The 276,825-nt window shown below is 44.4% G+C and overlaps 2 protein-coding genes and 1 pseudogene across 2 annotated transcripts; 1 reads left to right on the forward strand and 2 right to left on the reverse strand.

Moving 5' to 3' along the window:
• Positions 1–16,393: 16,393 nt before the first annotated feature.
• On the reverse strand, positions 16,394–134,847 carry MOB1B (MOB kinase activator 1B). The gene is made up of 6 exons (XM_077476462.1): positions 134,733–134,847; positions 58,729–58,895; positions 55,085–55,178; positions 33,257–33,390; positions 32,482–32,645; positions 16,394–27,254 (listed from the first exon to the last, which is right to left on the reverse strand). Exons 1-6 carry the CDS (start codon positions 134,744–134,746, stop codon positions 27,177–27,179), a joined length of 651 nt encoding a protein of 216 aa, XP_077332588.1. The 5' UTR covers positions 134,747–134,847; the 3' UTR covers positions 16,394–27,176.
• Positions 134,848–153,534: 18,687 nt separating this feature from the next.
• On the reverse strand, positions 153,535–153,639 carry LOC143979950 (U2 spliceosomal RNA; annotated as a pseudogene).
• Positions 153,640–154,697: 1,058 nt separating this feature from the next.
• GRSF1 (G-rich RNA sequence binding factor 1) lies at positions 154,698–242,400 on the forward strand. The gene is made up of 10 exons (XM_077476463.1): positions 154,698–154,986; positions 178,067–178,217; positions 197,576–197,731; positions 198,338–198,526; positions 211,798–211,936; positions 212,102–212,277; positions 219,445–219,566; positions 225,874–226,012; positions 227,915–228,000; positions 241,865–242,400. The coding sequence occupies exons 1-9, from the start codon at positions 154,801–154,803 to the stop codon at positions 227,962–227,964; spliced, it is 1,308 nt and encodes a 435-aa protein (XP_077332589.1). The 5' UTR covers positions 154,698–154,800; the 3' UTR covers positions 227,965–228,000; positions 241,865–242,400.
• Positions 242,401–276,825: the final 34,425 nt, after the last annotated feature.

The following is a 276,825-nucleotide window of genomic DNA, read 5'->3' on the forward strand; positions in this document are numbered from 1 at the left end:
GAATTTGTATGTATATGTTCAATGGCAAATGTAAAGTACATTCGATGTTGAATGTCAAGTATGTTCGATGCTGAATGGAGGCCACAGGTACAGGACAAGCAGTAGACTACATATTCGGTGGAGCATGTGTAGAATTCTTTTATTTTGTACACTTTCCCTTTAAATATGAATTATTTTTGTCCATTTTGGACAAAACTGGTTCTGTTGGTATGCTATCTTTCAGGTAGGGATCTTGCAGTAGTATAGGCCAGTGCTTGTTTACTATGCGTCTGTGTTTGTTGTAGAACTGGGTGGTGAAGCAGATTACTTTTGATGCATTTTCATTTCTGTCAGCTGGAGTGTCTGGGTTTATATATGTGGTATAAGCATTTTCAATGAGTGGGGGTGGGTACCCTTTTTCTAGGAATTTTTGTTTGAGGATTTCGCTCTGAATCTGGTAGTCGGATTGTTTTGTGCAGTTGTGTCTGAGATGGCAAAATTGGCTCTTATGCCGCGTACACACGATCAAACAATCCGGTGGAAAAGTCCGGCAAACTCAAGTCCGCCAAACAATCTCCCCGTGTGTATCCTCCGGCATACTTTTTTGACCCGAAAGTACGGCGGACTTAGAATGCCGTGTTGCACACCAATCTGCCCGCCGTACTCGCATTTCGACGGACAATCCGGCCGTGTGTGTGCCAGTCGGCCGTACTTTTGAAATGAGCGGACTTTTCCCGCCCGGAGAAAAGTCCGCTCATTTCGAGCGGGTCTCCAGGTAGGCGGGGCCCGCGAAGGAGACGTCGCTGGCCCCGCCGCCTAGTATGGACTTAAAGGGGAACCCCAATGCCGAAAAAAATCGGCGTGGGGGTCCCCCCCAAATCCACAACAGACCCTTGTCCGAGCACGCTACCCGGCCGGCCAGGAAAGGGGGGCGAGCGAGCGCCCCCCCCTTCTGAGCCGTACCAGGCCACGTGCCCTCAACATGGGGGGGTGCCTTGAGGAAGGGGGCCGCGCGGCCCCCCCACCCCAAAGCACCTTGTCCCCATGTTGATGAGGACAAGGGCCTCTTCCCGACAACCCTGGCCGTTGGTTGTCGGGGTCTGCGGGCGGGGGGCTTATCGGAATCCGGGAGCCCCCTTTAATAAGGGGGCCCCGGATACCGGCCCCCCACCCTATGTGAATGAGTATGGGGTACAATGTACCCCTACCCATTCACCTGTAAAATAAAGTACAAAAAAAACACAACACACGAGATAAAATACTTTATTGCACAGCTCCGGGGGTCTTCCGTCTTCGGGGGTCTTCTCGCCGGACTCCTCCGCTATCTTCTTGTAGCTCTTTTGCTAGCGGAGGAGTCCGGCATTCTTCCTCGCTGCCGGCCTCTTCTCCCGACTTCGGGGGTCTTGTCCCCCTCTTCGGTTCTTCTGCCGGGCCACCGCGCCTTCTTATAGCTCTTTTACAGGCGGTGGCCCGGTCTTCTGTCGCCGCCGCCTTCCGCTCTTCTTCTTCTTCTTCTTCTCCTTCTTCTCCTGGAGATGTTGACTCGACGCTCTCTCCGGCCACAATGCCAGGGACGCGCTGCGCGGCCACTTATATAGGGACAAGGGGCGGTGTCACATGGCTTTATGTCACATGGGTTGGTGTCACAAGGTGACCCTGCCCCATTACGATGTCACAGTCCCCATGTGACACCAACCCATGTGACATAAAGCCATGTGACTCCGCCCTTTGTGCCTATATAAGTGGCAGCGCAGGGCGTCCCTGGCATTCTGGCCGGAGAGATCGTTGAGTCAACATCTCCTGGAGAAGAAGAACGGAAGGCGGCGGCGGCGACAGAAGACCGGGCCACCGCCTGTAAAAGAGCTATAAGAAGGCGCGGTGGCCCGGCAGAAGAACCGAAGAGGGGGACAAGACCCCCGAAGTCGGGAGAAGAGGCCGGCGGCGAGGAATTTTCCTGGCCGGCCGGGTAGCGTGCTCGGACAAGGGTCTGTTGTGGACTTGGGGGGGACCCCCACGCTGATTTTTTTCGGCGTTGGGGGTTCCCCTTTAAGTCCATACCAGGCGGCGGGGCCAGCGAGGTCTCCTTCGCGGGCCCTGCCTACCTGGAGACCCGCTCAAAATGAGCGGACTTTCCTCCGCGTGTGTGGGGCGAGTCCGTTCATTTCGAAAGTACGGCGGATAGTACGGTGGACTTAGTACGCCGTATTAGTCCGCTGAAAAAGTGCCGTGTGTGGGCAAGTAGCCCGTTCGGAAATTCCGACGGACAGTCTGGCGGACGTCCGCCAGACTAAGTACGTCGGACAGACGGCTACGTGTGTACGCGGCTTTATGAATATTATTGAGCCAGCGAGGATGGTGGCAGCTGTTATAGTGTAAGAAGGAATTTCCTGCACTTGGTTTGCTGTAATTCTTGGCACAGATGTGGCCATTTTCATGGTATAGTTCTAGGTCCAGGAATGCTAGGTGAGTGTTATCTTGTACTGAGGTGAAGGCTAAGCTCATATTGTTGTTATTCCAGTGGGAGATGAACTTCCCTATGTTGTTGGTGTCCCCATCCCAGATGATGATTACATCGTCAATGTAATGACCATAGAAAATGATATTGGACATGAAGGCATTATTGGCCCATATCTACTGCGTCTCCCAATGACCCATGGTTAGGTTCATGTAGGAGGGAGCAACGTTTGTTCCTATGCCGTACCATGGGTTTGGAGATAGTAGTAGTAGTAGTAGTCTTTGACCTGAAATTAGTTGTGCGTTAGACAGAACAGCGTGGTGTCCAGGGTGAACTGTGTTTGGTTTGGGTCAATGGATGTGTCCTCTATCAGAAAATTTAGCATAACCTGCATACCGACATCATGGGGGATAGAGGTGTGCAATGATTGGATGTCTAGGGAGAGCCAGGAGTAAGTAGGTTCCTATCGATATGGGCCTAGTAACTCGTGCAGGTGTATTCCGTCTTTGATGTAGGATTGTAAGTTAGATACAAGTTGTTGCAGGAAGTAGTCCACATATTGGGAGCACCCATTTGTGATACTGTTCATGGATGCTACTATGGGTCTACCCGGGGGGTTGGTAGTATGTTTATGAGCCTCGGGTAAATGATAAAAATAAGATGTGTGGCTTCCACAGAGAAATCAAGTAATGGGTCATTTGTCAGTTTTATATATGTCTGGGAGTCTCCCAACAGTCTCATGGCCTCCTGGATGTACTCGCTTTTATCTTGGAGCACAATGCTACCACCTTTATCAGCTGGTTTGATGATTATGTTTTCATGTGTTTGGAGAAAGTTTAGAGCTAGTCTTTCGGGGTGGATGGGGTTCTGTCTGGCACGGTGATGTGGATCTTTTTGGAACATCAATAGTAAGTCTGAGTGGACCGTGCGATAGAAAGTTTCCAGGCATGGTCCTTTGGATTGTGTAGGATGGAAGTAGGACAAGGGCCAAAATGTAGAGAGCTGTACTGGGGGAGGAATTGACGAGATGTTGGGTGAACAGGAGGGCATCTAGTTCTGGGTAATGTGGGTTCAGGGAGGGTCGGTTTCCTTCCTGGTACAGCTTGTGTAATATTTTCAGGGTGATCTCTTCATCAATGAGGGGGGCGAGGATTCCTTTTTAGTGACTTTTATGTTATAAAAGCTTTTTACTGTTAGGTTGCGGATGAATTTATTCAAGTCTTTAAATAGCTAAAAAGTGTTGGGTTGTATGATGGAAGCAAAAATTCTGCCTTGCGTAAGTAGGGTAGAATTGATTTTTAAATTGTTTTGAGAAAAGTTAGGGAAGCTACAAAGCAATACGTACAGTATAGTCTAGCTTCACAAAACAAGAGAAGCGTTATAATAGCAAAGCACCACTAGATGGCCATCAAGTACTCTCTATTGCTAATGGGGAAGTTGAAAAACTGAGAAAAATCAATGAAGATGTACAGTTTCGTCAGATTAGGTGACCCCTTAGATTTTGGAACAGAAGTGACGTTCTGACGCCGCCATCTTGCTACACCCCGCACTCGTCCACAGTAAGGATACAGTGTGAAGTCGGCAAGCGGACATCTTGTTTCACCCACCGGAGTCTTGCATTTCACACTTATTTTTAACAGTAAACTGAACTTATATAGTGAAATACCGAATTTAGAAGTCCGTGACACTGTCAGATCAGCAAACCTGTGAGATCAGCACGCTTGCCCCTGCTTTCATAATTCAACATAAAAACAGTCAGACGGATTTTGAAATACTATATTTCACTATATAAGCTCCGTTTACTGGTAAAAATAAGTGTGAAATGCATGACTCTGGTGAGTGTAACAAGATGTCCGATTGTTGCCTTCTTACTGTATCCTTACTGTGGATGAGTGCTGGGTGTAGCAGAACGTCACTTCAGTTACAACATCTGACAGGTTGCCAAATCTGACTAAACACTATGACCAAAAGTTTTGAGAATGACGCAAATATTAATTTTCACAAAGTCTGCTGCTTCAGTGTTTGTAGATCTTTTTGTCAGATATATACTGAAGCATTCCATAATTGGCAAGGGCTTTTATTGACAATGACATGAAGTTTATACAAAGAGTCAACATTTGCATCTTTTTCAAGACCTCTGCAATTCACCCTGGCATGCTCCCAATCAGCCCATTCTTGCATAATCAATTCTTGGAGTTTGTCAGAATTTGTGGGGTTTTTTTTTGTCACCCACCTCTTGAGGATTGACCAGTTCTCAATGGAATTAAGGTCTGGGGAATTTCCTCGCCATGGACTCAAAATTTAAATGGTCTGTTCCCCAAGCCTCTTAGTTACGACTTTTGCCTTATGGCAAGGTGCTCCATCATTTTGGAAAAGGCATTGTTCGTCACCAAACTGTTATTGGATGGCAAAGAGGGACTTTGCAATTAATTGCAATTCATCTGATCACTCTTTATAACATTCTGGAGTATATGTAATTTGCCATCATAAAACCGGAAGCAGCAGACTTTGTGAAAATTAATATTTGTGTAATTCTCAAATCTTTTGGCCACAGATGTATATTAATGTTTGACTATAGAATTCAACTTGCTAGCGCCATGAGAACTTCCCCCGTCTATTTTTACCAACCATTACATTTAATACTGTTAATAAAGGAGGGAAGTCTACACCGTTTTTAGATGCGTCAATGAAAACTGTACTATGGTAACATTTTGTTAATGTCTCTAGCCACTAATTAACTTTTAGCTGTCATTAAGGCTGGTCATAGATAAATATAATTTCGAATGAAAATTCTTACTAAGGCTGGGTTCACACTGCTGCGGGGGGAGATCCGGATGTGATTCGCACTGCAAATCACATCCGATCTCCGTAGCGATGCGAGTACAGCCATACAGATAGTATGGCTGAATTCGCATCGCTCCCGCAGCAAACTCACACGGGACCCTTTTTTTGGTCCGCAACAGAATCGGATCGCATGGGGGTTCACACCATGCGATCCGATTCCTGTGCGAGTCGGCAGATCGCACTGCGATATGCGGACGGATCTGGGGGTGTCATTAACATATCATTGACACTCCCAGCCGTCCGCATAGGGCAGTGTGAACTGCCGGCGGGAGTAATGCGATGCGGGAAAACGCCGCGGCGTTCCCGCATCGCAGCGGTGTGAACCCGGCCTAAGAGTCTTAGGAAAATTTGTATTAAAATTCTCAGAACATTTGTTTTTTATTCTAAAGATGTTGTTTGCTTTTAACATTTGATGTTGGAACGAATGGACTTTACTGAACGAAAACCACATACACTGTTAGATATTTGTTTGTTCAAAACAAATTTTCCATCCGCTCCTTCAATTTTTCTCGTCACTGCAGTTGAAAACGAGTGTCAATTTGACCCCACTAATGATTAGAAAAGCAAACTTTCTTAGAACCTTCTTTTCCCAAGAATTTTCATTAAAAATTCCACCCATCTATGGCCAGCTTTATACGGTTCAGGTTTGAAAACTGGTCATATAGGCCGATTAGTAGTTTTTCGAATAACAAGAGTTTTTATTTTTCCAAAAAGATTTTATACATCCATCTTAAAGTGAGGCTTGATGGCTCATGGCTTTGGTTTGTGAAGGGGTTTGCCTAAAAAAAAAAAACATTCAGAACTGTCACATGTTTATGGAATATCCATTATCTGCCAGAACCCTAGAAATCTATTTTTTAGATTGTGGTGCCTAGAAATGGTGAAGAACAGCTGGTCATATTAGTTGCCCAGCAAATGGTATTAAAGAGAAGGTCATATTGTATTAGAATGTGTTACATCATCAGAGGTGCAGCCACATTATCAGGAATTATTATATCTGGAAAAATCTGTATCCCCATTGGTCTGAGATTGTGCAGGAGATTGGGCTTGGTTGTTGCACGCAGCCCACATTGGGGTGTAGCCAAAATATCTTAGCCAAAAGTTTTTAAATATGTAGCTTGATAATAACAGTCCTGCAGACGGTTAAGTCATAGTAATATGATCCTGAAACAAACAGCACTGACTTGATTTCATGCACAAATAGATGCACTAAACTGGGGTAATGCATGGGCAAATTGTAAGAAAAGTCCAGTATGTGCTAGAACAAGAAAAATATTGTATACCTGCCTAATTACTGAGCAAAGGCTCATTGCAGTGTATTAGCATGCGCATACAAACACATCCGCGTGCATGCTAAGCAGTTATTCATAGGTGTATCCTGCGTCTGCCTTACATTCCTATACTTCGCTCTCCAAGGTTGTTGACAACCTTTGGCTTGTGTCCTGGCTTTGCTCCTGTCTTCTAATCGAGTTTCACCTTGTCCCAGCCTCTGGCCCTTGTCTGGTGGTCCACATTCATTTGTGTCCTGCAACCAACAGGTGGCGCTGTCTGCTACATCAGCCCTCATGCCACTCTGTGTCTTTATATCTCCTGTCACCACTAGCAGGGGTGTTGGACAAGAGGTGCAAGAGAGCCCCTTCTCAGTTTGATCTCTACCAGGTATGTGACACAAATATTGTAATAGGTGGGTGGGTCACACATTGGAAATCATAGCTCACACAATAAAACAATATAGTGAAGCGCCTTTTCAAATAAAGTTACTGATTCCAATACTACTACAAAATTAGCACATCATTCCAAAATATGTTCCAAGTGAATTTCATATTAAAAAAACTCATGCAAACATTTTTACATAAAGCCCCATCGCCAAAGAAAAAATTCCCAGTGTAAAACTTCATAAAAATACTCCAGATCTTCACCACTGTGCACTTTCCTGTGATCACTTAGACTTGCCTACAGTGTCCTCTACACTCTCCATGCATCAAGTGTTCATTAGGTGTGCCCTCACGACCTTAGGTGGACTTCTAAGGCCGCGTACACACGCGGGGACTGTTCGCCCAACTTTGTCCGCTGAACAGTGTTTCGGCGGACAGTCCGCCCGTGTGTGGGCTTTCAGCGGACAGTTTCAGCGAACAGTCTGCTGAACAAAGTTTTTCGGAAATTCCGAAAAACTGTCCGCTGAAACTTGGTTTCAGCGAACAGTCCCCTCGTGTGTAGGCTTGTTCCTCAAACTAAGTTCCACGCATGCTCAGAAAGGATTTACACGCCGAAAGTTGTAATGCAGTGTATAGGACGTTGTATTTTCCGTCCCGTCGTACGTGCCATTCACGTCATCGCGCACGGTTTCAGCAAACTGTTCATTCGTCGTGTGTGGGCAAGTCCGTCCATGCTAATTTTGAGCGGACTGTTCGCTGAAACTGTTTGACGGACAAAGTTGAGCGAACAGTCCCCGCGTGTGTACGCGGCCTTAGTGTGCATGAAGTCTATGAACGCTTTGCAGATCTCTACAGTTTTGGGATTCCTCTTTTCAGACGCTTGATCTTCTCTTCTTCCCTGCAGTAATATTTGAAGTATTATAGTTTCAGTAGGTTGGAAAAAGATCCATCCCCAATACACAGTATATCAGTTTTTTTGTGTTATGGATAACTAGTTCTGTCAGGTTGGGAAGTCTGGCAAAGGCATAACTGTAAAAAAACAAACACAAGAGGTTGCCTCCATCTAGGCGTAGCGATTTCTTAAAAAGGAATAAAAGGCAATAAAATGCACTCACTAGTTAAAAGTGGATCAAGGATTGTTGTATACCCATATAGACCTCCATAGGATCACCATGAGGCTGCAGAGCTCTGTAGGCATGTGGCTGGCTGAAGCAGAGTTTTTGGTTGAAGGATCTTAGGATCTAAGGTATTAGGATCTCAAGACCTAATGTGAGATGAGCTGCATCCACGGCATCTAGTGTTCCCTACCACTCTCCTGGCCCTCCTATGTACCCCGGTATATGATGGTTGGGTTCTAATCAGTGAAGTAGCTTATTCATTTTCAAAGGTATAATTGTGAATTTATTTCTGTGAATCACTTTGTTCGATCGATATGCTTAAGATTTCTTGACGGAATTCTGAAACACTGCTGCAATTACTTTAAGGCCGGGTTCACACCACAGCGATGCGGGAACGCCGCGAATCCGCGGCGTTTTCCCGCATCGCACACCTCCCGCCGGCAGTTCACACTGCCCTATGCGGACGGCTGGGAGTGTCAATGATATGTTAATGACACCCCCAGATCCGTCCGCATATCGCAGTGCGATCTGCAGACTCGCACAGGAATCGGATCGCATGGTGTGAACCCCCATGCGATCCGATTCTGTTGCGGACCAAAAAAAGGGTCCCGTGCGAGTTTGCTGCGGGACCGATGCGAATTCAGCCATACTATCTGTATGGCTGAACTCGCATCGCTACGGAGATCGGATGTGATTTGCGGTGCGAATCACATCCGGATCTCCCCCCGCAGCAGTGTGAACCCAGCCTAAAGGAGAGAGAAGACAATGACCTGCACCATGCAGTAGAAATGGAGGTAGCATCATAGCACACTAGCAGTCCATGTAATATGTGGGTAATGCACTGACAATTGTGACAGGTGTGCAACAAATGTGGGTAACACTAGCAAACATTACAATATGCGGGTGGAAAATATGACAAAATGTAAGCAACAAACAGGCAATCCTGACAATAAATTGGCAAGAGACAGTCAATTATGACAAATCACAGGCAACAAATGGGTAGTTGTGGTAAGACATCGGCAATAAATATGCAATCCTAATAATATGAGGTAAGCAAACAAGCAGCCGTGATAATGCAGTATGTGTGTGCAACAGACAACAATGGTAACAACATGTAGAAAATTAAACAGCGGAAAAAAAATTGGAGCCTAGTGTGCCTGTTCCCTTATTTCCTCTCCAGGCCTCCGAGCTGCATGTAGTAATCCCCCTTTCCTTTTGGCCAAACACTTCTTCTCTGTGGCTATGGGAAGAAACAAATGTAAAAAAAGAGCAACCCCCCCCCTCCCCCCCCCATGCATCTACCCAGCTCTTTCCTCCTTTATCGTGTCAGCTCACTGCTCCAGTCACTGTGTAAGTTGAGTAGTCATGCTGATGTCATGAGTTCCTTCAATCAGTTGGCATCTGGACTAAAGGGAAATCTCAAAGGCCCCTTTACGGTTACCAAAGACCACCACATTATCGCACAGTCTAAAAGCCAAATATTTTTTCAGAAATGACTACACCAGTTCTGTCATTGTGTAATTTCCCAAAAATATGATTGTATCACGTTATGTTCTGCTGGTCTGAAGTTTATTATGAATGTGCATTTTCAGTTGCCAGCTAAGGGTGTTCTTTCATACTTGTTTTCACCACCATCTGACATTTTATACCAGGTTTCCTTTTAAGAACTGCATGCCTTTACTGTAGCTATTAGGGATGAGCTTCGTGTTCGAGTCGAACATACGTTCGACTCGAACATCGGCTGTTCGCCCGTTCGGCGAATTCCGAACGTTATGGGCCGTTCGCGCCAAATTCGTGTGGCGCTCACGGCCCACAATGCACTGCGTCATCGCAGTGCATTGCTGGCTCATGATTGGCCAAGCATGCACTGTGACCCCGCATGCTTGGCCAATCACAGCGCCAGCAGCGAGGAGAGCCATGATTGGCCAGCGCGGCGGCCTTGTGTGTTGTGTGTTAGGTAGTGTGTTGGGGTCTGAAGCAGTTAGTGGGTGTTCTGTGTACCTTCAACACAGTATACACCGATCGTTATCGGCCGATTTTCGATCTTGCTCTTCTGTAGTGGTTGTTGTCTGCGTGCCCTGACCACAGTATACACCGCTATATTCACCTCACCTATATAGCTAGTGATCTATCTTTTATAATAGAGCTTGCAGTCAGTATTGTTAGGAGCTTGTGCGTGCTGTCTGCGTGCTCTGTACCCAGTACACACCGCTATATCCACCTACATAGCTCTTCTCTATTTGAGCCCACTTACCATCTGCAGGAGTTATTTGAAGTTGTGTGTGCCTCCAGCACAGCACAGTATACATCTGTATATACCCCTTTATCTCTGGTGTTCTATAATAAAGGCATCTGCAGGAGTTAGTGGGTGTTTTGTGCCTCCAGCACAATATACACCTGTATCTACCCTTTATTGCTGTTCTCTAATAGAGCCATCTGCAGGGCTTAGTGGGTGTTGTGTGACTCCATTACAGTATACCCCTTTATCTCTGGTGTTCTATAATAAAGGCATCTGCAGGAGTTAGTGAGTGTTGTGTGCCCCCAGCACAATATACACCTGTATCTACCCTTTATTGCTGTTCTCTAATAGAGCCATCTGCAGGGCTTAGTGGGTGTTGTGTGACTCCATTACAGTATACCCCTTTATCTCTGGTGTTCTATAATAAAGGCATCTGCAGGAGTTAGTGGGTGTTGTGTGCCTCCAGCACAATATACACTACCCAACTGCTGTTTTACCCAACTCCCTTCAGGCCATTGCCATGTCTGGAAGGCCAGCAAGGAGAGTCAGACAGGCGCGAGCCGATAAAAGAGGGCAAGCAGGCTCTGTGTCTAGAGACAGCAGTGCTGGTCGTGGACGCGGTGCATTGTCATCAGCACGTGGCCATGGGACACGCTTGTCCTTCTTTTCGGCAGCTGGACATGTTGAACCGCAACATGCCAATGACTTGGTAGAGTGGATGACCAAGCCCTCTTCATCCTCCTCATCCTCTCTCACCCAGTCTCAGGGTACTAGCAAAGCAGCTGCCAACGCATCGTCTTCCCTCGTCTCAATGTCATCATCAGTGACTCCTTCCCTAGACCCACCACGTCCTCCTGAGGAGTCTCCTGAACTCTTTGAGCACATTGTTGGGTAAATGCTCCAGGAGGATGCCCAGTGTTTTGTAGGCTCTGATGATGACACTTAGCTAGAGGAAGGCAGTAGCGTGAATGCAGAGAGAGGGGATGCTCAAGAAGGACAGCAATCTGGCAGTCATGTTCCACAAGCTGCAGCATATTGCCAGGTTTGCTACAGCGATGAAGAGGGAGGGGATGATGAGGGCACTGACTCCACGTGGGTGCCTGGTAGGAGAGAGGAGGAGGAGGCACATGTCCAACGAGGCAGGATGCCCTCCGGGTGCCAGCTTAGGGGCAGCACACCGACTGAATCACACCGCAGAGCTCTGCCTCTGCGCGTTATTCTAAAAGTTCTTTGGTGTGGGCCTTTTTTGAGACGAGTGCATCAGATCGCACCGCTGCTATTTGCAACATATGTCTCAAGCGTATCTCGCGTGGCCAAAACACTTGACCAGACATATGTTGACCTGCCATGCAGCTCGTTGGCAAGCGTACCTCAAAGACCCACACCAAAGAACAAAGCGGACCTCTCCTTGCTCCTCATCAGCTGGCATCTCCAACCCCACTAGACCTTCAGTCCTCTCTGAAACCTGCTCTGAGAGGAATGAAGGTGTAGAATTAGGTGTGTCACAGCCAAGTGCTTCCGGGCACTACACCCACGTCCGATTATAGCAGGCAAATGTCCCTGCCCCAGCTGCTGGACCGGCGAAAGAAGTTCACTCCCAGCCATCCACATGCCCAGCGGTTGAATGCTAGCTTGGCTAAATTGCTAGCACTTCAACTGCTGCCTTTTCAGTTGGTGGACTCGGCCCCCTTCTGTGAGTTTGTACAATGTGCGATTCCTCAGTGGCAGGTCCCCAAACGCCACTTTTTCTCACGGAAGGCGATTCCCATGCTCTACCGGCATGTGGAAGGCAATGTCCTTGCCTCGCTGGACAGGGCGGTCAGCGGTAAGGTGCATATTACTGCTGACTCATGGTCCAGCAGGCATGGACAGGGACGTTACCTGTCTTTCACGGCCCATTGGGTCACTCTTCTGGCAGCTGGGAAGGATGCAGGACAAGGTGCAGTAGTGTTGGAGGTTGTTCCGCCACCACGCCTCCAAAATGCTACTATTGGTTGTGACACACCTCTCTCCTCCACCCCCTTCTCTTCTTCTTCCTCCATGGCCTCTTCCAGTGCTCTGTCCTCAGAACCAGCGGTGCTCCGTAGGCGTTCCAGGGGCTACGCAAGTACGCAGGCAAAACGATGCCATGCCGTGCTTGCGCTGGTTTGTTTGGGGGACAGGAGCCACACTGGGGCGGATGTTTTGTCAGCTCTGCAGGGGCAGGCCGAGAGGTGGTTGACGCCACGCCACCTTAAGCCAGGAATGGTGGTTTGCGACAATGGCACCAACCTCCTCTCCGCCCTCCGACAGGGACAACTGACCCATGTGCCCTGTGTAGCTCACGTCCTTAACCTGGTGGTGCAGCGGTTCTTGGGCAGGTACCCCGGCTTACAGGATGTCCTGAAGCAGGCCAGGAAAGTCTGTGTGCATTTCCGCCGATCATTTAATGCCTGTGCTCGGCTGGCTGAGCTCCAAAAGGAGTTGAACCTGCCCAAGAACCGCCTTATATGTGACATGCCCACCAGGTGGAACTCAACGTTGGCCATGCTGCAGCGGCTGCACATGCAGCAGAGGGCCATCAATGAGTACCTGTGCCACTACGGCACCAGGACAGGGTCAGGGGAGCTCAGTTTTTTCTCACCACGCCAGTGGGGCATGATCAGGGATGCATGCACTGTCCTGTCACTGTTTGAGGAGGCCACAAGGATGATGAGCAGTGACAGTGCATGCATCAGTGACACTGTACCTCTTGTCCACCTCTTGGAGCATACGCTGCGTGGAATAATGGACAGGGCACTTGAGGCAGAACAGAGGCAGGAAGAGGAGGACTTCCTTGCCTCTCAAGGCCCCCTTTATCCAGACAGTGTTCCTGCTGTGCCACCCATCACACAGGAAGAGGATGAGGAGGAGGAAGAGGAGGAGGAGGATGATTGTGTCAGCATGGAGGTGGAGGCTGGCACTCAGCATCAGCAGCAGCAGTCTTGTAGGGATGATTTACAGTCCCAAGAAACACGTAGACTTGTACGTGGCTGGGAGGAGGTAGCTGCGGATCATGTTGTCCTTAGTGACCCAGAGGACTCCGGACCGAACGCCTCAGCTAACCTACGCTGCATGGCCTCCCTGATCCTGCAAAGCCTGCGGAAGGATCCTCGTATTCTTCGGATCAAGGAGAGGGACCATTACTGGCTGGCCACTCTCCTTCATCCACGGTACAAGGGTAAGGTTGCCGACCTTATCTTGCCATCGCAGAGGGAGCAGAGGATGAGACATCTCCGGGAGGCCTTGCAGAAAGGTCTGTGCAACGCGTTCCCAGAGACTGGGAGGTTACAAACTCCTGGTCCTGGACAACGTGTTGCTGAGGCATCGGTCAGAAGGAGCGGTGGAGAAGGTGGCCGTCTGACTGATGCTTTCAGACAATTTTTTAGCCCGCAGCCCCAAGGTATGATCGGTTCCAGCAACCATCGCCAGCGTCTGATTTACATGGTGCAGGAATACCTAGGGGCAAGGTCAGACTTGGACACCTTTCCCACCGAAAATCCTCTGGCTTACTGGGTCTTGAGGATGGATCACTGGCCAGAGCTTGCACAGTATGCAATTGCGCTACTGGCCTGTCCTGCATCCAGCGTTCTTCCGGAACACACCTTCAGTGCTGCTGGTGGCTTTGTTACCGATCACAGGGTGCGCCTGTCCACCGAATCAGTTGATCGATTGACCTTCATCAAGATGAATCAGTCTTGGATCACCCACAGCTACCATGCACCTGAAGCTGATGTAACCGAATAATTTTTTTTGAAATATCACATCCCTTCAAGACTGCCTATGCTGATGCTGAGTGACTGTCCTGTTATGTTGATTGTCTATCCTCTTCCTCCTCCGCTGATATGTTGGAAGAACATTTGTGGTTCTGGGTGATGCCATCAGCCCAATTTTTCTGCCCCTGTTTAACAGGGGCGTTTAATTACAATTTTTGATGCAATGCTTTGCAGCAGGGCTAATTCCTGCAATAAAACTAGAGTATATGGGAGAGGTTGCAGTGTCGTGGCACCAGCACCAGTGCCTAAGGCCCAATTTTTCTGCCCCTGTTTAACAGGGACATGTAATTACAATTCTTGATATAATATTTCACAGGAGGGCCCCTTCCTGTGCCCACCCAGAGTAACTGTGAGGACTTATAGTGTTGTGGCACCAGCACCACAACCATCAAAGGTCAATTTTTCTACCACTGTTCAACAATGGCATGTAATTACAATTCTTGATATAATCGTTCAAAGCAGGGCGCTCCAGTGCCCACCAAGAGTCACTTTGAGGGCTTACAATGTTGTGGCAAAACCAACACCTTGTTCCGCCATTTCTGCAGAGCATATAGGGCAGGCCCCTACTTTCAAACATCCAACTTACAAACATCTACTTGCAAACGGAAGGAGACAACAGCAAGTGAGATGAAAAAAGATGGACGACAAAACAAATTATACAGGGGTGATAACCCTTCCCTATGTTTTCCAAAAAGCTTAAAAATAGTTTTTTTGACTGGAGCTACACTTTAACAATGTACCAGTTGAAAATTACAAACAGATTCAACTTAACACAACAAACCTACACAGTCCCTGTCTTGTTTGCACCGCCTGTATACTGCTGTTCTGAGTATATAGGGCCTGGGGGCCACACGCATTTCCTTTTTTCAATATGGGTACTGGGTTCCCCTTAATATGCGTACAAGACCCAAAGGGGCTGGAAATGGGCAGGGAGGGCTACCCATGCCATTGTTCTCAATGATTTTCAACCATATTGCAGGAACCAGATATAACATTAAAACCGCAAGCAGTTTTAAATGATGTTATTTCCGTTTAATGTCATTTTGTGCAGGGACTGTTCTAAACACGGGAAACACGTGGCACTTCACAGGCATACTACAGACACCCCCCAGGCACCATATTTAAAGGAATATTTCACTTTTTTTTTCACTTTAATCGTCATTAAAATCAGTGCTCCCACCAAAACGGACATTTTTAAAAACATTTTAGGCATTGACCCATGTCCCCTGGGGCAGGAGCCAGGTCCCCAAACCCTTTTTAGGACAGTATCTTGCATATTAGCCGTTAAAATTAGCACTTTTAATTTCGAACGTTCGAGTCCCATAGACTTCAATAGGGTTCTAAAGTTCGTATGAATTTGGGGTCCGTTCGAAAAGGTCTGGTTGCGAACCAAACCGGGGTTTGTTCGGCTCATCCCTAGGAGCTATACACAAAAGGTGTATTGTGTGCTTATAAGCCATTAATCCTACCAGAATGACATTGGTTTGTAAAAAATAACTGGGCTATCCAGAAGAGGGACAGACTGATCACTAAATTTGGGGACAGAATTTTACTGAAGCTGAGCAGTGCAAAACTATACGCACTATGGTGGATGCACTAATGGTTCTGAGGCTGAATTGAGCATTTGAGCTAGAACCCCCCTAACCTCCCCCCCTTATCTACCCCCTGGCCTTAGGTGACATCTGTCATAAGATTGCTCCTGCTTGAGAGTGGTGTTATGATATATTGGGAGGACAATATTAAAGCGGAGGTCCACCCTAAAGTGGACCTCCGCTCATCGGAACCCTCCCCCCCTCCGGCGCCACAATTGGCACCTTTCAGGGGGGAGGGGGGGTGCAGATACCTGTACAGTACAGGTATTCTGCACCCACTTCCGGGATAGCTCTCTGCGGAAAGGGGCGTAGATTACGCCCCTTTTCCGCAAGTGCCCGCCCCTTTCCGCAAGTGCCCCGCTGCCTGCTGGGAAACACACAGATCCCAGAGGCAGTGGGGACCGTCCTTATTGCGCAGCGCGATTCGCGCATGCGCAGTAGGGAACCGGGAAATTAAGCCGAAAGGCTCCATTTCCTGATTCCCATACCCAAGATGGCGGCGGCAGGACCTTACAGACGATCTAGAGATCGGCTTCGGGTGCCGACATCGCGGGCGCGCTGGACATGTAAGTGTCAGTATTTTAAAAATCAGCAGCTGCAGTATTTGTAGCTGCTGGCTTTTAAAAAAAATAAATAAACGCGGAGTCCCGGTGGACTCCCGGTTTAAGTATTCATTCATTTCTAAAAGGAAATTTAATAACCAGGTCAACACAAGAGTTGGTCAAACAAGATATTTATTTAATTTTCATAAAAACAGCAGTTTTCACTAAAGAAAAGAGGTTTAAATACTTTAAGCCATCAAGTACAATCTGTACACATTATGTACATCACTCTACATTTTGTAGAGTTTAAACATTCTGTTTCAGTCTTTAAAATGTTGCATTAGACTTACATTTTAGGTCAAGTTAAAGACAAATACCAACTATAGTTTTCAGTGGAATTAAGTGTGGTAAATTTTAAATATTAGTGTTTCTTGCCCAGTATCTTTGGATTTGGCCGCTTGGATCAGTGTTGTCAAAGACCCTCCTCTATGATGTTCATAAGAATAAAAGGTTCACAGAGAAAGGACATGCCAAGTTCAAAGAGGATCTACAAAAGATCTAGTGTCTATTGTGAGTGTGTATACATCATGTCAGCATGGAAAACTGGAGGGCACGTTGGTCTTATAACTTAATTATACCTCTTTTAATTCCTACCAAAGTTTAGTTCAAAGGAACTAGCCTTTAAGAACCTGGAACACTATTGGCACACACAAAGCTTATTTGATACATCACTATTTGAGTTCTACCAGCTTTCAGCAAAACAAGGAAATATGTATCATTGTTATTGGACATATAAAAAGAATAAAATCTGTATAGGTCAACCTATTTGCAGGACAAAAAAATATTCGTAAGTTGATATAGTTAAATTCATTTCATTGCAATGCCATCAAATACATTTGAACACAAGCATATCTATGCAACATAATGAGCTAAGTACAGAACTGTAGAAATTTGGAAAATAAATTTTAGGATAATTTGTGCCTATAAATTGTCATAACACATTTCATAGTAAACATGGTATTCTAGGTGTGTTGCTTGTCACTTTTCTGTGTGTATCTTTTTTAAATAAACTTTTATCTCCTAGTTGTAGTGGAGCTGGATTGGTATAATCCAAAATCAATAACCAAGAAATAAACAACAAAGGATAAAAAATAGTATTTGTATTCAATAAAATCATTTTCTCCAGTAGTTTTTTGGAGGACATAGCATTCTAGTCCTCAGCATGCGAGTAATTACAGGAGGTTGGACACTATGCAAAACTGCAGGACCTTTAAGTTCAAAATGTAACCTTGCAGTGTGGCCTCTCCCTGCACTGCAAGGGTTAAAAGCTTGTGTCCAGGGGTGCACAGAAAGGGAGTCAATACTTACCGTACTCTAGCAGATACCCCAAAGTGCTGCAAGCAGTCTCCTGCCACCTGCTGTGAGCTGGTTCTGGCCGCACTCCAACCTCCTCAATATACAATGCAGAGTAATTGCTCTGTATTGTACATAAGGACGCTAAGGCTCAGCTTGGAGTTTCAGGAAGAGGAGGAGAGCACTGGAGCCAGCTGGAGCATGGTATAAGGTGTAAGATAGAGCCTGCACTGTGCACCTCTAGACATTGGGAGCCCCACTGCAAGATTACATTTTTTGAAATATCCAAAGCTAGCATCTGCCAATGCATCCACATACACCTGCTAGAAGTTTGTAAATTTGTGCATGAAGGACCAGGTAGCAAGAGAGACACATTTAGACCTTGGGTGGCCTGGGGCACTTCAGGTTGGGGGGGGGGCCTTATACATTTTTAAAATGCATGACGCAACATTATTCTGAGGTCACATATACACATAGTTCTCTGTGTGTGGTTTGCTTGAGCCTCCAAGATTCATTTTTGAAAAATGTTACAATATACCAGTCTGGAGTTTTACAATGATAGCCAGCAATTACTTCCCAAGATACATTTAATAAAACATAGTACCTTTTTTATTATACATTTTATATTATTTAATTTGTGTTATATTTATTATATATACCGTGTATGTGTGTATGTATATATATATATATATATATATATATATATATATATATATATATACTTTTTATTTTATTTTATATAGAGATGGCCCCTTCTGTCCGGGAGCCCAGAGCAATTTCCCCTTTTGCCCCCTTATAAACCAGGCCCTGTGTTGCGGCTTTGTAAACCTAGAAAACAAAGTCCTGGTGTTGGACAAAAAGTTTAACCAATCTTTTGAGCAGATGTAATGGTATAGCCACAAGAGCAGGGGTCTCAATTTGGCGGCCCTCCGGCTGTTGCAAAACTACAAGTCCAATGAGGCATTAGAAGGCTGACAGTTACAAGCATGACTCTCACAGGCTAGGGCATGATGGGACTTGTAGTTTTTGCAACAGCTGAAGGGCCGCCAGTTTGAGACCCCTGCACTAGATGGAGCTAATCTATGATTTGTTTTGTATAGTGTCCAAACCACCTGTACGTGTCAGTATACAAACATATTAACGAGGAGAGGGCTGTATCCTCCAATAATACTAGAGTACGAGAGTTTATAACCTTTCCACTGTAGTGCATTTATGATTAGGATACAGAACATATCTATTCATGCAACAAGTCTGCTCTAACGTTATTAAGGTGTAACAGTGACCCATATCACTGTGTAGGAAGTGTTGCTTCTTTGTTATGTAGGAATACTTCACCTGTCAAGGCACTAAAATAAGACTTCAACAACAGAAACTTTGCCAAGTGGAGACATTCTGTATAGTATTTGCATGTGAAAGTTACATACATTCTACTAAGAATATGGCTTATAAACCATTAAAGTGTGCCATGACCTGTAAGGGTCCTCGCTGCGTAGCTGCCTTAGCCTTAGAGAAAAAGGAATGATGCCATTAGATAAAATAAAATAAGTTACAGCTTTATGATTCACACTTTTTATAACAGTACAATAATAATGTGTAGAAAAGTGTGCAAACGGTGCCTAATTGGAAACAGAATAAAACACCTAAAGCTTGGAAGATTAAGGTTTATTGACAGACACAGCATAAAAAAACTGGGGTTAAGGCGGCCCGAGAATTCATAGGTCTTCAGCTTTGGGCATAAACTTTTATATTTGGGTCTTCCATGTTTATACCTAAGGACCAAAAAGAAGGTAACACCCCTGGCGTGATCATTTCTTGTATGAGGCCAAGGTTTACCCACCTGAGCAGATCTTGTCCTAAATCATGATGCTAAATGCTGATGCTTTGGGTACATAGAGGCCACATATGCACATGGCATATCTTCTATCTTTAAAGAACTGTTGATTTATAAAAGGGGAATATGCATTTGCATTGCCTTGTTGGAAATATGTTCAAACATACTATATAAAAAGATTTTTTAAATCTGTCTACAGTACATATGGAAGTTTCCCAGTCAAACCCAACAAACCAAATTTGTCAGTTCATGGCTAATGACTTGTCTCACAGTCATGCATGGCAAACAAGGGAGCAGAACTAAGTAAACTATGGCATCCCAGGACCTCTTCAATGTGTCCATCTCTTGTTTGCGCTGATTAGTTGATGCACAACCACATGCTATGCTCAATGAAGGTGCACACACAGCAGATTCACACTGGAGAGGAGGTAGAGGATGCTGTGCTTCATATCATTTTTGGATAACAAAAACTTGACCAGCTATGCCATGCAGCACACGAGGAACCACACAAAAATGCTTATCATTTTAACTCTGCTCTATATGAAGAGGAACTTTGGGGACCCCAAAATCAGTAAATGTTTTCTCTCTGCTATGTTCCCCTAAATTTGTAGTGCAGTTATGCTATACTGTGTCAGTTCAGTTTTAAATTGTACTACCTTCTTTTAATTTTCACCAGCTTAAAGTGGTTGTAAACCCTTACAACCAACTTTGACCTACAGGTAAGCCTAGATTAAGGCTTACCTGTAGGTCCAAGAAATATCTATACGGTTTAGGAGATATTTACCCGAAGACAGCGGCGCGCAGGCGCACTGGGGCAGGCCGCAGATTGTGGCGATATGCCGCGAGTGTCGGCTCCCGTGCGCATGCGCGGGAGTGACTTCATTGCGGCTTCGGCGAATCACAGTGATTCGCCGGAGGCGGGAGACCCGGAGGTCGCTACGGGATCCATGGCAGTGGCGAAGAGGAAGACGGAGGACCGCTTCAGGGGCTTCGTTCTCAGGTAAGTTATTCATAATGAGCTAGTATGCTATGCATACTAGCTCATTATGCCTTTGCCTTACAGGGTGTGCTTTTTAAAAAAGAAAAAATTTTGCCTTTACTTCCTCTTTAAGGGTCCTTTCACACGAGTGTTCTGTGCAAAAACAGATCAGTTTTTGGGCACTTTTACAGGGGCTGGCAAAATAAGGTCCACCTGTCAGTTTTTTAGGTGGACCTGATCAAATCCTCCAGTCTCTCTTATGAAGTGGTAGATTTCATCCGATCCTTCCCACAAAAAACAGATGGATGGTGGTCTTATTTTCCATCAGATGGATCAGATGGAAACAGACAGGTGGTCTGTGTCCATCCAATTTCCCCATAGAGGAGAGCGGGACTGTGTCCAGACAACACAACGGAGCAGACATGGACCTATCATCCACCTGCAGGCATCAGCAGAGCGATCCCCGGCTGGGCAAGCAGAATCCGCTACATGGAGGCGCCCTACATCAGTATTTCATCAGTTTCAGGTTCTTATCGGTTTTACATCAGTTTATTACATCCACTACCAGTGCAAAAACAGATCCAAAACAGACCTTTTTTTTTTTTTACGGAAGAATATGGCTTTTATCCATTCCAAAAAACAGAAGTTGATGGAAGCGAATGTAAATAGATGATCATCTGTTTTTCTACAGAGATGCATTGATGTTTGTTTTTCGTCCGTCAACGGATGGATAAGAAATGGACAAAACGGAACGCCTGTGTGAAAGGGCCCTAAAACGGAACTAAACACATCGATTTAACGGTTTCCAAAACTGTTACATTCCCAGCATGCCAGGAATGCTGTCACTTTTGCTTGTGTCTTCAACCAAACTGTCAAACCATCAAATGGCTGGTGTCATAACTGATCATATGTGCAGCGACATGGCAGTTGTAGATCAAAGTTAAGATGGCAACTTCCTTGGCTGAAAAGCATTTGGAGGGTTTAGTTCCGTATTAAGCTCTTCAACTTTTTCCAGAGGTTGAGGTAAACACATAGCATTAGCACTATGATGGATGTTGTAAGACACAGGGATATTTGAGTTTAGTCTGTGCCCCCTGAAGTGTATGACAGCACTTTGGAGGTGAAGAGAAGTTCTTCTGCATCCATATATGTTTGACACCTGTATATACAAATCATTACAATAGAATAGAATAGTGGTAGCCTTATCTGCCTAGCTTCCAGCCTCACAAGGTGACTCCCTGTGGAGTACAGTAAATTATTGGACTGATCATGCCTTCCTTATGTATTTTATTTTAATTTAAAGCCCAACTCCAGGCAAAAATGTCCTATTTCTCTTTCCCACCCACCTTGAATTTATTGCGTAAGGCTATTTTTTTTTGTAGTACCTGGTGAACAAAGATATACTCACCTACGTTTATTGTCTGGGTCCCTTGGCAGCACCACTTCCTGCTACAGGGATGACTGATCCAGATGTAAAGGTTATCCCTCACTTTCCCGATTCTAGTTCTCTAGCAATGACATCACTCCTCTTCTGAATCATGAGAGACCTGCTGCTGGATAGCCAATAGGAAAGTGTCCACATCTTGCAGACATTGATGTCGACACCCCAAAGAAGAACCAGGCCGAAAGAATATAGAAGAGCAGTAAAGGACCAGCACCCAAAAGTCATGTGGCCGTGGGTTTAGGTAAATATAATAGGCATTTTATTTTTCATTCCAGCACTAAGCTATAGGGTAGTGGGAAAGAGAGATGGGGGAGTTGTTTTTATTTGCCTGGGGTTGGGCTTAAACGTAAACCTTGATAACTACTTAGTAAGCTTGGTGTCCACAGTGAGACTCGGAAGTGGGATACAAAGCAAGATATTAAAAAGATATTTTAAAAAATCTAATAAATAAAGATTTAGGAATATCCCATTTTGTAATAATAGTTGGGCATAGAGGACTGTTGGTTTCTTTATTTTTTCTGTTATGCTTTTATTTAAAAGCTGGTTGAGAAATAGGGTAAAAGTGAAGGTTTATGGGGCTTTACAGGTTACACAGGGAGATTGGGGTTTTCCCTGTGTAACCAGCAACACTTTGCTCGGCTGTCATTGTGGAATCTGTCCACTATGTGTCAGGAGCTTAGTAAACAAAGCACAGCACCAGATGCCACAAAGATCTGACAATCACACAGGGGGAGCCATGTTTTCCTTGTGTAATCTCCAGGACTGACTTTTGACTGACTGCTTGGGCCCTGATATGCATTTATTTATTCAAGCTACTGTTTTACTTAGACCTTGTGCTCACCTAAACTCTATTCTTAATCAGCTTTATAAAATAGGTCTCCACATAGTACCAATAAAAAAAATGTCAACTCATTTCAGAAGCTATCAAGCAATGTATTAAAATATACCTAAAAGTATTTTTTTTTCTAGTTTTGGACAGAGTGAAGAGGGTTTAGAACACCTGTCAATTTTTATTGCTGTCTGTTTCCCCGTTAAGGAGATTCACCCTCTCTATTTGTTCTGTTTTCCATTATCACTGAAAGTAAAAGAAAATCCCCAAATTTAGGTTGTCCCCAGAAAGCAATAGAAGAGAAATCTTCCAATGGGGACACTAGTTCTGGTGACCTGGGGGTCCTCAAGGAATTCCCTTAATTTGCAAGAATTTCCTCTCACTTCCTGTTTGGCTATGGCACAGGAAGTGAAGGGAAATCTCCACAATCGGACACAGATGTGAAAAAGAATCTGACAGGGGTTATAACCCTCCCCCCTATTGTATCCAAAATTAAAAAAAAAAAGTTTTGCCCATAGTTCTACTTTAATAATTGGAGCATGAAGCAGAGTAAAAAAAAATATTACCTATTTGTACTATTTTCTTTCTTTTGCTTATTTTGGCAATACAGGTTTTTGTTGTATTTTTTATTTTATTTCCCTTTGTAAAGCTTTACAGACCTCATTTACATATTTTATGATCACCTTGCATGTATTTAGGTTTGTAAACAGCAAAACTCAAATCTGAATGGATATAACCTTCAATACTTATAAAATGATTTTAGAAAACATTAGTATGCCGTTTAACACATTTTTGCTTTATCAACTTAGAGGAAATTACGTAATTCAGATTCCTAAATTTTTTTTTAACACTTTACATCTGGGACTGATTTAAATGGCAGCATACTCATGGAAATACATCTTTGTAACATTTTTAATATTTCCAATACATTTTAGTAGCAGCATCTTCACAGTTAAATAGTTTTCGTTCAGTGGTCACAGGACTTCCCGTACTATATTCTTCATCTCATTATATATGCTGTAACCATGGAATTGCGCCTCCCCTGATCTGTGGCTGTGTATCTTGCTTTTCTACAATTCTCTTTACTGTTTGGTATCTGTTATATCCTTGTCTTTATTAAAAAAAAAAAAAAAAAAAAGAACATTAAATTAAGTATTTTTTAAAAGTGTTCAGTGTCTATTCTTCTCCTGCCAAATATAAACCCCTTTTTTAACTGCTTGCCGGCCAGCGCGCGGCGATGTAGGTCGGCACAATGGCACGGCTGCGCAAATGGGCGTACCTGTACGTCCCCTTTAAGATGTGGCTTTGTGGGTGTGCGCGTCCGCCAAGTACTCTGTGAGCTTGTCAACGGGTCCTGCAGGCTCAATGTCTTTTCTCAAGGCATTTCCCTGTTCTGCCTATCAACATGACAGGGATCTGCTGCTCCCTGTCATTGGGAGCAGTGATCTCTGTCATGTTGTAGTGAGCCCACTAGAACACACTTAACCCCTGTATCCCGCCCCTAGTGTTTAACCCCTTCCTTGCCAGTGTCATTTACACAGTAATCAATGCATCTTTATAGCACTGATCACTGTATAAATGACAATAGTCCCAAAATAGTGTCAAAAGTGTCCGATGTGTCCACCATAAGGTGGCAATCATGATAAAAATTGAAGATCGCCACCATTACTAATAAAAAATAACAATAATAATAAAAATGCCATAAATCTATCCTCTATTTTGTAGACACTATAACTTTTGTGCAAACCAATCAATATACGCTTATTGCGATTTTTATATTTTTTTTACCAAAAATATGTAGAAGAATACATATCGGCCTAAACGGAGGAAGAAATTTGTTTTTTTAGATATTTTTCAGGGATATTTATTATAGCAAAAAGTAAACAATATTGCTTTTTTTTCAAATTTATCGCTCTTTGTTTATAGCGCAAAAAATAAAAACTGCAGAGGTGATCAAATGCCACCAAAATAAATCTCTATTTGTGGGAAAAAAAGGATGTCAATTTAGTTTGGGTGCAACTTCGCAATTGTCAGTTAAAACATTGCAGTGCTGTATCGCAAACAGTGCTCTGGTTAGGAAGGGGGTAAATTCTTCCGAGGCTGAAGTGGTTAAACTAGATAAGCACTGTATAGTTATACGTTTACTGCATGTTTTTTTGAATCTGATACCATACCCATACCTATTATTCTACAATATTAAGAGTTTAGGGTCATGATTTCTCAAGCTGCCTTAGTATTTCAAGTGTGCTTAAGTGACCTCTCCATTGATAAGCCACTTTAGCAGGCTTTAAGTGGCAGCTTGATGGGCGTTGGAGTAAAATGCAGACTATCATGTTAATGCACATTTCTAAAACAAAACAAGAATTGTAACAATATCCTAAAATAGTTGGCTGTAGTGGTTAATAAGCAGAAAACAACATATTGCCTGTGTATTGAATTCAGCTGCCCAAGGATCCCAAAGATCGACTGGTCCAAATAAGGCTGTCATTAAAAGGTACATGTAGAAGAAGTGGGGAGCACTATAGTTAGATAAGACCTTTTCTATGGCATTTAAGTTCAAGTGGTTCAGGAGAGGGTCTGTTGGCACTAAAAGTGGCATGGCGGGAAGTGTGGGGACATTATTGGCACATGTGGAGAGGTGGGTGGCAGAGGAAGCAGAAGTAAGGTTATGAAATACACCAGGCAGTACCTCAATTAAAGGGAATACTCTGGTGAAGTGTTTCCACAAGCCACATGGAGTGTTGAGGAAGGGTCACATAGCTGTTAACCCTTGTACACACGGTCGGAGATTCCAACAACCAAATCCGTCTGAGAAATTCCGACGGATTAATTCTGGAAGAGGTCCGGAAGTGATGTTGCATACACACGGTCATACTAAGTTGTCGGAAAATCCGATTGTACATAACGTGATGACGTTATTTCGTTACGACGGGACTACGTTCAGGCTAGTAGCCAATAACTTTGGTCTAGGAATTTGATCTGAGCATGCGTGGCACTTTGTCCGTCGGAGTAGGCTACACATGATCTGAGTATGTCCGATCGGAGCATTTTGGCGGAAAATATTACCGGCAAGTTGGAAAAGTTGGTCCGTCGGATATTCCGAAGGAAACAGTCCGATGGAGACCACACACAGTCGGAATATCCGACAAAACGGTCCGATAGGACACATTCCGCCGGAATCTCCGACCGTGTGTACAAGGGCTTAGCAAAAGGCCCCTAAGCAGTCCATGTCTGCTGCTAATCTCATTACTTTCGATGGGCATATAGATTGTTCAGACTATTTCCATTTCTTTGAGAATATTACATGATAGTTGTTAGGTTTCATGAACCTTTTATACAAGTTGTATACACAATAGGCTAAGGGTATATGCACAGTTATTCACTAAAAACAAGGGTTTTTTTTTGTTTGTTTTTCAAAAAGATCTTTGATCTCTGTAATAATTATAGACATGAATCAATATTAATATGTTAGAGACAGCAATGCACAAAGCAAGCATAGGGTGTAAAAGTGCATGCCATGCTCTGCTCCATTCCGTGCACAAGAGAAAATGGTTTCAGTCCTTGACTTTTAAAGTGTCATATTGGTTCCTGACAGATAACCAAGTAGTGGACAGACTCTTTCTTTATGCTATATTCCTAAATTCCAAATACACAGGGCAGATATCTAAACTAAGCAATCGCTTTTTTTTTTTCCTATACAAAATCATCCAAAATATTGCTTTTTCTGCGGTATATGTGCAATCTTTAGATTTTATTACGTTCCTTTCATAGGATATCTCCTAACAGCTACAAAGTCAATTCACAAATGATTTCAGCAGCTCATATTTAAGCTGCTCTCTAATCTGTATGAGCTAAAATACCATAAGGCAAACTAATATTAACAGCTGCTCAAGCTCTAATGTTCTTACAGAACACTGACATTCCAAGCTCTTGCCTTAGTTCTGACATAAGGGTAAATGATTTCCTTTGAGCATAATTCAGAAAAATACTGAAAGCGACACAATTTTGGATCTTAAAAATATGACCTAGGTAGAGACAATTAAAATGATTTTGGCTTTGGAACTTATGACCAAGTTTGCTTAATATGAAACCTACGTGGCCACTCTCTACCCATCAGAGGTCTGTTCTCAAAGCTCATTCTCTGTTCCCTTGTTCTCTGCACCACCACATAGATAGTAAAATTATCAAGCATTAAAATGTACAATATGTTTAGTGGTTAAGTAAAAATTGAGGCATATTTAAATTAGGCACATTATACCTCCATACAACCTCTTCAGTGCAGTAAAGGGTGTGCAAATTATTACAGGGGATTCACACTTCTCTTCCTTTTGCAAACAGGTTATGTAAAAATACAATCAACTGCAATCACTAGAAGGTAAGAAAATAGATACATCACGTTCCCTCTGTAAGCACACACACAAAAAGAAAATCATACAGGTTTTGGCTGTTATATGAATGGGCCAGAAACGATAAAACAAAGCTTGCTTGAATGAAAGGCAACTGTGCTCATATCATTGGGATCTTATCTGTCCTTTGAGGTCAGCTTTTCAATTAGTTCCTGCAGAGGAGCTTGTTCTCTTCTGTCAATTAAGTTAAATTCCTAAAAAAAAGAGAGGATAAAAGAAAAAAGAGAGAGTAAAACGCAAAAAATAAATAAATAAATAAAACATTCTTACATATTGCATATTGTTTTGTTATCTCACTTACTGGTACATACAGTATACCTCAATTATCACCTATGTCTCACACATTTTTATGTACGGTATTTATTTAGTACATTTTTTTAATAAATACCCTGCACAGGTGAATTTCTATAACCTGTCAAATAGAAAAAGCTTTTACTATTATTTTGATATAGGTTTGTACAGACATACCCCACTTTTAAGTACATAATGGGGTTTATTTACTAAAACTGGAAAGTGCAAAATCAGGCTCACTTCTGCATAGAAACCAATGAGCTTCCAGGTTTTATTATCAAAGCTTAATTGAACAAGCTGGGGTTAGAATCTCATTGGTTTCTATGCAGAAGGGAGCCTGATGTTGCACTTTCCAGCTATTTATTAGTAAATAAACCCCATTGCGTACTTAAAAGTGGGGTATGCCTGTATACTAACAAAGCTCATGTGATCAATGTCATGGCTAACATGTTGATTGGATTGCAGGCATACCCCACTTTTAAGTACACAATGGGGTTTATTTACTAAAGCTAGAAAGTGCAAAATCAGAGTCACGTCTGCATAGAGACCAATGAGCTTCTAACCTCAGCTTGTTCAATTATTGGTTTCTATGCAATAGTGAGCCTTATTTTGCACTTTCTAGCTTTAATAAATAAACCCCATTGCATACTTAAAAGTGGGGTATGCTTGTATAAGGAACTCTGCCATTGGTCCTTGATTGTTTTTAGATACCAAGTGCTACCATGGACAGTGTTTTTTTCAGAGCTGGGGGGGGGGGGGGGGGGAAACACAACTGCAAACAGCAGTTTGAGTTGTAAATATTAAAACTTGACAGGTAGGAGAGAAAACAGGCAACTAGAATTGCAAGTACAGTTTAAAACAGGAGCCCTGAGAATTCATGATGGTAAAAAGGCTTCTATGAGCAGCATCAATAAGGGTTCTAAACATTGTCTCTGCACAGGCCCCTCTGCAGTCTATGTCTGCCACCTTCCAAGTGGTGTGTTATCTTATTTCTTGAGACCTTTCTATTCCTGGTTTTTGTTTTCCCACAGGAACTTTGATCCAACATAACCACCCATAGGAATTGTTCCCAATTAGAATGCAGCAACAGGTTCGTTTCTATTCAGTATTGTCTCATTTCTTCCTATGTACAATAACATGAACTCTAATTTTCCAATCATCTCTATAAAGGTTAATGCATTTCGAGGTTCTTAACACAATCTATTACTGACGTATATACACACTTATGAACACAATGCATATATACCCATACTATCCCTTAGGATATTGTTTATATTTTAACTCTATATACATTGATTGTTTTCTTTTTTTGTGGTTGCCAGCTCTATTTATATATTTGTTATACATTTTTAGATTTTTTTTTATAATTCTAATTGTTTATTCTTATACTATATATATATATATATATATATATATATATATAGTATATATCAGTGGCACCCATCCATTAGGGGTGCCCCCCCATCCATGCGTCCATCCCCCTAATCTACATGCAGGGCGCTAGATGCATGGACTCCAATGGGTTTATTTTTTATTTTTTATTTAAGCCCACATTAGAGCCTGAGGCTTCAATAGGCGGGTGGGCTCCTGAGACCCAATTCCTGATTGGCCAAAAGGAGAATCCCATTGGCCTAAGAGGAGGAGAGATCCAGCTCTCTTGGGCTCGAAAAGGGGAGGGAGGAGGAGAGATCAGAGTGTCATCCTGAGCAGGACATCTAACTCCTATGTTAAAGAGGCCTTCTGCCCTCCCATTCATCCACCCCCTGCGGGGTGGGAGGGGCTGGGGGGTGTTGCTGTTGTTCCTGGTGTTCTCCGCCTTCATGACCACCTCCCCCCGCATCTCTTGCTGAGGGGAGTATGGCGTTAGTTTGCCACCCTCCCCCCCAAATTATTGAGCATCAGCTGCCACACACACACATACATACATACATACATACCGTATATACTCGAGTATAGGCCGACCCGAATATAAGCCGAGGCCCCCAATTTACCCCCAAAAAAACTGGCAAACTTATTGACTCGTGTATAAGCCGAGGGTAAGACATGCCTGTCCATCCCTGTGTGTGTGTCCGTCCATCCCTGTGTGTCCGTCCATCCCTGTGTGTCCGTCCATCCCTGTGTGTCCGTCCATCCATCCCTGTGTGTGTGTGTGTCCATCCATCCATCCATCCCTGTGTGTGTGTGTCTCCATCCATCCATCCATCCATCCCTGTGTGTGTGTGTCTCCATCCATCCATCCATCCCTGTGTGTGTGTGTATCCATCCGTGTGTGTGTGTGTGTGTGTGTGTGTGTGTGTGTGTGTGTGTGTGTGTGTGTGTGTCCAGCCTACCTGTGTCCCGAGCCTTTGTCCCGAGCCTCCGTCCCGTGCCTTGCCTCCTTGCCTCCGTGCCTCGCCGCCGTGCCTTGCCTCCGTCCCGTCCCGTCCCATCCCGTGCCGTGCCTTGCCTTGCCTCCGTCCCGTGCCCTCTTCGTCGGCGCCTCGGCGGCCATTGTAAAATTCAAAAGCTGCGCCGCCGCCTTCGCCTGTGATAGGCGGAACACTGAATTTCCCAGCAGCCTGTGTTCCGCCTATCACGTACATCGTATCATCCTCGTCCGTAGTACGAGGATGATACGATGTCCGTGATAGGCGGAACACAGGCTGCTGGGAAATTCAGTGTTCCGCCTATCACAGGCGAAGGCGGAGCCGGAGGCGCGGCTTTTGAATTATAGAATGGCCGCTGTCTGTCTGCTCGACACGCTGATCGAGCGGGCAGACAGCGATGACTTGAGTATAAGCCGAGGGGGGCACTTTCAGCCTCAAAAAAGAGGCTGAAAATCTCGGCTTATACTCGAGTATATACGGTACATACATACATACATACATATATATATATATATATATAGATAGATATAGATAGATATAGTTATAGTATTTCACAAAGGTAGACCCCTCACATTTTTGTATATATTATTATTATTATTATATTATCTTTTCATGTGACAACACTGAAGAAATGACACTTTGCTACAATGTAAAGTAGCGAGTGTACAGCTTGTATAACAGTGTAAAAAAGTGAGTACACCCCTAAATGAAAATGTCCAAATTGGACCCAATTAGCCATTTTCTCTCCCCGATGTCATGCGACTCATTAGTGTTACAAGGTTTCAGGTGAGAATGGGGAGCAGGTGTGTTAAATTTGGTGTTATCACTCTCACTCTCATACCGGTCACTGGAAGTTCAACATGGCACCTCATTGCAAAGATCTCTCTTAAGATCTGAAAAAAAGAATTGTTGCTCTACATGAAGATGGCCTAGGCTATATGAAGATTGCTAAGATCCTGAAACTGAGCTGCAGCATGGTAGTCAGGACCATACAGCGGTTTAACAGAACAGGTTCCACTCAGAACAGGCCTCGCCATGGTTGACCAAAGAAGTGCACGTGCACGAGGTTGTCTTTAGGAAATTAAACGTATGAGTGCTGCCAGCATTGCTGCAGAGGTTGAAGGGGTGAGGGGGTCAGCCTGTCAGTGCTCCGACCATACATACTGAAGCAGAGCATGATCCCCTCCCTTTGGAGACTGGGACACAGGGCAGTATTCCAACATAAATAACGACCCCAAACACACCTCCAAGATGACCACCGCCTTGCTAAAGAAGCTGAGGGTAAAGGTGATGGACTGGCCAAGCATGTCTCCAGACCTAAACCCTATTGAGCATCTGTGGGGCATCCTCAAACAGAAGGTGGAGAAGCGCAAGGTCTCCAACATCCACCAGCTCCGTGATGTCTTCATGGTGGAGTGGAAGAGGACTCCAGTGGCAAACTGTGAAGCTCTCGTGAACTCCATGCCCAAGAGGCAGTGCTGGAAAAGCATGAGTCATAAGAGGGTCAATGAGAGCTGCAGAGCTGGAGGTGTGTCTGTGTAAATCCAGGAAGTGAAAAGGTGGCAGTTTCAGCTGCCCACAGTTAAAATGGAAGCAGCCAGACTCAGTGGAGGGAGATTTCTGCATATTTGAAAAGTACAGAATCACAGTATATATAAAATAATATGCATAATATCCAAAGTTATTGGAGGGAAGCTTCAGAATGGCAAAGATGTTTTTATTAGAAATTATGTAAACAGACTACAGTTCCTCTTTAAGGTTGCATAGAAAAGGCAGCAGCCCAATCCCCAAGAGGGCCCATCATGACGCTCCATCACTGGGCACTATCCACCGGAAGGCATACCTTCCTTTCTACCCACATGAATACCCACTCAGGATTAGTGACCAATTGAGTCAGTCCAGCACAGTCTCCAACACAAGCGAAAGCAGAACTCCGGAAAACTAAGTGGGTCCGTGCTCACACTTCAAGTATTAACTGCTTGTTTGGTCTAGGGCAGTGGTCTTTAAACTATGGCCCGCAGGCTGGATGTGGCCCTTTGCTTGCCTTTTATCTGACCCTTGGGTCATTATTCCTCTAACTGATATGAGGCAATATTGATTCTATCATTGACAAGGTTGAGACACCATTCCTTCCACTGAAACCAACAAAGGGGCACTTATCCTCCCACTGAAACCAACAATGGGGCACCATTTCTTCCATTGACAACAATTATTGGGCACTATTCTTCCCACCAATACCAATGATGAGGCATTATCCCTCCTCCTACTAAGCACATACGCTCTGTAAACTTTTTTACTCCTACTGACCACCAAGCCTGAGAAATTGTTTACTCCCACTGACGTTGGGGCATTTGTACTTTCACTGGCCACAGTGCAGCCCCTCTTAAAGACAATAAAATGGCCCATTGCTTAGAAAGTTTGGAGACCCCTAGTCTAGGGGGTGGTAAGCAGTTGACTGTCCCTCAGAGTCCTCACATCCAGTGCATTGGTCTTAATGATGTCAAAGAACCTTAGACTCCCTGAATTCAGGGGAGAAGAGGCTGGGGGGGTTGGTCTAGCAGTACTACAGTCTGCGAGAGTGGAGAGTAGAGTGGAGGATCAGGTCTCCTAGGCATAAACGCCACACACGCCCCACTGCAAGGGAGGACTTTTTAGTTTCCTGGAGTTCAGCTTTAATGCCATAGCATATTATTTTGGCAGTTCCAACAAACTATAGGATAATTAGGCCTTTTCAGGTGTCAGCATAAACAGAACATACAGTTACCTGGACAAAAAATATAAAGTGCTTGAAAGATGTGTTGAGATGTGCCTCTTCCTGCAGCTGGATCACTGAGTCAAAGTGCTGGTGATAGATGTGGGCATAGACCCGGAAAAGTCGCTTTAATATGATTTTAGCTACAGACATAAAGTTCTTTGGAAACGGAACCCCTAGAAAATATAACCAAATTAAAAAATGTCATTACACCTCTAAAATCTACCTTTTTTTAAAATAAACATACAAACGGGTTTACAATGATGGCTCAGCATTTTTTCTACACCTTAAGGAAAGGGAACATTCTTTTGAGGATAGTGAAGTGCATATTTAGGACAGAGAAGACACACAGATTAAAAGAGGCCATTTACTTCAGATTGGTAAACCCATCATTGAACAGGGGTTGGAGTCTTGAATACCATCTGTCTTCCACATTTTATCTTCTCTACCACAGTATTTGGACAACAAATCACACTTTCAACCATGAAAATCGAAGCATTTGCATTTAAAAAGCCATCCTGACAGCAAGGATGGGATTATGTAGACAGTGTGATTCCACAATTTTCTCACCTTTCATCCTGCCCTTATCCAGTTTGGATATAAATGCTTACGTATTTTACTTCTTCATTAGAATGAAGAAGTGGTTTGGACAAGCCACACAACATCTTCAACGTTACAGGACAAGTCCAGTTGAATATGGTAAGTGAGCTAGGAAATGTTTGTTTTTGATGAATGTAACCAACGACTACTTGATTACAAGATACCTTTTCCATGAGTAAGTGCTTACCAATTTTTGAAGGGAAGAGAGTTTCATCGTCAAGCTGGTCTTGCACCCAAGTCATCAGATAATCAATATATTTGGGGGCAGAACACTTAATTGGCTTCTTTATGTTGGTCCCATCAGCCCAGTGATATTCATATCTAAAAAACAAAACAAAAACAAAAAAACACAATGATCTTTGGACATATCAGTGTTCTTAAAAATAAAATATAAAACCCGTGCTGGGATCTAAATTGGCAGCAGCACCTGTAAAAGCCTGAATACCCTGCTTAGACCATGCAATTAACAATGGCGTACTCACCCACTAAATCAACCATATAAATAAATAAAAATAAAAATCAAGAAATGGCATTAACAAGATATAAACATCACTCAAAAAACTGCAACAAAATATCCAACTAAAAAAAAGAGCAGAAAGTATGTAACAATCACAAAATGAAAATCAATAAAACAATGAATAAACTTAAATGTAACATAGTCCCACAAATAAAGTGCAAAAAATCTGAATTATTGTTCAGTGAAATCCAGTGATTCAAAGTGTTCACAGAGCCAAAAAATATTCCAGTGCTTGAGTGAAACCAGACATGCAAAGCTGCTTACAAAATATAATACAATACATCTCAGCACTGGAGAGCTAAATGTGCTTATGAAAAAGGAACACTCAGTGTTCTTGCCCACTTATCTCCTCGCTGTACATCTAATCTAACACGACCTTGTGCCATCATTATACCCCTTCTCCACAGCTATGGTTCTTAAAGCCAAATATGGTGTGTATTGCATATTTATATGGTCCAGCTGGTATTTGCCATTACAGAGATCGCTACTGTTATCAAGGTCCTTAGCTGAGCGGCTTCCTCGCTGAATAGTAACCACTGGGGGGGGGGGGGGGCACGGGCACCAGTCACAGAACATCTTGCATTTGTCTTAACGAATGAATGAATGTTCTCCAACTGGACAAGATGGAAAGGTGGAGAGGTGGGGGATTACAATCTCCAACTGGTCCAATCAAAAGCCATTCATTGAGAAAAAATGGCATGGTACTCAGAAGACAGCGGCAACTTGTTCTCTGATTGGACAAGCTGGGGAGGTGAGGGGGGGGGGGGGGGGGTTGACATCGCATACTTCACCTAGTCCAATCAGAGATCACCCTGCATTCTTGACAAAAATGTAATGTTCTGTGAATGGTGCCTGTCTTAGCCCTTGTACACACGGTCGGACATTCCGACGGAAAATGTCTGATCGGACCGTGTTGTCGGATAATCCGACCGTGTGTGGGCTCCATCGGACTGTTTCCGTTGGAATATCTGACGGACCAAGTTTTCCAGCTTGGCTATAAAATTTTCCGACAACATGATCCGATCATGTGTAAAGAATTCCGATCGGACCAAGTGCCACGCATGCTCAGATCAAATTCTTACACCAAAGCTATTGGCTAATAGCGTGAACGTAGTCCCGTCATAACGAAATAACGTCATCACGTTCTGAACGATCGGATTTTCCGACAACTTTGTCAGACCGTGTGTATGCAACAGTTTCGGACAAAATCCGTCGGAAAAAATCTGATGGATTTGGTTGTCGGAATGTCCGACCGTGTGTACAAGGGCTTAGACAAGCAAACCCCTGTATTCACTATGCAGCAGGGCAGCTGCTCAGCACAGTACCCAGAGGACAGCGGCAACCACTGTAGCAGCACATACTACTAAAGTGATTTACAGTTTCCACAGGGATTCTATAGGTATGGCACATGCATACATACATTGCCAAGGTAAACCAATGTAAATATGCAAAAGAATCCATAGTTGGAGTTCACTAACAGTGAATTAACAGAGAAGCTTGTAGCAGCATGAAAAAATCACATAAACTCACAGTATTGCTATGGTTACATAATAATGTAGAAGCAAATTAATTCTAAAGAATGACGTAGGAGAAAACAACAAGAACACTAGACAATGCTCAGGCAGTGCTGGGAGGCAGAGGGAGCTTGTTGCTTCCCCTGGTTGCATCATTTTTCAACAACTTTTCTGTACTGCTTGACTTATTTATGTACACAAATACATCAACATTTATGCAAGAAAATGCATCTTATAAAACACACTCACACAACACACACACACACACACACACACACAACACACACACACACAAGTGAAGCATCAGATTCCAGCATGGCTTGTGATTTTCAGGTCATATAGAGGTTGACTAGGGAAAGGCTTTTACAGATTGGGGTTGATTTACTAAAACTGAAGAGTGCAAAATCTGGGGCAAATTGCATATAAACCAATCAGCAGATCCCTTCCACAGCTCCTGGTACAGACAATTTGGACAGCCTCTGACTTCTCGTCCCCCCTTTTTCCAGACTTATTATGATGTATTTATAGGGATGAGTAATTCTCTCAATTTTTTTGTACATATTCTCCCCGTTGAGTGGTACAACATTGGATCATACTGGTCTACTCATGTTACGTTTTGTTTTATAGATTTGTGTGCACCCGCCCCTGAAGAGTGGTATTATCCACAAAAGGCGTCTGACTAATTTGGATGCACCTCATTCTCATGCAGATCAATATATTATCTTGAGTTCACCATCTATCATGAATTTCTAAGTACATCCAGGATTCCTTCCGTACCACACAGAGGTTGGCTGGTTGCTACCAATATTTGTTTCTATATATGGTCTGTAATATGTGTAATATTGGGGGTTGTTTAACTCAAGTGTAGCACCCGCTAGCGAGACCAATCCACACCAGAAACTCAATTTCAGGGCTTTTTGACCCACTTTTATTAAAAAAAAGAAAAGAAAAATGTCCATCAATAATTCCCACGCAGGGGTTTCAATTTCACAGCAGTAGTAAACGAAAAATACCAAGCCACCTGGCTTTATGGTCAGCAGTACTGCCGTTTGGGCTTTACCCTTCAGCCCTCTTGGCCATATAACAGAGATCAAGGACTGTACCTCTTTTACTCTTCCTCACTGCTCATCCCACAGCTTTGGGCCCTCTGACTACACCATGTAGACATGCATGCTTCTCCCTTGCTTGCCTGGACTCCTCTGGAGGGTGGAGCCCAGAACCATGGTCAGGTGTCTAGAAATAGACCAACACACACCTGACCAGTCAGTGTGCTGGTGAATCCCAAAATCTGGACCCAGGACTGGGGATTTCATCCCACCCGGATCACTACGAAATCCCCGGGCTCCAGATCCCAAAACAGAATTTAGTAAATAATGAGGAAACTGAAAAGTCAGTTTCCTCCCAATGTTGCAAGCTTCCTGGAGCCCCTCAACCCATCTGGTTGAAAATGCTGGGTCCATACACTGGTGGGGTACCACACTACAACAAATGTGATTGACAATTTTTATTTATTGCTGCATGTATCATGTAATTTTGTCATGTTCCTTGTTTTACCAACAAAAACAAGTTTTTGATATCAACTCATATTCTAGACATGTGTACTCAGCTCATTTAAAGTCACCAAAACCCCACTTTCTTTTCACAGATTCAGGGATGGAGACATGTGACCCATATGTCTCATTTAAAGTCCCAAACTCCCCCTTTTTAGTAGTAATAATAGTGTAGTGCCTGGAGCAGGTCTCTCACCACCCATTTTTCTCTCTCTTGGACGAGAGTAGTGGAGAAAAGGAAGCATTTCTTTAGGCTCAGGTTTCACATTGGTGATAATTTTTACCACATTCTGAAAAGCTTTTCAGAGGGCAGTATAGAAGTGGATAATGGACATTCAGAAGGCGTTACTTCTGCCTTATGGTGCCCGGGTTTTCTTTTTTTCTACTTTCTTTTTTATTGACAAACAGCAATTTTATATTGCAGGAATGCGCTGCAACTACATGCCAGTTGATTGGTTGGCAGTTGTGGTGCGTCCCCATTGAGCTCAATGGCCAAGTTTGATAGATGGTGCCACCTGTCAGACTCCACAGTCCAAGTTAAACATCAAATTGTTACCAAACCTGGGACCCTACATTTCACCATATCCGGTCTCCCAGAGTACACAGAACATGCAAATGCAATTAATTGAATATAAACTGCTAAATACCTTTTCTCATCAGCAGTATATAGCAGTCTTGTGACTTCTATCAGTTCCTGGTTAAAAATTGTAGGAGTTTTATACTGCTCTGGCTGTCCTATTAAGATGCAGGACTCCTGACCCTCTGTCTGGACAGTGCTGATTGGCCCTGTGCCCATATGCAAAAATAAAAAAAAATCTCTAGCAATACACACCAAACTGAGCATGTGCAGCCTGACTCCAGTAACTCTGTCTTATCCAGACCGGTTTTGGAGTCAGTGCAAGGAGAGGATCTGTACATACGGGATCAAACAGCCTTTTTACACAATGCAAAGGATTGAGTATAGTGAGTATAACAAGAATGCTTTAATGCATATACAGACTGATTTTACTTTTGTGGGTTTAGTAACACTGTAAGGTGATTTATATCATGATTGCTATCCTGCTGATGTGATAGTGACAGTGTACCGTATATACTCGAGTATAAGCCGAGATTTTCAGCCTCTTTTTTGAGGCTGAAAGTGCCCCCCTCGGCTTATACTCGAGTCATCGCTGTCTGCCCGCTCGATCAGCGTGTCGAGCAGACAGACAGCGGCCATTCTATAATTCAAAAGCCGCGCCTCCGGCTCCGCCTTCGCCTGTGATAGGCGGAACACTGAATTTCCCAGCAGCCTGTGTTCCGCCTATCACAGACATCGTATCATCCTCGTACTACGGACGAGGATGATACGATGTCCGTGATAGGCGGAACACAGGCTGCTGGGAAATTCAGTGTTCCGCCTATCACAGGCGAAGGCGGAGGCGCGGCTTTTGAATTTTACAATGGCCGCCGAGGCGCCGACGAAGAGGGCACGGGACGGAGGCAAGGCAAGGCACGGCACGGGACGGGACGGGACGGGACGGAGGCAAGGCAAGGCACGACACGGGACGGAGGCAAGGCACGGCACGGGACGGAGGCAAGGAGGCAAGGCACGGGACGGAGGCTCGGGACAAAGGCTCGGGACACAGGTAGGCTGGACACACACACACACACACACACACACACACACACACACACACACACACACGGATGGATGGAGACACACACACACACAGGGATGGATGGATACACACACACACAGGGATGGATGGATGGATGGAGACACACACACACAGGGATGGATGGATGGAGACACACACACACAGGGATGGATGGATGGATGGACACACACACACACAGGGATGGATGGACGGACACACAGGGATGGACGGACACACAGGGATGGACGGACACACAGGGATGGACGGACACACACACAGGGATGGACAGGCATGTCTCACCCTCGGCTTATACACGAGTCAATAAGTTTGCCAGTTTTTTTGGGGGTAAATTGGGGGCCTCGGCTTATATTCGGGTCGGCCTATACTCGAGTATATACGGTATATGCAGAAATATGTAGAAACAATTGGCACATGAAAAACTATTCCTATAAACCCTGTACTAAAGTATTTGTAATGTTCTTACCGACAGAGTAAAAACGAAGACTTTGATATGTCACAAAACCATTCACTCAGGTAACTGTTTTTATACACATCTATATATAGACCTCAATGCATTAAATTAAATTGATCGTTTATATCCTTGCAGAGTCTAAAGAGACTGTTTGATTACTCAGTGATAATTACAACATTTTCTTTTTCCATGTGCTAAAAAAAACTGAGTGGGGGCTTGGCTCAAGGCATGCTTTGAAGTTTAAAGCTTTCAGGTTTTTATTGTCAAAGTTTAATTGAACAAGCTTAAGTTAGAAGCAGATTAGCTACCATGCAGAGCTGCACCAGATTTAGCATTTCCAGCAATCGGATGTGTTCATTATAATATACAGAACAGCTTGCTCTGAAGTCCGAACTAAAGCCTGGTACACACAGTAATTTTTTATTTTTTTTGGCCTAAGCGAAATAAAACATGAGGAATTTAGCAAGGAGGTCTCTGTACTAACTAATTGATGCTAGTACAGCAATCTCCCTGCTGTGCTACTGTGTTCTGACAGGGAGACTGCCCCCTCTCAGCCAGAACATATCGGTCAGTGCTCGCAGCCAGTGGTTGAGAGCTCTGATTGTATGCCCATTGACTGCTGGTTTTCCAGCATGATTGTTGGAAAAGCCAGTCGTGAGATTGGAAGAACTTGTATACATGGGCTTAATGTTGGCTGGTTTCTATTGTACTGGCTGATTTCGTTTGGAATTCGGCCCATGTGCTTAAAGCTGGGTGTACAATAAGCCTGAAGCCTGCTGTCAGCTAACGTCACACAGCTGGTCCAGGCTCTGGAAAGATCCTGACCATATGGTCTGGATCCACCCAGAAGCCTAGATCGGTGCCTGTTTTTGCCTCTCGGCAATCTACGGACAGCCTGAGCCAGCCCCTCCCGCCTCCTCCACAGCCTAGCACTCCAGTGAGTGCTGGAAGGGAAAGCAGAGAGCCGCTGACTGATTCATGGCTCTTTGCTCAGAGCGGAGGGGGAGAACTGAGAAATTAGCAGTGTTTGCTCACTCAATTCTCATTGCAGAGCTAGCCGGGGACAGATGCAGCATTGAATCTATGCTGCATGCATCTAGGTGACTATAATTTATTTTCCTGAAGCCATATTTCTCTTTTAACCGGTTCCCAACCTGCTCACGTAGATTTACTGTGGAAAAATGGCCCTGCTGCGCTAAACACAATACGGGTACGGGGTTCCCTTTAAGAGCCACCAGAGGGTGCATGCGCCCGCTGCACGGCGGGGGATGTGGTGCGCATGGCCGGCGTGCGTGATCACCACCAACCACGTGATATCGTGTGCACTTTAGCGAGCATGGGGATTTGTGTGTGTAAACACACAAATCCTTGTTCTGTCAGGGGAGAGGAGACATATTGTTTGTTCCTACTAATTAGGAACAGCGATTTGTCTCCTCCCACAGTCAGTCCAATTCCCTCACAGTTAGAATACATCTAGGGAACACACATTTAACCCCTTGATCACCCCCTAGTGTTAACCCCTTCCCTACCAGTGACGTTTACACAGTAATAATATGTCAATGGTCCCAAAAATGTGTCAAAAGTGTCTGATCTGTCCGTCGCAATACCGCTAAAAGTCACAGATCACTACCGTTACTAGTTAACAAAAAAAAATAAAAAATGCTATAAATCTTTCCCATAGTTTGTAGACGCTATAACTTTTGCGCAAACCAATCAATATACGCTTATTGCAATTTTCTTTACCAAAAATATGTAAAAGAATATATATTGGACTAAACTTAGTAAATGTTAAGCAATGTACATGCAATTGCGTGGGTTGAACGGGCGCACCTCTAATCTTGACAATTTTTTTTTTAAGCTGGTTCATCTTTACATTTTATGTATAAGATTTGCACACAGGTCATGTTAGCATGTTACGTTGCCAACATGTGACATGCACCTTGTTAAAATTATGAAAAAAGACTCTCGCTCCTCTAGCTCCTTTTTTAAAGCATAAAAGGACATTTAACCTTCCCCCTCTAATGCATATGATTTCCTTGGGCTAGCTTTTGCTTTTAAAAAGGAACTCCACACCCCATTCTCCAATACTGTTGTCTCCCCCTTCAAACCCCTTGGATTTCCATGGGCTAACTTTTGCTTTTAAAAGGGGAACTCCACACTCCATTTCATTGTCAAAAGGCTGTGAGCTGCCTTCACCGATCCAAACCACATCCTTTTCCAGAGCATACAACAGGGCCAGCTAGGAAAGGGGCGAGAAGAGCGAATGCAAAACCCCCTCCTGAACTATACAAGGCCACATGCACGCTGCATAGCTGGCTGCCTTTAGGGCATGTAGGGCTCAGACCAATACCAACCACAAAGCATCTTGTACCCACTAGTTTAAAGGGGCTTTCCACATCCCGTAAAGCCTCCTTTCTGCAGCCCCCCCCCACCCCCAACTCCAGCCTAGGGTTGTGTGGAAGAAGCCATTGTCCCCCTGAATATGGGAACAAGGTGGTTGACTTTTGGGGTGCCCGGACCCCCTCCTGCCCCCGAGCGTTCACCCCTTACATTGTGTATTTGGCTAGGGGTTTGTTAGTGTTTGGGAGGGGCACAATATTTTTATTTTGGGATGGTATTTTTCATGAGGGGGTTCTCATTTAAAGCCCTAACAGACACAAATGGCCTTGTATGTATTGGGGGGGCAAGCGTTTTTTTTCGAACGTATTTTTTAAGATTTTGCAGCTGCAATGTGGATCTTTAGGTCTAATTAGCCGTACATCTTGGAAGAAGCATTTTGGATACATGCTACAGATGCACCACTTTACAGGCAGAGTAAGCCCCCCCCCCCCCCCCCCAATTACTAGCTTTTAAGCAATTTGCCATTTTAAAGGCACTTCTCCTTGTTTCATTTTGGTGGTTGTCAAAATTGATGACAATGATCAATGATATATGTCCCTTAGTGTGGGACCTAGGCCCCCATACCCATTTTAAGGCCAATAACTAGAATATAAGCCAATCAAGTGGGGACTAGCAAAATTAACAGGGCAGTTCCCATAGACTGCATTGGCAATTGTTGTATAACATTTGCCCATGTTAGGCTGTTTGTTTGCTCCCTGGACTGGGGGGGGGGGGGGGTGTTTGTCCCATCTGAAATTTTGTAGCATGCTGGATGATGTGCTTAATTTTGACTGGGGGTGGATTATTTTGTGCTAGCTGCATTTGTGTTGGTCTGGGCATGCTCAGGGACTTTGGTTTATTTTTTGTGTGTGAACAGCACTTGGATTTTTCTGGGCATGCTCAGAGAGTGTGTTTTTTGGGTTAGTAATTTGAGTTAATAAAAGTGACACTTAAGGCTCATTTAAAAAAAAAAATAACAAACATATACTTACCTCCACTGTGAAGCTCGTTTTTGAGTGACCCCAAAACTGCTCTTCTGGGGTCCCTCAGCGGCTCTCTTGGCTCCCCCCCACATCAGATGACCCCCAGGAGAAGCGCTCTCCCATGGGGTTACCTTGTGGGCACGCTCCCGAGTCCAGCATTCAGCGTCCATAGACATTGTCATTGAATTTGATTGACAGCAGCGGGAGCCAGTGGCTGCACTTCTATCAATCTATCCATTCAACAGCCAAGAATCCCCTAGCAGAGAGGCGATGCATCCCCGTGGGATAAGTTTGAGGGTTCAGGTAAGTAAAATGGGGGGGGGGTCACTAACAGGTGTTTTGCAACTCAATGCATAGGATGCATTAAGGTGAAAAAGCACAAACCTTTACAAACCCTATTAGGCCGCGTACACACGGGCGGATTGTCTGGCCAACTAAGTTCGTCAGACAATCCGACAGACAGTCCGTTCAAAATTTGCATGAACGGACTTGACCACACACGATGAGCAGACAGTCCGCTGAAAGCGTGTGTGATGACGTGTACAGCACGTACGATGGGACTAGAAAAACGGCGTCCTATACACTGCAATGCAACCTTCGGCCGTGTAAATCCTTTCTGAGCATGCGCCATACTTAGTCCGTCCAACTTGCCTACACACGAGCGGACTGTCCGCTGAAACCAAGTTTGGACGGACAAAACCAAGTTTGAACGGACTGTCTTACGGAAATTCCGTAAGACTTTGTTCGTCAGATTGTCCGCTGAAAAAGTCCGCTGAAGCCCACACACGAGCGGATTGTCCGCTGAAACACGGTTCAGCGGACTAAGTTGGACAGACAATCCGCCCGTGTGTACGCGGCCTTAGTCTCTACACTGGGTGAACTTGCATTTTGTTTGTTTCGTGGACTGTGCATGTGTTTTCAATTGCCTCATTAGCACTCAAGCCTATGTTATATAAAGTTTGCAGATACATTGCCCTGAAAAGAGGCCAGATTGTGTGTGGGGGGCAATAGAGTACATTTATTTGGCGGTCCTATAGTTTGTAGCACATGTATTTTCTGTTTGTATTTTGTTTGTTATGTATTTGCAAAGCAGATGTCTTTTAGATAAATTTTTTAATTTTGTTGGTATTTCTTTTTTTTGGGGGGGGGGGGGGGTATTTTTCCCTGAAATATTTTTGATGCTGTCAATGTGTGTCGTGACCTCAAAACCATATTCTGTTAGTATGTCAAACTAACATACATGTGTTTTTTGCTTTCCTTGCTCTTTTCCAAGTCCTGTTTGGTTGACCAATAACATCTGTAGCAAATTTTTTATGTTTTATGTGTTTTGTTAATTATTTGTTTTGCAGATGCATGCTCAAAAGTAATGCATTTTACACTCCCCCCCCCCCCCCCCCAAACAATTTTCATGGAACAGATTTCCCAGCTGCAGCTTAACTAGCCCCTGATTGGCATAGAAAAACAAAAAAAGTGCGATTTGTCTAAAAGCTACTTTCCTGGTGCCTTCATGGCAGCATACGCATAAATTGTGCATATGCTGCGATGGATAGGCACCAGAAAAGGAAAATTATGGAGAGGTAATTATTACATTTTCCATTTTAGCACAGTGGCTCTCAGCCTCAGTTCTCAAGTACCCCCAACAGGCCATGTTTTGGGAATTTATCTTGGCTAAAATAGATGTCCAAAATACCAAGCCATTGACTCTGATTTAAACAACCTATGCAAGATGAAGGAAAACCTGCAAAAATGGCCTGTTGGGGGTACTTGAGGACAGGGATGAGAAGCACTGATTTAGAGCACTGAACTATTCTAATTGTGGGCATTGGAGGGAAATCAAGTGAGTGTTAGAACCTGTTGTCTTTTTAGGTTGGGCTTTGTGTCCCTTTTCTGAAAATTGGCTTTACTTCCTGTCACGCCAAACCGGAAGTGAGGGTAAAACCCTACTAATGTCTTTCCTTGGGGACAGGTCAATCGAAATAGTGTCCACATTAGGCAAATTGCACTTTGCTGTGAACACCACAAAATTTGGGGTTTATTAAAGGCAAATCCACTCTGTACTACAAGTGTACTCACTGCAAATCTGAGGGGAAGCACTGCTGATTTATCCCCCAATAATGTAGAAGCAAAAATGCTGTTTTTTTGTAAATTTTCCTTGCATGTCCCCCTCGGATCTCCAGCGACTGTACTTCCAAGTGCACTTGTAGTGCAAAGTGGATTTGCCTTTAGTAAATAAACTCACAAGTCCAAGATACCTAATAATTTGGAGTGTACACAGCAAAGTACTAGAGTGCAAATTGCCTAATGGGGACACTATTTAGATTGACCTGTGTGTCCCCAAGGAAAGACATTGATAGGGTTTTACCCTCACTTCCTGTTTGGCTATGTGACAGGAAGTGAATACATTTGAAGGAGGAACTGGCAAAATTTAGGAGGTGTCTTCACCCTATCAGGGGTGCAGACATCCCCCAAAACTGACAAGATTTCTAATCCCTCTGCACCCTCTATTCCCAAGCAAAAATAATAATAATTTCAAATAACTTTGAAAAGACACATTCCTAAGTTCACTGTGATGCATATCAATGGCCCATTTAGACCTTGTTTAATAGAAAACACCAGTTGCCTTTCACTAGAAACATTTGTTAGTCCAGTCCTGGAAATCTGCATCTGCTTTCCTATTATTTGCCAATAAAGTTAGGGGCCTGCACCTAGATGCATGTCGCGCATATCTGGTTCCCAGAAGCTGTGGCCAGCCCACAGGAACGACATCACGCCCCTCCAGGAAGTTGCTTGTACTGCTGCTCATTTCTTCCTACCATCATGCCCGCTCACTGTTCTCTGAGGAAGAGATGATCCTTATTTGCAAATTAAGATAATTTTTTATTTATTTTTACATGGGGTGGTGTTTGTGTTGGGTCATGTGTGTATATATAAATGATTTGGCCTCAAAATACACACCTACTTCCTGTGTACAGATTCACTTCTGGGCCAATGTATATTGTTTCCTGCTTTAGTGTGTATGGATATAGATATATCTACATATAGATATATCTATAAATGTAGGTTCTTGTGTCCACCAGCAGAGAGAAGTTGGGTAGATGCACACTCCCAATTCATAATAATAGTCTAGCACAGGGATCTTCAAACTACGGCCCTCCAGTTGTTCGGGAACAACAATTCCCATCATGCCTAGTCATGTCTGTCAATGTCAGAGTTTTACCAGGCCTCATGGCACATGTAGTTCCACAAAAAGCTGGAGTGCCATAGTTTGAAGATTCCTGATCACTCTAGCACAGGGATATGCAATTAGCGGACCTCCGGCTGTTGCAAAACTACAAGTCCCATCATGCTTCTGGGTGTCATGCTTGTGACCGTCAGAGTCATGCTATGCCTCATGGGACTTGTAGTTCTGCAACAGCTGGAGGTCCGCAAATTGCATATCCCTGTTCTAGCATGTCTTCAAAAAAGGTGTGTTCTCATGTGCCTTGTATATTGCCCAAGAAACATTGTTTGGAAAATACAAGTGGGTCATGGCACAGCTACATTCCAAATCTGGCACGTAAGATGGTCATGCACTATACAATCAGATTGGCCAATCTCTGTACAACTCGATATTTAGGCAAAATAGGTAATAGAAAGACGCACTTGAACAATTAATTCAAATTATAGGAAATCAAACATTCTCTTGCACTACATCTAATTTATTTAAGATCTAACTGATTGCAGTGTATGGTCATTTTTAAAGATCAAGATCTGAAAATATTAATTTATTGGGTTTAGAAACACTTCTCTGCTCTTTGTAATGTATTGAAAGATTTGGGTAAAAAAAAAAAAAAAAACACACCTCAAAGATATATTAGAAGTAACAGGAATGAGATTAGCATCAAAAGGGTTAAAGTGGATGTAAACCCGAAATTTTTATTTTATGTCATAATGTAGAGTATAAGATTTCCTATCATTGAGCCCAGTCTTGCCACAAAGAGTTAATCCAGCTCTGAGCAATCCTATTTTATTGTTCAGTGAAATAAATCTTGACAAACAGAAAAACTTTGTCAAATCCCCCCCCCCCCCTTGCTGTGAGTGACAGGTGATTTACATACCTCCTGCACTAGCCTAAGAGAAATGCATTATTTTTTAATTCCCTCCCACTCCTTTCTTCTGCTGCTCTGCAAGGATTGGCTGTTCCACACCTCAGCATGACTTGGCATGCTGAAGTCATGTGGGGACTTTTCTGGGTTCTGACTGGATGTTAGTGATCACAGCAGAAGTTCAGTGTAAGAAATACACAGGAGAAAATGCATGTTGATATGGGGAGTGTAGAGGTGGGCGGGGAGTCTACTGACATCACGACTCCACCCACTGAGCCCTGGAAAACAGACCCACCCACAAAATATGCAGTTTTTCGGGTCTCATAGCAGACAGTGGGGAAACATTTTACAGATAAGTATACATGCAGGAGGCATGTATATCCTTCTAGATAACCAATAATGCAGTAGTTTAGAAAGGATGAGAGTGGGTTTACATCCACTTTAATTAACTGAGAACACCTACTAATTGCCTAAACAAAACACTTCAAATTAGATGAAATTAACCAATTGTATTGGATGTGCACTATTATCAATGAGAAAACCGCAGTTACCCTAGCGCCAGATGCAGTTTACATTTGCGGGTATTTATTATTGCTATGTGCGCTTCAATGTGCGCCGGTTCGCACTTCCGATTAATTACTTTTCCAGCACACCAATTAATGTAAAAACTGGTGAAGCAACATCTGCTTAGTGAATGATCCTTAGTATGTGGATGTTTACATGAAACTCAACCTTTTGAATCTGTAAGGAACTGATGGCTCTCACTTCTCCATTCACTTCACTATCAAACCAGGTAACTGCATATCCTTCATGGGGCCCAATGTGTAGTTCTTAGTTGTGTGTATGCACCCTCTGCTATTCAATATGTAGTATGCAGCCCAGGTATATGGGTCAGGGTACTTTAACAATGCTTGAGCAAGGGTTCCTCATGGTCCTCATTGTTGCATCATATCCCTATTCTGTGAATCCTTCTGTAAGGTTTCGGACTGTAGATTGGTAAGGACTCTGTATAAATCAGATATAGTATGTGTATGTTTGAATGTAAGTTAGGGATCTTGTAAGCTCTTGTAAGCTCCGTGAGGGCAGGGACTGATGTGAAACTACAATATATATGTGAAGCACTGTGTAAATGAATATAAGTAACTGTAATAAATATATATAAAAAAAGCAGAAATATTGCACTTTATTATTTGGATTGTATTACTTGGATTGTATTATTTGGATTGTTGTCCATTATAATAAATTTAAATGTTACAGGATGTAACAACGACAGAGACTAAACAAGACCATCTATTTTGAATCCTGTTTCTTTTCAGTTACATTCTGCTGAAGGAACCTTGGCAGATTTTCCAGCAATAATACTATTAGAGAGTAGAAAACCAAGTAATAATTGTCTAATTCACTTTACATCATGACCAGTTTCTAACTATGTTAAGAAAAATGTAGTGAACATCGTATAGAGTCAGATCTTATCAGGAAACATCATGATTGTCCAGCAGGCAAGGCAAATCGTTTATAACTGGATGTGGTGTAAATTTGTAGATTTTCTCAGCCCTGCTAATGCACTCCATACAAAATGGAATCAATTTTTTTCAGGTTCCTGATTAGGGGCCAAATCAGTATTCATCACTTTAGCAAGGAAATGGTGACAAGAGAGACATTGTGGATTCCTATACATAAGAAAGAACCCTGATAAGTAGTATCTACATTAAAACTATATACAGCAAACCCAAAGCAATTTAATAAAAACAACCACCCCCTAATCTGATCACAAAACAGATGGGTCCCCTATGCCAGGTTGAATAAAACGTATGTGAAAAAATGTTATACATTTTACAAATAAAAATGTAATACACAGTGTGCCAATCACAGATGTTGCAGGGTATTATGTATTTTCTAAAATAGGGACACAGCAGACAATATTTGCTTCTAGAATATTTCACCCTAATTGAATCTCTATAGGACTGGTCATGATAGGCAGAGAAGGAGGTAGGATAAATCACTGCTCTAGCTAATTTATTATGCATTTATTTCAGTTTTTGCTATAGAGCACTATAGTTCAAGAACATCAGTTCATATTCTCGACCAGTTCACTAGGTATGTAAAAATTAGAGGCAAAATGTCTGTCTTTGTTTTATTCAAAAAAAAAAAAAAATCCAAAAAAGTTAGCCCAAGTTCACGGACAGCAGGAATGAAATTGTGTGAGTTAAGCCGAACTCATGCAATTTCATTCTTACATGTCAGTCTCGACTTTGGGGGCCATTTCGGAGACATCTGTGTGGATTTCTGCACAGATATCAATGGAAATCCCATCCTGAAGTTGCCAAGAGTAGTACAGAAACTACTTTTGGGAAGTTTGGGACATGTTAAATCGCATGCCAAATCACTCCAATGTGAACCAGGGCTTAAACTGATAAACAGTATGGGCCACAGACAAAAAGCCCAGCCATTGTCAGGAGTATAACAGCACAAAGGGAGGGTGATAATAAAAATCATGTCATGTTAAAGAAATGAATGGTCTAGATCAGTGGCCAGAGCCCATAAGTGACCCTAAGTATAGGATTGCATAGAAGTGTAATAGACCCTCACAGTCCAGTAAATTATTCCCAAGAGAGATACCACAAAACTGCTGAAGAAGGTAAGGTAGTAGAAAAAGAGACACATGAGAACTAAGAGAGAGAGAAAAGAAAGAGATCACTATGTGGATAGAACTTAGAAGGAATAGGTCATAGAGAGAAGAGGGAGAAGTGAGGGCAGCAGCGGCTGGTCCATAAGGGATGTCACCTGCCTAATTTCTATGCGGGGCACTGGACTTATAGGTTTCTATGATTTTTTTTTTTGGATGCACATGATTAGAGCCTAAAACTCGAATATGCTTCAAAAAGGTTGGGCTCAGGGTGCAAAGCACTGCGCCCCGAACCCACCCACCAGTGACATTAACGAATCAATATTCGCTATGGCCTTCTGGCTTCTCCTCCTGGCCAATCAGGACAGAAGGCAGATCTTAAGACCAGATCAACCAGGAGGAGAAGCCGAGGAAGCCACAAACGGGGATGTGGGGAGTGCGGACCTGGACAGGGGGTTTGTTTGCTCCCCCCCCAAAAAAATTTGAGCACCAGCCGCCACTGAGTGAGTGAGTCCTGAGGGATCCAAATGGCAAAACAAGGAAGCTACCCACAATGGATATGATATGAGATGCGGAAACCAAAATAATAGGTAGCCCTAAATGGAACTGGTACTAGATGGGGGTAAAATGTCCTTAAAACCACTGGCGGAGGTAAGAAAAGCTTTCATGTTATCAGACGAGGAGAAATGGATCCAAATATATAACAAGGGTGATCAATTTCTCGAAAGTATCATTGTCCATCAACAACACCTTCCTCCATATGCATCATGTCATTCACCGTAGAAACCCAAAGGGCCATGGAAGTAATAACAGTGGTCTTCCAATATAACGGTATGAGCTGTTGGGCTGCAGAAAGGAAAAATCATAACAGACTCTGTATTTGAGATCCGACCGAGCCTAGGAGCATTGAGAGTAGCGCTATCCCAAGAGTTGGAGTCAAAGACTTGTCATAAATGCTATTGTAAATGGCAAAGACCTGTGCCAAAAAAGGCTTAGTCTTAAGCCACGTACACACAGTCGGAGAATCCGTCGGAATGCGTCTTATCGGACCGTGTCGTCAGATAATCCGACTGTGTGTGGTATGCATCGGACTGATTCCGTCCGAATCTCCGTCCGTCCAAATTTTTCAACATGTTGGAAATATTTCCCGACCAACTGGGCTGGTCGGACGTAATCCGATCATGTGTAGAGAATTTTGATCGGACCAAGTGCCACGCATGCTCAGATCAAATTCCTACATCAAAGCTATTGGCTACTAGCCTGAACCTAGTCCCATCGTAACGAAATTACGTCATCACGTTCTGAAAGATCGGATTTTTCGACAACTTAGTCCGACCGTGTGTATGCAACAGTTTCGGACACAATCCGTCAGACTAAATCTGACGGACAAAATCCGATGGATTTGGTTGGCAGAATCTCCGACCGTGTGTACAGGGGCTTAGAGCAATCCCCCCCCCCCCCAGACATGTAGATAGGAGCCTTGCTCATAGCTACATCTCCAACACATGTCAGACGTGAAAGAGTGTATCCGATGCAAAGAAGAACGGTCCCTGTACCACCGCAAGAGAATTTTAACATTCTTTTCTTGAGCTCAACAGGAGATGGTAGATTTATGAGTAAAAAGGAAGTAAGTCTGCCAATCTGCAGTTGAAAGGTCTCTTCCCAAGTCTGCGGACCACATCCTGGTATATGTTGTGAGATCTTTATGAAGCAAGCAGTGGAGGAGTTTGTATAGAGTGGAAAGTAGGTGTATGGGCGTATCATGGAGAGAGCATAACGGTTCAAACTCCGTCAACAAGCGGTGCGTGGAAACAGGGATAAAAAGGTGCTTACAAAAGGATGACAAATGAAGAGTTCTCAACCAACCTCCTTGACCCAAACGAGAAACAAAATTGGCAGTACGAGAGTGAATAAGTGTATGAGGCACAGGCCATTCAGAACGATGTAATGACCCAATCAAAGGAGTACACATACCCTGGGGAAATGCAGGGTTATCAAACAAAGGGGTCAAAGGGGACAGATCCGATGGTACAAGCTGGAGAATCCCCTGCTGATTTACAGTAAACAGCTAGTGTTAATGGTGAGGAAGAGTGCAGTAAGTGAAGGTTGTGTTTGTAGCCCCGTGGTAGGGCTCTCAAGTCAAATGGTGACATGTCCTGTTCCACCATTTTCAAAGCCTTAGGGAAAGAATGAGGGAACGTCTCTAACATTCGGGCAAGTAACGTGGCGTATGGTAAAGTGCATAATCAGGGAGGCCGACGCCATCTTGGAGTTTGGGAAAAGCGAGTAACCTATGCCGCAGTCTTGAAAAGCCTTGATTCCAAATAAAATGTGTAGAGAAGGAACGTGAAGTATAAAAATGGCCGTAGGTAAAGATATAGGAATCATTTGGAAAACAGAGTAGTTTCGGTAGGGTATTCATCTTTGATGTATTTATTCGACCAGGGGATAGAAGTACCCCATGTATGTAAATCTTTACAGATTTTTGTCAATAAGGGGACATTGTAAGAGCATAGAGATCTGCAAGATTAACCACTTGAGATCCGCGCTATAGTCAAATGACGGCTACAGCGCGGATCTCCTTTTCCGGGACTACGTCTATTGACGTCGTCCCGTGCACGAGCGGCCTGCGCGCCCCCTGAGGGGCGCGTGCGGCGCGCTCTGTGATCGGCGAGTCTACGAGACTCGCCTGATCACCGATCATTGCAACGGGTCGATCCCGACCCCTTATCACGTGATCAGCTGTCAGCCAATGACAGCTGATCATGTGATATAACGGAGCCGGTAATCGGCTATTATTCCTCCTCGCGCTGATAGCGCGAGGAGAAAAAAAAAAAGCCGATCACAGCCAGCCCTGCTAGTAACCACCTGCCCCCTGCCAGTGCCCACCTGCCCCCTGCAAGTGCCACATTAAAAAAAGTAAGTGCCCCCTGTCAGTGCCACCCAGCAGTGCCCATATTGCCACCCAGCAGTGCCCACAGTGCCACCCAGCAGTGCCCACAATCTGCCTTAACAAAGGTGCTGCACCCCAGTGCCACATATCCGTGCCCATCAGTGTCATCTACCAGTGCCCAGCAGTGCTGCCCATCAGTGCCCAGCAGTGCCACCTATCAGAGCCACCTATCAGTGCCACCTATCAGTGCCCATCAGTCCCATCTATCAGTGGTACCTATCAGTGCCCATCCGTGCCACCCATCTGTGCCACCCATCCGTGCCACCCATCTGTGCCACCCATCCGTGCCATCTTATGTGCCCATCTTTGCCCATCAGTGCCGCCTTATCTGTGCCCATCGGTGCTGCCTTATCTGTGCCTATTTGTGCCGCCTTAACTATGCCTATCAGTGCCCACCAGTGCAGCCTATCAGTGCCCACCAATGCAGCCTATCAGTGCCCACCAATGCAGCCCATCAGTGCCCACCAATGCAGCCCATCAGTGCCCACCAGTGCAGCCTATCAGTGCTGCCTTATCAGCGCACTTCAATGAAGGAGAAAAATGACCCGTTTGCAAAATTTTATAACAAACTATTAAACATGATTTTTTTTTTTTGCATCTTTTTTTGTTTGTTTAGCAAAAAATAAAACTCTGAGCTGTAATTAAATACTACCAAAAGAAAGCTCTATTTGTGGGGAAAAAATGTTAAAAATTTCATTTGGGTACAGTGTTGTATGCCCGCGCAATTGTCATTCAAAGTGCATCAGTGCTGAAAGCTGAAAATTGGTCTGGGACTGAGGGGGGTTTAAGTGCCCAGTAAGCAAGTGGTTAAAGGGAACCACAATGCCCAATTAGAGAGGTTTTTGGGTTTCCATTGAGATGGGAAATTAGAATGAAGCTAGGCCACATTTAACTCCTCTGTTTTGGACATATTTAATTTGATGTTATGAAGGGAGCTAAATTGTCTAAATTCCTGTAAAAGAGAGGGAAAAGAAGTGTGGGGTTTCTGTAAATAGAGCACAAGATTGTCTGCGTATAGAAAGAGTTTGTGGTGTAATAAAGGGGTTTGTATATTCGTTATGGCACTGTTTAGTCTAATTGCTTGGGCCAAATGTTCAATGACTATTACAAAAGAAGAGGAGATAGGGGGCACACTTGTCTAGTACCACAGATAAGTAAAATTTAAATATTCATAAACAATGTTTCATATTTACACCACAAAAAAAAAGTTTTAAAATGTACTTTAGTCCTAATAAACATAAAAATATTACTTTCAAAAAATGAATAAATATATACACTTTATGCATCTCTTAAAGGAAAATCTGTCTTTTTGGTAAACATATCAACCTGAAAATGAGATAATAAATAAGGGGATTGTCCTTATGCTGAAGGGAATGCTGTAACATGGAATCCACTAGTACACAGGCACCATTATAGCAGCATCATAGAGCTGATTTTTACACATGTTCTCCAAAAGGAATGTAAAGTTTTACACACAAGCCTGCCTCCACCACCCTCCACTACAAAATAGGTCATCTTGGACAGAGCACCACCATATGTAAAAAGAAAATGGTAGCGAGTGAAATGGAAGAACTTTACATGCCAAACAGAACAGAAATGATGCCTTTGAAAGGACCTGGTACAGCTGGAAAAGGTCCAGAGATGCACTCAGATATCAATACTTGTACTCTAGCCATAAAGGCATTCATTTCTCTGTCCACACTAAGCAGCATAAATGGAGGAATCTCCCCTGCCAGCTAATGTATTCAGACAGCACAGTGCCTGCCACTGTCAAAATACCCAAACACTGACTGCATCTGATTGGATGCAGTCACTATTTGGCTGACAATTTCACCCCTTGAATTCTTCTATTTTTCAGTAAAACGTTATCAAACTCGGTGGTGCTGAGGGTAGAGTTGGGAGGCTTGAGAGGGGGCATCTGAGGAGTCCAGGTTAGTCTCAAGGATCGTTCCCACTCATGAATTCCCCTAGAGTCAGCAGGAATCAGCAAAAATTGGAGCTGTTTGTGGCCAGCTTAACTGTCCATAATCAAACAACAAATACCTACCTTCAGGTAATGCAGAATATAGGGGATTGGTGAGTGGGAGGGAACCTTGAAACGAATCTGGTCTGCTAGCAACCATTATCTCTCCTATTCCATGCCTCCTTCTAAATTTAGAATCTTGACAAGTTATAAGTAATTGAAAACTCAACTCATATTATGTTAAAGAGATCAACAACTCTTATGCTGCGTACACACGACCAGACTTTTTGAGGGACTAAGTCTGACAGACTTTCGACGGAGTTCTGACGGAGTTCTGATGGACTTTCCGAATGAACGGACTTGGCCACACACAATCACACCAAAGTCCGACGGATTCGAACGTGATGACGTATGACTGGACTAGAATAAGGAAGTTCATAGCCAGTAGCTAGCGTCGGTTTTAGTCCTTCAGACTAGCACACACACCAGCGGATTTCTCAGTAGGAACTGGGTCCGGCAGAGTTCTGTCGGAAAAATTTGAAACATGTTCCATTTCTAAAGTCTGTCAGACTTTTGCAAATCAAAAGTCCGCTGCAGCCCACACACGTTCGAATAGTCTGCCGGAATCATTCCGTCAGACTTTTGATGTTGAAAAGTCTGGTCGTGTGTACGGGGCATTAGAAAAAATTTGAAATTTTAGGACTGCATTGTGCGTGAGAAAGAGGGACTTTGTTCCAAAAGAAGGACAGTCCCTCTAAATCATAAACTGTTGGGAGCTATGCGTGTGGCATATACCATGTTAACTTCAATAACGTATTTTGGCTGCACGCCAAAAGTCTGCAGGTGGCCAATTATAAAAATGATCAAATAAATAAATAAAAATGAATGAAAATTTAACAGCAGGGTAGCTGATTGGAGGAAAGGCACACTCCCAGCCCCCCACACACACATAGACAGAAGGAAGTAATGTGCTGTGAATAGATAAGCTCTCTGCTAATCTATTTATATCACCATCCCGACACAAATTTCAGGCTGATTTTATCTCGGTTGTCAGAGAGCCTGAGCAGCAAAAAGATACGGGACTCAGAGCTTTGGAAAGAGATAAGAAAACACTGCATATACAGTATATGTGCCTAGGTCAAATTTCATGAATCAGGTTTACATCCACTTTAAGTAGATATTCATGTCATGCTTCTGTGGTAGATTTTAGGATAAAGCACTTCCAGGTGAAACAAGTTATTGCCACTATACTAATGAGATGCCCCATTGATGCGAGAACACAAACTAAAAATGTGGACATTAACAGCCATGACACAAATAAAATAAAAAATCTTACTTGGGTCCAGCAGACATTACTGGACAACTCTCTTCTGTGCAGAAATCTGTAATGGTTCCATACAACATATTGATCTGGTTGAAAAAATCCACAGCTGGAAGTGAAAACAACAAACTATTAGATGCCTAAATATGAGCAGATGGAAAATTAGGCAAAAATTCTGCACTTTGTTAAGATGCAGTCAGTTCCTTTAAATACAGTAGTACAAAATGTGTAAAGATAGAAATTATATTTAAATATTTTTTTTGTGTACCTTCCCAAAAGTACAGTTTTTTTATTCGGTCATTTTCATGCGAACAGAATATTTTGGTCTCCTCACAATAAAACTGAGCTGGCACAGGGGTACACAGTGCATATATACTGATTTAACCTAAACTATGATACATTGGCTGTGATAAATTTTTAATCTTATAGTATCCAGTTATGACCGTTTTGTAGCGCAATGACAGGTTAACACATATTTAGTTACTACGAGCAATACCCCTATTTCACTTGCTATGATCCACATAATCAGGCCCTCCTTAGCATGGAACCTGTACAGGGTTTGACATTTCACCAGTTTTCCACATTCCTTAGTGAACACAGAAGTTGACAGGGGAAGTCTTCCTCTACTCACTTTCTCTGTGGCTCAGACTGATGACATGTAATGCAAAGTCCAGCAGAGAAAGCACTGTATGTCTTTCTCTGATGGCTAATGTGTTTACGAATGACAGCAGGTGAGCTGTCAAATCCTGTGTGGGCCCTGCACTGATGGAAGTCTGGAGATGGGGTTGAGTGACCCAATGTCACTGGCAGTGCAGGAGATCTTCCACCCAACACTTTTCATCACTGGGGTCCTGACCTATGTCCCCTCCTCAACTCACTGGTGAAGATCTAGAGGTGAACAGCCTGAGCAGCAACAGCGGAAGTAGGCCATTTTTAGGCCTAATGCCCACGGGCGTTTTAAAAAACGAGCTGAAAAGCTATTACCGACGCCAGGAAAAAAGCGTTTTGCATTGGGGACAATGCGTGTTTAGCCACACTATCTTTCAGCCATGTTTCCCTGTCTCCTTTCAAAATCAATGGTTCCATATGGGAGCCCATTGATTTGAATAGAAGTCGCACCAAAAGTCAGATCAAGATGATCCGACTTGCAGTGCAACTTGTGTGCTGAGAATCTTGAAGGGAAACCCCAACAAAATTTTACGTGAGGTTCCCCCCAAGATCCATACCAGACCCTTATCCGAGCATGCAGCCCGGCAGGTCCATACCAGGCTACATGCCCTCAATATGGGGCCCATGTTGATGAGGACAAGGGCATACAGCGTTAAGCCTCGTTAAATCGCGTTTAACACCTTTTTACCGGCGTCTGCCATTTTTACAGCTCTAGCGCACTGGTCCTGGGTTTTTTTTTAAGCATAAAATTGCCTATGCTACTTACTGCTCCTAAATAGCTCGGTGACCATGAGGTCATAGGCAAACATGGGGAGGCGTTTTTAAGCTGTGAAAAATGCTCCTAAAAGAGGCTGTAAAAACATTGGTGGGCATGAGGCTTTAAGGTGATTTGTAACTACTCTTCACGGTCCAACTCTGAATGCCGTTCCCTTTCTCATGATGCCTTATTTCCTATGCCATGATGTATGTGCTCTCTTTCACACCCCCTAAATCCATATGCCAGTGCTGTACATTAACTATTATGCACGTCTCATTCCATATCTAATGCTGTACATTTTCTATTCAGCACCCCCTCATTCCATAGATATAACTGTACAGTCACTATTCTGCACCATCTTATTCCGTATGCAATGCTGTTCATTTCCTATTCCACCCCCCTCATTCAAAATGAAATGTACATTCCCTATGCTGCCAAGCCTCATTCTGTATCGTATATTGTACATAACCTATTCTGCACTCCATTGTTCTGTCTTGCATGCTGTATATTCCCTTTGTCGCCAAGCCTCATTTTGCAGTATGTCATGTTTGCCTTGACTCCAGGCACTGGATGCCCTTGTCCTGGGACTGCTTAGAATGAACATACTTATAGGAGAAGAGAGCATAGGTGTGTGACATGTCAGTAGGGAAGAGGTCGGTATCAGTAGGACAGTGGATGGTGCCAGCCAGTAAGGCAGTGGATGTATCAGTAGGACAGAGGTTAGTGTCCATAGAACATTGGATGGCATCAGTCAGCAGAGCAGTGGACTTTGTCAGTAGGGCACAGACTGATGTCAGTAGGTCAGGAGGTGTCAGTTGTTTTTTATTATTTTATTTTTAATAATTTCTTGTTTTTTAGGAACCTTGTTGGGGGGCTTTGGTGAAAATTTAGGAGTTTAAACAGACTCCAGATGTCTCACATTTAAGAAAGAGAAAGTGACTGAGGACAGAGATGTCCAAGTCCCTCTCTCTCTACAACCTCCTCTGCACCGGACAGTGAATCAATAGGACGTGCTCTATGCCAAGCAGCTTCCTGTTCATTCACAAACTGAAGCATAACGTTTATTATGCTTCAGTTGTGAACATAGTGAGTGATCGATACCCATCACTTACTGTGTTCATTCAGAAAAGGAAGGGACTGGTAAACCATAATTTTTACAGGCCATTTCCTCCGCTCTCCATCCTGAAATATCCCCCTGTTTGATAGGGAAGGAGGGAAGCCAGCAGTGCTGCAGGGGGGAAGGGGGAGGGGGTCTGAGCAGTGGGGAAAATCTGTGCCATACCAGGTAAATTAGGGTGCGCCCAGGCACAGCCGGCACACCCCATGCGCGCGCCTATGAAGAGAGCACATGGCTGACATCATCAGCTTGCTCTCCTTCGGTGTCCAATTACAGGCTTTGATGGTTCTTGGACCAGGCTGCATCACTTAATGGTAGTGTAGCATATGGAGAGGTCCAGGACCTGGTTGTACTTTCTGGTCGGTATGCCTGGATCACTATACTAGCATTGCACCTTAATTGGAAGGTGAAACAAACCTGCATATGGTGTGAATACCATTAAAGAATATATATTATACATATGCACAAACATAGTATTTCCCTTGAATATTATGCTGTTTGAATGGAGATAACCTTTAAAGGACAAGTCATACTTTTTTTTCCTGCAGTAGTTGTTTATTTGTGGATTACTGAATTAAAATGCAGTTCATGTAATTTTATTTTTGCAACTGAATTATTAGGTCACAAGTATCCTCTGGAACTCCCTGCCCCAATCTGTCCGCTCAACCCCTACCCTGTTCACCTTTAAGAGTTCCCTGAAAACTCATTTATTCACGGAAGCCTATCCCACACCCACCTAACTGTCCCCGAGCTACCCCACTCAAATCATTCTCTGCAGCTATTACCTTTTGTACCACCACCCCCTCCCTTTAGAATGTAAGCTCTACGAGCCGGGCCCTTCTGTACCTTTTGTATTGTACTGTAATTGTGTTGCCCCCCCCCTATACATTGTAAAGCGCTGCGTAAACTGTTGGCGCTATATAAATCGTTAATAATAAGTCTTACACTCCAACTGTTAAACCTAACATAATTTAATCTAATTTTTTTGGGCGTTGGGCCTCAGTATAGGTGCTGTGTTCAAATACAGCTCATGTACACTTTATAGAGACACAGAAAAAATCTTCTAAGGAAAAAAAAAAAAATCGGATTTAGATTTTAAAATATATCAGCACTTACTATTTACAGCCACCCATTCATTGAGGTCCTCCCCTTCTGGTAACATGACAGCCATGCGGAGGTTACCACTCCCCAGAGTGGCTTCTGCATGTTTGAGCAGCTCATACTGGTGGGAGCCTTCAGGAATACTCTTCTTTGGTTTGAAGGTCTTCGAAGAGCGATTGCCACTGCATATGATATTAACACAAAAAAGGCCAAGAGTAAGTTAGTGTTTTAGGTTACCACTGGTGACAAAACTGAAGTGGAAAAAAAGTAATGTCTAATAAGGACCTACAGAATATGAACATAACATTATGTAAATTTAAAAAAACTAAAACAACTTTCAACATGTAAATGTATAGCATATTTTTTATACAATGCTGGCTCATTAAAGGCATAGCAACTTAATAGGATACATATACTGCAAAACATGAAAAAGAATCTGTAGCTTTAGGTGATCAAAATGTTTTGGATATCATTCAAGGTACACCCCAGAGGAACATTATGACTTTAATTGTATTTAAACCCTAATGGCCCGTACACATGATCCAAAAATCAGACAAAAAAAAACGCTTTTGACGCGATCGTACAATAAATTGGATTCTTATCAGTATCTGTATCAGTATCTGTGAGATACTGCAGGTGTGTCTTCCCCCCCCCCCCCCCAGCTCTAAGACAGAGAACTGAGCGATCACATAACCGCTGAGCTCGCAGAGGCGAACATTGATTGTCAGTCACTAATTACCATTCTGCTCCTTCGGTACTCACTGGAGCACTAGGCTTGGGAGGGGGTAGGCACAACTGGCTGTGGATCTGAAAGGTGTTGGTATCTTAGCCCTACCAAATGTGTTTGAGTGGGCCTCTCTTTGCATCCCCTAAAGATCTGGAAGAAGTGACTGGAGAAAATTTATCAAGTTTATAGTTAAATCATAAAATGAAATTGTGCTAGAGGGTATATAAATGTACATTTTGATTTTTTTTTTGGACATCCTTAAGAGTACATTGGCTACTTAATGACAGTTATTAGTTTGTCCTTGTTCATCCTCTACCTGTTACCATCTGTGGTCACACTTGGTTAAAAAGGTGTTTAAGATGCTATTTCTGTATTGAACTTTTCTTGTTTTTCTTGTTGTTTGGATTCTGTTTTAATTATATGATTTTATTGTATGTCCTTTATTTATGTCCTTTTTGCAATCACTTCATTAGATACACCTGGACTATCACATGACCAACCTTATATAATAGAGAGTATTGTGCTTATAGATTTGTGGTTTTGACAATGCACGTAAAGCGTGTGAAACGCGTCAAGCTTGTTCATTCTCATCTCCTGCTTGTACCCATCCTGTACTTTTATAGTATTCATATAAAAAATGTGATATGTTTTGTTGTGTGGGAGTGCAGCTTATCCAGAATTTACTATTCACAGGGTTTACAAATGTGTTGCCGCTAGCACTCTAATAGATATAAGATTACTGAAACAAATGTGAAAAATAAGAAATGTGCAGCACTTTCTAAAGACATATAACATATATAACATCCAACAAACAAATTTAAATTTAAAAAAACTAAAATCACACAACAATGATCTGCACGACATGAATTTCAGTGCATAGTCTTAAAAAAAAAAGTGAGTTCACAATATAAGTCCACCATCCAATATGTGATTTTAAAAGCCTTACAAGAACATTGCCGTGAAGTGCAACAACATCACAAAACATGTGTATATTCTCAGGCGGTGATCCACCTCACCACTGTGATCCTCCACCAGATGCCAAACCACACCTACTTACATGAAAACATTAATTATAATTAGCCTCAATTGCCACTGAATGTAAAGTTGAATTCCAGGTATGGCTATTTTGGCATAATTACATTGGTCCAGCTTGGCCATACCTGGTTGATACTCTTGGAAGCTGTCTTCCGGGTCACCACTCAGAGAACACCTTGCATTTTTCTCAATGAATGCAATGTGTTCTCTGATTGGTTGATGTGGAGAGGTGGGGTTGTGGCACCATAGTCTCCACCTCACCCAAACAGAGAATGCTTTGCATTTATTCAGAAAATTTAAAGTATTCTCTAAATGGCGCCCGATCCAAGCAAACAACCTTCTGTGTTCACTTAGGTGGGCTATACACAGTTCGAATCTGATCTGGTTCACCAATCAATCAGATTCAAACCGATCAATCAACTTGGGTACAACCACCATGCCGGGTTTTACCTGCAATTATCGCTAGTGGCTGGTATAGCCACTAAATGTAATCACTGTCTTCTCCCGGCAGAGACGGCTTACCCCTCCCTGAGAACACAACAGCCCGGCAGGAGGGATTCCCGCATCAACACTGTCTGTGTTGATGGGGGAATCGAGAACATTTCTTTCCTGCAACCTGTGGTTACAGCAGGGGTCTTAAACTGGCGGCCCTCCAGCTGTTGCAAAACTACAAGTCCCATCATGCCTCTGCCTGTGGGAGTCATGCTTGTAACTGTCAGCTTTGCAATGCCTCATGGGATTTGTAGTTTTGCAACAGCTGGAGGGCCACCAGTTTGAGACCCCTGGGTTACAGGAAAGAAATTCCCTCTTTGTATAGAGGGCCTAAGCAGCAAGGCAGGCGTTCAGCACAGGGCCTAAAAGCCAGCGACAATTTCTGTAGTAGCACAGCCTACTACAGTGATTTTCAGCTTCCTCTGAGATTAGTCAGGTATGGCACAATCATAGCTAGCTACATTGGTCCAAGCTTGACCAATGTCACTATGCAAAATTGGCCACATCTGGAATTTAGCTTTAACCTCATGCCACCCACTTAACACATATATGCAACGACAAAGAGAATGGGCTTTAATATCAACCCACTGCATAAATGTGTCCATTGGAGGACCAAGGCTTCTGCAGTGGGTGTGCTAACTCCAGCTCCAGGTCTCCAGTAATGCCAGTCACAGTGGTCACATGACTGGGCAGTCAATCCTGCCTCCCAGCGTAAAGACCCTGGTAAAGAAACATTGACTAGGCAGTCAATCCTGCCTCCCAGCGTAAAGACCCTGATAAAGAAACATTGGGTAAGGCTGGTGAAAACTGGGGCTGGGTGGGAATGGGTTAAGGAGCAACGTGATGTCTATATCTATAGCTCTTTCCAAGCCTTGATTATAAAACAGATTTACTATCAAGATTACACTTGGATTAATAAATTCTTCCCTCTGCTACTACGAAGTACCACTGCAACAACATACTGTACAACCTGTCCCTGACCTCTTTTTCGGTCTCGTCTACAGTGATAAATCTATCTCAGAACAACAGAGCTTAATAAATGAGCAGAAGCTCTGCTGACCTCCGTCATCCAATCATGTGCAAGCAAAAATGCTGTTTTTTTTTTCTTGCACGTGATTGGGTGCAAAGTGAAACCTTACCTTATTTACTAAGCTCTGGAGCAACTGCACTTGCAGAGGGCAACTGCACTTTGCAAAGTGCACAGTCTATTTGCCTTTAGTAAATCAACCCCTAAGTGTAAGCCCAATTGTGTTGATCAGTTGCCCTATAACTATAGATGAAAAATGTACACTTGCAACACTACATTTCTCAGTAAATACATAAAACTCTATGTTGTTTTCCTCGGAAGCTAAAGATCATGGTGATTCAGAAACCTGGCAACTAGATGTGGGCATGAAGCAACACAACACCAGAATAGCTAGAATTTAGCAGCTCTCCTACTCTGACAATCTAGCATTAAGCTCGGCATTTTGGCACACTAATTCCTGAATATTTTCAGCTTTGTGAACACACAAAACACTGTTATTATTCGATGAACTGGTAATAGATGTGTTTCTTTATAGAACATAGCACTGTGCAGAGGGCAGCACTTGGTCCTGTTCTGAGAACATCTCAGAGATATTATCATTCCCCATGCAATTCATTCCTATAAATCTATATATAAAAAGAGATTGCTGCATGTTTGACATATTTCCTCTTCAACGTATTAAAGTGGTTGTAAACCTCAGACATGAAATATGGGCAAGGCATATCCATCTATCGTGTGTACTTGTCTCAGCACAGAGTACGAAGTGTCATTTCTGTCCGCTGTCTCATTACTCTTATCAGCATGAATCACTTCTGACAAGATTTCCTGACACCAAGAGAAAAATGGTGACAGGGGGGGACCTCCAGCTTATTGACAGCCTTAGCTCTGTTCCCGTGTGCTGTGTGAAGGGGGGGTGGGGGGTGTCTCTTCCCTCCAATCAGCTCTCAGAGCTCTTCAGAACATTCCTTCAGCTCGCCGCCCTGACAGCTTTATAAATTCTGCACTTTGAATGGATGCAGAGAAGACTGCATTTAAACAGGTACAATTTATATAGGAGGATTTGTTTCATCTGTATCACCTGAGGCCAGTCCCTTCACTGGCTATACAGTATGTGCGGGTTTACAATCACTTTAAGGAATAACTCCAACTAAATCTACTATAAAGATTCTAAAAGGTGTTGCAGTGTGCTTTATATATTAAACCTAGAGAAAGGAATACATAGAAGTATATCATTTACAACCAAATACTATTTCTCCTATTACTATCTTACTATCTGGAAAAAGAAAAGAAGAAAAACAGAGAGAAAAAGACCTTTCTGGTGATTTCAGATGGACAGCCAGGGGCAGTAAAAACAGGCCGATCAGCCACAGATGCTCAGATCCTGTGTAAAATTGTAGATTTGCAATTTACAAATAAAAGTAATAAAAAAAAAAAGGTGTTCAGGAAGCAGCAGTAGCACCTCTTGAATGGCTGTCAGCCACTGCTACGCCATCCTTGTGATCCACCATGAATCGCTTTTTAGACGCATTGGTAAGCAGTATCGCAAGTTTGAAAGAAGCCTTCTGAAGGGAGACTGGTTTCTACGGCTCACATTCCAAAATAATCAGTCTATGCTTTAAAGTGTATGTAAACACTAGCAATAAATTTCTATTATTTGCTTTCTTTCCAGATAAAGTCTTTGCTTTCATGCATTGTTATGCAGTAAAGCTGAATATCAAGCAAAGAATATGGCAGTTTTTTGTTATAATGCCTTGTGCTGTCAGCATACTGGAGATCCAAACCGCTTCCCTCACACAGGTGACAATGGTCCGGGTCTCCAGCCATCCGTCACGCCCCATGCACAGTGCTCTAATCAACAACGCACACACAGGGGCGGACTGACAACTCATGGGGCCCCCGGGCAATAGGAGACTATGGGGCCCCTGGGCAATAGGAGATTATGGGGCCCCCGGGCAATAGGAGATTATGGGGCCCCACAGTATACACAAACACACACACACACAGTATACAATCACACAGTATACACAGACATGTTTCTATTGGCTGAGATGGTACTGGAGAGGTGGGGCAGCTATAATCTCTGGATTTTTAGACCAGAAGGATGTCGGTAAGGGACATTTCAGAGACAGATGTAAAAAAAAACCAAATTTTTACATACTGTCCCTGGTTTTACTGAGGCTGGCAACCCTGATGGGGCCCCCTAGTGTCTCGGGCCCTCAGGAAGTGCCCAAGTGGCCGAATGGTCAGTCCGCCCCTGCGCACCCACTCCCTGAGCAGTGCTCTGATTGGAGCATTGTGAAGGTGGGATATCAGACCCCTGCCCCTCTGTGTGAAAGAAGCATTCCGGATCTCCAGCATGCTGCCAGCACAATGCAGCTTAATACACTTCTAGGCACTAACACATAATTAAAACACCACATACAAATAATAAAAATGAAAACTTTATTATGCAGCTTTACTGCATTACAGTAATAGAAAAAAAAACATGATTTTAATTGGCCTTTAAAATGACACCACCCAGTGTGAAACAGATATATTTTGCACAATTTCCACAAACCCCTTATTTTAGGAATATAACATCAAACATTAAGTTAGAGCTTTATTATTTTTAAAGCACGGTGTAAGGGGGGGAGGGGGGGGGAGGACAACTTGGAAACCACTGGAGCAAACATTACATTTTAGCTTTATTATTTCTAGTTTCTTTATGAGCTATATAATATTTATGCAGCATCTGTATTATATAATACAGTATTGTGCAACATACACCAGAATCCCATAGATACCATTTGATCTAAAAACATGCAATTTGCATGATGCTGCTATTCTCGTACAACTAAAAGCTCCTGTATGACACTCTAAACTAGTGCCAAATCCAGTGTGGCCAGGTGCTTACAGCAGGGCTTGACAAATTTGCTTTAAACCTAGGACCCAGCTAAAAAAGTTAGGAGCCAGTCTTTAAAATCAGCTGCCCGGTGCCCAGAACTGCATGTCCGGGGTGTTGGGCAATAGGCGTTGCTCACGCCTGATGCTAAACAAAAAAAGACAGAAAAAAAAAGTTTGTTTGTTTCGTTTGTTATAACATTTTGCAAATAAGTAATTGTTCACTTTGTTTACCTTCACTAATGTGCACTGATGGGGCTGCATGCATGGGCACTGATAAGCTGCACTGATAAGGTGGCGCTGATAGGCAGCATTGATAGGATGCACTGATGGGCCCTGATAGGCTGCACTGATGGGCTGCACTGATAGGTGGCACTGATGGGCACAGATGAGATGGCACTGAGAGGTGCCACTGACAGGCACGGATGGGCTGCATTGATGGGCACCGATATGCTGCACTGATAGGTGGCACTGATGGGCACAGATGAGATGGCACTGAGAGGTGCCACTGACAGGCACGGTTGGGCTGCATTGATGAGGACAGATATGCTGCACCAATAGGTGGCACTGTCAGGCACAGATGAGGTGGCACTGATATGCATTCCATAGGTGTGCGCAGCCTATAGCATTAGGGTGTGCACCCCAAAGCTCAAACACGTGTGTGTGTGTGTCTACATGTATATGGTCCTGGTACATTAATCTACCTGCTGGCACAATGAAAGTGAAGTGTGTAAGTGCTTCTATTGTGGTTAGAGGGATATATTTTCCATTTTCCCGCCAGCACACAGAGCAATAATGCTAATGTGCACTAGGTAAATAGGGTGTGCCCAGGAATACACCCGGCACACCCTGTGCGCACGCCTTTGATGCACTCCCCATCCATTCACCAGCAGCAAGCAAAGGGTGACAGATCAAGCCCACAACTGCTGTCAACCCGGGAAGGGGATGTCGGAGGAGGGCGGGTGGGCAGTGAAAGCAAGCAAGGGAAGCCCATAGCCATGCTCCTCACAGCCCCGTCCACCAGACGACACCAGTTCCCACAAAGTAGCGTGTATCCTGCTCCAGCAGGCGACAAAGTAGCAGCCTCAATTACTGGCCAGCCTGACCTCTAATGCCCCGTACACACGATTTGATTTTCCGACAACAAAACCGTGGATTTTTTTTCCAAAGGATGTTGGCTCAAGCTTGTCTTGCATACACACGGTCACACAAATGTTGTTGGAAATTCCAAACATCAAGAACACGTATGACGGGACAATAAAAAGGAAGTTCAATATCCAGTGCGGCCACTTCTGCTTGATTCCGAGCATGCGTGGACTTTTGTGCCTCGGACTTGTGTACATATGAGCGGACTTTCCTTTGTTGTCGGAAAATTTGAGAAGTTGCTCTCAAACATTTCTGTGAGGAAATTCCGACAGCAAATGTTCGATGAAACATACACACTGTCAGACTTTCTGACAACAAGCTCACATTGAACATTTCCGTCGGAAAGTCCGATCATGTGTGCGCGGCATTAGTCTGTGTACTCGCAGAGGGGGGCCACATGGGGAGAATCCAGACCGATGCTGCAGTGTAAGCCCAGGCACCAGGATGCAATTTCCACTCACCATGGCGACCTGGTGCCTGGGATTTGTCAAATCCTGGCTTACAGGCTTGTAAATCAGCAGTGACAATGCTGTTGACTGTCCGCTTCTATGCCCACCCGTAAAAAATTTCGTTCCACTGCAGCTCATGTAGATACAGCCTACTTGAAAACACATTCAACTAGAAAGTGGCATCTCCGTTCTGAGTACAGTAACAGTGCAGTATGGTTGCCACACCATCACAGGAAGCTGCATCAGGCGGACTTTATTGGCAGGATCTACAGGTATATGTGGGGTTTACAGGGGGAGTAAGAGAAATCACAGTCTGCATTTGTTTTGTTTTTTAATGAGAAGCCTTCGTTCTACTTTAAGGCCCCTTTTACACTGAGGTAAGCTGCACTTTCCCATTGACTTCTATTACTGTATGTCCAGCGGTTTTGGTAGATTTTCTGTAATTCTCCATGTAGGAGTCTTGCACTTTCAGAAGCACATGAAAACCATGGGATACAATAGAAGTCAATGGGAAACACAGCTAACCTGCACCAAACCTGGGGGTACACTGCACTGCGGTGTAGTCAAGCTGCATCTCATCAGTGTGAAAGGGCCTAACTTAATATGGCTAATAAAAGGATTCCATGTGTAGCTGGGTACTGGACTACAGACAAAAATATTGCTCTGAAATGTATTTGTCTTTCTGCCCCTTCTGCTGATGTAGTTCAAGGTGTTGGCCAATTAATTAAATGATTTCCTTACTAAAATACAAATCCCAATAGCTTTATTTTCATTGCCCAGGAAAACTTGCTCTCTTGGCGCTATGGAATCCAAGCATTCCAGACCTATTGGAACGAGCAACTTGAGAGAGCCTGGGAGAAGGCCAGAAATTGCAGGGGTCAGAATTGCTACTTGTTCAATGTGCATCTGCCAGACCAACTGAACTGGTATTGCAGAGAGACCAGCGCATCTGCCAGACTAGCTGAACTGTCAGCCAAGTCACTGTCACATTGGGATCAGCTCTAGAGGGGGCCGCCAACCCATCTGTATCACTAATAACAGACAAACCACTGAGAGCAGGATACATTTAGCATTCCCCTCATATTTAGATGCTGTCAGTTGATATTCCAGCCACTTGAGTTTACATCTCGTTATTGCAACCTCAGGGTGAAGTTATACTACAGCTTTGCCATGCATCCTGGTTCACAAATGTTCTGCCTCGCCTTGTTTAAAGTGGTTGTAAAGGCACAAGGTGGCTGGGTTCACACTGCTGCGGGGGGAGATCCGGATGTGATTCGCACAGCAAATCACATCCGATCTCCGTAGCACTGCGAGTTCAGCCATACAGATAGTATGGCTGAACTCGCAGCTGTCCCGCAGCAAACTCGCACAGGACCCTTTTTTGGGTCCGCAACGGAATCGGATCGCATGGGGGTTCACACCATGCGATCCGATTCCTGTGCGAGTCGGCAGATCGCACTGCGATATGCCGACGGATCTGGGGGTGTCATTAACATAACATTGACACCCCCAGCCGTCCGCATAGGGCAGTGTGAACTGCCGGCGGGAGGTATGCGATGCGGAAAAAAGCCGCGGATTCGCGGCGTTCCCGCATCGCAATAGTGTGAACCTAGCCTCATGCATTGTATGCATAAAGGTAAAAAACCTTCTGTGTGCAGCAGTCCCCGCAGCCCCCCTCTAATACTTACCTGTGCCCCCTCTTGATCCAGCGATGAGGAGATGGAAAGGGGTGAATGGACACACGGAGCCGCTAATTGCTGCTTGCTGTGGGAGTACCCAGCAGGAGGGAGAAGCCAGGAGTGCGGGCATGGGACCCGAGAAGAGGGAGATTCGGGCTGTTCTGTGCAAAACCACTGCACAGAGCAGGTAAGTATGACATGTTTGTTTTTTGTTTTTTTAAATGAGACTTTACAATCACTTTAAGCTGCATCTCTTATGCCTGCAGAACATAAAGACTACCTCTAGTGCACCAATCGTCATCTAAGGGCCCCAATGTTAGCCAGCAGAGGATCCATCTTAGAGAATGCCCCTTTTACTAAATGTAATAGTCCCCTTCTTTTTTTCTTTACATTGTTTATGCCGTTTAATGCTGAACTTGTTCATCCCTACAGTCTAGGCCAGTGATTCTCAACTAGGGTTCCTCCAAAGGTTGCTAGAGGTTCCTTCATAATTGGGCAATTTCTGCCTCTCAGATAAGTTCCCACCGCCACCACTGATCTTTTTAGCTATCTGTAAGGGGGTAAGTCTTCCCAATGACCACAAGTGTAAGGAGAATTCTTCCCACTGATCATCACACTATTGTATCATGAGTTGTAGATTTCACATTTTTAGTAGGGGTTCCCCGAGACCGGAGAACTATTTCAAGGGTTCCTCTGTGTTGAAAAGGTTGAGAAAGGCTGGTCTAGGCCTAGCATAGCCATCATTAGGACACGCAAGCAATATAGTCAGTGCCAGGACAAGGTCATCTAAAGCCCAGGGCAAACATGCCCCAAGATGTATGAGCATTCTATGTCAGCATAATCCCCCCACCCCCCAAAAAATTGGGGATTAATCTGCAAGCTTACCCCCTAAGCGTAAATTCCCCCTCCTCCCAGGACAAATCCACCCCACTCAGCTCAAATCTTTGCCCCCCCATCCCCCTCCTAGCTCAAACCCTCTCTCCGCAAACCTCCCCCTATACAAATCAACCCCCCCCAAAAAAATCACTCCTCCTAGCACAAATCCTCTACCCCTCAAATTTCCCCTCCTAGCACAAAAAGCCCACAATCATCCATGCCAACACAAATCCCCCTCCCCCCCAAAAAAATGATCCCACCTCTTACAAATCCCCTCCCTCTCCACCATATCACCTCCCAACACAAGTCCCCCCAAATCACAACTCATAGCACCCCTCAAATTCCCCTCCTACACAAATTTATACCCCCTGCCACCCCCCAATTCCTCCTCCCAAAACAAATCCCCTCCCCATCAACTTCCTTGTGGTGCCCCCTCCACCTCTCATGATACCACAGTGCCTAGGGCAGCCGTCCCTCCTGCCCACCCCTTGTCCTGGCCCTGAGTATAGTTCCGGTATGGTTAAATGTCTGGTTACTGCCTGTTGGGTACTCTGTGAAGCATTGCTACCGTTTATGCTGACCTGGGGCCATTATGCCATTTATGCCCCACCCTCTCTCCCTTACCTTTTCAGTGTGGTGGATTGTGTAACTATGATCGTTGTTGGTTTATATTTGCCTTATCAACCCCCTTTCTAAATAATAATATACAAGTTTACTTTTAACCATAGCCTTGGTGCCTTTCTGTAGATAGCCTTAGTACTGAGTGTTAAGGAATTTCTTTGTATAACGTTTCAGAATAAAAGGAACAGTATGGTAAGGGAATGGAGATATTCTTCCTAATGTACAGTATGCTGTATTTGCAGCTGCACCATCTTAAAGAGGAAGTTTAATTTTAGGCTCTTTTGAATACTGTGGTTCAGTTACACTGAATATAGCAGAATAGTGAGGTTCTTTGCATTTCCAGCTGCCACATTTGTTCAGGATTAAGTCGCATAAGCGTCTCCCGGCAATCACTGCATCCCAAGAGCTTCTGTATGTTAGTTTATTAAAGCAAACCTGCACCTAAAATATTAGTGTACTAGCAGTACCACTGATCCAACAGTACCAGGTGTCAAGACTGCCCTACAGTACATGTAAACCCTAAAAGCCTAACTTCAACCAGAACGTTTTATTAAAATAAATGGAAATTCTTACTGAATGATATTTAATTTGCTATAGCTCTGTGTATCATAAATAATTGCCTTTTAAAGAAAGTACTTGTTTAGAACTTTTTTATCCTTTTGTTAAATCTCATTGCCGCTCATCTCCTGCCATTGATGGCTGGCTATATGGCAATTTTCAGATGGAATCCAATCAGTGGGTTTCCTGATGGTGACAACCGTGGACCATGCCTTTGTGAAAGTTGTTTTCAGACAGCCCTATGGCCATCAGTAGCTTGCATCATATGCAGAAGCACAATTGGGAGACAGGAACAGAGAGTGCCATTGAATAAAGCTGGCCATAGATAGAGCGATTTTCCTTTCCTGCAACCACTGTGCTCATGGGGGAATTCCACTCGCGGAGCCATCGTGTTCACCAGTCAGAGGGGCATGAGGCGCTGTCCCTGCCGGAAAAACACAGTGATTGCTGCTAGCGGCTATAATAGCTGCTAGGAATACTCGCAGGTAAAATCCAACAGGCTGGTTGTACCCAAGTTGATCGATCTATCAACTTTGGTACTATCAGCCTGCCTATACATGGTTCGAATCCCAGCTGGCCCTTGCTGAATCAGACGAGAGTTGAACCATCTATGGCAGGCTTAACACAAAAGGCCTGAACAATCTTCCTCCCTTTCACGCAGGCAGAATGGAGGGTGAGGGCTGGCTGCTAATCACAGACAGAATTTACACTTGTGATCGCTGTGACTGGTTCACAGCGATCACAAAGCACAGAGCTGTTCTGATTGGCACTTTTTATTTTGACTGTGGTTTGTGATGTATAGCATACCACTAGGGGTCTCTCCTTTAAAAAAGATGTTACTCTATACAGGAGTAGACAAGACCACTGCTATACTCCATCCACTAGAGAAGCTCAGTGGAGCACTGATCTGTCCCCTGTATTAGGCCTCAGTGGCCATCTTTGTGAAGCTAGTGTCCCATAAGAAGAAGCCATTTTGGCATGGCCATGATATACTGTTTATATATATCATGTGCAATGCCATGTGAATGGAGTCCTGAATGGGAGAGAGAAGGACCACTTCTGGGGTCACTGAAACTCAAAACATGAGCACCCCAGGACCCCTTTTGTTTAATTTGGAAAGTAGGCTCTAGCAGCCTGGGAGTATACTATGTTCTGTTGAACTGTTATAACTGTCATAATTTAGAACTGTTTGTACTATAAACTATAGTCAAGTCTTGCATTATACCATCTGTGTTGCACAGAGTTATAGAAGTAGGCCTTAAGCCAAAACACAGCCTATATTACTAAAAAGGGGATGAATTTATAGCAAGCAGCCAGCTCAGGGCAGGAGCGGTGGTGGTCAGCCTAACAGGAAGGGAGGTGAAATCTCCCTATGGAGTTAGAGACAGAAAACAAAAACAATTTTAAACCCTGTCCCACTATAGTCAGAACTAAAAAAGACATGTTTTTTTCACTGGAATAAGCCTTTTGGGCCTCACTCAGACAAGCAAAGAGAGCTTTACGCTGTGAAAAACAGAAGTGACAGGTGTTTGCGTACAGCCGCCTGTGCAAATCAACAACAAGCTGCAACTGTACAATGCTTACCTCATACCCAAATGTTTACTTACGTACAGCGATGGATGAGAAACCACTGCCGCACAGCGATATATCAGAGAAGAAGCAGAGTTTCAGCACATGGGTTATTGTATGAGCTCTAGTCACATCTATGCACATTTTGTTCACAAACTGAACACCCATTCACTTTCAATGGGACCAACAAACATCAATGCATAAAAAGCTGCTCTTCTTTTAGTAAAAGCAGGTCACTACAATGCACAGTATACACATCTGTGTGTTGTGGTGCGTTGAAGGGCCTGTACATTGCTTTACACTGAATACAGTGAGTTAAGGTGCCATTTAGATTAAATGACAATTATTATTATTAATATTCAGGATTTATATAGCGCCAACAGTTTGCGCAGTGCTTTACAATATGAGGGGAGACAGTACACATACAATACAAATCAATACAGGAGGGATGGTGCACATATACTGCACAATATCATGCTTGTTACCTCACGAATGAACACACACATATATGAGAAAGGAGCCTGTATCAGTCTATACTTCAGAATTACAGAACACATACACCTATGCATGTGGAGGTCGGGATTTGTGTGAAAGCAGGTAATCTAGCCTTGAATGCATGAATGCTCCAGAAACCTGTTGATAATAGAAGATGAGTGTTTGCTTTAGTTTGAGTTGTCAGACAGGAATTCTAGCCTGCTATTAATATGCATATACACCCACTCCTTGTCTCTATATATAAACATCACTGATACCACTAAGCCAATTTTTCCTCTAAGATAACTTTAATTTGCAATAATAATATATAGCAAAAATTGCAAACATCATGGATTAGCTGTATCGCATTCTTGGTTAAAGGGTAACTCCAATTTTGTGGGGGAAAAAAAGCAAATAAAAAAAATAAATATAGCGTATACAATTGAGACACAAGTCATACTGCAATTGAATGTTATTAAAAATGACCTTTCCTTTTCAATCTGCAGTTCTGTATTTTCTGTAAAATACCTGGAGGTGTTCTGTACACAGAATGTGTACTGACCACCGCCCTGAAACATTGTGTGGCTCGCTCATTTTCCCAGAAGTCTACAGTAAGATACAAGTCAGATTTTTGGCATCCCCTGCAGCAAAAACTTCATTTTGGCGAGAAACTCCCAATAGGAAATCACATCTAAAAAGGTATGCAGACCCAGCAATTTTCCTCAGAGCCCTGCGGGCAGAGCAGCTGGTTGACGATTATGAAATCACTAACATTAGACTCATGTCCCGTACACACGACCGTTTTTTCCGTCAGAATGAACGCTGACAGATTTTCTGATGGAGTTCCGACAGAGTTCCGCTGAAATGGACTTGCCTACACACGATCACACCAAAATTCAACCGTTTAGAACGTGGTGATGTACAACACGTACCACAGGACTAGAAAAAAGAAATAGCCAGTAGCCAATAGCTGCCCCCAGTGTCGTTTTTGGTCCGTCGGAACAGCATACAAACGGTTTTCCCGACAGAAATTGACACGATCGGAATATGTGATGAAATGATTCTGTCTGACTTTTTTTGCAGAAAAATCCAACCGTGTGTACATGCCATTACTCAGTACAGAAGCACAGAGAAACAAACAGGGATTTCTTCAGAATAACAAAAATCCTTGCAATGTGCATACAGTAGATCACCCAGAGGGGAATGTTTTGTTTTTTTCCCCCAACAAAAGTGGATTTACTCTTTAAAGCCTAAATGTGTCACATATGAAAAAAATAAATCAGAACAAGGGACATTAGTTACACTAAGTAGGATGTGTCCCTTGTGCTGCTGACTCCCTCTTTTAGCTGAAATTCTCCTCCATTGATTCCCATTTAATTTAAGAGGGCTTTCACACCAAGCCGCCCATAGCGTTGGCGGTAAAACGCCGCTATTTTTAGTGGCGTTTTACCGTCGGATTTGCAGCGCATTTCAGCCGCTAGCAGGGCACTTTTACCCCCGCTAGTGGTTGAGAAAAAACCGCCCGCAATACGCCGCAATAGTGGCGTTTTGCCGGCGGTAATGCAGCGCTGCCCCATTGAGTTCACCGCTCCAAAGAAGCTGCTGGCAGGACTTTTCCTGAAATTTAGTTAGCCTAATGTTGCTCCATATTACTCACAAGGACAGCGTTTTCCAGTACAATAATATTACCAAGTTGACTCCTTTTCAAAACGCATAGACAACCCTGGAATAAACTGTAAGTGTAGGTTTCACTAAAATAAAGATAAAAAAATTTAAATTTTAGCTATCTTTACAATAAATATTATTTATACCCGACTTCCTGTTTGAGCTGACAACAAAGTACCTCTACTGCCTTGAAATCCTAAGCCACATTGTCAGTCTTTCCCAGTTCTCCCTTCTGGATAATAGAATACATCCCCTTTTCCAACTCTCCATACCTTAATGGGGAGGTGTTCTGTAGTCCAGAAAAGAGAACTCAGATAGGCTTTGAAAGTGGTTGTAAAGCCTCAAGGTTTTTCATAGAATGCATAGAAGGTGAAAAATCTTCTGTACTGTAGCTCCCCCCCCCCCTTTTTTTTTTTATTTACTTAAGACCGATCCGGTCCAGCAATGTGCACTAATGCAGCGACTTCAGCCTCCGTCACTCGCCTCATTAGACAGATTGATAGCAGCGGGAGCCATTGGCTGTCAATCAAATCCAGTGACGCGGGGGGCAGGGAGCGGGGGCCGGGTCCCGCTGTTTGTGTCCATGGATGGAGCAGTGGGACACAGGCGTGAGCCCGCACAGGTGCCCCCAGGGTAAGCGTTTTTTTGTAGGGGCACCCGATGAAGAGGAGGGGCCTTGAGCGCCGGCAGGGGGAACACAGAAATAGAGGATCGGGGCTGCTCTGTGCAAAACCATTGCACTGAGTAGGTAAGTATAGACATGTCTGTTTGTTTTTTTTCTTTTAAATAAAAATAACAAACGAGGGTTTACAACCACTTTAAGACCTCTTGCACACTGCAGCTTGAAAAAGCTCAGTACAGCTTATATTTTTTACTGAGCTACAATACAGCCCATTAATTGTAATGTGCCTATGCACAAATTTTTGTTTAGTATTTTACACCTCAAGTGCGCAACTGCCCATTAACATATTGTGAACACGAGAATAAATTAGTGTGTGAAAATATGTGACGTTGCTCAAAAGTATATGCAGTTGCATAGTTGTCAACATTGTAAAAAAAAAAATCGGGACACTTTTTTGGCAGTGGGCGGAGTGGTGGTATAATTAGGGGGCGGGGCATGCGTTTATAGGTGTGGTATAGGAAAAGGTAAAAATGTGGCGCGTCACTGCAAAAATGGGCGTGGTTTATGTAAATAGTGGGCGTGGCTTACATGGGCGTGGCTCAAATGGGTGTGGTTAGAGTCTGAGATGAATGCGGGATGGAGAGGGAAAGGAGGGGGATGGAGAGAGGGAAGGGGGGGGAGAGGTAAAGGAGGGACAGCAGCCCCCCGATCCTACACCACAATAGCAATATGTGTTTTCCAGAGTTTGACAATCAGCATATAAAGATATTCCAAATACCTGGTGTTGGCGCTTCAATCATCACGGCGCCATGATTGTTATGGTGTCAGGATGATTGAAGCGCATTATTTCTATCATTACATTGTAATATAAAATGAAATCATTCAACTCACCATAATGCCGAATCAGTGGGAGCCATGAGCGCGTCACTAGCCACGTTGCCTGCCACCGGATGCCATCAGGTGTCCCAAGCGGAGTCTGTCCTTACATCAGGTGCCCCATCAGAGGTACTTTCCTCACATCTGTGTCCATCAGTGGAGCCCCTCCTTAACATCTGGTGCCCCTCTGACATCCACAGACCGCCCCCCCACATCCTGCACAGACCTGCCCCCACATACTCCACAGACCGGCCCCCACATCTCCAGACTGGCCCCCGACATACCACTGGCCCCCGACATCCACAGACTGGCCCCCGACATTCACAGACTGGCCCCCCACATTCACAGACTGGCCCCCGACATACGACTGGCCCCCACGTCCACAGACTGGCCCCCGACATACGACTGGCCCCCGACATACGACTGGCCTCCACGTCCACAGACTGGTCCCCACGTCCACAGACTGGCCCCCACGTTCACAGACTGGCCCAGACTGGCCCCCACATCCACAGACTGGCCCCCACGTCCACAGACTGGCCCCCACATTCACAGACTGGCCCCCTACATTCACAGACTGGCCCCCCACATTCATAGACTGGCCCCCGACATACCACTGGCCCCAACATTCACAGACTGGCCCCCACATTGACAGACTGGCCCCCAACATACGACTGGTCCCCACATTCACAGATTGGCCCCCACGTCCACAGACTGGCCCCCACATTCACAGACTGGCCCCCGACATACCACTGGCCCCCACGTTCACAGACTGGCCCCCACGTTCACAGACTGGCCCCCACGTTCACAGACTGGCCCCCACGTTCACAGACGGACTGTCCCCCGCATTCACAGACTGGCCCCCGCATTCACAGACTGGCCCCCGCATTCACAGACTGGCCCCCCACATCCACAGACTGGCCCCCCACATTCACAGACTGGCCCCCCACATTGACATAACCATGACTGTCACTGGCCCCCACATTCACAGACTGGCCCCCGACATTCACATACCATGACTGTCTGTCACTGGCCCCCGACATACGACCCGACATCCACATTCATTGTAGACTGGCCCCCGACATGCCGCCGTTGCCGCGCGCAGATGACTGTGGCGCCGCCCACCGCCCTTTACACTCACTGACACAAACAGTAACACACTAGCAGCGGGGGTGGGCGGCGCCACGGGTGTAGACCAACTTCTGGTCTTCTTAAAAATGGCGGCCAGCGGAGACATTGTCTCCGCCGGCCGCCGACCACTAGCGGCCGGCGGCAAAAATGGGAAATTCAATTTCCCGGGACAAACCAAATTTCGCGGGACATTTTCCGGGACAAAATTTATTTGGGACAAATGTCCTAATCGCGGGAATGTCCCACAAAATTCGGGACAGTTGGCAACTATGCAGTTGAAAAAACTGATGCTCAAACAGGAGTATTGTGTGCGAGAGGACTAACACTGCTTGAGATTTCAGTGCAGCTCAATGGAAGTTAACAGTTTATTGGACTTCTGCCAGATTAAAAAAAAAAATTCTGTACTTAAAGCATTTTTAAAGGATTAACACACAGGAAATAGTATTGCAGAGTGTACTGAAAGTGAGGTTTTATTTTTTTGTTATTTTGCGCAGGCATAGATATGAAGTCTAAGATTATCTCCCCCAGTCATACTAGTTGCGAGTTCCTTGCCACGATTCCTAAATACTATGACGTAAGAAGGGAAACAACAACAATCAAGATGATGTTATAAAGGAAATACTACTTGGCTTTTCAAAGCAGACGCACATTGTTCAAAGTCAATAAAGGAAATGAAAGATAATGGTGACAAAAACAGGAAAATGTGACCTAGTGTGTACTGTCCCAGCTGCATAACTCTCTGCCTTCTATAAACTGTCATGTTAGATTACCATAAGGGGCCCCTTCATACCCAAGGCTGGTTCCCACTGGTGAAATTCCCACCGCACTGCTGTGCTGATCACATGCGATGTCTGTGCAATGTGAATTCAGCCTACACGGAACAAAAAAAGTACAATACAATGCAGAAGAGCACAATTACAGTTCAAAGTTCCCTGTACCTAAGTGAAATTTCTACTGTCAAAAGCATAGAACAATGTAGGGGAGAAGTCCATCTTGGAGCGAAGCTCTCTGCACCCATCAGTACATATCAGGAGGGGTTTGAGATCTGGCAAACGATTGTCTGGTTTTCCTTGACTTTCACAGCAAGTTGAAACAGTACAAAAAATTCTTGCAAGACAAAGATTTTGTTGTTGTTGTTGTTTATTGTTTGTGCTCATGCGCAGTCTTTTGTATCTGATTTTTCTTGTAAGAAAATGGTACACGTTAAAACGAAAATCGTTAGTGCCGTTTGGGTATAAGAAAAATTTGGGAATTTGTCCCTTTTGAAGTTTTCGTATGGAAAGTCTGAATCGGATGTCGAAAGTTGTGTACACACTATACAAAAATTTAACTATGGTGACCTCATACAGAATTTTTCTTTTGATTTTCTTATAGTGTGTACCTCAACCCCTGATTGAAGAGGGACCATGATCTGATGACTTTTTACATGGGTCAACCATATTGGCCAGAGTTTTGGAAATTTTTGCGGACATGCTCTACTGTTGTGAATAATTCTACGTTTTGGAAGATAGCCATTGATGATATTAATAACTTGAGCAATGTAGGGAGAGGAAGGTTATTTCCAATGCAGGGAAATCTTCCTAGCGAATAAGAACAGCAGGCGAAACATTGTTTTTTGGGCACTGATAGATAAAAAAGCATGGGCAGCACAGTGGTGTAGTGGTTAACACTCTCACCTAGCAGTAAGAAGGGTCACTGGTTTAAATCCCAACCATGACACTACCTGCCTGGAGTTTGCATGTTCTTCCTGTGCCTGCGCGGGCTTCCTCCGGGTGCTCCAGTTTCCTCCCATAGTCCAAAGACATGCAGGTAGGTTAATTGGCTTCTGTTTAAAATTGGCCCTAGTATATGTATGGGGACCTTGGATTGTGGGCTCCTTGAGGGTAGGGACCAACATGAGTGTGCAATGTACAGGGATGGGGACAATTGTAGACACTCAGTCAGGTTGAACTGGATGGACAGGTGTCTTTATTCAACCTTGCTAACTATGAAACTATGAAGTAGCCCCAGAAATCCAAAATTAGTAACCATAAAATCATGTAGGTGGGTCTGCTAGGAAAAGTGATTTCTGGGCAGGTCCAGAATGTGCAAAACATATCAGCAGGAGAGTTGGAGCAGCGGTTACAGGCACGAGCCATCACTATGAAGAATTCCAAAGTGATAAAGCAGTGGTGTAGTGGGTAGCACTCTCACCTAGCATTAAAAAGGGTCGCTGGTTGGAATCAAAACCATGACACTGCCTGCCTGGAGTTTGCATGTTCTCCCTGAGCCTGTGTGGGTTTCCTCCAGCTACTCCGGTTTCCTTCCACAGTTCAAAGACATGCTGGTAGGTTAATTGGCTTCTGTCTAAAGTAGATTAGATTAGTAGATCTAAAGATTGCGGCTCCAACCTCCCAAATCCGTGGTGAAACACCCACCCTAATGAGACTCACAGGTGCTGGCTCTGCTCAAGCTTGGAGAAAGAAGAAAATCATGGATGGCTGCACATCATAGAAGGCATCTTTATTGATAATAAAATCCAAACACAGTCACCTCATGAATAGGGAAAAAACAGGGCAGATAGCTAACGCGTTTCACCACCTATCATGGCGGTTATTCATAGCTTCGGGCTTCTGTCTAAATTAGCCCTAGTATATGAATGTGAGTTGGGGACCTTGGATTGTGGGCTCCTTGAGGGCAGGGACCAATGTGATTGTATATGTGAAGCTGCGTAAATTAACGGCGCTATATAAGTACCTTAAATAATAAATAATAATAAAGCTTTGCTGGAGTATAACAAAGCTGATGAAAAAATTTTAATTGGATTCATTTGTCTGCTATTCTTATTACTTCACTGAATCAAACTGGTTCCAATCCTCCTTTAGGCAAAAGTGCATTTTTAATATCAATTCTTCCATACAATCCATTGTGCATTTTACGCGTGTAGGGCTAATGGTGACCACACACACTTTGATCTTTTTATCTGAGCGACGTACCTCATCTTACATGGTTTTGGTAAATCTGAAGAAAAAAAGCTGCAGAAAATCTCATAGTGTGTATGGGGTCTAAGCCTTTGTACACACGGTCGGACATTCCAACAACAAAATCCGTCAGATTTTTTCTGACGGATTTTGTCCGAAACTGGTGTTGCATACACACGGTCGGACAAAGTTGACGGAAAATCCAGTCATTTGGAACGTGATGACGTTCATTCGTTACGATGGGACTACGTTCAGGCTAGTAACCAATAGCTTTGGTCTCGTAATTTGATCTGAGCATGCGTGGCACTTTGTCCGGATCATCGGATTATCGGATCATGTTGTTGGAAAATTTTATATCCAGCTCTCAAACTTTGTTGGTTGGACATTCCAACGGAAAAAGTCTGATGTAGCCCACACACGGTCGGATTATCCGACAACATGGTCCGATCGGACATTTTCCGTCTGAATTTCCGACCGTGTGCACAAGGGCTAAGACTCCGTTTAGATAATATTTGATCAAATGGAGTTGATTGGTCACGGCAGAAAATTTTCAATCACGTTGCATTGATCGACAACTCTGAAATACTTTGATCATGATTAAAATTGTATTTCAGTTATAAGATTACATGGTGGAAACAGAGATGCATTCTATAACGTACAATTGTATGTTTCGATCATATCCTAACTATTAATTGAAATCCACTTCCGTGTGTGTGGCATATTGATCAAATGGGATGTTGACCATAGATGAATTATTCCCATTGAAGAAAATAGTTTGGAAAATAAATTGGTAATTTATCAAAGGGTGTATGGGTCCTGTCATGCCCTGTACACACGATCGGACATTCCGAAAACAAAATCCGTCTGATTTTTTCCAATGGATTTTGGCCCAAACTTGTCTAGCATACACACGGTCGCAATATTCGATCGTTCTGAACTCGTGACGTACAACACGTATTACGGGACTATAAAGAGGCCAGAAGCCAATATTTTTCGCCTCGTAATTTATTCTGAGCATGTGTGGCACTTTGTCCGTCGGAATTGTCTACACACGATCGGAATTTAAATGATCAGATTTTGTTGTCGGAAAATTTTAGATCCTGCTCTCAAAAATTCAGAAAAAGTCAGATGGAGCCCACACACGATCAGATTTTCCGACAACAAGATCCGATCGTACATTTTCCATCCGAAAGTCTTACCGTGTGTGCAGGGCATTAGTCTTTTCCATGTGTTTTAACATATGATTCCTGTGTGTCCTTTCCATGGAGGAGCATTTATTTTCTCTATACATGTGTATCATTTATTCTAATGAAAGATTAGAACTTCAACAGTAAAAAAATATAATGCTCCATAATAAAAAAAAACACAATAAAATGACAGCACCAAAGAAACAGCAGTAAAGAACCATCCTGGTGCATAAGGTGCAGTTTTAGAAATGCCTACCAAAAGCACACAAGGGCTAATTTTCCTGGCAATATCAAGCATTTTCAACCAGCATTTGATTGCAATGAAAAAAATAAAAGGTTAAGCCAATATACCACAAACGTTTCACTTTTTTTTTTGATTGATAGAAATTGGTGCTTTCAGGTCAACTTAATTCTTTAAGTGGTTGAGTGCGGTTCAAAATTGCCATGTATATGGCTGACATTAGAGATTATTCAGCTGCAATAGCCGATTCTATTAACATTAGTGTGCTCATGTACTTTATCAGGCATTCAGCATTTAAGTTAAATGCAGTTTTGTATCCACGATATGATGCACAGGCATGTTGTTACCATGGATATCCAAGGGCAACGTTCACAACCAAAGCTCTTATTCAAATGCATTGATGTGCTTTTTCACTAAATTTCCCGTCTTCACCACCACAGTAAAACTTCTGCAGTCATTATTTAAAAAATGAAACAAAAAAAAAAAAATGCAGAATGGACCAGCACAAATACCTGAGCAAATATGATTGGTTCTATATAAAGAAAAAATTGAGGTGAAAAAAAGCATTTTTGTGGTTTAGCCAATCGTTTTCTGCATATTGGATCTTTGTGGTCCAATGTAATCGGCTCTCCTTCGCCTACTTACTGTGTGTTAAAAGGTCCCCTTTATCATTTCAGAAGGTTGAGAGGTCTGGTTATAGTCAAGATTTTCTTCCAGATTTTGCATTGTCCCTGGCAGGACCACCTAGGTGTGCCATATACAAGTGTTGTAAATTATTATGACTCCCTATGCTGACTATGACCCTAAAAACACCATCCCTACATTCAAGCAAGGAGGTGGAAATATTATGCTTTCTCTGCTAAAAGGTACTGTCTGACTTTACTGCATTGAGGGGCCAAAGGACGAGGCTATGTATTATAAAATCTTGGATGAGAACCTTCTTCACACCTGAACACTGAAGGTGGGTCTTCCAGCATGAGAATGACCCAAAATATACTGCTAAGGCAACAAAGGAGTGACTCAAGAAGAAGCACATTAAAGGTCGTGGAGTGGCCTAGCCAGTTGCTAAACCTTAATCCTATAGAAAATGAATGGAGAGAGCTGAAATTACTAGTTGCCAAGTGACAGACAAGAAACCTTAAATTGGTGTTCCATAGAAAAAAAAAATCATTCAAATTCCTAAAAAATATAAAAAAAAAATTTGGAATTTTTTTTTTTTAACTTACCTCTAAATGCGTGTTGCTAGAGGGTCCCTCATAGTCTGCCTCCTTAAGTGCCTGGGCTGGTGACATCACTTCCCCTCGGCGCAGGAAGGGCTCAGCTCTGCCCCCTCCCTCCTGTCAGTCATCTGGGACATGTGACAGGTCCCAGATGACTGCACGACCAATCACGGCGCCGCTTGCACATGGGCAGTGGGTGCCCGGCTGTGAAGCCACAGCCGGGTGCCCACAGTTAGAATGCCGGCGCCGCCGAGCGGAGAGGGGAATAAGCGGGCCTTCGTTCCCCCGCATTGCTGGACCCTGGGACAGGTAAGTGTCCAATTATTAAAAGTTAGCAGCTGCAGTATTTGTAGCTGCTGACTTTTTTAGAATTTAGAGAAGATCTGTAAAGAACGTGGACTTAAATCCCTCCTGAGATGTGTGCAAACCTGGTAACCAACTACAAGAAACGTCTTACCTCCATATTTGTGCTCCAACAAGGGTTTCTCCACCAAGTACTAAGTCATGTTTTGCTTGGGGATCAAATGCTTATTTTACTCACTGAACTGTAACTCAATTTATAACATTTGTATCATTTGTTTTTTCCTGGATTTTTGGTTGATATTCTCTATCACTTAAAATACAGATATGATAACAATTGTAGACCCTTCATTTCTTTGAAAGTGGGCAAACTTAGAAAATCTGCACGGGATCAAATAATAATTTTCGCCACTATATTATCAGATCCTGTGCAACAAAAAAAGCAATATAGGGAAGTGGTTGCCAACCTTTCAGACCTCACAGACCACTAAACTCATAATTTTGAATCCCATGGACCGCTGACCATGAATTTTACATGCCTTATACACACAGTGCTTTGGCTCTCTGACCCCTCTGCATCACACTGCTGCCTTGCACAGACTCATAACTGGATCTCACCTCCTTTTCCAGCCATTTGCTCCTTTTCACAGTCTGTGATCAGCGCTGCCATTGAAAGTGCCTTCTTCTTCACCTCTCACTCTCTGCACTACTCCCGGCACCTCCCTCTGAGTTCACAGGAGCCATAACTACAGAGGAGGCACCAGGTATCAATGCATGCTGACAGTATTGACTGTCAGCACGCATTGAGAACACCACTGGAAACAACATTGGGCGGTATACATCAACTATAATGTTGATTTGTGGCAGACCCCCAAAATTTTCTCGTGGCCCACTGGTGGGTGACTACTCTTCTAGAAGGCACTAGGTAAGGGCATGTAGTAAAATAAGCCAACTTTCTAGTTGCTCTTAAATTGTTTATACACCTATAGATTTCTCTATCCTCACTAAACAGTGTGGATAAATGTATTTTTTTTATATTTCTCCTTTAAGGGGGTGTGGCAGGAGGTGTGTCCTATGCCTACATACTTTTGCTAATAGGTGTCCTCAATTCCATCTCAAAAAGTCGTGTGTAATCTTATAATACTGCAAATATATATATATATATATATATATATATATATATATATATATATATATATATAAATTGTATCAAACACTCAAACACTAACCCTCTTACCCTTCCAGTTCTCCTTTTCCAGTAATCTGTTTGCTTGACTCTTTTCTTCTTTTGCTGCTTATCTGCACTAAAGCTTTATAATACAAACTGTAAAACCTTCACTTAAGCTTTAAAAAATATACAAATGACTTGAGATCAAATCCTGCCAGCATGAGCCAGGTAATACTCCTTTTACATACACAGAAACCTAATAATAGCCTTCTGCAGTATGTAATTCCATTTGCATATATTTTCTGCTATGGAAAAATGTGATTGATTCTTTGGTACATTGACTCTTGAATGAGAAGAAATGGGTGAAGACAGCTGGCAGTTATTGTAGAGAAACATGTTCCACGCATTAACCCCTTGCTATATGCCCAGAGATAAGGTGAACCTTATCTTTGGGTATTTTAATGACATATATCATACAATGCATACGTGTGGATTGTTTCTAAAATAAGGTAGGTTCTTACATGGGATCACTTTTAACTCCCATATGAGGTCCCCCCAGTTAGATATATACATAATAATTCAACTGTGAATGTATTTCTAATAAGAGGATTGTCAGTTTTTAATAAAAAATGTAGTTACTAGGCAAGAAAACGCTTAAAAAAAACTTGATATATGTTCTTTTTTTTTTGCGCTGCATTGAAGTATATTGGGGAAAAAATGCATGACTGTCACCAAATAAGCTCCTGTGCTTTTGTAAGTTTACAAGATACAAGCAACACTGCACTCAAGAGTGAACGGCAGTGGTGGCTGGTGCTAAACTTTTTGGGGTGGCAAATAAACCCTACCAGGTCCGCACTCACCCCTCCTCGGTCTGTCCCCCCCCCCCCCCTGCACTCAGCCCTCCTTGTTCATCCGCCCCCACACTCAGCCCTCCACGTTCATCCCCCCCCACACTCAGCCCTCCGCGTTCACTCCGCCCCCACACTCAGCCCTCCGCGTTCATCCGCCCCCACACTCAGCCCTCCGCGTTCACCCCCCCCCACACTCAGCCCTCCGCGTTCATCCGCCCCCACACTCAGCCCTCCGCGTTCATCCGCCCCCACACTCAGCCCTCCGCGTTCATCCGCCCCCACACTCAGCCCTCCGCGTTCATCCGCCCCCACACTCAGCCCTCCGCGTTCATCCGCCCCCACACTCAGCCCTCCGCGTTCATCCGCCCCCACACTCAGCCCTCTGGGTTCATTCGCCCCCACACTCAGCCCTCCGCGTTCATCCGCCGCCACACTCAGCCCTCCGCATTCACCCCCCCCCCACACTCAGCCCTCCGCGTTCACCCACCCCCCACACTCAGCCCTCCACGTTCACCCCCCCCACACTCAGCCCTCTGCGTTCACCCCCCCCACACTCAGCCCTCCGCGCTCACCCCCCCCACACTCAGCCCTCCGCGTTCACCCCCCCCCACACTCAGTCCTCCACATTCACTCCCCCCACACTCAGCCCTCCGCGTTCACCCCCCCCCCCCCGGGAGGCCTGAGTGTGGGGGGGGGGATGAACGCGGAGCGCTGAATGCGTTCACCCCCCGCGTTCATCCCCTCCGCACTCAGCCCTCCACGTTCATCCCCCCCACACTCAGCCCTCCGCGTTCATCCTCCCCCCACACTCAGCCCTTCGCGTTCATCCCCCTCCCACTCAGCCCTCCACGTTCATTTCCCCCCCCCCGCACTCAGCCCTCAGCGTTCACCCCCCCGCACTCAGCCCTCTGCGTTCATCCCCCCCTGCACTCAGGCCTCCGCGTTCATCCCCCCCGCACTCAGGCCCCCACGTCATGCCCCCCGCACTCAGCCCTCCGCGTTCATCCCCCCCCCCCCCCGCACTCAGTCCTCCCCGTTCATCCCCCCCGCACTCAGCCTTCCGCGTTCATCCCTTCCCGCACTTAGCCCTCTGCGTTCATCCCCTCCCGAACTTAGCCCTCCGCGTTCATCCCCTCCCGCACTCAGCACTCCGCGTTCATCCCCCCCGCACTCAGCCCTCCGCGTTCATCCCCCCGCACTCAGCCCTCTGCGTTCACCCCCCCCCCACACTCAGCCCTCCTTGTTCATCCGCCCCCCACACTCAGCCCTCCACGTTCATCCTCATGCACACTCAGCCCTCCGCATTCACCCCCCACACACTCAGCCCTCCGCGTCCACTCCTCCCACACTCAGCCCTCCGCATTCACTCCCCCCACACTCAGCCCTCCGCGTTCACCCCCCCCCCTGGGAGGGCTGAGTGTGGGGGGGGGGGATGAATGTGGAGCGCTGAATGCATTCACCCCCCGCGTTCATCCCCTCCGCACTCAGCCCTCCGCGTTCACCCCCCCCAAACTCAGCCCTCCGCATTCATTCCCCCCCCCGGAGGGCTGAGTGTGGGGGGGATGAACGCGGAGGACTCTAAATGTGTCGGAACACATACCTGTATTTGCTCTTTATGTTCACTATTTACTGCATCCTTTTTTCTTTTTATACATTTGTTAATATTGTGTATATTCACGTAGGTTTATCTTCCTACACACCCTCTATTACCTGTATGTTATAAATTTTCGATAATGCACTTTACTACTCAGTAGTTGTCCTTTCCCTTAAAAGTCCCCAAGAGGTACACTTTCTGTATATCTTATCGACCGGTTGCTCCTGTTGAACGAGCACCACTGAAGTGCTTCAGATTTGTCAGGTGTAAATGTGGCTTTCATTTGAAGAGAGAGTTGGATTCCGATAGCAGTCCTTCACAGTACTTTATTTTGTAAAAGATAAGTAAAATAAAGTACTGTGAAAGACTGTTATACTCCAGCTCTCTCTTCAAATGTATGCTTACAACGACTACAGAACCTGAGCTGTTGAGACGGACATTTCCGGATGGGTATACTGCCATGGAGGTGGAGACACCCTTAAGATATTGTTATGCATAAACATGGTTTGAAGTGCAATCTAGTCATGCACACCATTTGCCAGGGTGCACTATGCTCACCACAGAACTTGATTCTCTGTTGGATCCTATGGTGCCCCAGGTCTTTTATAATAATAATAATAATGGTTTGGCGACTATCATCTCCAAGCTGCATGCAGGACTAAAAATGTGGATGCACAGCCATATGTCCACATTTAACAGCCGTGCAGGAGTGGTTGCACGACCTTGAAAGCAGACAGTGTGCATTTGGGGCTGTACAGCCGATCCTGCCTGGATATCAAATTTTGACATGCGGGCTGTGTCCACGCAATTGCTGCGTCTGCATCAACTTCTATAGGCTTGAACGCAGCTTGAGCTCATGTAGACACCAAAACAAAGGCAGCCCGCACGCACAGATGCCAGGGCCTGACTGAATGATCTCTCCCCCACGCTACAGCCATTGGCTGAAAGCGCTGATCAAGTGACTGTTAAGCCTCATACACACGATCAGACTTTATACAAACTTTCCCGTGGACTTTTGTACAAAGGGCGTTGGCCGTGAACTTGTTAAGCATACACACAATCTGACTTTTTCAGCCAACTTTCACCAAATCACGTGGTTTTTCTGCTCTTTGGTCAACTTCTGTATTGTTGTCTGATCTTTTGCATTGGTTCTGAGCATGTGTGTTTGTAAAGTCTGATGGTTTTGTGTACACACGATCGGACTTTGCTCCATCGGACTTATGTTGCCGAAAAGTTTCGCACAGCCAACATTTGTCCGATGAAAACCGAAAAAGTTTGGAGCGTACACACGGTCGGATGGTGCCTTAAAACAGCTAATTTGCATGTTTGTTGTCAAAAAGTCTGATCGTGTGTATGGGCCTTTAGACCGGCTTCTGCTGAACACTCAGTGGTACACATGGACCGAAAGTCGGCCAGAAGATCCTGCTTTACCAGCAGTATGGAAATGTCAGGTCATCAGGCTGGCTGTGTCTTGCATATCCCTGCCCTATTTGATGCATACTCATTTGTCTTCAGACTACCCCCTGTAGATCATATGTTCCTTTCATCATCACCAGAACAATACAGTACCCTACTGTTTCCTTACATAAACATTTTGATGTATTTTTTGCCTGGACAGTAGACTGAAAGCGGCAAACACAAGAGGTCAGGAAATCCTTTCTACTGTAGTAAGACAAAAATACTTTTCCTTTCAAGTGCTTACATGCAGTAATGTTGACATCCCTGACAATAGTGCTCAACAGACATCACCTATTCAGCACACACCACCACCAGTTCTTCAAAGTCAACATACAACCTATATGACCTGTAATTTAGACTGACAACACAATTGTTATAGATCAAAGATATGCAATTAGCGGACCTCCAGCTGCATAACTACAAGTCCCATCATGCCTCTGCCTCTGGGTGTCATGCTTGTGGATGTCAGAGTCTTGCTATGCCTCATGGGACTTGTAGTTCTGCAACAGCTGGAGGTCCGCTAATTGCATATCCCTGTATATAGATAAAAAAAAATAGGTATGCACGATACCATTTTTTTTTTTACAAGTACGAGCAACAATACTTTTTTTTAGTACTCGCCGATACCTACCCCAACTGTTTTGTTAACACTTCAGCTGTAAGCAATGGTAGAAAGCATTGAAAAGTTCTTTACAAAACAGTACAATTTTTTTCTAATTTTGCACTTTTTTCAATGTGAAGCCTGTAAATATATGGGGGTAAAAATATTAACGAATAAAGCAAACAAAAGTTTTAATAATTCATAGTTTATGAAGTAGAGGTGAATAAAAATCAACAGGAAAATAATAAAGTGGAAAAGGAGGCTGATTAGCATAAATTAATGGTTAATAAGGGGTTAAACAGAGTAACATTTAATTTAAAAAAACTTTATATATTTTTTTTTTTACGTGACAGGTTGCTTAACCACTACAGTCCCGGAAGGATTTGTCCCCTTAATGACCAGAGTATTTATTGAGATACGGCACTGCAACACAATTGCGCGGTCTTGCAATGCTGTACGTAAACAAAATTCACGGCTTTTTTCCCCATAAATAGAGCTTTCTTTTGGTGGTATTTGATCACCACTGTGGTTTTTATTTTTTGCACTAGAAACAAAAAAAGACCAACAATTTTGGAGAGAGAAAACAAAACTTTTTTTTACCTTCTGCTATAATACACATCCAAAAAACATATATAAAAAAAAATGTGTTCATCAGTTTAGACTGATATATATTCTTCTACATATTTTTGGCAAGAAAAAACAAAAAAACAAAAATCGCAATAGGTGTATACTGATTGGTTTGCACAAGCGTTATTGCTCCTACACAAACTACAGGATAGATTTAGGGACTTCCCTGTTCTGCCTCTCCTCGATCGCTAGCCGCCAACAGACATCTATCGCACACCCGCTATCGCGCTTTTATGGACTGACGTACAGGTACATCAGTTTGTGCAGGAGAGCCTACGTGCTGCAGTTATATCTGCATGAGCAGGTCGGCAAGTGGTTAAAGAGGAACCGCAATCTGCTCGTAAAATCTGTAATAGAAGCATTTTGCCATTCTGAAGCTTCCCTCAAACCACTTTGCATATTATTTTATATATACTGTGATTCTGTACTGGCCAAATATGCTGCAGAAATCTCCCTCTACTAAGTCTGGCTGCAACCATTTTAACTGTAGGCAGCTGAAACTGCTGCCTGTTCACTTCCTGGATTTACACAGACACACACCTCCAGCTCTGCAGCTCTCATTGGCCTTCTTATGACTCGTCCCCCTTCCCTTCCTGGCAAAGTCTCACAGAGTGAGAGAGAGCAGTGCATGATGTCAGAAGCCTAGGCTTTTTACCAGACAAGGAACGGGAAGTGGGCTGTATCAGATATTTAGAGGCAGAAAAAAAATGCTTTACTATCCAAAGTTAAAACAACAAGGGTAGAGGATTTCATAGATGGAAAGATGAAACAATTACTTTAAAACTGACTTCATCTGCAGATGAAAGTTCATCTCTTTGACCTGTAAATGAATAAACAGAAAGATACAAAAAGAAACAATGTCATTCTTTCTGTTTCAGCTGCTGAGCAATGTTGTTGATAAACATTGCTAGGCTTTTTTTTTTACAGCTCCAATTGCCAGGACTTGGTTTACACTTCAGCTGTCCAACAGGGGAACCCCACTTACAGCTGAATGTGTCATTTGGTCGTTAAGGTCACCACAGCCCCACTCCTTATCAACCAATAACTAGCAGCCCCCCCCCCCCCATTTCAGATGTCAGTGGGGGAATCCTGCTAGCAGCTGAAAGAACTGAGCCTGAAAGTATCGGTTCCAGGTAGCGGAGCATTTGCACGAGTACCGATACTCAAAATTCTGGTTGGCCGCACGTCCAGTAAAATCACTTTTATTTCAACAAGTCCATGAAAACATATCCAAATACACAAATAGAGGGAACAGCATCACCAGCTAATGTGTTTCAGGCTTTATGCCTTGTACACATGGTCAGACATTCCGACCACAAAATCCGTCAGATTTTTTCTGACGGATTTTGTCCTAAACTGGTGTTGCATACACACAGTCGGACAAAGTTGTCGGAAAATCCGATCGTTTGGAACGTGATGACGTTCGTCCGTTACGACAGGACTATGTTGAGGCTAGTAGCCAGTAATTTGATCTGAGCATGCGTGGCACTTTGTCCGATCGGAAAAAGTCCGATCTGATTTTTTTGTCTGAAAATTTGAGATCCTGCTCTCAAATTTTTTCCAGCGGAATTTACGACGGAAAAAGTCCAATAGAGCCCACACACAATTGGATTTTCCGACATTATAATCCGATCGGACCTTTTCCGTCGGAATTTCCGACCGTGTGTATAAGGCATTAGTGCTTAGTCACTTATTCATAGCTCACATACAAATTTACAGATACTCGTGCTAATGCTTAGCATCGGCACCAATATCGGTGCAACCCTAATAAAAAATAACTCTAGAGTTATGCCTACTGTATATATATATATATATATATATATATATATATATATATATATATATATATATGAGCTTATTCACATCTATGTGCTGTGTTACATAACACACCATGTTGTGCATTGTGTCGTATTAATGCATTCATTTAAAATGAAAGGCACTGCAATGCATATGTGTGAATGGACCCTAAGTGTTAGTCCTTGTTCAAACAGACATACTTAAAGCGGAGTTCCACCCAAAAATAGAAGCTCTGCTTATCTGCTTCCTTCCCTCCTCCGGTGTCACATTTGGCACCTTTGGGGAGGGGGTAGGTACCTGTTTTTGACAGGTACCAGTCTCCACTTCTAGGAGACCTGGCTGCAGCAAGATGCAGCGAGGTCCACCGGAAGTTCGTCCCCCCTCCTCATGTTCCAGCCGCCGGGCCATTCACAAAGCGCAGCGTAAGGCTTCACTGCCGGTTTTCCTTACAGGCAATGGTGGCGACAGCACTCAAGAGCTGATGGAAACTGGGGTGCCGACATCACTGGATTCCAAAACAGGCAGGTGTCCTAATATTAAAAGTCAGTAGCTACAGTATTTGTAGCTGCTGACTTTTAATGTTTTCGTGGGGGGCTGGACCTCCTCTTTAACCACTTAACAACCGCCCCATAGCCGAATGACGGCTATAGGGCGGTTGCTTAACTCTCATATGACGTCCTCCCAGAATTCCGCTCTCACTCGAGAGCATCCGTGACCGCCGGGTCCACAGGAACTGGCGCATCACGGATCACGTTCTCGCTCCGTCAAATAACAGGGAGATCACTTGTTATGACTCCGGTTCCTCCCTCCCCTCTCTGTACCGATCGGTACAGCGGAGGGGGAAGAGATCAGTGTCAGCAGCGCTGTGGGCTGCATCTGCAGTGCCCACAGTGTTGCTCACCGAAAATGAACCCCTCAATTCCCTGCCAATACTCTGCAATACCCGCCAATACTCTGCAACACCCTGCCAATACTCTGCAATACCCTGCCAATACTCTGCAATACCCACCAATACTCTGCAATACCCTGCCAATACTCTGCAATACCCTGCCAATACCCGCCAATACCCGCCAATACCCTGCTAATACTCTGCAATACCTTGCCAATACCCTGCCAATACTCTGCCATAAATTGCCATACCCAGCCATACTCGGAGATACCCTGCAATACGCAGCCATACTCGGAGATATCCTGCAATACCCAGCCATACTCGGAGATACCCTGCAATACCCAGCCATACTTGGTGATACCCTGCAATACCCAGCCATAGTCAGTGATACCCTGCAATACCCAGCCATAGTAAGTGATACCCTGCAATACCCAGCCATACTTGGTGATACCCTGCAATACCCAGCCATAGTCGGTGATACCCTGCAATACGCAGCCATACTCAGAGATATCCTGCAATACCCAGCCATACTCGGAGATACCCTGCAATACCCAGCCATACTTGGTGATACCCTGCAATACCCAGCCATAGTCAGTGATACCCTGCAATACCCAGCCATAGTAAGTGATACCCTGCAATACCCAGCCATACTTGGTGATACCCTGCAATACCCAGCCATAGTCGGTGATACCCTGCAATACCCAGCCATAGTCAGTGATATCCTGCAATACCCAGCCAGCCGTCATATGATGTCCTTGACTTTGTGTGGGGATATCTGAATGATGGGTGTAGCTACAGGCATCATTCAGATACCAGCTTTTTCAGCCGGCGATTCCCTACACCATAAGAACAATCATAGCGGCTGTTCCGCTGCTTGATCATTCTTACAGGAGGCGAGAGGGGATGTCCCCCCCCTCCCGCCGCCCTCCGGTGCTTCTACCAACTCGCCAATACGATCAAAGCCAGAATCTTTTTTTATTTTATTTTTTTTATTTTTTATTTCAGGCTTCCCAGCCTAGAGGTATGATGTGGGGTCTTATTGACCCCATATCTCACTGTAAAGAGGACCTGTCATGCCATATTCCTATTACAAGGGATGTTTACATTCCTTGTAATAGGAATAAAAGTGATCAAAAAATGTATTTTTTGGGGGAAAAAAAATGTCAAACTAAAATAAATAAAGTAAAATGAACAATAAAAAAAAAAAAAAATTGAAAGCGCCCCTGTCCCCATGTGCTCGCATGCAGAAGCGAACGCATACGTAAGTCCCGCCCACATATGAAAACGGTGTTCAAACCACATATGTGAGGTAACGTGCGAACGTTAGAGCGAGAGCAATAATTCTAGCCCTAGACCTCCTCTGTAACTCAAAACATGTAACCAGTAAAAAAAAATGTAAAGCATCGCCTATGGGGATTTTTAAGTAGCGACGTTTTGCGCCATTCCACGAGCGTGTGCAATTTTATAGAGTGACATGTTAGGTATCTATTTACTCAGCGTAACAAATACCGTGCGAGATAAAAAGTTGCACCGACCACCATTGTATTCTCTAGGGTCTAAAAAAACGTATATAATGTTTTGGGGTTCTATGTAATTTTCTAGCAAATAAATGATGATTTTTACATGTAGGAGAGAAATGTCAGAATTGTCCTGGGTGCTCCAGAACGCCTAATGGCGCTCCCTGCATGTTGGGCCTCTGTATGTGGCCACACTGTGTAAAAGTCTCACACATGTGGTATCGCCACACTCAGGAGTAATAGCAGAATGTGTTTTGGGGTGTAATTTGTGGTATGCATATGCTGTGTGTGAGAAATAAACTGATAATATGACAATTTTGTGGAAGAAAAAAGGAAAAAAAATCTTGATTTTGCAAAGAATTGTGGGAAAAAATTACAACTTCAGAAAACTCATCATGCCTCTTACTAAATACATTGGAATGTCTTCTTTCCAAAAAGGGGTCATTTGGGGGGTATTTGTACTTTTCTGGCATGTTAGGGTCTCAAGAATTGAAATAGGCCGTCAGTACTTCAGGTGTGATCAATTTTCAGATATTGGCACCATAACTCGTGGACTCTATAACTTTCACAAAGACCAAATAATATCCACTAATTTGTACTTATTTTTACCAAAGATATGTAGTAGTATAAATTTTGTCCAAAATTTATGAAGAAAAAAATTACTAATCTGCTAAATTTTATAACAGAAACAAAGAAAAATTCATTTTTTTTACAGAATTTTCAGTCTTTTTTCTTTTATAGCACAAAAAATAAAAAACCCAGCGGTGATTAAATACCACCAAAAGAAAGCTCTATTTGTGTGAAAAAAACGTCAAAAATTTCATGTGGGTACAGTGTTGCATGACTGAGTAATTTTCATTCAAAATGTGAGAGCACCGAAAGCTGAAAATTGGTCTGGTTATTAAGGGTGTTTAAGTGCCCAGTGGTCAAGCGGTTAAGCATAGGCCAGTGCCAGGACAGTGTGTGCCCACATGAGGATGCACAGATATTACATGTATCCCCATGCAGGCAGTCCCACTAATGTTAATTGGGACTCAGCGGCTGCACAAACACAGCTGCTGCTCCCAATCTGACATCCATGTGGGTGTGGGTCCCACAGAGATACCTATAACCTACAAGGGGTAACATGAAGACAAATGAGACATTTGTGCAGGTGTGGGTACATGTGGGTCCCCTAACACACTGTCTGTGTTCGAAGACCCGCATGCAGCCACACAGTTGTCAAATTGGAAGCAGTGGCTATGTCTGCATAAACTGACATTGATGGGACTGCTTGTAAAGGGATGAATGAATGGTTCATCCCCATGCAGGAAAAAACAGCCCTCACATATGCTTACACTTAGAGCCCTTTTATACTGATCTGCCCCGGGCATCAGCAGTAAAACGCCTCTATTTTTAGCATCGCTTTACCGTCGTTTTTCCGGCGATATTCCTGCAATGCTGTGCTACAGTGGCGCTTTGCTAGCGGTTCGGCGGCGCCACCCATTGATTTCAATGGACAGGGGTGCTTTAGGAGCGATGAGTTTACCACTCCTAATGCGCTCCAAAGAAGCTGCTGGCAGGACTTTTTCTGACGCCCTGCCAGCGCACCGCTCCAGTGTGAAAGCTCTCAGGCTTTCACACTGGAGTGAATGGAGCCGCTGTTTCAGGCCGCTTTGCAGACGCTATTTGTAACGCTAAAGCGCATGCAAAACGCCTCATTGTGAAAGGAGTCTTAAAATGATACTAAACAGAGAAGTGTAAATTGCCATAATTCATTCACATAAATCATATTATCATGTCACTATACTTTTTTTTTAATGCTCTAAACACCTTATTCCTGCAGCACTATTGTGTGGTCACACCTTTCCCTGTTCTTTGGCATCTGCAGGGAACGATCCTTGGGAGTGCCTTCTATTACTCTACTGACGTATGCCCTCTACAGTGTAAATCTGTGTCTGGTCAGCCCTGATTGGTGCTGTACTAGCCACATGACTGAAAAAAAGTCATGTGACTTTCAGAAGAGCCATTCAAATTAGATTATAACTATTAAATAAACATATTGAACATGAAATTTGTATTTGTTGTGCATTAATATGGTGTAGGCAGAGTTAGAGATGATTGGCACTAGCTTTCATTTTGTTGTGGCACTAGCTTTCATTTTGTTCAGATGGCATCTGCATCCAAGGCTCTTTTTTTACTTTACAGGTATTGACATTTACATTTGATAAGCTTAATACTGATTTATATATAATAAAACTAAGCTTTTTTGTGAGTTAGTGAATCAATCAGCATACAATATCCCACCCCCACTGTGCTTAGCAATAGGAGGCATGGAAGAGGTGGGAGGGGTGTGTCATTTACCACGGTGTATACACCAAAATGTGTGACTCTATAATCATGTGGGCTGCACAGATAAGAAAATAAAAGTGGAAATGAATGGAAGTGAGAATTGAGCATGCTCAGTAGAGGACACCCGCTGGTCTATAAAATCTCAACCTGCAGTGCAGACACAGACAATATGGGAGGGACAGCTAAAGGCTGGATAAACCAGGTATATTTCATTCTACACAAAACAAATACTTTAGTGGTTTAAGTGAGTATGCACACTCTATTATGTAGCATATAATCAGGGTTTTTCATAGTCTGGGTTTAATGACACTTAGGATACCGTGAGAGAAGTTGTTGCTATAGGAGACAGCTACCAGATAAGATTGCTGCATTCAGATTTAGAGCCCTCGTTCTGTATTGCTGTCTGCCTAGTTCTATTTTTGTCTGTGGAGTTTGCCTTGATTGCTATTGCATTTGCTTAAGGGTGTCCTGTGCCCTAAACCCTCTCTCCCCACCGTTACTGTTAAAGTGGTTGTAAACCCACACAAAAAAGAAAAAAAAATCCCTGCAAGACAAAGGCACAATGAGCTAGTATGTATAGCATACTAGCTCATTATGAAATACTCTACTTAGGTCAAAGCCCCCGCAGTGGTCCCATCACACTGCTCTGCCTTGTGACATGTCTCCCGGAGTTATTTCCAGGTATTGCGGGCTCCGGTGCTGTGATTGGCGGAGCCGTGAGGACGTCACTCCCGTGTTGCTTCAGTGGGTATGTGCCGTTGACGTTGGCACATGCTGATATAGGGGATATCTCCTAAACCGTGCAGATTTAGGAGATATCCACGGTAGCTACAGGTAAGCCTTATTATAGGCTTACCTGTTGTAAAAAGTGGTTTGTAAGGGTTTATAACCACTTTAAGAGAAATAAATCTTTCTGTTCATTTTTACAAAAAGTGACTGGCGCCCAATCTTTCTACCTTGCACCACACCCACAATTGTTTCTTACTGTGTTTTTCTGCCTTCAACATGTTCTTTGTGAGCTCCTGGACCTCTCCTCCCTTCATTTCCTTTTGTTTGGAGTGAGCCGTACACGTTAGTTTCCATCATGTATACTGCTCCATAGTCCCCAGTCTATCTCAGGACAAAGAGGAATTTGGAGGTTTGGAGGAGGCAGAGAACAAGCAAAAGGTACTTTTTTGGGTTAAAGTGATTTTATAAAACTTTGGGGGGGTTAACCACCTCCGTACCTCCGCCAGCCAATATACGTCCTAATTTTGAAGAGGGATATCGTTATGGCAGCAGCTAGCTGCCATATAACCCCTGTATCCTCTTGTTCGGCTGGCGATCCAGTTTACGGTAATAGTGGTCTCTGTGGCGGATTCACCACGAGATCACTTTTATTTGCGGCGGGAGAGGGGCCCTCCGCCACTTACCCGAGCCGGCAGCAGAGGCGATCAGATCCTTTTGTCCTCTGTGGCACGGAGATGAGTGAGGGGAAGATGCGCCCCCCCATCCGTCTCCATAGCATTGCAGGGCGGAAGCGACATCAAAACATCACTTCTGCCCATAGCTCTTAAAGGCCCATTATTTTTTTTTATTTTTTTAAATGACAACATTTTATTTCTTTTTTTATTGCATTTAAGTGTAATATTTCAGAGGTCCTGTCGTGCTTTTTTTTATATTACAAGGGATGTTTACATTATTTTTTTTTAAAAGAACAGTGTAAAATAAAAAATAAAAAGGTAAAATAAATAATAAAAAAATAAATAAATAAATTTAAACGTGCCCAGTCCCGCCGAGCTTGCGTTCAGAAGCGAACGCACATCTGAGTAGAGCCCGCATATGAAAACAGTGCCCAAACCACACATGTGAGGTATCGCCATGATCAGTAGAGCGAGAGCAATAATTCTACCTCTAGAACTCCTCTGTAACTCAAAACATGCAACCTGTAGAATTTTTTTAAACAACGCCTATGGAGATTTTTAAGGGTAAAAGTGTGTCTCCATTCCACAAGCGTAATTTTGAAGCGTGACATGTTGGGTATCAATTTAATCGGCGTAACGGCTTGGTCCTTCAGTGGTTAAAATAAAAAATTATGTTATATCCACCTGCTCTGGGCAAGATAACTGCACAGAAGGGTCCTTCACCTCTCCTGCCGGTGCTGTCCACTTCTCCCTCCTCCAGGTGCCTCCTTAGCAAGCCCAGTGCTATAGAGGCTCCTGTGCATGTGCACTCCTGACCTGAGCTGTGTACAGCTATAGACACACATAGTGCCAGTAGGCCATGCACCCCACTCACAGGAGTTTGACTGACAGCAGCAGGAGCCTATGGCTTCCTCCGCCCTCCGTGTGTAATGTGAGATCAGAAAAAGAGAGGAGCGGGGCTGCAGCTGGGAGAGCGTGGGAGCACTGAGAGAAGCCAGGTAAGTGTTTAGGGATGGGGGGTAGAACAGGTAGTGGCACATTTTTACCTTAATGCAGAGAATGCATTAAGATAACTGTCTTGACTTTAGAACCGCTTTAAGAATACATACTTTAATAAAATTGTTTTTTTAAACCAGGGTGTAGTGCCACTTCAAGCAAGGAGAACTCTATTTAACCGCCTGCCGACCAGCTCACGCCAATGTACATCGGCAGCAGGGCACGTATAGGCATATTAATCTACCTGTACATTGCCCTTTAAGAAGCGGTTTGCAGTTGCGTGCGCCACCGGGAGCTCCATGAGTGTGATCTTGGGTCCCGCGGACTTGATGTCCGTGGGGATACCCGCAATGTCTCACAGAGAGGAAGAACGAGGAAATGCTGATGTAAACAAGCATCTCCCCGTTCTGCCTAGTGACACCATCACTGATCACTGCTCCCTGTAATCGGGATCTGTGCTCAGTGTTGAGTCACACATAGCCCCTCCCCCCCAGTTAGAATCACTCCCTAGGACACACTTTACCCCTACAGCGCCACCTAGTGGTTAACCTCTTCACTGCCAGTCACATTTACACAGTAATCAATGCATTTTTAATCACACTGATCGCTGTATAAATCTGAATGGTCCCAAAGCAGCGCCAAAAGTGTCCAATCTGTCCACCATAATGTCACAGTCACGATAAAAAATAAAAATAAAAATAAAACGCTGATCACTGCCATTACTAGTAAAAAAAAAAAAAAATATATATATATATATATATATATATATATATATTTTTTTTTTTTTTTTTTAATAAAAATGCCATATAACTATCCCCTATTTTGTAAACGCAATAACTTTTGCGCAAACCAATCAATAAGCGCTTATTGCAATTTTTTTTACCAAAACTATGTAGAAGAATACATATCGGCCTAAACTGAGGGGAAAAAAAACGTTTTTTATATATTTTTGGGGGATATTTATTATAGCAAAAAGTAAAAACCCCTTGGTCGCCCCCTAGTGTTAACCCCTTTCCTGCCAGTGTCATTTTTACATTGATCACTGCATTTTTATAGCACTGATCAATGCAGTAATGTCACTGGTCCCCAAAAAGTGTAATTTGGGTCAGATTTGTCCTCCGCAATGTTGCAGTCCTGCTAAAAATCACAGATGGCCACTATTACCAGTAAAAACAATAAAAAATAAACAAAGGTCCCTAAATCTATGCCGTAGTTTGTAGACACAATAACTTTTGTGCAAACCAATCAATACACCCTTATTGCTTTTTTGTTTTTTTTTCTTACCAAAAATATGTCGAATATATATATCGGTCTAAACTGATGAATAAATACATTTTTTATATATATTTTTTTTGTGTATTATAGCAGAAAGTAAGAAAAAAAAAATATAGCGCATAAAATAAAAACCGCAGAGATGATCAAATACCACCAAAAGAAAGCTCTATTTGTGGGAGAAAAAAGGATGTCAATTTTGTTTGTGTGCAAAGTCGCACGACCGCGTAATTGTCAGTTAACCACCTCAATACAGTGCAGTTACACCCCCTTCCTGACCAGACCAATTTTCAGCTTTCAGCACTCTCACAGTTTGAATGACAATTACTCAGTCATCCAACACTGTATCCATATGAAACTTGCGTCCTTTTTTCCACACAAATAGAGCTTTCTTTTAGTGGTATTTAATCACTAGTGGGTTTTTTATTTTTTGTGCTATAAATAAAATAAAACGTACATTTTGTGAAAAAAATGCCTTTTTCTTCGTTTCTGTCAAAAATTTTTGCTAATTAGTAATTTTTCTTCATAAATTTTGGCCAAAATTTATACTGCTACATATCTTTGGTAAAAATAACCCACATTAGTATATATTATTTGGTCTTTGTGAAAGTTATAGAGTCTACAAACTATGGTGCCAATCACTGAAAATTGATCACTTCTGATCAGGCCTTCAGTACATCAGGTGTATCTCATTTCTTGCGACACTAACAAGTCAGGAAAGTACAAATACCCCCCAAATGACCCCTTTTTAAAAAGTAGACATCCCAAGGTATTAAGTAAGTAGCATGGTGAGTTTTTTTAAGTTGTCATTATTTCCCACAATTCTTTGCAAAATGAAGATTTTTTATTTTTTTTTATTTTGTTTTACTAGATTGTCATATTATCAGGTTATTTCTCACACACAGCATATGCATACGACAAATTACACCCCAAAATACATTCTGCTACTCTTCCCGAGTACGGCAATACCACATGTGTGAGACTTTTACACAGCCTGGCCACATACAGAGCACCAACATTGATGTAGTACCTTCAGACGTTCTACGAGCAAAAATGACGCATCTCATTTCTCAACCACCTATTACACTTTTGAAGTCCCTGGAGTACCAGGACAATAGAATTTCCCATAAAATGACCCCATTTTGGAAAGCAAACACCCCAATGTATAATCTGTGAGGCATAATGAGTCTTTTGAATGGTTAATTTTTTTCCAGAAGTTTTTGGAATATGTGGAAAAAAATTAAAACGCATTTTTTTTTTACACAAAATTGTAAATTTATAAGATATTTCTAACACATAGCATGTATATAGCAAAAATTACACCCCAAAATACATTCTGCTACTCCTCCCGAGTATGGCGATACCACATGTGTAGGACTTTTTACACAGCCTGGCCACATAGAGAGGCCGAACATTGAAGTAGTACGTTCAGGCGTTCTAGGAGCATAAATGACACATCTCATTTCATTCCTACCCATCACACTTTTGAAGGTCCTGGACCACAGGACAGTGAAATTACCCACAAAATTACCCCATTTTGGAAAGCAAACACCCCAACGTATATTCTATGAGACATGGGCTGCAAATAGGTACTCGGGTACTCTGATGGCCTGGTGACAGGTACTCGGGTACTCTGATGGCCTGGTGACAGGTACTCGGGTACTCTGATGGCCTGATGACAGGTACTCGGGTACTCTGATGGTCTGGTGACAGGTACTCGGGTACTCTGATGGTCTGGTGACAGGTACTCGGGTACTCTGATGGTCTGGTGACAGGTACTCGGGTACTCTGATGGCCTGGTGACAGGTACTCGGGTACTCTGATGGCCTGGTGACAAGTACTCAGGTACTCTGATGGCCTGGTGACAAGTACTCAGGTACTCTGATGGCCTGGTGACAAGTACTCAGGTACTCTGATGGCCTGGTGACAGGTACTCTGATGGTTTGGTGACTGGTATTTGGGTATTCTGAAGGGCGGTGACAGGTACTCATATGGACTGTGACAGGTATTCGGGTACTCAGATGAACTGTGACAGGTACTCGGGTACTCAGATGGACTGTGACAGGTACTCTGGTACACAGATGGACTGGAACAGGTACTCGGGTACTCAGATGGGCTGCGACAGGTACTCGGGTACCCTGATGGACTGTGACAGGTACTCGGTACTCTAATGGACTGTGACAGGTACTCGGTACTCTAATGGACTGTGACAGGTACTCGGTACTCTAATGAACTGTGACAGGTGCTCGGGTACCCTGATGGACTGTGACAGGTACTCGGCACTCTAATGGAATGTGACAGGTACTCGGTACTCTAATAGACTGTGACAGGTACTCGGGTACCCTGATGGACTGTGACAGGTACTCGGGTACTCAGATGGGCTGTGACAGGTACTCGGGTATCCTGATGGACTGTGACAGGTACTCGGTACTCTAATGGACTGTGACAGGTACTCGGGTACTCAGATGGGCTGTGACAGATACTCGGGTACCCTGATGGACTGTGACAGGTACTCGGTACTCTAATGGACTGTGACAGGTACTCGGTACTCTAATGGACTGTGACAGGTACTCGGGAACCCTGATGGGCTGTGACAGGTACTCGGGTACCCTGATGGGCCGTGACAGGTACTCGGGTACCCTGATGGGCTGTGACAGGTACTCGGGTACCCTGATGTGCCGTGACAGGTACTTGGGTACTCTGATGTGCCGAGACAGGTACTCGGGTACTCTGATGTGCCGTGACAGGTACTCGGGTACTCTGATGGGCTGGGACAGGTACTCGGGTACTCAGATGAACTGTGACAGGTACTCGGTTACTCAGATGGGCTGGGACAGGTACTCGGGTACTCTGATGGGCTGGGACAGGTACTCGGGTACTCTGATGGGCTGGGACAGGTACTCGGGTACTCAGATGGGCTGGGATAGGTACTCTGGTACTCTGATGGGCTGTGACAGGTACTCGGGTACTCTAATGGGCTGGGACAGGTACTCGGGTACTCTGATGGGCTGGGACAGGTACTCGGGTACTCTGATGGGCTGTGACAGGTACTCTGATGGACTGTGATTGACAGGTACTATGAGGGGTGGTGACAGGTCCTCTTTATTGGGGGGGGCAATCAGTATGATTAGTGTACACTGTATGCGGTAACGAGATGTTACCACAATCTCCTCCTCACACACGATCGGTGTGTGAGGAGGAGAACCCGGTAACATCCCGTTACCGCGGTTTGTTTACATTTTAGTGATCGGCTGTGAAAGGATCACAGCCGATCACGTGGGTAAACAGCCGGCCAATGGCTGTTTACCAGCGTCGGTGACGAGCAGTGTTCCCGTGGGAACACGCCGCCACTGACGTGCATGCGCCGTGCACGTTCGGGGTGTGACCATCTGTGATCGGCCGTGACTTCATCACGGCCGATCACGTGGTAAACAGCCATAACCAATGGCTGTTCACCCCCCTTTGGTGGCGAGCGGTGTCTCCGTGACACGCCGCCACCGAAGAAACAGGGATGCGCGCGCACGATCGCGCGCATTCCCTGTTTAAACGGGAGGCCGTCATATGACGGCCTCCCGCCACAATAGGTGCGCCGCCTGGCCGTCATTTGACAGCCGGCGGTCGGCATCTAGTTAAAGCGACGCAGTGGCAAATCACAAAAAAAGCTCTGGTCTTTTGCCAGCCAAATGGTCCAGGGCTGAAGTGGTTAATTGAACCCTGGATAGCAGGAAAACCCAGCAGGAGTTTACATTCTTGATTCTTCCCATCTTCATGCAGGTTTGACCACATCTAAAGCAGAGAATCTCTGTTCAGCTCTTCAGATTTTTTTTTTTGAAGAGAGTACAGGAATATTTGAGAAGCTTAATAAAACATTTACAGATTTGATTATGTGTGATAATTTGATTAACAAAAAAATAAAAAATATGGAACAGCAAGGAATTAAAAATGTGACAGTCTTATTAAAAATACATTTCCACTTCTAGATGATGTAGGTATGCTACAGTAGCTGCTCAGTGCTTTGCCCTCCTTTGTATGCATATTTATACCTGCGGGTAGAGCCGCACGCTGCCTGACCTGAAATAACACAAAGTTTAGCTGTGCAGTGCACGTCGGATGCAATCGTATTCAGACAGCCGCTGCTTCATCTGCGCAAAACCTCAGCTTGATGGTATAAGTGCATAGCTAAAATGAGATAAGGAAGCTACGGAAAGCACATACACAAACTATTCCTTGCAAAGGAACACATTTTTCATGAAGAGTATTCAGAAATTGAATGTAAGCATTTATAGTCTTGTAAACACTATATATTTTCTTTATTCTTACCTGTAGGACAAAGTACACAAAATGTTCCTGGAGGAAAGGACTGAAATGATTGTGATCTACATACAAAGAAATAACGACTGGGAATAGATTTCTTCAATGTAGCAGCCCTTGCCACCCCTCTGAAAAGCCATCCGCAGTGGATCACTTTTCAAAAAGTGGTTGATAGGTGGCCTTCCACATTTTTCTGAGAGGTCAGGATGCGTAGACCTGTGTTGTTTCAGCAGGTGAAGTGAGACTCCAGAGGAGGAAGAAAAGATCAGAAAAGTGTGGCAGGGCGGCGCTGTTGAGGGACGGGCTGTCCTTTAGTCCGGTCCTTTTTTGCATAGCCATTCCCCCCTTCCACTAGTAATTTAGCTTCCCCTTCCCTATCCATCACCAGCTTGATGGAGTGCAGCCGCTACATCATCGTGACCCGAACGCTCAGGAAACGCGTCGCTTACCAGTGACGTCATCTTCTCGTATCCGTCCACAACAGCGCTCCAAGCCCCGTTTGGAAAGAGCATTGTCTCCACCGTGGCCAGTGTTCTGGCATATTCAGTCCGACCATCATATAGCGTCTGCCCCGTACTGCGCACAGAAGAAGCTTCGTAAAATTTCTGAAGCTGAACCGCGCCTGCGCCGTGAGTGGAGGAGGTAGCCCCACCATCCAAGCGGACATAGGGTTGTGAAAAGTAGACAGCCCCTCGTGGGCGAGCTTCGCATTCGCAGTACCCAGCGGACGCTATCTGATGGGGGACCTTATATGATAAGACACCGGCCCTTCTATACTCAGCGGTGTGTTTCATTACATGGCCAGGCGTCCTCTGTGAGCGGAATGAGTGCATGACAGACCTGATTATTTTCTGATGGATATGTGAAGATAAACCCTTCTTTATTCCTTGCTTCTCAGCTTCTTTGCTCCTCCCCCGTTAGAAGCCCAATTTGTATGCATTACTAACCTTGGTCCACCTCTTGTTCAGTGAGCACGCCTGAAAGAGGGGGCATGTCAGCTACAGAGTTCCCACCAAGTTACGCTGTTCGATCCCTTTGTCTTTTTACTGGTTGCTAGGATGTAGGCAACTAGGCTGCCAAGAAGCTTTGGTTGCTGGGACGCAGGAGATGAGGCCACACAGTGTCCTTGCTTGCAAGGGTGCAGGTAGCCACGCCACACAACATCATTTGTTGCTAGTATGCAAGCAGAGGGGCCACACAGCACCTTTGGTTGCTAGGATGCAGGTAGCTGGGCCGAATAACTTCCATGGTTGATATGGCCATGCTATAACACTGTGCAGACCGGCCGCCTGCATTCTAGCAACTACTGATGCTGTTTGGCCCAGCTGCCTGCATCCTACATGCAACCACTGAAAAGAAAGAGGTGGTGGAATGGGCAAATGACCCATGCCCCCTACATACCTAGTAATGTCGCTTGTCTCAGGAAAGTGCCTAGTTCCAGAGACAAGCGCTGTTAATCACAGCTAAACATTTTATTTATTGCTTGATCTGTTGTCAAACAGAGGTAGGGGGAATGGGGGTTGCTGTTGACCATGTTATCTTAGGGAACTCTGATGCAAGGGGGAGGCTCTCTGGGGACCCTGATGTAAGGGCGGGCTCTCTGGGGACCCTGATGCAAGGGGGGCTCTCTTGGGACCCCGATGGATGTAAGGGGGGCTCTCTGGGGATGCTGATGTAAGGGGTGGCTCTCTGGGGACCCTGATGTAAGGTGAGGGCTCTCTTGGGACCCTGATGTAAGGGAGGGTCTCTCTGGGGACCCTGATGCAAGGGGGAGGCTCCCTGGGGGCTCTGATGCAAGGGGAGGCTCCCTGGGGGCTCTGATGCAAGGAGGGCTCTCTGGGGACCCTGATGTAAGGGGGGGCTCTCTGGGGACCCTGATGTAAGGGGGGGACTCTCTGGGGACCCTGATGTAAGGGAGGGTCTCTCTGGGGACCCTGATGTAAGGGGGGGCTCTCTGGGGACCCTGATGTAAGGGGGGGCTCTCTGGGGACCCTGATATAAGTGGGGGGCTCTCTGGGGACCCTGATGTAAGTGGGGGGCTCTCTGGGGACATATACGCACACACGTATATTACTGTATATACATGTGTATGCCCGCCCAAGCATATGACTTTCTTTACTACGCTGGTATGGGCTCTAGCCCCACCTAGCAACGCCCCTTGCTTCACCTATTATCTCCATGGTCCCATAGTACACATGCTTGATTACTGTGAAAGAAATCATTCATGTACCAGTACCAGCCTCACTACATTCCACTGGAAGCACTAGCAGCAAAACTGGAGAAGGCAGTCAGGTGGCACACAATGGGGTAGATCTGTATAGAAAAAAAGGTGCACTGGTTCATATACCAAAAAATCATCAACCTAATCAAAATAATGCAACTTAAAAATCGGTGTATAATTATGATCCAAAATCGTTATATAACAGTCCTTTATACAAATGTCTGTAAATTATGTGAGTGCAGTTCTTATTTTAAATAAAAATACCTCAGTGAGCACCAGTGGCGGTTGGTGCTCAATATCTTGGAGGGACGGCAAACAAACCTGCTCCCCTCACTCACACCAGCCAACACACACCCATCCCCTGGTGGGAGACGGACAGGAATCTGAGGTGATGCTAGCTCTTGGAAGCTGTCCCTGGTCCCCTCACTCACACTAGAACATGACCCCCCCCATAGACAGGTCAGACACCATCCCCTCTGTGGGAGACAGGCGGGAATCGGAGGTGGTGCGGGCTCCTGGAAGCTGCACCTGGCCCCCCTCTCTCACACTAGCCCCCCTTTACCTTAGGAGTTGGTGGTGGTGATCCAGGGTAGAGCTCCTGGAAGATGCCCCTCTACCTGCTGCAGCTTGTCGTGACACCGGGCCATTGCTTCTCCTCCCAGGCGAATAGGAACTGAGTCCTAAGACTTCCTTGCCAATAGGTTCTCGCTTCCCGATTGGCCAGGAGAAGAATCAGAAACACAATCAAATATTAATTTGCTATTGTCACACAACTGGGTGGGCGCAGAGCACTCTGCACCCCAAGCCCATCCGTTTTTTAAGCCAATTAGAGCCTCAGGCTCCAAATCATGTGCTAAAAAATAAAAAATTTGTCTGGCGCCCTGTATGTAGATTTTGGGCCGGACGCATGGATTGGGGGGGGCGGCACCCCTGTGCCCCGTATGGAGCAGCCGCCACTGGTGACTATATCAGATTTTGTTTTGTCTTTGTTTTTTGAGCACTGTTCCATGTTTTACCACCTGAGCTGAGAGGAGTGCTGGATTTACCAAGGTAAAATTCTAGGGAGAAAGCAGACTATTAGCATGCATTAAAAAGGAATTTACTCCAGAGATAAACTAAAAGGCTCCATGCAGACTGGAGCTTATAAACTGCAATTTATTTTGTAAAAGCCCATAAACTCCACTCTATGTTAGCCTATGTGTCCATGCACACATGGACACTGTTTAGCTTTAATGAGCAGTGGAGTTTATGGGCTTTTTTCTAAACGCCAGAAATTTGCGTTCAAAGTGCCGTTTTTCACCGCCAAAAACAAACAAACGCCGCTATTAAAGCTCATAAACGCTCATAAACACACGTTAATTAGTGTTCGGCGTTCTATTTTTTCAATGCATTGTGGGATTTTTGGAGTGTCCTCTGTATATTTTTATTAAAAACGCCCATAAACGCTAACGCCCATAAACGCTCATAAACGCTAGTACAAAACGCTGTTAAAAGCACGTTTTTCAACCAGCGTTTTCTGCCAGCAATCTGGCGTCCAGAAAAAGCTTTTTTGAGCTTCAGTGTGCATGGAGCCTAAACCTGCCACTTCATAAAACTCTGGTTCAGCCACATCTGGAGTATTCCGTAGAGTTCTGGTCACCAGTCCTCAGGAAGGATATGCTGGAACTGGAGAGAATCCAAAGAAGGGCAACTAAATTAATATGGAGACTGGAGGACCTCAATTATGAGGAACGACTGCAAGCACTAAATGTATTCTCCCTGGAGAAGAAACGCTTTTTTTGCAAAAATATCAAAGTTTTCCATAAAATCTACAAACACGTATCTTACTCTCCTTCATCCATGATTCCAAACATACCTATTGCTTCTTTCTTACTTCCTTACAGACTGTAGGTCATGACACAGGAAGGAGTTTACCAGCTGACCTCAATAGTACACATGCTGCATCATCCACCCACCATACATCCAAATGTACATAGGAGGGAGTGGACAGAAACACTCAGCTGTCAAGCCCCGTTCACGGTTCTGTATATCGGGAACTCGCATTCCCACATGCGTTTTTTTTTTTTTTAGCGAGGGGGGGAAGGTGTTCTGGAGCATTTTCACTCATCACACATAGAGCAGCCCATCCACCTAAATGGGCTGCCCTACACACAGCAATCACCCCAAAGAACCTTCAGAACTTTTTCTTACAGCGGAGCTGGTGTGTTTTTTACTGTGTTTTTTGGTGTAGCGCATTTCTGAAATGCAAGGAAACACAGATGTGTGTATGTATAATATATATATATATATATATATATATATATATATATATATATATATATATATATACACATATAAATAAAAAATATAAAATGTGTGTGTGTGTGTATATCTGTGTATATATATATATATATATATATATATATATATATATATATATATATATATATATATATACACTTTATTTTATTAGCATTTACCATGTCGTTGGTCCATGTACTGAGAAGGGATAATTTATCATTGCTTAATACACTGACATCTCAGTATTTCTGTGAATTTCTGGTACTGTAATCTCGTAGAGCCTCACAAGATTCCAGTATCAGGGGCCGTTCTCCACTATTTGAAGCGTTTGTAGATCACTTCACTCCTCCAAAGGAGAAGCGTTCTACAAAGCTTCATAAACTGGCACAGGAGTACGATCTCCTATGAGAATGCTGGAGAATGAAGCAGTGACATTTTCTTCACTGGTTCATAAACGGACACCATTGGCCCACCTCCAGCTCTGCAGCTCTCATTGGCACTCTTATGACTCATCCCCACTCCCTTAAAGTGGTGTTGCCACCAAAAAAATAAAACTACTTAAAATTCGTAAAAAAAATAAAAAAAAAATAATTGGCAAAAAAAAAATTTTTTACTCACCTCTAAATACCAGTTGCTAGGGGGTCCCTCGTAGTCTGCCTTCTTCATTGCCCGGGCTGGTGACATCACTTCCCCTCGCGCTGCACATTCACCTGGGACCTGTCATGTGTCCCAGGTGACTGTACGGCGTATCACGGCACCCTGCGCCGCTCGCGCATGCGCAGTGGGTGCCCGGCTGTGAAGCCACAGCCGGGTGCCCACAGTATGCATGACGGCGCCGCGAGTGGAGCGGGGAGCGAGGGGGGGGCTTCGTTCCCCCGCATCGCTGGACCCTGGGGCAGGTAAGTGTCCGATTATTAAAAGCCAGCAGCTGCAGTATTTGTAGCTGCTGACTTTAAATTTTTTTTTTTTAGGGGGTACCCCACTTTAACTGGCAAACTCTCAGGAGACTGAGAGAGAGCTGTGCATGATGTCATAAGCCTAGGCTAATTACCAGACCAGAAACAGGAAGTGGGCTGTATAAGGTATTTACTGGCAGGAAAAAAATGTTTTACTTTCCAAAGTTAAAACAAGGGCAGAAGATTTAATAGATGGAAAGATGAAAAATGACTGAGGGTCCGCTTTAATTTTACAAAGAATACCCAATCAAATGCAAGGAAAATTATAGAAATTTTTTTTTAAAAACAGCTTGCTTGCACATGATTAGATGATGGAAGTCAACATAACATCCCCTCATTTACTAAGCTATAGAGTAGGGATATGCAATTAGCGGACCTCCAGCTGTTGCAGAACTACAATTCCCATGAGGCATAGCAAGACTCTGACAGCCACAAGCATGACGGGACTTGTAGTTTTGCAACAGCTGGAGGTCCGGTAACTGCATATCCCTGCTATAGAGCAGGGGTTAGGGTGACCACATGTCCCGGATTGCCCGGGACAGTCCCGAATTTTGCAGGTCTGTCCCGGGTACCTTCATTCCAGGACAATACAGTGTCCCGGGAATAAAAAACTGACAAAGCCACCCCCCCCCCCCCCCAGGCCACCTAATGCCCTCAAAAAAGGCCGCCACATGACCGCTTTACTCACTGACCATACTTGTCCTGGCTGGGAATGTCTGGAGGAGCACAATCCCCGCCCTCTACTTGTGATTGGAGAAATTCTAAATCCCGCCTCTTGTGTCTAATCACTGTGTTGTGATTAGTTACAGAACAAGCTGATTTTTTTGAAGTGGAGTCCCTGAATGGCAGTTTGGAAATGTTGTTCACCCTAGCAGGGGTCTCAATCTGGCGGCCCTCCAGCTGTTGTGAAACTTCAAATCCCATGAGGCATTGCAAGGCTGACAGGTGCAAGCATAACTCCCTCAGGCAGAGGCATTATGGGACTTGTAGTTTTGCAACAGATGCCAGTTTGAGACCCCTGCTATAGAGCAACTGCACATACAGAGTGCACAGTCTATTTGCCTTAAATCAACCCCAATGACTAGCAAGAAGCTGCAGTCCCTAACAGAGCTGTTTTAAATGTCCTGCTCAGTCTAAAGCCCCATACACACTATCAGATTATCTGCTGAGTTTTTCCTTCAGATTTACCAAAACCATATAATATGAGGACAAACCTTAGGAGTTTCAATGTGTATGCAATCAGGCAGGCCCTTCTACTACATGGTTTTGGTAAATCTGAAGGAAAAACTCAGCAGATAATCTGATAGTGTGTATGGGGCTTAACAGTGGCTACATTTTAATTTAATTAAATTTTTTGAATTTAGCACAATTTATTGGACACTATTAGCAGCTGAATGACTTTCCGTATTCCCCCCGGAGCTGCTTTAAAATAATTCCAAAATGGCGCTTTTAACATACTGAAAAAGTATTTATCATTGTGTCAGAATTGGATTGCAGTGTGCTGGGGTGTGACAGTTCAATCTAGCGTAAATATATTACTTTGGTAACAACGTATCCTTGGAAATAATTGTAAAATGTTAGCACAAAATGCATATCCAGACAACCGGATATAAAACTAAAATTGCGGGAGGATGAAAATGGCAACTTATTGCACTTTAAATATTAATCAGCTACCATTATCAAACTAAGCCATACCCCCAGAGGGCATATGTTAAATAAAATGCTGGGAACAGCACAATGATATAATACCTGGGTGTAATGAAGCCAAGGTAATTAAGATCATGCTCGCATCTAGAAGGCTTCAATGACGTACTCCTTATGATTGCTTAGATTTTAGAGAACATAAGCAGGAAAGGGTGTTCTATAAAGACTGAACGCACAGCACACACCGAATGAAAAGGCACAAGAGCCCCATTAAAAAGAAGAATGACCCTGATGTTGGCATACTATAAATACTGGTTTTAGACATCAGGGCGTTCTTATTACCAGGGTGGCGCACACACATGAGTGTGTGCGTATGGGCTTTAAATGACCCTCGCTGGGTAAAATCTATTCAGGCCATCTAGTGACTAATTCACAAATGCATTTGGTGAGAGTAGATATATGTCCCAACGAGCCTGCTTCTGTAGCGTGCATGACAAGCATGAATAATGGAAACACATGGCCTTTGCCGAGCACACATACAATGCACGTGGGAAGGAAAAGAAAAGAAAGCGAGGGGCCCAGCTGTTCTCGCCTACAGCACACATCCCGGTATCCATGAGCAACAACGCATATCATAAAGTCAAGGAACACTTGCACACATAGACCCCCTAGGCATATGTAGCCGGGAGGTAACGTTTATGGCCCTTTGTGATACATGCCAAATCCTGAGCTCAAGGGACTTAAAACTCGCCAAGTCAACGGTGACACCGATTCTATTGAACAATGTCATAGATACAATACAGCATTATATACAGGAAAGAAATCCATATATACATATTTTGTTTGATCAATATCATGTTCATTCAGTGCTGGATAGAATTGCACTGTATGCAAAGGCTAGTTTGGGCAGTTAAAGTGACACTAAACTTTGGTTTAACAAAAACCTATTTAATTATGGATTCTTAGCACAAAAAGTCCCTTCTATTGCTCTCAGCCTCCTCCAAATCTGTCAATTCTTTTTTTCTGTTCTACTGTGATCTGACTTCCCGATAGAGCAGTGGTCCCCAAACTGCGGCCCTTTGCTGGTCTTTATCCGGCCCTTGGGGCACTAATCCTCCTACTGACAATAACAGTGGGGCCCTGTTTCTTCCACTGATAACAATGACAGGTAATATTCACTACACACTAATACCAATGATCGAGCACCACTACTCCTACTAATCATAAAGCCTGAGGCCACCATGTTTATTTCCACTGATGCCAGGCCTGGGACATTTTCTACCCCCACTGGCCACAATCCCCCCCCCCAGTGGGTCCCTGTTTCTTCCACTGATAACAATGACGGGGTAATTTTCCTTACACTAATACCAATGATAGGGCACCACTACTCCTACTAATCATCAAGCCTGAAGCCATGTTTATTTTCACTGATGCTGGGCCTGAGACTTTTTCTACCCCCACTGGCCACAATATGCCCCCCCTCCCAAAGTCTGAAGGACAGTGAACTAGCCCTTTTACCTTTTCTCAACAGTTAGAGCAGTCTTGTGATTTCTATCAGCGTCTGGTTAAAGCTTGTAGGAGTTTTCATTCTCCCCTGATTGTCCTATGAGGCTGCAGGACCCCTGACCCTCTGTCTCGACAGTGCTGACTGGCTTTTTGCTGATCACATGCACCCTCCCACGAAAAAAGCATGTGCAGCTTGTCCCCAAGGCTCTGTTCTATCAGCAGATAGATTGGGGACAGTGGAAGAAGGGGAGGTTAAAGTGTTACTAAACCCAGAACCTGCATTCACTATATCTGGTCTCCCACAGTACACAGAACATTGAAATGCAATTATTTTTGTAAATATAAACTGCTAAATATTACCTAATTAGCAGTATATAGCAGCCTTGTGACTTCTATTAGTTCCAAGTAAACCTTCTAGGATGAGGTGTCATTCTCCCCTGAAGCTCTGTCTGGACAGTGCTGATTGGCCCTATGCTGATCACATGCACCCTCCCAAGAAAAGAAAGAAAAAAAAAAAAACTTGTAAACAATAGACTCTGTTTGTTAATGGAGAAAGCTGGATGTTATGTTGATAAATATGTATTTTTGTAGCTTCTGCAGTCCTTAATTAAAATTAAAAAAGAAAAAAAAAACTCTCTAGCAATACACACCAAACTGAGCATGTGCAGCCCGTCCCCTAGCTCTGTAAACATTAGGTTGTTTTTTGGAGACAGTGGAAGAAGAGGAGAGACAGGATCAAACAGCCTTTATACACAATGCAAAGGCTTAACCCCTTAGGTTCCGCAGCGAGTATAACAAGCATACATTACTGCATATACAAACTGATTTTATTGTTGTGAGTTTAGTAACTTTAAATACACTAGCAAACTGAAGCCAAATTCCAGCTCACACTTTATAATCAGTTACAGCAAACAGCTTTTTCCCTTTGGGATAAAGGTTTTACATGAATAAATAAATGCTGATCATTTTAAGCACCCCTGCCAGTGTTAAATGGTTTGTCTCATCCCTGTAAACTGATACATCTGGAAGAGTGCTTGTTGCTTTGAAAAACAACAGACATAATGGCTGGATCATCAGATGAAAGAAAGAAAGCCTAAAAAAGAAAACAAATGTAGCCATCACATCTAGGAATTGGTAAGCTGCAATATAATAAATGTTTGCTTTTGGGTTCAATACCGCTTTAACTCTAGGGCCTCATTCACAGTGCTGTAACCTGAATAGCGTGAATCAGCCATTTGTTAATATGGCTGGAGCCACCAGCAGGAGCTGTGTGCAGGCAGCTTATGTAACTATTGGATGCAGCTGCTGTACAGACACAGCCTCTCACCCTAAGTTGACAGGTATGCAGGGATGGGTCAGCAAGACAGTACGCATTTGAGGCCACTCACCTACCCGTGCATGTCTGTCAATTTAGAACAGACGGCTGTACAGGCCATAGCACCTATGAGGTGAATGAGGCCTAACAAAGAAAGTGGTTTTAAATGAACGTTTCAGTTAAATGCATTATGTACATGTGTTTATATGCAGAAATATGAATGAGATTTTATCGTTGTTTTGTTAAATTTACACATGAATCAACACACACCTTCTAGTATGGCCCACAATGCACCTGTGTATTCTATTATTCATTACAAGTCAACACAAAGCATGTTAATGCACGTCATGAGTGAACTGACATGAATGGAAGTCCAGACAGGAATGTGTACCTGTGTACAAGGCGCCACAAACACTGGTGTCACTGCATACCTGCCCTAGTGTTGCAAAAGGGCTCCTAAATCTTAACCACTTGCCTACTGGGCACTTTTACCCTCTTCCTGCCCAGGCCAATTTTCAGCTTTCAGCGCTGTCACACTTTAAATGTCATGCTACACTGTACACAATTAAAATTTGTATCACTTTGTTTTCTTTTGGTGGTATTTAAAGCAGTTGTATACCCCGCTTGCACATTTTTACCTACAGGTAAGCCTAAAATAACGCTTACCTGTACATAAAAAGAGATATTCACCTTGCACGCAGCCAATGATGTCAGCGGCGTATGCGTGCTGAAGGTCCAGCGGATGCTGCCGGACTGTGCTGGAAAGAGGACTTCCGCGTGCATGCGCGGGATTGACGTTATTGCGGCTCCGGCCACTCGCAGCATCGGAGCTGTGAACCCAGAAGAAACCCAGAGGGAACATGTCAGCTCCCTCAGTAGTCACTGGAAGGCTGTGCGGGAGCTTCGTTTTTTTATTCAGGGCATACAACCGCTTTAATCACCAGTATGTTTATTATTTTTTGATAAACAAAAAAAAGACCAAAAATGTTTCTCCTTTACTGATGTGTGCTGATGAGGCTGCACTGATGGGCACTGATAGGTGGCACTGATAAGGCTGCACAGGTGGGCACTGATGAGGCTGCACCAATAGGCGGCACTGATAAGCGACATTGATAAGCAGCACTGGTGAGCACTGATAGGCACTGATGGGACTACCCTGATTATCAGTGTAGATGTCCCTTTAACACAAACCGGTTATCAGCTCTCTTCTACCCTACTCATGCTGTCAGTGTGAGGAAAGGAATGCCAATAACCTTGTGTTTACATCATGATCACCTGTCATTTGACACAGCCTATCATGTGGTAAAGGGCCGCTGTGATTTGCCCTTTACCCAGATCTGTGATCAGCTGAGTCCTATCATGGGAGGACATTATATGACGCCCTGCCGGGAAAGTAAGCCTGCGCTGCAACTGTCTTCCGGCTATAGCGCAGGCGAGAAATGGTTAAAGTGACACGCTAAAAAAAAAATATTATATTCAAGTATTTATTCCTAACTTATAACATTACTTTCTATTGCTCTTAGCCTCCTCCAAATCTCTTCTTTTATTTTTTTGCTGTGGTGATCAGACTTCCTGTTAGAGGGTAGCTAGGCTTGTTCTCTATAGTCACACTGTATGTAGGAACGTAGCCACCCTCTCTTGCTCACTCATGAGATAGACTATGGACTAGAGTCTATAGGATTTGTAGTGTGCATAGAGCAGTGCACTGCTTATTCCAAACAAACAGGCGTGAGGGGGAAAAAAATAATTTTTATGAAAAAAAAAAAAAAAGGGATTACAGGGCCATTAAGTAGTGGATGTGTCTGGATTATTTTTAGAGAAAAAGGATATTGTTTGAGTTTCACTTTTTATAAAAACATTTTTTTATAAAAAAATAAAAAAAACAAAAACTTTTTATAAAAATATATATATATATATATATATTTTTTTTTTTAAATAAAAAAATTATAAGTGTCCTGTGATCACAGTGACCAGTTATTAGCATAACTTTGCAACATGAACATGAAAATGGAACTCTGCCTTTGTCCAGTTTTAATTAACCAACCCAAGTACACACAAAACACAGAGAGACAAGCAGGGATTATACGTATGTATTCGATCCTCCTTTCAGGCCCATTCTGTCTGCTTGCACAAAGGGCGGACAGAGGCTGCATGCTCTAACAGCAATGTAGTGCCCAATAAATTATGTTTTATTAGCCCGCCCGTTAATATGTGCTCAAGAGTCTGCTTTGTTAGCTGAAATCTGCTTCTTCACCAATCACAGGAATCAATAGGATGTCATTGAGGAAAGGACAAAACATGTTGAAGGGAAACTCCTGACACAGCTCATTTTACTTAGTCCTACTTACAGGGGGAAAAATATATATATAATTGAGATATTATATATATATATATAAAGAGAGAGAGAGAGAGAATATATATATATATATATATATATATATATATATATATATATATATATATATATATATATATATATATATATATATATATATATATAAAAAGAGTGAGAGAGAGAATATATATATATATACACACACACACACATACATATATACATACATATATACATCCTTACATACACATACACACACACATACACACATACATATATACATCCTTACATATACATACACACACATACAAACACACACACTTGTTGTATTTATTTGATACAATCAGGAAATGTTTTTGTTTGTTTGCTAAATATTAAAGTATTACTAAAGTCTCATTTTTTCCAATCTAATAAATCATTATTATCATTACAGGTACTTATAATATTCCAATAATCCCCATTTATTTGATGATTTTTTTGAAAGTACAAATATAAAAGTGATTATAGTTGTTGGATCCAGGTTGCTCAGTAGCACTTTTCTGAATTTTTGGTCAGGAAGTACATACTGAGCAGGTCACATGATCACCTTTTTTAGGATTACACATTCCATCACCCTATGTCCCGTTCTTCTACACCCAGCTTCAGTCATACATTGGAGGAGGAGCAAGGGCATGTGCACAAGTAGTGCATATACAGTATTAGTCCCAGTGAGAAAGCACACACGCAAGGGTGGCTCTGTACCGCCCTGAAAGGGAAAGAAGGCACCCTAACAATGGACAGTAAAGGGGACCATCTAAAAATGTAGGAGAAAGCAAGAAAAGCAGAATATAGTGTAAACACTCACATAAGCAATACATCTAACAGAAAAAATAGACTTAAAGTGTCACTAAACCCACATCATAAAAAACTATCATTAAATGGTGTATTATATGCTGTTCTTACTCACTTAGTCACTATGAGTGAGTATGAACAGTATTATGTACTGTAGTGTTTTTTCAGCCAGCAGGTGGAGCTGTAGTCTCTTTCTTAGAAGTGAAGCATTGTATCACTTTTACCTACCCTGAAAGTGGAAGTAAACCCTCCTATCGTTTTCAGCCAAGGAAGCTGCCATCTTGGCCTCTATTTAACCTTTAACTGCCATGAAGCTGCACATATGATCAGTTATGACACCAGCCATTGGATGGTTTGACAGTTTGGTTGAGAACACAAGCAATGTGACAGTTAACATTTCCGGCATGCCGGGAGTGTAACTGTTTTTTCAGACTGTTAGATGGATGGGTTTACTTCCGCTTGAAAGAAGTCCCTAGTTTAGAGAACTCAATGTATCATCACAGTAATAAAAATTGATGAGAAAGAACAATTTCTAAATTCATGACCTTAAAAAAAACAAAAAAAACTTTTCTTTTGAAAAATGTCTATCCATTCATACTATATTTAGAAACAGTAAAATGATCATATAACTTTTTATTTCAAATGAATACATTTACTGTAAGCCTTACGTGCCATTTAAAGTAGCTCAGTGGTGCTATTAGGATAAGTCACTATTAATTGCCCATAGTAGTGACCAGTCACTATTACAGTATCTCACAAAAGTGAGTACACCCCTCCCATTTTTGTAAATATTTTATTATATCTTTTCATGTGACAACAATGAAGAAATTACACTTTGCTACAATGTAAAGTAGTGAGTGTACAGCTTGTATAACAGTGTAAATTTACTGCCCCCTCAAAATAACTCAACACACATCCATTAATGTCTAAACCGCTGGAAACAAAAGTGAGTACACCTCTAAGTGAAAATGTCCAAATTGGGCCCAAAGTGTCAATATTTTGTGTGGCCACCATTATTTTCCAGCACTGCCTTAACCCTCTTGGGCATGGAGATCACCAGAGCTTCACAGGTTGTCACTGGAGTCCTCTTCCCCTCCTCCATGACAACATCAAGGAGCTGGTGAATGTTAGAGACCTTGCGCTCCTCCACCTTCCATTTGAGGATGCCCCACAGATGCTCAATAGGGTTTAGGTCTGGAGACATGCTTGGCCAGTCCATTACCTTTACCCCTCAGCTTCTTTAGCAAGTCAGTGGCCATCTTGGAGGTGTGTTTGGGGTTGTTATCATGTTGGAATATTGCCCTGCAGCCCAGTCTCTGAAGAGAGGGGATCATGGTCTGCTTCAGTATGTCACAGTACATGTTGGCATTCATGGTTCCCTCAATGAACTGTAGCTCCCCAGTGCCGGCACCACTCATGCAGCCCCAGACCATGACACTCCCACCACCGTGCTTGACTCTAGGCAAGACACACTTGTCTTTGTACTTCTCACCTGGCTGCAGCCACACACACATGACACCATCTGAACCAAATAAGTTTATCTTGGTCTCATCAGACCACAGGACATGGTTCCATTAATCCATGTCCTTAGTCTGCTTGTCTTCAGAAAACTGTTTGTGGGCTTTCTTGTGCATCATCTTTAGAAGAGGCTTCCTTCTGAGACAACAGCCATGCAGACCAATTTGATGCAGTGTGCGGCGTATGGTCTGAGCACTGACAGGCTGACCTCCCACCCCTTCAACCTCTGCAGCAATGCTGGCAGCACTTGTATGTCTATTTCTCAAAACATCTGCATAAGACATCCATGTCCATGTGGGACATCCATGTGGGGACAGCAAATTTACACTGTTATACAAGCTGTACACAAACTACTTTACATTGTAGCAAAGTGTCATTTCTTCAGTGTTGTCACATGAAAAGATAGAATAAAATAGTTACAAAAATTTGAGGGGTGTACTCACTTTTGTGAGATACTGTATGTATCTCACACAAGTAGAATGTAGCAAAGATTAGTTGCACATAATTGGAGCACCATACAAGCATACTAGAATAATCACTACTATATGGTACTTGTGTAGCTTACAACATAGGTAAGCTACACAGGTGTCAGGTGTGACAAATGGCTATTTCTCACATCTGACTAGTACTCACTGTGATTAATCACTACAGGTTTTAGTGGAGCGATTGCGCTAAAGCTGTATGGACAGCCTATAAATGCATGATGTTTGAAGATCTGTTTTCAATGCAAACACATCTTTCTTTCCTTGACCTCCAACAACCTTTCTGCAGGTTTGAATACATTACAGTGGAATTTTCCACTCACTAAACATACAAACATAGTAATACTTTCATAATATGCTGGTTCACTTGCATTTTACTTTTTACTTAAAAACATACAGCTTTAGCAGATGAAACAGTGTTGCTGCTATGCAAATGTTGACTTTGTGAAAAGTCCGCACCTTAGATCTTATCTAACCACTCCCCCTGGCTGCTGATACACACTGCCTTGAAAAAGTATTCATACCTGAAATTTCCATATTTTGTCATGCTACAGCCAAAATGTAAATGTATTATTGGGATTTTATGTGATAGACCAACACAAAGTGGCACATAATTGTGAAGTGGAAGGGAAATGATAAATGGTTTTCAACATTTTTTTTACAAATAAATATGTGAAAAGTGTGGCATGCATTTGTATTCAGCCCCCCGGAGTCAGTACTTTGTAGAACCACCTTTCACTGCAATTACAGCTGAAAGTCTTTTTGGGGATGTCTCTACCAGCTTTGAACATCTAGAGTGAAATTTTTGCCCATTCTTCTTTGCAAAATAGCTCAAGCTCTGTCAGATTGGATAGAGAGCGTCTGGGAACGGCAATTTTCAAGTCTTGTCACAGATTCTCAATTGGATTTAGGTCTGACTGGGCCATCCTAACACATGAATATGCTTTGATCTAAACCATTCCATTGTAGCTCTGGTTGTATGTTTAGGGTCATTGTCCTGCTGGAAGGTGAACCTCCACCCCAGTCTCAAGTCTTTTGCAGACTCTAACAGGTTTTCTTCTAAGATCGCCCTGTATATGGGTCCATCCATCTTCCCATCAACTCTGACCAGCTTCCCTGTCCCCGCTAAAGAAAAGCATCCCCACAATATGATGCCACCACCACCATGTTTCACGGTGGAGATGATGTGTTCAGGTTAATGTACATTGTTAGTTTTCCAGCACACATAGAATTTTGCTTTTAGGCGAAAAAGTTAAATTTTGGTCTCATCTGACCAGAGCACCTTTTTCCACATGTTTGCTGTGTCCCCCACATGGCTTCTTGCAAACTGCAAATGGGACTTCTTATGGCTTTCTTTCAACAATGGCTTTCTTCTCGCCACTCTTCCATAAAGGCCAGATTTGTGCAGTGCATGACTAATAGTTGTCCTATGGAAAGATTCTCCCACCTGAGCTGTGGAGCTCCTCCAGAGTTACCATGGGCATCTTGGCTGCTTCCCTGATCAATGCTCTCCTTGCCCAGCCTGTCAGTTTAGGTGGATGGCCATGTCTTGGTAGGTTTGCAGTGGTGCCGTACAATTTCCATTTTCGGATGATGGATTGAACAGTGCTCCGTGAGATGTTTAAAGCTTGGGATGTAACCTAAACTTGCTTTAAACTTCTCCACCACTTTATCCCTGACCTGTCTGGTGTGTTCCTTGGCCTTCATGATGCTATTTGTTCACTAAGGTCCTCTAACAAATCTCTTAGGGCTTCACAGAACAGCTGTATTTATACTGAGATTAAATTACACACAGGTGGACTCTATTTACTAATTAGATGACTTCTGAAGGCAATTGGTTCCACTAGATTTTAGGTTATCAGAGTAAAGGGTGCTGAATACAAATGCACGTCACACTTTTCACATATTTCTAAAAAATTGTGAAAACCGGGTTATCATTTTCATTCTACTTCACAATTATGTGCTGCTTTATATTGGTCTATCACATAAAATCCCAATAAAATATAATTACGTTTGTGGTTGTAACATGACAAAATTGTGAAAATTTCAAAGGGGTATAAATACTTTTTCAAGTCACTGTATGTACATGGTAGTAACACATGACTGTCACCAGAAGAGCAGAGGTGCCTGATATGCAGGCTGTTATGCCGCGTACACACAACCGGACTTTGATAGCAAAGGTCAGACGGAACAAATCCGTCGGACAATTCGATCGTGTGTGGACTCCATCGGACCTTTGCTGTCCAAAAATCTGCTGGACTTTAGAAATAGAACATGTTTCAAATTTTATCGCCGGAACTCCATCAGACCCAGTTCCTATAGAGAAATCCGTTCGTGTGTATGCTAGTCCGACAGACAAAAACCGACGCTAGGGCAGCTATTGCCAATGTTATTCCTTATTCTCTGGGGTACAATCGCACGTTTTTGGCCCTAACAGACTTCAATGTGCAATTTCGTGCCTAACAACTGTCTCTGCCTCTTAGCCCCGGTTAAAACATATGCAGTGCAGGAAACGCAGCGTCGATCCTTGCCCGTTTCCCACACCACATTGCAATCACCCTGTGTTTGCAATCCACTGTGGGTGTCAATACAAAAGTTAATTACAAACGGAACGCATTGCAATCACACTGTGGTTTAATCGCATGGTACAAAACATCCATGCAATGCGGTTGCTCTAAAAAAGGTGCCTGAACTTTGATGCCATGTGGTGCAATTTGAGCCCATTCAAGATAAATGGGCTTAAACTGCACTTCACCAAATTGCATGTGAATTGCAGAAGAATGCCGTGCAATTCACATGCGGTGATCCTAGGCTTAGTAACTAGCGCTCTATTGCCTAGCACAAAATCACTCAAGCCTAAAATTGCACAAAAAACATATACACAAATGCACCAAATAAGAGTGAAAAGTGACCCTCAATAATGTACAGTGGTGTGAAAAAGTGTTTGCCCCCTTCCTCATTTCCTGTTCCTTTGCATGTTTGTCACACTTAAGTGTTTCGGAACATCAAACCAATTTAAACAATAGTCAAGGACAACACAAGTAAACACAAAATGCAATTTGTAAATGAAGCTGTTTATTATTAAAGGTGAAAAAAAATCCAAACCATCATGGCCCTGTGTGAAAAAGTGATTGCCCCCTAAACCTAATAACTGGTTGGGCCACCCTTAGCAGCAACAACTGCAACCAATCGTTTGCGATAACGTGCAATGAGGCTTTTACAGCGTCCTGGAGGAATTTTGGCCCACTCATCTTTGCAGAATTGTCCTAATTCAGTTACATTAGAGGGTTTTCGAGCATGAACGGCCTTTTTAAGGTCATACCACAACATCTCAATAGGATTCAGGTCAGGACTTTGGCTAGGCCACTCCAAAGTCTTCATTTTGTTTTTCTTCAGCCATTCGGTGGTGGACTTGCTGGTGTGTTTAGGATAATTGTCCTGCTGCAGAACCCAAGTTCATTTCAGCTTGAGTACACGAACAGATGGTCGGACATTCTCCTTCAGGATCTCTTGGTAGACAGCAGAATTCATAGTTCCTTTTATCACGGCAAGTCTTCCAGGTCCTGAAGCAGCAAAACAGCCCCAGACCATCACACTACCACCACCATATTTTACTGTTGGTATAATGTTCTTTTTATGAAATGCAGTGTTCCTTCTACGCCAGATATACTTGGACACACACCTTCCAAAGAGTTCCACTTTTGTCTCATCGGTCCACAGAATGTTGTCCCAAAAGTCTTGGGGATCATCAAGATGTGTTGTGGAGAAATTGAGACGAGCTTTGATGTTCTTTTTGCTCAGCAGTGGTTTTCTCCTTGGAATTCTGCCATGCAGGCCATTTTTGCCCAGTCTTTTTCTGATGGTGGAGGCATGAACGCTGACCTTAACTGAGGCAAGTGAGGCCTGCAGTTCCTTGGACGTTGTTGTGGGGTCTTTTGTGACCTCTTGGATGAGTCGTCGCTGCGCTCTTGGGGTAATTTTGGGCGGCCGGCCACTCCTGGGAAGGTTCACCACTGTTCCATGTCTTCGCCATTTGTGGATAATGGCTCTCACTGTGGTTCGCTGGATTCCCAAAGCTTTGGAAATGGCTTTATAACCCTTTCCAGACTGATAGATCTCAATTACTTTCTTTCTCAATTGTTCCTGAATTTCTTTGGGTCTCGGCATGATGTGTAGCTTTTAAGGATCTTCTGGTGGACCTTACTGTGTCAAGCAGCTCCTATTTAAGTGATGCCTTGATTGTGAACAGGTGTGGCAATAATCAGGCCTGGGTGTGGCTAGAGAAATTGAACTCAGGTGTGGACAACCACAGTTATAGTATGTTTTAACAAGGGGGGCAATCACTTTTTCACACAGGGCCATGATGGTTTGGATTTTTTTTCACCTTTAATAATAAACACCTTCATTTACAAATTGCATTTTGTGTTTACTTGTGTTGTCCTTGACTATTGTTTAAATTGGTTTGATGTTCCGAAACACTTAAGTGTGACAAACATGCAAAGGAACAGGAAATGAGGAAGGGGGCAAACACTTTTTCACACCACTGTATAGGGAAATGGTCAGTTATTGATGAAAAGGTCTTACTTGGGATCAGTTGGTGTAAAGCTTGGCAGAGAAAAGGTAGCCTTTACCCATGTTACCCACTGTTAGCAGGACTGAAACCAAGGAACCAGGCCAGCACTGGGACAAAAAATAGACCCAAGCATTTTAGATAGGGCAGCCCAGTCCCTGAAGAGAGAGACGAGGATGGGGGACGGATGTTTGCGAGGGGTGGCTGGTGATGGAATATTCATCTTGAGAGACATCTACACCCAGCAAAGAGACAGCCCCAGTCCAGCAAAGCCACAGCCCCAGTGCAGCAAAGCCACAGCCCCAGTCCAGCAAAGCCATAGCACTCAGTCCAGCAAAGCCACAGCCCCAATCCAGCAAAGCCACAACCCCCTCGCCTGGTGAAAGCGACATGCCCAGCCCAGCAAAGATACATCCTCATCCAGCAAAGAGACATCCTCATCCAGCAAAGAGACATCCCCAGACCAGCAAAGAGACATCCCCAGACCAGCAAAGAGACAGCCTCAGTCCAGCAAAGGGACAGCCCCAGACCAGAAAAGAGACATCCCTATATAGCAAAGAGACATCCCCGATCTACCCCCCTGTCCCACTATATACATATATACATACACTAGTGTGTGCTGCTCCAGAAACACCTTTCCTGACATCAGGCCAAAGGGGTCCCTTCCAGCTCCCCCCCCCCTTCACAGTTAGCTGACACCTATTTTCCACCCCCTGGCTCTGACGGCCTGAACTGAATAGGAGGCTGGCCGTGGAGAGGCTGGGTAAGCGGCTCTGACCCAAGGAGTAGCCCAGCTTCCTGGAGAGTTGGGACCCAGCCAGAAGGACATGTGGCACTCTCCACGGAGTCAGCCGTGGACAGGCTGGATGAGCGGATCTGGCCCAAGCAGCAGCTGGGCTGCCTAGGGAGTCGGAAACCCAGAAGAATATGTGGCCCCGGGCAGATGTCCGGTGTTCCCTGTGGCCAGTCCAGGCCTGCAAGGAGTGCTCAAAGGTTTTGAGTTCTTACCAGAAGAGGAATAGAATTGAAATCTTCCAAAAGAGACACTTGTTCTGGTGATAACTGGCAAAACTCTCCATACATATTATAATGTGACTATACAGCAGGGATGCTCAACCTTTTGAATAGCAAGGGCCACTTAAGTGATTTGGTAACCAGCTGTGGGCCACAATAAAACAAAATGATTCAGGATTTCACTTTTTTTTCATTTTGAATAGCATACTAAACATTTTCTTTTTGCAGCTGCTGAATGTCAGTGAGAGGGAGAAGAGGAGAAGCCGGCTTTCAGAAGTTGCAGGAGGAGAATGGAGAGGATCGGTTCCTGTATATGCTGCCCCCTGCACCCCATCTGTCCAAGTGTGAAACCAAACGTGATAGGGAGGCCGCCCGGGCCCCCTGAAGCATAGGGCGGGGTCACCATTGCAACCTCTGATGCTAGACAGTGTTTGGGGGGGTGTAGTAAAACCACCCATCCCCCAAACTCCAAATGTAGATAAGCACTTACTGTATGGAGCCCCCTATAAAGCTGCTTTTACACTGATGCGCTGCATGTGGGTTAGATATGTTTTGCCACAAACTACTACTATATCTTGCGGGTGTGATGCACTTTCTGAAAATGCATCAAAACTCCTGCATTCATTTTGAGGTTGAGGGCCACATCAGAGGGCTCAGAGGGCCACAGGTGTTCCATTCGCATGCAGCTAGTCCTATTCATGGGGATTGGGACACGGTGGCTGCACGGACACAGCTGCTGCTCCCAATTTGACATCTGTGTGGGTATGGCTTCCCGAATGCAGAGTGATTTTTGGGGACATGCACCCAGACCGATTTAGGAGCAGTGGCTGTGTCTATGCAGCTGCTTTGTCCCAATTGCCATGAATTGCACTGCCTGCATGGGATGCATAGAACACTTCTGCATGCCATGTGATCGAGGCCTAATGCCATTTTCACAGGAGGCGGACTCCAATTAGATCAGCAGGGAATCTATCCTCTAATCCCCTGCTTATCAGAGCAGACCAGGCAGACGACAGGTCTGTGTCCGGTCAGTTTAAGCAGAGCGGACACGGACACAGCCCGCTCTGCTCTATGGGTGGTCGGATGTAAATGGACTCTGCTGTCTATTTACACCCAACCATTCCTCTGATCTGATCCACCTAGATGGAGGGGGGCGGATCCCCTTCAATTTTTTTTTTTTTTTGCGGAAAGGGTTAGAATCGGAGGCAGGCGAGTGTAAACAGACAGAAATCCATTTACACCCACCTGTCCATAGGGGTGAATGTAGGGTCAGATTAGGTTCACCTGGAAAACTGAAAGGCGGACCTGATCGGCCCATTTGTGTTGGGTCCTAAATCTTAAAGTGGATGTAAGCCCATCAATAAAACAGTTTCATTTCCGGCACGTGCCAGAAATGTAACACTCACATTGGTTGTGCTCTCAATCAAACTGTCAAACCATCCAATGGCTGGTATCAAAACTGATCATATGTGCATCACCATGGCAGTTGTATAGTAAACAGAGGCAAAAATGGCAGCTTCCTTGGCTGAAAATGATAGGGGGGTTTAGAAAAAGCTCAGATTGTATTGTACATTGCATGTGGCAATTAACCTCACTAACTACCTGACAAGATTTAAAGCGGCGTTCCACTTAAAAAAAAAATAAAATAAAAGTCAGCAGTTACAAATACTGCAGCTGCTGACTTTTAATAATCAGACATTTACCTGTCCCAGGGTCCAGCGATGCGGGGGATCAACGCCCCACTCGTCTTTCCCTCCACTCTGCAGCACCGGCATTGTAACTGTGGGCGCCCGGCTGCGGATTCAAAGCCGGGCACCCACTGCGCATGAGCGAGCCGTGCGCCATGACTGGCCACGCAATCATCTGGGATCTGTGATGTGTCCCAGATAATTGCCTAGAGGGAGGGGGCAGAGCTGATCTCCCTTCCTGCGCCAGGGGAAGTGAAGTCAGGAGCACAGGCGCTGAAGGAGGCAGATTACAAGGGACCCCCTAGCAACGGGCATTTAGAGGCGAGTTAAAAAAAAAATGTCTCCAGATTTTTTTTTTTTTTTTTTTCTGCATATCAATTCAATTTTTTATTTTTTTTTGAGTGGAACTCCACTTTAACCCATGTTTGCAGCCACGGCATGAGCATATCTAACCAAATGTGTTCATTTATTTTTATTGCATTGTGCACCTCTGCTACTTTGTGTCCATAACATACATATGGAGTCTGATGTTTAAGTCAAAACGTATTTCTCTTTGTAATCCTTTTCTAGTAAGAACTCAAAACTTTGGCGTGTTCCTTGGTTTCAGTCCTGCTAAAATGTGTAAATACATATTAAAGCAACCTTGTTTTTGCCAGTCTTTCCAGGAACCACAGATGGCGTGAATCTCCCCAGAGGGGACACACAGCAATAAAACCAGGCAGAGGTTCTAACCTCTGACCACTCTATCCAAAATTATAAAAATAAAAAATAAAAAAGTTCACTTTAAGTTAACTGCTGAATTTAATTCAGAGTCAATTTCTCCTAAAATATCAATAATAAGTATATCAGATGGATTAAAATGTTGTCTGTAATGTAATGTTCAATCAGATGAATCTTGTACTGCTAACTTAAGCTGGCTACACATTATACAATTTTCTTGTTCAATTTCCTTTAGATTTACCTTTAACTATGTAGTGCTAGTGCCTGTCTGATTGCATACACATTTTAAGTGTTTAGGGTTGACCTCATATTATACGGTTTTGGTAAATCTAAAAAGGACAATTATACAAGAAAATTGTATAATGTATGACCAGTTTTAGTGGTAGGCAGACAGATTAGAAAGTCTAAAGCACCATACACACTATCAGATTTTCTGCTGATTTTTGTCTTCAGATTTACCAAAACCATGTAGTGCAAGGGCCTGCCTGATTGCATACACATACACAAACTCCTAAGGTCTGACCTCATATTATGTGGTTTTGGTAAATCTGAATGAAAAAATCTGCGGAAAATCTGATAGTGTGTATGGGGCTTAACACACTCATGTCATGTGGGCTAACCCAAGTTCATTCTATTAATTCAGCAGAAGCTCTAAATTTGAGAAAGATCCAGCTGTGCAATCACAATGTTGCTATGGGAGATCTATTTCCAAATGCAAATCTATTTCTATTGCCAAAATGAAAAAATAAATAAATAAATAAATAAAAATCTATTCTTGAATCAAATCCCGTAAATTGCACTCAAATCCCAACTATTTAAAGTGGAGTTGCCCCCCAAAAAATAAAACCACTTAAAAATCTTAAAAAAAAAAAAAAAAAAATAATTGGCAAAAAAAAAAATTTTTACTCACCTCTAAATACCGGTTGCTAGGGGGTCCCTCGTAGTCTGCCTTCTTCATTGCCCGGGCTGGTGACATCACTTCCCCTCGCGCCGCACATTCACCTGGGACCTGTCACGTGTCCCAGGTGACTGTACGGCGTATCACGGCGCCCTGCGCCGCTCGCGCATGCGCAGTGGGTGCCCGGCTGTGAAGCCACAGCCGGGTGCCCACAGTATGCATGACGGCGCCGCGAGCGGAGCGGGGAGCGAGGGGGGGGCTTCGTTTCCCCGCATCGCTGGAACCCGGGACAGGTAAGTGTCCGATTATTAAAAGCCAGCAGCTGCAGTATTTGTAGCTGCTGACTTTTAATTTTTTTTTTTTTAGGGGATACCCCACTTTAAGCCCCGTACACACTATCAGATTTTCTGCTGATTGTTTCCTTCAGATTTACCAAAACCATGTAATATCAAACCTTAGGAGTTTCAATTTGTATGCAATCAGGCAGGCCCTTGCACTATATGGTTTTGGTAAATCTGAAGACAAAAATCAGCAGAAAATCTGATAGTGTGTACGGGGCTTTAGTATATCGGAACAAAGTAGCAAAATAACACATCCCATCCTACACAGTTTTGTCTATTATATATTTCCAATGGATGATATATTTTATTCTCTTTCATCCTCCTTACTATTCCCTTCCCAACCGGCCAAGTTCACATCTGTGCGTTTTTTCCGCATCAAGTTTTTATGTGCATTTTACACGCGTTTTTTAGGTTCGCTGCCAATAAACGCTATTAAAATGTGTGTTTTATGAAAGCGCATCAAAGTTGCATCATGCAGGACTTTGATGTGCTTTCATGAATGCGCGTGTTTTACTAGAGATTAATGGCAGTGCACCTAAAAATGCGTTAAAATGTGCATTACAAAGCAACGTAGAAAAAGGGGCCTTAGGGTCATTCACGCTCCAGTGTAATGCATTGCTTTGCACCATGAAATATCATTTTGTGAACTTTTTAGTATAGTTTGCACGAACAAAAGGAAATAGTACAATTTGCCGGGATCAGCACTGTTACTCAAAGCGCACGCCAACCACTTTTTAAAATAATTGTAAACTTTATTTATGTTCCTCTCTCTCTCTCCCTCTTTATATATTGGGGTTGTACCAATAGAATCAGAGAGCCCTGATTGTTAGAACTTATATATTTTAACATGTACTTGCTACATGTATTTTCTTTTTTTTTCTCTTTCTTAATGAAAATGTATTACAGTACATACACTATATTACCAAAAGTATTGTGACGCCAGCCTTTACATGAACTTTAATGGCACCCCAGTCTTAGTCCATAGGGCTCAATATTGAGTTGGCCCACCCTTTGCAGCTATAACAGCTTCAACTCTTCTGGGAAGGCTGTCCACAAGGTTTAGGAGTGTGTCTATAGGAATGTCTGACCATTCTTCCAGAAGCACATTTGTGAGGTCAGGCACTGATGTGGGATTAGAAGGCCTGGCTCCCAGTCACCTCTCTTATTTATCCCAAAGATGTTGACAGCCACTTCTCCTCCTCTCCCTCCTACAGCTGTCAGGGAGATCAGTGCTTATAACTGCCCCCACCGCCACACCAATCACCCCCAGCTGTCCCCCTCTGGGCTCCCCTGGTCCTTGTCTGGGTCCCCCTCTGTGTTCCCCGTGTCCTGCTCCAGGTCCGGATTCGTTTCGTCCTTGGGTTCCCTTCTGTGTCATCCTCTGGGTTCCCCTGCGTCCTCCTCGGCTCTCCGTGTCCCTCTCCAGGTCCCGATCCATTTTGTCCTCTTGGTCCCCCTGTGTCCTTCCTGGCTCTCCATGTGCTCCTCCGGTCCCCCATGCCCTGGATCTTTCTAGATGGAGAGCAGAGGAAGGAGCCGGTAAATCTGTAATTTACCAGCTCCTTTCTTTTCTGAATGGACAGAGTCACTGACTCTGTTTATTCATAACTGAAACATCGTAACCTGTGTTTACAATGTTTCAGTTTATGAATGGAGAGGAGCCTCTGTCTCCTGCCCATTCATCTTCAGTGCAGCTGAGGCTGCAAAGAAAGGGACTGGGGAATCTCAGTCCCTTTCCCTGTCTCAAAAGGGGAGATATCAAAATAAAAATAATAATAATAAATAAAAACATTTAAATAAATATTTCAAAGTTAAATTGTAAAAAGAATTAAAAAACATAAAATAAAACACTGACCCTGTCCCCCCCCCAAAAAACAAAAAAGAAAAAAAAAAAACACAAAAGCATTGTAAAAAAATAAAAAAATTGTAAAAAAAAGCTACTGACACATGTGCCGCTGTCAAATGACATTTAACCTCCTCAGCGGTAATCCCGAGTCTGGCTCGGGTTGGGAATTTCATTACAATAGCGGTAACCCCGAGCCAGACTCGGGCTTGCACCGCTCGATGCAGGGGAGGACACAGGTAACGTTACTTACCTTGTCCCCTGGATCCAGCGATGTCCGCCGCGCTGTGTGATCGAGCCGTCCTGCGCTCGATTCACAGTGCCGAATGCCGCCGAGCTCCGTTCCCTGCGACGTTACGACGCACGGGAGCGGAGAACGGCGGCAAATTCAAAAATGTAAAAAGACACAAAACACACACAGCACTGTAATCTTACAGATTACAGTGCTGTAGTAAAAAATACACACCCCCTTTGTCCCTAGTGGTTTGTGCAATGCCCTGCATGCACTTTTATATTATAAATACTGTTTTTTACTGCTTGTAATTTGGAGATTGTCCATAGCAACCAAAACATGTCCCTTTTTCATTTTTTTTTGGATTTGATTACATTATTGAATAATTTTTATTATTCTTTATTATATTATAAACTTTATCATACCCGGGATGTCCGCTAGACTCTGGTTTGAAGAGATTTCAGAGCGTTATTCCTAAGAATTACTGGACTACAAAATAAAAGCCAGATTTCCATGCAAAATAATTGTACCGCTTTCAGCACCTTATTCCAGACTGAATCATACCGCCAGGGAGGTTAAAAAAAGTATCAGTAATCAGTATTAAAAAGTGGTATTGGTCCAACCCTACTTGAAACACCATAGGTCAATTTACGGTACATATACAGCACGTTTCAATAGAAGTAATTGGGAGGCATTTGCAATCACCTGCCAAACTTTTTTGCCTCACTACAACGTGGTGAGGCAAACGCTGTCGTGTGAACACCTCCATCCGCTGTCTCTATTTTAACAATTTTGAGCAGCATCGATAGACGTTCGGGAAACATTAGATATGCGACCCAACTGCCTATTTTCAAAGCCTGTGGGAAAGAATCCTTAAAGTGCTGCACACAGAATCTGGCGCAGCTGTGCATATTCACCAACCAGCATTTAACTTCAGCTTTTGCAACCAATCTTTGACAATATGCCCCCGTTCACACTGGTGCAATTTGTCATGCGATTTGACAGTTCCAAATTGCATGACAAGTCGCACCCTATTGTTGGCAATGGAACTGTTCAAATTGCCGCCATTCATGCTGCAGCAACTTTTAAAAAGTTTCCTGCGCAATTTTTTTTCCGATTTCATTGCGACTTACATAGACTCCTGTGAAACAAACTCGCAAGCAACAATAAAATTGGAGGTGCAAGTCGCACTGATCTGTGGTCTTTAAATTGCGCTTAAGTAGTGCAATTTCAAAGCCTCATTGGTGTGAACCAGGGCTCAAACCTAGAAGCTAATTGGTTACTGGGCACAGCTGTGTTCCGTGTGCTCCTATTGTAGTAATTCTTCCTCAGCCCAGGATCCCACTGATGTGGGTTTAAAATCGTGCGAGTATTTCAAACCCGCATATCAGTCCGACTTCGGGAGCGATTTCAGAGACATCTGTGCGGGTTCCTGCACAGATGTCTATTGAAATCGCCCCCGAAGTTGCCAAAAGTAGTGCAGGACAACAAAGTGAAGGTTTCCTTTTTAGAATAATAAGCTGTCAGGTTAGTAAAACAGCGATTTTTTTTTTCTAGCCAGTGGCGTGTGAAACACACCCAAAAAGCTCCACCCGGTGCCAAAAAAAGTGCAGACACATAAAGAGTGACACAAAACGTGCAACGGGTGTTACACTGTCCTCCACGAGGAAGGACCTTACCCTGAACCCCGGGGCGTTAGGCTCCTGACGGGGACTGAGGTACGACTATCTGACCGAAGCCAGATAGTCCCCCTTTCTCTGGAGGGTCTGCCGAAACAGACCCACCCAAGTACTAGGTGGGGCTCCCCCGAAGGGAGACCCCATGAGAGAGGGCGAACTAAGCCAAAAGGCCATGTCCACCTCCTCCAAAGACTTTCAGGGTTGGCCCGAGGACCCACACCCTACTCATCACACAGTGACAAACATGTAACACATCAAACAAAAAAATACAATAAAGTGACAAACACGGTGAATAAATAAAAAGAAAGTGGGGGAGAAGGAAGTGGGAGAGAGTGAAAAGTGACCATTGTGTAATACAATGGCCGACCCTACGGCCAGGAATAAAAAATTCCTCTGGTCCTAGCCAAAAGGCTCGGCCCTAGAGGCAGGTGCGAAAAACGTGTGTTGTGGTGAAGGTGCCTCAACTCAAAGCGATCTCCATCACAGTGAATATACGGCACCCCTGAACTGCCACTTCAGGGGCACATTCACCACTGGCTTTTCGTAGCAACCCTGGCCACCGATCTAGACCCAGTGCAGCCCCACCCCAGACAGGAAGGTATCAGAACATCATGAGCGCCATATGGGGGGGGGTAAACTGGCAAACCCCCCATAGGTCCCAGTGCCCCCACCTAATTATATTCGGAGGTACCGGCCAATTCCCCTCAATAACACCGAAAAGGGGCAGGCTAATAAAACAGAGATATCCGAACCGATTCAATCATACAGTTTGTGGTGTACGTAGGTTTGCAAAACAATGGGATAAAGGAATATTCCGGAACCTTGTTTTAGCTCATGGTTACTGTGAAACTGTGCGAATGTATCAATGCAGCATGTTAGCTCAGCTTACGAAGCTTGGATTCATTGAATGAGTTTATCAAAAATGCAAATATTGCACAATTTACAGCCTCCTGCTACATAACTAAGCTCCATTTCATGCTGAATAAACTAAATGAATGTATCTTGAATAGAAAACTATCTTTAGATGGATTTTTACTCCAAAAGCATTTTATTAAAATACATTTGATAAAATCAAAAAAATCAGATTTAAATTTAAAAAAAATCCAATTTCTTTTTTTTTAAATGATCGATTTTTATCCACGCTGCATGTGATTTGAACAGGAATTTCTGTGCAAATCGCATGCAGTTCCCCCCCCCCCCCAAACACTGCTGTGTGAGTCCAGGCTTGTCATAGCGAATTCAGCCTGGATTCACACAGGAGCGGTACAAGAATCGCACCTCATACCTGTTCAAATCACATGCAATTCTTTGCAGTGAGATTTGAGCCCATTCATTTTGTATGGGCTTAAATTGCACTGCAAATATATTGGTATTCGGTATCGGTGAGTACTTGAGCACAAGTATCAGTGCTCTTATGCCCCACACACACTATTAGATTTTCTGAAGATTTTTTTTTCAAATTTACCAAAACCATGTAGTGCAAGGGCCTGCCTGATTGCATACAAATTGAAACTCTTATGCTGTGTACAAACGATCGGAATTTTGGTTGGAAAAAGCTCTGATGGTTTTCTTGACGGAATTCCAACGGGATTTGGCTCAAGCTGTCTTGCGTATACACGGTCACACCGAATTCCAACCGTCAAGAACGCGGTGACTTACAACACATATGACGGGACTAAAAAAAAGGAAGTTCAATAGATAGTAGCTAATAGCTTCCACCTTGTAGTTGAATCTGAGCATGCATGATTTTTTGCATGTCGGAATTGTATACACACGATCAGAATTTCCGATCGAAAGTTTTCCGTAGGAAAAATTGAGAACATGCGCTCAAATTTTTGCTGGCGGGAATTCGGCCAGCTAAATTCCGATAGAGCGTACACGCGGTCGCATGTTTTGCTCTCATTGGTCTTTTGCTGTCAGAAATTACAATCGTGTGTCTGGGGCATTAAGGTTTGACCTCATATTACAGGCATTATTTACTAAAGCTGGAAAGTGCAAAATCAGGCTCAGTTCTGCATAGAAACCAATGAGCTCCTAACCCCAGCTTGTTCAATTAAGCTTTGGTAATAAAACCTGGAAGCTCATTGGTTTCTATGCAGAAGTGAGCCTGATTTTGCACTTTCCAGCTTTAGTAAATAAACCCCATTGTGTAGTTAAAAGTGGGGTATGTCTGTATATGGTTTTGGTAAATCTGAAGACAAAAATCTGCAGAAAATCTAATAGTGTATATGGGGCTTTAGAGTTTCAATTTGTATTCAATCAGGCAGGCCCTTTCACTACATGGTTTTGGTAAATCCGAAGACAAAAATCAGCAGAATATCTAAGGCTAGATTCACACCTATGCATTTGTTGTGCTTTTTTTTTGCATTTTGCAGATTTTCCCTACAGTCCATTCTGTAGAGCAAATCTGCAAAAGGCACAAAAAATGCATAGGTGTGAATCCAGCCTAATAGTGGGGGTTATTTACTAAAGGAAAATCCACTTTGCACTGCAAGTAAAGTCGCTGTAGATCCGAGGGGGACATGCAAGAAAAATAAAAGACAGCATTTTAGCTTGCACATGATTTGACGATAAAGTCAGCAGAGCTTCCCCTCATTTCAGATCTACCCCTTAGATTTACAGCGACTGCACTTCCAAGTGCACTTTCAGTGCAAAGTGGATTTGCCTTTCGTAAATAACCCCAATGTGTGTATGGGGCTTTACTCATCGATAAAAAAACGGTATCGCTGCAACCCTAATATTTAACTGTTTATATTGTATTGATATAATAAAAAGATTTAAAAAAAACATATTTAGCTGTTTACATTGATTTATAGAATAAACAAAAAAACGACACAGTATTGCTATAGAATCCCTAATCTGATGAAGTCGGCAGGACTTGACAGGTCCCTATACATCTACAAACACCAGTCTGTGACATCACTTGACTTTCTTGACAACTGTTTTTTTTTTTCTTCTTCCTATCTCTCCTGAATGCTCAAGTGTTGCTGCATCTATGAAGAATCTGCATGAAGTGGCCAATCCTAGAATACATTAGGAGTGGGAATGGTTGTCAAGGTAGGCCTGTGTGCCATGAAAAGTTTACCTCTTTGATGCTTGTACATAAGACAGCTGCAGCCAGGGAAACAAAACACCATGGGTTCTGCTGAGCAGTAGGGATCATGTAGGGATCAGCGTACTGAGACCGCGGTCACAGGGGGGGCTTTCTGTCTATGCACACAAAGGACGTAAACGCTGCTAACTGACTAAAGTCTGGGGTGACAGGGGACAGATCACCCTGCGACAATAGAGAAAATGATAGATTGTAGGAAGAAGGAAGGCAGTATAAAGAGAGGGCTACAAACTAGGTGAGGGTTAAAGGGATAATAGAAAGGCAATGACAGCCTCAGTGACACTCACAACAAGAAGCTCATCTCCTCGCTGAGCTGACAGCAGCAGCAGGGACAGCAGCCGGGCGCAGGAGGTGACAGTCCACTCCACACAGCAGATGAGATCCTTCTGCCAGGGAGATAGATGGGGGTGTGAACCACACGCTGCAGACTGCCTTTTTTTCCTCAATAACTTTATTTACACACTGCAACTGCAACAGCAAAAATCACTTCTCATACGCTGCTTTACCTTTTAGACACTCTAAATTTTCTACATTCCTTTAATCATCAATATGTTTTTTTAAACATAAGTGCGGTTATCTTTTTACGTGAATCAAAAGAGCATAGAGCATACTATACCTAGAAATGATAATCACAGAAATGTCAACCTGGGAAAACAACTTTTCGGTAGACACGTGTGCCGTCAATAAATTTATTTAGTTTTGTTCCGTTTCGTATTAGTTGTTAATTCGTATTTTGTATTAATTCGTATTTCGTAATTCCTATCGGAAATTCAATTTGGATTCGTATGAAATACACATTTTCATAACAATTACGAACGTTCGTTATGATGAATTTATCCTTATGAGGGGCTCCCACCATGCCTGTGCTGTGCTCATTATGAGGGGCTCCCACCATCCCTGTGCTGTGCCCATTATGAGAGGCTCCCACCATCCCTGTGCTGTGCTCATTATGAGGGGCTCCCACCATCCCTGTGCTGTGCTCATTATGAGGGGCTCCCACCATCCCTGTGCTGTGCTCATTATGAGGGGCTCCCACCATCCCTGTGCTGTGCTCATTATGAGGGGCTCCCACCATCCCAATGCTGTGCTCATTATGAGGGGCTCCCACCATCCCTGTGCTGTGCTCATTATGAGGGGCTCCCACCATCCCCATGCTGTGCTCATTATGAGGGGCTCCCACTATCATTGTGCTCATTATGAGGGGCTCCCACCATCCCCACTCTGTGCTCATTATGAGGGGCTCTCACATCCCTGTGCTGTGCTCATTATGAGGGGCTCCCACCATCCCTGTGTTGTGCTCATTATGAGGGGCTCCCCCCATCCCCGTGTTGTGCTCATTATGAGGGGCTCCCACCATCCCCGTGCTGTGCTCATTATGAGGGGCTCCCACCATCCCTGTGCTGTGCTCATTATGAGGGGCTCCCACTATCATTGTGCTCATTATGAGGGGCTCCCACCATCCCTGTGCTGTGCTCATTATGAGGGGCTCCCACCATCCCTGTGCTGTGCTGACTTCCTGGGTTTTTAACTTCATCATAACGAATAATCATAATTAATGAACATTCTTATTTTGTCTGATTCTGAATCTCCCATCGGCTGCCAGTAGCAGTCTCCCACTCCCATATTAAAAAAGGTCATTTTCCCAACCTTCCCTCAGCAGCAGAAGAAAACCTCTGATTGGTCAACAAAACACCAGTCATGTTTCTGTTGTAACAGAATTTGGATCCGAAATTCGTAAACGAAATTTCATACAAAATTCAGTAGCATAGCAATTCGTATTTCAGATCCTCCCCAATGTACGAATTTATGAAAAATACATATGAATTTTTGATTTGTACTAAACGAATCACACATGTTTACTTTTTGGGGTGGGATAAGAAAGTAGCCTGGGCTGCAACAAAAACTGATGTGACTGATGCCTAGTACACGCGATCAGAAAATCCAACGAAAAATATACAGCTTTTTTGGAGATAATCCGATCATTAGTATGCAGCTTTCGAGAGCCAATCACAACAGTTCATGTGAAATTATTCCGAAAAAGAAACAAACACGAAAAATATACGGCTTTTCAGGGAATAAACACGGGAAAAAAAATTTGGACAAAAAATATATGGCTTTTCGGAAGTGATTGTAAAATAATCTGATCATTAGTACGCAGCTTTCGAGAGCCAATCACAACAGTTCACGTGAAATTATCCGAAGGGAACAAACACGAAAATTTTTATTGTATGAAAATATACGGCTTTTCGAAGTGATCGGAAAATAATCCGATAGTACGCAGCTTTCGAGAGCCAATCACAACAGATCAGACGAAATTATTCGAAGGGAACAAGCATGAAAATTTTTCTTGTACGAAAAATATGCAGCTCTTCGGAGTGATCGTAAAATAATCCCAACCGTTAGTACGCATCTTTTGAGAGCCCATCACAACAGTTCATGCAGAATTATGCCTTATTATAAACGCCAAAATGTTTCTTGTACAAAGCCATAAAAACTATTTTCGTTTCATCAATACAGTATTCGTCTAAGAATCAAAAAACAAAAAATATCAAGAGCACGACCACGCATGCTCAGAAATGAAAGAAGACATTACAATGCAATGCATTACATCTCTTCTGTCGTACGAGAATTTTCATAACTTTAGTAACCTCTTAATTTTCCATATGAGACTAGCATGCAAAAAAAAAATGTATGATCATTCAAGGCTTAAAGCATAGAAAAAAAGGAAAAACTGCGCTTACCAAATCAAAAGGAAACAAAACAAGCTGCAATACCCAAATGTTATATTACATTCACAGAAAAGAAAAAAAGGACAGTGGGCTGCGCTAAGAATTATGAAATATTCAATCAGTGAAAATTGAAGTGAAAATGTGCAATTTGCAAAAAGTTAAATATCTTCCCAATATTACATAAGAATATGTGCAGAAAAAAAATCATATGTATGCACAGCAAAATAACTTACCTAAACAGATCTGGCTATAAAGGTGTTATTGTTAAAAACGTATAAGTGTAAAAAATGAATTAATCAACTTGAACCATAATCAGTCCATAATGGCTATACTGAAAAGTTCATACAAAAAGTCCCAAAAGAAAAATAATAATAATGAGATCTTCCACGGTGAAGAAAGAGTGAAGTAAATCCAAAAGTATGTGTCAAATGTGGAAACCAGCACCTCCACCACAGTACACGCTGCCGCTTACCAGATGCTAGTGGTTCTTTATTACAGAGAACCACAAACACAGATGGCTATTTCCCCCAGCCTAGGTTCTTGAATGGATGGGATGATACGATCAGACTCCCCCCAGTTCCAATCCAGCAGAGATCCAAAGCGTCAGAAAATATATAAAAAATAAAGCTCGCAATAGTGTAAAACCATAGCGTTTATTATAAGATAAAAAAAAGATTGCGTACTTACATCAAACCGTTGTGCAAACAGCTTGTTGTATCAATCGAGCCGGCCGGCCTCGATGAACGCCCGATACTTCCGGGACAACTAGGTGTAGCGGTGATGTCAGTGCGTCGCTCCTCCTCCCTGCGCGTTTCGTCACTAACAGGACGTCGTCACGGGGTACGGGCGGCGTCCTGACGCACCGCTTAAATATCCAAACTCTACCAAGCCTCAGTTCGATTTCCGGAAGTGAAACGGAAAACTGCCATAGTTCTGAAGGCAGCTTCTGAAGATCCCTGGGCAGGCAAGTGTCCTAATATTAGAAGTCAGCGGCTACAGTATTTTTTGGTGGTGGCGCTGGACCCCCTCTTTAAAGTGGTTGTAAACCCTGTTACACCACTTGTACCTACAGGTGAGCCTATAATAAGGCTTACCTGTAGGTACTGTAATTATCGCCTAAACCTGCACGGTTTAGGAAATATTTACCATATATGCTTGCGCCGATGTCATCCGTGCATGCGCACAGAAAAAATGGCTCGCTCGTGCCATTTCTTCAGCAGCCACGCTGTGACCGGCCGCTCCCGCCTGCATATCATGTGCATTGCGGCTCCAGCTAATCACAGCGCGGGAGCCCGCGAACCCGGAAATAACTCCAGGAGACATGTTGCCAGTCACAGGGGTGTACAGGGTTTTTTTATTTATTTTTTGGGGGTTTTACAACCACTTTAATCCCTTCAGCCCTGGAAGGTTTTAACCCCTTAATGACATTTTTTTGCGATACGGCACTGCGTCGCTTTAACTGACAATTCCTCAGTTGTGCGACGTTGTACCCAAACAAAATGTACGTCCTTTTTTTCCCACAAATAGAGCTTTCTTTTGGTGGCATTTGATCGCCTCTGCCGTTTTTATCTTTCTGCGCTATAAACAAAAAAAGACTGTCAATTTAAAAAAATCTTTTACTTTCTGCTATAATACAAATCTCAAAAAATATATAAAAAACACATTTCTTAATCAGTTTAGGTCTATATATATATATATATATATATATATATATATATATATATATATATATATATATATATATATATATATATATATATTCTCCTACATATTTTTGGTAAAAAAATAAAAATCGCAATAGGCGTATACTGAGTGGTTTGCACAAAAGTTATCGCGTCTACAAACTACAGGATAGATTTGGGACGGTGCCATTGCCAGCAATTTCCACCAATTTGGCATGCGATCTGACATGTCAAATCGCATGCCAAATCGCTCCAATGTGAACCAGGGCCAGTCATTGCATTTTGTTCACGAGGAGATTGGTAAGGGTGTGTCATTTGCCTAAATACGTATTGCTAAAAGGTGTTCCTCTAATCTCGTAACATTGGGAGGTTTTGGTGTAACTATCACCTGTGCCTTGATAAGAACCGAGTCTTGAATAGGAGTAAATCTCAAGTAAAGCAGAAGAGAGGAAACTCTTCTTCAATAACAGGAACCTTGGTAGGTACTGTATGTGCGGGCAGCACGTTAAAATATATGCATCACTTGTAAAAAAAAAAACAGAACATTCCGTTTAAAATAGAAATGCAAGGCAATGCATTTGTGCATTTACAGTATATATACTGTATATATACATTCGCACAGCCGAGCCAACCTGCCGCAGTGTGGCAGCGGCTGGTTGGCAAGTGGTTCAAAACTGACCACACTAGACATAAGAGCACTACGTGGTCAGTTCTCTAGCTATGCTGGGAACACAGCCTGCTCTCCTAAAATGATCAGACTTGCGCCCCACCTGCACAACAGCTATTCAATGGGAAGATCAGTGTGCTGCTGCTTCTCCAGTTCTTATGCAGCTGAGAACAGAGATTATGTGATCACTTATGAAAATGAGAAAAAAATGCTATTTAAAAAAAAAAAAATTATATTTATACAAAATGTTTTGCCTTTCATTTCTATTTTAAAACAGAATGGGTTGTTTTAAAAAGTGAGGGGTTACAATCACTTTAGGCTTGTAGCTATCCTCCAACTGTATCTGTCTGCCCCATGTTGGCATTTTACGGAGTAGAGTATTGACTGGTGAGCCTAATATCCCTGTTTTTTGCAAAATGTAAGAGTGTTCATCAATAAGCAAAGTGCTAATTCAGCATTTCTAAAGCCCCATACACACTATCAGATTTTCTGCTGATTTTTTCCTACAGATTTACCAAAACCATATAATATGAGGTCAAACCTTAGGAGTTTCAATGTGTATGCAATCAGGCAGGCCCTTGCACTACATGTTTTTGGTAAATCTGAAGACAAAAAATAGGAAAATATGATAGTGTGTATGGGGCTTAAGATGGAACTCTCTCCCTGACCAACAACAGGGGAACAGTGTAGTTAGCGGATAACGTCTTGGGTCTGTGCAATTCAGTCCTGTTGTTCAAGCTGCTCATTGACACATTTTTGACACATTTTGCTGCTTTCACTGCTTTCACTTAGGGCCGGTTCACACAGCGGGCGATGCGAGGCGACACGACTCGCCTCGCCTCGCTCCCGCAAGTCGCCCCCGTTCTGTACAATGGAACAGTTCTGAGAGGAGCGACTCGAGTCGCTCCGACTCAGAAAAAAGGTTCCTGTACTACTTCTGGGCGACTTCGGGGGCGACTTGCATTGACTCCTATACAGAAGTCCTCTGCAAGTCGCCGCTGAGGTCGCCGCAGGTCGCGGCGAGGCAAGTCAGAGACGCCTCGCCGCGCCTGCAGTGTGAACCGGCCCTTAGGCTATTTTCACACTGGGGTGTTGGGGGTGTCAGCGGTAAAGTGCCGCTATCTTTAGCAGCGCTTTACCGTCATTTTTGCTGAGGTTTTCAGTCGCTAGCGGGGCACTTTTAACCCCCGCTAGTGGCTGAGAAAGGGTTAAAACCGCACACATAGTGCTGCTGCAGCGGCTCTATGCTGGCGGTTCGGTGCCTCTGCCCATTGATTTCAATGAGCAGGGGTGCTTTAGTGCTGCAAAGATGCAGCTTGCAGGGCTTTTTTTGGTGTCCTGCCAGCGCACCACTCCAGTATGAAAGCACTCGGGCTTTCACACTGGAATGAGATGCTCTTTATAGGCGCTATGCAGGTGCTATTTTTAGCACTATAGCACCTGTAAAGCACCTCAGTGTGAAAACAGTCTAAGCCCTTGTACACACGGTCGGACATTCTAAAATGTCCGATCAGACCGTGTTGTTGGATAATCCGACCGTGTGTGGGCTTCATCTGACTTTTTCGGTCGGAATGTCTGACCCACAAAGTTTGAGAGCTAGATATAAAAAAAATTCCGACAACATGATCCGATCGGACTTTGTCCGATCGTGTGTAGAGAATTCCGATCGGACAAAGTGCCACGCATGCTCAGATCAAATTCCTACACCAAAGCTATTGGCTACTAGCCTGAACGTAGTCCCGTCATAAGGAACGAATGTCATCACGTTCTGAACGATCGGATTTTCCGACAACTTTGTCCGACTGTGTGTAACCAACAAAAGCCGTTGGACAAAATCCGACAGATTTTGTTGTCAGAATGTCCGACCGTCATGGGCGTCCGCAGGTAGGGGCAAGGGGGGTCAAGTGCCCCCCCCCTGGAATCAGGGATCGGATCTTAAATTCAGCACAGTTGCGTCACTATCGGGGTGCAGGCAGCACGCACCCGGTTGCCACTCGCCAGTAGGGAGACTAGGAGAGGAGAGCATCATGGGACATGTAGTCCCAAAGATTGGTGGCCCCATTTTCCACAGGGAGGAGGCTACAGCTCAATCAAGAGAGAGATTGAGAGACTGCAGCCTGGAAAAAGCTGAGGGAGAGAGCGCTACAGGACAAAGAACGAGTGTGCTGGGCGGAAGCCAGAGAGAGAGCCACACTGCCCAGCACCACCAGAGAGAGAGCCACACTGCCCAGCGCCACCAGAGAGAGTCACGCTGCCCAGCACTACCAGAGAGAGAAACACTGAGCCACTACCAGGGTACAGACTTTCTACACTACTGACCAGAGTCACCCCAGAGGAACCCAGAGTGAGTGATCATCCAGCCGGAGGGATCACTGCTGTAGTTTCGCTGGGTCTGGTAAGAGGGCCTTTTGGCCATTATCCATTACTTATCCTAAGGACTGTACTACGTCTGTAGTCTCTGACCATGATAATATGATAATGACATTGTCGAAAAGGGGCGGTGCACGGGTGACCCTAAAATGATGCCCCCCCCCCTGAAAAAAATTCTGCGGACGCCCATGCCATCCGTGTGTACAAGGGCTAATAGATTTACTTACTTTTGTAAAATAATCTTTAGCGGGGATTCTGTTTTCCTTTTTTTCAAGCACATGTAGGTCTGTAAATTTGTAAATTGTGTGACAACCCCACCCCCTCCCTAGAATAGCATGGGAGAAATACAAAGACTGCCATGGTAGAACTGCAGTCCGATAGGCTAGTTTCACAAAGCAAAAACACCAGCTTTAAAAACTTAAAGTGGCATTCCACCCAAGAGTGGACACTCCGCGTATCTGCTTCCTCCCCTCCTCCGGTGCCACATTTGGCATCTTTCAGGGGGGAGGGGGGAATGGGGACATAGACCGGTACCCTTTCCCACTTCCGGAAGATTCCGCCGTGGCACTGTCCCTCAGAAGTTTGGCCCCCCTCCTCCTTCCTCTGCCGCTGGGCCAAAAAAAAATGGCATTGCGCTTTGCGCATGCACAGTAGGGAGCCAACTGTGAGGCAGAAAGGCTTCGCTGTCGGGTTCTCTTACTATGTAAAGCAAAGGCAGCACCTGAGAGCCGATCTGAAAATTGGCGGAGGGGGGGGCGACATCAGGTAAGTGTCCTAATATTAAAAGTCAGCAGCTACAATATTTGTAGCTGCTGACTTTTAATTTTTTCATGGGATGGGGCAGAACTCCTCTTTAATTTCAAAAGTGACAGTTGTTTTCAGCTGAGCCCACTGAAATGTCAAAATCACAGTTACATGGCTAATATAAACATGGCTAACATAAACAAAGTAATGACAAGCTGATAATGTCCAGGCTTGGGTGGATATCACTATTCACACACACTCGTAATCCCAGCTGTCAAATATCAGTTAGTTCTTGCCACTGGAATCCAGTTGCCCTAATTTTACGATCCTTATTCTTGTTCCAAAGCTTTGTAAATTGAGACTAATTTCTTGCAAAATAAATGGAATAGGGATTGTATGATGCATCCTACATAGTCAAGAGATTTGGAATAGGAAAAGTACAGCATAGCATACAAAAGGAGGCAGTGTGAAATAAGGTACAGTACAGAGTAAAGAATGAGGTGATGTGGAATAGGGAATGTACAGTACAGAGTAAAGAATGAGGTGATGTGGAATAGGGAATGTACAGTACGGAGTACAGAATGAGGTAATGTGGAATAGGGAATGTACAGTACAGAGTACAGAATGAGGTGATGTGGAATAGGGAACGTACAGTACAGAGTACAGAATGAGGTAATGTGGAATAGGGAATGTACAGTACAGAGTACAGAATGAGGTAATGTGGAATAGGGAATGTACAGTACGGAGTACAGAATGAGGTAATGTGGAATAGGGAATGTACAGTACGGAGTACAGAATGAGGTAATGTGGAATAGGGAATGCACAGTGCGGAGTACAGAATGAGGTGATGTGGAATAGGGAATGTACAGTACAGAGAACAGAATGAGGTGATGTGGAATAGGGAATGTACAGTACAGAGTACAGAATGAGGTAATGTGGAATAGGGAATGTACAGTACAGAGCACAGAATGAGATGGTGTGGAATAGGGAATTTAAAGTACAGAGTACAGAATGAGGTGATGTGGAATAGGGAATGTACAGTACAGAGTACAGAATGAGGTGATGTGGAATAGGGAACGTACAGTACAGAGTACAGAATGAGGTGATGTGGAATAGGGAACGTACAGTACAGAGTACAGAATGAGGTAATGTGGAATAGGGAATGTACAGTACGGAGTACAGAATGAGGTGATGTGGAATAGGGAATGCACAGTGCGGAGTACAGAATGAGGTGATGTGGAATAGGGAATGTACAGTACAGAGTACAGAATGAGGTGATGTGGAATAGGGAATGTACAGTACAGAGTACAGAATGAGGTGATGTGGAATAGGGAACGTACAGTACAGAGTACAGAATGAGGTAATGTGGAATAGGGAATGTACAGTACAGAGTACAGAATGATGTGATGTGGAATAGGGAACGTACAGTACAGAGTACAGAATGAGGTAATGTGGAATAGGGAATGTACAGTACAGAGTACAGAATGAGGTGATGTGGAATAGGGAACGTACAGTACAGAGTACAGAATGAGGTAATGTGGAATAGGGAATGTACAGTACAGAGTACAGAATGATGTGATGTGGAATAGGGAACGTACAGTACAGAGTACAGAATGATGTGATGTGGAATAGGGAACGTACAGTACAGAGTACAGAATGAGGTGATGTGGAATAGGGAACGTACAGTACAGAGTACAGAATGAGGTAATGTGGAATAGGGAATGTACAGTACAGAGTACAGAATGAGATGGTGTGGAATAGGGAATGTAAAGTACAGAGTACAGAATGAGGTGATGTGGAATAGGGAATGTACAGTACAGAGTACAGAATGAGGTGATGTGGAATAGGGAATGTACAGTACGGAGTACAGAATGAGGTGATGTGGAATAGGGAATGTACAGTACAGAGCACAGAATGAGATGGTGTGGAATAGGGAATTTAAAGTACAGAGTACAGAATGAGGTGATGTGGAATAGGGAATGTACAGTACAGAGTACAGAATGAGGTGATGTGGAATAGGGAACGTACAGTACAGAGTACAGAATGAGGTGATGTGGAATAGGGAACGTACAGTACAGAGTACAGAATGAGGTAATGTGGAATAGGGAATGTACAGTACGGAGTACAGAATGAGGTGATGTGGAATAGGGAATGCACAGTGCGGAGTACAGAATGAGGTGATGTGGAATAGGGAATGTACAGTACAGAGTACAGAATGAGGTGATGTGGAATAGGGAATGTACAGTACAGAGTACAGAATGAGGTGATGTGGAATAGGGAACGTACAGTACAGAGTACAGAATGAGGTAATGTGGAATAGGGAATGTACAGTACAGAGTACAGAATGATGTGATGTGGAATAGGGAACGTACAGTACAGAGTACAGAATGAGGTAATGTGGAATAGGGAATGTACAGTACAGAGTACAGAATGAGGTGATGTGGAATAGGGAACGTACAGTACAGAGTACAGAATGAGGTAATGTGGAATAGGGAATGTACAGTACAGAGTACAGAATGATGTGATGTGGAATAGGGAACGTACAGTACAGAGTACAGAATGATGTGATGTGGAATAGGGAACGTACAGTACAGAGTACAGAATGAGGTGATGTGGAATAGGGAACGTACAGTACAGAGTACAGAATGAGGTAATGTGGAATAGGGAACGTACAGTACAGAGTACAGAATGAGATGGTGTGGAATAGGGAATGTAAAGTACAGAGTACAGAATGAGGTGATGTGGAATAGGGAATGTACAGTACAGAGTACAGAATGAGGTGATGTGGAATAGGGAATGTACAGTACGGAGTACAGAATGAGGTGATGTGGAATAGGGAATGTACAGTACAGAGTACAGAATGAGGTGATGTGGAATAGGGAATGTACAGTACAGAGTACAGAATGAGGTGATGTGGAATAGGGAACATACAGTACAGAGTACAGAATGAGGTAATGTGGAATAGGGAATGTACAGTACAGAGTACAGAATGAGGTGATGTGGAATAGGGAATGTAAAGCACAGAGAACAGAATGAGGTGATGTGGAATAGGGAATGTACAGTACAGAGTACAGAATGAGGTGATGTGGAATAGGGAATGTACAGTACAGAGTAAGATGGTGTCGGAGTAGGAAATGTACAGAACAGAGTACAGAATGGAGAGATGTGGAATAGGAAATGTACAGTACAGAGTGAGGTGATGTGGAATAGGGAATGTACAATACAGAGTATAAAATGTAGTGATAGGGAATGTACAGTATAGAGTACAGAATGAGGTAATGGGGAATGTACAGTACAGAGTACAGAATGAGGTGATGTGGCATAGGACATGTACAGTACAGAGTACAGAATGAGATGATTTGGAGTATGGAATGTACACTAGAGTACAGAGTGAGGTGATATGGAATGTACACTAGAGTACAGAGTGAGGTGATATGGGATGTATGCTAGTGTACAGAGTGAGGTGATGTGGAATATATATTTTTTTTTAAATGTCCCTATGTGCGCTGTATCCTGGCGCCGGGCACAGTGCAATTTGGGAAGCGCCACATCTATGCAATCACAAGATTGCAGACGAGGCGCTTCATTTGGCAAAAAAAAAAAAAACGCTCTGTGGCACAGCCGATCGCGCCACAGCTTCCGGCGCGATGGACTGGTCGAGCGAGTGCATAGACTTGCACTTTGAGTAACATGGGCGGTGCTTCCGACGTCACTCAAGGAAGTGGCAGTCTGTTCTCACTGTCGTCCCACCTGAGAGGATCACAGGTAAGGCATGGCCAAGCTTTCCTTATTAAATATTCTTTATTCAGCGGCACCCCCCTCCACATCCACAATATTTCCTATTTTCGGACCCCTCCCCCAACCTTAATTCAATAGCTATTTTCGGCGGAATTGGTGGTATATTCTCTGCGCCATACAATCACCCCCCCCCTCTTACTATCGGTGGTCGGCAGCATACCCCCACCCCCGCTAAACAAGATATAAATAAAAAAGGGTTATTATCAGTGGTCGGCAGCATACCAATCAGCCCCCCCCCCTCCCCCGCTCAACAAGATTAAAAATATATGCTTTTTTAGTTTACAACCCACCCCCCGAATGCAGATATGTGTAATTTACAGGTTGCAGAATTCAGATATGTGCGATTTACAGGTTTCAGAATGCAATTATGTTCGATTTACAGAATGCAGATATGTGCAATTTACAGGTTGCAGAATGCAGATACGTGTGATTTACAGGTTGCAGAATGCAGATATGTGCGATTTACAGGTTGCTTTATTAGAGCCCATTGTATAATGTGCAGCCTGGTATATGATGCGCAGAGCCCCGTGTATAATGTGCAGCCTGGTATATAATGTTTATTATTTAAGGGGCATGGCTTGTGGGAAGTGGGAGGGGCCCGATCTGGAGGGGCGGGGTATTGTGCCCCCCATCCTAAAACTTCACCATTCGCCACTGCTCCTCACACAGAGACAGCATGTGAGGAGGGAGAGATGAACGGCTGCAGCTGCAGCATCACGGAAAAGTAACAACACACACACAATAAAACACACACAGTGAAACACACACACACACACATGCCCACCTGTCCCCAGTGCCACCTATCAGTGCTATCTGTCCCCTGTGCCACCTGTCCCCAGTGCCACCTATCAGTGCCATCTGTCCCCAGTGCCACCTGTCAGTGCCATGTGTCCCCAGTGCCACCTATCAGTGCCATATGTCCCCAGTGCCACCTATCAGTGCCATCTGTTCCCAGTGCCACCTATCAGTGTCATCTGTCCCCAGTACCACCTGTCCCCAGTGCCAACTATCAGTGCCACCTGTCCCCAGTGCCACGTGCCACCTGTCCCCAGTGCCACATGTCCCCAGTGTCACCTGTCAATGTCACGTGTCATCAGTGCCACGTATCAGTGCCACCTGTCAGTGTCACGTGTCATCAGTGCCACGTATTAGTGCCATCTGTCATCAGTGCTACGTATTAGTGCCATCTGTCATCAGTGTCACATCAGTGTCACGTACCATCAGTGCCATCTGCCATCAGTGCCACGTATCATTGTCCTGGTGCTCCAGGGCCGTCAAAAGTGTAATAGGTAGTCAACAAGTTAGATGTGTAATTTATGCTCCTAGAACACCTGATGGCGCTCCCCGCATGTTTGGCCTCTCTAAAGCCCCGTACACACGAGAGGACTTATGTCCGACAGACCTCCAAAGGAGTTCCGCCGGAGTTCCGCCGGAATTCCGACGGAGTTCTGGCGGACTTTTCGACCGAACGGACTTGGACACACACCATCACACCAAACTCCGACGGAGTCGAACGTGATGACGTACGACTGGATTCGAATAAGGAAGTTCATAGCCAGTAGCCAATAGCTGCCCTAGCGTCGGTTTTAGTCCGTCGGAGTAGCATACACACGAGCGGATTTTTCGACGGGGACCGGGTCCGGCGGAGTTCCGTCGGGAAAATTTGAAGCATGCTTCATTTCTAAAGTCCGTCAGACTTTGGCGAATCAAAAGACCGTTGCAGCCCACACACGATCGGATAGTCTGACGGACTCAGTCCGTCGGAGTTTGGATGTCGAAAAGTCTGCTCGTGTGTACGGGGCTTAAGTGGCCAGGCTGTGAAAAAGTCTCACACATGTGGTATCGTAATACTCAGGAGGAGTAGCATAATGTATTTTGGGGCGTTATTTGTGGTATACACATGCCATGTGAGAGAAATAACCTATTACAATGACAATTTTGTGGGGAAAAAAAATCTTAATTTTGCAAAGAATTGTGGGAAAAAATGACAACACCAAAAACCTCACTATGCGTCTTACTAAATACCTTGGAATGTCTACTTTCCAAAAAGGGGTCATTTGGGGGGTATTTGTACTTTCCTGGCTTGTTCGGGTCGCAAGAAATGAGATAGGCCACCAGTACAGTGTGATCAATTTTGTGTGATTCGCACCACAGCTTGTAGACTCTCTAACTTTCACAAAGACCAAATAATATCCACTAATTTGGGTTATTTTTACCAAAGATATGTAGCACTATAAATTGTGGCCAAAATTCGTGAAAAAATAATAATTTGCTAAATTTTATCACAGAAACAAAGAAAATTATTTATTTATTTTTTCAAAATTTTCGGTCTTTTTTCATTTATAGCGCTAAAAATAAAAAACCCAGAGGTGATCAAATACCACCAAATGAAAGATCTATTTGTATGAAAAAAAAGGACAAAAAATTCATTTGGGTACAGTGTTGTATGACTGAGTAATTGTCATTCAAAGTGTGAGAGCACTGAAAGCTGAAAATTGGTCTGGGCAGGAGGGGGGTTTAAGTGCCCAGTAGGCAAGTGGTTAACCACTTAATAACCGCCCTATAGCCGAATGACGGCTACAGGGCGGTTTCTTAACTCTGGGAGGCCGTCATATGACGTCCTCCCAGAATTCCGCTCTCGCGCACCCCCTGGGGCGCGCACTCGAGAGCATCCATGACCGCCGGGTCCACAGGACTCAGCGCATCACGGATCACGGTAAACGGCCGCTCATAGCGGCTGTTTACCACGTGATCGCTCCGTCAAATGACGGAGTGATCACTTGTAAACAAACCGGCGTCATGTTATGACGCCGGTTCCTCCCTCCCCCTCTCTGTACCGATCGGTACAGCGGAGGGGGAAGAGATCGGTGTCAGCGGCGATGTGGGCTGCATTTGCAGTGCCCACATCGCTGCTCTCCGAAAATTAACCCCTCAATTCCCTGCAAATACTCTGCAATACCCTGCCATTACTCTGCAATACCCTGCCATTACTCTGCATTACTCTGCATTACTCTGCAATACCCTGCAATACTCTGCAATACCCTGCATTACTCTGCAATACTCTGCATTACTCTGCAATACTCTGCAATACTCTGCATTACTCTGCAATACTCTGCATTACACTGCATTACACTGCAATACTCTGCATTACACTGCAATACTCTGCATTACTCTGCAATACTCTGCATTACTCTGCAATACCCTGCAATACTCTGCATTACTCTGCAATACCCTGCAATACTCTGCAACACTCTGCAATACCCTGCAACGCTCTGCAACACCCGCCAATACCCTGCAACACTCTGCAATGCTCTGCAACACTCTGCAATGCTCTGCAACACCCACCAATACCCTGCAACACTCTGCAATGCTCTGCAACACCCGCCAATACCGTGCAACACTCTGCAATGCTCTGCAACACTCTCCAATATCCTGCAATGCTCTGCAACGCAATACTCTGCAACGCCATACTCTGAGATACCCAGCCATACTCTGATATACCCAGCCATACTCTGATATACCCAGCCATACCCAGCCATAGTTGGTGATACCCTGCAATACCCAGCCATAGACACCCCCCCCTCCCGCCACCCTCCGGTGCTTCTACTGACTCGCCAATACGATCAAATCCAGAATCTTTTTTTTTTTTTCAGGCTTCCCAGCTTAGAGGTGAGATGTGGGGTCTTATTGACCCCATATCTCACTGTAAAGAGGACCTGTCATGCCATATTCCTATTGCAAGGGATGTTTACATTCCTTGTAATAGGAATAAAAGTGATCAAAAAATGTATTTTTGGGGAAAAAAATGTCAAACTAAAATAAATAAAGTAAAATGAACAATAGCATTTTTTTTTTTTTTTTAAGCGCCCCTGTCCCCATGTGCTCGCATGCAGAAGCGAACGCATACCTAAGTCCCGCCCACATATGAAAACGGTGTTCAAACCACACATGTGAAGTATCGCTGCGAACGTTAGAGCAAGAGCAATAATTCTAGCCCTAGACCTCCTCTGTAACTCAAAACATATAACCAGTAAAAAAAAATATTAAATCGTCACCTATGGGGATTTTTAAGTAGCGACGTTTGGCGCCATTCCACGAGCCTGTGCAATTTTGAAGAGTGACATGTTAGGTATCGATTTACTCGGTGTAACTTCATCTTTCACATTATGCAAAAATTGGGCTAACTTTACTGTGTTTTTTTTGTTTTTTAAGCACAAAACTTTTTTTTTCCCAAAAAAAGCATTCGAAAAATTGCTGCGCAAATACCGTGCGAGATAAAAGTTGCAACGACCCCCATTGTATTCTCCAGGGTGTTTGCTAAAAGAACATATATATTTTGGGATTCAATGTAATTCTCTAGCAAATAAATTATGATTTTTACATGTAGGAGAGAAATGTCAGAATTGTCCTGGGTGCTCCAGAACGCATGATGGCGCTCCCTGCATGTTGGGCCTCTGTATGTGGCCGCACTGTGTAAAAGTCTCACACATGTGGTATCGCCGTACTCTGGAGTAATAGCAGAATGTGTTTTGGGGTGTAATTTGTGGTATGCATATGCTGTGTGTGAGAAATAAACTGATAATATGACAATTTTGTGAAAAAAAAAAAGTAAAAAAAATCTTGATTTTGCAAAGAATTGTGGGAAAAAATGACAACTTCAAAAAACTCATCATGCCTCTTACTAAATACCTTGGAATGTCTTCTTTCCAAAAAGGGATCATTTGGGGGGTATTTGTACTTTTCTGGCATGTTAGGGTCTCAAGAATTGAAATAGGCCGTCAGTACTTCAGGTGTGATCAATTTTCAGATATTGGCACCATAGCTTGTGGACTCTATAACTTTCACAAAGACCAAATAATATCCACCAATTTGTACTTATTTTTACCAAAGATATGTAGTAGTATAAATTTTGGCCAAAATTTATGAAGAAAAAATTACTAATCTGCTAAATTTTATAACAGAAATTAAGAAAAATTCATTTTTTTACAGAATTTTCTGTATTTTTTTCTTTTATAGCACAAAAAATAAAAAAACCCAGCGGTGATTAAATACCACCAAAAGAAAGCTCCATTTGTGTGAAAAAAGGACAAAAATTTCATATAGGTCCAGTGTTGCATGACTGAGTAATTGTCATTCAAAATGTGAGAGCACCGAAAGCTGAAAATTGGTCTGGTTATTAAGGGTGTTTAAGTGCCCAGTGGTCAAGTGGTTAAACCAATAAAAACAGCTGTGACCAAAATATTTTATTTCAAATGAATTGCTTGTCTGATATTGATGTTATTATATATACAATCTAAAATGCCTACTGCTTTCTATCCCATGAGAGTTTGCAAGGAAGGGAGGGAGGGGGATTTGTCATAAGAGCATAGTTGCCAATGGTCCCGAATTTCCCGGGACATTCCTGGGATTAGGACATTTGTCCCGAATTAATTTTGTCCCGGGAAATGTCCCGGGAAATTCGGTTTGTCCCGGGAAATTCAAATTTCCAATTTTTTGCCACCGGCCGCTAGAGGTCCGCCATTTTTAAGAAGACCAGAAGCTGGTCTTCAATAGAGAACCTGTGGCGCTGCCCACCCCTGCTGCCAGTGTGTGTGTGTGAAGTGCAGTGGGCAACGCGACAGTTCAAAGTCTCTGCGCGGCAATGACGGGATGTCGGGGGCCAGTAGTATATCGGGGGCCAGTGTCTGTGGATGTCAGAGGGGGCCAGTGTCTGTGGATGTCAGAGGGGGCCAGTCTGTTGATGTCAGAGGGGGCCAGTCTGGATGTCGGAGGGGGCCAGTCTGTGGATGTCAGAGGGGGCCAGTCTGGATGTCAGAGGGGGGCCAGTCTGTGGATGTTGGGGGTCAGTCTGTGGATGTCGGGGGCCAGTCTGTCTGGATGTCAGGGGGGCGCAGTCAGATTCTGGATGTCAGAGGGGCACCAGATGTTAGGAGGACTGATGGGGACACCAGATGTAAGGTGGGGCTCCGCTGATGGACACGAGATGTGAGGAAGGCTGCTCTGATTTTTTTTCTATTGAAAAAGCCCATGGCGTGCAAACACACCCAAAAAACTTCCACCCGGTGCATAAAAAAAGTGCACACACATAAAGAGTGACACACTAAAAAGTGCAGACGGGTGCCTGATGTCCTCCAAAAGAAGGACCATACCCTGATCCCCCGGGGCGTTAGGCTCCAGACGGGGACTGAGGTACCAGACTCAACGAGTGGGACCCGGACGAAACCGGAATCCCTCCTTTCCCCGGGAGGACTGCCGAAACAGAACCTCCTAGGTACTTGGTACTGTAGGGGGCTTCCCCGAAGGTAGGCCCCCCCTCATGGAGATTGGACCAAGCCAGAAGGCCTATGTCCGCTCTCCCACAAGACGTTCAGGATTGGTCCGAGGACCGACACCCTACTAATCAAACGTGAAGTGACACACAGTGACAAACACACAAAGATAAAATAAATAAAAAGTGGGGAAGGGATAGTGAAGAGGAGAGTGAAAAGTGACCATTGTGAGATACAATGGCCGGCCCTCCGGCCAGGAATCAAAAATTCCTCTGGTCCTAGCCAAAAGGCCGGGCCCTAGAGGCAGGTGTAAAAAAAGCGTGTACTGGTGACGTGACCTAGGTGCCTAAATCAAAGTGCAGACGCACAGTGAAAGAAGGCACCCCTGGACTGCCACTCCAGGGGCACATCACCATGGGCTTTCCAACAAAAGCATCCCCGACAGCCCAGCCCAGACCACAACAGCCCCCACCCCTATCAGGAAGGCATGGAGATCAAGGAGCTTAGTGAGACCCTTTACCATCAGGTCCCACCCTCACTCCCGTCACTCCCACCTAATTACATCCAGGACGTACTGACCGTTCCCCCCTCCAGGCTAAAGGGGAACAAGCGTTCCAATCCCGAAAAACTGACTGGGGCTAAAGCTGCCACAATCCAAGCCGGTCTGCCAGGGTCCCCTCCCCTGGCTTCGACCCAGTGTTTCTCCGCCCTCACCAGGTGCATCCTTCCAGATGGCTCAGACTCGACCATGCATCGGCCCCCAGTTTACTGTCGGGCGGCACGACGTGGCCCCTACCGAAACCATCCTTCGGGATGCAAATTACACCATCGGAGAGCGCCGCCCAAACCCTCTATAGGGATGGACCAGCGCCTCCTTTGGCAACTGATAAGAACAGATACTACACTTGATCTTAGCCAAAAGGCCGAGAAGGCTGCTCTGATGGGGCACCTGATGTAAGGAGAGACACTGCTGGGGGCACCTGATGGCAGGCAACGTGGCTAGTGATGCGCTCATGGCTCCCACTGATTCGGCATTATGGTGAGTTGAATGATTTCATTTCATATTACAATGTAATAATAGAAATAATGCGCTTCAATCATCCTGACACTATAACAATCATGGCGCCGGGATGATTGAAGCGCTAACACCAGGTATTTGGAGTATCTTTATCTGCTGATTGTCAAACTCTGGAAAACACATTGCTATTGTGGTGTAGGATCGGGGGGCTGCTGTCCCTCCATCCCTCCACTCGTTCCCTTTCCCTCTCCATCCTGCATTCAACTCAGACACTAACCACACCCTTTTGAGCCACGCCCCCACTATTTTACGTAAACCACGCCCATATTTTGCTACAGCACGCATCCACACCTATAACCGCATGCCCCGCCCCTAATTATAAACCAACTCCACCCACTGCCAAAAAAGTGTCCCAAAATTTTTTTTTACAATGTTGGCAACTATATAAAAGAGCCAATGAGAGCTGCAGGGTTGGAGGAGTACCTTTGTGTGTCTGTGTAAATCCAGGAAGTGAACAGGCAGCAGCTTCTGCTGCCCACAGTTGAAATGGTTACAGCCAGACTCAGCGGAGGGAGATTTCTGCAGCATATTTGGCAATTACAGAATCACAGTATGTATAAAAAATATGCAAAGTGGTTGGAGGGAAGCTTCAGAATGACAAAGATGTTTTTATTACAAGTTATATGAGCAGACTGCAGATCCTCTTGAAGGAGCTATATGACAAGGTCAGCTGATTGGCACAATGTCACCATGACCTGTTTCCCCCACATGTGATGCCAGGGCATGTTGGGAAATGCAGTCCTGGTCCAGGCTCATACCAGTTCTCATTGGTCGAGCGCAGCGTGGTTCACGCAGGGCAATGTAGTGCGTACTGACGTTCTGCTACTGCCTACTATGATTGGTCGGTGGCAGGGCAGGATTGCCGGGACATGTAGTTTTCGTAGGAACGGCCGGTTTGTGATTGGTCGGCCTGTGAGCGGTGGCTGATGGGCCATGTAGCGTGTAGAGTGGTTTGGGGCCGGCTCTTGCGGCGGGTGTTGTTGCGATTCCGGTTGTGTTGGGTGCTCTCGTCCTCTGCATGGCCGGGAGCTGCAGGATCATTAGCGCCTCAATAGCTCAGCTAGTGCTGAGGGGCCGGGGAGCCGCGCTACTGAAGAGAGGAGTGCCCGGAGTACAGAGCTGTTTGCTGGGAGGGCTGCCGGGGAGAGTGCGGGCCCCGGGGCTGGACAGCCTGCACAGCGCTGCCTTCTGCACCAATACACAGGTAGGTCATATACGGGGCCACCTCCCCTCATACATGGCCAGCACATGGCCTTCTTCTATGGTGAGCACAGCAGTCCTCTGTCACACCCTCATACATCCCCACATGTCGTCCCTTCTAAACTCGCCTTCCTACAGCTTAAAGTCCTATTCAACCCAAAATCTATTCTGTTGTCACCAATCATTATATGTAATGGCTGCATCGCTTACCTGGCTCCTTTCACACCTAACCCCCGTATGCGCGATCCGAAAATCGTATGCAAAATGCGAATCAATCGGATCATGCGTACAGAGCTTTCGAGAGCTGATCAGCACAGGTCATCCAATATTATTCTATCGGACATACACGGAATTTTTTTCCGTACGATGCCAGATCGTACGATTTTCGTTTTAATCAGTACAGCTATCATTCAAAAATGCATTACAACACATGACATCGCTTCTTAAAGAGGGATTCCACCAAAAAAAATATTAAAAGCCAGCAGCTATAAATACTACAGCTGCTGACTTTTAATAAATGGACACACACCTGTCCCCGGTTCCAGCGATGCCGATCGATCGCTCGGCTCTCGGCTGCTGCCGCCACCATTCTAGGTGAGGGAATCAGGAAGTGAAGCGAATCGGCTTCACTTCCCGGTTCCCTACTGCGCGAGTCGCGCAGCGCAATAGGAATTCTCCGCGCTGTCTCTGAGACCCGTGTGTGTCCCAGCAGACAGCGCGGCAGGGCAGGAAATGGCGTAGACTCCCACGGGAGTCTATGCCCGGAAGTGGGTGTAAATACCTGTCTTTGACAGGTATCTCCACCCCCTCCCCCTGAAAGGTGCCAATTGTGACACCGGAGGGGGGGAGGGTTCCGATCAGCGGAGGTTCCACTTTAGGGTGGAACCCCGCTTTAATTTTTTTTTGGGACTTTAGTAAACTCATCAGATTAGATGTGAGATTGGCATGCAAATAAAGAAAAACGGATGACCATTCGTCCGATAATCGGATTGTGTGTACAGGGCATAAGTGTCCTACAGCGGCACCTGCAGCACCATGCTTTTTCTTTTTTTGTGGCATGTTTTTAGAGCGGCTCCATTCAGCCCTCCGCTCCAAAGAAGCTTGTTTACCAGATTTTGACACAGAGCCTGGCGCGTTTGGCGGTGCAGTTTTTGTGGGGATTTTAGTGCGTTTTGTCTGACAGTCGCCTCAAAAGTGCACGTCTTTAGGGTGCCATTAAGGAATAATGGCATCACAAACGTGTCCCCTGTTTTCCCGCGGCTCAGGTGTGAATGAAGCCTTAAGCTGTCCATACATTACACAATTTTCTTGTTCAATTTCCTTTAGCTTTACCTTTAACTGTGTAGTGCAAGGGCTTGCCTGAATGAATACACAATAGAAAGGCCTCTTTCATACAGGATGGATCCGTGATGATCCGCCCCATGGACATCCGCTTGCTCAGCGGGGGATCGCTCCGTCGATCTCCGCTGAGCAGGAAGATGACAGGTCTGTCTCTGCACACTGTGCAGGGATGGACTTGTCAGAGCGCCGCTCTCCTCTATGGGGGATCGGATGAAGACGGAGCGTAGATTGCGTTGTCATCCAGTCCTCAGATGGATGGAAACTTAGGTTTTTCCTCAGTCGCACTTTTTTCGGATCGGAGCGGGTCGGATGACGGCGGACATGCCACTGACATCCGGCGCTCCATAGAACTCTATGGAGCATCCGTTCAGGTCCGCCTAGAAACTGACAGGCGGACCTCAACGGATCGTTCATCTGAAAGAGGCCAAAGTGTTTTGTGTGACCTTTAGATTTACCAAAACCATATCAGGAAAGTTGTATAAAAAAGAAGAAAATTGTATGGCCAGCCTTAAGCTTTCCTCCCTTTTTTTTTTTTTTTTTTTTTTAATTCATTTTTTTTTTTCTATTTTCATATAGTGATCCAGCCAGTAAGTCTGTTTATCAAAAGAACAAGCTCTCCAGCAGAATGCATTAGTTTGCATAGATGAGACAAACCACTTTTTACCACAAAACTGCCTATGCAGATAAGGGGCATTTGAAGATGAAAACAAACGGTGCAGCTCTGTCTAAAGTTGAATTATGCCCTTGTTATAGGTGTAGTCCATTTACATACCTTTATGAAGTGTGACTGGAGTGCTCCCCAGGACGTTAAAGCGGGAGTCCGCCAGGACTCCGCGTTTTTTTTTTTTTTCTTAAAGCCAGCAGCTACAAATACTGCAGCTGCTGACTTTTAAAATAGTGACACTTACCTGTCCAGCGCGCCCGCGATGTCGGCACCCGAAGCCGATCTCTAGATCGTCTCTCGGGTGCTGCCGCCGCCATCTTGGGTATGGGAATCAGGAAATAGAGCCTTTCGGCTTCATTTCCCGGTTCCCTACTGCGCATGCGTGAGTCGCGCTGCGCAATAAGGACGGTCCCCGCTGCCTCTGGGATCTGTGTGTTTCCCAGCAGGCAGCGGGGCACTTGCGGAAAGGGGCGGGCACTTGCAGAAAGGGGCGTAATCTACGCCCCTTTCCGCAGAGAGCTATCCCGGAAGTGGGTGCAGATACCTGTACTGTACAGGTATCTGCACCCCCCTCCCCCCTGAAAGGTGCCAATTGTGGTGCCGGAGGGGGGGAGGGTTCCGATGAGCGGAAGGTCCACTTTAGGGTGGACCTCCGCTTTAAGTGAGGCCTAGTCATCACTGCTCACCTCCACCATCACAGGAATGAAGTCATAAACACTGAGCTCACAGCTACTGCATCAGGGGAGAGAGAGGGTACGTGAAGGGGTTTAAATCAGAGAGAGAGAGCTCCTGTGATGGTGGCGGTGAGCAGTAAAGACAACATCCTGGGAGTATTCCAGTCAGGCTTCATATGGTATGTAAATGGCCTACACCTATCGCAAGGGTGTTGTTCATCTTTAGTCAGAGCTGCACAGTTTGTTTTAATCTACAAGCATCCCTTACCTGCATAGACACTTTTTTTTGTAAAGGTGAACTATCCTTTTTATGGACCAGGGCTATTTCTGACATTTGTTTACAAGTTTAAAATCTATATTGTTTGCTAGAAAATGACTTGGAACCCCCAAACATTATATATAGTAATACCTTGGATTGCGAGTAATGCATTTTACGAGTGTTTTGTTATACAAGCTTTTTCTTTAAAAAAAAAAAAAATCCTGGCTTGATTTGCAAGACGAGTGGGATTCAAGCCTCTGGGGTGTGCAATACCGCATGTGGCCAGAGGAACGGGGCTGCCGAAGACTGCTCATAAACCAGGGGTTGACAAATTTGCTTGGAATCTAGGAGCCAGCTAAAAAAGTTAGGAGCCAGGTCCGTGACGGCGATCCGGACCTGTCCCTGGCCTGACATGGAGACGAGTGAGGGGAAGATAGCGCCCCCCCCCCCCCCCACCTGTCTCCAAGTCATTGACCATAGCTCTTAGAGGGACATTTTTTTTTTTTTTTTTTTTTTTCAAATGACAAATTTTTTTTAAATTGCATTTTAGTGTAAATATGAGATGTGAGGTCTCTCTGACCCCAGATCTCGTATACAAGAGGACCTGTCATGCTTTTTTCTATTACAAGGGATTTTTACATTCCTTGTAATAGGAATAAAAGTGACACCATTTTTTTTTTTTTTTAAAGAACAGTGAAAAAAATAAAAATAAAAGTTAAAATAATAAAAATATTTTAAACGCGCCCTGTCCCGCCAAGCTTGCGTGCAGAAGCGAGCGCATATATGAAAGCGGTGTTCAAACCACACGTGAGGTATCGCTGCGATCGGTAGAATGAGAGCAATAATTCTAGCCTCAGACCTCCTCTGTAACTTAAGTGCAACCTGTAGAATTTTTTTAAACGTCGCCTATGGAGATTTTAAAGGGTAAAAGTTTGTCGCCATTCCATGAGCGGGCGCAATTTTGAAGCATGACATGTTGGGTATCGATTTACTCGACGTAACATTATCTTTCACAATATAAAAAAAAATTGGGCTAACTTTACTGTTGTCTTATTTTTTTTTTTTTATTAAATACATTTTCCCCAAAAAAGTGCGCTTGTAAGTCCGCTGTGCAAATACGGTGTGACAGACAGTATTGCAACGACCACCATTTTATTCTCTAGGGTGTTAGAATAAAATATATATATAATGTTTAGGGGTTCTGAGTAAAGGGAAGGAAGATAGGCTGGCAGGCAGGGGAATTAGCATTGCATCCATTAGCATTGCTGGTTGTAATTCCAACGGCCACCACAAGAGGGCGCCAGATTACAGAAGGAACCATAGGATCGTAGAAGGCCTCAAAGCCGGGGGCTCAATTACCGGCGGCGCGGTCCGACGCGATCGCGCCGGGGGGGGGGTCCGCGGAGACAGCATACCCCCAGCTGTGCTGCCCCAGGTCGCTAATTCTAGTCGCAAATGCGACCTGGCGCCCGGGTTTTGTCGAGCCCTGTCATAGACACTCGGTTACTGAGTGTTTCCGATTGTCTCCAGCGCCCCCACACCTCTGGCCACATATGGTACTGCATACACCAGCAGTGGCACTGGAACGCATTATCTGAGTTTCCGTTGATTCGTATGGGGAAACTCGCTTTGATATACGAGTGCTTTGGATTATAAACATGCTTCTGGAACAAATTATTCTCGTAATCCAAGGTACTACTGTATGTATATTTTAGCAGAGACCCTAGAGCAGTGGTTCTCAACTCTTGTCCTCGGGACCCACTAACGGGCCAGAATTCAAGTATTAGGTTGGGGAGATGCAGACTAGAATACTGCAATTGCTAAGCAGCAAATTATATCACCTGTGATATATTTCAGTTATCTTGCAAACCTGGCCTGTTGAGAACCACTGCCCTAGAAAATAAAATGCCGGTCGTTGCGATATTTTATGTCACGCGATAAAATGACACCAATAAAGTTGGCACAATTTTTATTTTTTTTGGTATAATGTGAAAGATTTTGTTAGAGTATAAAAAACAAAACAACCTAACACGTTGCACTTTAACCACTTGCCTACTGGGCACTTAAACCCCTCCTACCCAGACCAATTTTCAGCTTTTGGTGCTCACGCACTTTGAATGACAATTACTCAGTCATGTAACACTGTACCCAAATACATTTTTTGTCCTTTTTCATATAAATAGAGCTTTCTTTTGGTGGTGTTTGATCACCTCTGGGTTTGTTTGTTTTTGCGCTATACATGAAAAAAGACAGAACATTTTGAAAAAAATTTTTTTTTTCTTTTGTTTCTGTGATAAAATTTTAGCAAATTATTATTTATTTTTTTCATGAATTTTGGCCACAATTTATACTGCTACATATCTTTGGTACAAATAACCCAAATTAGTGGATATTATTTGGTCTTTGAAAGTTAGAGAGTCTACAATCTATGGTGCAAATCATAAAAAAATGATCACATCTGATGTACTGGTGGCCTATCTCATGTCTTGTGACCTGAACAAGCCAGGAAAGTACAAATACCCCCCAAATGACCTCTTTTTGGAAAGTAGACATTCCAAGGTATTTAGTAAGAAGCACAGTGAGGTTTTTGGTGTTGTCATTTTTTTCCCACAATTCTTTGCAAAATGAAGATTTTTTTTTTTTCCCACAAAATTGTCATTATAATAGGTTATTTCTCTTACATGGCACGTGTATACCACAAATGACACCCCAAAATACATTCTACTACTCCTGAGTATTACGATACCACATGTGTGAGACTTTTTCACAGTCTGGCCACTTAGAGAGACCAAACATGCAGAGAGCGCCATCACGTGTTCTAGGAGCATAAATTACACATCTAACTTGTTGACTACCTATTACACTTTTGAAGGCCCTGGAGTACCAGGACAATGACACGTGGCACTGATGCAGCACTAATACGTATCACTAATACGTGGTAGGGCTGCAACTAACTATTATTTTCATAATCGATTAGTTGGCCGATTATTGTTTCGATTAATCAGTTAATAACCTTTAAAAAAAAAGTGGGTCAAATTGACGTTCGTTTTCAACCACAGTGACGGGAAAATTTGGAAATAGAAAACTTCTTGGTCAAAGGAATTTTCAGACAATGTATGTGGTTTTCGTCAGAAATGACATTCATTTTAAAAACGGAATGTTAAAAACAAGTGAAAATTTCAAACAAAGTTCTTTCATTCAGCGAACGTACAAAGATTTTTGGTCTGAATATTCTCATCTGAAAATTGATCTGTGTGATCAGCATAAGGCTCGGTACACACTTATGCAGTTTTTGCTTTTGATCTGTTTCTGCAGTGCTTTTTGCTGTACGTTTTGATTTTTGCACACGTTAATTTACAGCAATTTGCATTTTTTTGGGCAGATATAAAAAACACAAATTGCTGCAAAAACGCATTACATGCTTTTCTGCAGTTTCTCCATTGAAGTATATTGAACCAATAAAGCACCATTTTGCGTTAAAAGTCCCTGACCCTTTCAGATGTGAACGTGTCCCATAGGAAACCATGTAAATGAACTGTAGTGCATTTCTGTAAAAAGCACCAATAAACACATAAATGTGAACCAGGTCTAACACGTTTAGTAACATAATGGGGTTAAAAAAACTAAAATTAGTCCTTTTATAGTAGAAAAAAAGAAGATAATCACTATTGTAAGGGGTTCATTTTTTTTTTTTTTTACTGTAGAACTGTGAAAGTAATATTTACAGTAGTGATTATTTGCTCTTTTTGTATTATAAAGGGCTCATTTTTTATTTTTTTTTAACCCCAATATGTTACTGGCGATTAATCGATTATAAAAATAGTAATCGATTAATTTCATAATCGATTAGTTGTTTCAGCCCTAATACGTGGCACTGATGGCAGGTGGGCATGTGTGTGTTTCACTGTGTGTGTCACTGTGTGTGTGTGTGTCACTGTGTGTGAACTTACTTTTCACTGACGCTACAGCCGTTCATCTCTCCCTCCTCACACACTGTCTCTGTGTGAAGAGAGAGAGCCGGCGATGAGAGATTGTTATATGTTTACATATGAGATCACCTCTCATTGGACACGCCGATCGAGTGCTAAATGGCCGCTGTGATTGGCCATTTAGCACGACCTGTGATTGGCTGTGTCCAAGGGACATGGCCAGCACAGAACTTCCCCATTGTGCGCCCACTGGGGCACGCAGAGAAGTAAACGGGAAATCATCCAGGGACGCCCTCCTGCCAGTTAGCGCCTGCGCTATAGCCGTCTTTTGGCTATAGCGCAGGAGCGAAGTGGTTAAGATTACGCACGGTCGTGGAATGGCAACAAACTACGGTACTTAAAAATCTCCATAGACAACACTTTAAAATGTAACTGTTACCTTTTTAGAGTTACAGAGAAGGTCCTGTGCTAGAATTATTGCTCTCACTCTAATGATCGTGGCAATACCTTATACGTGTTAGTTGATGATATATAATATTTTTTTTTAACTAGGATGGCCGGTACCCATTTTCTTGTAGCCTCAGTGCATTTTTTACCTCTAATGCTGGGTCTGTGTACCTCAGAACAGTGCGGTTTTCACTCTGGGCACTTTGTGACTAACACAGGGCAGAGTGGTCAGCGGCAGCACAGCGCAGCACTCGGTCAGGGTGGAGAGTCCTGCGGAGGGGCCCCCTCAGTCTGCTAGCAGCTAGGAGGGTGCAATTTTGTGTACCTTGGCTTAAGTCCCAAAGTTGTGACAGTCGAGTGAGGGTCAGCATGGCGTCAGAAGCTGGTGCTTCTTCCCCAGACATCCCTGCTATTGCAACTGGCTCACCTGCTAAAAATGCGGTGCCTATGGACGCTTTGTCTGTGTTCTTGGAGACCTTTGTTGCCAGGGTGGAAGCAGCGTGCGGGCGCAAAGGGGGTAAAACACCCCCTGCCCCTCCCCCTCTGTCTTCTGGGGGAGGGCTCTGATTCAGACTCGGGCTGCACAGTGACTGGCGGCCCCTGTTCTGATGTGTCAGAGGATGCGGACCAGGACCAGTGACAGTGTCATGCGCATTTTGAAGATTTATACCAGACTATTTATCTGCACAAGATCTTCTGTTTGCGGATTGGTGCCCTTTGTGTGCTCCTCTCTTTGATTGATGTCTGGTCTCTTATAAGGTGTCCTTCCCCTTTTTCTCTTCAAATGGCAGTCTAGGCAGAGATTGGTGTTCGTGTAGCCCTCACAGGACCATTGATACACATTGTCATCTATCTAGAGAATATAATTTCCTTGTTATATTGCATTATTGGAGGAATCGTGTGGACAAGTGGGGGTACAGCGTTGGCAATTGACTCCGGCCGCATTCCTCTTTTCGCCATTGGTCTGACAGTCAACATCAAATTTATATGCTATAGCATGACTCTCTTCCTGACAAGTGCCTCTGACGAAGGGATATAATTGGTCCCGAAACGCACCGGAATGTCCGGATCTACGAGAATCTACCAACATCACCATTGTTGTTTTTATTGTTTGAGTATTGTTGTATTTATATTTGTACTTTTTTGAATGAAATATATATATATTTTTTATCATTATATATCGTTGCCCTTAAAGTCCCATCCCTTACGGGGGTTTTTCTTCCATGTTTATGGCGGTGGAGTCAGCGTTAGGACCTGTGCTGGCCATGGCCTTGGTGTCGCACACCCTTACTGAATGGGCTAAGTTGTTGCACCGTGAATTGGAGAAGCAACAGTCTCCCCCGGTCTGTGTGGAAACTGGAAAATCAGTTGGTGCATGGCCTTAAGTATGTCTGTGATGCAGCCCTAGATACGGTCTACCTGCTCTCTAAAGCATCAGTATCAGCAGTGGTGCTACGGCGCCTGATTTAGCTAAAATGCTGGTCTGTGGACCAGGTATCTTTAAAAAAAAAAAAGCATTGGCGGATTTGCTCTTCCAAGGTGAGAGGCTATTTGGAATTTCGCTGGATGAGATTATTAAAAATGTTACCGGTGGGAAGAGCACGTTGCTCCCACAGTCCATGAAGGGTAAGGAGTCATGCCGTAGGCAGGGGCCCTCTGTTTCTGCTCCAGAAACGGCTTTCTCGCCCGCCCGGGTTGGCAGGTAAGCATTCCCAGTCCAACAAGGCACCTGCTGAAGGACATAAACGTCCCTGGTTTCGCAAGCCAAACAAGTCTGCAAAAAAAAAAATGTTACCGCCTGAAGGTTTGCCCCCGCCCAACTTTCGGGTGAGGGGTCGTCTTCGGGAGTTTGCAGCTCGGTGGACCTCCCTACTGTCCGACCAATGTGTTTGCGAACTGGTTTCTTCGGGACACAGATCATTTCGTTTTTGTCCACCAAACTTTTTTTTTTTTTTTCCCCTCCAACCTACCTCTACTTCTGGCTTGTCGGGGAGCCCTGTTCGGGGCAGTGCTGCTGTTGCGTGGGGGGATAGTACCTGTACCGACACTGGAAAGGTTTCAGGGATTCTACTCCAATCTGTAGTTCCCAAAAAGGAAGGCCCTCAACAGCTTTGTGAAAGTGCAAAGGTTCAGGATGGAATCAGTTTGCTCCGTGGTCGCTGCACTCCATCAGGGGGACTTCCTGGCGTCCCTGGATATCCAGGACGTTTACTTACATGTATCCATGTGCCTCAGAGGTTTCTGCGTTTTACAGTTGTGGAAGAGCACTACCAGTTTGTGACTCTCCCTTTTACCCTGGCATCAGCACGGTGTTGGCTCCAATTCTGGTGCTGTTAAGGCAATGTAGGATCACGGGTTACCTAGATGACCTACTTCTGAAAACAGCTTCCGCCTCAGAATTAAGGAAGGATGTAGCGATCACCATGCAGGGGAATGGTGGTTGCATCCGGCTGTATTCCGGCTCCTTTGCCCAAGGTGGGGCACATGAGATGTGAACCTCTTGGCTCAATTGAAAGGTGCAGAGGTTTGTGTCCAGGACAAGAGACCCCTGGGCGGACACGTCAGGCGCATTGGTGGCTCCGTAGGGGCATTATCGGCTGATTTATGCCCCCCCCCCCACTCAAACTTCCACCACGTCTGCTGCGCAGAGTGGAGGCCGAGGGGATTCCGGTGATTCAGATTGCCCCAGATTGGCCTTGGCATCCTTGGTACCCTGACCTAGTACGACTGGTGGCGGATTTTCCTTGGCGGCTGCCGATGCGAGAAGACCTTCTTTCGCAAGATCCGATACTTCATCCTGCTTTACAGTCGCTGGTTTTAACGGCATGGTAGTTGAGAAATGGGTACTAAGGGACAGAGGTCTGTCGGACTCTGTAATTTCCACTATGCCGAGGGAAGTAGTCTTCCACATACGATGATAAATCTTTTGAGAAGGTTTACACCTCAATGTGTGAGGAGATGGGGTGGCTTCCACGCACATACTCAGTTTCCAGGATCCTGGTGTTCTTGCCATGAGGAGTGGATCAGAAACTTGCCTTAAGTACCATCAAGGGACAGATATCGGCCTTGGCTGTCTTTTTCCCAATGTCCCTAGGTGACTCACTCATTGGTGAGTACTTATGTGGAAGGGGTTCGAAACGTAGTCCCCCCCCCCCCCCCCCCCCGGTTTGACCACCACTACCTCCGCGGGATCTGAAACTAGTGCTAGTGGCGCTTCAGAAACCGCCATTTGAAAACATTAGTAAGATTCCCTTAGCTCTTTCTCAGAAAGTGGTCTTTCTAGTAGCTATTACATCTGCCAGAAGGGTTTCTGTTTTGGCGGCCTTGTCATGCAAGTCTCCCTACCTGGTCATCCACAAGGATAAGGCGGTGCTACGTCCGCAGCCCTCCTTCCTTCCAAAGGTGGTTTCAGAATTTCATCTAAATGAGGACATTGTGTTACCATCCCTATGTCCTAAGCCGACACAGCCAAAAGAAATTGCCTTACACCCGTAGACCTCGGACCACGTCCAAGGAAGGTATCTGGCTCCTTTTCGGAAGTCAGACTCTTTGTTTGTCTTGGTGGCTGGTCCCAAAAGAGGTCTGATGGTCTGGTCGACCGCCATTTCTTGGTGGATCAGACAGGTCGTGGTTCAGGCCTATGCCCTAAAGCAGGGCTCGACAAAACCCCAGGTGCCAGGTCGCATTTGTGACTAGAATTTGCTTCCTGGCACCTGGGGCGACACAGCTGGGGTATCCTGTCTCAGTGTGGACCATGACCCCGCCGCGCGATCGCATCGGGCAGCGCAGGCCAGTAATTGAGGCCGCGGCTTTGCGGCCTTCTGAAGTCCTTCTGTAATCTGGCTCCATCTTGTGGTGGATGTTGATATTACAACACATCCAATGCTAATGAAGATCCAAAGCCCTGCCTGTTTTCACTGCCCACCCATCTCCTTCTCAAAGTGGAGAAGAGAAGTGATTGTGGGCATCATCTGGTGCATTTTACACCAGATGGTGAGTGTGGTGGCTGGTTTAAATAGCTTCTTATAGCCTCTCTTTTTTTTTTTTTTTTTTCTGTTAGCTTTTATTTTTATTTCTTTTTAAAAGTAAAAAAAACTGTTAATTTTTAATCAAGGGAAAACAAATTATTTTGTAATCTCCCTGCTTGGCCCATTTCACACGGGCTGTCTGATCAGGTTCGCCTGTCAGTTTTTCAGGCGGACCTGTTCGGACCCTTAGCAGGGATATGGCGGTAAATAAGCGGGAATATGGCGGAAATAAAAGCAGTCACATTCTTTAGTTAACCATCATTAAACACTTGGTGTCACATCAGAATATATAAATTACCTACACAAGTTAAATGCCTATATATAATGTTTGGTTCTAGTCGTCTTTCTGTGTTTAATTTAAGATTGGTTAATTTTTATATTGAAAATAAAGCTGGCTCCTAGATTCCAAACAAGTTTCTCAACCCCTGCCTTAAATGGTGCCCCCTTTTCTGTCACGGCTCATTCCACCAGGGCAATTGGAACCTCCTGGGCTTTCCGACATCAAGCGTCTGTTTCCCAGGTGTGTAAGGTGGCGACTTGGTCATCCGTTCACACTTTCACTAAATTCTACAAAGTTGACGTAAGTGCATCTTGGGATGCTTGCTTTTGGCTGCAAGGTTTTACAGGCGGCTGTGTAAGGTTGCAATTTATACTTTTTCAGTTACAAGTTTGTTGTGAACACATCTTTGATTCATAATTTTGCCGCAGGTTTTGATGGCGGCCGTTTAAGAGGGCAACTCCTCTGTTGAGGTGTCCCTTTTGTTGTGGGTGAAGTTATGTTTTGCTGTTTCCACCCCTCGTTTTTTGACACTGCTTGGGAACGTCCCTAAAGTCAAGAATTTAAAGGAGCTGTGTCCGTCAATGAACGAAACAGAAAATCCTTTTCTCTGAAGTTCATTGACGGGCACAGCACCCACCCCCTTCTATTTGTTTGTACTGCTTTTTGACGAACTGAGCTGCAGGAAGCAGGGTGGGGGGTTATAGCCAGAGGGGCCGCCCTCCTGGGTGGTGCTGTGCAGTTCTGCTGTTTTTTATATGTTCTGCCTCTCCTGAAGGTGGCGTGATAACCCTAAGGTCAAGAATTAAATGAGCTGTGTCCGTCGATGAACGTCGGAGAAAAGTATTTTTTGTTGAGTACAAAAATCCATTTTTTTTCCTCAGTTTAGGCCAATATGTATTCTACTAGAGCTGCAACTAACGATTATTTTCATAATCGATTAATCGGCTGATTATTTTTTCGATTAATCCGATAAAATCACGAAAAAAACGTAATGTTCAAATTTTTCGTTTATTTAAAAGTAATCATGAAAAAACTGAGTGTTACACTCAAACTGCAGAATAAAAAATGTTTAACATTAATGATGGGGCGCTATTCCTCCCGGGGACACCAATGATGGGGCACTATCCCTCCCACTGACACACATCTATCCCTCCCACTGACACACATCTATCCCTCCCACTGACGCCAATGACGGGTCGTTATTCCTCCCACGGACACCAATGACGGGGCTACAACCCCCCCCCCCCCACGGACACCAATGACGGGGCACTATTCCCCCCCACGGACACCAATGACGGGGCACTATTCCCCCCCCACGGACACCAATGACGGGGCACTATTCCCCCCCCACGGACACCAATGACGGGGCACTATTCCCCCCCCCACGGACACCAATGACGGGGCACTATTCCCCCCCCACGGACACCAATGACGGGGCACTATTCCCCCCCCACGGACACCAATGACGGGGCACTATTCCCCCCCCACGGACACCAATGACGGGGCACTATTCCCCCCCCACGGACACCAATGACGGGGCACTATTCCCCCCCCACGGACACCAATGACGGGGCACTATTCCCCCCCACGGACACCAATGACGGGGCACTATTCCCCCCCACGGACACCAATGACGGGGCACTATTCCCCCCCACGGACACCAATGACGGGGCACTATTCCCCCCCACGGACACCAATGACGGGGCACTATTCCCCCCCACGGACACCAATGACGGGGCACTATTCCCCCCCACGGACACCAATGACGGGGCACTATTCCCCCCCACGGACACCAATGACGGGGCACTATTCCCCCCCACGGACACCAATGACGGGGCACTATTCCCCCCCACGGACACCAATGACGGGGCACTATTCCCCCCCACGGACACCAATGACGGGGCACTATTCCCCCCCCACGGACACCAATGACGGGGCACTATTCCCCCCCACGGACACCAATGACGGGGCACTATTCCCCCCCACGGACACCAATGACGGGGCACTATTCCCCCCCACGGACACCAATGACGGGGCACTATTCCCCCCCACGGACACCAATGACGGGGCACTATTCCCCCCCACGGACACCAATGACGGGGCACTATTCCCCCCCACGGACACCAATGACGGGGCACTATTCCCCCCCACGGACACCAATGACGGGGCACTATTCCCCCCCACGGACACCAATGACGGGGCACTATTCCCCCCCACGGACACCAATGACGGGGCACTATTCCCCCCCACGGACACCAATGACGGGGCACTATTCCCCCCACGGACACCAATGACGGGGCACTATTCCCCCCCACGGACACCAATGACGGGGCACTATTCCCCCCCCACGGACACCAATGACGGGGCACTATTCCCCCCCCACGGACACCAATGACGGGGCACTATTCCCCCCCACGGACACCAATGACGGGGCACTATTCCCCCCCACGGACACCAATGACGGGGCACTATTCCCCCCCACGGACACCAATGACGGGGCACTATTCCCCCCCACGGACACCAATGACGGGGCACTGTCCCCCCCCCCCCCCACGGACACCAATGACGGGGCACTGTCCCCCCCCCCCCACGGACACCTATGACGGGGCACTATTCCCCCCCCCCCCCCCACGGACACCTATGACGGGGCACTATTCCCCCCCCCCCCCCCCCACGGACACCAATGACGGGGCACTATTCCCCCACCCCCCCCCACGGACACCAATGACGGGGCACTATTTCCCCCCCCCCCACGGACACCAATGACGGGGCACTATTCCCCCCCCCCCCACGGACACCAATGACGGGGCACTATTCCCCCCCCCCCACGGACACCAATGACGGGGCACTATTCCCCCCCCCACGGACACCAATGACGGGGCACTATTCCCCCCCCCCCACGGACACCAATGACGGGGCACTATTCCCCCCCCCCCCACGGACACCAATGACGGGGCACTATTCCCCCCCCCCCCCCACGGACACCAATGACGGGGCACTATTCCCCCCCCCCCCCCACGGACACCAATGACGGGGCACTATTCCCCCCCCCCCCCCCCCCCACGGACACCAATGACGGGGCACTATTCCCCCCCCCCCCCACGGACACCAATGACGGGGCACTATTCCCCCCCCCCCCCCCCCACGGACACCAATGACGGGGCACTATTACCCCCCCCCCCACGGACACCAATGACGGGGCACTATCCCCCCCCCCCCCACGGACACCAATGACGGGGCACTATCCCCCCCCCCCCCCCACGGACACCAATGACGGGGCACTATCCCCCCCCCCCCACGGACACCAATGACGGGGCACTATCCCCCCCCCCCCCACGGACACCAATGACAGGGCACTATTCCCCCCCCCCCCCACGGACACCAATGACAGGGCACTATTCCCCCCCCCCCCACGGACACCAATGACGGGGCACTATTCCCCCCCCCACGGACACCAATGACGGGGCACTATTCCCCCCCCCCCCACGGACACCAATGACGGGGCACTATTCCCCCCCCCCACGGACACCAATGACAGGGCACTATTCCCCCCCCCCCCCCCACGGACACCAATGACAGGGCACTATTCCCCCCCCCCCCCCACGGACACCAATGACGGGGCACTATTCCCCCCCCCACGGACACCAATGACGGGGCACTATTCCCCCCCCCCCCACGGACACCAATGACGGGGCACTATTCCCCCCCCCCCACGGACACCAATGACGGGGCACTATTCCCCCCCCCCCACGGACACCAATGACGGGGCACTATTCCCCCCCCCCCCCCCCCCCACGGACACCAATGACGGGGCACTATTCCCCCCCCCCCCCACGGACACCAATGACGGGGCACTATTCCCCCCCCCCCCCACGGACACCAATGACGGGGCACTATTCCCCCCCCCCCCCCCACGGACACCAATGACGGGGCACTATTCCCCCCCCCCCCCCCCACGGACACCAATGACGGGGCACTATTCCCCCCCCCCCCCCACGGACACCAATGACGGGGCACTATTACCCCCCCCCCACGGACACCAATGACGGGGCACTATCCCCCCTCCCCCCCACGGACACCAATGACGGGGCACTATTCCCCCCCCCCCCCCACGGACACCAATGACGGGGCACTATTCCCCCCCCCCCCCCACGGACACCAATGACGGGGCACTATTCCCCCCCCCCCCACGGACACCAATGACGGGGCACTATTCCCCCCCCCCACGGACACCAATGACGGGGCACTATTCCCCCCCCCCACGGACACCAATGACGGGGCACTATTCCCCCCCCCCCCACGGACACCAATGACGGGGCACTATTCCCCCCCCCCACGGACACCAATGACGGGGCACTATTCCCCCCCCCCCACGGACACCAATGACGGGGCACTATTCCCCCCCCCCACGGACACCAATGACGGGGCACTATTCCCCCCCCCCCCACGGACACCAATGACGGGGCACTATTCCCCCCCCCACGGACACCAATGACGGGGCACTATTCCCCCCCCCCACGGACACCAATGACGGGGCACTATTCCCCCCCCCCACGGACACCAATGACGGGGCACTATTCCCCCCCCCCCCCCCCACGGACACCAATGACGGGGCACTATTCCCCCCCCCCCCCCACGGACACCAATGACGGGGCACTATTCCCCCCCCCCACGGACACCAATGACGGGGCACTATTCCCCCCGCCCCCCCCCCCCCCCCCACGGACACACTTTCGGTTTCGGCACCAAAGTTTCCACTAATACAGTGATCACTGATTAAAAAATAAAAATTAAAAAATGCGAAACATCTAGAGTGATCAAATGTGTGCCTAACCAAAGTTTTTGTGTTTTACTATGAGGTGCTTTCACTAGGGGATGTGCTGGCTATTATTCCTTGCTTTGCAGAGAAACAAAGAGAAACAAAATTAAGCACAACCCCGCTGACAGGACAGAGCTTTGCTTTGTTTACATAGACAGAGTTGTGTTCTGTGTTCCTCCTCCCAGATCAGCTGGTTGGGGCAGACATCCATTGGCCAACACCCGCTGATCACATAATAGATACGTGATCTGGCACAGGAGAGCCACTTTGCCACCGTATAACATTGTTATGTGGTCAGCAAGTGGTTAAAATAAGAGTCCAGTCAAATCGTAACCACACTTAACCACTTCCCTCCCAGCGTATAGAAAAATGGCACATTATTATCATTATTCACGATTTATATAGCGCCAGCAGTTTACGCAATGCTTTACCATGTAGAGGGGGGACAGCACAATTATAGTACAATACAGAAGGGGCAGGAGGGCTCTGCTCATAGAGCTTACATTCTAAAGGGAGGGGATGGTGGTCCAAAAGGTAATAGATGTGGAGTATGATTTGATGGGGTTGTTAGGTGGGTGTGGGATAGGCTTCCCTGAATAAGTGAGTTTTCAGGGATCTCGTAAAGGTGGACAGGTTAGGGGCTGATCGGATATATGGGGCCAGGGAATACCAGAGGATGGGAGAGGCTCTGGAGAAGACCTGAAGACGAGCATGGGAGCAGGAGGTGCTGGGAGTAGCGGAGGGGACGATTTGGGTGATATCTGCAGAAGAAGTTGGTGATGTAGATGGGGGCAATGTTGTGGATGGCCTTGTACATTGTGGTTTGCATTTTATACGGTGGGGTAGGGATTAGCAGAGAGGGGCAGCAGTCACGGATCGTTTAGTGAGGTGTATTAGTCTAGCAGCAGCATTCATAATAGACCAAAGGGGGATAGCCTGCTTAAAGGTAGGCATTAAGGAGAAAGTTGCAGTAGTCAAGGCGGGAAATAATCAAGGAGTGAATAAGTTGCTTTGTGGTGTCATTAAGCAGGAAGGGTTCGACATCTGGAGATGTTGCGGAGGTAAAGGCGGCAGGTTAAGGATGTCATATGAGGTCCTTCAGAATAAGTCGCTTGGGCACACCACATCTCCGATCACGGTAAAAAGCCTATGACCTATCGGAAGTGCTGGTATCGGCATTCCTCTGTTCACGCTGACAGTGCGTGAGTAGAGGAGAGCCGATAAGCGGCTTTCCTGATGGGGGATCTGCACTGATAATTGATGCATTTATTATAAGTGCCGCCCCATCAGTGCTCATAAAGGCTACTCATCTGTGCTGCATATTAGTGCCTCCTCATCAGTGCCCATCAGAGCATATCAGTATAGAGAAAAATGACTCATTAACCACTTGCCGACCGCCGCACGACGATATACGTCGGCAGAATGGCACGGGCAGGCATATTGGCGTATATATAAGTCCATGCCTGCCCGCGGGTGGGGGGCCCGATCGGGCCCCCCCCCGGTGCCTGCGGCGGTCGGCATTCGTTCGGGAGAGATCAGGGATGAGGGGACGGCCATTCATTCATGGCCACCCCCTCGCGATCGCTCTCGACGAATGGAAATCCCCCGTGACATCACTTCCTCTCCTGTAATGTAAACACAGGAGAGGAAGTGATGTATTCTCTCCTCCGTGTCGGTATTTTCCGTTCCGACACGGAGGAGAGCGGATCGGTGAGTTGCACCAACACTCTACACACACAGTAGAACATGCCAGGCACACTCACACCCCCCCTTTACCCCCCGATCACCCCCCCAATTACCCCTGCCCCCCAGTCACAGTGACACCAATGTCATTTTTTTATTTATTTTTTTTTTTTTTGCATTGGTGTCATTTGTGACTGTAATAACTGTTAGGGCAGTTAGAGTTAGCCCCCTTTAGTTCTAATGTACCCCCCTAACCCCCCCAATAAAGGTTTAACCCCGTGATCACCCCCCGTCGCCAGTGTCACTAAGGCTGGGTTCACATTGCAGCGGTTTATGAGAACGAATGTGATTCGCACCGCACTGCAGTGCAAATCACATCCGATCTCTGTGCGATTCGAGTTCAGCCATTCGCCGCACCCGCCGCACCCGCCACACCCGCCGCACCCGCCGCAAATTCGCACGGGACCCTTTTTTTGGCCCGCAGCAGAATCGGATCGCATGGGTGTTCACACCATGCGATCCGAGTTTGCAGATCGCACTGCGATATGCGAACTGATCTGGGGGTGTCAGTAACATTTCACTGACACTCCCAGCAGTTCGCATAGGGCAGTGTGAACTGCCGCCGGGAGGCATGCGATGCGGGAACCCGCCGCGGATTCGCGGCGTTTCCGCATCGCTCCAGTGTGAACCCAGCCTAATAAGCGATCATTTTTCTGATCGCCGTATTAGTGTCACAGGTGACGCTAGTTAGGCAGGTAGGTATTTAGGTTCGCCGCAGCTTTTTATAGCGCCAGGGACCCCCATATACTACCGCATAAAGCCCCCTGATTGCCCCCTAGTTAACCCTTTCACCAGTGATCACCATATAACTGTTACAGGTGACGCTGGTTGGTTAGTTATTTTTTTATAGTTTCAGGGCACCCGCCATTTATTACCTAATAAAGGTTTAACCCCCTGATCACCCGGCGGGTGTCATTTGTGACTAATAACTGTTAGGGCAGTTAGGGTTAGCCCCCTTTAGTTCTAAGGTACCCCCCTAACCCCCCCAATAAAGGTTTAACCCCGTGATCACCCCCCGTCGCCAGTGTCACTAAGGCTGGGTTCAGATTGCAGCGGTTTGAGAACGGATGTGATTCGCACCGCACTGCAGTGCAAATCACATCCGATCTCTGTGCGATTCGAGTTCAGCCATTCGCCGCACCCGCCACACCCGCCGCAAATTCGCACGGGACCCTTTTTTTGGCCCGCAGCAGAATCGGATCGCATGGGTGTTCACACCATGCGATCCGAGTTTTCAGATCGCACTGCGATATGCGAACTGATCTGGGGGTGTCAGTAACATTTCACTGACACTCCCAGCAGTTCGCATAGGGCAGTGTGAACTGCCGCCGGGAGGCATGCGATGCGGGAACCCGCCGCGCATTCGTGGCGTTCCCGCATCGCTCCAGTGTGAACCCAGCCTAATAAGCGATCGTTTTTCTGATCGCTGTATTAGTGTCACAGGTGACGCTAGTTAGGCAAGTAGGTATTTAGGTTCGCCGCAGCTTTTTATAGCGCCAGGGACCCCCATATACTACCGCATAAAGCCCCCTGATTGCCCCCTAGTTAACCCTTTCACCAGTGATCACCATATAACTGTTACAGGTGACGCTGGTTGGTTAGTTATTTTTTTATAGTTTCAGGGCACCCGCCATTTATTACCTAGTCTCACTAGTGTACCCCTAAATTTAGGGGTGTCTACTTTCCAAAATGGGGTCATTTGGGGGGGGTTTGTGCCATCTTGGCATTTTATGGCCTTCAAAACTGTAACGCCCTTAGAAAGCCTGAAGGCGGTGCTTGGTTTTCGGGGCCCCGTACGCGGCTAGGCTCCCAAAAAGTCCCACATATGTGGTATCCCCGTACTCAGGAGAAGCAGCAGAATTTATTTTGGGGTGTCATTTCACATATGCCCATGGCATGCGTGAGCAATATATCATTTAGTGACAACTTTGTGAAAAAAAAAAAAAAAAAAAAAAGTTTGTAATTTTCCCGCAACTTGTGGCAAAATATAAAATATTCCATGGACTCAACATGCCTCTCAGCAAATAGCTTGGGGTGTCTACTTTCTAAAATGGGGTCATTTGTGGGGGTTTTGTGCCATCTTGGCATTTTATGGCCTTCAAAACTGTAATAGGTAGTGAGGAGTGAAGTCAAATATTTACGCCCTTAGAAAGCCTGAAGGCGGTGCTTGGTTTTCGGGGCCCCGTACGCGGCTAGGCTCCCAAAAAGTCCCACATATGTGGTATCCCCGTACTCAGGAGAAGCAGCAGAATTTATTTTGGGGTGTCATTTCACATATGCCCATGGCATGTGTGAGCAATATATCATTTAGTGACAACTTTGTGAAAAAAAAAAAAAAAAAAAAAAAGTTTGTAATTTTCCCGCAACTTGTGGCAAAATATAAAATATTCCATGAACTCAACATGCCTCTCAGCAAATAGCTTGGGGTGTCTACTTTCTAAAATGGGGTCATTTGTGGGGGTTTTGTGCCATCTTGGCATTTTATGGCCTTCAAAACTGTAATAGGTAGTGAGAAGTGAACTCAAAAATTTACGCCCTTAGAAAGCCTGAAGGCGGTGCTTGGTTTTCGGGGCCCCGTACGCGGCTAGGCTCCCAAAAAGTCCCACATATGTGGTATCCCCGTACTCAGGAGAAGCAGCAGAATTTATTTTGGGGTGTCATTTCACATACGCCCATAGCATGTGTGAGCAATATATCATTTAGTGACAACTTTGTGTAAAAAAAAAAAAAAAATTTTTTTTTTGTCATTATTCAATCGCTTGAGGCAAAAAAATAAAATATTCAATGGGCTCAACATGCCTCTTATCAATTTCCTTAGGGTGTCTACTTTCCAAAATGGGGTCATTTGGGGGGGTTTTGTACTGCCCTGCCATTTTAGCACCTCAAGAAATGAGATAGGCAGTCGTAAACTAAAAGCTGCGTAAATTCCAGAAAACGTACCTTAGTTTGTAGATGTGACAACTTTTGCGCAAACCAATAAATATACAATTATTGACTTTTTTTTTACCAAAGACATGTGGCTGAATACATTTTGGCCTAAATGTATGACTAAAATTGAGTTTATTGGATTTTTCTAATAACAAAAAGTAGAAAATATCATTTTTTTTCAAAATTTGCGGTCTTTTTACGTTTATATCGCAAAAAATAAAAATCGCAGAGGCAATCAAATACCATCAAAAGAAAGCTCTATTTGTGGGAAGAAAAGGACGCAAATTTTGTTTGGGTACAACATTGCATGACCGCGCAATTACCAGTTAAAGCAGCGCAGTGCCAAAGTGTAAAAAGACCTCTGGTCATTTACCAGCAAAATGGTCCGGTCTTAAAGTGGTTAACAAAGAAAATTTTGTTTATTTCCAAGTTTTTGGTCTTTTTTTTCGTTTTGTTTAGCAAAAAATAAACCCAGCTGTGATTACCACTAAAAGAGAGCTCTGTCTCCAAAAAATTATAAAAATTTAGTTTGGATACAGCAGTGCATGACCGCCGCAATTGTCATTCAAAATGTGACCGCGCTGAAAATTTGCCTGGGCAGGTATTGGGTTTAAGTGCCCGGTATTGAAGTGGTCCCATTCTAAACCTATTCTACCCTGTAAAAAAAAATTAAATGTCAGTGCTGAAGGGACTCCAGTCTAGTCACATGGTCTCCCAGCAGCTGGCTTCAGTGAAGAAGAGAGATCACTGGCAACATCTGCAGAGCCTGGGTGGTGACGTCACCTGTAGGCTATGGGGCATCTGTCTACTGTCCCTCCTTTACACTGAAACCAGCGCTGGGAGCCGATCCTGTGACTGGAATGGAGTGCTCTGAGTGGGCAAGTATAGACATCTTTCCTGTACAGAGTAATTAGAATGGGTTGGGAGTTTGTCTAAGTGTAGATAGGATTTGATTGGACTTGTATTTTAAACTCCATGACATAGTGCCTCCTGGGATGTCCATGTCACACATCCTAGTAGATGCTTTTACTAGCAGACACATGCACGTTGTGGGAGTCCTCGTGTGTGCGTATGTCGCAGGTTTTGAGAATTTTCTATGCCTGTGAAAGATTGTGTCGCAGGTCTCTGCTGGGTCCTGAAAACCTGTGGCACATCTGTGCACACGCAAGATATATAAAGATCACAATGGGGTCTGGGACATATTTGGGGGGGGGGGGGGGGGCTAAAGTTTCTCCTAAAGTGGAGCCATACTCCCCTTCTCTCCAGCTCTGCTGTGTCCCAGATCTCCCTGCTGGCCAATGTCATCTTCAGTCAGGTTGGCTTTCAGATAACCAAAAATTGGTATTTTCATTGGCTCCACAGAGATGACATATGCATGGGAGTTCATTCATTTTGGCATTGCTGAAATTTGTACACTGAGCTGCGCTTGCACTACAGGACATACAGGCAGGTAATGGAACTTTAATACAGGCAAGACATAGTGTGTCTCTTCTGCATTAGAAATCCTGTCTGTTTGCCAGATGTTTTTCTCTTGGTTCAAGTTCCACTTTACATTTGCCTTTTCAGGAAAAATGAAAATATTAACTTACTCCAAATATCCTGGCCATATGTCTGAACCCTGCTGCACATAGCGGTCCAGATATTGGTTACTGAGGTTTACATTTAACCTTCTGTCAAACAGTCAAAATGGCGTATGTTTTTTTTGGATCAGTGTAGTGGTCATTTATAAGTGACAATAACACAATTAGAATAAAACTTCTGTTTTGAGACTTTGCCAACAGGTTGTTATGCCAATATTGGGCCTTTACCCATCCAGACTAGATGTGCTTCTCCACGTTTTTTTTATTTTTTTATTTTATTATGTATGTGTTTTAAATCCTTTTAGAAACAAGATTAGGAAATATTCCTCACGTCATTAAATTATCTAGAGAAAATATTCTTTCTAATCAATCTGACCTTTTTCTCTTGCTAGGTTTTTGGTGCATCGAGTGCAGTTGATGATTATCCTCCCTTACCAGACTATGATCCACATGCTGTAACTGGAGACCCAAAGATGTTCATTGTGCGTGCTAGAGGGCTACCTTGGTCTTGCACTGCAGAGGATGTGCTTCATTTTTTTTCTGGTATGTTTTTTCCAATATATTCTTCTGTTGGATGATGATGCACTAGAAATGAGCTTGGATGTCCTCTGAACTCATCTCTATCCAGACATCAAAATCGTGTTTTTTTTTTGCTCCAGTCATCTCTGAGTCATTTCCCACACCTTGGCACACACAAAACAAAGGGCCAGAATGCTGGTCATGTAAGTGCTCTTGTATGAACACATGCCCATATTTAGTCAATGTTATTTACTTTTATTTCCTATCTGCAGTGATATCAACTACATTTATTTTTCTGGTCCCATTTTTATACAAATAAAAAATAAGTACCCTTTTCTTACATTTTTTTTTTTTCTATGCATATTTCTTTTTTTTTTTTTCGTAATGTTTTTAAACGATACACCATTTTATGCCTAAGCCTATTTTTGACATTTTGTTGCTTAAAAGTAAAAATTCGTATTTCTCTCATGTTCACTGACTGACACAACAGCTCCTTTACTTAGACCATCAGGTTGTTACACCACCTTCAGGAGAGGACTAGGCAGAACATGTTAAGGTGTACAAAAACAGAACTTTCTAGTTTCGCCAAAGGGGCGGTCCCTTCAGTAACAACCCCCCCCAGCATGCATACTGCAGCCTGTATATATATTTTTTTTCTCTTACTACTGAAGGAGTAGGGCCTAGGAACCCTGCAGGCTAATCAGTCCATGGATTTTTTTTTATGCAGAAGTTTGCCTTTTGCGCAAGATTAAGATCCTGTGATCTGCTATCAACAGCCGGCTGGGTGACAAGCTGGATACCCTTATCCTTGTAGTCTCCCCAGCCTGGCCAGTAAGCGTGTGCAGACCAGAGCTCAGTGCTGGGTCGGCCACAATGTGCTCCCCCAGGCTCCAGTGGCAGCCGGTGAGCGTAATGCTCCGGGGCACACCTATGAGCGGGCTACTGATGTCTGTGTTAGTGTGCTGGGCCAGCAGCCACCCCGTACTGATCAGAGAGTGGGTCTGTGATGGAATGTTCCCCAGCTCGTCAGGACTGGTAAGTACAGCTCTCCCTGTCTCGGTGGGGCTGAACAGATGGGCATTCCCTGGGAGGTTGATTCAGGGGTCCCTCACTTCCCCCCCATGTGGGATGCTGCATGGGCTGCTGAGCGGTGTGTGCACATATAGACGGGGGCCCCCTGGGGGGCTCTCACCTTGGATGAGGGACTGCGCTGGGTGGCTGTGCCCTGGATGTGTGTAGGTCTGTGTCTGCTGATCACTGTAGCGATGTTTGCCGCCATTTCCTCTGCCTGTGTTTCACTGTCCCTCAATGTATACAGTGCCGGCGGCCATTTTTGGTTTGACCAGGGAGAAGCATGGTCTGATACCATTTTTCTGCTGTTCGGCAGCCATTTTCCCTGTGATTATGTCCTTTTGTACTTGATGCTCGTTGGCCATTTTGTTGTAGCCTAAATACGTTTTCCATGCTCAGCGCTTTTCCCTGAGGCTTAGTACAGCGCGTTTTTTACTCTCGCAAGCATCTGGGAGCTGACACAGGCACACCTAGCTTGACAGTGCAGAACTCAGTCAGGGTGGTGAGTCCTGCGGTGGGGACCCCTCAGCCTGCAGCAGTTAGGACAGTGATGGTCCCACCCTCCTAAGTCCCCAACAGGTGGCAGATAGGGTAGGGTTAGCATGGCTTCAGAAACTGTTTTTTCTTCTCCTGAAATCCAGGCAATTGCAACCGGTTCGCCTGCAGACAGTGCAGTGCCTCTGGACACTTTGTCGGCTGTCCTTAACACATTCGTTGCCAAGATGGAGACGGTGCGTGGGTGCAAAGGTAAAAAGCGGCCCCTACACCCCCCGTCCTCCGGGGAGAGCTCTGACTCAGACCCCTGCTCTGTTGTTTAAATTCAGATGGCGCTGACCAGGACCGATCGGACAGTGAGGATGAGTCCCTGTCCGCACACGACAGAGCGCTTGTTGTAGCACTTATCACAGCTGTGCGTGATACCCTGAAAATTCAGGACACAGCAGATCCCTCTGCTGATGTAGCAGGCCCTTTTGGGTCCCGTAAGCCAGCCCGTACACCTAAGGTGTTTCCGTATCTGAATTATTTCGATAAGTTCATATACAAGGAATGGGGTCAACTGCAACGGACCTTTTCAGTCCCCAAATACATGGCAGTGCGCTACCCCTTTGAGGAGAGTTTTCTCAAAAAATGGTCGGCACCTCCGGTCGTGGACCCCTCAGTATCGAGGTTAAACAAAGTAACCACGATCCCGGTAGAGGGGACTCCTGCCTTTAAGGACCCCACAGACAGGAAATCTGAGGCAGTGTCCCTTTACTTGTTTACGGTTGTGGGGTCAGCAATGCGACCAGTAATGGCATCTGCACTTGTGTCACAGTCGCTTACTGAATGGGCAAAACTTTTGCACTGCGAATTGGGGGAGCAACAGGCTTCTCCTGTCTGCGTGGAACTAGCAGACCAATAAGTGCAAGGCCTTATGTACGTTTGTGACACGGCCCTGGATGCCTTCCCTCTGTTATCCAGGGCTTCAGTGTCGGCAGTGGTGCTGAGGCGCCTGATTTGGCTAAAATGCTGGTCGGCTGACCAGGCATCTAAAAAAAAAAAAAAAAAAAAAAAGCCCTGATGGATTTAACCATCCTTGGTGAGAGGCTCTTTGGAGCCTCGTTGGATGACATCATTAAGAATGCCACAGGTGGGAAGAGTACCTTACACCGCATTCCAGGAAGGCTGAGAAGCCACACAGCAGGAAAGCGCCCTCATTTTCCGCTCACAAATGGCTTTTTCGTCCGCCCAGCCCGACAGGGCAACCTCTGAAGGACAAAAGTGTCTCTGGAACCGCAAGCCTGCGAGCAAAAGTGCTACCGCATGAAGGTTTGCCCCTGCCCGTCTCTTGGGTGGGTGGTCGCCTTCGGGAGTTTACAGCCCGGTGGGCCTCTCAGCTGTCTGACCAATGGGTCTGTGAACTGATTTCCTCTGGTTATAAGATAGTTTCTCTCTTGGTCACCAAACAGATTCTTCCCCTCCAGTATACCCTTACTCCCGGCTTGCCGGGAGGCCCTAATGGGGGCAGTAAGGGACCTGCTGAGTCGTGGCGTGATAGTACCTTTTCCGGAGCCCAGAAGATTCCACTGGTTCTACTCCAATCTGTAGTCCCCAAAAAGAAAGGGGTACGTCCAATCTTGGACCTAAAAGCCCTCAATTGCTTTGTAAAAGTACAGAGGGTCAGAATGGTATCGGTTCGCTCAGTAGTCGCTGCACTCAATCAAGGGGACTCCCTGGCATCTTTGAACATCCAGGATGCGTACCTGCACATACCCATATGCCTACGGCATTGGAAGTTTCTGTGATTTGCAGTCGGGGAAGCCCAGTACCAGTTTGTGGCTCTCCCCTTTTGGCTTGGCATCAGCCCCCCGAGTTTTTACCAAGGTATTGGCTCGAGTTCTGGCATTGCTGCGACAACGCAGGATCGCAATCGTAGGTTATTTAGACTATCTCCTCCTGAGAGCATCTTCCACCTCAGAATTAGAGGAGGATATGGTGATCACCATGCAGACCCTGCAGGAATTTGGGTGGCTGTTGAACCTAAAAAAGTCGGTGATCGTACCGACTAGAGGTCGACCGATATATCGGCCGGCCGATATATTGGCCGATATTTGCCGTTTTTTTAATAATCGGCATCGGCCGATTGTGCTGATAAAAAGCCGATTTAGAACTACAGGGGACTTTGAAATGACTTCTGTCATAGAAGTCAGTGTAAGTTGCCATAGAAACATCTTCCTCTCTGGGCAGGCTGCCAAGAAAAGAACAAAATGATACAATGTTTACACTTAAATGAATGAAGTCATCTCAGTGTGTAGAAGTTCTCAGTTTAACCATTTAAAGACTAAATCTTTTCTGACACTTGTTGCTTACAAGTAAAAATCCTGTATTTTCTGCCAGAAAATCACTTGGACCCCACCAAAAATTATATATATTTTTTTAGCAGAGATCCTAGGGAATAAAATAGCGGTTGTTGCAATATTTTATGTCACACGGCATTTGCACAGAGGTCTTTCAAATGCATTTTTTGGGAAAAAAATACACTATTTAAAAAAATAAAAATAAAATAAAAACAGTAAAATTAGCCCATTTTTTTTTTTTTTTTTTTTAATCTAAATCATACATACAAGTAAACTGATTGGAGGTTTGTTTTGTTTTAAAGCGGGAGTCCACCGGGACTCCGCGTTTTTTTTTTTTTTTTTTTTTTTTTTTTTTAAAGTCAGCAGCTACAAATGCTGCAGCTGCTGACTTTTAAAATAGTGACACTTACCTGTCCAGCGCGCCCGCGATGTCGGCACCCGAAGCCGATCTCTAGGTCGCCTGTCGGGTCCTGCCGCCGCCATCTTGGGTATGGGAATCAGGAAATGGAGCCTTTCGGCTTCATTTCCCGGTTCCCTACTGCGCATGCGCGAATCGCGCTGCGCAATAAGGACGCTCCCCGCTGCCTCTGGGATCTGTGTGTTTCCCAGCAGGCAGCGGGGCACTTGCGGGAAGGGGCGGGCACTTGCGGAAAAGGGCGTAAGTTACGCCCCTTTCCGCAGAGAGCTATCCCAGAAGTGGGTGCAGTTACCTGGATTATCCAGGTAACTGCACCCCCTCCCCCCTGAAAGGTGCCGATTGTGGCACCGGAGGGGGGGAGGGTTCCGATGAGCGGAAGGTCCACTTTAGGGTGGACCTCCGCTTTAATAAATGTTTAAATGTAAGATATTTTCTGTATCACTTATGAAGGCTGCTTTCACACTGGAGCGGGGCAGGCGTTGATGGTAAAACGCACGTTTTAGCGGCTCTTTACCATAATTTTAGTGGTGCTATTTGGCTGCTAGTGGGGCACATATAACCCAGCTAGTGGCCAAGGAAGAGGTTAAATGCGCCCATGAAGCACTGCTGCCAAATCGCATTGCATGCGCTTCGGCAGTGGTGCCCATTCATATCAATAGGCAGGAGTGGTGGAGGAGCGGTATACACCACTCCAAATGTGCTGCTTGCAGGACTTTTTTTTTTTTTTAAGATCCTGCCAGAGCATCGCCTCAGTGTGAAAGCACTCTGTCTTTCACACAGACTGCAGGGGAGCCATTTTGCAGGCACTTTACAGGCGCTATTTTTAGCCCAAAAGCGCCTGAAAAACGCCCCAGTGGGAAAGGTGTGTTAGATCAAGGGGGATTAAAAAAAAATAATAATAATAAAAAAGGAAAAAAATAAATAAATAAAATAACATCGGCCTAACATATCGGCCCTAAAAAATCGGCATCATATATCGGCTATCGGCCGCCATGATTTCTAAATATCGGCATCGGCCAGAGAAAAACCCATAGCGGTCGACCTCTAGTACCGACTCAGCGCTTGGAGTACCTAGGCTTACTGCTGGACTCCATGGAAGCGAGGAGTTTCTCCCTTCAGACAAGCTGCAGACTCTTAGAGCCAAGGTAAAACTGTTGATGAACCGCAGGTGGATGTCGCTACACCTCTGCATGCGAGTCCTGGGGCTCATGGTGGCCTCCTTCGAGGCAGTACCGTACGCCCAGTTTCACACCAGAGTCTTGCAGAACAAGATTTTGACGAAATGGGACTAATCTCTTATCCCTGGATCGGCAGATTCAGGTGAGCCAGTCAGCCAGGGACTCCCTGCTCTGGTGGCTCTGATCAGATCTATGCTAGTGTCCCCAGCAGTTTAGGGTTCCAAAAAAACGCATTGTTGGTGGAACAGCCTAGATACCTACTAGCACCTGCGTTTTGCCCCTCCGCCCAGCCCACCCAAGTGCAGTATCGATAGATCACTGTCATTTACAAAATACAACACACAAAACTGCAGTCTTCGCAGAGTCAGGCCTAATCCCTGCAATCGCTAACAGGTTTTTTTGGTAGCGTTTTATAGTCGCTGATGGCCTAGGTGCTTTTTTTTTTTTTTTTACCTGTGAATCTCACTAGTGTACCACTAAATTTAGAGTCCAAAATGGCAAATCGAAGGTAGACTAGTGAAGAGGCCTACACGTTTCTGAGCATGACAGATGGTGAAGAGGAGGTCACTCATCTGTCACATTCAGGCTCAGAATACGATCCTGTAGAGGACAGCAGCTCCATGACAGATGGCTCTGACGACGAAGGTGAGGTCCCTGCTAAGGTCAGGTGTACCCGATCCCAATCTTCTGATGTTGTTGAGGTGCAGGAACCGCAGGTCCCTCGTATGGAGCAGAGAGCCAGTACTAGCGCCGCTATTCTTTCTGGTGAACTGGCAAGCACCAGTGGCCTTGTACACCCTGGACATGCATCCAGCACTGCAGTAACACGTGGTGACGTGGCGAGTCCCATAAGTGCAGTTCAAGCTGGCGAGGTGGCAAGCACAAGTAGTGTCCTGCTGCCACCAAGAAGAAGACGAAGGCAGGCACGTCATTTCCATAGTGTCCTTCCTGCATAATTTGCCAATCCTGATTGAGTGCCCACCACTTCTGCAGAACCCACACCCCTCCCCCCCCCTTCACTGGCCAACCCGGTATTCAGGTGGAAACAGCTGATTTTACGCCACTTGATTTTTTTATTCGCTGTTTTTCACAAAGATCTCTATAGATCTATTGTGGACCAAACTAATTTATATGCTGATCAACGCATCGCCGTTAATCCCCAGTTCCCTTCCCTTGCCAGAGTTTGGAAACCAATTACGGTTTCCGAATTTAAGACCTTTCTGGGCCTTTCCCTCAACATGGGCATACATAAATTCATGAAGTTGCGGGCGTATTGGTCCATGCATCAAATTGACCATATGCTCGTGTTCTCCACTTCCATGTCCAGGAAACAATACGAGCAGATCTTGTGGTTCTTGCACTTAAATGACAATGAACTTTGTCGTCCTCGTGCAGACCCTGAATGCGATCAGCTCTACAAAATTCAGCCCCTCATAAACCACTTCAACTAATGTTTTGCAGCCTTGTTTATTCCCCATCAAGTTGTCTGCTTGGATGAGTGTCTGATTAAATTTTCTGTCCGCTTGTCTTTCAAACAGTACCTTCCCAGCAAGCGTGCCAGATATGGGGCCAAGCTCTATAAGTTCTGTGACAGGGTAACAGGCTATGTATGGAGCTTTACGGTTTGAGGGAAAAGATAGTTGCATAGAACCGGAGAACTGCCCAGATTACATAGGGAGCGCTGGTAAGATAGTGTGGAACTTGGTGTCACCCTTATTCGGAAAGGGGTACCACTTGTACGTGGACAATTATTACACGAGCGTGCCACTGTTTAGTCATTTGATCAGCAGATTGGAGCATGTGGCACTGTGCGACCTAATCGCCGGGGCTTTCCCCAGGGGCTTGTAGATTCTTGACTTAGGCTGGGGGAGAGAGCTTGCTTGCAGTGTACTAACTTGCTTGCTATGAAGTGGAGGGATAAGAATGTTTTCATTCTTACCTCCCTTCATGCAGACACAACAGTCCAAATTACTACGGCGACTGGTGTTGTGGAGAAAACCCTCTGTCCACGAATATAACCAAAATATGGGAGGGGTGGACCTCAATGACCAGTTGTTGGTGCCATATTTAGTTGCCCGTAAGGCCAGACGCTGGTACAAAAAAAGTGTCTGTTTACATATTTCAGTTGGCTTTGCTGAACGTCATGTCCTATACAGAGCTTCAGGCGGGACTTTATCCTTTCTTATATTCCAGAAAGAGATTGTCACAGACCTTCTGTATCCAGACCAAAAAAGAGAACCCCCTCAATGGGACTTTCCAGACCACCAACACATACAAAAAAATATATAATATTTATAAAAAAATTTAATAAAAACAAGAGCAGACGACTCGCATCTGAACCATGAAAATATAACATGCACAATAGAAAACAGTAGAAAACAAACATTAAACTATATAAGGAAAGACACTTATGCCCTTTAGGGATTGGATATCCCAAAACCCGACGCGTTTCCAGTTTTGCTTGAAAAAACTTTCATCATGGGTAGAGAGTAAAAGGAAGTATAATATGGTGATAACTCATGGTTGAGCCACTGCTCAATAGGAGGTAAAAGTATCAGCAACAAGGTATCCAGACCACAGTAACAAGTCCCCAATGACAGCCGTGGGAAGTAGCACATTCGTCCATACACCGTATGAGATAAATACTAGAAGTTCTGTGTCCACTGTCTCCAAAGGGATATTTTAGGGGTAGAATCGCCCCGTAGCAAAAAAAAGTCTAAGTATGGCTCCCAGGAAATATCCTAGTCCATGTGAATCCCTTGTTAGGAATGTCTTTAGCGCTAATATTCACCAGAAAAACAATATGTTGTCCCGTCTGGATGGAATGCTACTCGGTATCCAGACGGTTCCTCACCATTACCAACCAAATGCAGTAAGTCGGCTGCATGAGAGGCATTTTCCGTATGTCCTCCCCGAGTACCCCCCTACCTAAGGAGCCCCCCAAACTAGATGTCGTGTCTGTACCAAGCACGGATATAGGGATGACACCTGTTATTGTTCACGCTGTCCTGGCAATACTGGTCTTTGCATTGGTGAATGTTTTGAACACTACCACACACTAGTGAAGTTTCACAGGCTAGGGCACATTTGCACAGGGTCTCCCAAGATGCTATCGCATTTTGAGAGACCCGAACTGTTGGTTACAAAAAAAAAAAATATAAAAACCAAAAATAGTCTCTCTCCCTCTCTCCCTCCCTCCCATGTACATATGGTCGAAATTCCGACGGATGGCTTGCCCGTGGAGAAGTTCGAGCGTGTGTACGTGGCATAACTTTTTTGCGGGAGGATGCCCCTATGCTTCGGCATATGTAAATGGTGCATGTATGTATGCCGATCATTAGAAGTGGGTGGATGAAGGGAGGTATTCTAATGATGGGCATACCCAGATCAATCTCTTCTCTTATATTCACCGACCGACACAGCTCCTCTCTGTAACAAAATGGGTTGTTAGCCCTATCGCTGGAGATTACTAGGCAAAGTGGTAATACAACACTTCAGAAGTTTTAGTTCCGCCCAGGGGGCGGTCCCTAGGCTACATTTCCCACAGTCTGCCCAGGCAGCCTGTTTTATTTTGCCTAGTGAAGGAGATACACCTAGGAACCCTGCGGGCCCATAGGTCTGTTTGTTTTTTTTTATTTATTTTTTTATGCAGAAGCTTGGCTTTTTGCACAAGATGAATGATCTATCAACAGCCGACTGGGTGACAGGCTTGTTTACTTATCCTTGTAGTCTCCCCAGTCCGACCATCGAGTGTGTGCAGGTCGCAGCTACGGCTTGGCAGGCCATGACGTACCTCAGCTCCAGAGGTGGCCGGTGAGCCTTTATGCTCCGGGGCATTCATATGACCGGGCTACTGATGTCTGTGGTTGTACTTACCGTAAAATCCTTTTCTCTGTAATTCACCGACCGACACAGCACCCACCCCTCCTTTTTTTTTTTTTTTTTTTTCTCTTTACGTTATACTGCTTGTTGACGTACTGACGCTGCTAGGGCAGACTGTGGGGATGGTAGCCTAGGGACCGCCCCCCTGGGCGGAACTAAAACTTTGCCTAGCAATCTCCAGTGATAGGGCTAACAACCCATTTTGTTACAGAGAGGAGCTGTCGGTCGGTGATTTACAGAGCTAAAGGATTTTACGGTAAGTACAAAAATCCTATTTTTCCTTTCAGCCAACAGGCTGCATGAAAAACGGAAAATTGTATACTCACCTTTCCGTAATTTTCCTTTTCTGACGCATCCCATGGCAGCCCACACATTGGGTTGTGACTCCGCCTCCACAACCTGATAGGACTGGTTAGCTAGAAGATTTGAAGAGGAGTCCACCATTGCATTCTCAGTAACTATCACCTTAGAGGGGTGGGATCCTGTGCTGCCATGGGTCAGGAAAGGAAAATTACGGAAAGGTGAGTATACAATTTTCCGTTTTCCTGACGCATCATGGCAGCACACACATTGGGAAATAACTCGCTACATGGGTGGGTGCTTTTCAGAAGTTTTTATTTACTGAGGTACAAGGTATGGATGAATTTGATTGAATAATTGATCTCCCGAACTCAACCGTAGTTAATTGAGCCGGGTCTATTCTGTAGTGCAACATGAATTTGGTTTTTGACATCCAAGTTGCTGCCTTGCATATAGTCTCTGGGGATACTCTACAGTACACTGCCATGAAGCCGCCATCGCCCTCGTTGAATGCGCTTTCAGGTTTTCCGGTATTGGAAGATGTTGAACTAGCTATGCTTTCTTGATAACTTTAATCAACCAGGAAGCTATTGTGCTTGAAGAAGCCGCCTGACCCCTCTTGGCGCCATGCGGAATGACCAGGAGGTTTTCTGTCTTTCTGAATGGAGCAGTAACTTCCAGATAGGTAGAGATTGCAGACTTCACGTCCAGAGGATGAGGATTTCCGTCTGTGTTGAGAAAAACGGGGAGATTGATCTCCGGGTTAAAGTGGAAGCTAGATGCTACCTTCGACACAAACTGGTCCGAAGGTCTGAGTACGACCTTGTCTGGGTAAAAAACTAGGTGTGGTTCTTTGATTAATAGAGCTTGCAGTTCGGAGACCCTCTTGGCCGACGTGATTGCAACTAGAAATGATAGTTTAAGTGTTAAGTCCCATAGGGATATTGATCCCACCGGCGAGAGGGTTCTTTTGCTAAAACTTCCAGAACGATTGACAGGTCCCAGGTCGGAAAAGTTGGTTTTCTGGGAGGCCTTATTTTTAGGCATGCCTTCTGAAACTGAATGATGAGGGGGTGTAAAGCCCATTTGATTCCTGTCATTGCAGATATGGCAGAGATGTGAACTTTTAAGGTACTTGACCTCAACCCTTTCTCTAGACCTAGTTGTAGAAATTCTAACACTTGACAGACTGATGGAGAGAGAGGGTTCCAGGACTGCTGTTGGGCTATTGCGGAAAATTTCTCCCAAATCTTATTATATATGCTGTTTGTCGATTTCTTCCTTGCCTGCTGTAAGGTAGATACTACTCTTAACGAACACCCCTGATCTAACAACCTTTCCCTTTCAATTTCCAAGCCGTCAGGTGTAATCGCTCTGGTGACGGGTGTAGGAATTGCCCCTGCGTGAGCAAGTCTGGGAACGGCGGAAGTGGGAGAGGCTCCTGTGTTTTTAATTGCGGGTTGGTCGGAAACTATGGTCTTCTGGGCCAGAAGGGCAACACTGCTATTACTGTGGAAGACTAACTCAGTCTGGCCAGAAACCTGGCTATCAGGGGCACCGGAGGTAATATGTAACCTAGGCGAAATTCCCAAGGATGGTGGAGACAGTCGATCCCTGCTGCTGTTGGATAGGCGGTCCTAGCTATGAAGCGGGTACACTTGCGGTTCGCTGGAGTTGCTGCCAGATCCATATCTGGAACGCCCCATTTGCGTGTGAGAAGAGTAAAGGCCTTGTGACTGAGAGACCACTCGTTCAATATAAATATTCGACTTAGGTCGTCCGCGAGTTGGTTGTGAATCGCAGGTACATATACTGCCTTCAAATCCGTCAGGTGGACCTGTGCCCAATCGATTATAGGTCGAACTTCCTGCATTAGGATTTTGCTTCTGGTGCCCCCTTGCCTGTGAACATAATTTACAGCCACTGTATTGTCCTTGCTCAGGAGAACTCTTCCCTGAGAGAAGGGGACCGAAGGTTAGGAGTGCTTGCCATGTGGCCCTGAGCTCCAGAACGTTTGAGACTATCCCTTGTGGACAGAAGGGCCAGTGGCCCTGTGCTCCCCGGTCTAGATGGTGCGCTCTCCACCCATGGTGTCTGACATTACCATTTCTGGGAGTGGGTGTACGATAGGATGACGGCGTACTAAGTTGTTGGTTTGAGTCCACCATCGTACAGATTCCTTAACTGCCCTGGTGATCGCTATTTGTTGTGACGTTGAGATCCCGTTCCATTGCTTTAGGAATGAACTCTGGAGTACCCTCGAGTTCCATTGGGACCACTGAACCATTAGAAAGGTTGATGACATTGAGCCCAGAATGCTTAAGCATGTTCTTGCTGATAGGTGGTCTGCTGACAGGAGCCTTTTTACTTTGTGGACGAGTGGATATAGTTTTTCCTGGGGAAGCCCTACTGTGTTGGATCTGGTGTCTTACTCGGCTCCTAGGAAGACCATTTTCTGTACTGGGACCAGGCTGCTCTTCCTCTAATTCACTATCCACCCGAATTGCTGGAGTGTAGAAATCAGAATTGACCAATGACGTAGAAGTGTTTCTCGATTGTCTGCTAGAAGAAGAATGTTGTCGAGATATGCAGGACTCTTAGTCCCCTCTCTCTCAATAGTGCTATAATTCGAAGTAAACCCTTTGTGAAGGTCCTGGGTGCCGTTGATATCCCAAACGGGAGGCTTTTGAATTGAAAGTGTTGCTTGCCTATCGCAAAGCGCAGGTACTTTTGAAAGGTTTGATGCAGATAAGCGTCGGACAAATTGACCGAGAGCATCCAATCTTTCTCTCCTACTGTTAGTAATATTGAATGGAGACTCTCTATCTTGAACGATTTGACTAGAATCATTTGGTTCAACTTTTTTAAATCTAACACAGGCCTCGGGTCTCCTGTCTTCTTTAAAACTAAGAAAAGGGGAGAGTAAAAACCCTCTCCTCTCTGCTCCCATGGGACTTCTATGATTGCTTGCTTCTGGAGCAACTCCATGATGTATTTGGCTAAAAGCTTCCATTTCAGACGCGAAGATGGTAGTTTGGTGGGCCTGTAGTGTTTTTTTTGGCGGTTTTTGCTTGAACTTCCACTTGTGGCCTTGCTGAATGGTGGATATTGTCCAGGGATCTATTATTCATACTTGGGCAAATAGCCTCAGCCTACCAGCAGGTATTAACCGCAGGACGGGTATGGTGCTCCTCTCGGTGCGAGGATGACGACTCTCTGCGATTACGGGAAGATCTGGAGAGTGGGAGTGTCTTGAGGGGGAACATTCCTTCCATTTAGAATGGGATGACCTCGATGACCTGCGGGAGCTACCAAAATGAAAGGTATTAATGGGCAGTGCTCTATTTTCTCCTCTTTGTTACTTACCAATCCGTACGCCCCTTACCTTGTAGTTCTTGGATGGTCTACTATGGCAGCGGTCTCCATAGGGCGGAATAGAGTATACCCTTTGACCAGAGGTTTTCAGTGTGAGAGCTAATGCAGAGTATAAGCAGAAGGTGCTGACATAGAATAAATGGTAAAGTAACATAAAGATGATAGAAAAAACCTTACCAGAGACTAAGGAGGACTTGTCTTACAAGGCAGGAGGCTGTGTGATGGAACCAGGATGGAGGGTGGTGTAGAAAACACAAGCAGCATTAAAAATGGGAAAAGGATTTTCTAAATAGACCTCCGTCGCCGGAGGAGTGACGTCACCGCCGCTCATGCGCTCTGGCCGGACGCGCCGCCCTGCGCCACCTTGGATGCTGGCAAATGGAGAGGGCAGAGGAAATGTCACTTCTTGAGCGCCGAGCGTCCAAACGTGGCCGCCATGATGGAAAGGGCATACCTCTGTAGAACTACAGGGCTCAGCATGCACGGAAGAGGCAAAAGTAGAAAAAAAGGAGAGAAAAGAAAAACGCAAATGAAACAGAGGAAAGAGGTATGTGGGGGAAGTAACTAGAGCGGAGTAATAGCTGGAAGACAAAACGGGGAGACCACTGCAAAACTTAAAAAAACCTCTTTAAGGCTTTATTAGGCATTTGGATGAGACCACCAGAGTGTTGCCCCCTACGTTATAGCTCATTTAGAGACTGTACAGTCAGGGGCTTCCAGGTAGGAGAGGCCGAACCTAGCTGGGATGGTGCGGTAAGGGGCTCAATCTGCTAACCGATCGAATACATGATGTCCCATTCATGTGAGGGAAAAAAAGGAGAATGCAACGGTGGACTCCTCTTGAAATCTTATAGCTAACCAGTCCTATCAGGTTGTGGAGGCGGAGTCACAACCCAATGTGTGTGCTGCCCTGATGCGTCAGGAAAAAAAGATTACAATATATGTCCAACAAGGACCAGCAACGTACTAGTATGGTATGTCATGTTTGGTATCCATGTACTCGGCCTAAGATCATCTTTTTTATTTCATCAAAAATTTGGGCAATATAGTGTTTTAGTGCATTAAAATTAGAGGTCGACCGATATATCGGCCGATATTTGCCGTTTTTTAAATAATCGGCATCGGCCGATTTGTGCTGATAAAAAGCCGATTTAGAACTACAGTGGGACTTTGAAATTACTTCTGTATAGAATGGTCTAAGTTGACTGAGTCGTCATAGCAACCCTTTCCTCCACTCTGGGCAGACTGCCAAGAAAAGAACTAAATGATACAATGTTTACACTTGAATGAATGAAGTCATCTCTGTGTGTAGAAGTTCTCAGTTTAACCATTTAAAGACTACCGTATATACTCGAGTATAAGCCGAGATTTTCAGCCTCTTTTTTGAGGCTGAAAGTGCCCCCCTCGGCTTATACTCGAGTCATCGCTGTCTGCCCGCTCGATCAGCGTGTCGAGCAGACAGACAGCGGCCATTCTAGAATTCAAAAGCCGCGCCTCCGGCTCCGCCTTCGCCTGTGATAGGCGGAACACTGAATTTCCCAGCAGCCTGTGTTCCGCCTATCACGGGCATCGTCTCATCCTCGTACTACGGACGAGGATGAGACGATGCCCGTGATAGGCGGAACACAGGCTGCTGGGAAATTGAGTGTTCCGCCTATCACGGACATCCGATAGGCGGAACAGCAGTCAGTGGGAAATTGAGTGTTCCGCCTATCACCGACGGAGGCGCGGCTTTTGAATCCTAGAATGGCCGCCGACGAAGACGGAGAAGGCTGAAGGACGGAGGCTCGGCTCGGGACGGGCCGGGACGGGCCGGGCCGGGACGGGACGGGCCGGGACGGGACGCAGGCTGGACGGGACGCAGGCTGGACGGGACGCAGGCTGGACGGGACGCAGGCTGGACGGGACGCAGGCTGGACGGGACGCAGGCTGGACGGACACAGGCAGGCTGGACACAGGTAGGCTGCACGGACACACACACACACACACACACACACACACACACACACACACACACACACACACACACACACACACACACGGATGCATGGACACACACACACACACACACACACGGATGCATGGACACACACACACACACACACACACACGGATGCATGGACACACACACACACACACACACGGATGCATGGACACACACACACACACACACACACGGATGCATGGACACACACACACACACACACGGATGCATGGACACACACACAGGGATGGATGGACCCACAGGGATGGACGGACACACAGGGATGGACAGGCATGTCTCACCCTCGGCTTATACACGAGTCAATAATTTTTTCCAGTTTTTTGGGGGTAAATTGGGGGCCTCGGCTTATATTCGGGTCGGCCTATACTCGAGTATATACGGTAAATCTTTTCTGACACTTGTTGCTTACAAGTAAAAAATCCTGTATTTTCTGCCAGAAAATCACTTAGACCCCCCCAAAAATTATATATATTTTTTTAGCAGAGATCCTAGGGAATAAAATAGCGGTTGTTGCAATATTTTATGTCACACGGCATTTGCACAGAGGTCTTTCAAATGCATTTTTTTTGGGAAAAAAATACACCATTTAAAAAATAAAATAAAAACAGTAAAGTTAGCCCATTTTTTTTTTTTTTTTTTGTCCAAAAGTTTTGACTACCTGTTTTTATTTAATATATATATATATATATATATATATATATAATATTTTTTTTTTTTTTTTTATCTAAATCATACATACAAGTAAACTGGAGGTTTGTTTTGTTTAATAAATGTTTAAGTGTAAGAAATTTTCTGTATCGCGTATGAAGGCCGCTTTCACACTGGAGCGGGCAGGCGTTGATGGTTAAACGCAAGTTTTAGCGGCTCTTTACCATCATTTTAGCGGTGCTATTTGGCTGCTAGTGGGGCACATATAACCCAGCTAGCAGCCAAGGAAGAGGTTAAATGCGCCCATGAAGCACCGCTGCCAAATCGCATTGCATGCGCTTCGGCAGTGGTGCCCATTCATATCAATGGGCAGGAGTGGTGGAGGAGCGGTATACACCACTCCAAACGTGCTGCTTGCAGGACTTTTTTTTAAGATCCTGCCAGCGCATCGCCTCAGTGTGAAAGCACTCTGTCTTTCACACAGACTGCAGGGGAGCCATTTTACAGGCACTTTACAGGCGCTATTTTTAGCCCAAAAGCGCCTGAAAAACGCCCCAGTGGGAAAGGTGTGTTAGATCAAGGGGGATTAAAAATAAATAAATAAATAAAATAAAATCGGCCTAACATATCGGCCCAAAAAAATCGGCATCATATATCGGCTATCGGCCGCCATGATTTCTAAATATCGGCATCGGCCAGAGAAAAACCCATATTGGTCGACCTCTAATTAAAATTTTAAAGTTGTATTTTTTTTCCAAAAAAATGTGTTTGAAAAAATTGCTGTGCAAATACTGCATGGGAGAAAAAAAAATGCAATATTCTCCATTTTAATCTGTAGGGCCTTTGCTTTTAAAAAAAAATATATAATGTTTTGGGGTTCAACATTATTTTTCTTGCTAAGTGTCAGAAAGGGCTTTGTCTTCAAGTGGTTAGTGTGTGACGTAAGCTTCTAAATGTTGTGCATAAAATGCCAGGACAGTTCAAACCCCCCCCCCAAATGACCCCATTTTGGAAAGTAGACACTCCAAGCTATTTGCTGAGAGGCATGTCAAGTCCATGCAATGTTTTATATTTTGACACAAGTTGCAGGAAAATTTTTTTTTTTTTTTTTTTTTTTTGCATGAAGTTGTCACTAAATGATATATTGCTCAAAGATGCCATGGGCATATGTGAATTACACCCCAAAATACATTATGTTGCTTCTCCTGAGTATGGGGATACCACATGTGTGAGACTGTTTGTTTGGGAGCCTAGCTGCGTACAGAACCCCTAAAACCAAGCACCGCCCTCAGGCTTTCTAAGGGTGTAAATGTTTTATTTCACTCCTCACCGCCAATCACAGTTTTGGAGGCCATGGAATGCCCAGATGACACAACCTCCCCCCTCCCCCCCCCCCCCCCCCCCCCATGACCCCATTTTGGAAAGTAGACACCCCAAACTGAGAGGTATCTCACCAAAACTTTGTGACAAAAAGCGAACTATAAATATACTCACCCATTTTATATCTCGCTTTCTGTCACAAAGTTTTGAAAATTGAAAAAAAGTTTTTTTTTTTTTTCATTTTCAAAAACAAATTAGAGCTGTAAAATACTCACCATGACTCTCAGCAAATAGCTTGGGGCATCTACTTTCCAAAATAGGGTAATTTGGGGGTGGGGGGGGCGGGGTGTGTGCCATCTTGGCATTTTATGGCCTTCAAAACTGTGATGGGTAGTGAGGAGTGAAATCAAAAATTACTGCCCTTAGAAATCCTGAAGGCGGTGCTTAGTTTTTGGACTTCCAAAAAGTCCCGCACATGGGGTTATCCCCTTACTCGGGAGAAGTAGCAGAATGTATTTTGGGATGTAATTTCACATATGCCCATAGCATGTGTGAGCAATATATCATTTAGTGACAACTTTGTGGGGAAAAAAAAGTTTGTAATATTCCTGCAACTTGTGGCAACATGCCTCTCAGCAAATAGCTTGGGGGGTCTACTTTCCAAAATGGGGTAATTTGGGGGGGGGGGGTGTTGCTATTTTGGCATTTTATGGCCTTCGAAACTGTGATAGGTAGGAGGAGTGAAATCAAAAATTTGCACCCTTAGAAATCCTGAAGGCAGTGATTGGTTTTCGGGCTTTTCTGGGCTCCCAAAAAGTCCCACACGTGGTATCCCCGTACTCAGGAGAAGCAGCAAAATGTAGTTTGGGGTTCGGTTCCACATATAACTATGGCATGTGTGAGCAATATATCATTTAGTGACAACTTTTTGTAAACTTTTTTTTTTTTTTTTTTGTGTCATTATTCAATCACTTGGGACAAAAAAAAAATATTCAATGGGCTCAACATGCCCCTCAGCAACTTCCTTGGGGTGTCTACTTTCCAAAATGGGGTCATTTGGGGGGGGGGGGGGGGTTGTACTGCCCTGACATTTTAGCACCTCAAGAAATGAGATAGGCAGTCATAAATTAAAGTAAGTAAATTTCAGAAAATGTACTCTAGTCTGTAGACCCTAACTTTTGCGCAAACCAATAAATTACGTTTTTGACATTTTTTTTTTTTTTTTTACTAAAGACATGTGGCTAAATACGTTTTGGCCTAAATGTATGACTAAAATTTAGTTTTAGATTTTTCTTATAACAAAAAGTAGAAAATATCATATTTTATCTTTTTTTCGGTCTTTTCTGTTTTTTATATCGCAAAAAATAAAAATCAGAGGCAATCAAATACCATCAAATGAAAGCTCTATTTGTGGGAAGAAAAGGAAGCAAATTTAGTTTGGGTACAACATTGCATGACCGCGCAATTACCAGTTAAAGCAGTGCAGTGCGAAATTGTAAAAAGACCTCTGGTCCTTAGGCTGACAATTGGTCCGGGGCTGAAGTGGTTAAAAAAAAAGAATACTTTTTATTGCTATCACAAGGAATGTAAACATCCCTTGTGACAGTAATAGGTGGTGACGGTACTCTTTATGGGAGGGATCAGGGGTCTACAAAGACCCTAAATCCCTCCACTGCACTTCAAAGTATTCAGATCGCCAAAAACTGTGACTCTGAATACTGTAATTTTCTTTTAAAATGGCACCATTGGCAGCCGAGTAAACCTGAAGGGACGTTGTTACGTAAGCTTCCATGTTTACATGAAGAAGACTGGAAGGAAGCCGTTTCCGGCTTCCTTCCAGTCTCACTCTAGCCCGGCAGAAGTGCCAAATCGCGCACTGGGTATTGGGATGATGCATTTTTTTTTTTTTTTTTGGAGGATAATTTTTATTTGGTTTCAGAAGAATTTAGTTTATACACTTCGTGTTTTTTTTTTTTTGGGTATTATTATTTTTTAACTCTTATCACCATGTTTTGGTTTTCTATAGTTTCTAATTAAAGACCCGCACAACTGACAGCCCTTTGCGCATTCAAAGTGACAGCCAATGATGCATAAAACTCCCTCCAATGCCTGGGATCTCCACCCCCATGACTAAGCTCTGAGGGGCACAGCGAAATGTGTTGGGGGTTTGGTTTTGCCGGAGTCCAGGCTGAGGTTGCCTTCCACACCCCAGGGATGTTATGGAATTGCAGCCATAGGGACCTTCACTCTGAGCACTTTGATGTTTTATTATACAAATGTGTTATGGAAAATTTAGTCCATGATTGCTGCAAAGGTGAACTTAGTTCTTGTGTTTTTTTTCCCTCCAGAATGCAATGTATCTAATGGTACAGATGGAGTTCACTTCATCTTCAACAGAGATGGCAAACCACGTGGAGATGCAATCATTGAATTTGAAACAGCAGATGACTTGACAAAAGCTTTGGAACAGCACAAAAAGTTCATGGGGCAACGCTATGTGGAAGGTGAGCAGATTGACAGCTAAAAACTGTAAAAAAGTAAACCCTTTTTTGCTTGGGTCATTTTCTAAGCTTTGTCTTTTGGTGAAGCATATCAGCGGATTCTGGTGCAAAGAAAATAGGGCTTCTTGGCTTTTTTTTTTTCTTTCTAATGTAGATTGTTCACATTGCAGTTTTTTTTAAAAGCGTTTGTAATTGAACAGTGCACAGCTAGCTATACATGACTTTTGTTTATCTATTTCAAGTGATCTAAACTGATTTGGAAATTCATTTAAAATCCCTTTTATTATAAATAATGGTGGTTCTGATCAATGGTCATAACCATAGGTTGCTTGAAAATGGTTAACAATTGTGGGTCTCAGATTGCAGGCTGACTCACTGAGATGTATATCTTTTTGTTTTGTTTTTTTTCCAGTGGGAAAACCAAAATTGCTAGTTGTTTGGCCAGCAAAAGTCTTAAAAGATCTCCAGTCCTAAATTAGTTTTTTTCCTGTGTCCTTCATTTTTGTATTTTCATTGCTTTTTGTAATTTGTGTTGCAGTTTTCAGTATTGTGTTTTGAAAATGGGAAAAATGTTGGCTTACTTTAAGCAGTCAGTTTGGTCTATTGCAGTGTTTGAAATGAGCCACAAGGATGCAGAGTTACTATTGCAGAGAATCCAGGCTTCAACATCACCGACTAGAATGTCATCAATGCCCCAGTCGGCACAGGCATTGCCTGCTAGCCCAAATGATACCACCGTGAAGCTTCGTGGTTTGCCATACAGCTGTACTGAACAGGACATCGTCAATTTTTTTTCAGGTGAATATGCTGATATTGATTTGCCAATTTGTTTAAGATATTCTTTAATCTTTTTCCTGGTCATTCTGTTAATATATTCAGTGAATATTCTTTGAAGATGGCTCATGTCTTTGAAAGAGATGTTGCCAACGCGAATGTGCCGAAACAGTGTCAATGTCGCCTTGATTATGCAGTGTGTCTGCAACAGACGTCACCCAACCCCCTTATACCTGCCTTGCCTTACAGCTTCTTTCTCCTCTGTAGCTGGTGATGAAAGCCACTCAAGTGGAATGTTAACGTCATTCCCCAGGTCATGTAATAGTGCTTGGGCCTTGACTGTTTGGTTGGAGCACTGTTGCAGGCTAGCAGGTTACATGCTCGCCCTTACCTGGAAGTTCGGGATAGTCTCAGCATCTAAAATGGATCTGCAGTGGAGAGCAGGTAAGGCAAGTATAAGGGGGTCTCATGCAAAGAAACAGTCACACTGTTTTTCAAAGTAAACCTTTTTGCTTTACCCTTGCAACCTCCTCCCCAGCAGCACATACTCTTCTCCCTTTACTCCCCCCACTGCTTTATTCAGCTTCTGGGAGAGCAGAGAAATACTTGGTACAACTGGGTGTAGAAGATTATGGGACTTGCTCACCTTCCTGCCACATGACAACATTGTTAGTGATTGGTCCAGTGCTGTCACATGAGGGATAGGAGCTTCCTTCCTTTCTCCTGGTGGATGAGTTGTGCGGATTGGGATCAACGGTAAGGATATATGGAGGGGATGAAGTTAGGTGCACTTGTAGATGTTCACTGTAAAGCTAGAATTTCAATTTTAATTGCATGGGTAACTAAAACAATCTTTTTATTTTATTTATTTTTTTATTTTTTTCTGCCAAACAAAAATTTGCTCATGGAGAAAAGTGTGGTACGTTGCAGGCGTACACTTTTAAAGAAAACCACAAACCCCAGTGTTCATCCAACTGATTCTAAAACAACAAACCACAGCAATGACCCCTCTTGAAATACTGGAGTTTTAAATGAAAAATATGGGTTTTTTTCTCCAAGCATCTTCCAGGACAGCCATGAGACCTAGGGCTCCTCCTACCAGGACCAGCAACATGTTAATCCCCACCAGATAAAAGGGTGGTCAACAGGCCCCATGTCAGTATAAGCGTTTCCTCCGTACGGGGGGGGGGGGGGAGTTTTGTGTGTAACGTTTCCTGTAACTGGATCCCATAGGTCTCACGATCATGGCCCCTGTGGCGTTTTGTGGTATTCCTACCTTCTTCTTGGGTCCCAGAGGGGAGTAGGTTTGTGGCTCCTGTCTCTGCTTCTCAGTGCAGAAAATGCTGACTTCTGTTAGAGATGAGCTTATATCTACGTTTAGCTCATTTAAAACTCTAATTGACAAGATTCAAGTCCCCTCAGAGGGTCCAGTTCTCCAGTTAGGACTTCAGCTAGTCCTAGTGCTCCACAGCAGAGTGCGGAGAGTGAAGACTCTGAGGCTGAAGCAGGATATGCTCATTCTTCTCCGGAAGAATCAGGGTCAGATACAGGGCCCAGGGATAGAGAATCCACAAAGGGTTCGAGGTATAAGTTATCATTGGAAGATGTAGATTATTAAAGGCTATCTATATGACACTTGATATAGAAGAGAAGGTACAATTGTCTAAACATGACCTTATGTACAAAGGTTTGCATAAGAAAAAGACTAGAGTTTTTCCCGTGCACAGTTCCCTTCTTGATACCATCAAGTTGGAGTGAGAAAATTCTGAGAGAAACCTTTCTTTTCCGGTAACCTATAAATGTTTCCATTTGAAGAAGTCATGGTACAAAAATCCTAAGTTAGACGCACCTCTTTCAAAAGTTTCAAAAAAACACAGACCTAGCGTTTGACGATATGGTCACTCTTAGCGATCCGATGGATAAGAGGGGATATCCTTCACAGAGCCAGAAGTATGGTTGACACAAATACAGAACTGTTGGCAGGTACCTATAGAGAACAGATTATGAAATGTTTCCCTCTCTTTCGTGCAGTGGGGTTTTTGGCTGATTCTTCTGCATAGTCAGTAAGATTGACAGCTAGGACCTCTGGCCGATTTCACTAAGCCCGAAGATGCCTATGGCTTAAAACCTGGTCACGCAACGCTACCTCAAAATTACGCTTATGTGGTCTTCCCTTGACAGGCGATCATCTTTTTGGCCCAGGTCTGCAAGAGGCACTGGAACACATGGCTGATAGAAAAAAGGCCTTTCCAGAGAATAAGAAAAAGCCGACAGCGAAAGGTGTTGTTTTTTTTATATATTTTTTTTTTGTTGGCCAAAGTAGGCAGCAAGGTCCTAGAGAAATGGACAATAGTCCCAAAAAACATTGGACACGGCACAGGGGCATACGTAGAGGTGGCATCTTGTTTAACTCTCCTCAACAACCCGCCAAGCCACAGTGATTTGTGTCTCTCAGTGGGAGGAAGATTGAGGGCTTTTCCCCCACGGTGGGCAGCAGTCACCTCAAGTCCATTCTTCCTGAACCTAGTGACCAATGGTACAGGCTGGAATTTTCTTGCCAGCCACCAGAGAAATTATTGGTCACCCTCCCTCCCCAAGATCGGGTAAAAGTGAGGGCCCTGGGTCTCCAAATTGAAGACTTGATGGACCAAAAGGTCCTGATCCCAGTTCCACGGTCTGATCTAGGCAAGGGACTTTATTCCCATATATTTGTCATCAGAAAGCGGTCAGGAAAATATTGGCTAATCCTGAACCTCCAGTCTATAATCCGTTCGATCAGGTACAAGTACTTTTCGTATGGACACGGTGTTCTCAATCAAAAATCTTCTTTACCCAAACTGCTTCATGGCCACTTTGGATTCGAGGGGTGCCTATCTGCTCATCCCTATAATCCAGCCTTCCAAAGATTCTTGAGACTAGCAGTCAAGATGTGAACTCGGCACTTTCAATTTCAAGCCCTCCCCTTCGGTCTGTCCTCAGCCCCACGCATCTTTACAAAGGTGTTGGGGGAGGCGCTGGCTCTGCTAAGGTAAGTGATTACTAATTATCCCTTACCTGGACAACCACCTAGTGGTGGCGGAGTCATACCAAAAGTTATTAGCGGATCTCCAGACCATACAGGACTTCCTTCAATCTCTAGGCTGGTTAGTAAACAAAGAAGTCTTACTTAATTCTGGCCCAGAAAGTGACATATGGGATATGAATTTTGCTTTACAGTTTTTCTCCCGTAGGAAAAGGTCTCAAGAATGATACAAGCAAAGTCAGTCTAATGCCACGTACAAACGGCGTATTTTCTGTCAGAAAAATCTTGGATTGTTTTTCCGACCGAATTCTGCTCAAACTTGGCTTGCATACACATAGTCACACAAAAGTTTGCGGAACTTTTGATCGCCAAGAACGCTGTGTCGTACAACACTACGACGAGCCGAGAAAATGAAGTTCAATGTTTCCGAGCATGCGTCGAATTGTTTCCGAGCATGCGTAGGAATTTTACGCGTCAGAATTACTACAGACTATCGTAATTTCCGATCAAAACTTTTTCCAACTGAAAAAAAGAGAACCTGCTCTCAATATTTTGCTGACGGAAATCCAGCCAGCAAAAGTCCGATGGAGCATACACACGGTCACATTTTCCGACCAAAAGCTCTTATCTGTCTTTTGCTGGCCGAATTTCCAATCGTGTCTACACGGCATTACAGACCGTTCAGTCAGTCTCGCTGAGAGAAGTTTCAAGAACAGTGTCTGGCAGATTATCTCAGCCGCTACTGGGTATATCGAGCCAATTGGTCCCTTCATCCCGAAATCTTTGCGGTTCTCACCAACAGATGGGGATTTCCCGAAGCAGAACAACTTTTTGGCCCAAGAGGCCATGGTTTTTCCTGTTGCACACTCTCTGGTCTCAAAGCCTTCATTGAGTCTAACGAAGAGACAAGACTTCTCGCAGGATTCAGTGTCGCACCTACAAGTGGTTTCCTTAAACTTGACGGCCTGGTATCTGAAGAAAAGATATTATGCATCCAGGGGTTCTCTGACAAAGTAGTCAAGACTGATAAATTGCAGAAAACCAGTCACTAGAGCCATATATTCCAAGGTAAGGTAAATCGTTATCTGAAAACCAAAGATTACCTCATAATGTTCCCTCAATTTTGGAATTTTTTTCAAGAGGATGTCGACGATGATCTTTCAGTTTGTACTTTAAAGGTACAGGCAGCAGCTATCTGTTTTTCTTACATTTTCACTCTTGGAAAATCCCACAATAGCTAGATTCTTTAAATCAATTTCCAGGTCCAGGACAGTGGTGGTTAGAAGTTGTCCAACCTAGGACCTGTCCTTGGTGCTTCAAACTCTGGTAAAAATACATTTTTGAGCCCCTAGAGGATATTTCATTTAAGTTACTTACCTTTAAAAACTATTTTCCTTGTGGCAATTAACTGAGCTCATAGGGTAAGTAAGTTACAGGCCCTTTCAGTGAGAGGGAGCCTTTCCTCACAATATTTGAGGATTGGGTTGTTTTTTAAAACATATCCAGGATTTCTGCCTAAAGTGGACAATACATTTCACAGATACCAGGACATTGTACTGCCAACCTTTTTTGCAGTTCGCCAAAGGGCTACCAATTCTTCTCGTCTACCTTGAGGTGACCAAGACCTTTTAGAAAAAGATGCCTTGTTTGTCCTCTTTTCAGAATCACACAAGGGAAAGAGTGCATCTAAAGCCACCTTGGCTAGATGGAATAAAGCAAGCTATTTCTGAAACTTCCAAAATTAGGGTAGTTTCTCCGCACTCATTGTATTTACTCTAGATTAAAACATAAACTCCTAGGTCACCCAAAATCAGAGGGTGGAACAGACCTGCCTAACTTTGAGATATACCATGCTCTGCAATCATGTCCCGCTTATTGGAGTGGTTCACCCGTCCATTAGTGTAAGCCTCGGTCATGCCTGAGCAAGATATGTCCCTTGTAGATTTATGAGCATTGCTTTTGAGTTACCATAACTCATACCGATCCCACCCTACACTTCTTCCTTTAACCTCGCTCCAGGTCTGGTATCGCCGGAGAGGATGTTATTCGCTCTCCTCTGACCCAAGCCCACTAACTCCACTTTTTGATCCAGCGTTACCAGATGGCAGGCAAACAGTTTTTGGAGCATATGACAGATCATTTTGGCCTATTGCACTCTCTTGTGTACACGTGTCTTTAGGGTTCTTCATGACCCATTCCACTACTGAATCTCCTCCTCTGAAATGGCTAACAAACCTCCAATTGACCTACGCTGGTGTGACGGGGCTGACGTAATCACAGGGCTGTCTATGCCCTTCCGGAACACCGGGGAGATCACACGTGGTTCGCCGATATGGCGACCATGTAGCATCGGACGGTAATAGGCTGAGGGAGGGGCGGGACCTGCCAATTGCTGATCTTCTGCGCATGTGCAAGCGTTCTTTGGCCACTATAAATATCCCCCATATATGGAGGGACATTTAGCCTTATCCCTACAGGAAGCAAACCATAAGATTACCCAGCTCATATATAGAGGTCGACCGATATATCGGCCGGCTGATATATCGGCCGATATTTGCCGTTTTTTAAATAATCGGCATTGGCCGATTGTGCTGATAAAAAGCCGATTTAGAACTACAGCAGGACTTTGAAATGACTTCTGTATAGAAGTCAGTGCAAGTTGACTAAGTCGTCATAGAAACGTCTTCCTCCTCTCTGGGCAGGCTGCCAAGAAAAGAACAGAAAGATACAATATTTACACTTCTGAATGAATGAAGTCATCTCCTTGTGTAGAAGTTCTCAGTTTAACCATTTAAAGACTAAATCTTTTCTGACACTTGTTGCTTACAAGTAAAAATCCTGTATTTTCTGCCAGAAAATCACTTTGACCCCCCAAAAATTATATATATTTTTTTAGCAGAGATCCTAGGGAATAAAATAGCGGTTGTTGCAATATTTTATGTCACACGGCATTTGCACAGAGGTCTTTCAAATGCATTTTTTGGGAAAAAAATACACCATTTAAAAAATAAAAATAAAATAAAAACAGTAAAGTTAGCCCATTTTTTTTTTTTTGTCCAAAAGTTTTGACTACCTGTTTTTATTTAATATATAGTTTTTTTTTTTTTATCTAAATCATACATACAAGTAAACTGATTGGAGGTTTGTTTTGTTTAATAAATGTTTAAGTGTAAGAAATTTTCTGTATCACTTATGAAGACTGCTTTCACACTGGAGCGGGCAGGCGTTGATGGTAAAACGCAAGTTTTAGCGGCTCTTTACCATCATTTTAGCGGTGCTATTTGGCTGCTAGTGGGGCACATATAACCCAGCTAGCGGCCAAGGAAGAGGTTAAATGCGCCCATGAAGCACTGCTGCCAAAACGCATTGCATGCGCTTCGGCAGTGGTGCCCATTCATATCAATGGGCAGGAGTGGTGGAGGAGCGGTATACACCACTCCAAACGTGCTGCTTGCAGGACTTTTTTTTTTTTAAGATCCTGCCAGCGCATCGCCTCAGTGTGAAAGCACTCTGTCTTTCACGCAGACTGCAGGGGAGCCATTTTGCAGGCACTTTACAGGCGCTATTTTTAGCCCAAAAGCGCCTTAAAAAACGCCCCAGTGGGAAAGGTGTGTTAGATCAAGGGGGATTAAAAATAAATAAATAAAATAAAATCGGCCTAACCTATCGGCCCAAAAAAAATCGGCATCATATATCGGCTATCGGCCGTCATGATTTCTAAATATCGGCATCGGCCAGAGAAAAACCCATATCGGTCGACCTCTACTCATATATGGTCGGTACCTTTGATTATTTTGGAATCTACTTGGGGAAATAATTTTTTCAAATGTCACTACATATGTGTAAGGTTAATATATTAACCAACTACATTGTTATCTATATTTGATTTATCCATAGATCAGGGGATTTGCCCCCTTGGATTTTGAACACTTGTGGGTGTCTGCCCTTACGACCTATTTTGGATCGGGTCTGTTCCCACAGCTCCCCCCCCCCCCCCCCCCCCCCCCTCGTTCTATTTTTGCGGTGTTCTTATCCACATAGTAACTAATCCAGGTAACAATCCACTTCTAGCACTCTTGGTTACATCATGCATATATATGCACTGATCAGTCACTTTTTCTACCACTTCCTTTCTAGTGCACTTTTTTGGCATTTTACACACACTTTCACTGTTGCGGTTCACATAATTTAATTCATTCCTACACACATTTTACTTTTCAGCACGATCACAATTTTTTGTTTATTGTGTGGACATCTTTGTGCACTATTTCTTTTTTTCTTTTTCCTTCTCTTTCTACACACTATACAGGGTTTCTTTGTACACACCCCCTTTTTTAATTATTTTTTTTTTTTTACATCTTTCTACATGCTGAATACCTGTAGGTACATTTATGTACTATATAAACAAATACTTTACAATAATGCAGCCTGGTTGCCTGCTTATTTAATCATTGAGCAAGCAACGCTAATTGCACATTCGCATTGAATTTCGCTACAGGTGCGTCCCTTCCACCCCTTGGTTGCCGATGCTTGCACTCCCTCCTGTGCACTACATTGGAGAGGAGTGAACAGTGTGATCTCTTGTAAGCTGCACCATCAGACTCCACCCTTTTTCCTCCTGGTGTGCGGTGACAGCTGGGAACGTCGGGGCCCCCTGTATACATATGTAGGGAGAGAGATAAGCGGTTTATTTTATCTAATTTTTTGAGGATTTCCACTGTGAATGTTTTCTCCACCTACCTGGATGTACATTATTCGGTAACTGTTAGGATTCTAGATACTTATACATTGAAAATTACTTCAATATAGTATATACTCATGATGTTTTCCTTCCATAGCAGACCACCCCTCTGAAGAAGACCCATATAGCAGGTTGAAACGCATCAGTCACATCTCCACTGCCTGCAAATTTGTACAGTGTTTATGTGAAATTTTTGTCTGTATTATGTACACCCATTCTTAATGTTGTGTTTCAGTTTTCACTAATTGTCCAGTGGAGTTAATTTTTTTACCAATGTGTCCTATTTTTTACGTACCAATAAATATTTAACATTCTTTTTTTTTTTATCCAACATTCTCCTACATTTATTACGGATATTGTTTTGCTGCCTAAAAACCCCATTACAGGGGAAATTGCTCCTTTTTATTTTTTATTTTTTTTAACCTTACTTTAACAGACCGGATTTGTAAAGATAAAGTAGCGGTTAGGGGTTGAGACAAACCATTTACCATTGAGAGGGGTGCTTACCATTTTTTTTTTTATTCCAAAAGGAAACATTTTTTTGCTGTAAGTGCTTATAAAGTGTTTGCTGGACCATATCTTCAATTTGTTAGTCAAGTCCGTTTGAAGCTGTTAGTCTAACATTCGTTTTTGCTTGCAGTCTTAACAGTGTTAATCATTCTGTTGTTGGCCTAAGTCAAACTGGTTATCCTGTAAAAGAATACTGTGATTTAGACTAAATAAATCTTCATGCTTTGCACATTGATGTGTAGTTACTTGTGATGTGTTCTCTGTGGATGCAGCCAAAGCATTTGACCTTGTAGACTAGAGATGCCCATGGTTGGTGCTCCAGGTCTTGGATTTGGTCAACATTATATGAAACACATCCAGTTAGTATAATAAAGTGGTAGTAAAGTCAAGTTTAACAAAATCCACTAACAGGCAGTTTTCTTTATCATACATCATGGGACACAGAGTGAGATGACTATTCGTTAATTACTGGGTTATGCTCCATCTCCAGGTGAATGGACACTGGTAGACCAAAGGTCAATAGACAGAAAGTGACCCCTCTCCCATACAGGAACAGGAACGCTAAAGGGAAGGGCAAACCTATGTCAGTAGCTCCTGTGGAGCCAATCGAAACCTATTGTATCCCCTGAGAGACCAGATGCTTCCGGGCAATCTGAGTCACTGCGTATGTCTGGTATTGTGCCTACAGTCAATGTTCCCGCTTCACCCTTTATCACCAGGGGTGAACTGGCCTTAGCCGGGTTAGAGCACAGGATTGCTTTCATGAATGCCTCAATCCCACAGGGTGGCAAAAAAAGTGACATATCCCTCTCCCCTGAGCCTCCTAATTTGGAGAAGGAATGGGTTGAGAAAGGGGAAAAGCTAGATGCTAAGGACTTACGAGAGGGCTCGGCAGATGAGTCTGCTTCTGAGGAATCTGGACCAGAAGATGTCATTCTGCCTTTTAAGTTGCCTCCTGCAGAGGTTTCTGAGCCTCCCTTGTCCTCTTTGGGGTCCCTGCTGTTGGAACAGGTGGTGTATGCTGATTGGGAATTTCCTGACCGGATTTTTGTTCCTGCTAAGAGGTTTTCCCTTTTTATATCCCATGGAGGAAAAGTTTAAGAAATAGAGCATGCCAGCCAAATATGTGGCAGTCTCTTCCTTTTAAACAAGATCTTAACTTGTCAAGTGGATGACACACAGGGCTTGAAAGACTGTTGACAAGAAACTGTAGTCTTTATTAAAGGCTTCCTTTTCTTTGGCTAGTTCAGCTATTCAGCCAGCTGTCGCAGCAATTGGAGTCTGCCAGTCCTTTTTAAAGGATCAGGCCAGACGACCTGGCGGGCTGAACCAGGAAGGTGATTTTTCTGAAAATAGGGCAGATATTCCTTGAGCGTGTTTTGCTTTAGATGCCTTTTTAAAGGATTCTACACAGCAAGTCTCTCGTCCGACTCTTCTGCCTGTACACATGCACAGACTTGGGTGGCTTATTGGCAGGGTTCCCCTTCCATGGGGAACATTTGTTTGGTGATTGATCTGGACAAGTACATCCAAAAGATTTCCGGCGGAAAGATATCTTTACTTCCTGTAAAACGAAGGACAAGGCGTCTTTTTTAAAACCTCAGGGACTTTCTCAGGTATTTCAGCGACAGGGCAGTTCCGCTGCCAACAAGGTGCTAGAGCTAAGGGCAAGAGAAAACCCTGGGTCCAGAACTGTTCTAAACCTGGCACCAAGCCCTCCTTTTGAGGGGACACCCCCACTCTATGGGGTGGGATGAAGGCTGCTCCAGTTTGCAGAAATTTGGAGAACAGTGATGTAGGATGAGTGGGTCATCTCAACAGTGTCCCACGGTTACAAGCTGGACTTATGTAGGTTTCCTTTTCTGAGGTTTTTAAGATCCAATGTTCCTGCGGATCCTCTAAAAAGAAACCTATTTCAAGCACTTGGTGCAGTTGGTGCATTAGGTGATTATACAAGTTCTGATGTCCAAAAGAGGCACAGGGTTTTAGGGGACATAAGGCCAATCCTGGACCTAAGATCCCTGATCAACATCTGTTAATTCTATCCTTCAGGATGGAGTCAGTCCGCTGGGTAATAGCCTCGCTCCGGATGGAGGACTTCTTAGCCTCCATTGATATCAAGGACACGTATTTACACGTACCTATCTTTCAGCCTCTTTAGAGGTTCCTGTGATTTGCAGTAGAGGAACGTAATTTCTAGTTTGTGGCACTGCCCTTCAGGGTTGCCACAGCACTTCGGGCATTTACAAAGATCCTAGCACATGTACTGGGTCATTTAAGGGCCCAGGGGATCTTTATGCTTGGATACTTGGATGACCTCCTGCTCAGAGATCACTCACTACAGGCCCTAGAACAGTGTAGCCTGCACTGTGTGGTATTTAGAAAACCTGGCCTCGGTCATAAATACCAAAAAGTCAGCTTTGAGACTAGCTCAGTCTTAAGTATCTATCTAGGTATGATCCTGGATATGGTCCAGGCCAAGGTATTTCTACCACCTCTAAAGATCTGTGCCCTGAAGGATCAGGTGCGTCAGATAAGGGGCACCAGGGAACTCTCTATTCGGCTCTGTTTGAGTCTTCTTGTAAGGATGGTGTCCTCCATGGAAGCAGTTCCCTATGCTCCATTTCATTCCAGGCCTATACAACAAAACATCTTGTTGGCTTGGAATGGGTGGGGACCCCATGTCCTTATATCCCCACGCATGCTTAAGCCTAAGCTGGTGGTTGCAGGATCGGGACCTTCAAAAGAGAAGATCCTTCCTCCCGGTGTCTTGGAGAGTACTGGCCACAGATTCCAGTCTCTTGGGCTAAGGATCGAACCTAGATGGGCTAACGGCTCAGGGGAGATGGTCAAGGGCAGAGCACAGCCTGCCCATCAACATACTGGAGTTATGGGCAGATGGTCTGGCTCTACACTCCTGGACGGTACCGCTTTAGGACCGGCCCATCAGCATTCAGTCGGACAATGCCACTGCAGTGGCCTGTATCACCAGGGTGGTACCAGGAGCCAGTCAACTCAGGAGGCGGTTAACCACATATTAACCACTTAAGGGCCGCCTCATGTAAATATACATTGTTTTTTTGAAGAGGGATATCTCGGTAACCGCAGCAGCTGCTGTCACAACCGAGAGATCCCTCTTTATAGAAGGCGGTCCTGTGTACGATACGGGTTGGCCGTGGGATCAACGTTATCGGCGGCGGGAGAGGTGCCACCCCCCCTCCCGCCTCTCTCCCGCGCCCTTGGCGGAGGCGATGGAGTCCTTTTTTCTGCGGAGTATTGAGACGAGTGAGGCCCCCACTCGTCTCTCTATACCATAGGAGGGCGGAAGCGACGTCAAAACGTCACTTCCGCCCATACCTCTTAAAGGTATATTTTTTTTTTTCAATGTAATTTTTTAAAATTACATTTATTTTATTTTTTTTATTGCATTTAAGTCCAAATATGAGATCTGAGGACTTTTTGACCCCAGATCTCATATTTAAGAGGACCTGTCATGCTTTTTTTCTATTACAAGGGATGTTTACATCCCTTGTAATAGGAATAAAAGTGATCCATTTATTTTTAAAAAAGTGTAAAAATAAATAAAATCAAGTAAAATAAATAAGATTTTTTTTTTCTTAAATCAAATACTATGCAGGGATACTCGCTGTCCCCACTATTTGCAAAATAAAGGAGACATTTTGGCTTTTGAAAAAAAAAAAAATTAAATATCCAAACATTCAAAATGAATCTTGGCATTTTACCAAAGGAGTGGTTGATACTAACGATTATTTTCATAATCCATTAGTTGGGCGATTAATCAGTTAATAACCTTAAAAAAAAAAAATGGGTCAAATTGATGTTCATTTTCAACCACATTGATGGGAAAGTTTGGTAATAGAAAACTTCTTGGTCAAAGGAATTTTCAGACAGTGTATGTGTTGTTGTTTTTTCCAGAAATTAAGTGAGAATTTCCAACAAAATTCTTTCGCCAAATGTACAAAGATTTTTCATCTGAATATTCTCACCTGAAAATTGATCCGTGAGGCCAGCATAAGGCTCGGTACACACCTGTACAGTTTTTGCCCCATGATCTGTTCCTGCAGTGCTTTTTTTTGCTGTGCGTTTTTTTTTTTTTTTGATTTCTGCGCATGTGATTTTACTGCAATTTGCATTTATTTGCATTTTCTTTGGGCAGATTAAAAAACTAAAATTGCTGCAAAAACACTTTACATTCTTTTCTGCAGCTTCTCCATTGAAATATATTGAACCAAAAAAGCATCGTTTTGCATTAAAATCCCTGACCCTTTCCAAATATGCAGCCGCTGAAAAAAGCACAGATGTGAACATGTCCCATGGGAAGCCATGAAAATGAACTGTAGTGCGTTTTCTGCAAATGGCACCAATAAACACATAGATGTGAACCAGGCCTAAGATGTTTAGTAACATAATAGGGTTAAAAAGACTAAAATTAGCCCTTTTATAGTACAAAAAAGCAGATAATCACTACTGGAAGGGGTTCATTTTTTACTGTAGAACTGTGAAAGTGGTATTTACAGTAGTGATTATATTTTTGTACTATAAAGGGCTCAATTTAGTTTTTTTTTTTTTTTTACCCCATTATATTACTGGCCGATTAATCGATTATGAAAATAGTAATCGATTCATTTCATAATCGATTAGTTGTCAATTAATCGATTAGTTGTTTCAGCCCTACTTCCAGCAGAGGTAGGGAATCATTCATCAGTAAGTAAATTCAAAAATGCTTGGCACAAATGGAGAAAAAATAAAATCGGCGGACTAAATTGACCACTTTGGTCTTTTTTCATATTTTTTTTTCTCTGCTGTCACTCTTGTTTCTAAAACTCAGGCAGTATTCAAAGACATTTTGAACTGTAAGTCCCACAGCAATCGGCTTTGCTTGACATAAATTTTTTCTGGCTTTCACATTGGGCAGAGAAGTCGTGGTTTTTGTTTTTTTGTTTTATTTTATTTTTTGTTTTTCTAGCTTAATTTGACCAGTTTATGATGTTATGTTTACAGGGCTGAGCATTGCCGATGAAGGCATAACTTTTGTTTTGGACCAGAGAGGACGTAAATCTGGGGAGGCATTTGTACAGTTTGTCTCGCAGGAAAATGCTGAACAGGCACTTCAGAAACACAAGCAAGAAATTGGCAGCAGGTAATGTTAATGATCCGCTGGTAGCTAAACTCGGTCAGAGGTCTTGGCCTCATTAATTATATATATATAGTGTGTGTGTGTGTGTGTAATATTTTATAATATTGTATAATATTTTTTTATCATACTTGCCCACATACTTTTTTACACATCGTTTCCATTTTTTAGGTATATTGAGATATTTCCAAGCAGAAGAAGTGAAATTCAAAATGCCCGTCTGAATTTTAGAAGAAAGAAAGCTGTTACATTTGCCCCTTCCATGAAAGACTTTTATGAACCAGATAATAACCATGGCAGTAAAGATATGCATGCTGATGTAGCCACTGAAAATAATGACATAGATGGTAAGATGCTGTATATTTCAGTACTGATTCTGATCATGCACCCTTCCTTATATGATGCATCAGTTATGGTAGCAGTACTCTAGCCGAATAAAAATGAAACGCTCATCTAGTTATGTGTTCATAATGGAGACCATATTAGGACTTCATGCTGCCTTGGGCACACCTGAATAATCATGCTTTTTGACCAAGCTCTGCCCCTTGTGTCATGTTGATTATTTTAGTAAACTATACATAACTTATAAGCTGTATAGACCACCAGACTAGAGGTATAACAAGGCTTCATATTTTCCTAAATGTAAAGAGGCTGGCTGACACCTTTTTATAACATTCCTTGCATCCTACCTACCCCCTACACTTTTATAGCTAAATTAAAGGGATTGTAAAGTAATTTTTTATTTTATTTTAAATAACAAACATGTTATACTTGCCTCCACTGTGCCGCTCGTTTTGCACAGAGTGCATCCGAACCTGCTCTTCTGGGGTCCCTTGGCGGCTGTCTCTGCTTCCTCCCGTAGGTACTTCTCACGTTCATGTGAGCTCCCTCGCATGGTGAGAAGCACCTGCGGGCGCGCTCCCGTGATACAGCTGGCGGCTACAGCTGCTTGCTGTATGACATGGCCCCGGCACGCTGCGTCATTGGATGTAATTGACAGCTGCGCTACTTTCAATCCATCCACTCCAGCCAATCAGCGGCCAGGCTGAGTGGCGAAGAGGACGTCGGGGGTGAGTGCGGGTCAGGTAAGTAAAACGGGGGGGGGGCTGGGGGCGCTGGCACTGTGAGATGTTTTTTCACCTTTAATGCATAGAATGCATTAAGGTGAAAAAACATTTACCTTTACAACCCCTTTTAAGCTACAAGTGTCCAGCTGTGGCAAGGATGTGTAAACCAAAAACTATTTAGCAGCTTGTGCATTTTAAGGTTTGGTGCTGCCCTTTCTAAACCTGGCATGGCAGAGATGGCTTTTTCTTAACTGTAAAGAGCCATCTGACACCTCAACATCCCCTGCCCTCTGTCCTCCTTACACTTCTATAGCTAAATCTAAATATTTTACAATTTGTACATTTTAAGGTTTGATGCTGCCCCCTCTAAACCTTCTGCCCCCTAGGCATATGTTTAGGAGTGCTTTTATGGTAAACGCAGTGACTGGATATCATTAAAAATTATTTGTATGTAAAATGGCAGCCAAGTTAAGGAACTCTTGCATTGTAGCCAGTGTTGATCTCCTTGGCCTCCCAGAGTGCTTGGTAGTTCCTCCTGAGCTTCACGTCATCGTACAGTGGGGAAAGTATTCAGACCCCCTTAAATTTTTCACTCTTTGTAATATTGCAGCCATTTGCTAAAATCATTGAAGTTAATTTTTTTCCCCTCGATGTACACACAGCACCCCATATTGACAGAAAAATTTGAATTGACATTTTTGCAGATTTATTAAAAAAAGAAAAACTGAAATCTCACATGGTCCTAAGTATTCAGTCTTTGCTGTGACACTCATATATTTAACTCAGGTGCTGTACATTTCTTCTGATCATCCTTCAGATGGTTCTGCACCTTCATTTGAGTCCAGCTGTGTTTGATTATACTGATTGGACTTAATTAGGAAAGCCACACACCTGTCTACATAAAAAGACCTTACAGCTCACAGTGCATGTCAGAGCAAATGAGAATCATGAGATACTGCCTGATTAGCTCAGAGACAGAATTGTGGCAAGGCACAAATCGGGCCAAAGTTACAAAAATGTTTTACTGCATAGTGGCCTCTATAATCCATAAATGGAAGATGTGTGGGATGACCAGATCCCTTCCTAGAGCTGGCCATCCGGCCAAACTGAGCTATTCGGGGGGGGGGAATAAAGAACCCAAAGATCACTGTGGCAAAACAAAAAAGTGGCAATACAGCGCTGTCTAAACAATGTTTGAAAAAATGAAAATAAAACTGTGTCTAAACCACTGAATAAAAATCCAAATATTAAAAACGTGAATAAATTAAAAGCTGCAACTCAAATGTGAGATACCCACAAGAAGGCCTTTTTCTGCGCTCATATATGAGCAGGCCAAAACATTAAAGTGTGTTTGGTGCACAGTTTTATACGGAATTAAAATACTGAAAAGGTGTTTAGTGTACTGAGCGCCACATGTAAATTAAGGATAAATGATTGCACTAATAATGGCCAACTCAACCCCCATATTAAAGATAGGAAAGTAGTTGAGTATATTTCCCATCTTTTATTATGTTAATTTGATTGATTGTCGTTTAGTAATTTAACCTATGATATGGACAGATAGTGGGGAACTTAAGTGCCTCTTCGATGCCTACAAAGAGTGGGTATTTGCCCTGATGTAAGATGGCCATGGGAGAGCGCCCGTATAGTAAGGGCGCTTGCCCTCACTTAAAATGGTCACATAGTGAACAGATGCCAGGAGCTCAGAGCGGGGTGTTTCCGTAATTAACATGTTTGGTATATATGGCGGTGAGTCAGCACGAAACGGCGTAGGGAGGAGTAGTGTTCTGATGTCACCGTGATTCTGCTCTGATCCCAGAAGCAACGGGCAGCGATAGTGTGGCCGGCTGGAGTTTTATTGTATAGGCGCTTTTATATCCGAAGACATGCAAGTGCAGTATGATTCTCGTTTTATTAAAATAATTGACAATATTACTCTATGGTGGTTCCTTTCTCTTGTATGTGGGAAATGAGCGGTGTGTCCGTAGGAGCTTAGTATTGCCCAAGTGGAACGTTTCAAAGGATTTACCTTCTCTGCTACCTAAACCCTGGCTGGGTGATAAGCCATTGGTGATATCTGATCTCATTTAAGCGATCAAAGCAGCTGGTAAGTGGCAGTATTGTTGGTGGTGGAGGACCCTTGCTCTCTTTCTTTTTGGCACTTCTTTGTTGGTGTTGTGTGTAATATCACAGTGGAGACCCTATGGAAAACTGTTTCACTTGGAAAAAGGACTATTTCTTTATACTCAGGGAGTGTTTTCAGAGACAGTACCCTGATTTTAGTGGTTGTGGTGTATGTTTTTTTTATATTAAAAAAAAAAGTACTCAGTTATATGTAATTCTTTTCTTTTGATGAGATTTATCACATTTATTTTCCTATAGTATGCTATATGTACTAGATATTCTATAGCTGTTCACTTATTGCAGCGCAGCTTTTTCTGAAAAACTTGTTGAGCTCCAGAGATGCAGTCGGGAGATGGGAGAAAGTTGTAGAAAGTCAGCCATCACTGCAGCCCTCAACCAGTCGGGGCTTTATGGCAGAGAGGCCCGACAGAAGCCCCTCCTCAGTGCAAGACGCATGAAAAACCCACATGGAGTTTGCTAAAAAAAAAACACCGGAAGGACTCCAAGATGGTGAGAAATAAGATTCTCTGGTCTGATGAAACCAAGATAGAACTTTTTGGTCTTAATTCCAAGCAGTATATGTGGAGAAAACCAGGCACTGCTCATCACCTGTCCAATACAGTCCGAACAGTGAAGCATGGTGGTGGCAGCATCATGCTGCAGGAAGAGGACGACTGGTTGCAATTGAGGGCAAGATGAATGCGGCCAAGTACAGGCGTATCCTGGATGAAAACCGCCTCTAGAGTGCTCAGGACCTCAGACTGGGCCGAAGGTTTACCTTCCAACAAGCCAAGCGCACAGCTAAAATAACGAAGGAGTGGATTCACAACAACTCCATGACTGTTCTTGAATGGCCCAGCCAGAGCCCTGACTTCAACCCAATTGAGCATCTCTGGAGAGACCTAAAAATGGCTGTCCACCAATGTCAACCTGACAGAACTGGAGATGTTCTGCAAGGAGTAATGGCAGAGGATCCCCAAATCCAGGTGTGAAAAACTTGTTGCATCTTTCCCAAAAAAGACTCATGGCTGTATTGGATCAAAAGGGTGCTTCTACTAAATACTGAGCAAAGGGTCTGAATACTTGGGACAATGTGATATTTCAGTTTTTATTTTTTAACCTCTTCCCGCCCGCCCTATAGCCGAATGACGTGCCTGGACGTCCTGTTGTTTACTTCCGCAATGCGCGCTGCCGCGGGCGCGCATCGGGAAGTTCTGTGTTTGCCGTGTCCCCCGGAGACAGGCAAACACAGATCGCTGTAAACGGCCAATCACAGCGGCCGTTTACAGCGCGATCGGCGTGTCCAATGTGAGATGATCTCATATGTAAACATATGAGATCATCTCTGTGCCGCTCTCCCTCCTCCCACAGACAGCGTGTGAGAGGGGAGAGATGAATGGCTGCAGCGGCCGTAAGTGTAAAAAAAAAAAGTTAAAAAAAGTGCCATCCTGCCCCCAGTGCCACCTAGTGCCACCTGTTAGTGCCACTCGTCAGTGCCACAGTGCCACTCGTCAGTGCCACAGAGCCACTCGTCAGTGCCACAGAGCCACTCGTCAGTGCCACATAGTGCCATCTGTCGTCAGTGCCACATAGTGCCATCTGTCGTCAGTGCCACAGTGCCATCTGTCGTCAGTGCCACATAGTGCCATCTGTCGTCAGTGCCACCTGTCGTCAGTGCCACGTGTCATCAGTGCCACGTATAAGTGTCATCATTGCCACATATCAGTGCCATCTGTCATCAGTGTCCCGTGTCATTGTCCTGGTGCTCCAGGGCCTTCAAAAGTGTAATAGGTAGTCAACAAGTTAGATGTGTAATATTTATGTTCCTAGAACACATGATGGCACTCCCTGCATGTTGGGCCTCTCTATGTGGCCAGGCTGTGAAAAAGTCCCACAGATGTGGTATTGTAATACTCAGGAGTAGCAGAATTTTTTGGGGGTGTCATTTGTGGTATACACATGCCATGTGAGAGAAATAACCTATTACAATGACAATTTTGTGGGAAAAAAAAAATGAAAAATCTTAATTTTGCAAAGAATTGTGGGAAAAAATGACAACATCAAAAAGCTCACCATGCCTCTTACTAAATACCTTGGAATGTCTACTTTCCAAAAAGGGGTCATTTGGGGGGTATTTTTACTTTCGTGACTTGTTCGGGTCACAATAAGTGAGATAGGCGACCAGTACATCAGATGTGATCAATTTTGTATCATTCGCACCACAGCTTGTAGACTCTAACTTTCACAAAGACCAAATAATATCCACTAATTTGGGTTATTTTTACCAAAGATATGTAGCAGTATAAATTGTGGCCAAAATTTATGAAGAAAGATTTATAATTTGCATAATTCTGTCACAGAAACAAAGAAATATGCATTTTTTTTCAAAATTTTCGGTCTTTTTTTCATTTATAGCGCAAAAAATAAAAACCCCAGAGGTGATCAAATGCCACCAAAAGAAAGCTCTATTTGTGGGGAAAAAAAGGACAAAAAATTAATTTGGGTACAGTGTTGCATGACTGAGTAATTGTAATTGTCATTCAAAGTGTGAGAGCACTGAAAGCTGAAAATTGGTCTGGGCAGGAAGGGTGTTTAAGTGCCCAGTAGGAAAGTGGTTAATAAATCTGCAAAAGTGCCAACAATTCTGTTTTTTTGTCAATATGGAGTGCTGTGTGTACATTGAGGAAAAAAATTAACTTAAATGATTTTAGAAAATGGCTGCAATATAAGAGTGAAAAATTTAAGGGGGTCTGAATACTTTCCTTCCCCACTGTATATAATTATGTGGAGGTTGAAGAAAGGAACCAGTGAGCAATGCAGGGGACCAAAGAGTGACATAACAAGAGTGCCAGTTTCCTAGCTTGTAATTCTCATAAATGGGTGGCATTCTGAGAGCATGAGTATCAGGAAAAATAAGTATTAACATTTTTTTCAAGCAGATGTACTTGTTGGCATTTTTTTATTTATTTTTTGGTGTTTATGAAAAGGTTGTTTTTATTGAATTGCAATTCAGAAAGTAAGGGTAAGACTTATGGTAATAAGTACCATAAGGAGGCCCTCACCTTTCCGGAGCCCTGTAAAATATATAAATACTCAACTGCCTACTTTTGGAATCGGTTTGCCTGATCTGTGCACAATCAATGCATAAATGTATTCAATATAGATCTTCGTGTTTGATGATATAAAACTTTAGCACATTCCTAGCACTTTTAGATGCTCAGGAACTACTAAAAGGCCAGTTACTAGGCCAACATTCAGACGTTAAAGTGAAAATTCAACCCGCCACCGGCTTCTGCTGCTGTCAATCAAAAGCTGTGGGGTGGGGCCGAGTCACGCTGTCTGTGTCAATGGACGCAGCAACAGGACTCGGTAGCGAGCCCACATGGATGCACCTTGTAGAAAGCGCTGTTCTGTGGGGGCACCCGATGAAGAGGGGCCTGGAGCGCCAAAACCACTGCACAGAGCAGGTAAGTATAAACATGATCTTTTTTTTTTTTTTTTTTTTTTTTTAACATTCACAATCACTTTATTGAGTTTGAGCCCAAAAACAAAATACTAACAGAACAAAAAGTATATGGGAACACACACAAAGGTGGATTTAAAGGTGAGGTCCACCCTAAAAAAAATAAAAAATGCATAAAAAGGCTGCAAAAATTTTTTTTTCACTTAACAGAAATTGCTGTTGCTAGGCAGATCGTCCTAATCTGCCTCTTCTATTCCGCGGTGATCTTCTGTCGTGTTCTCCTCCTCATGTTGTCTTCTGGGAACTGTGTCTCCCACAACACAGCGCGCCCCATTCACAAAGCGCTGCGCGACTCACGCATGTGCAGTAGGAAACGAGCAGTGAAGCCGCATGGCTCCACTGCCTGTTTCCCTTACTTTGAATGGTGGCGCCGGGACCCAACAGCTGAGGGACGGGTCGGCCTCAGGCAGCCAACAACGCGGACACCCTAGATGGGTAAGTGCTTATTAAAATTCAGCAGCTGCAGTGTTTTGTAGCTGCTGACTTACATTTTCTTTTTCTTTTCTGGCCCACCCCTTTTAAGGTATCGTATGGTTCCCTCCTGAAGAGGAAGGGCCCTTCCCTGACCCCCTGGGGTGCAAGTTACCTGACAGGGGCAAGGGCATACTTGTATCCACCTAGCCAAAAGGCCTGGTGGAACCTGCTTTTCATGATCAACCAAAGCCCACAAAGTACTAAGTGAGGGGCGAACAGCGTTTTCCTTTGATTTTTCACACCCTTTGAACAGTCGCATGAATCTCCATTTGAAATTAGCAGCAACTCCTTTTTCTATCATCATGTTGATCTGTTTGTTTTTCCAGAATATGTAAAGGAGATGTCTGGAAAGTGTATGGATTCTCAGGACTTCACGGTGGGATTACCTGTACATGATATCCACATCAGGGGGCTCCCATTCCATGTATCTGGGCAGGATATTGCCAATGTAAGTTAAGGTAGAATAATATTGGAGGATAAACCTCCAGGCAAATGACTTAATATTCTTTTGAAATACATGTGATTGCCTGCAAATAGTTTGCAAGTTAAAACAGATTTGTAATTGCAGTTTACCCTTGCATCTTCATGTGTCACCTGCCTGTTCATTGAACAGTAAATCTGCTTCATCACAATGCTGATTCATGGTCCATTGACAAAGCAGGTGACGGTGAAACCTGATGGGTTTACTTGCTCTTTGTTTCCCTGCAAAGGTAAAGAATGATGAGCAATTATGCATCGCATAGTAGCCCATTATGTGTCACTTACCTGACAGAAGCCAGCGATGTCACCGCTGTCCCCTCTTCCACGGAGTGTCCATCTTCCTTCCGGGTATCGTGGCTCCGGCGCTGTCATTGGCCGGAGCCACGATGATGATGGCATATCGGCGTTAGCAGCGGCATGCTCAGTGCGCCTGCATGCGCCGTAGACAGCGGTGCCTGTCTTTTTGCAAATATCTCCTAAATGTGTAGGTTTAGGAGATATTTCTTGGACCTAAAGGTAAGCCTTAATCTAGGCTTATCTCTAGGCCAAAGTGGTCTGTAAGGGTTTACAACCACTTTAAACGCTACATCATGTTATCCTCTGTGTCCATGCACACACAGGCTGTTATCAGCAGTTTTGGGCAGTGGCATTTTTGAGCAGTAAAAAAAAAAAAAAAAACTAGTGGGTTCTAAGAGCTGTTTCTCTTATATTCACGGACCGAAACGGCTCCTCTCTTAGCCATTGGGTTGTTATGCCCACCACTAGGAGAATACTAGGCATTAGTTGTTATACAACACTCAGAACTCTTTAATTCCCCCCAGGGGAACCCTCCAGCCTGCCATGCAGTCATCGGTTTTATTTTCCCTAGTGAAGGAGAAGGACCTAGGAACCCTGACGGGCCCATCGGTCCATGCTTTTTTTCTGCAGAAGCTTGGCTTTTTGCACAAGATGGTAGATCCTGTGATCTGCTATCAACAGCCGGCTGGGTGACGGGCTGGATACTCTTATCCTAGTCTCCCCAGTCCGGCCATCGAGCGTGTGCAGGCCGCAGCTACGCGCTAGGCAGGCCATGACGAAACCCCAGCTCAAGAGGCGGTCGGTGAGCTTTTATGCTCCGGGGCATACATATGACCGGGCTACTGATGTCTGCCTCACAGTATGCAGGGCCAGCACCCATCCTGTACTGATCAGTGAGTGGGTCTGTGATCGAATGTCTCCCAGCTCTTCAGGACTGGTAAGTACAGCTCTCCCTGCCTCGGCGGGGCTGAGCAGCTGGGCATTCCCTGGGAGGTCGATTCTGGGGTCCCTCACCTCCCTCCAGGGGATGCTGCTGTGTGTGTGTGTGTGTCTATGCAGGGGCTCTGGGGGGGTGGCGCTGGCTACCTGGGTCCTGTTCGTCATGCCCCTGGACGGTGTCTGTGAGGCTATGCTGGTGTCCTGCGCAGCGTTGTGCTCACCGCCATTGTTTTCTCCCTGTACCTCATGGAGCTGCTTTTGGCGGCCATTTTATGTTTGGGCAAGAGCAGCATGCTCTCCTGGGCTTCAGCTGCCATTTTCCTGGTGATTGTTCCTAGCCGTTCTATTGAAGCCTGAACGCGTTTTTTTTTTTTTTTTTTTTTGTGTTTTCTAGCGGCAGCATGTGCTCTCAGCCATTTTCCCTGTGTTTTATGTCCTTGTGCTGGATGCTGGGCAGCCATTTTTTTTTTTTTTGAAGCCTGAGCACACTTCAGAGCAGTTTTAGCGCCATTTGCAGCTGCTTCCACTGACAGCACTGTTTCCTCTGCACCTGGGAGCCAACACAGATTACAGGCACTACTTGCTGGATAGCGCAGAACTCTTCCCCCAAAATCCAGGAAAACTGGTGTTTCTTCCCCCGAAATCCAGGCAATTGCAACCGGGTCACCTGCGGATTGCACAGTGCCCATGGATACCCTGACGGCGGTCCTCAATTAGTTCGTTGCCAAGATGGATGGATGGTGGCATGTGGGCAAAGGGGTGCAAAAAAGCGACCCCTGCACAAAGTAAAGCGGCGACCTGGCCGTCTGTCCACGCGCTTATCAAGTTCTACAAGGTAGACGTCAGTGCATCGGCTGATGCCTGTTTTGGCCGCAAAATTTTGCAGGCGGCCGTATAGTTGCAATTGAATATGCAATATGGCTAATAGGGTAGTTATTCCTGCGCTGCCACTATTATGCGATAGATCGAGGAACTGCTGCGTTCACCAAGATGGATCAAACCAAATCCACTTAGTTATAACGTGAGGGTAGGTTGGTGTCGCTCTGTTCTGGTTTAAGGTATTACACGGGAGGGGATAGTTCCCTATATTTCTCACTCAACAAATATAAGTGGGAGAGGTATTTCTCACTCAAAGATATGGCGGAGGGGTATTATCCCTTAACACAATATGAAACTCTTCCCCTCTAGCTAGAAGTGCATATAATACAGTTATATTTATATAAATTATCAGACACTGAAATAAACCCAGGCTATTCAAAAAATTAAAAAAAAAAAAAAATATATATATATATATATATATATATATTTTTTTTTTTTTTTTTTTTTTTTAATTAGTAAAGGCACTATAGGGGTGCCTGCACCTAGACCCCACACAAGAAATATAATACTTGTTTGACCAGAAAGGTAAGTTCAGTGTAATCGTGGTACACCAATACGAACAATATAGCCAGAAGAATTATCAGAAAAGTAAACGCACTGCAGAGCCAGCTATGGTCAGCTGACTAAACATGCACCAGAATGGAAATATAAGCTTAGCTCCGTCACCTTCAGAAGACCCAGCAAGCAAAAAAGTGCTATGTGCTAATAAAACCAGGGTAAATAAATAACAACTACATGTCTCTTGGTGCAGTGTATAAAACTTAATTTAAAATAAAAGTGAAATCAGGTGACCAAAATAGATTAATAAATGTGGTTATCATAAGATAGAATAAACATGATGTGAGAACAAAATGATAACATTATAAAAATCTGTTTCTAAACGAAAAATAAATATCCTACAGAGCCTCTAAATCAGGTATATAAGGTTTAACTCGTTGAGAAGTGCTAAGTGCAATAAATTAATAAACGTGAATTTTATAAGGTAGACCAAAACATAGTGTGGAAAAAAAAAAGATAAAAGTAAATACCCTACAGAGCCACTAGATAAGTATGTTAAGCTTTTTTTTTAAAAAAACACACAATTCCAAAAGTGCTAAGTGCAAAAAAGATTAGGTACCGATACGCTAACGAGACTCTAGAGCAACATATGTGAAAGCAAAAGTGCATAAGTATCAAAATAATAAACACACTACAGAGCCAAGTTCATATGTGCCGTGAGCTGCATGGGGATCGCCAAGCTGCTGAATCTACTTTAGCAAATTAGTCCAACACACAGGTGATGGGAGGGAACAGTGAGGGCACTTCAACTGTGTGTGTGTGTGTGTGTGTGTGTGTGTGTATATGTGTATATATATATATATATATATATAGTTCCTCAAGGTGCTCGTATTTTTGTTGTAACTGTGCAATCTAATTGGAGAAACACCGCTTCCCAGTGGATTATTTTTTTCGTGACCATACACTCAGGTGGGCAGTGGCCCCTTACATTATGGTAAGGCAAAAAACTCGTCAAGCTGGAGGTCTCTTTAAGGTTCTTCCCACCAGGTTAAAACTTCTCCTTTCCAATGTGATGCAGCAGCAGAGGCGTCCTTCCCGTCCCCGGGACCTTAAACCTCTGTAATACCTTAAACCAGAACAGCGCGACACCAACCTACCCTCACGTGAATATGCAATATATTTTATTTTATTCGGGACTTTTTGATAAAAAAGCAGTACCGTTAAGCTAATGCGCTGTTGCATTACATTCCGCAGTTTTTGGTGCAGTTGTGGGTAGTCACTCCTGGTACCCTGGTTTTGTGGTGGCTTTTTCCACGCACTGTTTTTTGTTTGTAAAGTTTCACGAGTTCCCACTTGCCATGGTGGATGAAGTTTCTATGCTGTTTTCCCACCCCTTGTTTGGCACTGATTGGGGACGTCCCAATGGCTAAGAGAGGAGCTGTTGGTCGGTGAACATAAGAGAAAATAGGATTTTTTGTACTCACCACCGTAAAATCCTTTTCTCTGTAATTCACCGACCGACACAGCACCCGCCCCTCCTTTTTCTCTTTACATTATACTGCTTGTTGACATACTGATGACTGCATGGCAGGCTGGAGGATTGTTGCCCAAGGGACCACCCCCTGGGCGGAACTAAAGAGTTCTGAGTGTTGTATAACTAATGCCTAGTATTCTCCTAGTGGTGGGCATGACAACCCAATGGCTAAGAGAGGAGCTGTGTCGGTCAGTGAATTACAGGGAAACGGATTTTATGGGAGTACAAAAAAATCCTATTTTTTCAGCTGTAAAAACGCTCTATCTTTGATAAACACTCAAACTTTGCTCACTAGCGTTTTAACATTTTTGATCCATTGAAAAAAAAAATTTCTTCAAAAGAAAAAAAAAAATACTAAAGCGGAAAACGCTATTGCAAAAAGTTGTAAAACTCACTGCAAAGCTACTGGCTTTTTTATCACGTTGTTTTAACGTCCAGTGTGCATGAGGCATTAATGTGACCTATAAACTACAACTCAATTGAAAAACCGATATCTTTACTAAAATAATGTGTTTGTATAAGTGTGCACCCCCCTCTTATAACTGGTCTTTTAGCGGTGTTCAGAATTTAGCAGTCACATTCAAACTCATGTTAAATAGGACTCCGTACACAGCTGCCATGATTTAAAGTGCCTCTGATTAACCCCAAATAAAGTTCAGCTGTTCTAGTAGGTCTTTCCTGACATTTTCTTAGTTGCATCCTATAATAAGTGCCATGGTCCACAGTGAGATTCCAAAGCACTGGATGGATCTCATTGTTAAAAGGTATCAGTCAGGAGAAAAGTAGAAAATAATTTCTAAGGGATTAGATATACCACGGAACACAGTGAAGACAGTCATCATCAAGTGGAGAAAATTTGTCACAACAGTGACATAACCAAGAACTGGACGTCCCTCCAAAATTGATGAAAAGACGAGGAAAACTGGTCAGGGAGGCTGCCAAGAGGCCTACAGCAACATTAAAGAAGCTGCAGGAATATCTGGCAAGTACAGGCTGTGTGGTACATGTGACAACAATCTCTCATATTCTTCGTGTCTGGGCTATGGGGTAGAGTGGCAAGATGGAAGCCTTTTTCTATGAAGAAAAAGATCCAAGCCCAGACAAATTTTTGCAAAACCATATCTAAAGTCTCCCAAAAGCATGTGGGAAAATGTGTTCTGGTCTGATGAAACCAAGGTTGAACTTTTTGTCCAGAATTTCAAGATATGTTTGGCACAAAAACAGCACTGCACATCAACAAAAGAACACTATACCCACAGTGAAGCATGGTGGTGGCAGCATCATACTTTGGGGGCTGTTTTTCTACAGCTGGAATAGGGGACTTTTAGTCAAGGTAGAGTGAATTTGAGGCATTCCAAATACCAGTCAATATTGGCACAAAACCTTCACGCTTCTGCTAGAAAGCTTAACAAGAAGAGGAACTTCATCTTTCAGCATGGCGACCCAAAAGAATGGCTTCACCAGAAGATGATTAAAGTTTTGGAATGGCTCAGCCAGAGCCCAGACCTGAATCAGATAAAAAAATCTATGGAGTGATCTGAAAAGGGCTGTGCACAGGAGATGCCCTCGCAATCTGACAGATTTGGAGCGTTTTTGCAGAGAAGAGTGGGCAAATATTGAAAGGTCAAGATGTCATGCTGATAGACTCAGACTCATACCCAAAAAGACTCTGTGCTGTAATAAAATCAAAAGGTCCTTCAACAAAGTATTAGTTTAAGGGTGTGCACACTTATACAACCATATTTTATTTTTTAATTTTTTCTTCCCTCCACCTAAAAGATTTCAGTTTGTTGTTGAACTCAGTTGTACAGTTTATAGGTCACAATAAAGGGGGAAAAAGTTCTGAAATTATTTCTTTGTCTTTAAAAAAAAATAAAAAAACACATCTCAGAAACCTGAACTTTTAACAGGGGTGTGTAGACTTTTTTTTATATCCACTGTAGCTGTAGTTTGGCTGACTAGATAAACATGATCTAAATCGTTTAGAAGGTAAAATGGCTTTACATTATTTTAGCCATATATTTACTTTTCGTTCTGGCATACGTAGACCTTGCAATTTTTTTTTTTTTTTCCAGCTGTTTCTGGTATATCTCTGTACAGTATACAAATTGCATTTTTCTCTTTTTAGTTTTTCCATCCTGTCATGCCTCTGAAGATTAACATTGAGTTCAGTGCGGATGCTGGTGGTACTTCTGGTGAAGCTGTTGTTAGATTTCTGACTCATGAAGATGCCATAGCTGCAATGGCCAAAAACAGATGTCATATGCGTAAGTTGATCTGAAATCTTGAAAAATTATTTCTACGCTGCTTATTGAATGGTTATAGCATTGTTGCAGGTTATATCTTTTCATATCAACCAATTTTATTTAGACCATTAATATATTTTTGATATACTGTACATGCACTTTTTATTCTGTTATTTGTTTAGGTTTAGTAGAGAGTATATATGTCCTACCTTACAGTGATAACATTTTTCCATGCCCTTATTTCTTTGATCTGATAATGGTATCTGTGGTCATAATAGAAAGGTTGGGATCTGTGAATACACATTTTTATCAGTCATTACAGCTGATGGACTATGATAATTTTACAGACCAGTTATACTAAAGTAGATTTGTTGTGAAACACTGTGCTGGCCTGCTTCTGAAAATGCTAGTTTCCTGGCTGTGTCTAGCTTTAATATTTCTGAGCCACTGATCAAGAATGATCATGCAATAAATCTCTCCTTGTTGTTTTGGGTCAGTAACTCGAAGTATTGAAGCCACAAAATGGCTTGAGCACAACAACCAGCATTTTCAGAGGGAACGGTTGGCTATAGCAACTAAATGTCTCTCATTTAAAGAGCAACAATCGCATGTATTTGTAAGGTTAGTTGTGCATAACTCACATGTACTGTGTAGGGTAAAGTAGTCACTGTTTGCAATGTATACTTAGTACATTCTCTGACATAACATACATTCTTTTTGTAACAGTAGTAAACTAATTTAAAAGCTTTTAATAAATGCAAAAGCCTAACCTCTTTGTTTAAAAAAAATAAAATAAAAAATGCACTACTTAGACTGGTTGACATCACACTGTAGCAGCTTACAACATACACGCTGTGCTAATACCAATAATGAATGTGTTAACACTTGGTTGCAAGTTTCATTCATTTGACTTGAATGCAAGTAAATGCAATGTAGTATACAGGATTTTTTTCACATTACACTGAACACAAAGCATTACAGGTTCTATTGAAAACTTATTATTTCTAGTGTAAACAAGCCCATGGAGGATCAGCGTTTTCGGTGATGCTAAAAATCATCAAATCAACTGATGACTAGAACGCTGCTGAAACCTAAATGCAGGATAGTCAATACTTCTCAGAAGTGGTTTTTTTTTTATTTATTTTTTTTTATTTTTTTCTCTATGAATGGCTTCAGAAGGTGTATGTTTAAGTGCGGTCTGCAAATTATTTGGCTACCTTTTTGTGGGACTTGTGTTCAGGCAGGTCGACTAAGTGACTGGCTGTTTGAGCCTGCCAGTTGCAAAGGAGCAAAAGCACAAACGTATATAGACGTGTTGACAGGCTTTTGTTTGCTTTAGGTAGGTTTTGCATTCCCATACAGAATTTGCAAAATCTGCGTGAAGTAACTCAGGAGGTCAACTGCTCTCGTCAGTGTATTTTGAATGCTCTGAGGTGATTCAAACTGATGTCAAATGACATTGATGCAAGCTCTTAGGCCGGTCATACGCAGCTTGAATGGGCTGAGCATCGAATTGCTAATGGGCAGCCTGAATGTACCAAGTAAATCGATCGACTTGGCCACAACCACCCTGCCAGATTTGCTTCTAATTATCACAAGCAGCTGCTATAGCCTCTAGCTATAATCACTGACTTTTCCAGGCAGGGAGAAGACAATGGCTGATTTCACTGTCAGCACTGTCTGTGTTGATGGGGGAATCGTCCAAATTTCTTTCCTGCAACCCGTGGTTGCAAGAAAGTAATTTGCACCATTTATGGCCAGCCTTAGAAAGCTTTGCTTAGTAAATTGGGCTTGGTGTAGCAGGAGGGTTTAGGTCCACTTTTAATACTTTTTACCAAGTGTAGTACATAGTTATAACAAAGCATAGTAATATTCAATACATGTTTTCTTTAGCTGTAATGTATTTTTTTTTTCTCTTTCTAGAACAAGGATATTTAGAACTTTTTCTGAATTCGTCACCAGATGCTAAATGAAGTCCATGTTCTTAGTGATGGTATTGGCACATAAAGGCAAGTTTCACTTAAGACAACTGTCTCACAATTTATTTTTTCTTACATTCATTCAAAGACAAAGCTTCTGATAGAAGACCAATCAGAAACAGTAGGTAAAATAACGGGCAACTAGGGAGACACCTTCCCTGGGTGGTGGGTTTTGTTTTTTTGTTTCATTTTTTTGAGGTCCCCAGAGTCGCCTTCAATAGACTTTCTTTCATAAAGACTGGTAGACCGTTCAGATTTTTTTTTTCTTGTAGTCTCCCAAGGCTAGCTATTTGCGTGTCTATCTCTATTTTCCGATTTAAGATTCACAGATACCATCTTTTCACATGGACAGTGGGTAGCCTTTTGTGCTTCTATGCACTGAAACACACATGACCAGTAGCGTTGGTTTGCCTGTCACTGTTCCTTCGGAAAGGCCCAATGCGTGCTGGGTGTTTAACCCCAGTGCATGGGGCTTTGGCATTCAGCTGCAGCTTAAGGGCACAGGTGTCCTATCCAGCCCTACTGTGGACAGCCTGTAAAACTGTGAATCTGACTGCAGCTGGATTAGGCACAGAGCATTTTGAAAGTTTAGGACTGTCTGTTGGCGCATCCTGCCCTAAACATACGTACAGCTAGATGCACTGTCTACCTGCAGCTGGGCCTCCCATTGAAGGAGGGGGAGTGATCAGACCTAAAGTGTTGAATTGCCTTGGTGACTTCAGCAATACATACTGAGTCCCTTAGTAAATTGTCATTGAGATGCCAAAATGCCCCTCTGAGATTGTGGGGGACGGGCAAAGGATAGATATATAGGGGAGTGGTCGGACCATAGAGCATGTCCCATGGAGGTTTGTAATGGGGTGTCTAGGAGGGATTGTGAGATTTAGTAATCTAGTCTACTGTAGGAGTTGTGGGCTATGGAGAAATAACTGTAGTCTTTCTGTGGGGTGGTGTATACGCCATACGTCTACTAAGTGGTGGGAATGCAGGAGGGATTTGATATGGGAGAGCGAGGTTGTGGATATGGATGATTTACCCGAAGATGTGTCGGCAGACTGGAACAGAGCAACACTGAAATCTCCTCCAGCGATGACACGGGAACCTCCGAAGGTGGATAGTCTGGTGAGGGCGGTAGATGGGAAGCAAGCCTGGTCCGCATTGGGAGCATAGATATTAGCCACTGTGAAGAGAAAATTGAGTTTGAATTTGAGACATATAAAAAGGCCATAATCGTCAATACAGGAATCCAGTACATCAGGCTGAAAGGATCTATGGAATGCAATGGAGACACCTTTTGGATTTGGCTAGGGGTTTAGTGCTGTGAAACCAGGTTGTGTAATGGCGGTTACATATTGTGGGTGTTAAGCCAGTGCTGAAATGCATCTCCTGCAATAGCAGGATGTTAGCTCGTTGCTTGTGGAAGTGGTACAGAATCTTGCCGCACTTTTCCAGGTTGTTAATGCCCCTGCAGTTGTATGATGCTAAGTTAAGAGGTGGTGTGACTGCCATAATGTGGAGGGGGGGGTTAAGGGTGGTAAAAAAAAAGGGGGTAATGTCTTTCGGGAGCCAGTCTCAACCAGCAGAGGGGGGATTGGGGGGGAAGGGAAGGAAATCATTAGAGAGATAGTTGGAGGAAAGGGGAATGTGGAAGTATAGATAGAAGAGAGTCCAGGCTCCAGTGTCAACAGAGCAGCAATATAATATGTCTTTGTATAGTCAAACACAGGAGGCTGGGACCCTGACTTTAGAGGCTAGACCGAGTTACATGAATAGGCCACTAGGTGGCACCAATTGGTCAGAAGTATATAAATACAGTATACATAAAAATGCATAGTGGAGAGTTAATTGAAACCAAGAACTGTGCTAGGAAAATGCACAGAGTATGCCTGGGGGGGTTACTGGGAGGCATGGAGGGGCCCCCGGTATCCTGCTCTCCACAAGGCAGGATATAGGTAGGAACAAAATAACCTGTCATGGGGGGGAGGTTATGAACAATAAAATTATAGTACAATGTGGAAAAAAATATTCAATAATGATGGGGTTTGCAGGGGAATGAATATCAGGACATAAAAAAAGGGGGTGGGGAGAGGTTTCAGGGAACAGGACTGCTGAACAGAGGCAAGTTCACTTCATAGTATTGTGAGTTAGTCATTCCAGTCCTGAACTGTAAAACCTGGCATCTTCTATGGGAAAGTCCAAACGTGGGTATGTGGCAAAGTCCTTCTGTATAAAAATAACCTCTAACAGTAGCAACCTTATGGAAGGTATTCAATAAAGAGAACAGCAGCAGTTAAGTCATGTGAGGGTTAAACTCAGAGAATCCTGAGCCGACGCAGGAGGTAGTCCTGCACGAAAAAAGAGAATGAACAACCAGCTGGCCTAATGAACATCAATCATTGGGATCTTTGTGTGAAAAGGATCCGGGTCACTGTTTGCAGCTTTATGCCACTGAGGAAGGAATGGCAGTCCTGGGGTGGTGGGTGTGAAAGACCAATCCGGGATAGAGACATGAGTCAAGTCCAGTTTGCTGAAAAAACATGGGGAGGTCTCCGAGTGCGGAAGATGGCAGTCTTGCTGTTGTGGTGAACCTGCAGCTGGAAGGGAAAACGCCACTGGTACTTTAACTGGCGAGATTGCAATAGTTGTGTGAGGGGTTTCAGAGCTTTCCGCATGGTTAAAGTTTGGCGTGAGAGGTCAGGTAGAAGTATCATGGGGGTAGTGTTGAAGAGAATAGTCCTGAGTGCTGGCAGCACGCATGATGGATTCTTTGATGTTATAGAAGTGCACTCTGCACAGGATATTGCGTACAAATGAGGGGTCAGGTTTCCTGGGGAGAGGTCCTGTGGACCCGGTCAAGTTCAAGGGGGTTATCTTTAGTTTCCACCATCTCACTTTCTGAGATCAAATGTTCCCAAGGATCCAGGGAAAAGACTATCCCTGTTTCAAGCATTAGACCGATTATTGACTCAAGGGGTAATCATACAGATCCCCACATAAGAACAAGGTTTAGGTTTCTATTCAAACCTGTTTACGGTACCAAAACCGAATGGAGATGTCAGGCCCATTCTGGATCTAAAAAGTCTAAATTGGTTCCTAAAAATGCGCTAATTTCTAATGGAGTCGATCAGGTCAGTGGTCTCCATCCTACAGGGTGGAGAACTTCTGACATCCATCAAAATTAGTGATGCATACCTGCATGTTCCTATATTTCCTTCTCACCAAAGGTTTCTGCGATTCTATGTGGAACAGCTGCACTTTCAGTTCACGACCTTACCCTTCGGGCTAGCCACAGCACCATGGGTATAAACAAAAATACTGGCCCCACCTCTAGCCAGGTTGAGAGCACAGGGCATAACAGTGATGGCGTACCTAGACGATATATTGCTAATAGACCAGTCAGTGACTCGTTTAAAGCAAAGCGTACGCATTACAACCAGTTGAATAGAAAGTCTCAGTTGGATCCTCAACCTAGAGAAGTCTTCCTTTAAAACCAGTAAAAAGGCTGGATTACTTAGGCATGATCATAGATACAGCCCAGAAATGGGTGTTCTTGCCTCCAGCAAAGATCAGCTCCATACAAGAGCTGGTGCGGCTGGTCAGGTCAAAAGCAAATCCTTCAATTCACCTTTGCTTAAGGTTGTTAGGAAAGATGGTGGCTTCATTTCGAAGCAGTCCCCTATGCTCAGTTCCATTCAAGACTGTTGCAAAACAGAATCCTCTCTGCTTGGAACAAGAAGCTTTGGCCTTGCCAATGCGGCTGTCCCCAAGAGTGTCTCAAAGCCTCAGTTGGTTACAAAGCCAGAATTTGCTCAAGGGGAAATCCTTCAGACCAATAACCTGGAAAGTAGTAATTACAGATGCCAGCCTCTCAGGCTGAGGAGCGGTACTAGAGGAAACGACTGTCCAGAGACAGTGGTCAAAACTCGAAAGAGCCCTGCCCATCAACATTCTAGAGATTCAGGCAGTTTATCTGGCTCTGAAAACCTGTACCTCCAGGTTAAAGAATTGTCCAGTCTGGATTCAATCCAATACCACGGCTGTGGCCTATATCAATCACCAAGGGGGCACCAAGAGTCTCTCAGTTCAGAGAGAGCTTAACCATATCCTAACTTGGGCAGAAAGGAATGTCCCATCCCTACCGTCAGTTTTCATTCCAGGAGTAGAAAATTGACAGGCGGACTATCTCTAGGTCACCAGCAGTTATTCCCAGGGGAATGGTCTCTTCACCCCGAAGTGTTTCAGGCTGTTTGCCAAAGATGGGGGGACTCCGGACATGAATCTGGACGCTAGAAGATCTAACATGAAGTTAGTCAACTTTGTGTCCAGAACAAGGGATCCACTCGCTTACTGAAAACAGATGCGCTGTTAACTCCGTGGGATCAGTTTTCACTGATCTACGTTTTTCCCCTTATTCAGTTGCTGCCTCGATTTCTTTGCAGGATCAAGCTGGAAAGAAAGCCGGTAATTCTGGTAACACCAGCATGGCCCACAAGGTCATGGTACGCAGAGATCGTAAATATATCAGTGGAGGGTCCTTGGCCTCTCCCACTAAGGCCAGACCTGCTATCTCGGGAGCCGATATTCCATCCTACTTTACGAATGCTAAATTAAACGGCTTGGCTATTGAAACCCACATTCTGAAGAAGCGTGGGCTTTCCAGGTCTGTTATCTCAACTCTAATCAATGCAAGGAAACCAGTTTCCAGAGCTGTATATTATAGAGTTTGGAAAGCTTACATTTATACATATATATATTATAGGCAGAATCCTTGCCTTTCTACAATTGGGCGTAGAGATGAAGTTGGCCCTAAGTACTATTAAAGGCCAAGTCTCAGCCTTATGAGTTTTATTTCAAAGACTGCTTTCTACGCATTCTTTAGTCCGGGGTTTTATGCAAGGGGCGATGCGTATTAATGCGCCAGTTAAATCACCTTTAACCCCTTGGGACTTGAATTTAGTTTTGTCAGTGTTACAAAAACCGCCATTTGAACCATTACAGCATGTTCCCTTAGTCCTTCTGACTAGGAAGCAGATATTTTTGGTTGCTATATCGTCAGCAAGGAGGGTTTCAGAATTGGCTGCTCTTTCTTGTAAAGAGCCATATTTGATTATTCTTGAGGACAGAATGGTGTTATGCCATCGTCCAGGCTTTTCGCCAAAAGTGGTTTCAGGCTTTCATCTGAATGAAGAAATTGTCCTGCCATCATTTTTCCCAAAACCCTGTTCCGGGGAAGAAAATTCACTACACTGTCTTGATGTAGTGAAAGCAGTGAAAATCAATTTAAGGAAAACTGCTCAGATTCGTAAGACTGATGTCTTATTTATTCTGCCAGAGGGCCTTTAAAAAGGACAGGCAGCGTTGAAATCTACTGTTGCTAAGTGGATTTGGCAAGTTAAAATTCAAACTTATGATTTAAGGGGTAAGATTCCCCCTATTCAAGTTGAGGCGCACTTTACCAGAGTGGTTAGTGCTTCTTGGGCAGTGCGTCACCAGGCCTCCTTTGCTCAGATCTGCAAGGCTGCAACTTGGTCTTCGGTCCATACATTCACAAAATTTCACCAAGAGAATGTAAGGATTGAGTATATCGCCTTCAGGTGCAGTGTGCTGCAGGCAGCAGTATAAGTCCTCAAGATCTGGGGGTGCCCTACTGGTTGTGTCTCCTTCCCCTCAAGTAGCATTGCTATGGGATGTCCCACTAAGTAAATACTTAATGCTCTGTGTCCTATGATGTACGATAAAGAAAATAGGATTTTTATAACGGCTTACCTGTAAAATCCTTTTCTTGGAGTACATCATAGGACACAGGTCCTGCCAATCTTCTTTTATGGGGTTTAAGTATATTGCTTGGCTACAAAAACTGATAAAACAAGAAAACCCCCTAAATGGGACTCTGACAGACCAACGCATTAAATAGGACTAATAAAATGTTTTTATTCAAAAAGTAAAGACTACGCAGACTAAAAACAGATGGCTTGCATCTGGACAATGTGCAATACAAAGCAATAATAGAACATCACAAGAACACTCTCATTAGGGTAGAAAACCCCAATACCCGATGCGTTTCCAGTTCTGCTTGAAAACTTTCATCAGGGGTAGAGAGTAGAATGAGATGAAATGTAATTTAAAGCTCATGATAGAGCCATTCCTCAATAGATGTAGCCTGGACTGCATCTGATCAAGGCGTGACGCTTAATAGGACCTCCTTTCTGGTGTTTCCAAGAAACAGGGGACCTCCTGGGCGCCACATTTGAGACTCAGATCTACGTTGGCTTTAGCTTATACTTCCACCCCTCACATCTTAATAAGGATTGGATTCTTAACCTGTAATTTACACAGGCCTGTATACTCTGCAGAGTGGTGAATTACTTCCTGGGCATGGGTCACTAGGGACCTTGTTTTGGCTTCCAGCTGCATCTTATGATATCCTATTGAGGAATGGCTCTATCGTGAGCTTTAATTACACTTCATCTCATTCTACTCTCTACCCCTGATTAGTTTTCAAGCTAAAGTGGAAACGTGTCGGGTATTGTGGTTTTCTACCCTAATGAGAACATAAGTGTTCTTGTGATGTTCTATTGATCGTTTTGTATTGTATTGCACATTGTCCCGATGCTAGCTGTCTGTTTTTAGTCTGTGTAGTCTTGGCTTTTTGTATTTAAAAAAAATTTTTTATTAGTCCTATTTCATGTGTTGGTGGTCTGTCAGAGTGCCATTTAGGGAGGTTTTCTTGTTTTATCCAATCCAGGGATGGGACCACCACACTGTTGTGTCTGACACAATGGGCTTTTGGCTACAAAAACTGAGGTACTTCTGAAAGGAGGAGGGGTTATATAGGCGAGTCAACTTCCTGTATTGGTTGTGCCAGTGTCAACACCTGAAGGTAGCTATAACCCACTAAGTAAATACTTAAGGCTCTGTGTCCTATGATGTGCTCCAAGAAAAGGATTTTACAGGTAAGCTGTTATAAAAATCCTATTTTTGTGGCCTTTTTTTCACCAGATTATCTGGCCATTAACACACCTATATTACAGTGCCCCCTCTCTGGATGAAAGATGGCACAGCAGCATTGTCAGTCTGTGCAGAGGAGAGTAGTGTTAGATGTACTAGCGGATTTAGATAAACTAACAAATTGAAGAACTCCAGCAAACATTTTATGAGCAGTTACAGCAAACTGTTTTATTCCTTTTGTGATATAGGTTTTACATAAATGAAAGATGATCATTGTAAACACTCCTGTTGGCATTAAATGATTTGTCTCAGCTCTGTAACATACATTTGGAGAAGAGCTTGCTATTTTGAAAAAGACATACCAGCCAGATCACCAGGTGACAATAGAAAGAAATTTCAAAATTGATTTTGCCTGGATCAACTGCTTAAACAGACGTTTGAAAGGTCATACATATACTGTTTCAACCAATTGCCATATGAGCCTTCAGATGGCGCAATCCATGTGACCAGAACACAGACTATGCAAAAGAAAGGAAAGGAATCCTACAAAAAAGGTCACCTAGCAGAACACCATGGTTGAATTGGATACATTTATTATAGAAATGCACCATCATAATTCCAAAAGAAATATTATTGAGACCTAAGTGAAAAAACAATCTGCCACACAAATTTTAAAAAGACAACTTTGCCTTAGGACCCAATGCAGCTGCACATCCATCCATCCATACACTCCAGCAATTGCACTAGTTTATCTAGGTGTCCAGGACAGACCATATATAAACTATTTTGTATGGATATTTTCTTAGTCTTGTGACTTCCTTAAGTGCCATTGCATGGTAAATAGAAAGTCCTTGTAATTTCTGAATTTCAGGTTCATCAAAGGTGGGAGAGAGGAAAAGGGTGGAAGTGGTGGAGACAAGTGTGCACGGAGGGTGAGAATCGGGCTGTTCTGATTAATGGCTAGTAAGCCTCATGTGACATTCTATATTGGCATACAGGGAAACTCTCTATTCTCACCACCTCGGCTGTTTTCACTGTCTGATCCACCAGACGGCTCCAATATCCTGTTTCAAGGTGCAGGTGTTATCCAGTTTGCATTTGAGCTTATGACTCTATCCAGGCAAAGCACCACGTCTCCACGCCCAAAAGTGATGTAAAGTTTTCCAAGGATCTCAATACTATCACCATTAGAAGCTCTCTATTGCACATTACAGCTGGATCTAAAAGCTCTCAATCACTTTGTGAAAGTGCAGAGGTTCAGAATGGAATCAGTTTGCTCAGTATTCGCTGCACTCCAACAAGGGGACTCCCTGGTGTCTTTAGACATCCAGGATGCGTACCTGCACATACTCGTATGCCTCCGGCATCAAAAGTTTCTGCGATTGCAGTCGGGGAAGCCCACTACCAGTTTGTGGCTCTCCCTTTTGGTTTGGTATCAGCCCCCCGAGTCGTTACCAAGGTATTGGCTCCTGTGTTGGTGTTGCTACGGCAATGTGGGATCGCGATCGTGGGTTACCTAGACGATCTCCTCCTGAGCTTCTTCCACCTCAGAAGAGGATGTGGTGATCACCATGCAGACCCTGCAAGAATTTGGGTGGCTGTTGAACCTAAAAGTCGGTGATAGTACCGACTCAGTGTTTGAAGTACCTAGGCTTGCTGCTGGACTCCAGGGAAGCGAGAGCGTTTCTCCCTTCAGACAAGCTGCAGACTCTCAGAGCCGTGGTAAAACTGCTGATGAACCGCAAGTCGTCGTCGCTGCGCTTCTGCGTGCGAGTCTTGGGACTCCTTCGAAGCAGTACCATATGCCCAATTCCACACCAGAGTCCTGCAGAAGGAGATCTTGACAAAGTAGGACAGATCTCCGTTGTCACTGGATCCAGGTGAGCCAGTTAGTCGGGATCTGGTGGCTGAGGTCCCCAGTGCTTCAGTCCGGGAAGTCGTTCCTACCTCTGAAATGAACGGTGATCACAGCAGAGTGATGGGTGTTCAGTCGACTCAGGGCCTCTGGTCGATGGAGGAATCCAAGTTACCGATCAATCTGCTCGAACTGAGAGTGATTGGACTATGCCTCTCCACATGGTCAATGAGACTGCAAGGGCGTCCGATCAAGATCCAGTCAGGCAACGCCACTGCTGTGGCATACGTCAATCACCAAGGAGGAATAAGAAGCTCGGCTGCCGCACGGGAGGTCGCTCACATACTTCGGTGGGCAAAGTGACATGTTCTGACCCTGTCGGCTGTTTACATCCCAGGTGTGGAGAACTGGCAAGGGGACTATCGAAGTCATCAGATGCTGGACCCAGAAGAATGGGCGTTTGCATCCGCAGGTGTTCAGGCTACTGTGCCTGTGGTTGGGCACACCAGATGTGGATCTTCTGGCCTCCCGTCTCAATCAGAAGGTGCCGAGATTCGTGTCAAGGACAAGAGATCCATTAGCAGATGCATCAGACGCGCTGGTGGCTCAGTGGGATCAGTACCAGCTAATCGACGCCTTCACTGAAACTGTTACCACGTCTGCTTCGCAGAGTGGAAGCCAAGGGGATCCCAGTAATACTGGTTGCCCCAGATTGGCCTCAGCGTCCTTGGTACGCAGACCTAGTGCGCCTAATGGCAGACTCTCCCTGGTGACTGCCGTTGCGAGAGGACCTTCTGTCTAAAGGTCTGATTCTCCATTCTCCATTCTGCTTTACCATCGCTGGCTTTAAGGGCATGGCTATTGAGAGCCGGGTGTTTAGGAACCGGGGTCTGTCGGACTCGGTGATCCCAACTATGTTGAGAGCACGGACATCTTCTCGGAAGATATATCTTCGTACCTGGAAGGCCTGCATCTCCATATGTGAAGAGAAAAGATGCCATCCGCGCTCCTTTTCTATATCCAGGATGCTGTGGTTTCTTCAGCAAGGGGTGGACCAGAAATTGGCGTTAATGGTGCTTAAAGGACAAATATCAGCTTTGGCTGTCCTTTCAGTGACCCCTGGCATCTCGCTCTATATAGTGAGTACTTTTGCTCAAAGGGTGCGACATTTAATCCCTCTGGCGTCCACCGTTACCCCTGTGGCATCTGAACCTGTTATTATCAGCGCTTCAGAAACTATAAAAATATCAGAGAGTTTCCCCTGTTGACTCTTTCCCAAAAAGTGGTCTTTCTAGTGGTCATTACATCGGCCAGGAGGGTTTCGGAACTGGCGGCCTTGTCCTGCAAGTCGCCCTATCTGGTTATCCACAGGATAAGGTGGTGTTGCGTCCGCAACCGATTTTTCCTGCCAAAGATAGTCTCAGTGTTTTCACATCAATGAGGACATTGCGTTACCATCTCTGTGTCCTAAGCCGACACATCCTAAGGAGGTTGCCCTTCATGCTTTGGACATGGTTCTGGCACTGAAGGTGTATTTGTCTGCCACTGCTCCCTTTCAGAAGTCAGACTCGCTGTTTGTTTCAGTGGCTGGTCTACAGAAAGGCATGGAGGTCTCGTTGGCCACCATTTCCAGGTCAAGTGTGTAAAGCGGCAAACCTGGTCATCTGTCCACACGTTTACAAAGTTTTACAAGGTAGATGTCAGTACATCGGGTGATGCCTGTTTTAGCCGCAAAGTTTTGCAGGCGGTTATATAATTGCATATGCAATTTTTTCCTTTTTTCCTGTTCTTTTGGGTAAAAATGCAGTACCTTTAAGTTAATGCACTGTTGCATTCGTTACCGCAGTTTTTGGTGTGGCTTGAGGGTAGTGCTTCTCCGTTGAGGTTTTTTTTTTTTTGTGGTGGTTTTTCCCACACACTGTTTTTTTTTTTTATTTATTTATTTTTTTGCGGGTAAAGTTTGTACTAGCTCCTACATGCCATGGTGGATGACGTTTTATGCTGTTTTCCCACCCCTTGTTTTGGTACTGCTTGGGGACGTTCCAATGGTCTAAAGAGAAGCTGTGTCATTTGGTGAATATAAGAGAAAATAGGATTTTTTTGTACTCACTGTAAAATCCTTTTCTCTGTAATTCAGACTGAAACAGCACCCGCCCCTCATATTTTTCTTTACGTTATACTTGTTGATGTACTGAGGCTGCAGTAGCATGCTGAGGGGTTGTTACCTAAGGGACCACGCCTTGGGCGGAACTCGAAAGTTCTAGTTTTATTATCACGTTAACATGTAATGCCTAGTCTTCTCCTGAAGGTGGCATAACAACCCAATGGTCTAAAGAGAAGAAGCTGTGTCAGTCAGTGAGTTACAGAGAAAAGGATTTTACGGTGAGTACAAAAAAATCCTATTTTTTCTAAGCTTGCCCTGTATTTGGCTCCCTCAATCTTTCCATAAACTCTGGCCAGCTTCCCTGTCCCTGCTGAAGAAAAGCATCCCTACAACATGATGCTGCCATCGCCATGTTTCACATTGGGGATGGTTGTTTTAGGGTGATGTGCAGCGTTCGTTTTCTGCCTTGCATAGCGTTTTGTTTTTAGGACAAAAAGTACAATTTTGGTCTTATCTGACCAAGATGATCACCTTCTTCCACGTTTGCTGTGTCTCCTGCATGGCTTCTCGCACACTAAAATTGGGACTTATGGCTTCCTTTCAACAATGACTTTCTTCTTGCACTTTTCCGTAAAGGCCAGATTTTTGGAATGCATGACTAATTGTCCTGTGGACAGATTCTCCTACCAGAGCTGTGGATCTCTGCAACTCCTCCAGAGTTACCATGGACCTCTTGGCTGCTTCTCTGATTAATGCTCTCCTTGCCCGGCCTGTCAGTTTAGGTGGACGGTCAGGTCTTGGTAGGGTTGCACCGATACCGCTTTTTTGAGAGTACAAGTACCAATACTTTTTTCAAGTACTCACCGATATACTGATACATTTTTTTTTTCTATGCCATGTGACAGTGGCACTGATGGCTGGCACTGAAATGCAGCACTGATTGCATTGGCAATTGCTGGCATGGTTGAGACAATAACAGTTCAAACTTGGAGATGCCCATCTTGGTACACCCTGCACTCAGCCGCAGAAAGCCTATAGTCAGAAGGCTGCAGCGGACATCTTTTTACACCCAGCCCATATAGTTGGTGAACTATATCGGCTGGGTGTAACAAGATGTCCGCTACTGCTTTGTGACTGCAGGGTGTACTAAGATGGGCGTTGCAGTGTTCAATCTCTGGCGAAGACACAGACGTCACTTTTTGTTAACAAATGTGACGGCCCAGCACACCAATTTTGACGACACATGCACCTGCGACCCACACCCCTGCCGGTGAACGCCTTTCCATTTTTCAGATGATGAATTGAACAGTACTCTGTGGGATGTTCAAAGATTGGGATTTTTTTTTTTTTTTATAACCCAACCCTACTTTAACCACTTAAGCCCTGGACCATTTTCCAGCTAAAGGGCCAAGCCCTTTTTTGCGATTCGGCACTGCGTCGCTTTAACTGACAATTGCGCGGTCGTGCGACGTGGCTCCCAAACAAAATTGGTGTCCTTTTTTTTTTCCCCACAAATAGAGCTTTCTTTTGGTGGTATTTGATCACCTCTGTGGTTTTTTTTTTTTTTTTTTTTTTTTTTTTTGCGCTATAAACAAAAATAGAGCGACAATTTTGAAAAAAATTCAAGATTTTTTATTTTTTGCTATAATAAATGTCCCAAAAAGAAAAAAAATTTCCTCAGTTTAGGCTGATATGTGTTCTTCTACATATTTTGGGTAAAAAAAAAAACACAATTTTTATTGTGGTTGAGACATTATGGCGGACATGTCGGACAATTTTGACACATTTTTGCGACCATTGGCATTAATACAGCAATCACTGCAATTAAAAATGCACTGATTACAGTAAAACTGTCACTGGCAGTGAAGGGGTTAACCACTAGGGGGCAATGTAGGGATTAAGTGTGTGTTTTTTTTTTTTTTAACTGTAGGGGGCGTGGCTTGGTGTCTGACATCACTGATTGTCAGTGACAGCCTCAGTAGGAAGCACGAGGAGAGGTTTGTTTACACTTACCTCTCCTCGTTCTTCAGCTCTGTGACCCGATCGCGGGACACCGGCGGTGATCGGGTCCACGGGGGCCAAGGTCACGGAGCACAGGACTGGGTCGCGAGTGCGCCAGCGCGTTCTCGACCAACGGCTGGGCACTTAAAGGGAACGTACAGGTACATGATTGTGCCCAGCCATGGCATTTTGCCAACGTACATCTGTGTGAGGCGCTCCTTAAGCGATTAAACATCTCTGCAACTTTATCCCTGACCTGTCTGGTGTGTTCCTTGGCCTTCATGATGCCGTTTTGTTCACTAAGGCTCTCTAAAGCCCCGTACACACTATCAGATTGTCTGCTGAGTTTTTCCTTCAGATTTACCAAAACCATGTAGTAGAAGGGCCTGCCTGATTGCATACACATTGAAAAGCCTAAGGTTTGACCTCCATATTATATGGTTTTGGTAAATCTGAAGGAAAAACTCAGCAGACAATCTGATAGTGTGTATGGGGCTTAACAGACCTCTGAAGGATTCACAGAATAGCTGTATTTTATACTAAGATTAAATTACACACAGGTGGACTCTATTTACTAATTGGGTAACTTCTGAAGGCAATTGGTTTCAGTAGATTTTAGGTAGGGGTATCAGAGTAGAGGGGGCTGAATACATATGCACGCCACACTTTTCAAATTTATTTGTAAAAAAAAAATTGAAAACCATTTATCATTTTCCATCCACTTCACAATTATGTGCCACTTTGTGTTGGTCTACCACATAAAATACATTTACGTCTTTGGTTGCAACATGACAAAATGTGGGAAAATTTCAATTCCAGGGTGTGACCTGGGATAAGTAGTGCAAAGTGATCTGTTTTGGTTTATATTGAGAATTTCTGATTGGACTTTTGCTGAACTGCAGACTTGCAGCTATATAGATCACTTCCCTCTTGTGATGTAATTGCATAGAAAGAATATTCATGTTAAGTATTTTTTCCTCTTGCAGAGCAAAGAATGATCCACGTCCCATCTGACTTGATTTTTTATCAGCCTGGAATCCTTCTAAAAGCATACATAGATTGTAACCTGCGGAAAACAATAAAGTGGTACTAGTTCAGCAGGAAATTATTCCATGTACTACAAAATAGTTAATGTTGAAGATGGAAAACACCATTCCTGGCACGTTGGTTGAACTATTGCAAACCAGCCTTTTTGTTGCATCAAAGTGCCTAAGTTCTTGCAGAGAATGTGACTTTCAACTTGAGGCTTCCTGCTGGAATATTGAAAATTCAAACCAGTGAAATGAAGCTGGTGAATGAATAAAATATTAGATTTATACAGTAGTTTATACATTGTGCAATGATCCCATTTTTAGTTGTTAAATGGATGCTGGTAAGAAGCACAGTGGACAGTCAGTTGCTTGCATATTTAATGTGCGATAAATTCTAAATATATTAAAAGCTGTTCCATGATTCTAACGTTTTTTTTGGGGGGGGTTTGCAAAAGGGATCAAAAAGAATAAACTGTTTCTGTTGTCTTGAATTTTGATTTTTTTTCTTTGTCAGTAGTGCTTATGTGAATAATATCTATACTACCTGGGTTAAGTAATATTCAAAATTCTAACTCAGAAATTACTAAGGTAATTGTTTGAGATTTTGCTGCAAAGGATCACCAGGAAATTCATATGCAACTTACATTACAGTTAACCTTTACCAAATACAGGTAACCTTGCTGCTGGTTTGCCAAAGTTTTCTGGAATTTTACTTAAATAAAAAAATAAGAGAGCCTGTGCAGGGCCTGTATTGATAAAAACTAACCAACCCCAAAACTCAAAGCTCCACCCCCTCACCCAGATCCCTATGCACTTACATTGTAAGAGAAAATAATTTCCTAATCGGACTTTACAAGACACAGGAAGAGGAATTCAGGTAAATTGGGTTTGTGAAATACAAAATGACAGAAAATAAGGCGGTGCAGGGCCTTTAGTGAAAAAATCGAGCCAACTCTACAACCAACCCATAGCTCCACCCCCACCCAGCTCCTTATGCAATTACAATGTTAATAAAAATGGCTTATAAATTGTACATTACAGGTCACAGGAAGAAAGACTGATCTTTATACACTTTTGTACACTGCTGCTGACTTGGTATTCCAGTAATTCTCTTCTCGCTCAGTTTTTCTCCTTCACTCAGACTCAGCTAACGTGAACCCAGTGCTCATGGAGAAAAGCAAACAAGGATATTATCCAAGCGCCAGATATATTCCTAATCAACCAATGACCTCCCCGGTTGTTGGGATGCCCGCAGCTGACCCAGGTGGTGCCCAAGGTTGTAGTGCTACACAATAAATGTAGGTGCAATTGATCTCTGCTAATGCTGTATAAATAGCTTTATGGACATTAAATAGAAATCCTGAGGGGGGGGGGGGGGGGGCTGGCCGAGACATGGAAGAGAGCGGACGTGTGAGCGGTGAGCTCCGTCTGATCCGCTCCACACAGCGCTGCATACAGCCCTAGGACGAGATCCTCACAAGATGCCAGGGCGGAGGAAGCCATCCCCGGAGGACCCCTTAACGTTCCAGCTAGTTGGGGGCATATTTCGCCTGCGGGAGCCGAGAGCGCGAGGCTGTATCCAAGATGGCGCCGGGTGAGTGCTCTCAGGCCGCACAAGAGGCATCCCCAATCCCTTCACTACACCATCTACCTCCATCACCGCCTCTACCCTCCTCACAGGATTTCTTCAGCAGCCCAAGCCGCCAGGGTGACTGGGAGAGGCACAAGAAATCTCCCCACACAAGATTAATGTATTGACTCCCTATTAGACCAACTTGATGATGTGGAAAATAGGAGCCGCAGGGTTAATATATGTATACGAGACCTGCCAGAAGCCACAGGACCCAGAGACATTATACCTACCCTTTAAGGGATATTCACACAGATCCTGGGCAGGGAGGCACCTGACCACATAGAGCCCTCAGCCCCCCCCGATGATCCAGATAAACCATTATTTGCAAGTTGCATAAGTATACCCTAAAGGAACGCATCCTGTACCATGTTAGAGGGGTTTTCTACGTGGACTTTGATGGGGCCAAGCTGTCTCTATTCCCTGACCTATCCAGACGCACGCTGATGCAACGAAGGACTCTTAAGCCATTGCTGGAAGCTCTGCAAGATGCTCACCTGGTCTACCGTTGGGGATTCCCCTTCAGTCTTTGTCACTAAAGGAGGCCAGCAAGTCACTTTACGGAATAAATCGTACTTGCCCCACTTTCTCTCTGGCCTGGGCCTAACTATGGTGGACAGCCTTGACTGGCGCACATCAACAGCCATCCCAACACTGGCCTGTTTGGAGCTGTGGTGACAGGCCCGTCTCAGGCGCTGCAAGAAGCACCGGGATGATCCCGCTGGCACCGCTAGGCAAGAACCGCCTTCCCCCTCACCTGCACACTATCAAACCCAGCTTTAGAGAACTCTGGGTTCCCCCCCCTTTTTTTTTTACTCCATGTTTGTCCTAACGAGTTAATTTTTGACAAGGTCCTTACCTTTTTCTTTGTTGCTTTTGTTGGGACTGTTTTTGCTGCTGTTAACATTTCAAACCCATGGTGGGTCCATGCACCTGGAGCAGGTCCCGTGGGGCCCCTTCCTGATGTCTCCCCACTCACACCCCCCCCCCCCATATAGGTGAACTCCTGGGAGTTATACCCCTCGGCCAAATATCCTTCGCAAATTAGACAAACTTCAATTGGTCGATGTATGGAGGGCTTTCCATGCAGATGAGAGGGGTTATACATTTTTTTCAAATCCCCACCGACGATATTCACGCATCGATTACTTCCTACTATCTCAACGAACGTTATCCTTAGTACAGGACATATGTATAGGAAATATAACATGGTCCGACCACGCGCCAGTTATGATCAATATTTCTCTGAAGGAGGCTACACATAAGATGGATTGGAACTGGAAACTAAATGAAAGCCTTTTGCAATGTCCTGAAATTCGAGAAGATGTGGTCAAAGAAATTGATTTGTATTTTAAAATTAATGATAATGGGGAGACTGAAATGGGGACAGTGTGGGAAGCCCATAAAGTAGTAATTAGAGGAATTCTAATAAAACATGGATCACGAATAAAGAGAGCTAGAGAAGAGGAAACGGGTAGATTATTGGAAAGGATAAGGGAAATGGAGATACAACTTAAGAGGTCAATGGAGAAGGATATAGGAATAGAATTAGCACATTTAAGACAACTATCTGATCTCCTTCGGTATAAGGCAAGGGCTATTTTACAACAAGAGAGGAGAGTAATATATGAATCAGGAGATAAATGTGGTCAAGTGTTAGCAAGGAAATTAAAAAAAACGACTCCGTTTATATATACCCTATATCAGAACAAAAGGAAATCTTAAATCTTCAATACCGAAAGATATTGCAGAGGAATTCAGACAATATTATACTTCATTGTATAATCTTCCGGTACCCTCCCATCCCTCTTCATCATTAGAATAATATCTCAAATCCTCACATTTAGCGAGATTGCCATCTCCGGCGCGAAGAAAACTCGAGTTACCAATAACAACAGAAGAGGTAACTTCGGCAATAAAGATGTTGAGGCATGGAAGGGCTCCTGGTCCAGATGGATTCACTCTGCAATATTTTAAAAGTTTTTATTTACAACTAGCCCCTTATATGGTTAAAACATTTAACATACAAGGACAAGCTGCACCTCCACCTGTAGAAGCATTGAGGGCACATATTGTACTTATTCCAAAAGAAGGAAAGGATCAGTCAATATGTAGTAGCTATCGTCCAATATCATTACTAAACACGGACTATAAAGATACTTGCATCTCGCCTACAGCCGTTTATGACGCAGTTGGTTCGTTTGGACCAAGTGGGGTTTATCCCCACATGCGAAGCTAGGGATAGTACAATTAAAGTTTTGAATTTAATTCAAACCAAAGGAATTTGCCGAGTATCTTTGTGAATACAGATGCAGAAAAGGCCTTTGATGGGGTCAATTGGCCCTTTATGTTAGGAGTTTTAAAACAAATGGGCCTTGGGGACCGAATGTTGGACTGGATAGCAGGGATATATTCAAAGCCACAAGCTTTGGTGAAGGTTAATGGGATAAATTCAGAAAATTTCCCAATATCTAATGGGACGCATCAGGGATGTCCCTTGTGGCCTCTTTTATTTGCGCTGTCACTGGAACCTTTGTTAAATAGAATTAGACAAAACCCCAATATTAAAGGTATCCCCTTAGCGGATCAGGAATATAAACTTTCAGCATACGCAGACAATTTATTATTTTCACTTTCTAGTCCACAAATATCACTACCCAATTTATTGGGGGAAATAGAGCGTTATGGAGCTCTGTCTAATTTTAAAATAAACTATAGTAAGTCAGAGGCGATGGGGATATCACTGGAGTGTTCCACTCAAAAAAATCTGGAGAATAATTTTAAGTTTAAATGGACAGCTACGGCGCTGAATTACCTAGGGATACAGATCCCACCTAACTTAACAGATGCATATGCATTAAATTTTCCACCCTTATTAAGGGAAATTAGTATAATGTTGAATGGAGTAAATCCTCACACTCCTGGTTTGGGAGAAGCAATATTTTGAAAATGAACATAGTCCCTAAGTTTCTCTATCTGTTCCAGGCGTTACCGATCCGGATTCCACTGGCCTTTTTTAGTAAAATTCGAACAATTTTTATAAACTTTATATGGGCAAGTAAGCGTCTTAGGATTAATAGAAAGCTGTTAATACTGCCTAAAGAGGCGGATGGAATTGCGGCACCGGATTTATACAAATATTACCAAGCTACTCCGCTTGGTAGAATTATTGATTGGTGCCGTCATAGAGACAGTAAAAGGTGGGTCGCTATGGAACAACAAGTAAGCTCCATCCTTTTAGATAGAGCCATGTGGTGCTACGCGGCTGTACCTCCTATATTAATAGCCCATCCTTTAATAGGACCTACGCTCCATATGGGAGCTAAAGCCGTGCGGATCCCCAGAATCTCAACAGCAAAGTCTCCCTTATTTTCCTATCCTTGGGAATCCACACTTCCCACCTGGCCAGGAGTATTTAGGAATTTAAGGGAGAAGGGATGTTTTCAGGCATCACATTTCTTAAGGTCTAAAAAATGGCCATCAATAGAAATGTTAATGCAATCAGGAGGACAATATGAACTACCCCTTTGGCAGGCGTTACACGTTAAACATTTCTTGGATACTTTGGGACTGACTGAGGATTTTGATCGGCCACTTACTAAGTTTGAAGGATATTGTGAGGAGAAGGAGTCTCTTGCCCATATTAAGATATATGCCTTATTAATTTCACCTTCAGAGGATATTAATATAATGAGTTTAGATAAGTGGGAAAGGGATCTTGGACAAACCTTCACTCCGGCCCAACGGCAGAGAATAATACATTTAACTTTTAAATCATCTAGATGTATCAAGATACAGGAATTAAATTATAAAGTATTAATGCGTTGGTATTATACTCCATCACGAATGCATACTTTTTTTTCAGTCATTGGACAGGTGTTGGAGCTGCGGTAAGGAGAGAGGCACTATTGCCCATATTTTTTGGTATTGCCCAGTAATTAGACAGTTTTGGGAAGAAGTTCGGAAAATCTCTCAACTATTTACTGAATATTATGTTATGGAAGATCCGGCCTTTTTTCTATTACAATGTACACATATCCCACTAGAGAGATACAAGAATTCAATGCTATGTCATCTGGTGAATGCAGCTAGAAGCTGCATCACCACTTGCTGGAAGGAAACAGGGGCACCTCGAATTTCGCAATGGTTAAACAAAGTAAGGAAAATTGGGATCATGGAGAAATTGATCCCTATGCCTTCGGAGGAAAGGGAATCTATAGTGCAAGTTTGGGCTCCTTGGGAAATATTCTTACAGTCAGAGGAGGGGAGGAGGTTGATTGGAGAGGAACCTGAGGATTAGACTTGGTCGAGTGATGTGAACCTTACCCTTTGGTGGGTAGGGTCGATTTACCTCTCCTCTCCCTCTTCCCTGTCCTCTTTCTGTTCCCCCCTTCCCTTTTTTTTTTTTTTCTTCTTCTTCTCCTTTTTTAAGGGAGAAGGGGAGGGAAGAGGATCGCTATGGGGAATTGATATTGTTTTGTTTATAAAATTGGCAGGAATACATTATGATGTTTCCTTTTTGATGTTGCTTAATAGAACATGTGGTGTTTAGAAAGTGTTCCATATATGTCATTATTATTAATAACCTATGTTTTGTATCTGCAAAGAAATAAAGAATTAAAAAAAAAAAAAACATTTTAAACCCACACCCGAACTAAGGGTGGGTCCATGCACTGGAGCAGGTCCTGTGGGGCCCCTTCCTGATGTCTCCCCACTCACCCCCCCCCCCCCATATAGGTGAACTCCTGGGAGTTATACCCCTCGGCCAAGGAGGTTCACGGTACATGGGTTACCTGAACCATTTGGGCCCGGCTGGCCGAGAGGTGACCTCTGCACCGTCAACGTTAGTACTGATTACTGGCCCATGGGGCATTATGTTCTTTGTGTTGTATTAATGTGCTACTTTTCTTTTTCTCCTTTTTTCTATACGGGCTATACTTACATGTTTTTTCTCATTAGCACTTTAGGTTCATCAAATCAATATGCTGCAGGTCTCTCCCCCGCATCCTTGTGCTCACGGGGTGTCCTTGTCAATGACCAACTATGACTGACCTGAAGATCGTAACGTATAATGTCTAAGGTCTGAGCTCCCCATCTAAATGCACTAAGTTGTGGCTTGAGACAAAAAGACTGGGCGCACATTTTATACTCTTGCAGGAGACTCATTTCAGGACTGACTCCGGCCCCCGCCTCTCCACACATCTCTGCAATCAATGGTATCTCTGTAATTTGCCCAGACCTAAATCCGGTGGGGTGGCAGTTGTGTTACATAAAAACTGCTCTTTCATTCCCCTAGTCCACTATGCAGATCCCAATGGCAGATTTGTCTTCCTGAAAGGCACTCTGTTCAACCGTAAGCTCACGCTTTTGGCGCTTTATGCCCCCAATTTCAGACAACTAGAATTCCTAGATAAATTGTTAGATGCGCTATCTGCTTTTCGCAAGGGGAGACTGGTGGTGGGGGGTGACTTTAATGTCTGCCCTGACCCACAGATGGACACCTCCTCCGGTCGTTCAACACACTTGCTCACCTTTCTCCAACGATTCCGCAAGACACTACACGCTAATCACCTGGTCGACTGCTGGAGAGTGCGCCACCCAACCGTAAAATACTTTAGCTACTATTCCGTCACGCATAATGTGTATATGCAGATAGATCTCCTAATGGTGGACCAGTGCTTTTTGAGTCACTCTCTAGTGCATTGATCGGATCGCTGACGACCATGCACCCATCTCTCTCTCTCTCCCTGGCAACCTCTTCCCCAGACGTACGCCATTGGACATGGCCGATAAACGAAAACTTGCTGGATGATGCAGTTGCACAACATCGGGTCTCAGATACCATTTCTCTATATTTTAAAGAGAACATGCTGGGAGAGACAGGGATGGCATCTGTATGGGAGGTAAAAGTAAGTAAATACTGTTGCGCACAACCTAGCCAGACAGAACCAAATAAAGAATATTTTTCTTAGAAAGCTGCTCACATAATAAAGTGCTCTCTACACTCAAACACAAAATATAAAGGGGGGATTTTATGTGGCGCTATCTATGGTGAAACTACCTGTGTCTATTTTATAGTCATAAATAACACAATACAGTGCAAGCAAATGTACAAATAACGCAATACAGTGCAAACAACTGTGCAAATAACGCAATACAGTGCAAACAAATGTGCAAATAATGCTGATAATAAAGGTGCATACAATATCCGTAATAAGGTGCAAGAGAATATGAAACCGTAATAAAGTGCAACCAAATTACTAAAAATGGCATCCAAAAAATAAGTCCATGCAAATGGTGCAAACCACAGAAAAATTATGCATATAAAAATTTAAATTTAAAAAAAATCAAGACAAAACAGTGTGTAAAATATAGTATAAATCCAGTGAATTGTGTGAAACAAAGTCCACTCCAGTACTGTGCAATCCGTCCAAAACAGCTAGTATTAGACTGTGCAGTGTGAATGGATAATGTGCAATCTATTTCCTTCTTTAGGCTTCAGTGCTCAACATGCACCCCTCGTTTCCCCCCAGCCTCTCACCTCAAAGAAAGGTCCTGAAAGGACCAGATGCCGCTTAAAGAGTAGTGGGTAGGGGAATCATCCACCTCTTGTCAGTGTGCCTCCGGGACCCAGACTATGATCTTCCACTAACAGCACTCCGGATATATAAAAGAGCAAGGGAGGGGGCCGCCAATGTGTAGTATCATAAAAGCCTCTTTTATTAAATAAAATATCCACACTTACATTGACATAACGAAAAACAGATGTAAATACCGATGCTTCCGGTCTCGGCCGCGACCGGAAGTGACGCTCGACACCTTCGATTCCTGCCTGACGCGTTGCGTCACGTATCACATGACTTTCTCAAAGGGAGGGTATGGGAGGGTCATAAGGCCGTAATTTGGAGCGAACTTATCTCCCAGGGATCTAGACTTAAAAAGGCACGCAGTGAGGAACTCCAGTCCATACTAACCCAGCTGCGCACTGCAGAGCTTAAACACAAACGTCAAATGACTCCCCTACTGTATGAGGAACTAGTGTCCCTTAGGGAAAAGCTCCCGACAAGCTATCCGACTTGCTAGAAAAGCAGACGAGGGATAGACTGAGATAAGTCTCATAAATTTTATGAGTTTGGCAATAAGTGTGGTAGACTTCTGGCTAGGGCCCTTAACGACAACGCATATCTGGCCATGCCCATAAATTACAAACCACTGCGGGTTTCCCAACGGTAATATCCTCTAAAATCATGGACGCATTCAGGGAATGCTATACCCAACTTTACCAGTTCCCTGCCACACTAGCGGGCCACACATCCTTGCAAAAAGCAGAACTTGTATCACAATATCTGGAAGAAGCGTTAGCCCCCCAAGTATCTGCACCACTCAGCGAGCAGCTTGATCAGCCTGTGGCTGTAACAGAGATTGAGGCAGTCATTCAAGACCTTCCGTTAGGAAAGAGTCCCGGCCCAGATGGGTTCACTAATTCATATTGCCAAAAATTTCTCCTCTTATCTGAACGCATGTGCACATACTTTAACGCACTGGCGTCGGGCACTTCCCTCCCAAAGGAGGCACTGCTAGCACTTATTGTGGTCCTCCTGAATAATGGGAAGGATCCATCCATCCCCAGCAGCTACAGGCCGATCTCGTTATTCAATACAGACACCAAAATATTAGCAAAAGTTTTGGCCAATGGACTTAAACCCGTCATACCTACGATAACTAATCTGGATCAAACAAGATTTATAATAGGCAGGGAGGCCAGGGATAACTATTCGGGCTATTCAGCTAATTCACTGGGCCGACCTGCGGCGGCCCAGTTCAACCTGTCTTCTGTTATGCATAGATGCTGAAAAAGTTTTTGACAGGGTGGACTGGGCCTATCTCCAGGCGGTATTATCTAGATTAGGTCTGGGGCATAACATGCTTCGGTGGATAGGCTCCCTCTACAGTTCCCCAGAAGCCTGGGTCAAAGTGAACGGGAAGCTTTCTGACCCCTTCCCCATAAGGGACGAGACAGGGGTGCCCCCTATCCCCCCTGATATTTGCCCTCATCCTGGAACTGCTACTCAATAGGATACGATCCAACCCTGACATTAAGGGGCTCAAGGTGGGGTCGACAGAACACAAACTTTTGGCATATACCGATGACGTTTTATTTTACATCTTGGCTCCACTGATCTCCCTTCCCAATATCATGCCGGAACTATGGAAATTCCACTCCCTCTCCAACTTTTAAAATTGACTACAATAAATCAGATCTTCCCCCTTGCTATTCCCCCTGCGATGCGCTCCCAACTGCAAGCATCCTTTGCTTTTACATGGTGCTCTTCGTCCTTAAAATATTTAGGTATTTACCTTCCAGCCAAATATGCACAATTATATACATGTAACTTCGCTCTCCTAATTAACAAAATTAAAGCAGATCTCTCGCAATGGGATCGCACCACCTTTTAGTGGATGGGTCGAGTCAGTATCCTGAAAATGAATGTGCTGCCGAGAATTCTGTTCTATCTTCAGATGGTGCCTATAGTGCTTCCCAGATCTTTCTTCTCGGCTTTCAACAGTCTGTTCATAAGGTTTATATGGGGTAGGGTGGGGTGCCCTGCCTTGCCCTCCGTACACTGCAATGTTCAAAGAGGTTTGGGGGATTGGGAGTCCCTTCCATACGTAGGTATTATGAGGTGATTGCCCTGCAGAGGATCCTTGACTGCCAACATCATACCTCTCCTATTTCAGCATGTGGGCAAGGGATGGGGAGATACGATGTGGGAGGTTCATACACGAGCAAGGTCTAGTCTCTTTGGACTGGCCACGCTCTCAATTCGGCTACTTCCCGATGGATGAGTGGCGCTATAGACAATTACAACACTTTATCAGTAGCCTGCCTCACAGTGTTAGACCTCCTTCCTCCATGACCCCATTTGAAAAGTTATCTAAATCCGCTGACCCCATCCCTCACTCTATTTCAGTACTTTATGAGATGTTGCAGTCTGCGGAGTCCCGAGGTAAGCCAATATGCATACGAGAATGGGAGAGACCTGCAGCATACGTTCAGAGGCCCATTTGGACCATCTATATCAGTGATATGCAGTTAGCGGACCTCCAGCTGTTGCAGAACTACAACTCCCATCAGGCGTAGCAAGACTCTGAAAGCTACAAGCATGACTCCCAGAGGCAGAGGCATGATGGGACTTGCAGTTTTTGCAACAGCTGGAGGTCCGCTAATTGCATATCCCTGATCAAACAATCGGGTGGAAAAGTCCGGCAAACTCAAGTCCGCCCCCCACCCTATGTGAATGAGTATGGGGTACAATTTACCCCTACCCATTCACCTGTAAAATAAAGTAAAAAAAAAACACTACACACAAGATAAAATAGTTTATTGCACAGCTCCGGGGGTCTTCCGTCTTCGGGGGTCTTCTCGCCAGACTCCTCCGCTATCTTCCGCTAGCTCTTTTACTAGCGGAGGAGCCCGGCTTTCTTCCTCGCCGCCGCCCTCTTCTTCCGACTTCGGGGGTCTTGTCCCCCTCTTCGGTTCTTCTGCTGGGCCACCGTGCCTTCTTCTAGCTCTTTTACAGGCGGTGGCCCGGTCTTCTGTCGCCGCCGCCTTCCGTTCTTCTGTTCTTCTTCTTCAGATGTTGCCTCGCCAAGTCCTCCGCTCACAATGACGGGGACCGGGCACGCGGCGACTTATATAGGGACAAGGGGCGGGGTCTTCGGTGGATGTCACATGGGTTGATGTCCCATGGCGACAGTCCCAGCATCCTCCGGGACTGTGACATTGTAAGGGGGCGGGGTCACCATGTGACATCAACCCATGTGACATCCACCGAAGACCCCGCCCCTTGTCCCTATATAAGTCGCCGCGTGCCCGGTCCCCGTCATTGTGAGCGGAGGACTCGGCGAGGCAACATCTGAAGCAGAAGAACAGAAGAACGGAAGGCGGCGGCGACAGTGGCGGCGACAGAAGACCGGGCCACCGCCTGTAAAAGAGCTAGAAGAAGGCGCGGTGGCCCGGCAGAAGAACCGAAGATGGGGACAAGCCCCCCGAAGTCGGAAGAAGAGGGCGGCGGCGAGGAAGAAAGCCGGGCTCTTCCGCTAGTAAAAGAGCTAGAAGAAGATAGCGGAGGAGTCCGGCGAGAAGACCCCCGAAGACGGAAGACCCCCGGAGCTGTGCAATAAACTATTTTATCTTGTGTGTTGTGTTTTTTTTGTACTTTATTTTACAGGTGAATGGGTAGGGGTACATTGTACCCCATACTCATTCACATAGGGTGGGGGGCTGGTATCCGGGGCCCCCTTATTAAAGGGGGCTCCCGGAATCCGATAAGCCCCCCGCCCGCAGACCCCGACAACCAACGGCCAGGGTTGTCGGGAAGAGGCCCTTGTCCTCATCAACATGGGGACAAGGTGCGCCCCCCCCCCCCTTCCCCAAGGCACCCCCCATGTTGAGGGCACGCGGCCTGGTGCGGCTCAGGAAGGGGGGGGGGCGCTCGCTCGTCCCCCCCTTTCCTGGCCGGCCGGGTAGCGTGCTCGGGCAAGGGTCTGATGTGGACCTGGGGGGACCCCCACGCCGATTTTTTTCGCCGTTGGGGTTCCCCTTTAAGTCCATACCAGGCGGCGGGGCCAGTGACGTCTCCTTCGCGGGCCCCGCCTACCTGGAGACGCGCTCGAAATGAGCGGACTTTCCTCCGCGTGTGTGGGCGAGTCCGTTCATTTCAAAAGTAGGGCGGATAGTACGGCAGACTTAGTACGCCGTATTAGTCTGCTGAAAAAGTGCCGTGTGTGGGCAAGTAGCCCATTCGGAAAGTCCGACGGACAGTCTGGCGGGAAGTCCGCCAGACTAAGTACGTCGGACAGACGGCTACGTGTGTACGCGGCTTAATGGAACCTCACAAAGAAAGTGAGGAATTTCAGAGATTATCATTAGAGTTGAAAAATAAACTTTTCAAATAGGATTTAGAAGTTCAAAAGACAAAGAAATACATTAGGGACTTGGATTAGCAATGGTAATATTTTTAAATGGCAGACAGCTAATGTGTCCACTGTGAGCACTTCTGAAGTAGCTCCCACTCAGGATGCGTTCAATTCCCCCTTACCCTCTACCAGTAGAGATATGAGGCAGAGCTGAGTCCATTATGTAGAGGAACCTATAATTGATAATCCCCAAACCCCGAGAGGTAATAATCAAAAAGGAAAAAAAAGAAGAGGTAGGGGTAAAAGAGGTGGTCACTTTCATTCTCCTGCCAGGAATAATGTCCAATATCATCAGAATTGTGAGTCCCCCCGTAATTGGGATAATCATTGGTATGAACAAGGGCCCTATACTAATAATAGGGGAAGGGGTAAGGTACAGTATCCGAGAGGGAACCAAATACCTACTTATAACAGATATGCCCCATTACAAAATCAATCCATGTGTGAAGGAGGAGATTTTTCGGGGGCTCAGAATGGCTCAGGGAGGAACCTTACCATTAAAACTCAATGGAATGGTGGAAATCTGTCAGTTGTTTGACTCTGAATGGGAGAAAGCTGTATCATCGATTGTGAACCAGTCAGATACTATTTGTGAGGAGGAATACAGCAATTGGACGAGTTGATAAGCATTCGTTGGTATTAAGTGTATTTGACGCTCTGTAATTTAAAGGGTTCACACGATGAGGTGAGCAGCCAATTCTACCATTGGTGGTGGTACTCCCTGGCACTAAGTCACTTTATCCATGGTCTGATTGTACACCACTGAAGATTTCTCACATGGATTTCTAGATATATAAGCTATTTTGGACATTTTTATTAATATTAATTTTAATATGTTAGAAACATTTTTAGTTATCTGCACTATCTGTTTGATATATTGTGTCTAGGGATTTGGTGATTGACCCTTGGTGTTAAGCAGCTTTTTTTAAAGGGGTGTGTTGGACTGCACTGATTTTTTTCTGTTTTAACAACTTACTGATAGGATCACCCTGTATGGACACTCGATGCGTCTATGGACTTTCCTTTTATGTTTCTGTGTATTATTAGAATTAGAATTAGATCCCAAAACACATTCTGCTACTCCTCTCAAGTATAAAGATACCGCATGTGTGAGACTTTTTCAAAGTTTGGACCGATTGTGTACTGGACATTGTAACTTCTAAAAATCAACCAATTGTATCAAAACCAGTGTATCGTAATGGTCACCTCTGTGGTCACGGAATATAGCTCAATGTAGTTTCACCTGTATCAGTTCCTGTTCCTACAAGCCAAGCAAGCCTAACCTATTGGCAGTGGCTTCACTAGTGTTGGTGTCACCTGGTGCAGTAAAACATGGTGTCACACCCCCTCCCCCTGCCACTAAGCAGGCTAATGCGTCGGTGTGGCTCTCCCTTAACCTGCCACAATGGATGGAGCTGGGATGGAATCAGGGTGGTGGATACAGCTGGAATGGGTTTGGGGGAATAGATGTAGCTGGAATGGGATTGGGGGGATGAATCGAGCTGGAATGGGATCAGGGAAATGGATGGAGCCGGAATGGTATTGGGGAATAGATGGAGCTGGAATGGGATTGGGGGGATGGATGGAGCCAGAATGGGATTGGGGGGATGGAGCCGGAATGGGATTGGGGGGATGGATGGAGCCTGGATGGGATTGGGGGAATGGTTGGCACCAGAATGGGATCGGGGAATGGATGGGTCAGGAATGGGATCGGGGAATGGATGGATGGAGCAGGAATGGGATCGGGGAATGGATGGAGCCGGAATGGGATCGGGGAATGGATGGAGCCGGAATGGGATCAGGGAATGGATGGAGCCTGAATGGGATTGGGGAATGGATGGAGCAGGAATGGGATTGGAGGATGGATGGAGCCAGGACAGGATAGAATCAGGGGATGGATAGAGCCGGAATGGGATCGGGGTGGTAGATGGAGTCAGGATGGGTTCAGGGTGATGAATGGAGCCAGGATGGGATTTGGGGAAATAGATGGAGCCGGGATGGTATTGGGGTGATAGATAGAGCCAGGATGGGATTGGGGGGAATGGATGGAGCCGGGATGGGAACAGGGTGGTGAATGGAGCCGGGATGGGATCGAGGGTCGGGGGTGGTTGGAGCCGAGATGGGATCAGGAGGAGGGGGTGTATGGAGCCAGGATGGGAACGGGGGGTGAAAGCTTGTTTTCTGGTCCCAAGGGGGATTTTACATTGAAATAACATGACGATCCCATTCGGTTCAGTGGCACCACCTGCCAAACATGACATGTCAAGTTTAATAGGTAACCTGTGCCTATTTTACCTGTATCCTAAATTTGCAGCACTGCACAGCATTGAGATCAGCAGTCAACAACCCTCTTAGAGACTCCCCATTATATCAGCAACCCCCCCCCCCCCCACTTAGAGACCTCTATTTGATAAGGGGAACTCTCCTTATATCCGCATCCCCCTTGGAGACAAATGGCTGGTCTCGAAAGAGAATCGGATATAGGGGACTTTATTTATTTATATATTCTTTATTTTCTTATTTTAATTTCATTATACATACAGTACTCTTATACATTCATAGTTCATCATACAAATATATCCACTTTTACCGCATCCCTTCCCCCCTCCGCTAAGGGAAAAAAAAAAGGAAGAAAAAAGAATGTGCCTAACCCGTCTCGCTCACTTCTGCCTTCTATTCCAGTATCTTAAAGTATCTCTCCATTTTTCCTAAACTCCCACCGTTGCTTCCATCACATCCTGCAACCTTCAATTTTCTTTATTGGCCCACCTACTAAAGTATATGTATTCCTCCTTCCCTGGTGTGAAGAAGTTTGTATGCAAAAGTGAAATTAAAGGTGAATTAAAGTCCCATTTGTGCCTCTTCTGAATTACATCCAAAACTTTCAATGAATTTTTTGTGAGTAAATTTGTGTTTGGACCCAAGTCTCAATATTGTGGCGGTATCCATATAATTTTCCCTATACTTGTTCTACTTAAATTCATTTCTAACTTAACCCAACTCTTATCCTTCTTATTATTGGCCCAATCTACTATTCTCGAGATCACAATGGCTTCATAATATTTTTTTGAAGTCTGGTGCCGCTAATCCCCCTCTATCTTTTTCCCTAGTCATTATATTAAATGCGATACGCACCCGTTTTCGCGCCCAAATAAATGTTTTTTATCATAGATTTTAATTTTCTAAAATACCTTTGTGGGAGGGGAATTGGCATCATCTGGCATGTATAAATAACTATAGGCAGTATAAACATTTTGACTGCGTTTATCCTTCCGATCCATGAAAGTGCTTTATATTGCATCCTACATAGTTGATCTTTAATTTTGTTTAACAGGGGGATATAATTAATTTCAAAGCGGTCCCTCAGTTGAGCAGTCATTTTTATTCCTAGGTAACTCAGTTCTTTCTTGCACCACTTGAATGGTAATTTTGTTTGGAGTGCGCCCTGATCTTCTGTTGATAAAGTTAGATTTAATATTTCCGATTTTTTTATGTTTACTTTAAAATTTGATAGTTTACCATATCGTTTTAGCTCCTGCAGGACCATGGCAATTGATGTTCTGGACCTGGAGATATATAGAAATACATTGTCCGCAAATGCAGCCGCCTTGTACTCCTCCTCTCCTACCCTAATTCCTTGGATTTCTTGGTTTCTACGTATTGGGGCCAGTAAGGGTTCTAACGTTATTATAAATAGGAGTGGAGAGAGTGGGCAACCCTGTCTTGTCCCATTGAATAAGTCCAGGGGGCATGACAGGGTGCCATTAACTCTTATTCTGGCCCTCGGGGCGATAATAGAGGGCTTCAATCCCTTTCATCATCTTCTCACCTAATCCCAGATATCCCAAGGTTTCAAAAAGGAACCCCCAATCCACCCTGTCAAACGCCTTTTCGGCATCAATTGACATGAGGACTGTGGGGGTGCCCCTCCTGATGGTTTCTTGTATTAGCATTATCGTTTCCAATGAGTTATCTCTTCCTTCCCTCCCCTGGATAAACCCCGCTTGGTCATTGTGGATCCATTTTTGCACGCATGACCTTAATCTTTCTGCTATTATTTTAGAGAAAAGCTTTATATCGGAATTTAATAATGATATTGGCCTATAACTTTCTACTGCCATCGGGTCTTTCCCCTCTTTCAAGATCAAGGTGATATGTGCCATAAGTGTCTCCTCCCTGAATTTCCCTCCTTCCCTTACCATGTTAAAATAATCACATAATGCTGATCTATTTTCCCGTAGAGTTTTACTGTTGGGCCTTGATATCCATAAGGCGTTCGATAGTGTGTTGTGGTCCTATCTGGAACTGGCTTTGGAGAAATTTGGCTTTTCAGGAGCCTTCGTTCACGGTTTCAGGGCACTTTACCACCACCCTCGCACTCGAATCAAGCTGCCAGGTTGTAACTCAGACTATTTTACTCTGGGTCGTGGAACCAGGCAGGGGTGCCCATTGTCACCCTTACTATTTGCCCTGGCCATAGAACCTCTGGCCCGGGCGATTAACCTCAACCCCAACATCAGGGGCTATGTTAAGGGGGATCAGGAGTTTAAGCTGAGCATGTATGCGGACGATGTGCTCCTGTTTCTGACGGATCCCATTGTCTCCATACCTAACCTAGTTTCCATCCTGCATGATTTCCGGGGTCTGTCTGGTCTGGGTGTCAACCTCGCGAAATGTTCGGCTCTACCGATTAATTTTCCCCAACAGACTGCAGCACAGATTCAAGCGAATTTTGGCTTTCCTATGGATGGTCAGACCTTCTCCTATTTGGGGATTAAACTAGCCACTTCCAGCCATAAAATATACCTTGCTAATTACCCTGCTATGTTTTCCCGCGTTCGACAACTGTTACACACCTGGGACTCTTACCATATTTCATTTCTGGGCAGGGTTCAGGCAGTCAAGATGTCGATCCTCCCTAAACTTTTATTTCTATTCAGATCCCTACCCAACTATATTTCCCGCCTGACCCTGGAATCCTTACAAAGTGATATTAATAAGTTCGTCTGGCACAACAAAAAGCCCCGTTTAGGCAAGCATATGGTATACAGGAGTAGAGACCGGGGGGGTCTGGGTCTGCCGAACATCTGGTTATATTACCTTTCAGCCAGATTCCTCCAACTAGCCCAATGGCACTATTCCCCGAGGACAGTACCCTGGCTGCGCTTTGAGCGCTCCTCGGTGGCCCCCTATTACCTCCCCGGCCTTCTATGGAATAAATTCTTACATATAAAAGAGATCTCGACCCTGAACTCAGTTGTGAGTCAGTCACTTCGCCTGTGGTCTCTGTACGGTGGGAAATTCTCACTTCGCCCCCCCCAACCCGAGGGTGGCCTCATTTATCGGGAATCCTGAGTTCCCGGCTGCCCTTCATGATCACAATGGTTTTGTATTATGGACTCGGGGGGATCTGATCACCTATGGTTCCCTGCATGTCAGGGGGACTTTTCGGTCTTTCGGATCTCTCCGGTCCTCCCACGCCCTTCCTAATTCAGAATTTTTTCGCTACCTGCAAATTAGACATTTTTATAATACCTACTTCCCAAAGGCCACCTGGGGGGCAGACACCTTTTTTGAGAGACTCTGTGGCCTGGAATCTAGGGATAGGGGCGGTATCTCCATTATATACTCATCCCTTGCAGACGTGGGCCTCTCTGAGAAATCTGCGGCCATACTTAAGTGGCAGCTGGAGACGGGAGAGGAGGTCTCCCCGGAGGAGTGGACTCGCAGGATTTCTAATATGCATAAGTGCACCAGGTCCGAGGCGGTGAAGGAAATGGTGATGAAGCTACATACCAGGTGGTAATACACCCCTGCGAAAATACATACCTTCTTCCCCACCGTTTCTGGATCTTGTTTTCGGGGTTGCCCTGACTCGGGTACTCACCTCCATATATTTTGGAGCTGCCCGGCTCTTAGGACCCTCTGGCAGAAAGTACAGGATAGGGTATCGGGGATCATCGGCACCCCTATCACGCTTACCTTCCAAATGTGCCTTTTCTTTGCTGATATCCCAGGTTCTACCCCCCCCCTGAACAAAAACTTTCCCATACCCTCTTTAGTGCAGTACACTGGTCAATTGCCTTATTCTGGCGATCGCCTACGGTTGCATGGGATCAGGTGCTTAAGAGGATGGCTGCAATACAGTTAATGGAGAGGATTTCCCATACAATCTTGGACACCATGCAGATATACGACCTTAAATGGAAGTCTTGGACCCCCTGAGGCCCCGGGCCTGTGGGCTGGGACAGTCTGGGAGTCTGCTCGCCCCTAAACGGGGTACCGACTTAGTTCGAGGATCTTTTAGTCACGTACCTTCTGGAGCACTTATTTAGATATTACAGTTTAGTTTATGTTTTGTGCTATTTTTCTTGTCTTTCTTAGGTTTTCAATGGCATATCCATACTCGGATTCTTATTTGGCGTTACAGTTGCTACTCCAGTACTTGGTATAGTGGGGGATGCTCTGACCCTGATTGTTTCCTTGCTTTCTATACCCCCACGAACGATGACTAATAGGTTGGGTGGCAGGTACTTTTCGGACAATCTTCTGTTATGCACTAGGAAGCCTGTAACTCCATTAATGCAATCAATGTACTGTTGTCGCTCTGTTTATTGTGATATGATGCTCATGTTCAGGAGCAATCAGTCGCTTAATGTATGTGCCTATTTTTTCTTTCTGTCTCAATAAAAGTTCGTATTAAAAAAAAAAAATAATCACGTAATTTCGGCGCTAGTTGCTTACAAAACTTTTTATAATACAGGATAGGGAATCCATCGGGGCCGGGGCTACCTCCTGAGGCTGTACTTTTAATTGCATTCTCTACTTTCTCTAACGATATTAGGGCTCCCATTGCCTCCATCTCTTCTTTCTCGCCCCAGGGGAAGTCCAGACTCCGTAGATACTCCCGCACCTCTTCTCTCTGTTTAATCCTCCCTCCTTCTTTCTGCTTAATGTTATATAGAGAACTATAGTAAGAATGAAATGTGCATGCTATATTTGGGGAGATGATTTGTGTGTCCCCTCTTGCATCTATCAACCTTGCTATGAATGTCCTATTCTGTTTTTCCTTCACTGTTCTTTTCTTTAACTCGTTTATTTCAGTATATAACTCCTCTTTTCTTTTTTCCCTTACTTTTTTTTTCCCTGCACCAATCCCTCTTAGGATCCCCCTTATTACCACTTTATGAGTTTCCCATATGATTGAACTGGAAATTCCTGGTGTCTCGTTGAGCCTAAAAAAAGTCTCCAATTCCTGTTCAATCTTATTAATTGATTCTTGATCCTGAATCAGTGAGTCGTTTAACCTCCAGTTTATCCTCGGTCCGGAGTCCCCTTTTATCTCCAGTTGTATTCTCACTGGGACGTGATCTGATGAAGTGATTGTTTTTATTTCTGCCTTTTTAAGAGCTGGCACTAATTGATGCTCTATGAAAACATAGTCTATCCTTGAGAAGGAACTATGAACCGAGGAGAAACAAGTATAGTCTCGCTCTTTTAGATGGGTGATCCTCCATGCATCTTGTAGTTGCCACTTTGCTAGTGCTTTTATGAGTATTTTCCACCTATGTTCTGTGAAGTGGTTCCTTCCCCCTGAGGTATCTACCTTTGGGTGTATACTCCAGTTCAGGTCCCCTGCTACAATCAATTCACCCTCCTTAAAGCCCTCTTTCTCAGGACATTCCTAAAAAATGTATTGGGGTTTTTATTCGGAGCATACACATTAACAACCGTAAATTTCATGTGAACAGTTCTCCTTTCAAGAACATATATCTTCCCTCTGGATCCACGAGATGCTCCTCGATCTCAAACTTTAACATCTTACTAAAGCCAATTGCTATACCTCTTGAGTGGGGGGATGGGGTATCTCCATAGTGCCATGTCGGAAAATGGTGCGTAGTCAATTTGATCCCAGCGGCATTTGTTATGTGTGTCTCCTGGAGACACACTGTACTAGCGTCTAAATATTGGAGTTCCTTATTTAATGCATATCTTTTTTTTTTCTTATTTAGACTCCTTACGTTGTATGTAATTAAATTAACCACCACCATATCTTATTTTTAAATTGGTCTTTTGGAGCATCTAGTGAGAGCCAGGGTTGTCCCAATCTGGTACTGTCGAAGAAGTGAGGGAAAAAAAATGAAGGAAAAAAAGACAGGGGAAAACAGTAACCCCAATTCCCTCCCCCTCTCCCAAAAACAACACCCTCCCACCCTATCCTCTTAACCCACCCTATCCCCTTCCCTCCCCCCCCCAAAAAAAAACCCTCCCACCCTATCCCCTCATTCTGAAACAACACACCTAGTAGGCTGGGCAGAATTTTTTTGTTTATTCTATGGGCTGAGTCGGCACCTTACTGGTGTCGTCCTCTCTCCATAGTTCCCAGGTGGTTCCCACCCAAGGGCGTCCAGACCCCTCCATGTGTCCCCTGCCACACCTCCTGTTATTTAGCTTCGCTCCACCCTCCCCTTGTTTCTATCCCATTTATGTTTGTTTTGCATTAACTGAGCTTCCCCCTCCTCTTCCCATTCTAGTAATGGGGGGTGTATACCTAATCAATTGCAAAAATCTCTCAAATCTTCTGGGAAGCGCAATACTGCCGTACGGCCTTCTTTTTTTCCTATCAGACAAGTGGGGAAACCCCATTGATATGATATCCCCGATGCCATCATCAACTTGGTTAAAGGCTTTAACCGTGTCCTTCTCCTCAATGTTTCCCCCACTAAATCTGAATAAACCTGCAATTCTGTACCTTCATAGTTCACGCCTGGGAGTGTCCTCAGTTTCCCCATTATTAAAGCTTTTTCTTCTGCAAAATGAAACCTCACTATTACATCTCTCGGTTTCTCTGACCCGGGGAATGAGCGCTGTGCCATCCGGTGTATTCTGTCTATTTTTAGAGTCTCTGTAGCTTCTTTGTCTAAAAGGGGGTTGAATAGTTGTTGTGCTATTTTCCTTAGCTCTGTATTGCTATGTATCTCTGGTAAACCTTTGATGCGGACATTCTTCCTCCTACTCCTATTCTCTTGATCTTGTAACATGTACATAAGGGCCCTATTCTCTCTCTGGAGGGAAGTGAGTTGCTCTGCTATCTCATCAAGCCTGTGCTCTTGTGTTTCTAATCTATCTTCCATCTCCTCTACTCTCCCTAAGACCACCCCAATGTCCGTCCTTACTGTGGAAATCTCTGCTTTCAGAGATGCTTCCATTTTTGAAAACATCTACCAGCATCAACTTTATTTGTGGTGCTTCCTCCTGATATGGAGGGTGCGCACTGCTATCCTCCATTGAGACTGCTCCTTCTACTCCTGCTCCTTCTTCTCTACTTTCTGCTCTCCTCTCCGGGTCTGTTGTGTTCATTTTGTCGCTGCCCTGTGTACTCTTCCCTTCTCCCTTTGGTCCCACCTCTTTTGTGCCATTTACTCTCCCCCCTTTATTTCCTTCCCCCGTTTTCTGTCTATTTAACCCTGATCGCAGGGGTGCCCTTAGCCGAGGACTCCCCTGCCCTTCCTCTGCTATGCTGGTATTGTTTGCCATGTACCGTTGAATACCTCTCGGGCTTGAAGTAGGTGTTATACCTTTACTCGTTTCATTTGCTTTACCCCTCATATTTATATTTTACTAATTGTAATTAGGGGGTTCACTTTTGTCAATCTCACTTCTTTCACCCCCTTTCGCCTCTAGCTATACTCCTTATCTGGGTTTAGACTCCGCGGTAGTATCCACCTCCTCTACCCACGCGTATCTTGGGTCTTATTACAGATTGTTATCGTTGTTGTGCCTCCCTATACGGCTTACAGGAATAGAGAAGGCAGGGGAGACACAAAAAAAAAAGGCACCCACTAACTTTGCAGTCTTATAGCCTTATAGCTTACGCTCCCCTGAACTTATGCATTGCTATTAGTCTCGTATATCAACTATGGTGGCCTATAAGAGGCAGCTTATAATATAGTCTAACAGTCCATAAGTAATTATATCCGGGAGTGTAGCAGGTAGGTGTGTCCCTGTTAGGGTTGGCTGTTACCACCCCAGAGGGTAACCAGGGACCAGTATGGTTATAACAATATGGTTGTGAAAGTCAAGTAGAAAAGGCACTCCGTGATGGGTACCACGATATTACCCTCTATAAGGTACTCCTGGCACTGCTTGTACCAGGTCAGTCAATTCTAATACCCAGAGCCTGGCCCAATGCCCTCAGACCGGCGTAATGTATCATTCATCCAGTGACCTTCCACATAGCTATGGCAGCATCAGCCAGCCATAACAGTCTCCATACCATATAGGTAATGCCAACGCAGTCTTTGATGTTGTTAATAAACTCAGGTACATTAAGAGACACGGCTCCTGGTGGTTAACATTAGCTGTGAACCTATTTTCGCCTGCTTCCTTCCGTCAGGCTGTTGATCAGCGTACTGATGGCATTGACATTAATTGTAACATGTACAGTCACTATATCCATATCTGTACTGCCAATACCAGTCTCAGTTGCAGCCTTAATGCAAACAGTCACAAAACAGTCACAATGGGGCATTAACCATAGCACTGAGCAGTAATAGGAGGGGGGAAGGTACCTTTATCAGAGTGTACTTCTTGGCTCAGGTAACATTCTCAGTTTCTGACTCTGTGCAAACAGCTCCAACGGGCAGTAAACCTCAACTATAACATACAGCCAGTAATAGGCGAAAGATACCTTAATCCATGTGAGCGTCTCCTATGCTCCAGTCGTGTTTTGGGACGGTACCTGGCTCGGATCTGATGCAGAAACCACGGCGTGGTCAGCAGTAGTACCCTGGCTTGAGGTCAGGGTGTTCCGGAGGTCCCCCTCCTGGCTGGGCGTGAGTGGACGCCCCCACGCCTATCCCATCCTCCTCTGCTTCCTGCTGATTTGCTCGTTCCACGCCAGCTCCCTGTAACCGACCTGGCTTCCTTTATCCGCTGATTAGCAGGTATGCCGCCTAGTAAGGAGGGATCTAGCCGTAATACAGGGGGGAAGCGGGGGACGGCTTTACCCTCTCACTACATGCAGCGAGCGGGCGCTCTCCACAGCGATCGTCTCGGTGTCTCCCCCCGCTCACCGTTTGGCTGTCCGTGGAGGCATGTTACTGGATATCAAGGGGGAATCCGGAAGATGGAACACCTGGCCAGCATCATGGTGGACCTACGTCATGGTGCTCCACCCACTTCCCTTTCACCCTGCCAGTACTCAGATATAGGGGACTCTGATCTAAACTCAAAACTAAATAAAATCTCTAAATAAATAAATAAAAATGCCGTGCAACCTCCCCCTATAATTATATTAATTCAAATGTGAAAAAATAATTGTGACTGATAGTGGAAACCCCAAAGGATAATCCAAGTTTAAATACACTCCAATCTTATTTAAACATACAGTATATACTGTGCAATCTCCATACACATATAATATTGTATGAATAGTGGTGTAAATCAACTCCAAAATGTGCTGTGCTAATATCCAACGTTTCTAACTCAAAAGGAGTTTATAAATTGGATATTCGCACAACACATTTTGGAGTGGATATACACCTTATATATGTATGTGGAGATTGAACAGTATATACTGTATGTTTTTAAATAAGATTGGAGTGTTTTAAACCCAGACTCATTATTCAGACCGGACTGTGGCTCCCCAAGTTACCAAGACACACATGCAAATCTGTTGCCACCTGTTAACGCAAATTAGCCACATCCACTGTTTGTCATGGCGCGCTAAGCGTGACGCATTATTGCTCTCCTCCAGGTCTTTAAAACCCTATAGTATATACACCACAAAAAATTTGCCATGCACCACTAAAGTGTTTGGGTTTGGCTTTAAGAAAAGGTGGCAACCCTACTAGGGTTGTCACCTGTCTAGAATTCATCACAGTTCAGGTTTTGAATCATGTGTCCAGGTTTCAGTCCACCTGAAACCCAGACACATTATTCAGAGCAGGCTTAGCTCCCCAAGTAACCAAGATAGTCTTATGCCCTGTGACACGATCTGACATTCTGACAACAAACTTGTTGGCTCAAACTTGTCTTGCATACACACAGTCGGTCACACAAAGTTGGTTGGAAATTCCGAACGTCAAGAACGCGGTGACGTACAACACGTACAACGATTCTGAGCATGCGTGGCACTTTGTGCGTTGGAATTGTCTACACATGGTCGGAATATTATGCAAATGGTTTTTGTTGTCGGAAAATTTTTGATCCAGCTCTCAAACTTTGTGTGTCAGAAATTCCGATGGAAAAAGTCAGATGGAGCCTACACACGGTCAGAATTTCCAATAACAAGCTCTGATTGACATTTTCCGTTGTAAAGTCCGACCATTGTGTACAGAGCAATACACAAATGTGTTTCTGCCTGGGAGCTGCGGGCAGCTTGTTTGGGGGCAGGTTTGACTGAAGCGTGGGGTGATAATGTCAGTATGAGCAATTTGGTCACACCCAGTGTTTGCCAAGGTGCGCTCTGTGCGCAACAATACTACTCTCCTTGGGGCACCCAAATGTATCCCAGGTCTTTTATAATCCTATAGTGTTTACAGCAACAAAAAATAAAAAATTGCCCTGTGCTGCAAAAGTGTTCGGATTTGGCTTGAAGTGAAGGTGGCAGCCCTACCTTTAGCCTGCCTGCCTTGCCGCTTTTAGCTCTGTGATAGTGCTGTCTGCTTATTCGCTTCTTGTCACAACTCTCCATCTGTTCCAGTGTGATTCATGATGAGAACAGTGAGAGAAATTGCTGCCAGTCTCTTGTTATAGAGAATTTACAGAGCGTGACAGAAGGCTCAATGATAATATTACTGGCCAGCAACTTGAGGAATTTGTATCTGTTTGAACAGACATTAGCTTTGCTGCTTGTTACTGCTTCATTTGATATTTAAAGCAGATCTTCACCCTTTCAATGGACTTGACTCTTCTCCATCCCTGACAATTTATGTTCCATATTTCTGTGCAGAAAAGAAACTCACCTGATAGCGTTATGGTGAAGTAGGCTCCTTGAAAACAATAGTTTTCTTTGTGTTTTTGCAGAGACCTACGTTAGAAATATACACATCTCTGCACATCTGCACATGGTGTGAACAAGCCCAAAATATAATATGCATGTGAAATCTGCATGTTTTTCCATCAGTTTTTATACACATATGGTGTGAACAAGGCTGCCCTACCCCATCCTCCATCATACGCCTACACAATTGATGTCAGTGCCCCCAGTGCCGGGAGCCCTGCACGTCACCCCATTCACTAACAGAGGAGGAGGGCGGTCCTAGCAGCCCATCATCGGGAGGCTGTGCCAGAACCCAGAAGAGCTGGCGCATCCTCCCTTTGATGTCCCATGGCTGCGCGGAACCCAGCAGCAGCTTAGGAGAAGAGGATCTCAGCAGGACAATGCTGGATCCACTGTGTGGGCGAGTTTCTCAACTGTGGCCATCCCAGCATCAGGGAAGCAGAAGAGGAAAAAAATAGGGGGGAGGGGGAGTGGGATGAAGTTCCTCTTTAACTAGTCTGCTGCTCTACTGTATAGATACTTGCTCAGCTGCTTGATAAGGTGTCCCCTCCACTTGGCTTTGGCTTCTCTATTGCTTATCTTATTTTAATGAAGAATGCATTGATTTAAGGACTACCTTTTACTTGATGTAAGATAAGGCTCTGAACAGCTGTTTTGTAAATTGTTACCTCACTAATGATTTTTTTGACCCCTTTGGTTTAACTAGTGGCATTTTTTTGACAATTAGTAAGGGAGCAGGCTAGTGGGGAATGAGTATTTGGTTATAGGTTTGCCTTTTGTGAGGGTAAACCTAATATCTTAGCAACTGTGTGTATACACTTGAGCAACTCAATTTTGGATTGATTGTTTTTATGCAAGCTAGATTTACTGACAGTGGTTTGCTGGTATAGATACAGTGACCAATGATATGTCCGGAAATATAGGTGTTGTAGCAGAGCATCCCAGAGAGAGCCAGGAAAAGTCCTGTTCGGGGTTTACGAGGCTCCTCTCGTACACATTTAGAAATTTCTGATCCATGATCCAGTTCGGGTCTTGGTCCTCTTCCCCAGGCTAATTTAAGCTCACCTGAGCAGACAGCCTTTGCTCTCTGCTTGGGACATACACACAAAGTTGGTCTGTGAAGAGAGTAAGGTTGGTAAAAGCTGTTAAGCAGTTTTTGTAGAGACTGACAAGAGTTAGGCTTGTTCAGCCTGGTAGTGAGGGCCTGCATATTGTATAGTTAGAGCCGAGACACGGCTAGGATTTGTGTTTTGCTATTTTTTGTCCTTTATTTGCTTTCTGGAACACTGTGCAGCACCTGTGTATGGACTTGTATATAACACAAATAAACACAGCACTGTTTGTCACTACATAACTGGATTTGGTATCTGTGCCTGAGCAACTGCTCATCCCAGGGAGCTTTGTACCTGCTACCTGTCCCCCAGGTTACAGTGTGAAAAAAACAATGTTGTCTTTTTTTATTATTTTTTTTTGGGGGGTATGATAAAGGGTTGTTTTTTCTTTATATTTTATACTATGGTGGAATTCTAAAAACTCGTTGTAGTGTAATAAATGATAATTTGGATAGACTTCATTGTTCATTATTATTTTTTTATAGATTGTTTAAGCCACATGAGGTTGGTCGGAAAGTGATTGTTTTTTTTTTCAAGGTATCTATGCCTCCTTTCTTTTTTTGTTTTGCCGCCTGAACTGACCCTTATGCATGTTCTGCTGACTATGTTTGCGTGAGACACCAGTCTCAGCCATCCCCTGTGGACAACTGAACTCCTGCAAACGCAGGAACACTTTCGTTCTTTCTTTGTTCAGCCTTCTGTACTTCTTGGCTAGGGAACCCTTATGCCCCGTACACACGAGCGGAAAAATCTTGGATGGTTTTTCCAACGGAATTCCGCTCAAGCTTGGCTTGCATACACACGGTCACACAAAAGTTTGCTGAACTTTCGACCGCCAAAAATGCAGTGATGTACAACACTACAACGAGCCGAGAAAAGTAAGTTCAATGCTTCCGAGCATGCGTCGAATTGTTTCCAAGCATGCGTAGGAACTTTGGTACAGACGATCGGAATTCCCGATCAGGACTTTTTCACACCGAAAAAATTGAGAACATGCTCTTAATCTTTTTCTGGCGGGAATTCGCTCAGCAATAGTCTGATGAAGCATACACACAGTCGCAATTTCTGACCAAAAGCCCTCATTGGTCTTTTGCTGGCTGAATTTCTGATCGTGTGTACGGGGCTTAACATTCCTAGGGACAGCCTGTGTTGCATTTGTTAACCATTTTCAGCCCAGACCATTTTGCTGGCTTAAGACGAGACTACTTTTTTGCGATTTGGCACTGCATCGCTTTAACTAACAATTGTGCGGTCATGTGACGTGGCTCCCAAACAAAATTGATGTCCTTTTTTTCCCCCACAAATAGAGCTTTCTTTTGGTGGTATTTGATCACCGCTGCGGTTTATATTTTTTGCACTATAAATAAAAAAAGAGCAACAATTTTGAAAAAAACGCATTATTTTTTGCTATAATAAATATCCCCCAAAAATATATAAACATTTTTTTCCTCAGTTTAAGCCGATACATATTTTTGGTTAAAAAAAAAAAAAATCGCAATAAGAGATTATTGATTGGTTTGCGCAAAATTTATAGCGTTTACAAAATATGGGATAGTTTTATGGCATTTTTATTAATATTTTTTTTTTTTTACTAGTAATGGTGGTTGTCAGCGATTTTTTTTTTTTTTTTTTTTATTGTGACTGCGACATTATGGCAGACACATCAGACATTTTTGACACATTTGTGGGACCATTGTCGTTTATACAGCAATCGGTGCTATACAAATGCACTGATTCCTGTGTAAATGACACTGGCAGTGAAGGGGTTAATCAGGAGGTGGTAGTGTAGGGATTAAGTGTGTCCTAGGGGTGTGTTACTAACTTTGGAGGCGTGGCTGTGTGTTAGTGAACACTGATCTCTGCTCCAATCACAGGGATCAGAGATCAGTGTCACTTGTTGCTAGGCAGAACGGGGAGATGCTGTTTACATCGGCTTCTCCCTCCCTGTGAGACGATCGCGGGTATCCCCGCCAGCGGCGCGCACTTGATGGCACGGCGGCAATTTCAAATGGGCGTACCTGTATGCCAGTTTGCCTGTCCGTGCCATTCTGCCAACGTACATCATCGTGCGCCGGTCGGGAAGTGGTTAAGCAATACAATTTTTTTTTTTATATTAATCAGACATAACATTACATGGGACAGTCTGTTTAGTAGTTGGTCATAGAAACAGAAATCAAATTACTGTCAGATTTGGCTTGAGTGGATACTTCTTAAACAAATGCTGTTGGATATAATGGGGATGTAGATACCATTTTTTTGTTCAGCTGACAGTTTGAGCAGTATATTGTCTCTATAGCTACAGTAAACAGGCAATATATAAACTATGGCATGTATGATGGCAGAGTGACATCTTGAGGTAAAATTTGAGAGTGCATCTATAATTGAATGACAGAGATGTCTTTCTGTTAGTTGGTTGTTATGGTAAGCAACCTGAGCTATATGAAGGTTGCCAGGCATAAGCTGGACGGGACTTGCATCATGCCTTAAGGCCGGATTCACACCTATGCATTTTTACTGCTTTTTGCATTTGGCAGATTTGCACTACAGGGCATTTAACATGGTTTCCTATGGAACACGTTCTGTAGTGCAAATCTGCAAAATGCAAAAAGCACTAAAAATGCATAGGTGTGAATCTAGCTTAAGACTGACGAGGAAACATCTGTAAGCAGCCATTGAAGAAGAAACACTACCTGATCTCCAAAGCAACTGCCAACTTAGTCCTCGTTGTCAAAGGAGATCACAAACACACACAGTAACCAGAGTTAACTTTTAAGTGTATTTCTACTGTTACATACCATAGTTTTCTGCTTATTTGCTAGGCATCTTTCTTGATATGTCAGTCTTGTACTGTATTCCTAATACTGTAACTGTTTTGTAATGTGCAGCATTTTTGTTCAGTAAAAGCAAATTTGTACACTGAAGAGGTCTAAGCTTCCTTGCTTATACCACAAAGTAACCTTGCTAGATAGACGCAAGTAAAACAATTGGGGGCTTGTGCTGCTATCTGTGCTAAAATTCAACTGAAGCAGACCTGTTTTTTTTGTGGTGTGTTGTGTAGCTTGTGCTAGGTAAAAATGCTGTTGAGGGAAAGCAAGGCTGCAGAGGGTTCTGGTGGCCAGAAGGAAGTGTGCATTTACTTATCTAGGCCAGATACAATGAGTGGGAGCCTCTTGCTAAATAATTTGTAAAGTATGCTTCTCCCTTGAATATGACTTGGGGTGATAAAAACCTCAGATCATTTTGTAGGTTTTAGCATTAAAGTGGTTGTAAACCCTTACAACAAACTTTGACCTACAGGTAAGCCTATATTAAGGCTTACCTGTAGGTCCAAGAAATATCTCCTAAACCTACACGGTTTAGGAGATATTTGCCGAAAGACAGGTACCGCTGTCTACGGCGCATGCCCCCATGCCCTGTCCATGGCCAGTATTTTGACAGGACACCGCCACCCCCTATTCATGCGTGTGAATTGCAGTGGTGGGGGTGATTTTTGAAGCACCCGATTAGAGCCAGAGGCTCTAATAGGCTTCAAAATAGGGTGGGCTCATGGCGCCAGGAGCCCATCCAGGTGTTACAACAGAAAGTGAATATTCACAATAGAAAGACTGATCCTTAAGCCGGCCAATCAGAAGCAGGTCTGAGACCTGTTTTCTGATTGGCCAAAAAGAGAAGAGTCCCAATTGGCCGGAGAGGAGGAGGAGGAGGGGGAGGAAACAGAAGCCACCACGATGCCCAGGAAAAGAGCTGCCTACTTAGGATGGGCTCAGGTGTTCGCAGCTGCAGAGATTGGGAAATGTCTCACTGCCTGTGATTAGCGCTGCACAGCTTCAGCTTCCTGGCGGGCTAGGGTACGTGGGGTTGCAAACATGCCCGAGCCCATCGCTACTGCCCACCATAGATGGGGCACGTGCACCATACCCACCCGACCAGGGGTACTGTTTGCCGCCCCCCCTCAAAAAAAGAAAAAAATTACCGCCACCTCACATATGAGTTTACACAGATTCTGAAGCTCATTTAATGCAGATAAGGGACCAAGTGAGTTTAATTACCACCTTAATCAGTATGTGTTCAGGGTTTAAAGGGATGAGGTGGCAACCCTAAGACCCCTTTCACACTAAGGCAGTTTTAGTGCTAAAAATGGTGCCTGAAAACTGCCTCTCAAGCCACCCCAGTGTGAAAGAATGAGTGCTTTCACACTAAGGCAGTGCGCTTGCAGGACAGGAAAAAAAGTCCTGCAAGCAACATCTTTGGGGTGGCGTGGGAGCGATGTATACACCGCTCCCACACCACCCCTGCCCATTGGAATGAATGGGCAGTGCTGCATCACGGGCACTCTTAACCCGTTCTTGGGGGTTAAAAGTGCCCTGCTACTGCCCAAAAAGCGGAGCCAAAGCACTGCTATAACAGCGGTAAAGCAACGCTAAAACGAACGGTGCTTTAGCGCTAACACCTGCACTTGCTCCAGTCTGAAACTAGCCTAAAGCCTCGTACACACCATTGGATTTTCGTCCGGGAATTGCGTGAAGACAGAATGTTGTTAAAATCAGACAGTTAGTATGCTGCAACTGTCCAGCTTACTGCCAACAAATGTTGGATGGCAGGCTAGTAAATTTTTTGGCAGAGAACGGTCTGTTGTCAGATTTTTGTCTCATCTGTACACAAGTCCATCACACAAAAGTACAAACACGCTTGCTCAGAAGCAAGGATGAGCCAGAAGCAGTCGGTCTTGTAAACTAGCGTTCGTAATGGAGAATTAACATTTGTGACGTGGCAAATTATGAAATCCCGAAATGCAGCGCACATTCTCTTCTGGCATAATAAAGAAGCTGCTTTGTTAATTTGTAAGATCAAAGATACAACTATGTTGGTGTCCCTTGTTAATTTTACCATGTGTTTTTTTTTTTTTTTATGTAACTGCCTACTCCCAAACTGTCATTTGAAGTAAAACACATAGCCAAGTATTATTCTACACTATTTTTTTTATTTTATTGTGCATTAAAAAAATATATATTTAATTAGAGATACTATCTGCCATCCAAAAATGAAGAACTTAACCAAAAAGTGCATTCTATGCATACAAAAATATAGAAAATATAACAAATAAAATCATTATTCCAAATCCCGCACCACAAAAAAAAAAAGGAAATTTGTAATTGGTGAAGGGATAAAACTCCCCCACTGTCCGCAATGCTGCTGTGGTGGGTGGGGTGGCTGTGGTGGTGGGGCCTCAAAATCATAAATGTGTGTTTTTTCCGAAATTTGCCCCCCCCCCCCCGTTGAGGAGCTGCAGGATGAGTTCCTCACATCTTCTCCTTTGCTCAACATCCATCTCCCTTAATTTGTTTACCTTCAGACACCCAAATGCCTCTGCCGCATCTGGGTCTGTCTGTATGGCAGTAGTGGCCTGGCTGAGAAAGGCAGCTGTGGCCTCGACATGATTCCTGCTCTTCCTGGCCCTTTAGCAGGAGGGGGCGTAGGGGAGGGATCTGGGTCCCCGTCTGGATGCTGGCCACGGCCTCCTTCTGACTGACACTTTCCTGTGTATGAAAATGGGACATAATTACAATCTTTTTTTAGGGTTTGGTCATCAATCACACACAATGTTGAGCTCCTCACTGTTGTAAATTGAATGTGGACACTTAGAAAAGACTATCATTCTGACCCCAGCATTTTTTATTCTTGTACAAATCATTTTTGGTCACTACTGTCTATTAATATGAAAACCACTTTGTTAAGGCAGAAATATTTTAACAATAACGTATAGTTATCATCATTGTATTTTTGGATATGTTAACAATGCTATACCTGGGTCAAGCTGGGCTCGTCCACATCTTCATCCTGTGCAGCAGGACCTGTGTGGACCTCTGAAGCTGTGGCCTCAGCAGATGTCGAAGGGAGTGTAGACAGTGATGGCATGGGATCTGTCTGGTCAGACAAAAAAAGCAGGCTGTGGTAATACCACAGCCTGGGGACATATATGTCATCTGCTGATGCTCCAGATCTCTGTGAGTCCATTACCTTGTTTAGCACCCTGTTAAAAGTACTCCTCGGGCTTGATAAATTTGTATTGACATAGTTCATATCTGCCCTGGGGTACACGGGTTTCACCAACTCAAGCAGTTTCTCCAACGCTGCCTTCCTTAAGATTTTATTTGAGTAGTCTCGAATCTTGATCTTCAAGAGACAGGGCAGCTCCCAATACAGGTCAATGAACGGGGGCAAAAAATCAGGTGCAGTAAATGTATCCGTCATGATAAATGATATGATGCCTGCAAGACAGAACACAAGACAAAACATAATGTCTGGCTTAACTCAGCTGGCCCCAATCTAGGCTTCAATCTAAGCAGTGTACGCCACTAACCACCTATGCCCCAATTAACAATTGTCCCTTCTTTTTCTGGCTCCTCTCGTGTGTTGGCGATGGCAATCATTTGTCCTCCACTCCAAGATTGTTCCTACAGCCATTCCATCGACTGTGCATTATGGCTTTATATACACTGCGCATGTGTGAAGCTCCGCTCTCAGTGCGTCATGGCGCTGGGGTGTGTCCATCTCTCTTCTGCATGCGACACACACGGCGGAACATTCGGGAGGGACAACATGGCAGATTCCAGGCAGCCCCGCGGTGGTGTAGCTCATAGGAGGCACAAAGCAAGCTCCATGAGCAATGATGAGATGGTGCGCATCCTAGAGAAGCACGACTATGATGGCAAGCAGTGCAATTACGAAAGGCCCAACAGCCGAAAGGACAGCATTTTGGAGATGGTGATCGCCGTTTTGCAGGGCGATTTTTCGGTGTAACGAACAAAGGACCAAATCAGAAGACGATGGTCTGATCTCAAACACTGTGAGCAAGACCAGATGGAGTCCATACATAAGATCATCAAAAATAGTAAGCAATATTTGTATATAACCAATATGGATACAGTATGTGTAAATTAGCTGTCTGCACGTGTGCTTTCTCCAAGTAGCTTTAGGGAATTATTTTAATAATTCCCTTATAATATTATAATGTTTTCTATAATCTTTGTCTGAATTATTATTTTAAAGATGACGTAAAATAGAAAGCAGATATGAACATTCTTATTTGGTTCTGTTTTTGGACATTTCTTTGTCTTTTTTTCATCAGGGAAGCACCAAACAAATGAGCCAACAGCCAAGCCACCAGAAGGGGCGAAGGAAGGCTACCCTTGCTCGGGCCCCAACAGGGGAGGCAACAAGGCCATCTTCCCACCAAAAATGTGACACCTTCAAACACTAATTTAGCCACAGACAGGGGTGATTCTAGTTGGGCCAAAGGCCATGGGCTTAGGGCAGAACTTAAGGGGTAAAGAACAATTTCTGGTTGCAACTGAGGATGAGGGGCAACTGCAGGACTTTTTCAATGTTTGAACTTGTCCGGTGTTTGCCCTCTGTAAAAGAACATCACATTTCCTTTTCTATGCGTTTTTCACTGTAAAAAAAAAACAAAAACACAGTGCGGCATGGTGGAGTCCACTAGTCAAGAGCAAACATTGGCATCAGACCAAGTGCAAGGTTGGTTAACTAATGTAGCAAAATGAATGCTAGAAACAGATGGGACTAGGGGTGGCTTAATGAATGGTGTATTGTTTCTTTTTAGAGGAAAGGGAGTGTGGTCAACTCACCCAGGATGTTGATTTGGAGGCATGGGATCTGATTCTTGGACCCAACACAGACCTGTCCGTTGTGGACATCAAATCCTCTGACTCAAGTAACACTGAGGGCCAAAGTGACCCCAAAGAGGAAGAAAGTATTTGGGAGCCTCGTTTGCGCAGTATTCTTGGAATCTGTCTTCAAATGTGTCTACATGTCGAGTGTTTAGCTGAGCAAACAAAACACCCACTCCACACATTAGCAAAGTATGTAGCAACATTAAAATTAGCATGGAGAAGGAAGAGATGGAAGGAGCTGTCATTTTTTTCTAGGTACCCGAGTTTTGGAGACCCAGGTACCAGGGCCAAGATTACTAAGTAGTTGTAGTGTGTACATTCCGTGTAGTGTTGGTGTCTGATGGGCAAGCAACAATAGACTGGGTAGGTAAGTATTTTCTGAATTTGACTAGTAACTTGACCATAACGCCCTATGTAGGGCCTCAGCCACTTGACCGTCGTTCCCTTAATCCTATTTTGTCTTCTTACTAGGTCATGATCTTCCAAGATGCACAATT

The sequence above is a fragment of the Lithobates pipiens genome, unplaced genomic scaffold (assembly GCF_037356315.1).
Source record: "Lithobates pipiens isolate NorthernLeopardFrog02 unplaced genomic scaffold, aLitPip1_a1.2 Scaffold_13, whole genome shotgun sequence".
Taxonomy (NCBI): Eukaryota; Metazoa; Chordata; class Amphibia; order Anura; family Ranidae; genus Lithobates; species Lithobates pipiens.

Excerpts from the sequence above, each read along its gene's own strand:
- GRSF1 (XM_077476463.1), top strand. The coding sequence starts at position 154,801 with ATGGCCGGGAGCTGCAGGATCATTAGCGCCTCAATAGCTCAGCTAGTG. Across the intron at positions 178,218-197,575 it reads TGTGCTTCATTTTTTTTCTG|AATGCAATGTATCTAATGGT; the intron begins GTATGTTTTTTC and ends TTTTCCCTCCAG. Across the intron at positions 212,278-219,444 it reads TGAAAATAATGACATAGATG|AATATGTAAAGGAGATGTCT; the intron begins GTAAGATGCTGT and ends TTGTTTTTCCAG.
- MOB1B (XM_077476462.1), bottom strand. Across the intron at positions 32,646-33,256 it reads TCTCTTCCCTTCAAAAATTG|GGGTTCCGTTTCCAAAGAAC; the intron begins GTAAGCACTTAC and ends TATATTTTCTAG. Across the intron at positions 27,255-32,481 it reads ACTTTATATTTTTTGTCCAG|GAATTTAACTTAATTGACAG; the intron begins GTAACTGTATGT and ends TCTTTTTTTTAG.